General features: G+C 40.1%; 23 protein-coding genes and 2 non-coding genes across 42 annotated transcripts in view; 14 read left to right on the plus strand and 11 right to left on the minus strand.

Annotated features, from left to right (window-relative positions):
- The window catches only part of apln (apelin), a 22029-nt gene extending 21518 nt beyond the window's left edge, over positions 1-511 (plus strand). The window contains exon 3 of the mRNA XM_085433278.1: positions 1-511. This exon is cut by the window's left edge and continues 3571 nt beyond it. The gene's annotated coding sequence lies outside the window, so the exon portion shown is untranslated.
- A 30199-nt stretch (positions 512-30710) lies between these two features.
- Positions 30711-54008, minus strand: vimr2 (vimentin-related 2). 2 transcript variants are annotated; one of them, XM_085466591.1, is made up of 10 exons: positions 53899-54008; positions 51317-51455; positions 51076-51234; positions 50765-50884; positions 47510-47605; positions 43460-43588; positions 41461-41592; positions 36927-37037; positions 36708-36832; positions 30711-31677 (listed from the first exon to the last, which is right to left on the minus strand). In XM_085466591.1, the coding sequence occupies exons 1-10, from the start codon at positions 54006-54008 to the stop codon at positions 31635-31637; spliced, it is 1164 nt and encodes a 387-aa protein (XP_085322717.1). In that variant the 3' UTR covers positions 30711-31634. The 2 variants fall into 2 exon arrangements, with proteins under 2 accessions (XP_085322717.1, XP_085322709.1); XM_085466583.1 differs by having other exon boundaries at positions 53893-54008.
- Positions 54009-54254: 246 nt separating this feature from the next.
- ocrl (OCRL inositol polyphosphate-5-phosphatase) lies at positions 54255-72436 on the minus strand (the record flags this gene model as incomplete). Its single annotated transcript, XM_085467325.1, has 23 exons — positions 54255-56245; positions 56665-56776; positions 56881-57008; positions 57203-57287; positions 58128-58247; positions 60170-60193; positions 60904-61139; positions 61445-61610; positions 61689-61799; positions 61922-62057; positions 62377-62486; positions 63284-63395; positions 63611-63792; positions 64097-64213; positions 64402-64516; positions 64614-64715; positions 65599-65772; positions 65889-66132; positions 66222-66389; positions 68088-68201; positions 68534-68572; positions 68914-69005; positions 72336-72436. Coding segments are annotated over 23 exons (2913 nt in total), but the record flags the coding sequence as incomplete, so codon positions are not given.
- Positions 72437-75894: 3458 nt separating this feature from the next.
- LOC146717929 (protein eva-1 homolog C) lies at positions 75895-83072 on the minus strand. Of its 2 annotated transcripts, XM_085433288.1 has the most exons (8): positions 82898-83072; positions 80689-80894; positions 80442-80565; positions 79003-79155; positions 78612-78755; positions 78427-78498; positions 78260-78340; positions 75895-77120 (listed from the first exon to the last, which is right to left on the minus strand). In XM_085433288.1, the coding sequence occupies exons 1-8, from the start codon at positions 82992-82994 to the stop codon at positions 76735-76737; spliced, it is 1263 nt and encodes a 420-aa protein (XP_085289414.1). In that variant the 5' UTR covers positions 82995-83072; the 3' UTR covers positions 75895-76734. The 2 variants fall into 2 exon arrangements, with proteins under 2 accessions (XP_085289414.1, XP_085289420.1); XM_085433294.1 differs by lacking the exon at positions 78260-78340 and having other exon boundaries at positions 82898-83070.
- A 785-nt stretch (positions 83073-83857) lies between these two features.
- clic2 (CLIC family member 2) lies at positions 83858-93721 on the plus strand. Of its 2 annotated transcripts, none has more exons than XM_085433313.1 (6): positions 83858-83941; positions 90459-90568; positions 91113-91238; positions 91330-91430; positions 92227-92408; positions 93077-93721. In XM_085433313.1, the coding sequence occupies exons 2-6, from the start codon at positions 90513-90515 to the stop codon at positions 93236-93238; spliced, it is 627 nt and encodes a 208-aa protein (XP_085289439.1). In that variant the 5' UTR covers positions 83858-83941; positions 90459-90512; the 3' UTR covers positions 93239-93721. The 2 variants fall into 2 exon arrangements, with proteins under 2 accessions (XP_085289439.1, XP_085289432.1); XM_085433306.1 differs by lacking the exon at positions 83858-83941 and adding an exon at positions 88106-88426.
- Positions 93722-93776: 55 nt separating this feature from the next.
- urp1 (urotensin-related peptide 1) lies at positions 93777-96730 on the minus strand. The gene is made up of 5 exons (XM_085433326.1): positions 96520-96730; positions 96196-96324; positions 96054-96094; positions 95721-95826; positions 93777-93998 (listed from the first exon to the last, which is right to left on the minus strand). The coding sequence occupies exons 1-5, from the start codon at positions 96707-96709 to the stop codon at positions 93967-93969; spliced, it is 498 nt and encodes a 165-aa protein (XP_085289452.1). The 5' UTR covers positions 96710-96730; the 3' UTR covers positions 93777-93966.
- Positions 96731-101220: 4490 nt separating this feature from the next.
- c1galt1c1 (C1GALT1-specific chaperone 1) lies at positions 101221-104134 on the plus strand. Its single transcript, XM_085433338.1, has 2 exons — positions 101221-101349; positions 102506-104134. The coding sequence occupies exon 2, from the start codon at positions 102517-102519 to the stop codon at positions 103468-103470; it is 954 nt and encodes a 317-aa protein (XP_085289464.1). The 5' UTR covers positions 101221-101349; positions 102506-102516; the 3' UTR covers positions 103471-104134.
- A 1855-nt stretch (positions 104135-105989) lies between these two features.
- Positions 105990-109233, minus strand: mcts1 (MCTS1 re-initiation and release factor). Its single transcript, XM_085433421.1, has 6 exons — positions 109059-109233; positions 107465-107617; positions 106875-106972; positions 106636-106769; positions 106470-106537; positions 105990-106380 (listed from the first exon to the last, which is right to left on the minus strand). Exons 1-6 carry the CDS (start codon positions 109067-109069, stop codon positions 106299-106301), a joined length of 546 nt encoding a protein of 181 aa, XP_085289547.1. The 5' UTR covers positions 109070-109233; the 3' UTR covers positions 105990-106298.
- A 19-nt stretch (positions 109234-109252) lies between these two features.
- cul4b (cullin 4B) lies at positions 109253-128397 on the plus strand. Of its 2 annotated transcripts, XM_085433358.1 has the most exons (21): positions 109253-109307; positions 111363-111815; positions 115732-115847; positions 115937-116040; positions 116126-116195; positions 117577-117650; positions 117740-117902; positions 118116-118205; positions 118992-119074; positions 119158-119225; positions 122013-122131; positions 122222-122414; positions 122528-122632; positions 122716-122826; positions 122938-123023; positions 123946-124053; positions 124142-124255; positions 124347-124452; positions 124544-124716; positions 124797-124949; positions 127259-128397. In XM_085433358.1, exons 2-21 carry the CDS (start codon positions 111638-111640, stop codon positions 127352-127354), a joined length of 2310 nt encoding a protein of 769 aa, XP_085289484.1. In that variant the 5' UTR covers positions 109253-109307; positions 111363-111637; the 3' UTR covers positions 127355-128397. The 2 variants fall into 2 exon arrangements, with proteins under 2 accessions (XP_085289484.1, XP_085289476.1); XM_085433350.1 differs by lacking the exon at positions 109253-109307 and having other exon boundaries at positions 110815-111815.
- A 1316-nt stretch (positions 128398-129713) lies between these two features.
- lamp2 (lysosomal-associated membrane protein 2) lies at positions 129714-141974 on the plus strand. 3 transcript variants are annotated; one of them, XM_085433378.1, is made up of 9 exons: positions 129714-129772; positions 132543-132655; positions 134335-134545; positions 134637-134798; positions 134888-135267; positions 135374-135484; positions 135834-135888; positions 135975-136142; positions 140780-141974. In XM_085433378.1, exons 1-9 carry the CDS (start codon positions 129733-129735, stop codon positions 140920-140922), a joined length of 1383 nt encoding a protein of 460 aa, XP_085289504.1. In that variant the 5' UTR covers positions 129714-129732; the 3' UTR covers positions 140923-141974. The 3 variants fall into 3 exon arrangements, with proteins under 3 accessions (XP_085289504.1, XP_085289496.1, XP_085289512.1); XM_085433370.1 differs by lacking the exon at positions 140780-141974 and adding an exon at positions 139698-140362; XM_085433386.1 differs by lacking the exon at positions 140780-141974 and adding an exon at positions 137231-139540.
- A 3245-nt stretch (positions 141975-145219) lies between these two features.
- atp1b4 (ATPase Na+/K+ transporting subunit beta 4) lies at positions 145220-151098 on the minus strand. 3 transcript variants are annotated; one of them, XM_085433411.1, is made up of 9 exons: positions 151015-151098; positions 150239-150295; positions 149504-149720; positions 147864-147992; positions 147639-147743; positions 147101-147300; positions 146541-146597; positions 146349-146441; positions 145220-146252 (listed from the first exon to the last, which is right to left on the minus strand). In XM_085433411.1, the coding sequence occupies exons 1-9, from the start codon at positions 151081-151083 to the stop codon at positions 146091-146093; spliced, it is 1089 nt and encodes a 362-aa protein (XP_085289537.1). In that variant the 5' UTR covers positions 151084-151098; the 3' UTR covers positions 145220-146090. The 3 variants fall into 3 exon arrangements, with proteins under 3 accessions (XP_085289537.1, XP_085289530.1, XP_085289524.1); XM_085433404.1 differs by lacking the exon at positions 151015-151098 and adding an exon at positions 150429-150619; XM_085433398.1 differs by lacking the exon at positions 150239-150295.
- A 2167-nt stretch (positions 151099-153265) lies between these two features.
- Positions 153266-171464, plus strand: tmem255a (transmembrane protein 255A). Its single transcript, XM_085433456.1, has 10 exons — positions 153266-153618; positions 158475-158617; positions 159135-159197; positions 164751-164840; positions 167568-167633; positions 167782-167867; positions 168026-168097; positions 168426-168588; positions 168688-168834; positions 169066-171464. Exons 1-10 carry the CDS (start codon positions 153561-153563, stop codon positions 169207-169209), a joined length of 1032 nt encoding a protein of 343 aa, XP_085289582.1. The 5' UTR covers positions 153266-153560; the 3' UTR covers positions 169210-171464.
- A 1724-nt stretch (positions 171465-173188) lies between these two features.
- Positions 173189-179060, minus strand: zbtb33 (zinc finger and BTB domain containing 33). Of its 3 annotated transcripts, none has more exons than XM_085433429.1 (2): positions 178554-179060; positions 173189-176434 (listed from the first exon to the last, which is right to left on the minus strand). In XM_085433429.1, the coding sequence occupies exons 1-2, from the start codon at positions 178864-178866 to the stop codon at positions 174582-174584; spliced, it is 2166 nt and encodes a 721-aa protein (XP_085289555.1). In that variant the 5' UTR covers positions 178867-179060; the 3' UTR covers positions 173189-174581. The 3 variants fall into 3 exon arrangements, with proteins under 3 accessions (XP_085289555.1, XP_085289564.1, XP_085289574.1); XM_085433438.1 differs by lacking the exon at positions 178554-179060 and adding an exon at positions 178288-178468; XM_085433448.1 differs by lacking the exon at positions 178554-179060 and adding an exon at positions 178189-178467.
- Positions 179061-179949: 889 nt separating this feature from the next.
- On the plus strand, positions 179950-183306 carry nkap (NFKB activating protein). Its single transcript, XM_085433478.1, has 8 exons — positions 179950-180601; positions 180875-180955; positions 181312-181376; positions 181464-181559; positions 181647-181689; positions 181775-181972; positions 182432-182581; positions 182899-183306. Exons 1-8 carry the CDS (start codon positions 180138-180140, stop codon positions 183071-183073), a joined length of 1272 nt encoding a protein of 423 aa, XP_085289604.1. The 5' UTR covers positions 179950-180137; the 3' UTR covers positions 183074-183306.
- Positions 183307-185167: 1861 nt separating this feature from the next.
- ndufa1 (NADH:ubiquinone oxidoreductase subunit A1) lies at positions 185168-186384 on the minus strand. The gene is made up of 3 exons (XM_085433479.1): positions 186127-186384; positions 185955-186044; positions 185168-185317 (listed from the first exon to the last, which is right to left on the minus strand). Exons 1-3 carry the CDS (start codon positions 186226-186228, stop codon positions 185297-185299), a joined length of 213 nt encoding a protein of 70 aa, XP_085289605.1. The 5' UTR covers positions 186229-186384; the 3' UTR covers positions 185168-185296.
- A 521-nt stretch (positions 186385-186905) lies between these two features.
- upf3b (UPF3B regulator of nonsense mediated mRNA decay) lies at positions 186906-191383 on the plus strand. The gene is made up of 10 exons (XM_085433467.1): positions 186906-187348; positions 187547-187653; positions 187740-187846; positions 188080-188178; positions 188358-188468; positions 188551-188594; positions 188670-188858; positions 188945-189102; positions 189582-189897; positions 189975-191383. The coding sequence occupies exons 1-10, from the start codon at positions 187238-187240 to the stop codon at positions 190110-190112; spliced, it is 1380 nt and encodes a 459-aa protein (XP_085289593.1). The 5' UTR covers positions 186906-187237; the 3' UTR covers positions 190113-191383.
- A 3671-nt stretch (positions 191384-195054) lies between these two features.
- rpl39 (ribosomal protein L39) lies at positions 195055-199973 on the plus strand. Its single transcript, XM_085467333.1, has 5 exons — positions 195055-195076; positions 195256-195340; positions 195705-195810; positions 196124-196227; positions 199761-199973. The coding sequence occupies exons 1-5, from the start codon at positions 195055-195057 to the stop codon at positions 199807-199809; spliced, it is 366 nt and encodes a 121-aa protein (XP_085323459.1). The 3' UTR covers positions 199810-199973.
- LOC146717943 (small nucleolar RNA SNORA69) lies at positions 198430-198564 on the plus strand. The gene has a single exon (XR_014915867.1). It is a non-coding gene; the product is annotated as a small nucleolar RNA SNORA69 (small nucleolar RNA).
- Positions 199326-202034, minus strand: sowahd (sosondowah ankyrin repeat domain family d). Its single transcript, XM_085433488.1, has 2 exons — positions 201907-202034; positions 199326-201773 (listed from the first exon to the last, which is right to left on the minus strand). Exon 2 carries the CDS (start codon positions 201657-201659, stop codon positions 200691-200693), a length of 969 nt encoding a protein of 322 aa, XP_085289614.1. The 5' UTR covers positions 201660-201773; positions 201907-202034; the 3' UTR covers positions 199326-200690.
- Positions 202035-202218: 184 nt separating this feature from the next.
- Positions 202219-209505, minus strand: pttg1 (PTTG1 regulator of sister chromatid separation, securin). Of its 2 annotated transcripts, none has more exons than XM_085433515.1 (6): positions 209345-209505; positions 207663-207750; positions 207430-207560; positions 207256-207352; positions 204303-204461; positions 202219-202351 (listed from the first exon to the last, which is right to left on the minus strand). In XM_085433515.1, exons 2-6 carry the CDS (start codon positions 207748-207750, stop codon positions 202269-202271), a joined length of 558 nt encoding a protein of 185 aa, XP_085289641.1. In that variant the 5' UTR covers positions 209345-209505; the 3' UTR covers positions 202219-202268. The 2 variants fall into 2 exon arrangements, with proteins under 2 accessions (XP_085289641.1, XP_085289637.1); XM_085433511.1 differs by having other exon boundaries at positions 209289-209355.
- A 317-nt stretch (positions 209506-209822) lies between these two features.
- septin6 (septin 6) lies at positions 209823-229790 on the plus strand. 4 transcript variants are annotated; one of them, XM_085433502.1, is made up of 12 exons: positions 209824-209900; positions 210076-210192; positions 211883-211997; positions 214615-214810; positions 216130-216316; positions 219571-219732; positions 220629-220725; positions 221775-221943; positions 222173-222305; positions 222404-222594; positions 223655-223701; positions 225596-227537. In XM_085433502.1, exons 1-11 carry the CDS (start codon positions 209832-209834, stop codon positions 223656-223658), a joined length of 1440 nt encoding a protein of 479 aa, XP_085289628.1. In that variant the 5' UTR covers positions 209824-209831; the 3' UTR covers positions 223659-223701; positions 225596-227537. The 4 variants fall into 4 exon arrangements, with proteins under 4 accessions (XP_085289621.1, XP_085289628.1, XP_085289625.1 ...); XM_085433495.1 differs by lacking the exons at positions 223655-223701; positions 225596-227537 and adding an exon at positions 228014-228620 and having other exon boundaries at positions 209823-209900; XM_085433499.1 differs by lacking the exons at positions 223655-223701; positions 225596-227537 and adding an exon at positions 228627-229790.
- A 5076-nt stretch (positions 229791-234866) lies between these two features.
- nkrf (NFKB repressing factor) lies at positions 234867-242224 on the plus strand. Its single transcript, XM_085433523.1, has 3 exons — positions 234867-235240; positions 236543-236667; positions 238560-242224. The coding sequence occupies exons 2-3, from the start codon at positions 236577-236579 to the stop codon at positions 240866-240868; spliced, it is 2400 nt and encodes a 799-aa protein (XP_085289649.1). The 5' UTR covers positions 234867-235240; positions 236543-236576; the 3' UTR covers positions 240869-242224.
- On the minus strand, positions 241658-245266 carry ube2a (ubiquitin-conjugating enzyme E2A (RAD6 homolog)). Its single transcript, XM_085433527.1, has 6 exons — positions 245014-245266; positions 243528-243608; positions 243401-243426; positions 242948-243037; positions 242762-242850; positions 241658-242658 (listed from the first exon to the last, which is right to left on the minus strand). The coding sequence occupies exons 1-6, from the start codon at positions 245055-245057 to the stop codon at positions 242530-242532; spliced, it is 459 nt and encodes a 152-aa protein (XP_085289653.1). The 5' UTR covers positions 245058-245266; the 3' UTR covers positions 241658-242529.
- Positions 245267-245868: 602 nt separating this feature from the next.
- On the plus strand, positions 245869-245940 carry trnae-uuc (transfer RNA glutamic acid (anticodon UUC)). Its single transcript has one exon. It is a non-coding gene; the product is annotated as a tRNA-Glu (tRNA).
- A 190-nt stretch (positions 245941-246130) lies between these two features.
- The window catches only part of elf1 (E74-like ETS transcription factor 1), a 39194-nt gene continuing 2570 nt past the window's right edge, over positions 246131-282754 (plus strand). The window contains exons 1-9 of one of the 4 annotated variants that reach the window (XM_085433546.1): positions 246131-246696; positions 276486-276803; positions 277278-277334; positions 280127-280301; positions 280744-280848; positions 280972-281133; positions 281254-281337; positions 282005-282197; positions 282349-282708. In XM_085433546.1, coding sequence (XP_085289672.1) covers positions 276732-276803; positions 277278-277334; positions 280127-280301; positions 280744-280848; positions 280972-281133; positions 281254-281337; positions 282005-282197; positions 282349-282708 — 1208 coding nt within the window. In that variant the 5' untranslated portion in view covers positions 246131-246696; positions 276486-276731. The other 3 variants (XM_085433539.1, XM_085433533.1, XM_085433552.1) reach the window with 3 other exon arrangements.

The raw sequence follows: 282754 nt of genomic DNA on the forward strand, positions 1-282754 counted from the left end.
ACCAAACATTTCACTCGTTGTGGAAGTGGCAGACAGCACATTCCATGATTTTACCTTAGCCCATCAAACTGTATCATGTTGGCCTTCAGAGTGGGTGTCTGCAGGATCGAGTGGCTGATATTCAATCCAATGCATTCACAGTTTTTCCACCGGCTGGGCAATCCAAAGGATAACTAGATTTTATCTCCCGTGAGAAATGACTACGATCTGTCATTATCTTGGAGCCTCAAAATGAGACTTCCTACACCCAAAATAGCACAGGCCCCTCCTGCCTTGATTGCGACACGTTCTCCATCTATGTAACCACTGTGTCAAAAATCAGCTACGTTCAGAACAACCTTAGGAGAAACGCAGTGTGTAGGCTTACACACCATCGCAACAGTGTTACTAGGTCTCAAGCAGATACCATTTGAAAGACGATGTATTACTCCTGAAACTTATATCCTGTTTATGGTGTGTGCTCATATTACTCACCAGGCCAAATGTACAGTCCCTGTCTCTGTTTTGATGTTGAACTGGGCAAAAATAAATGACATAAATAAATAAATAAATAAAACAAGTGTATCAGAAATGGTTGAAATACTGTGTACATATTTGAACTTTTGGTTTCTAATTTATAAAAGATAAGCTTTAGCTCTTGGAGTACTTATTTTATTTTTCCTTTCATGCGTAGCTTTGTGTTTTTATTTTCTATTTCTGTAAAGTGTGTAAATATATCTTTATGATAATAAGTAATATTAAAAATCTTATTTTAAGAAAAAGACTGTGTCCTGTGCTTTTTTTTAAAGGAAAACTTCACATTGACGAAATAAGACAAAGAGTCGACACCCATGGATTTAGACACAGCTGTGTTATCCAGATATGTCTGTTATTGGACGCTGGATGAAAAGTCAGTTACTCACCAAAATTAGCAGACTTCATCCTCTGACAAATTTAAACTCCTGTACAAAATGTTCCCATCGACTAATCTTGTAAGGGTAAATATTTTCAAAATAAGTAAAAACTTTAGATTCTTGTCATATCTGGTGCTTGTGGATATCCTTTCTCTAATAGTAATGAAATACTTCAAATTATTGTTGAAAAATTTCTTTAAAATATGAAAATCTGAAGCTGATGTAACTGTTACAGAGAACCCACACAGACTTCTATGAATTTCATAGCCCCCTTTTTACATAATACCATTGAGTATTCATTGAGCTATTTCAATCTGCATAACAGTGGTGGTCAACTGACAATCAAACTGAAATGACGGTTCCTAGCACCACATAAATTATGTTTATTGGCTTTGTAGCTCCAGCAGTCACTTATATGATGCAAAAAATCAGACAGAAGCCATCATGCAAATAATTGTAGAAGAAGCACACTGCAAACCTTAACACTCAAAGTAATGAAATAATTAAGTAATGTAAACTTAATTTTTTAAGAATAGTCCTACTAACTCAAATAACACAAGATCAGCTAACATTTCTTTTTTCATTTGAGTTAGTTTAACTTATTATTTTTAACTATTTTGCATATTAATTACCTGCTACTCAAAAATACTTTTTATTACTTTTTTGATTTTTGAAATATTTAAACATTGAAAGAATGAATTTACTGCTCCCATTCATTCAGCACGAGTCTGATGGGGTAGATTTTAGAAGATACTGTGGCACTGGCTATAGTGATCCATGAACAACTCAGTTCATTACCAGTCTGTGAAAATCATTCATAGGAACTTTGTGGAAGTCTCCCAAGAACTGCTGATGAACTTCTTGGTCGTGTTTGGACCTACTACTGCAATAATCCCAAGGAACTGAACAATACTGTATTCATTCAGAGTACACTAGACTGGATGCTGGTAAACTGTTAGCTAACTTAGAGACTCAAGCAGCTGGATCACTGTATCTTGTTTTGTTTTTTGTTGTTGTTTATTTCATTTTTGAATGTTAACCATGCAGGTATTGAAAAATACCAGAACCAGGACAGCGGTATATGAACATTTTAAAATTTTCAAGTTTCAACAGTTTATAGTGTAATTAATTAATTAATCAAATCTGCTATTTTGATATTCAAAAGTACATATTGCCTTTAGTATTTAATAATCTTTGTAAAATGATTGATTTTAATATTTGTTGAATATTAACAATGAAGTGTGTTATTTGTGGAGGCCAAGAAAATATTTTTGAACTGAACAAATGTACTTAAGAGGTTTAATTTAGTAGTACTCAATGCAATTGAGGCAATCATTTGACTTTTTCACGTTTTTAAAGTTGATGTTTGACCTTTGTTTAATTGTAAAGGATTACAAAAGTGGACAATAAATATTAAGTTTTGCTAAACTAAAAAAGTCACTCTGTTGTAGTCATTCCTTTTAAGTTATGTCATCTTATTTCCATGGGAGAAATGAGTGAAAACTTTAAGTTCTAGTTATTCAATATTAGTTTATTTAATTATTAAATATTTTACTTTTATTTTAGTCAAAAGGTACATGTCGAATGTAATCAAAATGTTGGAGTTCTGATAAGCTTCAACTTTTAAGTTATTTGACTTTTAAATAAGGCAATTGGTTACCTTAAAAAGTTTTTAAAAGTTCTGCTTACTTCTCGGTGCAGTACTGTGACAAACAGAGGCGATCAGATGTAAATAAATTCTGGAAATTTGCAGTTTTTACAGGTAAAATAATCACTAGAGCATGAATGCAGGTTGAATTGATCTTATTTTTAGATGAGTAACTCAAGACAGTATTAAACACATTTGAGGGTTATCCATGCAACAGGATGCCAGAAATGTACACTTGGTACTGGAGATTTTTCTGGTAACTGATTTCAAGTTACACTAATCGCAAGCCTAAAGGTAAAGGGGAAGAAAAGAGAGTCAAAATAAAAGTGGTTAACCACCGTCTGTATAAATACTGGTATGTTTCACATAGTGAGCCACATTTTTCAATATTCAAACAGTTCTTTAAAAATGCAGCTGTGTGGCACTTCTACTACTACTACTAGTGCTAGAATAAACAGCCTTCACGGCTTACAGATTAATATGTACACGTCTGTTCATGCATTACTCTGGTAATATGTGCTTCTATGCCTGTCTGTTCTAACACCCTACATACAATAGCTCATATTTCATTTATTTAGTTAAATAGTTAATGAATTTTCAGCATCAAAAGTATCACAGAACTGCATCAGTTTACAGGGAAGTCAGCTGTTTCTCTTTTAGCTAATGGGTGGGTACATTAATAAAATGCAAATAAATGCAACAGCTTAAGCAACCAGCAACAGCAGCAGTTATTTCTAGTCAAGTAATTACACACATGCACTGTTGGCATTTAGTGAAAATATCATGAAGAGCTGTGTGGCGAGAGAACCCAGGTCTTCATATAGAGAGAGGGAACTGATAAACGATGGGAAGCAGGTGATGAGCAAGACAGGTAAATCATTTAATCAAGTACTAAAACTAATGCAAGACACAAAAGAAAAGTAACCTGAAAAGACAAACCAGAAATAATCAAGACAAATGCCAAAGAATTGGAAAACACACTGAACAAGAAGACAGGGAAACACAGAACTAACTACAATTAAAATCTCAAAATCAGAGTCTGAACCTCAACTTAATTCATAACTAGACGCTCAGAAACAGCCATCTCATTTACAGAACTGCTCGGCCAACTTTGATTTACTCACACTTTTTGAGTGTTTTAAGTCAGCTCAGTTACTTGTGTAAAAACCATCATGCTTGTTTGACAGCTATGACCGTTAGCCTTTCACTTCAGCTGAATCGCGTATAGAAATTTATTCTCTACAGTACGCCTTTGGAAATGTTAATCCACTCTTCATCCAGTGAGGAACACTTCATTGGTGACAGGTAGCCTTCCCAGAGTTTATAGTGCATGCTAAGCATGGAGAACATTAATGCATCACAGCTGCTGAGCATGCATGGAGAGTATGGATATGTGTAAATGCAATGAGATCAACGTGCACATGTGTCATATCTACATGCAAGGGAGGCTCCTCCAGCTCTGAATTCTTGACAGTAAGAATTAAAAATTCAGGACATAGTGTCTCCAAACATTCAGATTCTTGGTTTGTTCTGTTTATACTTTTAGACATGCTTTTACACACAATGCTTTTTCATCATATATTTAATCCAAAAAACACTCCTTGGGGAGGCTATTTGATGAAATGCACTGGGCTTTGCTTGGGAGCCATTCTTCCTCCCCTAACTCCCACTGGGACCACTCAGGGAAGTGTCTGGTTAACGCATAGAGCTGACATGTCATGATAGACATGGGGTGCCCCACTGAGTCCCAATAGACCCCAAAAGACGCCCAAGGTTATGTCATCAAGCCTGGGTCAGCTGTATAATTGGGCTCGGGGTCACCAGGAGGATATGGAGCGTGACAATGAGGCTATAGAGTTACAGCTTGTGGCCGGGCAGTGAGGTCCAGCGCTGGTGGGGCATTACAGCGAGGCCAGACGTCCCTCTAAAGAGTTCAAGGTCTATGAATGAGAGTGGCTCCAGTGACGCTGCCTCAATGTGTGTCACTGCCTGCCAGCCACCAGTACACTGCTGGGACAGAGAGAGTGGGTGAAGGAGACACTGAGACTGCATGTTGGGATTTGTTATGAGAAAAGCACAAAACTTTCAAAATGATGGGTGAGCCACTGTGGATAATGAGTGTCAGACACAGTTCCAAACTTTCGTGAGGTTCTTCAAATTGTTGACAGCCTCTCCTCAGCTAGATAAAAAACACACTGGAAATGTGTAGTGCTCTGTGCCTTCTGTACCCCGATGTACAGTATGTATACCATAGAAACAGACTTTGCAAGTAACATCTGGATTGCTCTTGGCAGAGTCCCATCAACTTCTACCACATCATAAAAACCTTTATTGCAGTTGGCTCTCCCACAGTACCACCAACATAGCCCACAGAACCGCTGACAAACCCACACTCGTGGACATTACCCAGCTCTCTGCAGTCTCTCAACCACCTGGAATCCACAGACTCACATTATAGAGGCTGTGCAGACTGTGATTGCAAATTAAGCACATATGTAACAAACAGGTGTTGCAAAGTGTTTTGATTACTTTTATAAATGTTATTCTGTCGTTACGTAGCAATAACTCCATGATTCAAAGGGAGGTATGCAGTGTCTAAGCCAAGAGTTTTAGGGAGTGGTACTCCTCAAGCTATTCAAAGCCACACAACTGACAAAACTGTGAGAACTGTACTTCAAAATGATATTAAGAAGTAATATTAGAGTAGTAAAGCAGTATTTAAATAAATAGGACTTAATTAATGCCAGTTTGAGATAATCAACAACGCTACTGCATTAATAAAGTTTAAAAAAAGGTGCTTTTTCCTAAAGGAAAATCATCAATCATCAATTCATTTCACGTCCAATTTTATTTATATATCACCAAATCACAACAACAGTCACATCAAGGTGTTTTAAAGTGTAAAATAGCAACCCTACAATAATAGAGAGAAAACCCCAACATTTGGATGACACCCTATGAGCAAGCATTTGGCAACAGTGGGAAGGATAAACTCCCTTTTAACAGGAAGAAACCTCTGGCAGAACCAGGCTCAGGGAGGGACAGCCATCTGTCGTGATTGGTTGGGGATGATGGGAGGAAGACAGAATAAGGACACACTGTGGATGAGACCCAAAGATTAACAATAAGTAATAATGAAATGCAGAGTGGTGTAAAAACACACAGTGAGTGGAAAAAAAGGTGAGTGAAGAAGAAATGCAGTGAAGAAGTGCATCATGGGAACCCCCAGCAGCCTAGGCATATTGCTCCATACCTAAAGGAGGATTCAGGGTCACCTGATCCAGCCCAAACTATATGTTTTGTTAAAAGGGACAGCGTTTTTTAAAAACTATTTTTAAAGTATAATACATTTTTGTTTATCAAAAAGCCAAAAGTTACAGGAAAATGCTTCTAAGTAAGGTAACACAGGCTGTAAATATCTAATTAGTCAGACACCCTATGTATGCAGGCATATAGACAAAGTCAAGACAACCGGGTGTTCAAGTTCAAATTAAGCATCAGAAAGCTACACAACCATCTCTAATGTTTCCAAGGGATGGTCTTAAGTCATGTTGGTGTCAGAGACCAGAAGAGATGATAGGAAGGCAACAGATTTTGAACAATAGAAGATTGGACAAACTTTGTCCGGAGTGACAAGTTTTGATTTCAGCTGCAACATTTGGATGTTATGGAGGATACCATGCCGTGTCATGAAGCTCAAATCATCTCAAACTGGTTTGTTGATCATGACAAGTTCACTGTACTCAAATGGCCTCAGTGTTTACCAAATTTCAATCCAATGAAGCACCTGTGGGATGTCATTCAATAAGGTGATTCCTATCATGTGGAGCTGATAAATCTACAACATGTCATCATGGAGCAAAATCTCTGTTGAATGTTTCCAGCACCTTGTTGAATTTACACCACAAACATTCGAGGTAGTTCTGAAGGCAAAAGAGGCCCAAACCACTACTAGCAATGTGTACCTAATAATGTGAAACGTGTTGAGTATTTATGTTGACCAACCTTGCCTGAAAAACCATTCTGATCCAGAAAAAAGTCATGCTGCTCCACTACAGAATGTCACCACGTAGCAAAAAAGGCCATTACAATTTCATAAAAAGTGTTAAATAATCAAATTATTGCATATCAAAGCTTAAGATAAATGTAATATAAAGTAATCACCACAGCTCACAGTCTTCCCTTCAGCTACCATGCTATGTTAGCTAATGTTAGGACATTAAGACGATTAAGATATATGGCGTGCTCTTAAGTATAACCACGGGACTATTATTTACTGTCAGCTAGCATTAAATGTCTGCAAGTGCTCACTTGCTATCCAGCTATGTAAAGGACAGGAAAATGATGTGCTACCGGATGCAAGATCACTTATCAGCCAACACACTCATTACTCCGGGCGTCTGGCAAAAATAGCAAAAAGAAGTCATGCTTTTTGTCAAAATATTAAGAACCTTTGATTTTAATGCTTGAAAGCTATGGACAGAGAGGCTCTTGTGACACGACACTGATTCAACAAAAACTAAGAGACAACTCTGTCACACAAATTAAGAACATTAAAATTGGGTTATGAAAGTGAAAAGAGAAAAGCCAGCGTGCCAGCTTATATTTCACATCTAAACTTGGTTTAAAAATACTTGAGAAGCTCAGCAAACTCCTGCGACCTCCAGTAAATTTTATCTCACACTTTTCTTGCTGTAAGGTGAGACAGCTCAGCACTACACCACCACAAATAACCCCGTTGTGTTGCATACATGGGGTGGATGTAGCCAGGTAGAGCAGGTCATCCACTAATTGGAAGGTTGGTAGTTCAATCCCAAAATATCCTTGAGCATGATACTTAACACTATAGTTTCCATGTTAGCTAGAAAGCAATTAAGCATAGAAACAGGTGGTTGCATGAATAGGCATGAATGGGTGAATGAGGCATGTTGTACAAGGCACTTTGAGCGTGTAGGTAGAGTAGAAAATGGGTACATACAAACCAGTCCATGATATAACCCTATATGAAACATGTATATATAGATTTCATAAACATGACGCCTTTCAAAAGGCCATACCTGGCTGGCCAGAAGTGGGGCTAACCCAAAACATACACAGGCCCAAACGCTGTGTATGTGGACCAAGAGAAAGTGCATGCATAAAACTGCTTTTACGTCTCAAGTGAACACACACAAAAACAACGCCTGGAGCCAGGTAAGAGGCAGGAACTCCAGGCCGCGTAATGCACCTCAGCTGTGTTGACACCAGCAGCTCTGCAGTGGCGACGGATCACTGGAGTGGTCATAAAAACAAAGCAAGCACAAACACAGGGCAAGGAGGCAGGCAGCTGGTAGAGAAACGCAAGACTGGGATGGAAGTGACAGAGAAAAAAGAATCGACTATGCGAGCTGCCAAGACTTCCCCCTCGAATGGACACATGTTTGGGATTTTCTCTAATTTTGAACTTCCCCTGCTCTTTTAAAACCTCAACCAGGAAAACAAGATGTTGGAACGGTGTCAAGTGAATTTGCACCTTTCTCTTCACTTCAGTTCTTTGTCAATGAGCCAAGACTTCATTCCGGATTATTCTACATACACTGTTCAGATTAGACACATTATCTTTAGCTCATAAGCCAGAAACAAAGCAAGTGCACTGGCCCATAGGGTAATATAATGAGGGTCATAACTTTCCCATCATTAGAGCGTTACACTTTGATGACTGACAGTCTTTGGATATAAAGCCTTTCTTCTAGTGTCCTGTTTGGGGGCCAAAAGGACATCTCCTGACCTTTCACAAATCTCCCTGATAGCTTTTCTTAATGGCGCTTACATGAACACAAAGGTGTCTGTGAAGCGATATAGATGCATTAGTGAAAGCTTGGCTGTCATGTACAAAGTGGTAAACACCTTAAAGGAATCTATGTGACCTGGCAAAGCTGCAAGAAGCTATCGTGTCGTGCTTTCATGTTAAAAGGACCCTGAAAGCTTTCAGTGAGCAGTGACTTTCTACAGGAAGGGTTCTCGTACCCTTTAAACTTCCTTGTGCCTTCCTGCAAGTTATAGCTCTAACAACAACGGCTTCAAACAAGAATCAAAAACATCCATTTGTCCTTGAAGTTTTTTTCTTAGCAACCATTAAAAAGAAAACAAAAAAAAGAAAACAGATTACATACACGACTACACCCAGCGTGCTCAGTGTCAGGATGTGAGTAAGCAGATCGTACGGGTGTCACCCCAAAACAACATGTTTATCAGCTGTGCACATGGCACAGATTATCTAAAGACACATCCTGGGCTTTAAAGAGATCGTTGATGAGTTCCACGTCAGCACGCTCCTCTTCCCCTCTCACTCAACGCTGCTAAAGAAACAATTTGCTGCTGATCAGGGGATACATGCGATGTTATTACCTTGTTAGGGGTAGTTAAGGGGCTGGGTCTCTGAAGGCTGAGAGAAAGGCATCGCTCTGCCTCATGGGCCACCATGTGACCACAGACGAGGCGTCGATGTTCCAAATCTCCTCACCACATGGACGCTCAAAGACCGACAACATCTGGCACCTGACTGCTGATGTAGATGCTGAATGGCTTTGTTGGATTAAACTGACAATATTTACGGAAGGATGGTTAATTGAGCATTAATAGCCACATTTAGCCAGTGTTATGATTGTCTAACCACTAAGGAAACAGACACACGTGTAACATCACACGTTAACTATGACTCTCCCACACATTAAAGGACAAACCTGAGTCATAATACTGCAGTAGTTATACACTGTTTTCTGGCATGACCACGTTCAGAAACACACATTTTAGTAATCATGCACAATAAAAAAGGATTTATGATGAATTTTACTTAAAGTTCAGCACAATAGCACAATTATTAAACTCTATGTTTGGTTAATTTTTGCTAAATCCAGATATATCCTGAATTTTTTTCATTTAATTTTATTTGATCTGGTTACCCCACCTGCAGGGACCTGCCCCGTAGCTTGAGAACCACTTCCCCACAGTGTGGGTATGTTGTGGCTGTCATTTCTTGGCATAATCTGGGCACGCTTTATGGCTTAGGGTAGGACCACAGCAAACCAACTTGATTAACTTTATCCATTGATTAAACACTTTTATATTGACACATGTGCATTCAAGCTGTTCTGGTGGGATGTGATGGCACCACATGATAGTTTTAGCTTGCAAACATGTCAGATTAATTCAATTCAATTCAATTCAATTCAATTTTATTTATATAGCGCCAAATCACAACAAAAGTCGCCTCAAGGCGCTTATAGATTAGGTGATGATAGGGTCATAAAATCTTGCCTTTCCATGTCTGGGTGACACGATGGCTGGCCGAGCTCTCTGTGAACACTGAAAAATCACGAAAGGCTCAGAAACCTGACATCAAAGTGACATCTCACACTTTGCAGATTAAGCCATAATTAAGTTTATATCATGTCGTTTGAATCTGGCAAAACACACCTTGTGTGTGTTTCTACTTTTACGTCCTACAGAGGTGATTTTCTCCTCTAGGAGAATTTTGTTTTTTAAATTTCATTAGAATACACACTGCTAAAACATATTTAGCAGTGTGTGTTATATTTAGGAAGTTCCATATAATTGAAGCATTTCTTATTTCTTTAGTGATAACATATTAGCAGCTCTAATATAGCAGCACTATTTTACAGCTTTCTGTTGTTAAATAGAGCTGCAAAGACGTGGCTCTATTTTACGGTAAAAAAACAGTGGAAGTGTCAAACCTTTTAGACACAAGCTAAACCATTAAGATAGCTCATGTATGCAATTAGCTTTCTGTTATCATTAACCATTACTTGCACATGTAAAAACAGCCTGAAAGAGTCATTACAACGAAAGGACTTTAAAAATAAGGAAAACAAACAGGAACCAGACAAATGTTGTGAGTTAACGCCGTTTACATTCAACTGCTCAGCTGATATCCGTCCACTTATGTCCACTAATTATGTTAGCCTACATCATTCACTTCCCTTACTCTCTCTACTTGTGTGAAGAAAGGAGAGCCCCCAGTCGTATGCCACACAGCTGCTCTCGCGCTGACAAACATAGTATGTGGTATTGTGAGTGGAAAGAGCTTCATTAAACCCGCAGCAGTGCAGGGTTAAACAACCTTTCTGGCAGAAAACCAGCCCTGCATTCTGTGCTTCTTGAGAGACAGTGCGCTGCTGGAGGTGATGTTTTTTTTTCTCCCACAATCAAACAACAGTTTTCACAATCAAACGTCTAGTCTTTTAAATATTTGATTATACATGCAAATTTTAAATATTTGTCGACAGCCTTGAAAAGGGCACGGCGTTTTTACTTGCTAAGCAACCCAAACTGCAATAAATCAGGAAACCGTGGTCACAGTGGTGACTGGATATCTAGCTCACTTTAAACAGCAAAAACAAAAATATGACTGATTGAAGCGGGAGCTCGGACTGAGCCATTCAAAGGGAAGACAATGATGTCGTGACACACGCTGACCTATAATTGCCAACAGCAGAAAGCTGAGGGGCAGTGATTGGTTAGCCCTTAGGGCCCTGTGGCCTTAGAGGATGAGAGCCATCATGCAATTGCAAAGGATCAGCAAATCACTGTCAGATGCCCACTGGCTAGACGACTCCACCCCAAACCTATTTTTCCATCAGCATCAGAGGGTTTTATCGAAAACAATAAAAGCAAATTGTTACAGTAAAATGGAAAAATCCTTTGGGCATGTTTCAACAAAAAGCAAAGCGCTAGAAGAACAAAGAGGGTTTGATTTTATGCACAATATAGTCACTGGTGGAAATAAATACATGAAACGCAATAGGGCTAAAGAAATGTTAGCTTCTGAGCTTCATTCATTCACAGATAAAGTGTGTTTGTACATGTCCAATGAATACATTGCTGTGGAGACAGAGTCATCAGTTAGCAAGAAAGTGTTTGGGTGGTGTCCAGACATTTCTAATCTGCCAACACAGATTAGGTGAACTATTTAAACCATAATAGCAGATTTCCTTAAATCACTGCCAAAACTCCACACTTTAACAAGCTTTTGAAGATGCTCTAGAAAACTGTTCCCATTAGCCTGTCAGGGAGTTTCTGATGTCTTAATGCAGGTCAGCTCTCAGACCTGCAGCTGCACAGAGAGAGACGGACTGGGAGAAGAGGTAGGGGGGTGGTATAAACCCAGAATCAGCAGCTCTCCCTCTGCCTCCTCTCTTATCTGCTCACACAGCCAGCTGAGGAGCACACAGACACTCTCAGACACAGCCAAGCTTTCCTGGCATCTCTCCCCCCACTACAGAGAAATGAGTTTGTCCTCCAATCTACACCTCTGTGTGAAGCCCAGCAGACATCAAGCAGCAGCAGCAGCTATGAGCACATTTAATTGGCCAGCTGTCTGAGTGGTCAGAGCTACTAATTATTTGAGAAGACAGCAGTTTTTGACAGTCTCTCAAGCCATATAGGAGTAAACATTGTAAGAGTACATAAGAGTGCAAGCATGAGCCATATGCAGATATCGGAGAACTGTCCTTGCGCCCTATATTCCCACAGGAGCAGATCTGCACTTTCACATTTCTCCTTCAGGAAGTTAATGGATTAAAAATTCAGCATATGGTAATACAAAGCCTGTGAGTCAGGCTCAGCTCACAGGCAATAGATGCAAACGAGTCTCCTGACTAAATGAAAGTGATGTCTTATCAACTAATTATCTCCCCTGAATTGTTTATCAAACACAAACCCTAAAGACTTCTCCCTCCTTTGTTGCTACGCTTATGTTAAACCTCTCAGTGAGTGCGGTAAGTGACATCTCTGCCTAACACTGCGTGTATGGCTGGTAAACACAGAGATCAGCAATATACAAAGCACACTGACCGTGGATGCCACAGGGAGTCACAGTGGAGATGAGTCAGGAGGGCCGCAGGGTGGAGAAAATGATGAAGGGCCAGGAGGTTAATGCTGAAAAGAGCACACATTGCTTTTATATGAGATGCACTTGATGGTGTTTGAATGCAGCTTTTGTGAGCTGCAGTATTTTTTGTACAGCAAAACTGAAACTGACGGCAAGAAAAATGAACTTAACAACCTCAGTGAGCAATTAAAAAGGAAAAAGAGAGCAGCCACACATTCTCTAAGAACTTATAAATCTCATTCTTAATGTGTAATCAAGAGTAAGAAAACAATAATAACTAAGGTCCTTAGGCTCTAATATGAATGAATATCAAGTCTTCATCCACTTGCATTGTGTTTAATTATGTATATTAGAAAAATGCACAATTGTTTTCTGAAACTAAGAGTAAGGCTGTAGAATTAATCACATTTTTATGGTTTCTAAAGATTATTAAGCCAAGATAAACATTACTGTTTTCTCCAATTAAAAATTAAAATGCAATTTAAGGCTTTACTTAAATGTGCATCGTGTAGCTAAAGTAGCTAACATTTCTAATAAGTAATAATCGCTACTTTGACAGCTTTTATGGCCAGCTAACACAGTATGAGGCAGACAACAAAATACAAAGATAACAGTTGGTCACAGAAACACTTCACTAATGTAACAGTCAGCTCTGTTTTTTGGTAGCTTGCGGAATTTGAACTCATCTGTTAGCTTCCACAGTTAGCAATTTATGTTAAGCTTTTTACACTTTTAAACACACCAAGGTTATGTGGTAAGGTTCTTGTATAAAAGATATAAGAATGGCTTTATCCTATCATTTCATTACCTGCAATCTGCAAATATTTAAACCAACCAAATACTCAAGCTTAAAAAACATCATGCAAATACATAGCTGCTATACTACATCCTGGACTTGAACTATTTGAGTTGTGAGTGAGAGGGAGTGGAAAATTACAGATTACACTGTGCACATTTGTCAGTCTATAGTGTGAACACAACCACTGTAGCTGAGTGGAAAACTGCATTACCTTTGAAAGAATAAATGCCTTCAGATCACTTCAAACTATGCTACACCTGTTCAAATGATCTTTAATGTAAATATTTGTCCAGCCAGTCACATGGCTGCAACTCTTTAGGACACTGAGACTACACTAGACTTGGTCAAGTTGACCTGCTGAAGTTCAAACTGAGCATTTGATTGGAGCAGAAGACTAATTTAAGTGACTTTGGAGATGGTATGGCTGTTGGTGCCAGATAAGTTGGTCTGAGTATTTAGAAACTGATGATTTACTGGGGCAGTGGAGGCCTATAGTTGGATAAGTCTCAGTTTCTACTGCAACATTTGCACGGTAGAGTCTGAATTTGGCATAAATAGCATGAAAGCATGGATCTATCCTCCTTTGTATCAATGATTCAGCATGGTATCCAAGAAAGATGATTCTTTTCATCTGGACAAAGAATCAGCTTTCCTGGATTTCCTTACCTGGATGATTGAGCATGCATGAACGCGTTCAGTATGGCACTGATGGTGTAATAGTGTAGGGACTATTTTCTTGGCACACTTTGGCTCCCTCAGTAGCAACTGGGCATCATGAAAAACACTCCCATCATGGATGTTTAGCTGACCAGTCTGCAAACTGTGTGATTCTATAATGTCAATATGGACTGAGGAATATTTCCAGCACTTTGTTGAATCCATGTCATAAAGAATGGTGACAAAGGGGGTCCAACCAGGTACTAACAAGGTGCACCAGATAGTGTATTCTTAAACTGGTATCATATCAAAAACTAATGAGAATCATCTTCAATCACCAACTTTCAATAGCTGCATCACATGTATCAGCAAATAAATGATTTCACCATTTATGGTAAATTAGAGGTTTTCACCATGTACTTTTTACTTGACAAAAAAGCAAAAATATACATTTTTTTTAAAACACAGATCTGTTGTTACCAAAGAAAAAAATAATTTTTTTGCCCGCCATAAAAACACAAAACTCCTGTATGAATCTGCTGCTTCCAAATAACTCTGAAAATTAAAAATTGCCGCCTCCCGTTTACGCCCATGTACACAAAGCATGAACACCCGGCCAGGAAATGTTCTTACTTTCCATGGAGAACATCTGCCTGCAAAAGGTAAACATTAGTGGCAAACCACATGGAGGAACCCAATGCCAACCAATCACATCGCAGAAAAACACTCCAGGCAAAGGCAATGAGCTCTGAGTGTACACACAGACTGATAAGGATGACACAGGATTAGAGATGATTTGACAAGACTCAGGTCTCAGAAGGTCAGATGCGTGGGCGCCACACATGTTTAGAAAAACCACAAACAAGTTATATAATGTTTTAGGACTCTGATTACTCCTTGATCTCATAATATACCAGTATTTAAATAGTTTCATTGATAAAATGGAAAACAAACTGTCGATTAGACTTTGACGACTAAAGGAACAGACTCGCCTTGTGGTTTAGGAGAGCTCATCAACACAGGACTGTCTCTTCAACAGCTCCTCCATATATGTAAACATGACCCCAGTTAGAATAACAACTGCCTGAAAATTTTAAAGGTAATCTCATCTCTGGGGGAACTCTATAAGACCAGACTGAGTATGTGTGCGGCAAACACACGGCTTAACAGAGGCAGAGAGAGAAATTCAGTGACAGATTCTCTTCTTTGGTTTGAAGATAAATCATTGGTCTGTGCGGCTCAGCGGACTGGAGGCTTGCACCATGTGTTCCTGTCATCACAGGGTCAAAACCAGCTCCCGACCTCTGCTAGACATCATCTGTTTCCTTCCCAAATTTCCTGTCATGTTCCGCAGCGGACTATCTAGTGAGGCAGAGGTTTCCTTATGGGGTGATAGTGATGCCTTACTCTCATTCTAATATTGCTACTGATGTTGGCGTACCTTTAAAAGAAGACTTGTGCTATTAATCATTTCTGTGCTGCATGAAAAACCACAGGAACATGAAGCTGAAAAACTATTAAGCACAGTAACCGTCACACAAAAAAAGATTAATTTCAGTCATTGCGTCTGTTTAATTCCATTCTGCATGAGTTGGTTGTTTTTATATCAGTGTGTACATTACGCAGCACTTGTCATACTGTCAGTGGACTGACAGCATGAAATGGAAATAATCCCTGAAAAACAAGTCAGTTTACAAACTTTATTGTCACATTTATGTCTTGTTATTCAGGAAACTGCTGTTCTGTGACAGTAGCAGTGCAACCCTTCACGAAAGCTAAGAAAGAGTGAACAAAACATTTTCTTTTTATCATCAGCTACGCAACTGTGATAAAGGGCAACATTTTCTTTCTCGTCGAGGTAGTCTTGCATTTCTGTACTGGACACAAGTGATGGGAAGCTTGTTGGCTCGGATGTTAAACGCCCAGTCACACAGGCCTAGAGGGCAGAAACCACTGGCTGCTACTGGAGGTTTCAGGCAGTTGCTGTGAAATCCATTAGCCCAGTCATCGAAGCGTAGACACCATTCAGTGACTCCTTGGAAACCTTGGTCACTTTCAAAAAATGTGTATTCCCCAACCAGTTGGCAAGTGGTTACCTGGAGTTGCTTCATGAAATTGGTTACAAAGAGGTATCTGTGCTGCACTGAAAACCATCCATAGCACAATAGTCATAGTTTAAATGGAAGATGCTGACTTGCCTGCAAACACTCACCAACTACCCACCAAGCAGTAGTGAAACTGTGAAAAGTGCAACACAAAGGGAGACTTTTCAAATGCGTTGGTTGCAGTGGTACGGCACAACTGTGAAGGTGAATGTTCTCCGTTTCCAGTTTGCATCAAACTTTTTGGTTTTACTATAGCTTGGCAAGTAGTTAAAGAGAGTTTGCAGACAAACTGGCTTTTTCCATGCAATCTCCTAAATCTCAATATAATCACAAGGAGATGACTATTGCTACCAACCAGTCAAGGAATACACATTTCTTTTAGGGCCATTATTTTGTTTGGAAGACGCACAACAAACAACAACAGGTCAGACTTTAACCCAGGCTGCAGCATTTCATTTGTTATACGATCAACATCAAATGAGCTAAACTGGCACCCTGGCAAGCAATACACATTTCATCCTAGCAACTAGGAGAAAAAGATAACCACAGAGAAGGTTCGTGGATGTAGTGAAGGAAGACATGCAGAAGGTTGATGTAACAGAGGAGGGTGCTAGGGATATGGTGAGATGGAGGCAAAACAGGAGCCAAAAGAGGAAGAAGAAAAAGACCCACAGGCTCCCAGCGGTTCACCAACCAGCCTCTAGGCCTGTGTGGCCGAGAGCTAACATGCTGACGATGCTAATGCTAACATATTCAGGTATTAAGCATGTTCCTAAGTTGTATGTAGCTTAAATGGCATGGTCCGTCCTGTACTCCGGCGCTGACCCACCTTTCTTTCACTCTTTCTCTTAGTCTTTCTCCCCCCTCTCTCTCATTTCCTGTGCATGCTTTATGTTTGCTATCTGTGGTAGTAACATCCAGGCTCTTGGTTATCTCAGTCATTCCCTGAGATAACTTACCTCGTCTGTATTGCAGATTACTCCACTGTCAGCCAGTGTCTCACTGCCTCTTCTGCCTTTGCAAAACCTGCCCAGACTCCCCATCTGCACAATATCTGTTGTCTCTTAATAAATCCTTTGTTTGCTTGTTTTTATGTAATGCATTTGGTCCGGTGCTTTAAAGGATAAATTTGACGTGTGGTAGAAACATCAGCGACTTATTATTACATGCATCAGTTTGCTGGTTGCATGGTTATGACCTTTAACCTTCACATTTTATCCACTGGGTACCACTTTAGTGTTTCTTTTCAGTTTGCAGAAATCAGTCAGTGATACTTAAAGACCTAAGGGACAAGTAGTGAGCTGGTGTCCCGTGAGACTAGTTGTGCTCAGGATAGAGATCTAACCCTAACCCTAGAGCTGTGATAGGTTTGCCTTATAATGTATGATTAACAATATTTGTGTTGCCTCTCAGCAACAGAAAATAAAAGCTAAAACAATAAAAACAGTGAACATATAACTCCTTTGGATTGATTTAATCGGTGGAGTCAAGTTGTTCCCACAATATTTCACTGGCACTGATACCATGTTGCCCACTCCAGTACAGACAGCATCAACTGTGCTTCTTCCATACATAGCTCTTCAATGCCGAGGACAAAATTCTCTGCATTTAAGAGGAAAGTGACTCCAAACAACATCCACCCACAGGGTACTATATGAAATTGTCATAGTGTGCCTTGCCCTTGTCCTCAGTTATGTGCCTAGGTCTTACATAAGAAGAGTTGTAGACACCACAGAAGAATGACTGTTGTTCTTGTGCTGTATATACATGAAAAAGGAGGGAACGCAGATGCCTATAGATCTGTAAAGCCATGTAATTGTGTTACATCTTGTAGCCATGTTGAAAACCAGAACTAAAATAAGGCAATAAGTTGCAATCCTAAACCTGAAGTTCTGCAAACAGGAAAAGCAAAAACATATACAGTACAGATTAAGCATGACAAATGAGTAGTAGTTGGTTTGATATGCATTTCAGTGTTCCTGCTTGTATTTGACCAGAGAGGGAAACCCATAAAAAAATGAACAAATAAGTAATCATACTGCTCTTTGTCACTACCAGTACAACTATAAATGATCTATCATGGCTATTAATAGACTAATTGGGGAGACAGATCATCAGCCTGAGCCACTGACAGCAACAACGGGGGGATGGTATCTGGTCTCAAGAACAGCAATAGTGCAAAGTAATGCATTTTGGGTGAGCTATATGATTGATGTTTTTCTGTTGTTGCTATATCTTGCAGTACTCTCTTCAGATGTAGATATGTCGTTTTGTTGAAGTCTGATTTTAATTGCTTCCTGTCTACTAAAGGTGGAAGCCAACCCGGTGGATTTATCCCATATAAAACCAGCTCCAGACTTTGAGGAAAGGGCTCGACAGAAAAATATTCTAGGCTATGTTAAGGGAGTAAACCGTGAAAATCCACCTTTGTCAATCGCCCAGCCCCACAGGGTTTTATCAGAGATTTCGTTTACTGAGCTGTGTACAAGGGTAAAGAGTAGATGTCTGCAGGGACAGTAGTTTGAACTCAGAACCAGAGTTCTGATATTAACATGTCAGCCTCGCTCAACCGCTGTCACTTCTTATCCAGTTAAAATATATTTAGATGAATTTTTCAAACGGTGGCAATAACTCCAAACCACACACACTGTTGTGTTGTTTCTCTGTTGAGTCGGTGAAAATAATTTTGTGGTCACAGTTACTAGAAACTCACACTATAATGACCTCAGCCGCTGGCAGCTCTCCACGGACCTTTCACTGTGTGCCAACAACACAACTCAAAAGGCAACAAAAGACACCCGAACAAACCTCTGCTTCTTTGACACTCTCAGCATCTCCTGAAAAACAGAGCAGCTCTGTGCTTGACCTGCATATCTGACAGGTTATTATCCCATTAGATGGGCTTCATTTACAGTCCAGCCAATATAGGAAAGCTCAAGAGACAGCTTATGGTTACTTGGCTGAATGTTTTTGTGCCAACAGGCAATCAAAATTCTGTTTGCCATTAGAAATACACTTAATGCATTCAACAGACTGTTGTGTGATGTGTTTATCTGGGTAAAAAAAGAACAAAAAAAACATATACTTGAACTTAAATCATCAACCGATTACAAACTTCACACTTTTGAAAAGTATGTGCATCAGTATCACTGTGAAACAAATACTAACATTAGTCAAACATAGGCATATATATTTTTAGGAGCAGAAATACTATAGAGTTTACAGTCCTGTATCTTAATTGCACTACTTGCATAGTAAATGGGCATAAATCATAATCTCATAAATCCTTTTTAAGCCATTGAAAATGAGGCCACAGCGTGCATTACCATCACCCAGCGGTCATTTCATTTTTAGCGTGAACATAATGGTCTTCCTGCATTGAATGTTTAGGGACTCTGTCAGCACTAAGCTAATCGCTCCATCGTGTAATGTTTTATGTGAGGCACAAGGTGGGAATGTAAAACAGGGTGAAGAGCATGGATGTTTCTTGGATGCCGTGTATCAACAGATCCCTGTAATGTGTTTTGACATGGCTACAAGACGACGAGTTCTGGATGTTACATGAAGCTGGAAATGAGAAATGTCTGTATGACAGCATGCAACATATGAAGTCACATGCATCAGTTTCTGATAATTATAAATATATAAAGTTCAAAGGGAGTTGAGTCAGTTACAGGTCAAGGTATTCATAAATTTTCAATGGTTACTCCCTTAATAAGGCATTATGTATGTATGTGAGTATTTAGGTTAAATATTTTAAGGCACCAGCAATAAAAAAAATCATTTATACTGTTAAAACGTAACTCGTTGCCACAGGTAAAGCGTCTACTTCATCAATAAGCAAGCAATAAAAGTAATTATACACATGAATAAGATACCAAAACATTCATCTGAAAGGGTCTCTGTGAGATGAAAAGTATAAATCGTGTGTGATAAGGGAGGATAATTGATATGAGCAACAACCCTGGACATTAAAAGGTTTCCATTAATCCATTTAATGCAATTCCAAATCTGTTAAAACTGGGTGCATTAAAGTGGTGGTTCAGTTTTAATAAATGCCATTTGCCCCACGGTGCTCAAAGTACCAAAACAGCATCAGTGGCTTCACCTACTCACTCAAGTAAAACTCCCAAGCCCGGTTATGAGAAGTTTCTTACAGGAACTTTGGTCTTTCTACTGAATTACATTCAAATGTATCTAACAAATGTATCACTGACTCAAGAAAGGGTGATTCTGCCTGTGATAAGAGGCTCATCTCACACACATGACAGCGAGACAGAATGTAAACATAAACCCTCAGATGAGCTCCTCTATTATCTAGTCGCATACTTCCTTTAGTACGCTGACGTAATACAGATGTAAGTCTATTATATTCAAAAGAAGGCAAACATTTCTACAATCAAACTAAAAACTAAAACTTTGCAACTCACATCAAAACAGTCTAGTAGGATTAAAAAAAAGGCCTGAGATATATTATGTACTACCTTTTTTTTCTGGCAGAATCAGATGAGTGAACTGATACCGCTGTCATATCTGTATGCAGACCAACTGTAACCAAATAAAAACAGACTGGCTCTGGCTAAAATGAAAACTAAAATGAAAAAATGCCAGGAATTAAACAAAATTTAATAAAATGTGAAAAGCTTTAGACAACGAGTTTTAGATTCGCTTGAATGCATATTTCCTTACCTGTGGATAGAGCTAGATTAGCTATTTTCTAGTTTTTAGTCTTAATGATAAGAAGCAGCAACTTCTGGGGATGAAAGAGGAAGCCAGTATAACTGTAGTTCCTCCAGTGGCCACTTGAGGCTGGGTCCAAAAGTGAATCAAAAATGTGGACTGTATTGAAGTTTTTCACATGACACCAAGCACACTTTGCATGATGTCATGTCATTCACAGCGTATTGGGAATATACTTTTACCTGTCCGACAGGTGGTTGGCAGGGGTCTCTGACCAGCCTGTAGACCTGTGTGAGGCTTTGGAAATCATTTTTCCAATGACTGCCATCAACCTCCATCAAACACTTGCAAAAATACTTATTTTCCTTCATGAACAGTGGTTGCAGACCAGTCTCTAGGTACACTGTGACCATGATTGGCACAAGATCAGAATGGATCATTAATATCCATAATGGTTAGTGGTCACATGTTTGCAAAACCTTGATAAAAGAAGGAAAGGACATATTTGCGTCTGAGAATAAAGTGGAAATAAAAAAATTCCAAAACATTTACATCCCTAAAGAATTTAATTGGAAAACAGCCCCCGGACTTGACCTCAATAAACACTTTTGTGATGTGTATGAGCGACTAAAAAGTCCATTTTCTTGAAGATTTGAGAAAGGAGGATTATCTGGGGTATGCTCATTAACTAATGACTTGTGACTGACAAATCATTAGCCAGCAAGTATGCAATTTCACAGTCAGATCCTCTATCACTCATCACAAACGGTGACAGTAAAAAAGTTCATCTCAAGGCTTCAGAACCGAACTTTTAACCAAAGATTGATTCCCATCTTTTCCACTATCTGTAGTCAGTTACGCTGGGCTCTAGTGTTAATATTCCAACATTTACAGCATTAAAAAGCCCTCCATAATAACTACACAAGGCCTGGGTTTTTTTATAACAACTTATTGTTTTCAGTTTTTTCATAGCTTAACGTTTGGAGTGTATCCACTAACTGGGAAGTGAATGCTAACTGGGAATAACTAATATGGAATACTATCTAAGGTGACCAGATATCCCCCTTTGAGTAGGACTGTACAATTTATTTTTATTTCTTGTCCCCGTGACCCGCACCTTGAGACGCATTTTGACTGGTCATATGGCCATTTATTATATTTACTTCTAATCTTGTCTTGATCATGGAAAGTTAAAGGTTAAGTCACAAGCTTTGAAAATTTTGTTGAATGTGATGAAAACTACCACAAATAAAATGAAGCTGAAAAAATGTGTCCACACATTTTATGATACCTGCATAGAAATGTGTGCATAGCGTGCTTGCATTAGCTGATAACTTAGCACTCCACCCTCTTGTCCAAATATGGCTCAGAAAGAATCAACGCAGTGCTGGCCAAAGTGCGGACACTAAATACAATTTAAAGTTGGTCTTAACAAACTAATAAGTGAGGTAAACAGTGGCTGTGTCAGTCTATGACTTCTGGCTGTAGTTTCAGATTAACCACACAGACAATATAGTTGCATCAATGTTCTCATCTGACTCTCTTTAAATAGGTGAACAAGCCCTCACTTGCTCCTTTAACAGCACATCATTTGCTTGCTCCTGCCATCAGATTTTGTAAATATCCACATCACACATGTCCAAAACTGAGCACAGCTCGCACTGCACTCTGCAAAATACGATATCTGATTGTCTCACCATAACTGCAGCTCTCTTGGCCCACTAACCACACATACACAGACACAAGGAGAGTCTTATATATAATAAATTGCAGCCTTCACTATTCTCTACGGACCTTCTCTTCAATGGGGAGACAGATGTTTATGCAGTTGCCATGGCAAAAGGTGTCCTTTATTGAGGGAGCTACAGAGGTGTTGCACGATCCACGCCACCCTTTCATTAGACAGCCCCGATTGTGCTGAAATACCATTGACTCACCAGGGTGGGCGCCGTCGTTTGGGAACGATGACACACAGTAAAAATATATACAGATTTATTTTTACATAAATTCCCATTCCACCCCAAAACAGCCAGGGAGTTATTAGTTTCTACACATAATGAAAAATAAATATTCTCACAAATGCAGGCATCGCACGGAAAATAAAACCGCTGAGCTTCAGTATTTTAGTTTTTTTTGTGTGTTATTGTTCTCATATGAAGGTTTCCTTCTTTGCAAGGTATTATGTTTCCTGAAACATAACACACACACACACAAATATATTTTCTCACAGAAATAACCACAAACAGATAAACTTCCTCCAGCGAGAAAGCTCGTTTGAGTTTTTTTTCTCTTTCTAAAGTTAGCGATGCCTGGGATACATCCATAAAAATTCACAAGGACAATGTGTGGCCGTTTGTAAGCAGGTCATGGCTCTAATTATCAATTAACTGGGTTATTACTCTCTCTTAACTCAGCCAGGCAGCACATATGTGCTTCTTTGTTGACCGGATACATTGATTGAAGCGAATAAAATACAATGCAATGCATCCAGGTCTATTGTTCATTTCATGGTATAAGATGTTTTTGGATACTGTATAACGTGCCCTATACTGTTCATACCACGCTCTAGGCTGCTAGCGAAGTAGGAGAAAATATGCACCTCTGACATGTTGTGCTTAGAGTTGGCCAATAAAATCAAGGGTTTTGAGCGCTCTGAATCTTTGAGGTGCAGATCTGGCGCTCTGTCTGGCCCCCGTCTCCAAACATTCGTCTTCATCTTCAGGATGGCTGCTGGCTCTGGCCTTGCTGCCAGCTCCTCATTGCTTGTTTGATGATTAAATACATTTTGATTTGCCGGGCCATGTTGTAAACTTCCTGTGTGGTTGCACCGTCAGGTCTGTGTTGCACTGTGCTGCTCCCCAAAGGCCTTGCTTGAACACCATTATTATCCCTGCAAATTAGCCCAGTTAACCTGCCCCTGCTCCAGCTCACTCTTTGTTAACCCCTCATTTTTTTGCCATGTCTGGACCATGGACCAAAGGATTTTAGAAGCTGTTCCCCCCACACCCCATCCTCCATCGTCCCCGGCTACCCTTGTACCAGCAGATCCTAACCCCTGTGAATATTAAACAGCACAGACTGCAGGAATGCCTCCGCTAAATTGGCAGCAGATGTTGTTGAGGGGATTTGGTTGTGAGGTGTTTTGTCTGCAAACTGAGCTGTAAAACATCGCAGACCTGACAGGTCCTCTGGTGAGCCTCCAAGCTGAAGCGGCACAAGGGCAATATGGCCCTTAAGTAGCTCTACTGAAGCTCACTGGTGGCTGAACACTCAACCATCTATCTAATGGTCACTTATGAACAAAGGTTTTCAGGAGTGAAGTTGAACAAACAGGGAACTTTGTAATAGAATACGTTAAAGATGAGGAGGATGTAAAGTGTCCTCCCATTTTATATCATTTGGATGACACTTCCAAGATTAAACTGGTGGATAACTTACTTAATATCGTCTTAATTTGGTCCATGTTGTTGTCCTTTAGGTGACACCAAGAGGTTTTTATCAAGATTTCTGTTCAAGATGTGGAAATCATTTCAACTTACATTAAAATGTAATCTTATTGCATGTTAAAATACACTTTTAAAAACCTGCATGTGATCCAGGAATGGAAAATGTTGCTTACCTGCCGCTGATGTCAGGTTGAGAGGAAGCAGGCCTGAGATGTCTGGGTGTCGAGGGGGAAAAGATGAATGAATGGTGTGCAAAGAAAATTATTTCGTAGTTTGTTCCAAATTCTGAACCAGCCATTGCTTCAGGCTACCGCTGCTGACATAAACTGTGGCACATGTGATTTCTTACTCCCAGCACAAATTATAATAGTTTGGACTACTGGTGCTCTGGCTCCGAGTCGTCAGGGGCACTGGAAGAGAAATTGGTTTTGAGCCTAAAAGAAATAAACAGATTGTAACAAAAATAAATGTTTTTATAGGCTCTTTGCAAATCATGTAAATCCCAACACATCTTTATTAAGGACCGCTACTTGAAAGGTGTTGATTGCACTGACAAAGTGGGATACTTATAGCAATAGCCATATTTTGTATTTTAGCTTTACAGAGCCTTTTAGCATCTTTCAGTTTGCTAGTTTGACATCAGTGTCTTTTAGGGTCTTGTTTTGATTTATAACTGTATTGCTTTGCTTCAATCTCACTGTTATCAGCAGCTATTTTCAAGCTCTGAAAACCCACTTTATGCTACCAATTCATTAAATGGATGACAGACAAGTTAGCAACACACTAACTAGCACTAGTCCCAAAAAATTGATTCTGTTCATCTGGACGATGCGTTTTCAGTGGAAGAAACGTTTCGTCACTCATCCAAGTCACTTTTGCATCCAAGTTATATTTGCATAATGACGTAATGCAAACTGTCCTGACCACTGATCAGTGGCAACTTGCATATTAATGATCATGAAAACTGACCTCACAGACCATTGTTTATTCAGTGCTTCTAGTTTCAGTCATTATGCAAATGTACTGTTTATAAGGTTGTGGAAACATGCAGTAAGCTGAGACTGAAGAAGTCACTAGAATAAGTGACGAGACATTTCTCCCACTGATAAAACAACATTCAGACGAACAGAATCCATTTTGGGGGGGGATTTCCTTAGCTGCATAATTTAGCATGCCTTAAGATAACTAGCACTACCTTTTAGATGAGGATACTGTGTTTCCAGGTATTTTCTCTAGACAGTTCATCACTCACAAAGGCTTAGTCAAAATAGAGTGAGAAAAGGATCAACCTCCTTGTGACTATGGACGATCCATGATTGTCTGATGATTTCAAGTAGTTCCAGCCAACAAGTTTGCAACAAAGTTGCTCAGAAATTGAGCATGCAGCACCCTCAACCTCTGGATAAATATTTGAGTACTAGTTTTAAACACTAGGCAACTGCAAAGGTCACCTGGTGAGAGGCAACCTGTCTCTAAACTCAAAGTGACTGCAGTCACTCTCATATTGGTGGATATTTACAAATAATTACCAAGTGCTTTACAAATGGATATAAATGGAGACGGGCTGCCAGGACTTTGTAATCATTCTATGTCAGACTGTGGCAATGAGAGAAATTTGTCTGCACTGTCTCTCTTTGACTCAAATTGACTCTCTTTGTTGTACTCAACTTCAAAGAGAAGAAGCAGAATATAGTAGTTAATATGATTTTTTGATATTTTGGGGGGGGGGTTTGTATGCAGATGGCAACAGATTTGTGATTTTTGTCAATTTTTCACAGTTAATCATCGTATTAACCCAAAGAGACTGCAGGTAATTGCCAAATTAATCCCATTCAATCACAGGCTGATAGTAGACTGAATCTAATTGCTGTCTTGATGCACCAAAGCCACTTTGACAATCCTAACTGACTGCAAGTGATTGACCTTTCTTTAAACCAACAACTTCAAAGGCAACAAAATGGGGATTTTCTCGCAAGAACTTTGGATGTCCTGTGGTCTCCATAACAGACAGCCATTCTCACCTATGGCCAAATTAGAATCACCAGGTAACTTTACATGCATGTCTCTGGGAGAAGCCCATAGATGCACAGGGGGTCTTCAAACTCCACACAGAAAGACCTCAGCCAGTAGACTTAAACCTGGGACAATTTCTCTTTGGGGGAACAGTACTAACCACCGTGCTGCACAAAAGCAGGTCAAATTAGCTTTAAATAAACACTTTAGTAGTAGACAACAGTATTTTTGTTAATTGTGTTCATTCATGTAGTGCATTAATGTGCACTCACTGCAGACTGCTGTATGCTATCAACAAAGAAATTCCAGGAGAATAATCAGTGCTAGTGTTAAAGCAGGTGGGAGGACATATATCAGCAACTATGTCATACATACTTTCCCCCCCAACTGATAAGAAACCATTACAACCACGATGTAAGTTCCTATATTTAGGGTAAGTGCAGGGAGCAGCCCATTTACTGACACGGTCAAGCTTAACATGAGAACTAAATTCAAGGGTGGCCAAGATCCTTGCAGGCCATCTGCCAAGAATCCAATATAGCAAATGGTTGGATCTGTGTAAGCCCTAAGCTGAAAATAAAGTCGCTATGCTTAAAAAGTGCTAGCATGCTTTAATGCGTATGGAATACAAATCCTGGCTGTGCCCTGTAGGCCAGGCTTTTATCCACTTCCATACAGCATGCCCCGTGAAGTTGATTCATTTGGGACAAAACAGAAGCTTTTATCAACTTTGGCTGTGACTAACACGCTGCTTGGAGTTTGAGGAAACTTTTAAAAAGCTACTTTCCTTTATCTCACGATGTCATGGCCCTCAAGAGTTAGCCAGGAAATCCAACGCATCAAAAATGACCATAGACAGCAAATCAAGATGAAGAATGTCATGCTGGTGGTGTTTGCCACCTGCTTTGGGACAGAAGCGAGGGGAGCGTGGGGTAAATGTGGGGTCATGGCTGTCAGCAGCCTCTCAGTTATACAGGCCAAGTGGGACTGCAGATATGAGAAGGGGAGAAACTGCAGTGATGACATGATGAGGGACACGAGGGTTACGCAGTCATCGTCTTCATTCAGCGCTGCACGGCCTATAAACTCTGTGACGAGCTCGGTCTGTGTGTTTGTGTGCGCAAACATTCCTTTAAGCCGTTTTCTCTCAGGGCTCTGTCCTTGTGTTATGTGATGCTCCCACAGTGGAGGCCTGTCCACGACCCCTATAAAAAGAGAAGGATGCCCACTTCCTTACACCCTGAGGCATGCCAGTCCAGCCTCAAGGGAGAGGGGCCCCATAATTTATTATTTGTTCCCCTCTTGTTAAGGAAATACTTTCTCAATAGCTCTTTCTCCTTTGTTTATTTTTACTGTTCTTATTTTCGTCCTTGATCCAACCCCGTCTTCTCTTATTTATTTGCTTTCTAAACACCAGATTGGTTTAGTACATTCAAGCTGCCATGAAGAGACTTTAAAAAATTACTTTTGTCCTTAGTGAGGACAGTGTTTATTTATCTGACTGAACCTGAAGGGATATGAGTATTTTGGGAATACCTATGTGTAGGTGACAGCTGAGCTGAGCTGTACAAGCTGACCCTGGTTTCCATTACCTCAGGCCTTAATCAGATTCCTCTGCTGCGCATTGAAGATATGTCGACTGATACAGCGAGCTCGGGTGTCATAATTTATCAGCCGAGCTCTGCCACTCTTGATTTAAAGACATTCCTGCACCATGTGAACTTGATTCACACAGTCTATGTTGTGTATAATGATGTCTTTCACCAAAATCACACCGAAGCATTCAATCTCACACCAAAGTGACCAAATCTTCAGTTATTCCCAGCAGTGGCTTCTTTATTTGTTGGTGTCGGTCAGGTTTTTGCAGCTTTCTCAAACCCCCTCATCCAAAACAACCATCAAGGGAAGAAAAAGAAAAAGGCAAAGCCACTCGCTGACTGCTGATCCATGACTCAGCTTTGAAAGTCTCCACCTCCAAATCAAATTGTCCGGCTTCAAGGAGGAGAGGTGCCTGCCCCGGGCCATGCAGTGTCACCGACCAGCTTTGAGGGGTTAATGCACATTTTTCTCAGTTGTCAGGGACGTGTGATGGGGGCGAAAGAATACAGAGGAGCACAGAGGTCACTGCTCTCCAAATATCAAGAGCCTTTGAAATACTTAATTGTGTTATAAAAGAAGGTGAAAATACCAACTTTCCAAAGGCAAACAACCTTTAAAAGCTCCAGTGGACCTTGTCAAGCATCTCGGTGGGTTTGCTGACCTACCTCAGGATAATGTTTATTTATTGGTATTTGATCAGAGATAAGTCATCATGAGTTGTGTTTATTTTTCTACCTATGGAGTATTTTCTTTATTTGTGGGTCATTCTTATGTTTAATTGTGGATGTTCATTACATTGGTTGACTTTTTATTCGACTGAATTTACGCATTTTAGTCTAAAAAACAAATAAAATGACGCTAAGGAGCAGCTGTTAGCATAATGGAGCATATCTATATTTATGGGTGCCATATTTCCCATTACAATACTTCATTTTGACTCAGTTTAAGTTAAAAGATTTCATTACTCCTCTCCTTGAATATTTTTACTTCTTGGGGGTTGGGGGTAGTGTTAAAACAACTATACACACCGGTGGCTATCAAAATCCCAGAACTTCCCACAAAAGCCCATGTCATAAGTGCATACAGACCTGGGTAATGTGTTTTTCAGGTTCTGAATATATGCTATAAAGCTAGGGTACATGCATCAGGACCCTGGGAACACAGGATCTCTTGTCATGTTCCGATTATGTACCACATAAATCTGGAGAACGTAGGACCCTGGGAACACAGGAATGACTCATGTTAACGATAGACTGCATAAACATCCATTGATTTTGAGGCCTTAGTGCTGAAGTTCTGTTAGTCAGAAGTGACTGTGTTTGGATGAAAGGGTGCAGTGCTAGGTTATTAGCTAACGATAGCTAGCTTGGTTAGCAGGCAAAATAAACCATACAAGTACAACACAGTCACAAATTATAGCAAATGAACTAAGAAAATGGTAAAGCTAAAAGAACATGACAGACTAAAAGTCAAACAAAGTCTCCTTGGATGGTCTGTAACACAGAGAAAATGACATATTATGTTAAATAACTCCCTTAAAGTGGTGCTAACAGCACAAACATGGAAAAGTCCAGTTCAATTATTGTAATTAGTTCAGCTTTTTATCGAGGAACCATAACAACCAAATATGTGTTTAATAAAAACGTTATGTAATTGTCAATGTTAGCGCTGATGTAGTGACTTTAAAAGCAAACAAATAAAAATAAATAAATGCAAATAAAATACAAGTGTGAGTATTTTTCCTGTTTCTTAAGGACATGACTTTCAGATGATGTTCATCTGCTGTACATGTTTTTAGATGGTTATATCTTTATTTTTAGGATTGCCACTTTTTCTTTTGTTCTCCACTTATGCAATTTCCTCAAACTTTTTGGCACACATTGCACCGTCTCCTGAGAGATGCCAGTTTTTCAGCTAACAGGTCTTTGGAAATACACATAAAAGTTGTCTTTTAGGTGTTTTCATGTGTAAATGACTTGTGAAGTAACTTAACTCGCTAATAATGACGATAGAACATCTGCACCAGATTTAAACTTAAATTAAAAACATAAAAGTGTATTTGTATTCACCCCAGCTCCGATTCATTAGACTAGCATCACTTGCTAATAGCATTAAGCATGTATGGAAGCATCGGTGATGAGAAAAACTAGTTCAGTTTAGAGTGATCGCCTTCTCTTCTATTTCTAGGCTTTTTTCCCCAAGTTTAATTTCCAGATAACGTTCTGCTGTGGGATTCTTTTTCTATGAGTATTGTGTTTTCCTCTTTGATGTTTTTGACACAATGTTTGCACATGGAACTACTTTTCAATAAATTTTCCCCAAAGTCCCATTTTTTTACATCTGTCGTCCTGGCTCTACATTTCAGGAGGAAAATTACTCCATAATCACTAACGGTGGTCGTTCTGTGTGAGGAAATGGGTAAGGATGTGTACAGCATCACTTTTCCTGTACATAGCAACAATGCACAAGACCAGGAAAGAGGGTGACTTTCCTAAAATACGGCATGTTAGGGTGCAGTTCCTGCTACATTTTTAGTATGAGGAATATTTTGGAAGCACTGGGACGTTGTTAAGCTTTAAATATTAGAAAGAAAGAAAAACCCTCCATTTCCTATTCTCTGAGAAAACCCTTTCTGAGCCATCCATTCTTCATGTCGGGGCATTTAAAGAAGTCACCGATGCCACACAACCACTTCCCCAGTCACTGAGCTCAAGTTCATGGAGTGTGGCTAATCTTATCTGATCAGTTATTAGCAGCATTTTTCATCTTTGTGGCAGAGCTAACAAGCCTTTGAGATCCCTAATTGCTGGGAATGTGCAAATCTCACGTTAAGCATGAAGATGAATGGAAGAAGGTTCACTGAACATAAATCACTCTGCTCTACAGTATGGGAGAAAGTCTTAAGCCTGAGGATTCACAAGGGGTTCTCATGAACCAGGAGTTTTAACAAAAGAAATCACACACCGTGGGTTGATCTCTCAAGCAACTAGTTTTAATCAATTTAAATCTAAAGTACATTTTGATGCTTGTGCAGAGGCAGCAACCAAAAATGATTTATCGCAGACGGCTTTAACATTGTGTAGAAAATAAGGAAAAGATTACTAGGGAATGTATTACCGAATGCTTATTTCCGAAATGACAGTAAATTGGGACACTGCTTTTGAAAGAAGCAATGATTAATCACACAGAGTTTTTCTTGTGGAAAGATCCAGGTGCTCATTTTGAAAGAGCTGCAGAAAAACAACTTCATGAACCATTTGAAAAGCAAACACAGCACGCTGGACTCTCGGCCGTCAAAACCAACTCAAATGTATGGCTGAAAAAGCAAAGGGAAGGCGAAACGCTTTTAGTTACCAAAGAGAGAGCCGTCATTGTCTTTGTTAACAGTGACGGGGTCGAAGGTTAAGAGCCAGACAGAGGCTGAGTGATGGACGAGGTGATATCAGAGCGGGAATGACTCCGCGGAGCCGCACAGTTGAGGGTGTGTGCGTGTGTGTGTTTATCTGCGATTGCGTGTCAGTCTTGTTCAACAAAGAGGGGACAAAGCATTTATGAGTCATATCAGAGAGCTGGTAAAGATAAAACCCCACTTAACGAAATATCCCTTCCAGACGCTGCACGGATACACACTCATCCCACAGCCCCCACCAGTTTTAGACAGCTCCATCTTTCTTGGAGTATCAGGGTCATCTGCCAGAAACCTGTAATCAATGGCCCGGCTTACTGTAGGCCTCCAGACAGCATTAATCTGTCATACTAAGTTTACGTCTGCTCAAATTGCCGAATCGTTGCGTTAAGCTTCATCGAAGTGCAGAAATGGGGTCTGTTTTTACGCGTTTGTCTTTTGTCTGTGTTGGGGAGCACAACCACAGTCAGGACAGCCGATCTGACTGCTCAGGCTTAAGTCACAGGCTGCACAGTCTCTCCTCCTCTTCCTCCACAAGACTCCTGAACAACAGAAGCACATAAAAACACAACACACAGGTTATAACTCACAGAAGCAGGAACGGCATTCACTAATTAGTCATATATTGGCAGATCCAGAGTAGAACATTATTTTCTCAGTTACTCAATTAGTTTGGACAAGCCAAGTAAACAGCTCATCACTCATTTAATAACATGCTTAACCTTAATAAAAGCCTAAAAAGAGTTTACACAAATAAGCTAAGGTACTTCTTGTTTAAAATCGAACACCTAGCCATGCAGGCAGACTGTACAAGCGTTTGTGAAAGATCAAGCAGTTCAAATGAGCTCGCTAAACAGGAAGTTCCTTTTGCAACAAGTCAGTTTGTGAAATTTGTTCCTTTTAGATATTTCATCATCAACTGCAAGTGATTGCAAAGCGGAGGACGTTAGGAAACATAGGCACTCAGACCAAAGTAGCTGACAAGAAAACAGAAGCAGGATCGTCAAGTGCTGAGGGGGCATGATGCACAAACGCCTTCACTGCTCTGCTGACTCAGTAACTGTAGAGCTCCAAACGTCCTCCATCACTAACATCAGCACACAAACTGTGCACCGGGAACTTTGTGTTAAGCGTTTCCATGGCTGAGCAGCTGCTGTGGTGACCCAGGACTTTCGCCCATCATTTTATGTTATTCTCATATAACATGACATATTATCGCCAGTTCCACAACTAGCATATAGAGTACCGTCAGAATTTGAAGTCATGGTTTTCTCCACTTGAGTGGATTTAATGTGGATATAAGTTGAACACTGTTTTTCATCTCTGAGGATAATATCGACTGCATTGACTGTATACACAAAAAGGGTGAAGTCAATGTGAGACAGGCAGAAGACAGGAAGACTGTTAGATGAGAGGAAAGTGGTTAGCATGATTAAAAACAGCCTAAGAACCACTAAAGCTCAAGCCTGCCATGAACTGGAAACTGCATTACTGTCTACAGTGATGTGAGTTTTAGATCATCATGAATTGAGAGGGTACAAAACCAGATTGAAGCCCATGCTCCAAAATCAGCATCTTCAAGCTTGACTGAAATTAGCAGCTTCCCACAAGAACTAGCCAAAATCTTTCTGCAGGAAAAAATGTTTTTCCTGCAGAAAGATTTTATGTTTAGACAAGGCAAATTTGGCCACAATGACAAGAGTCGTAGAAGTAAAGGCGAGGCTTTCAAATCTAAGGCTACGTTCACACTGCAGGTCTTGATGCTCAATTCCGATTTTTTGATCAAATCCGATTGTTTTGTCTGCTCGTTCACACTACAAATAAAATGCGACAGCAAACGCGCTCTAGTGTGAACGCTCAAAGCGGCCGCATGCGCAAAAGAAGACGTCACACACAACGCGCTCTGTTTAGACCCAGAGCAACAGTATTGTTTGACTGATGGCCGTTAATATAAAGACTTCGGACTTTACGTTTCCCAATTTTTGCTTTAAGTTATTGTTATTTACATAATAATGTAAATAACCTAATATTGATCCTTATTGCTGTTTTAGAGGAGCGGTGCTTCAAAGGATAGCTGCAGATTTCTGTCAGAATCTGCAGATTATACAGTACAAATAAAATGTTCACGTTTCTCCAACGTTGTCTTCCCAACAGTTTCACTGACATCTACACTGGATGGCCAGGAAGCGTTCACGATGTCTTCTCGGGCGCTGATAATTGGCGTCTGTCTTGTGTCAGTGACGTAAAAGACGGATTTAATGCGACATGACCGTTCAAACAGCAGTCGCTTTCTAAAACATCGGATATGTATCGGATTCAGCACCACATACGAAAGTGACCCAGATCGGATTTGAAAATATCGGATTTGTGTTGTTCACACTGTCAGACCATGATCGGATAGATGGGTCGCAGAGGGTCAAAAAAAGTCGGATTTGATGCGCTTTCGCCTGCAGTGTGAACGTAGCCAAAGACTGCAGTGCCAACTGTCTGGCATGGTGGTGGTAGCATTAAGCTCTGGGACATTTAACCAAATATTAGTGAGCGTGTATGCATATATTTAAGCCTGTATGTATGATTCTGAAAAAATCCTAAATAAATTCCAATTCCATTTTAGTCATTGAAGATATATTTTGTACAATCATTCCACCCAAGCAAAGCAACAGTTCATAGAAACAACAGTTCATTAAAAGCCCATTATTGCAATGACAGTCATGGCCATGGACCAGTTCTCTGTAGCACTTTTCTTTGTACATAGGCATTTAAAGCCCTTTATACAACTTTACCCATTCACACAAGCACCTTTTCTATGCTTTTTCTACATAACTCCAACACAGGTGATGAGAGCAGAGAAACTGAAACAAAATAAGAAGCTCAAAAGGGGAAGAGGGGAGTCATTTGATATATCGGTAATATAAAAACGAAACCTCATAGTAAAGTAAATAAAGGATCTTGTTCTTAGATGAGCTACTTGTTGCTGCGTCATGGAGCAGCAGGAGCAGACCACAAAGAACAGTAGAGAGAATTACAGTGTAATATGGATCACATTAGCAGTAAGCAAAAGTAGGGAGCATCTGCCCAAACTGCTCTGAGGTGCTTTCGCAGGCGATAAGCCACCCAGTAACGGCAGCCCGGGGTCATTAGGGTCTTCTTTGCAGACAGTTTGCCACGGCACAGAGAGAATAAACAATCCCCATTTTCATTTCTTATTCATGGCTTTAATCACGGATGACAAAACATATAGTAAATGAAGAAAGGAAGGAAAGAAGTTGGCATCGCCCGTGTGTCTTTGGGACAGTCTGCTGGGTAATGAGAGGGAATTAAAACTGTGGCGAATTTGTAAATGTGTGTACGGAGTGGGTGGGGGGTGAACTGACATTAACAGGCTGGCATGGAGAAGAGCTGGCAGAGGCCCAGCACATAGTGCTGTCAGTGTGAGGTCCTCTTTGCCCATTCTAATGAGGTATTTTGAGGGTCTGAGCTCAGGCCTGCATTGGGGGCCCCCCTGGGGTCAGATGGTCAGATGCAGTTGGATGGGTGATGGAAGGACCAGGAGGAAGCCTGTGGCAGCGGGAAGGGATGGCTGAAGTGCGTCACTCCACATACCAGGATGGCAGATGGTTAAACAACCTCAATGAACAGAGGGGATGACATGAAACTTCTTCAAGGTCGCGCACAGGAAACCACAGCACATTTCCTGTGAACCCAGTTGGCCCGTGATGTCAGCCTTTTGTGTTCAGGAATATCTTATAATGGAAATCACGGATATCCAGGTGGCACTGTATGAGGCGCTTGACAATACTGGGCTTATACACCGGATCTTGTGGAAACACTCCTTGCATTACTCACAGTAGAGCTTTTAGAAAAAGATTTTGGGATATTTGTGGTTTTCTCATCTTTGAAGAATTCCAAATGGAAACAGAGCTTTGAGCTAATTTCAGTTTAATAAAATCGTCTCAAGGCCATTATGTGCTTTGCCCCGAACAGCTCATTTCTCCTGACATGTTTAAATATTATGTGGCACCTTTTTGAGCATTGAGGCGGACATCTGTTTTCATTTTAGCCTCTACCACAGAGATGAGAATCCACTGTATGCCTCAGAGTCTGTAGATATTAACTGCAATCAGATATTACGGCAGCTGACTTTATGACTTCAGCACCTTTAACAGGGGATGACAAACTAATCACTGAAATCAAATGATGCAGTGTTTTTCTTGGAATATTTCTCCAGCAGACACGGCTGTCCTCTTGACTGACAGTCTCACTAACAATTAAATCAAGTCATCCCAAAGTCTTCTCGTGTGTGTGGCATAGTGTGTGTGTGTAAAATTTTATTGGTCTCCCTTAAGAATAACAACCCGCAGCCCTGAAATGAGGATCGTGAAGGCACAGAGGTTTATATTCATGCAAGCTCTTCATTTTAAAATGTGCAAAAGAGGCGTGGATAAGCACTTGTACATTACAGTCCATCATAGTGCTTTAAGTTTTAAGGTTAAATTAAAGTACTGCTATAAAGTCAATATCTGAAATACATGATCTGCAAAACAAAGCAGAATACTGACCTGGTTATGATTGAAAATGCTTAAAATCAATTATGAATTAATTAATCATCAACTGCAATGCATTACAATTAATAAACTATTAAATTATTCGATTTTACCATAACCATTTGAACCATTTTATCAGTTTTATTATTACATTAGAGTCCAATAATAACTATCGAATATACAATGTAACAAGTTGCTTTATACGGATACAAAATTGCAACCATTTATATACGACTCCATTATAGACTGTATCCAACATTAACATATTGTCACGATGTGATGTGGTTGGTTTGTGGATTACTGTTGTAAAACCTTGAGTATTGAAACAAGAGAGTAAATCTGAGCATTATCACTTCATACTAGTAATGGATGCCTAGACTGCATCTATAATTCACCGTAATATAAAATGGGATTACAGAGATACAGTAAGGAGCTCAGACATCCAGAGGGAGCTCGGAGCTCTGATCACACCCTACAGCAGATCCAGAAATCTCTGGAGAGATTGTATATCTTGTCTAGACTGGGAGAGCCTTGGGATGCTAGAGAACTGGAATACGCTGCTGAGGAAAGGAACATCTGGAATACCCTTCTGAGGCTGCTACTGTAACCTGACTTACAGTCCTGTGAAAAACAAAGTACACTTCCTAATTCAACAGCACGTAGAACCATGTTATCATTCTCTGAATGTCCCTTTTCTCTTCTTTAAGTTATTGTTTCAGTTCACTGAGATTTGCAGGCATTCGTGTATCCACAGCTCTGTTAAGGCGTTTTTATATGACTTTTTTTTTTAGCCATTTCAGTCATGGGATCATTGTCCTGTTGCATGACTCAGTTTTAGCCAAGCTTTAGCTGTTAGATGAGCATTGCATGGCCTGACCCTGAGGTCAACCAAAACTTTTAATTTCTAGTTTTTAAGTTCTCTCTTCTATTATCACAATGCGAAACTGATTAGATTATCTAATTTTACTCACATGTTGAAGCCAGAGTTGTCTGTTATTAAGTATAATTAAAAACATCAACCATCTGACCTGTAAGCAGCAATCTCCATGTCTCTGGCCATCTTCTGAGTGAGCAGAAACTTATAGTCTTCACACTGCTCCTTCATCTGTTCTTGGAAATTGGCCTTCTGACACTTCATTTCATCTATAGTCGCCTAATGTCACACACACACCCACACAGAGCAGCAGAGGATGAAGTTGAATGACAGAATATAGGTTTCAACTGCATTAATCATTCCCCTGTTATACCTCTAGATCAGCAATCTCATCCATGTATGCAGCCTTCTTCATTTCAACCTCGTCCTCCAATTCCTCGTTATGCTTCTCGAGCTCAGCAAGCTCCTTTTGTAGCTCTGAAATCTTCAGGAATAAAGAGAAGGAGTTATTCATTGAACATATATCTGCAAAATTGCTTGTATATTGAATTCTTTTGTTACCGATAATGTAATAATCCCATACCACAACATTTTAGTGCCCTCGTGTTCATGTTCAGTTCAAGAACAGCAGCTGAGGAGCACTTCAGTAAGACAACAAAGAGCTTCAACCTTTGGTCAATGGCAACCTTCTTATCAGCCTTAAACTGCATTTCACATTAAATGAAGACTGCTTTGAGGCCGAGTTACAAACTGAGAAAAATGTGGAGACATGGAAATGTGAAGAAATAGACATGTGGGGCATTTAAGCATTTTTAGAGATACAAATGGAAGGGGATTGTTTCGGCTGTGGTCTCACTTCTGAACTTCAGAAAAATTATCAACAAATGAGGCCAAGAACAAGAGCAGATGTTAGTCGTCAGTTTGTAGTTGTCAGATGGCCAGAAATAGGACTCAGATGAATGCTAATGTTTATCCATTGCTGCTAGATATTTAAAAATAAATCGATAGTTATAAACATGGCAGCCAACACCATAACAAGTTGAATGTTATGCATCAGTTGGATGATATGAGAGCGACCCGCCAGGCCAAGGAGCCACTGGCAAGTAAGGCATTCTCCAAATCATAGCATCTGACCTGGCTTGTTGTTTCATCATAGATAAATGTTTTTATTTTATTCAGGTTTGGGAGGGTCCTTGCTAATGACATTAGGAAACGTGAAAAAATCAAAACCACTGACAGTTGATGTGAATACTACAATTTTTTCTCTCAACAATGCGATCTTCTCCTGGAAAATGTCCTGTGGATGTTATTTTGAAACCTCGCATCCACCTAAAAATTGCCGCCAACCTTTACACACACAACCCATGTCTCCCATATCACCCCCTGATGGCAGCAACCTCCCTTAGTGGGACATAACGGTCTATTGAACCCCCAAAAATGACAGAGAGCCAGGGACCTTTCCATGGCCTCCAAACTCCCCAGATCAAAATCTGGACCTGTGTTTATGCCCTGACCAATCAGAGCTGCTTTGGTGCTATGAGTCGAACCTACACAATATTATATGTAGTGGCCGATCAGTGTATATTAGATTGTCATGACATATTGAACAGACATTCATTGATTCCAGATGGCGACTTCTGCAGAATTTGGTGATCCCCCGACAATTCTTCTAGCACCACTACAAAGTTGACGTTTTTAAGAGGAAATATCTGAGGATTTATTGGATAGACTGCCATGAAATTTGGTTCACACAATTATGACCCCCCCTCAGGAGGAATTATAATTACTTCCTTAGCCTCCTGACTTGACATTAACTGGGCAAAATTTTGTATTTTAGTTAACAACTACATACCTCTGATTTAAAGCTACTCCCATCAGTCCCAGTGGCACTTTTTCATCATTACTAACTGAAAACATGGATTTAAACTGAGCTCTAACTACAACTGAAGTATGCAAATTAACCCAGCAAACACAGACAGAACAGGTTACTTTACTTTCACCACAAACTAACTGAGGAGCATCCCTTCCCCCGCCGTGAGTAATTACAGCAATCACTGAAGTTCAACAATTAGCTGTCACAGCCAGATGGGGATCCAGGCAGTCCTGCTCGTCTTTCAGCCAGATCATGTGACCAGAAGACGACCCGATTACTACTCACAGGCTGATGGAGACTTCCCAAACTGTGTGACTCACTTACTCTCCTTGGCATGATAAGTGGAGCCTGGCCTTGTATGTATACGCGAGCGGTGGCGGATAAACCCATCAGAGCCTGTTCTATTATATACATTTGTGTGTCAGGCCTGATTTCACTGCAATCGGTTTGTTTGGCCATGTTGTCTCTCAGTGAGAAACCAGACCCGAGGCATCCATCACAGACGAAGAGGAAACAGAGCAGATCAGGCCGTGCTGTCCATCCGTCAGCCTGGACAGAGCAAAAAGTGAGGCTGAATATTAAAGAAAAGTAGATGATGTTGGGAGACTTGTGCTGAGGTTACAGAGGCTTGATGTTTATTTAAAGAGCTGAAAGGTAGAGCCACACTAATGAGAACCAAACCACCATGTTTGCTACAGATGTGGTTGGGTGCCAGCTGTGGTCAGACCACTGACGGATGCTAATAAGACCAGGGTGGACTATAAGAGGTGTTTTTACCTGAGTCACCATTTCCTGGTTTGTCTTTTCATTCACGTCTCACTTTGTTGTCTGTTTCCTTCAAAGTCTCTTTGCTCCCTTGGCACCTTTTAATTTATTTTTTTTTTGCTAGCAGGATGACAAATTAAGCTTCATTTCCTTTCCACTCAGTGTGTGTGTGAGAAGTATAAAGATGCCTATGACACTGCAGGCGCTCTGAAAGACTGTACTTAATATAACTGAGGACACAGAGAGCAATAAATCCTGTGTGAGCTGCAGTCGAGCTCTTCACATCTCCTGCTGAAAACGTCCGCAGAGTAAACACTCTGGTCAGCAGGATCTCCCACACTGTTGCTCTGCTGTCACTCAGCCGCTCTCAACTCCCTTTGCCTGCTGTGGGAAACCATTCATTTTCACCATTACATCTGATTTAGGAGCTGATGACCGACACAGAGCCAGCTGATAGATGTTAAAACCCTTTCCTTTTTCAGTAAAGAGGTTGAAAATGTATTATGGGAAGATCACTATCAGCAGGCAGTAACTAAAGGACTTAAATGATGTGTAAAGCTCTGATCACCTCAAAAACAATATTCTCTCATTCGGCTGTTGCAATCAGCAGCCCTGCAGAGCGTTTTGATTTTATATTTCTCACAGGTGTGGAGGCAGAAGTCAAGTGAGTGTTGATTGTGGAGCTCAAAACATTTAAAAAAAAAACCCAAAAAAATAATAATTTTCATGCCAAGAGTTACATGAGAAGATTTTATCACTCTCATAGCGTCATGAAGAAAGAGAAAAGTTTTTACAGGACTCTTTCACAGTACTGTTCAGTACACCTTTAGTGCTTCCATATCAGGAGGGTAAGTAGTAGCCAGGTGCGGCTAATCATATATTATTTAATTTACTGATCGTCACCAAATGTGACCGCCTCTATAAAGCAAAAGTTTGTGCAGTTTCCTGGTCTGGAGACAAACGTTGTGTTAACACAATCCTGGAATGTTCCCAGCAAATTCACCTCAAAGTCAGACTGTGAAATACTCAAAGAAACTTCAAAAAGAAAGCCTGTTCACTCTGAAACAACATGGCAGCACAGTTTAGATTTGCAAAGATTCGTCTAAGCAAACCACAGATCTACTGAAAAAACGGACAGACAAAACCGAAGTGGAAATCTCCGAGGATAACCCACAGTTCCATATTTCACCTGAAACCAAACACGGCCTATCAGATGTCACTCTGAGAGGTGATCATTGGGGTTTTTTCTTCATCCACGTTGCGAGGACAACGTTCCTACAGCTCAAGCTTGGCTGAAACTATGTCACACAACAGGACAATGATCCCAATCACACCAGCAAATCTACAACAGAGCTACACAGTTAAACTTCAACCCAATTAAAATGCTGTGGTGGGACCTAAAAAAAGCTGTACATAAACTAATTCATGCACATCTCAATAAACCAAAGCAACACTGAGGAGTTCCTCCACAGCAATGACGATGACACTGATATAGTCACTTAAAAAACAGTTACTTTTTGTCCACGTTGCTAAAGGTGGTTTGCAAATGTTGAACTTGGTACTTACTGTTTCACATGTTTTTGATATGAAAGCAGATCAGAGGTATATGTATAAAAAGGATAAAATTGACCCCGTTTGCGTGTGTTGTGTCTGGTATGATTTCAGCCGGGAAAATATTAAACATGTCATATCTGCTCTCCTCACACTTGTTTACTTATGAAAAGAAGCAGGGGGGTGATTCTTGTTACACTTACTTGTAGAACTTACTGTATGATGCTGGATGGTTTCCCTAACATGAGTTGTTTCAGGCCATGTCTTAGTGGCAAACAAAAGCATATGTTGAAGAACAATTCACTGCGTTATTTAATATATAATTCATTCATAAAGAATGTTCATCATGGTCTGGTTTCCAAATATATGTGGCCAAAACAAAGATATGAAACATAACAATCACATAATGTTATGCTCTATTACACTATAAACTGCAAATGATCTTTTGGCTTTAATTGTGACTGTTTGTTCCAGATATAAGTTGCTGTAGGCGTACATAAAATGGGTAAATCTTTTTTTTTTTTCCTTTTTTGGATCAACTAGCTTCCTTTTCGTGCAAGAAGTTCAGAAGAACTTAAAAGCTTGGCAAATGCAACCAAAACGCCCTGCCCTGATGTAAAGCTCAAGTTTACTCCAAACAAACTATGCTAAGCGTATGTGCTTTGTGTAATTTGGCTCAACTAACTCTTTAAAGAAAGGGCAGGGGGAGAACACTCACCAGCATCTTTATCTCACCGGCGTCCTTTATCTTTGTCAAGTCTTTGACCGTTGACCCTCCAGTTCCTCCCACTTCCACTTCCTTTCCGTCGCCACTGTGGACCACAGCAGAGGAGGCTGCACCGCACTCATACTGAAGAGACACAAGATGAGAAGTCAGTGCTGCTGGGATCTTTTTGAGTAATTAAGTGCACTTTGGCAGGGGGAGCAATCAGAGTCTCTCATACTAGCTCTCCTTGCGTACACCAGTTTCATGATTAGCCAAAACATTGAGGGCGCACAGGTGTGTAGGAGTCCGCCAGCAATCACCATTACTGCTCACAACCAATAGCAATCATTTTAGCATCGAGACAATTGCGTCTCGTAATCGAGGCCAGGCACAGACAGGACGGTGTCCAGCTGGCGAGGCAAGAGCCTGAGTGGGAGGGAGAGAGTAAATAGATGGCGTTTTAAAGAACAAGAAACACACGTAGACAGGCAGATATCCCTTAGTCATGTCTCCATATTAAATGCACACAAACACCAGTGTCCACTTCAGTGCAGCTAAGGAGCCTGGGAAGGCGGCCTGCAGTCTGATTGCAGCCCTGACCTCTGAACCAGGCAGACATCCTCACCTCAGAGAGGGTCAGACCCACCGGAGCTACAGTCTGACCCCAGTGCAGTACCTCGATGCTGCAAGACACACACACACACACACACACACACACACACACAGGTGGACAAAGACATTCTGTTCGGGTCCAGAACAGCACCTCTGATTTCCAAGTTCTTCCCCAATGTTGTGTTAAGAGGTAAAGAAAACAAGTGGGAGCCTCGTTGTGTGATTTGTGAAAGCTGAGAGGGACAGAGGGAGGGTGGTGCGGTGAGAATATTGGAGTTAATCGTAAAGAGGATGAGGAACTGGTCACTGGAGAGAGTGTCAAAAGTGAAAGTACTCAGATCTCTTATTTAAATAGAAGCAGTTCAAGAATAATGAAATAACCCACAGGAAGTGAACGACCTGCACCAATATATAAACCGCAGAAGGAACTTAGAAGTATTAAAAAACAACCCAGTAACACAACCTTATTGTTCACATTACTTCGTTCCATGGCATGGTCCGGCCAATACACACAGTGAGATTGTAACACATTACTTTATCCTGTCACGAAATCACTCAGCACAGGTTGGCTGGCTAGCTGGAGAGCATATCATCAAGTGAAATTAAAACCACACAAGATCGATTTCTGTTGGAAGCGTTTGTGCCCTGTTTAGGATGCATGGCCAAAAAAATAAAAAAAATAATGACAACTGTTTAGTTTTCTGAGATCATGAGATCATAAAACGCTCAAGCAGCTGTGATGTGTGTTTCCATGTGTGCTCACCGGTGGCTCTGCAAACCTTTTGTGGCATATCCCAGATATGAAGAAAAAACAAAAAAGGGCTTGTTCCCATTTACCCGACAAGTTTTAAAGGAACAAGGTTTAACTTTTGTGAAACTCGGTCAACACGATAGCATTAACAAACTCATTTATTATGTTTTTTAGTTCATTCAACAAAACTTGCTTTTGTAGTACAGTCTCAAAATGTAGTGACTGTATGACCCACAGTTTGAGAGCCACTGAAAGATCGCAACCGATGTCTGTCTGAATCCAGCCTGTGAAGCCATGAATGCTTATTTATCATATTTTCACATGCTTTTTTTTCATCTAATGAGACCCACTTTGTTATATTTCTCACAATGATTTTTTAACAGCTGGAGAATTAGCAGCTGTTAACAGTGGTGTACATACGTTATTTTCTTGTTTGTTTGTTATTATATGGCTCAGTAATGTATTGAATACATGTTTTTCCCTGTAAACCACCATTATGTTCATTTCTGACTCCGTGTTTTCATTTTGGGGCTCTACACATGATTCACAGTTAATAACTGGGCCTTAGCGCAGGCCCTCGGATCGTCCGGTGCATGGTATTGGTGTGGTTCTCTGTGGGTTTTGTGTGTTATGTACTCTGTGTTGTACCTGGAGTGTCTCAGCCAGTTGGCAGTAGTACTTTTTTACATCCAAAGCCGGAGCAATGTCAGGGCTGCCAAATTTAATCACTGCTGCCCGGGTGATCCCTTCGTTGGGCTCCAGCATATCCTCCACTGTCTGCTCATACACGAAACACATACAAATACACAAGAATGTAACAACACACATTTATTTATTACACTGTTCTTAATGTCAGTTTTAATAGACTTGCACTTTACTTTACTTCTTCATAATTCAGCTCCTAATATTTCCTAATACATCCACAATCATCATCTATAACTTTTCTCTTTCTTTGTCTGGCAGCTATATTTTTCCCACATCCTTCTCCCAGCATACCCAGTATCTCTTCTTCATACGTGTCCAAATCAACTCTGTCTCAACTTTTGTCCTTTGACTGAGAGGTGGTCTGAGCTTTTAGGATATCTACGATGAAACATGAACAAGCACAGGTTTTATATCGATCATGCAAAGGACAAAGAAGCAGCCTCATCTAACTTCACAATGATTTTGAGGTATGACAGGTCATTTTGGGAGGTAGTTGTATGAAATTTAGACTACTGCAACATTACACTTAGATCTATTTGTTCTTAGTGAACGCAATATTAATGAACATTGTGTACAAATACATATTTTCTAAAACATTTTTTAAGCAAGGAAAATTTCACCTAATTCAAACTTCTGGAAAAAACAAACCAAAACAACAGTGGTGGCAACAAGCTTCCATAAACCCTTTGATATTAAGAATCTTATTTGCAGGAGTGCCCTGGTAATAAGTAATAACTTGACATGTTGTTCCAGTGGCAGGAGAGATCAGATCTCAAAGAAAATCCACACAAGGGTGTGGAGAACATGTGAACTGAAGCTTCCTGAGGTTTGAACAGGGGCGCTACAAAGAGGGGGCCAGAGGGGGCACTGGCCACCCCCCAAAATTTGCTGACCCCACCTGGCAAGACTGTCCTATGTTGGTAATAATTTTAATAAATGTGAACACGAGAGAGGACGAATCATTAAAGTATGGTTGGGACTTAAAGTCAAGCAGTTAAAAGTCAAGTTAAAAAAGATGATCATGGATTTCAAATTATGGAAGTGAACGCAAATAAGCTGAACTTATATCAGTTTCATCTCTCTATAAGCTTATTGATGGCGCTCTTCTCAACAGCCCCAGCAGTAGAGAGCTACTATCTCTGTCTAAAAGTAAGTCCCTGTCATTGTCCATTTACCTGTATGACTGATTTAATGTGGTTTGATTCTATAAGACCCTGCAAAACCAAAGTGTTCTTGCAAGAAGTGCACACTAGGGCAGACACCTAATTTTATATAGAAACATGTTAAAAGTCTAAAATGATTAGAAATACAGGAGTAATGTGATTACTTGTATAGATGGATGGTCAATATGACCTTATGTTTGCTACAATTACACCAAACCACCAATGCTCTGACTTCTTGCATTACATTTTAAAATTGAGCCTTGTCTTTATTGATGAAAATGTGTCAGCATTATTAATTAGTACACATATGTATGTTTATTATATCCATAGATGCCTAGTGTATTTCAGATATAGCTCACCCCTACAACAGTAAAAGAAAAAACTGAGGAACAAGTGTGTTGTGCAGTAAAAGTATACTCAGGTAAATTTTCTGTCTGCTACAAACACACAGAGACCAAAGGCCTCAACATGCATGTCTGCAGCCTCACATCAGTTACAAAGAAAATGAACTGCTACAGAGCTGCAGTGGCAGACTAACATTTTTCTCCTCTTCCCTGCACCTACATAACGACATGGCTGCCGATTTCTCAGGGGAATGTGGGGTATCTGGAAGTGCCGATAATAACAACAGTTAATAAAACAAAGGGAACTTCTGTTTTCATTTGGTATTCAGCCGCATTTCCCGGACGGGGAGTTATCGAGCGTGTCCCAGAGGGAGTGTGTTAAATGCCGCGCGGTCCGGCTTTGCAGAGGAAAAACACAGAGTGATGGAGCTGCTCCTGCTTCAGCTGCCTCCCTCTCTCTCTCTCTGCCTGCAGCCTCTAGATCTGATACCGGGGTGCGCCTGTCATCTCCTGGTGAGGTGGAGAAAATTGTAGAAGGTGCAGAGGGCTGGGGGTGTGTGTGGATATGTACAGAATATGGCTGCAAGCATGTGCTTTTTTTAAAGGAGTAGTTGAAAAATTTGTTTGAGTGCAGAGAAGCTACTTAATACATTTTATTTTGTGGGGCATGTTCAAGAGTTCGAAGATAAAATGACAATCTGATACTAGCACAAAATCCTTTATAAACCAGTGAATTCTTACACTGATGTTTCAGCAAGTGAGCTTCGGCAGAAAGCAGATTTTGTCAGCTTCAATCTCCTGTTTCCACTTGTTATGCTTAACAACCCCAGAGTTGGTTGTTCTTTCATATTTACCATGCAGATATGAAAATATGGGCATATTTTTTATTATTCTCAGATCTGACCTCGACCTGATTGAAACACTATGGTGAAACCTTTGCAGTTTTATAAAGAAGAGTGGGCCAAAATTCCTCCACAACGATGTGAGAGACTGATAAAATCACACAGAAAACAATTACTTTAAGTTGTTGTTGCTAAAGCTCGTGAAGCGCTAAGTGTACTCGGTTCTACACAGGACTCCAGTAAAAACTCTCTTTTTCACAGGACTGTTTTTGGACAATAACATGCTTTTTTTGTGATTTTATATTTGTGTATTAAATTGGTTGTAATTCATCAAATGTTTTTGCAATATTTTGGTTTTAACTGAAAGTCTGCAATTCAATCACATCCTGTTTGTTTGCTGTAAAATGCCCAGAACAGTGGGAAGGTGTTCCTGCATCTTCGATCAATGAGGAATTAAATCTGCAGGTTGGTGCCTATTACTGTTTTTATCTCACAGAGACTTTTTACCTCGATAAATAAACTAAATATAAAAGTTACTCTGCCAAACACTGACTGTAGCTTTTGCCTTGAGACAGAAATGTTTGATCTGCCTCAAAAATGAATTTATACCATTCAGGAGAGGGATGTTTTTGATACATTACAGGTCAAGAAGTAAACAGCTTAAATACAGACAATCAATTTTTGGCACATTCACATATCAATTAACACATTCCTGTGATCTGTTCATGGTGCAGATGCAAAGTGGCAGTCGGTGCTCTACAGAAAATTTAAATCTTACATGTGACTCATTTTAAAGTTTTTAAATCAGGTATATGATCTATGTGTTCTTGCATTATGTTTTTGGAAAATATTTTTGCAAAACACTCAATTTATGATGTTCAAACTTTGCATGAGGATACTGTGGATCTACTAACAGTTTCGTGCATGCTATACCGATTAGTTTGCAGTATTGTGGTGAAGTTTACAGTAACTGATGCCATGTTGGACTCATACAGAGCAGGCTGTGTCGTTCATGGACAATGTGAAGTTACATCAAAGATAGCAAACATCAAGTTATATTTAAATGCTGATCGGATTCAGTCACTGAATTACAACTTTTATACTAGGTTTATAATGTCTATGTGTTGGGAAATGAGGAATATAGTTCATGAAATATCTGCTTATATCTTGTTGAATTCAGCTGGGTAAATCAACAAAAAACAGCGAGTACCAGAGTAGCAGCTGATCACTTGATGACTTATTTCAAGTAATTGTTTTCAACAGCCCATCTTTAAGTTCCACCACCACTTAAACAAATCCCACTTTAACCCCTGAGGTAAAATTTAAAAGTGTAACAGTCCAAAAACACCTTCCTTCCCATTAAAAGACTAGTAACGACTGCATTTAGTACAAAGCCCTTAAAAAAAGCGATTTTATGAATCTAGAATTGAATGCTCTGCTCATATTTTTCTGTTGTTGTGGCCGTTTCTGGTTACAACTCTTCAGCAAGGTGACCAAGGTCGCGAGGAGCTGCGTTTGTCAACACAGATCTGGGCATTCCTCCAACACTCCTGTCTGACCTAAGTGCTACATTTTGAGCCATTTCTGTGACTATAAACTGTTCCTGTTTCATCAGCCTGCAGCTACAAACTCCCTTTTTCTCACCGTCCTGTGCAGGGTCTCCATGCTGGCCAGCTGCTCCTCGTAGATAGTCACTTGCTCCCTCAGAGCCAAACACTCTGCTGTCACAGCATCCACTTCCTGTTAAAAGAAAGTAAAGTTAACAGAGAAGTTGAACTTAATTTCTGGAAGTGTCTGAGGAGTGCTCTGCAGTTTGCAAACTAAATCAAACCACAGGTGGAAAAAACATGAAGTTGTTTCCACCCTGAAGACCAATTTTGAGAACAATCAGCACCAGCCACTCTGTCACTGAACAGCAACTACACGCCGCAATGCAGAGGAAAAGGGAGGAGGAGGAGGAGGAAGATGAGAAGGAGGCTAACTAGACACAAAAGCCTTGTCACCCAATCTATTTGCCGGCAGGGGTTCTGAATTCGTCTACTCTTTTTAAAGAACTGGATTAATTGGTGTTGAATGCAATTACTGTTTGTGCCTGCTTTTACATTTAGGAAGAAAGAGTTTGGTGGTAAAGTTGTGGATTCCTGCTGTGAGGGTGGCAGGGTCAGTGATGTACTGCAGCAGATTAAACAGACTGGCTGCTGCTGCTGAACTCTCTGAGCTGGAGAAAAACCTGTTGTAGTTTGTGTAGTTGCTCCATAGTGTTCACACACAGTCACAGACTTCTTTTACTCAAGTTGCCATTTCCAGCTCCATAGTTTAATTCTAGGGTAGCTTTGCATGATTCACTGTTCAAAATAAGCCGTTTCTGTTTATGTAGCAATTTTAGCTCCAACTGACTTTCTCAACCTGAAAATACTGTATAACAGACAATAAGGAAAAGCATGTTGGGTCAAATTTAAGTGTCTTACACATGTTTGTTGACATGATAGCGTCACACAGCTGTTGCAAATTTGTCAGCTTTACTGGATTGGATTGAGATCTGGGAACATGTAGACCATTTAAGTACAATGGATTCATTAACATGTTTAAGAAGCCAGTTATTGATGGGTTGAGCTTTGTGACATGGTTTGTTATCAAATACAAAACTCATGTAGCATTTCAAAGATGCTCACGTTAAAATATTCCCTACACCATCACCATCAGCCTGAACCAACAGGATGGGTCCACACTTTCATTTGGTTTACAACAAATCAGACCCTACGATCCAAAAGTTGGAGCAGAACTTGAGACTCATCGGACCAGGGAAAGTTTTCCAACCTTATATAGCCCAATTTTGGTGAGCCTGTGTGAATTGTAGCCTCCATATCCTGTTTTAGCTGACAGGAGTGATACCCAGTGTGCTTTTCTTCTGCTGTTGCCCATCTGCTTCACGATTTGATGTGTTGTGCCTTCAGAGATGCTTTTCTGTATACCTTGCTTTTAACCAGTGGTTATTTGAGTTACTGCTGCATTCCTGCTACCCCAAAGCATCTAGGCCAGTCCCTTCAGATCTCTGATGTCAACAAGGCATTTTCTGCCAGAGAAACGCTGCTCATTGGATATATTTTTTTGTACTACTCTCTGTAAACCCTAAGCATGGTTCCTAATAGATCAGACGAGGCCATCTGACACCAACAACCAGGAAAAATTCAGTCATTTAAATTTGATTCCAGTTTCCCATTTGAACTGCAGAAGAGTTGGAGCTTTAAGTCTTCACCATGAGTGGTGCCTTGTCACATGTATTATTGTTGACATGTTTAATATAAAAATATTGATTAGTGCTCTCCATTTATCTGTTTATTTTTATCCCAATGAGGATTAAAACCAGCTGAAATTCTGACCAAAAGAAAGTCTTCTAATGTAATTCTGACCTTGTTTTTACCTTTAAATGAATCTAAACTCCATATATGCTAAATTAATTCATCCACTCAGACTCACTCTGTTTTTCTGTAGCCACAGAAAATCAAAATGAGGTGAAATGTGCAATCCTTGATGATGGAGTAGGATAGAAACCACACAAAAGCCAGCGGTATGCTCTAAAACAAACCAAATGTGGCTTTTTGACGTTATGCTGACAAAGATGCAGCTTGTTGTGGGCCGATCTGTGTAGTATTCACTCTTCTCCTCCGCATCTCTGCTCTTCCTCTACCTCCCTGCTGATTTCCCACCAAGTCTTGTCCCTGCAGCTGCTTCCAATTCAGAACTGCAGAACAGAGCCAGCAGGAACATTACGGCACCATATCACAGCCTGCGTTACATCTGTGAGGCACAAATGAAAGCCTCCCTCGCATCTGGCCTGGTTCTGGAAAGGAAACGATGGTCTCTGGCATGTGCGAGGGAAGAAAAGTTTGGTGGCTCAGGTTGCAGTGGGCCACCAGCCCCGACTGTGTGACTGCTGGTGATCAAAACCCACTGGGCAGCACTACAGAGGAGCAGCTGTGCCAGGTGTCAGCTGGATGGAGTGGGAAGTGAAGATGCTTGACAGCCCTGCCATCTAGTGCTCAAAGTATATTATCGCAACACGGTCAGATCAGAGAGAAAATGCTTCGGTTCATACTCAAGTTTTAAGTAAGTGATTTAATACTAATATATTTAAGTAGACACAGCCACCAAACTTATTTAAAGGGCAGTTTTATACATTATAAACTTTACTGCTTGAGGTTTCACATTTGCAAAATGTAATTTTAGTATACAATGGCCTCTGTTTTGTGAGTTTTGATCAACAGTAGTAAATTCAGTTAAGAGTTGAGCTCTAACTAAATAATTTTACTTCAAGTGAAATTGTAGCCTTGACAGACTAGATGACACGACCCTGTGGGGAATCCTGACGTTTGTGTTTGGGCCTATGATCACCATCCATCCTTTTTTTTTTTGCGTCTCGCGTGGTCGGTGAAATGGGGACAGCAGTCAAAGCAGAGGCCAGCTCTTCTTGGGGGACACCGACGCATCAAGCTACGAAACGTGATCTCTCCGGTGTGTCCTGGGTCTTCCTCAGGGTCTCCTCCTCATCTAGGAGGCCTCTTGGTCTGATGCTCAATCCCCAGCTGACTCCCTTCGATCATCAACCATCCATTAATATAACCACTCAAATAAGGACGTCATTATTTGAGTGGTTATATTAATGGATGGTTGACTCTGATGTGACCCTGAATTTTACTACGCTTGTGCTCTCTTAGCTTTTTGGAACTGAACCTACTGTTATAACCAAATCTTCAAATAAATTTATAGTCCTTAAAAAAGAAAAAAAGCACAGATTATTCTTTATTTGTCGAGCAGAGTAGAGTTCCCTCCTGACCATTTTTCTGAAGCAGCAATGGGATTTCCATGCATACCAACAGAATACTTGCCAAATACAATTACCTCAGCCACATCTTGTTGTTCCTGCCGGACGAAGATCCTCTGCTGCGACGCCTTCTCATAGTCTTTCTTCAGGAGCTTGAGCTCTTTCTGCAGCTCCTGTGTGTCATTCAGAATCCCATCCTGTGGTGAGAAACAGCCAGATACTGATGGATCTTGACAAGGTTGTAAATCAGACCTGCCCACAATTATGCAAAGTGTGATCCGGCTGATGTCATGACGTGAGACGTGCTTGCGGACTGATATGAGAAAACCTCATTTAGGCATGCCATCGCACGGAGAGACATGCAGCAGACACACCCAACAGCACATACCCTCTGCTTGCCCAGTCTTTCCACCACAGCGTCCAGGCTGTGGTCGGGCACCGCCACAGTGGAGGTGATGCTGGAAGAGGCCTGGCGATTGTTCAGCTCTTCCTCCAACTCAGTGATCTGACATTCAAGAGACTCATTGTCGTCCTCAAAACAACGAGCCTAAAGGGCGCAGGTTTAAATAGCGTGAGGTATACACAGAAGAAACCAGCAGAGAGGCAGCAGTTACAGTGTTTGTCCTCACCAGCTCAATCAGCCTGACCAGGCGGTCATTGAGGGCAGCAATGACGGTGCGGTCCTGGACAAACTGGTCCAGACCTTCTTTGTTCTGAGCCCTGGCAGCTGCAAAGTCTAGCTTATCACAGTCATCAACAGCAGCAGCCCTGAGAAAAGGCACAAAGCACCAAAGACTCGACTCAATATTTTTAAAGGTTTTAGAAAAATAAATTAAACACATACAGAGAGGCTTCATCAAGTTTATCCCTGCTCATTTTCTTCCATTTCATTTTATTTTGTAAGGCTGAAATGTTGCTAATTTTGTGATTTTTGGTTCTCTTTTGTTGGTGTTTCTTTCATTTTTCTGTGTTGTATGTTATGTCATATATTGCTCTCACTTCATATATGAGATGTTTTTCGTGGGCATCCAAACAAGGCATTTATCCAGACTGAATATACTTCACTGTAAACATGACATCATGGAGTTATTGGTTCAGTTTGTCCATTTCTTAGCAGGTTTACTCATAATTCTGGATTTGCATGATACATTTAAGAGAGGTCAGGCTTCGAGGTGCTCATGTTTGGGAGTCAGTCTGGATCTGGATGCAGGAATTCATGGAAGGATTCTTCACTGTTCTTCACCAACACAGGGTAACAGTCAACTCTTAAAAAAATGATGATGATGATGATGATGATGATGATGATGATGATGATGATGATGATGATAAGGAACACCAACTTCTATCTATATCACAAACCAATCTCTTGATTCTGGATAAAGGGACTCCGCTCATGCATGGTGCGAAGGGAATTTTCAGTCTTGGCAGAGGTGTGTAGTCTCTGCTCTTGTGCTTGAAATGCTCGACTGCGTTTGACGTCACAGCAAATAAAGATTGCACCCTGTGATGGCGTCTGTGCGCTGAAGACATTTGTCACTACCAGTTGTTGGTACCTCAGTGCTGATTACTTTACCTACCTATTATGCATTGATTGCTGTATGTAGACATGCATTTTAGGTTGTTAAGCACATTTTGACACATCGGTGTTTTGGGAATTTTCAAATTTGTCTCAGACCACAAACCTCTGAAGTTATAATTGTTGATGAGATTACAGTTTACAGCTTAATTAATATTACCTAGAGACAGGTTCAAGTCATACCCAGATGTCAGATTTTAGCCCATATACATTTTCTCTCATCAAAATGTCATCTTATATCTCATTTTTACTATATCCTGTTCTAACTTCTAACTTATGTTATTTCAGAGTGTTATTAGACCATATTACAGGACTTTTTTCCCAAAAATTTCAAATTTTTATGTTGCAAATTAAGGTCAATGAAGTTAACACATTGCACTAGTTTTAGGTGAAAATGAATATGATGAATATGGCTCCTCCCTTCGTTACGCTGAGATAGAACTTGGGCTTCTAGGGGCTTCCCACAATGCACAGAGTATTTCTTCTTCACTCACCTTTTTTCCCCCCCAATTACTATTCATTTACACACCACTCTGCATTTAAAAATGGCCTGTATTTGTATAGCGCTTTTCTAGTCCCTAAGGACCCCAAAGCGCTTTACACAACCTGTCATTCACACACTGGTGATGGCAGCTACATTGTAGCCACAGCCACCCTGGGGCGCACTGACAGAGGCGAGGCTGCCGAACACTGGCGCCACCGGGCCCTCTGACGACCACCACTAGGCAACGGGTGAAGTGTCTTGCCCAAGGACACAACGACCGAGACTGTCCAAGCCGGGGCTCGAACCGGCAACCTTCCAATTACAAGGCAAACTCCCAACTCTTGAGCCACGATCGCCACAATTTATTTTGTTTCGCCTTCCTCCCCTCACCCCCAACTAGTTGCAGCTAATGCTTGAGCTCTCTGAGCCTGGTCCTGCCAGAGGTTTCTTCCTGTTAAAAGGGAGTTTTTCCTTCCCGCTGTCACCAAGGTTGTTGGATTGTTGGGGTTTCTCTCTATTAGTGTAGGGTTTGTTTTTTTGTCTGTTTTTTTACAAAAACCCAAAACAAATAATACACAGCCTAACATTTAGACCAGCTACTCAAATATATAACGTATGGCTTTCATCATTTACTACTGTTAGGCTAGCTGCTATGACCACAAGTGTGAGACTGGCCGCAGAAATAAAATTGTAATTTTGTCCTGAATTCTGGAAAAAGCACTCGACTGATAGTGACATTATTACATCTGACCAATCTGTCAGATAACCTAATCTCTGCTTATTTGCTGACAACCTCACAGTCAGTCATGGGGAGGCCAATTTCAACGTACATGTCATACATCGTTTTTGTATTTAACTTCATTCTTAAGGACTATAACAAATAATTTTCCAACTTTGGGATGAATAAAGATGTTATTATAACCACTAAGGTTCTTCAGCATCCACCGGGAAACCTTTGACATGTAAAGCAGTACACTATGTTTTAATCATAAGGGGAAAATTTCAGATGTTACCCTTTTAAATGAAATCTCATTCATGTATTTCATCTATAACATTTTTCAGGTTAAAATGCCATACCCCTCACAGACAAACTGGTGGACATGTTTGTACACCTTAATATCTTAAAAGTGGTAAGCAAAACCCACACTGACCTGACAGAGGCCCGGTATTGCCCCGCACACCGCACGTTCAACCCTCCGTTTCGTCTCCAGCTGTCGTCCTCAAACAGCTTGCGGTAGGAAGACACTCTGAGCATGGCCATAGCTTTGAATGGCTTCAGACTGAGATAAGACACAACAACCAAATGGAAGCAGCAGATCGAAGGAGGATTTTATACTTGGAGGGAAACAGAATGTTGCACTGAGGTGAAGCAGACTAACTTTGGCGTGAACATCACCCAGTGACGATTTCACATGCACCCGAAGAGTAAGGCCCAAAAACCTGCCGTGCAGTCACCGTTTGTCTGCATAAGATTTCCAAGAGGACGAGATTGAGGTGGGGCACAAAACAGCTTTATACACAGTTTTATTTCATTTAAATAAATTAAAAATAAAAAAAAATATCTGAGAAGTTGAAAACAAATGTATCCTTGTGTACCTTTGAACGTACCTCAGTTTTGTGACAAAACTGAAAAGAGGAACAACAATGAATCCACACACTGTTAACATCAGTTGGTAGAGTGGAATAAGACAACACATAAAAATCAGAGGGTGGTGATTACACTGATTCTTCTGTTTGACATCATGAAGCTTGTATTTCTACAGACAAAAATGAAAGGTTGTTGTAAAACAGTTCTCCCAAATCTATATATAAAAAGAAAATCCCCAAAATAATTGTTCCATAGACTCATGCCACCGTTTGGCAAATCTCAGTTTGAAAAAGGCCAACAGAGGATTTTGAAGTAAGGATGTTAATAAGGCAGAATGAGCTACTTCAGACCAACAGTTATTTATACAAGAGTCACGATTGTCAGCATTTTCACATTGCATCATGTGTATATGTCGTCTGCAAAGGTCCTGGGGCATGTGTGAAAAAACTCTGGTTTTTCTGGCATCGTGGGTAAATTATTACGTCATTAATGTGAAAAGCTTATGGGTTAAACCGTTTCAGAGGAAATGGGCCTTAGAAGTTCCTTATTACAGAGAATCAGCTGCAGAACAGAATGGTCCTCTGTGGCACAAAGACAGGCAGCTTCCTGCAGAGTAATGAGCCATTAAAATCTGCTAATTTCACACCCAGAAAATGCTGCATGAGTTCAAATGAGAACATTAGTCTTTTGGATTTACCCTAAGGGGACAGAACTGCCTAAAAACAATGAATAAAGAGCTTTAAGTGAGGGAGAAGACATGTAAACACACGTAGACGCACACCAACAGTACCACCTTCAGGACAAACTAAACACCATCACAGATTCATACCAGCAGACAGTCAAACAACCAGGTAACAGGTAAACAGTCACTATTTACACCACCAGAAAAGAGTGAGATCTCCACCCGATTCCGATTGACCAGGAAGTTAGTGTGTTAACAGACTTGTTTCGCAAGTCAAGAGGAAATGAGGAAACTGGAGGTAAGGCTGACGGCTGAAGTTACACAAAACACAGCAAACACTTACAACCAAGAGTTTTCTACAACAGGGTGATAAAAACACGCAAGAAGACACCCAATTAAACATTTTAAAACTGAAAGTAAACTGCAGTAGAAAGTGTTCACATGGTGCAAACTTGGAGGAAAACAAAAACATAAATAAACAGTTACAATACCATGGATAAGCTCAAAGGTATCTTAATATTGTCCCCTCAGCTAAACGCTGCAAAATAAATGATTGTCATGATTTATCTTATGCATTAACATTCTTAGTGACAGATTTGCATGATCATCCCATTTCAAACTATTTTAACAATATATCTAAACATCTTCAGTCCATTTATTCAAACCTAAAGAAGTCTCTTCATTTCTTTAGTGTAAGTGAGTCTCCTATTTAGCATCTATGGATACATATATATATATAGTGTTTTCACATTTATAACACTCACGGCTTAGGGGTTATTTTGGCAAGAGCACCTACATGAAGAAGTGTCAACTCTAGTCAGGAGGCACAGGTCCTTTAGGTCATCACAAAGTGCATCAGTTCAAACCTCTCCCAAATGCTTCCAAATCCTGCAACTAGTCCTATTGTGCATGGATTGAAGATATGCCAGTTCTAATAAGAGTCTTCAGTACCTTACATATTAACACGACAGTTTGTAAAAGGTAGGGTGCAGAAGAACTGCACTGGTCTCCAGTAGATGTCAAAATACCAGGTCCTTTAAAACCGAAGAGCCAGGCTGGGAATCAGCTCCAGGCCAAACTGACACCATAATTAACCCTCAATGTTACTCCTCATCTCCGGCCATTAGGAAACCCAGAACAAAATCGATGGCTTTCTGGCGCTCGTGTGACGTCTGCCTGCCCACAAAATTGGGAGGTGGTCGAATGAGGAGGCTGGCAAAGAGGGTAGCTAAGGTAAAAGAACAGGGGGAAAAATGTCAGTGATTGAGATTGACCGCAAATAACAGGTCAACATTTAACATACAAAATGCAAATTTATTAGTTACTCACATTATGCCTTTTAGGTCACAAATGTTTAATCTAATATATGGTTACTATTGTATAAACTCAATCCAATACTGGCATTTTATTATATGAAGGCCTGGAAGCTCCGTCTCTGATTTGGTTACAGCGTAACTGTATTGTGGTGCACAATGTAATAGTTTATATATTTAACAATTTTAAAATTCACTGATTTGTGCTCTTAATTTGAAAAGATTCAATTTACTTAAATTAATATTGTCCTACTGCTAATTCAGAACTAAGTGGTTGTGATGGAAGAATCTGCTTAAATAAACTCTGTATTATGATATATGGAGATGACCTTACCAAGGAGACTGGCTGTTAGATTGTTGTTCTGTGAGTGTTTGAGAAGTTCTTTCAGAAAGGCCATCAAGTAGCGAAACACATTGCGGTGAGCCCGGGGCAACTGGGAGATCAACTGTCAAAAATCAAGGTCAGCACAGAGATTAACCACATCATAAAACGAACTGCACTCATCTGTACATGAACACGATGCCTCACTCTTTATAAATCAGACTGTACCTGTTTGCAGAGACGGGTGTCGTTAGAGCAGTCTAGGCACCGTTGGTAGAGTTCATAGCACACCACTGGCTCTGGCAAAGCCTCCAAGAAGATCAGCAGTGCCTCAGCCACAGAGTGGTTACAACCAGCTACACCAACAGTTAAGAAAATTCTTGTAGGTCCATATTTTCACATCGTCTCTGAACTCTGCTCCTGCCTGAACGTCTTACTATCAGCTGTAAACCAGCTGACATGGATTTTAACACTTATTGCCATCAACGGATCACAAAAAAAACCCTGTTATGTAATCTGCTCTGCTTTTAGAACTGGCTTTATAGGATACGGATGGAGTCAGGGATGCTGGTGTCCAGACAGTCGATGATGCTCTGCAGCTCCTCCTGTAGGCCTGGTGTCTGAAATAAGTCCTCCTGAAAGACAACCAGGGACAAATGAAACAGACTGAAGGTTTCTGGCACTCCACCCACTTCCAAGGTGCATGGAGCTGAGAATAAAGTTTGAAGAAGCCAAAACACGTTGGTTAAGCCCTTTGTGTCTAACTCCTATAACTAAAAAGTCCTATTTATTGACTTCTTTTCCAGTCTTTTCCCTTCAGAGAAAAACAGACAACCTATATATGTTTGCCATTACTCAACAGACCATCTATTGCACTCGTTAATTATTCTACAGGCCAAAATAAAGAACTCAGAAACTCGAGTTATCTGAAAATGCACAAAACTAAGCAGGATCAAGTTTTTCCTCAAACGGATGATATTTTAAGATAATGGTTTCACGGGACACTGTTTTACAAAACACTGCACAAACGTATGAAACATTATCAGTAATTTCAGGTTATTCTAAGATAACAGTACCATTAGGTTTTTGCTCATCATTTGTATTTGTTGATGTTCCCTCTCTAAAATGCTGTTTTTCAGTGTGTCAGTGGCCTTTTCAAGCACACAGACATTCTCCAAAAGAGACCTATCATGCTAAGCTACTCTAGCAGAGTGCAACAATAATACTAGTAATAATAATCATAATAGTAATAACAACAATAATAATAACAACATCATCCACCTATAAATAAACACAGTATGTCCCCTTTAATAACATTATTTATCAAGTATGTCAATGAGGGGTAATGTTAGCTTCAGTTGGCAATAAAGAAATGCATCAGACAGTAAGCACTGCAAGAATTTATGTAAATCTAAACTCTTTCCTAGAGGTGAAAAAATGTTGGCATATCCAGAAACGAGCTGAAGCTCTCTCACCTGATCACAGGACTTTGTGTAGAGGTGGTTGACCAGAATCCACACCTCCTTGGGGATCTTCAGAGGTTTGTCCTCAGTACCGGCTCCATCCACCATCAGGAAGTTCATCTTGGACTTTTCCTGTTTGGACAAAAATCAAAATGTCTTATTCTGACAAACAGTAGCGGAGTACTACTGTCATACAGTGTTTATACCGATTTGATCAGGTGTAACACATAATAATGGTTTCACATGAAAAATCACATCCATTAGTGTAGCAGTGAGGTCAGTATCATCTCTGGAGACTTGTATGAAAGCCATTTTACTCAGAGCTGGATATCACATCCTTTTTGTCACTGAAAATGGATCCCCGAGACTCACGAGAGACACCTAAAAATAACCCCAGCTACTGAGCCTGCACATGAGGGCAGAGGAAACTGGAGAGCAGCTGGGAAGATGCTAACATACAGAACTAATGTAATATGGTGTAAGAAGTATATTTACATTGTAATTAATCTTACAGCGATCAAGGCCAAAAAGCTTTTACATAAAACGCATTACATTGCGCCAGTGTCAAGAAAATGGAGCATGCTTATATTCTAAGTGGTTCTCTGTTTCCCATTTTCACTCATCAAGTCATAAAAAGGAAGAGGAGGTCTGCAGTTAGACTTCATATGAATGTCTCAGCTTCAACACTCCCTCTCATTAGCTTCAGTCATGTGCATAAAGGAGCTGTGCAGCAAGGCAAGCCTGCTGTGAAATGAGATTTAGTGTGTCTGACTTTCACCAGGCTGATGTTTCCTCTCTGCTCTCAATGGCCCATGAAAGATTTAATAGGCGACTAACCCCCCCCACACAATCACACTCAGAGTATAACCAAACTAAAGCTTTGTCTGGTCTCTGATTGCCTGTGGATTACCAAATGCTGCCTGTGTCAGGGCTGGGAGATGTGAGACGAGCACACACTGATTCACTTTCTGATTAGCTTCTAAGGGTGTGTACTGATTAATAATGGTAGCTGAACAAAAATAAAGGATACTTATATTTGACTAATCGTTTAAAATAATCCTTATTTACAGTATACTGAGCACTGACGCAGTCCCTTGGCTTCGCCTGACAGAACCAAAGCTGAGTGCTTCAAACCTGCATTCATTTTAATGACCACCAGGGGGCGACTCATGAGGTTGCAAAGAGACTTCTAGTTGTATAGCTGTAGCTTCCTCGCTCTGTGACACCAGCACACACTTTTCTGACGACTTTATGGGCTGAGTCACTAGTTTGATGTCCATAAAAACATGTAGAGTCAGAATGGAGGATTATTCTGATTATCTTTATTGGCTAATGAATTGTCAACCACAGGTTGCTAAACGGCACTCGGTGTCTACGGTTTCCCAGTTTAAGTTTTCAGTTTCAAAACACAGAGATTTCAATGATAAAAACACTCTGTGGCTTCATAATCAAACTTCACATCGTTTCGAGACATCGTTTCAAACAAGCTATTTAAGCTCCATTCATTTTCAGTCAGTTTTCTTCCGATTTGCTACCCATTACAAACAGATTCGTGCAGCAGGTGGCTGCTGTCTTGGTAAATTATTGAAAAGAAATTCTCTTTCTCTCTGACATCATAAAGATCCACTAGCAGAAAAAACTGTCTGAATCTTTATAGCCGTCTCAAACCTGGGATTTTGGCTCTCAGTGATTACATGCAAAGTCTGAAATGCCGACACAATTCAGGAGCTGGACACAGATCTTTTTTTTTTTTTTTCATTAAAAATCACTTCTTTTCATGATCAAAGATTAATTTTATGTCCACTGGCAAAAAATGGTTCACCTCTGTGAAATCTGCTGTGTTATAAAGCTGGAAAAAGTTCATCCTCATACATAACACACATTAATAATGGGACTGACCTTTATAGTATAGGAACCAGTTTCTATATATAACATAAACAAAGAGGGAGATTAATAATGCCCCATAAAGCTGATAAAAGAGGTGGTCTTGTATCTCAACTTAAAGTGACCTTGTTGTGCCTGATAAGTGATCAGTATCCGTGTTAATATTTTACCTTCTCCATGTAGCTGTCCTCTCCCTGAGCAAGAAGTCAGCCCACAGCCACAGTGAAGAGGTGGAAATGAATGATCAAGGCAAGAAGAGGCGATGAAGAGAAACAAAGGAGGAAAGAAAGCAGAGAGAAGCACCAGGGATAAACAGAAAAAGTGTCAGAAAAGTGACAGATTCTGGATTGTTTTGTTTTGTTTTTTGCACAAATCATTTGATCAAATCAGTAGTGCAGCAGGAAAATGAAAAAGCTTAAAGTAGAGCTAAAGAAGTACTCCGTGATAGTAGTTCTACATCCCAAACCCAGATCAGATTAGATCAAAATAGCATAATAGAAGCAGACAGAGGAAATCATGTAAAGTTAGAGGAGTCTATTTATATGAAAGAAACTAAAGTGGGTCTAAGCTGAGCCAGTCTTTCCTTTTCTTTAGGAGCTCCCTTCCTATGTTTTTGCCACTTCCTTGTTCCCTTGGCCCCTCATAGCCAGAAATATAGTTTGAGATATTTTACAGTCTCCAAATATAGGCTCTCTCTGTGACTGAGTTTACCCTACGAGACAGAAGAACCCCTAATGCCTCCTAGCCCAGGGTTCAGGTTGTTAAAAAAACCCTACTCTATCTGCTGTGTGCAATCAGTTTGAACAAATCTCAGGAAAATATGTCTCTGTTCACTAATCCTATCTGTTTACACTGTACTAAAAGCATCAGTCTCTTCAAGATTGCCAGACTAGCTTCCTCTTACCAGGTCAATGAGTTTGGTAATGGGGATTTCTCTGATGGGCTTCTTCATGCGGCACAGAGTCTCCAGCGAGGTGCCAAAGCAGCTGGGCAGGTAATTGCCTGAGATTGTAATAAAGTAGTCTTTGCCACGGTCCAGATGAAGCACCAGGATGTCCTCTATTTTATCTTCTCCAGAGTTGAGCAGTGTGACAGAGTCTTTACTGACATACACCTCCAGATAGATCTCCAGGGTCTCATCTGTTCAAGACAATAAGGGAGGATTAGTGCAAACTCTCCTGCAGGGAAAACGCGTTTTTAACTGTGCCTCAATGATCTACTTTTTACTTATACGGGGCATAGAGGAGTGGTAAACTCATTTTTAACAAAATTAACATTAAGTGCATTTAACAGCTAGTGATCATTAAAAAAAAGGATACAACGGGATGCATTCAGTACCAGTTGTTAAACTACTTCACAGATCTTGGTTATAGGTCTAAAATTTGAACCAACAAGATTAAGGAGTTTAACAAAGTAAGAGTGTTACTGGGATCTATGGGACTCACTTGGATCCAGCATTCCATCGCTGGGCTCAGCTCGCAGCCAAGGCTTGCAATACTGCGAGTCATTAAGTTTGGGGATGAAGGCGAAGTGACAGGGTACCTGCCCATCATTTTTTATTAGGAAGCGCTCCTTCTGAAGCTGCCTGAACTTGACATTCTCAAATGTAAACTGCAGAGCAAAGGAAGAGAAGCAAGATTATATTAAGAATAAACTTAAGAGAGACCCATAGTGTAACAGTACTCTTACCTCTCTCCTGCTTAGAGAAACAGATGGAAGGCAGTCATTTTCCATCCTGTCCATTGCTCGAACAATCTCCTCAAACACCTTCTTGTGGCGCTGCTCATCTACCACCTTCACCTGTTACACAAACGCATGAATGCAAATATTAATGTAACTTTTATTCATGCAATAGCATTTGTTTTGTGTAAAAAACATGAAACGCAAGACTGCCAGCTTTATGCGACTGCAGAGATCCTCACCCCTATACTAAAGAGGGAGCTGACGGGCTTGTGATCGCTAGTTTGCATTCTCATGTGACTCCGGTATGCTAGCTGCTGGACACTGCTGCCCCTCCACAGGATTCTGTCACACCAAGCTGGGACTCTGCACTTCCCACTGCAGGAAACAGGCACAGTTTCAGAAGCAGAGTCAGAAATCTCACAAATACAGTAATGCTGACACTGTATGTTAGTGTAACAAAAAGGCCGGGGAAAAAACAGTGTAGTCAGGATTCAAGATAAGATATTTTATTCAAGAAAAACAGAACACCACAACCCTTTCAACCCTCACACTGTAGTTTAACATGGCTTATATGTATGATGACCTTTGGTTACTTTTTTCTATGAATAGCAAATTTGGACAAAAACAAACAAAAAAAACAAAACAAGAAAAAGCTTCTGTGTTTGCTATATTCAACAGAGGGACGTGGCTTTACCTGGAGTCCCATCGATCAGTTTTAGGGTCAAACTTGTATGTGGGAATGAAGGTAATATCCCCTTCCATGAAGTCTGTGAAGGCCTTCTTTGTCTGCCTCTGAACGTTCAGCTACAAATTAGAAACAGGAAAATATTGTTTATTCAAAAAGTCAAAACAGAGCTCATCTGCTTGGAAATAAATAGGCGAAAGAAACTGAAAGATTACACAACCTGACAGTAAGTAATACCAGTGTTTGACAATCAGCTTCCCTTATTTCTTTTCCCAGTTCATATTTATCAAGAAATACGTTGTGTTTTAATTTTTCCGAACTTAACAGACAGGATGACATCTGACAAACTGCAAACATAAGCACAGTCTACTTACCAAGATAAGCACGGTTTTATTTACATACTAAGAACTGAACAACTGCAGATAAGAATCTGACAAGGATAAAATGAAAAAACACCCATAGGTCACTTTATTATCTGCACCTTGCTAGTATCAGGTTGGACCCCGTCACCTGCACCAACAACCATGCCACGGTACAAGTCACTTAAAAATTAAAAAAAAAAAAAACCCTTTCTTCCCTACTCTGATTCTCAGTTTCAAAATCAAGTCCAAATCTTTATCTATGTATATCTCTATCTATCCATCTATATTTAGTTAGATATTTGCATTGATGAGCGAATGAGCATCTAATAGTGGCCAGTGAGTGGACATTTTTAACTTCTTTCATGCTTGTTCCGAAAACGTTAAAATTACAAGCGAGGGTAAGAAGCAGTGAGGGAGGCATTTTCCTGTTCCTAACAGTAACAAAATAAAAAAGAGGAACTGTCCCCGTTTTTAAATGTTAAAAGGCAGCCAAAACAGTAGTGAGATTTATGTCAGTTTCACAGGAAACATTGAGCAAGGTAACAGTTTCTTACCTGATCATACTCCTGAAGCTTCTTTAGATCACCCTGAACAATGAATTGTTTGACGTCAGCAGCATCGGTAATAAATAGACGATAGTTTAGGTCCCCGAGCCAGATTACAACACTAAAACACACCAAAGAAGCAGAAAGCGCTGTAAGTAGCATCTTGGTAATGAATATGATGATTCAGAAATCAGAGATTTATAATTTCATTACAAAACTGGTTATGTAATGAAACTGTAACAGACTAAATTAAAGGAGTGGTAAACAAAACCTAAGGCTCACAGTAAAGTCATCCACTGCACATTATTTCTGGATGCGAATGACTAAGGCACTCACTCGTGCTTGACGATGCTGAGAGGAGGGTAGTCCAGTAAGTGGAAGGTCATGCGTGCACATATGTCTTTATAGTCCTGATTGCGGCGCTCAAAGTCTTCCACATGTGCTGCTAGATGGGAATTGACGATGCAGAAGCTAGTGTTGTGGAAAACAAACCTCACTGCTACGCCTCCTTTGTTCCCCTGAAAGATAAATAAAACAAGAATGACTTATTGACACTCAGGTAAATAAACCCAGGATATCAATGCAAACTGCAGATAACATGTTTAGTATTTAATTAATCCAAAACAGTGATCCAACAACTTCACGTTCATTAAAAACATTACCCAAGAAGCTAAAGGTGCAAGATAGCAGGGATATCTCACAGTCAGACAGTTTACATGCTCATCATGATCTTTGATACTTCAATAAAAAAAATTTTTTTAAAAAGTCATGGCTCATTTATGGTTTTCAGCCACGTTGTATTTTGTCTTAGTGTGAACATACCATTTTTCCCATGATTCCTGTCCCCACGTGCTCAGCAGCCACATCTTTTATGTGATTCTTGTACGTCTTTTTAACATAAACTACAAGCATCATCCCAACGAGTCGTATGATCCGAACCTGAAGCAATAAAAAATGAAAATTCATATTTTTACCCACCTACTCATCAATATGGCAGGATGCATGTGCAAAGGTGAGGAGTTCAACTTATTCCACAGTGTTTTCCCATCATTGTGTTTTCCTGTTGTGCTCCACATTAGGGCTTCACTTTTTAGTCAACTCATCTTTTAGAAAGTCTCTCTGCTCACCCTCTTGTACTTGGCTTTTGAGTGCAGGCTTCTCTCCACAGCATCGACCCACAGCTGCTCTTTGGATGAGTCCATGTAGAAGAAAGCCTCAGTGCTCAGGTCCAATTCTTGAAAACTAGAAGCATAACCCAAATCATCACACTTACAACCTGAGAATAACATGATATGATTTTTTTTTTTGCAACAAATGTACTGTATGATTTCTTACTGACCCAAGAGCATATATATCTGGAGGTTCAGGGTCACAGCCGAGCCACGGTTCGAGGCTGCTGTCTGGAGACTGGCCGTTCACATTCCACGTACCTGTGAAAAACCTAGGAAACATGCAGTTTATGTATTTAATGCCAACAAAAGTAGTATTCTTCAGTTTTTGGCTTCTGTTCACTTTCAGTTAAGTTCCCAGAGTGAATTTGCTCTTGCAATCAATGCTAGTTTCTAACGTTGAGAGCCTGACGGCTCTTTTTGCTTCTCATCCGTAAACTCTGCATACTCTTTCACATGATTCAGTTTATTTTGAAAAGTCTCAACAGGATCTTGAGCTTTATTGTGAAAGGTTTACATGGAAAACAAACAAGTGGACAGCGGAGCCACACAACGGTTTTACCGTCGTTGTTGCTAACGACAACGCGTAAAAACAGCCGCTTGTCCGTCAGTAGTGTGGTTATATTACATGTTTGGGAAGTTAAAATAGCCATCAAAACGATGAAAAAAAATATTGCTGTAAGCAGTTTAATTTACGACAACACAAAACAAACGATAGCGTAATAGGAAACAATAGACGTTTTTATATTGTTATCAGATATATATCGTTATATCGAACAGCCCTACTTCTACCAGATGTGCAGCAGCATGTTTCAGAGGCAACTTTCCACTCAGTGTTATGAAAATGGTGAAGAATCTTTTTGGTTTGTTTTATTTTATGATTTTTTTATAGAAGCTCAGATGCATAGAGCAGAAGTCCAGCAGACTAAAAATGGTAGAAAGAATCGGATCAATCTTTGGTTCAGACCTCATGCAGATTAAACATGTGATTTGAAGGCACACAAAAAGCAAAGGAAAATAAAAAAAAAACATCAGAGACAAGCACCTAGTGTATTTTTTTCTCATTTCTAAACTAAACTATAATGTCTAAATCATATTTTCACACGAGTTTTTTCTTCTTATCTAAACAAAAAGAAATTAATGAATTCCACTTACTTGAAGGGCCGGATATCCACATACTCGTTCTCCTTCTTGCCCAGGCGGTGTTTGATTAGGTATTCTCTCTGACCTGCCTGGGTGGAGAACATGGCCTGTCTCATGCTGTTAGTGGTGGGGCTCTCACACCAAGATGGTGGCCTGTCTGCACGGTCAAACCCTGACCTAAAACTACTGAAAAAGCAGGGGAAAATACTTTCAAACCAGCAGTATTATGGACATTTTGCTTGCTAATCAAAATAGTTTTAATGTACAGTAAATCTACTTAGCTGTGACAGAGGTTAACTTACTCTGACTTGCTGCTAGTGACTGAGGAGCTGTCTTTGGCCTGTAAGGAGGCAGCTCTGTCTTTAGGGACTGGAGCAGGCCGCGGAGGATAGGATGGAATAGAAGAAGCTTTGCGAGGAGGTAGTGGAGGGAGAGGTGGAGGCTCCCTAGAGGCAACTATGCGATTCTGGTGATTTTTCTTTTCTTCCACTTGGAAAGTGTGGTTGTTCTCAAAGCCAAAGTCTGGAACAAGTGACTGAACTGGATCTTCAGACAGAGAAAGTGAAAAACAAAAGTAAACTTAAAAAGAATTAAGACTTTTTTGTATCAACTATTATGAGTGCTTTTATTCTTACTCGTGTTATTCAGAGTTGATGGAGTGTTGTTATTAAGACTGGGGGGCACTGCACTAGTGGGTTTGGGTGGGTTAGCTGTCTTAGCAATCCTTTGCGGAGGCACAGGTACTGGAGTTCTCTGTGGTGTTGGTGTAATGGGCTCCATCGCTGTTGGTTTGGCAGGTTTGACTAAGAAAGTCAATTAGCAGCGTTAGATAGCAGCACAAAAGAGCAAAATCGAGCTTCTTAATACATGTGCCCGTTGAGATGAAAAGGATCAGAACCAAAATTTAGTCAGCATTATTTCTACAAGATAACTTAAAATAAAAATAACCTGCGTAAAATAATCAAGTGTAAAACGAAAAGAGATGTGGTCTTGGAAACAGGGGCAGAAAGACCACATTAAACATCCTGTTAAGACGAACAGCAATCACAAGAGAAACGTCATCACATGAACATGCGCCTTATGACAAGAGCGATAAGGAAAGGGTTTCTGGTACTTCTTTTACTGAAGGATATGATGAGCATTAACCAGCAAATGACGGTAAACTGGATGAACAGGTTCTGAGAAATAACAGCTCCTCAGAGTGCCACCACCATCCTGCTTCAAAATATTTGTCACAGCAAGATGTTGGTCATTGAGCTCGTAACCAAAACGCTGATTCAAAAGCCAGGGAGGATGTTTAGTTAGGGTGTGTACGGGTTAAACTCTTGGCCAGCTGGACTACATTTTCCAGCACATTAATTCTTGTGTCTCTACTGCACTTTTGAAAAACAGGCAAAAGGAAAAGCAAAAGACTTTTAAAGCCACGGTTTAAACACAAAAGCAATTAGGAAAAATCCATGTAAATTAGACCGTTTTTTAATTTACTTTGTATATAAATTAAGGAAATAACAGATCTTCTTTTACATTTATGTCACGCTATAATACAAACCACTCAAGGCATGCAAGGCCATTTCCTTGTCTTGTATTTTTGGATGCAAGTGCACACGCTGGGTTTTTCTAAGAGTGCGTTCTACAAAAACCTGTCAGCTAAAGATGCATGACATCTATAATCTGTGTGGAACAGATATAATCATGAACCTCAGAAACAAGCAAGGGGGGAAAAAACAAATACAAAGCTTTGTTTTACAGGCAGCTGACTGGTTACTTATACGTAAAAAGACTGCACAGCTTCAAATTTAATACACTTTGACTATTTATGATTTTAAATAAAACAAACACACACATCCTGCAGTGCTTTACACGTCTCCACCCTGGACTTACGTGTACAGATTAGGTCATGTAACTGAATACAATTATCCCAGTGTTCTTAGCCAAAAGGCTGCCAGGAGTTCAACAACGGCATGTGAATTACTTCTATGCATCCAGATTCCTAGAAGCTCTTCTCTCCAGTTAAGATATCCAGATAAAATGAAGATAAACTACGGATGGGTGTGGATAAGATTACTTTATTACTTCTTTCAGCACTCACAGTGAGGTGCAGATCAAAGCAAAAGCAACGCATGAACACCATTTAATATAATCTCCTCATGCTCCCAACATAACAGAGGCTTATAACATTTAAGACCTTTATGCATTATAAGTATATCTGAACACATCTGGCCACAGCTTATAAGGCTAAAACGTAAATCTAAGAGTGAAATCACAATACACAAACAAAGTTTTTTGTCCTTTATTGCTGCATTCAAAGAAGTGGGCTTACACCCATGGAGGTGGATCTGATTTCAAAAACTGAGGCCAAGTAGTCTTTCCACCAGTATGTCAGCAGCAAGAAAACACAGGAAATGAGCAAGAGGTGTAATCCACCCTTTGTAAATAAATGTTAGATGAGTCATTAAATAATTAACTATCCCACTGCTTTAGATGAAACAGTCGCGTCTTACCTACTGGTTGAGCACTCTTCACCTGGGTGAGGAAAGTCTGAGTCCGATCATCATCCTGCAGTTCCAACAGCAGCTCTGGGGCTTTTTCTCCTTTGATTCGTACTTTAACGGAAGCTTGAGCAGGAAAGAGAAAGCACACATCCTTAGACTTTGCAAACTGTCCGGCAAACAAAACAAATTGATTTAGAAGTGAACCAATTCAGCATTCTTTCAGAAAACCCTGACAACTCATGACCTGAGTGTACTACTAAATAAAGACATTAAGCTGCAGGCATGCTCTAACAATGCAGTAAAACTAGACAGGTGTTGTGTTATAATTAATGTCATGATTCACCTCTGAAAGCCTGGCTTCCAACACCTTTTTATAAGATCTTTTACACATTATATTGACTCAAATCTCATATCAGAAGAGAAAAAGAAAAAGAAAAAAAAAAAAAACTACTTACGATCTACTGACAAATCAATAAGAAGAGCTTCTTCAGCTTCTGAAAGGAAAAAAAGGAGAGCTTAAATAGTGCTGCAGGGGGGAAACTTAGTGCTGTTACAGGTATTTCTACAGTTTTTTAATGTTGACCACTGCTCACCATACTGTGACACTGTGTGGGAAATTTTTACACTTTCTCATTAGGTGCAATGGAAAAGCTCCTTTCACTTTTACTTTTGGTGCTGTGATATTGACTAAACATTAACTTCACATGGAATAGAGGTCAAAGAAAGTGAGGTGTGACGGAGAGAGCTCACAGGAAAATACACAAACGTATCCTGACTGATTATACTCAGGATATAAAACAAGAGAAAAATGGAGAATAATAAAAGGGTCACATACCTCGTACAATTTCAAACTTAGCATTGATGGGTATCGATAGCTGAGCCACTGGACGAGACACAACAGCATCAGGGTTGGCTAAAACACCCAGTCTGGATCAAAACAGTACAAACTCCCACTTAAAATCAGCTCTGTGGTGCTTAATAACACATAAGCTTAGAAGTAAATCCAACTAAAACACAAGAAACATACAGACAACCTGCAGCAATATAACCCTCTTATAACGGCCATTCTTTTGCAATTAGCAGCAAGTTTCATGCAACATTCAGTATGGAAATATTAAAGTCAACATCTGAGGTTCAATGCTGGTAGATTAGTGATAGACTATAACTATCAAGTGATTAAAACAAGCACATGCACACATGCAAAACGTATGTTTATCTGCAGTTAAAGATTAACAAACAAACAGTGTGTGTCATTCAAGTCCACTGGAGCCGCACAAGCTTTGCGTCAATAAACATTCAGCTTAATCAGCTTCAAGTCCGTGATGTGGTTTGATGTAGGCAGGCTCATTTTTTCCTTTCTAACAATTGCTGACTAACAATCGGGGTCAACACTGCGCTCAGGAAACTGCCCACGCTTCCCCTCCACTTCACCATAAGTCAAATTGCATATAGTGAGAGGAAAATGATTCAGCCATGCGAGAAAAAAAGCGTGTCAGAGGAACTCGGCGTTGACCAGAATCAACGTCTGATATTGAAAATTACACAATCGACAACCGAGAAAATCGAAAACCCCTCAGGGGAACATAAAAATACTACAATGACCATACAACACAGAACAATGAATAAAATATGTGGCGGACCTCATGATGCTCAGATTTGTCAAACGTATTTATCTGACTTTCTAGTATCCATTTCTATTTAACCAACTTTGGATGTCTAAAATCTTTAAAAATAACCTTAATCACTCTGGGTGTAGCACCTCTACTATAGCTGAGAGTATGGAAAACACTAAACTGCGGCAAATACACGATTCCTCATTATTGTAAATGAAAACAGTGAACTGGCTAAGAAGACAGAGGTCCTCACCTAATAGTTTGCTCAATAAAATCGAAAACAAAATTAAGCATGGCTTTCTTTAATGCCACGAAAATGCCTAAAAATTAATATTGATTAATATCTTTATCAGCAAATATTTTAAGCATTTATTATTAGATGTGACTGGAAATCTGATATGTGCAAACTTTATGTCCTGGAGACCATTTAAATTCAAGTTTCTTGAGCCAATCATTTTAACAACCCGAATAAGTGGTGTCGGGGGGGACTTTGATGAAAGATTTAAAGATTAAAGCTGACACAGGAGCTGGTTATCTCGCTATTTCTCCCTGTAAGGACTACTTGTTAGTTTAGTGTGTTTTTTAATAGAGTTAGTTGAGCATGTAGCTTGTGTGCTCATGTGAGTGTCATTACAGCCTAGGAAGCAAAGGAATTCTAGATAATCTGCAGTGAGCTGCCTGCTGGTGCAAAAAAAAAAAAAAATGCTTAACAACCCAAGCCACAGTGACAATTTAAAATAACCCCACACTGTCACAACATAACCTGAACAAATGCTAGAGGTGTAAAAAGTACACAAACTAAGTGTTACACACAAGTTGTTGAGTAAACTCTAACTAGGAAGTGGTGTGGTATGTGTGGAGCAAGTTTACATCAGCTGAATGGACTTGAACCCTCAACCATATCACCACAGCCCCGCGGGCAGCATCGTCCTTATAAGTGTCCTTCTGAGCTCAGAGGAAGAGCGCCATGAAGAGTCACTCAAACTGCAGCATTCACTCTTTTAGCTGTGCTGCATGACATCTGACACTAAAAATTTCTGACTATGTTATGTTGCATTTGTTTGTTTGTTTTTTACATTTAGCCTAGGAAACTAAAATCTACAAAGAACAAAATCCAGGAAATCTGGATAGATATTTTACAGTGAAAATATAGAAACAGAAACATACTGAGGCACTCTCTCAGGTAAAATCAAATCAGGGACCATGAGAAAGCCTGAGACAGAAATTCCCCTACTTTTAAGTAAGTCTTATCTTATCATTTTACCTGAAGGTAGGCAGTAATTATTTATGATTACATGTACCACATAAAATCTATCAATTATTCCTGGATTATTTTTCTTTGTACTTCTTCCTGCCCCACTGAAGAGCACTTCTCAGATCATTCCTTAGCCATGCATCATTTTCCTTTTCTTATTGCAAGATCTATTGGTTAGATAACGCCCAACCCTAAAAAGATAATCCAACTACACTCAACAGGCCCTTTGCTAGGAACACCTTGCAAATATTTGGCTAGACCCAGTTTTGTCTTCAAAATTAATTCTTTATATACAGACACAACAAGATGCTGGAAAATTTTTGCTCCATATTGGCATGACAGTATCACACAGCTACTGCAGATATGGCAGCTTCACATCCATGATGCAACCCTCCTGTTCCAACAAATACCAAAGGTGCTCTATTGGATTGAGAGCTGGTGACTTTGGAGGCCATTTGAGTACCAGTAAACTCACGGCCATGTTAAATAAACCAGTTTGAGATGATTTGAGTTTTGTGACATGGTCTGCTATCCTGCCTGAAACACCCATAAGAAGATGGATACACTATATTCATAAAGGGTGGCCATGGTCAGCAACAATATGCAGGAAGGCTGTGGTGTGTAAATGATGTTCAGCTCTCTGTGTTTAGAGATCCTCTTCTGCATACTTTAGTTGTAATGAGTGGATATCTGACTTAATGCAGCCTTCCTGTGAGCTAAAAGCAGTCTGGCCATTCCCTTCAGACTTGTGACAAGGCACTTTTGCCCACAGAACTACAGCACACTGGATATTTTCTCTTTTTCAGGCCAAACTTTGTAAACACTAAAGATGACTGTGCTGGAAAATCCCAGTAGATTAGCAGTTGCTAAAATACTCAGACCAGCCCATCAGGCACCAACAAACACACTACAATAAAGGTCACATAAATAACCTCTCTTTCGTGTTCTGATACTCAGTTTGAACTTCAGCAGGGTTTCTTGACCATATTTACATGCCTAAATGCACTGAGTTACTGCCATATTATTAGTACCTAACCAAGTGGCCAGTTAAACTATATAATTATCCATCATCCTGCCAAGTACTCAGTGTGACGCCATCACGGCACACACCTTTCTGACCTAACAGAGTGTATTTTGAACCATACCAATATCACAGCAATTGTGGGTCAGAGATAGGAGGAAAGACAAACCCAGAGTTGGGCAGACACCTCAGATATGCTACAAACCAGCTTTACGAGCTCTCACAAACCTAGGGTGCTGCAGTAAATGCCTAAGAGTGTTCAAATTATTTTGACAACTCATTACCACTACTTATGGTTCTCAATAAGTTTATCTACTGCTTGACAAAAATCACATTGTTTTTCAGTCATTTGGCTCATTGATACTTACATAAACTCTCCACCGCGTTCAATTAGTGACAGGAGTCTGGGCTCCTTCTGGCCAGACCTCAGCTCCAGGCATTTTACAGTGTGAGCAGCACAATCAAGGAATTATTGTGACTGAGAATGAGAAACTAGTGACTGTCACGCCAGGCTTTGTAAACTGAGATTACACTACAGATACTCCGAAGGGTTAGAACAAGCCATGCCAGTTAAAAGGTGGGCAACTTAAGGTTATAAATGAAAACAGCAGGAGGTGGGACAAAGCACGGCAGATGCTGGGTTTGCTGGTGCCAGTGCAGGTAATATTTTTAGCTTAAGGGTGTAAAGGTGTAAGGATGGCCAACGTTATTCTGTACAAGTGATTTTAATTAGCGTTAATTGCATGACACTGTGCATATATCTGTGCGGTTAGCAATGAACTGGATTAAAAGTGAGCTGTAGCTACTTTATAACATGATTATTTAAGTGCACGGTTACTGAATATCTCCATATTACTGAATTACTAACGTTGCCTAATGGGCTTCACTAAAAGCTAACGTTAGCCAACAAGCTAAAGCCAAAAAAAACAAAACAAAAAATACCATAACTCAGAAAGGATATTGCCAAGCATTCCTCGCTGCATATCCCCAAAGAGGAATCCATTCTTACCGAGAGGAAATAAATATCAGTTTATCATTTGGGTTTATATCACTTCGGTGCGGACGTCAGGGCAGGGAAAGTTAAACCTCCACCCGGCGCTGCGGCCTCCTTCCGCGAAGCTTGGCTGCTAATGCTAAACGCCAGCTGATGATGTTGTTGTTGTTGTTGCTGCTGCTGTTCCCGGATAGTATTAAAAATATCACAGTTAGAAACTTTAAAAAGAAAGAAGAAAACCCCGGCTCTTCTCGTGTCCCCGTGAATGCCAGAGAGCAGGTTGCACAGGCTACATAGCTTTAGCTGGCAGTTTTATGATTTAGCCGCATATGCTACAGCACAGAGTTTGATATGTGGTGGGCTCCCTCCTCCTGCCGCTCCTCACCCTGTTTAAGGACTCATCATCCTGGTTTTTTGCGGCAGTTGGTTTCGAGTATGAGCTTAATAACGCCATCTTCTGCCTCGGAGTGCAATGCTAAGTGAGTAAGCCTCCCAGCCCTGACACATATAATGAAAACCCTGCGACATCGTGTGGTAAAACAATATTATCTGCATATAATTAACTTTCCAGCTTCACACATCCTCTTTGGGGGATTAAAGATGTCCGGAAGGTGTTTTGTCCCACATTAATAGGGATGAGGTGTAACTAATACAATCGCTTTTACATTTTTTAATATTACCGCCACCAAGGAGGTTATGTGTTTTTCGCAGTGTTTTTACGCGTTTCCTTCTTCCTGTAAACACGATAGTTAAAAAAAAATTGAATTAATTCTAATAAAATTTGTAGGAGTGTGTTGTGTGGTCATCTAAACAATCCATTCAAATTTGGCCTGCATCCTTCGCTGATGATTTACTTGTCAAAACCGAGAAACCATATTTAAAAATGGCCATATAAAGATTTAGAATATGTCAAATTTGACCTCCGAGCTCTAATTAAATAGACTGATTTTCACGTCAAAGTAATATTGCTATAGAACTATTTAAAACTATGTTTCTTAATGTCATTGGTTTAATTTACAACATATAGAAATATAGGGATTCTAAATATTAGACCTCATTTTCCAGTTCAAATAAGATAAAACTTATACTGTCTTTTATCTTTAAAACTTTACATAAAATTCTGTGTTTGTACTGGCAAAATTTAGGAAAGGATACAAGTAAATGGTGATTCTAAATATCACAGTACAGTTTACATTCAAACATCAGTCACATTTGACCTCTGATCAGTTTTACATTTCACAACAACTGAAGGTGTGTTATATCTTTAAATAAAGTATTTTTAAATAGAAAGAAAATGAGCTGCCTAGTTAGTCAGAATATACTATAGTATGTAGTATTATATAATAAGCTCAAGTCAAATCAATACGATCAGCCATTACCTACTCTTACACTACAAACTTTGTAACGTATGTGTTAAATGAACAACAACAAAACCCCCAAAATGAATATACACAAAATACAATACTATTCCTTTAAAAAAACACTTCCCAGAGAGTGCCCTGCTTTGGTGGAGGTTTGTGCTCCTGGAGTGCTTCTTGTCAAATAAAGTATTACCTACATGCTAAAACTGAGGGGTGTCCTAGTTTTGGAGAAAATTGACCACCTTCACTTCATTATTAACCTATAATGACATTATTATTACAGAGGCATAATGCCAATGAGTCAACGATGCAAAAAATAAATATAATAAAAGTACAACAAGGTACCACATATTTGGATAAAGCTACCATAAGTAGTAGTCTTCAGAACAAGCTATGTGCAGAAATGGGGTGGGGGCGAGTTTCATCCGCTTTGACTTGTGACCCCTTCAAATTAAGCAGTCTGTCATGTGATAGAGCAGTTTCACCAACAGTCTTTTCATTCATCCCAGACTGTGATTTTAAGGATTATAATGACTTCAGCTGAACTGTACTCACAGTTTAAACACTGATTCTTTCCCTGTGGGCTCAAATTGTGGTCAAAAATATTTTTTGATCAGTTTTGTACTTACAAAACTGCAGTAAGTACTGCAATTCTGTTCTCTGATTGGATAGTTAAATTTGTGACTGATATGACATTGATCAGCTGAAAGGAAGAAAAATCGGGTCAAAATTTGTACTTGTAAGTTAAAACTTGAGTTTCACACGTATTTTTTTTTCCTTTGTATCTGTAACCAGATCTTAACAAAAAGAATTTGTAACTTGTGTAAATATTTTTACACACCCAAATCTTTTCTACGCACACACAAATTCTTTTTACACACACACAAATTCTTATCTACAGATGCACATATATACACATTCTGATTTAAAAGTACAAAATATTTATGACCACAATTTGATCCCATACTTTCCTCAGCTGATGTATTTCTGAGAGCAATTGTGCAAAGACTTTGAGTATGTTTTTCCATTTCCTGGATCCAGACTTTTAAACCCCTCTACCCACTAATCAATATCTGATATCGGGCTATTTTTTCATCATAAAACCTTTTTAAAGTTCTCCAGGCTACTTGTACAATTCATGTACAATTGCATTCATGACTTCATAAATTGTGACCACCAACACCATTGAGACATTTCTGATGATGCCTCAAAAAACATCCCTCTAAAGATGGTCAGGTACAAGAGCTGGAAGAAAAATAAGTGAAAAGAAAAACTTTGAAAGACCTTCAGAAAGCCTGGAGAACAATTGCTTAGACCAAAAAAATTATAAGCAAAATATAAAGAAATAAAGGGTGGGTCAGGACTTTGCACAACTTTTGTGTTGTAGTTCTATCAGTTAATCAGATATAATTACTTTTATCAATCCGAAAAGGCACAAAAATTTAACAAAGAATCAAAATATAGTTGTTAGTAGATATTTGGAAATTATTCAATTTATATATTTATTTTTGAGGATTTGGTTTTGCACTGTTCTACATTTAACTCTCCATCCTTCAGCAATAATATGAAATGTTTCCCCCACAAAAGAGCAGCTTTATTTTTGTACGTTTTAATGAAACATTAAAAATGGCATTAACTCACCCAATGATTTATTAGTCACACAGTGCACTGAAAATACTGGTTTTCCATATTGTAACTGCAAAAATGCATTGAAGTTATTAAAATTAAATCAGTGGCACGTCCACTGTTATTCCATAAAACACAGCAGCATTTGAAATTAATTGAAACAACAAACATGTGATGTTAATCTTTATGATTGTAATCAACCACCATTAGGTTTTCATGTATTTTAGTAGTGTCATCATGCATTGAGACAGATTAGAAGGTTCAGTTACATTTAGAGAGAAGCTATCATCCTTTCACTTATTTTCTGTCACATATACCTCATTACTGTTCAGGTTAAACTGGTTTTAAATAATGAGGTTATTGTATGTACAAGAGGTTCCCTTCAGGCTGTTCTAAACACTCAAATTCAGACTTTATTTTCTACTCTTGGCTTTGCCTAATGTCAAAGATTGGGGACTTCCCTAATTCATCTCTGGCACTTAGGAACCAACCACCTAATGCTTAAGCTTTGAGTTTGTGAGGGGCACCCAATCAGAAGAAAGTTGGCTTGGAGGAAGAGGAGTTCATATGCCTCGTTTCAGACTGTGAATGAACTAAGGACCCAGCTCAAGATAAATAAGGATTATCTTGGATTTTGAGTCATGCAAAGCTCCTCTAGAAGAGTAGAGGAGTGAAAGTTTGGACCTGGAAATGAGCATAATAGGTCCAATTTACAGTAAAAGCACTATCTCAGTATGATTTCAGTTAGCAGCTATCGTTCTAATGCAGTATACTGATGCTTTACTCTCAATTGTTGTAGGTTTTAATCTTGTGAATAGCGTAAGGGCTGGAGTCTCTGTGTGGCCAAATGTCTCCATTGGGCAGATCCCTAGTCTGTTCCTCCCCCCACTCAACCATCTCTACTGTTAAAGTGGGTGGACTGAAGATGTCAGTTGTCCGGTAGGATTGTGTGAGGCGGCGGAAAGAAGATGTGTCAGAGACATCCTCTTCAAAGAGGTCCTCCATGAGCTCCTTGCGTCGTCTGCGAGATGCTTTCAGCTCATCATTCAGGTCAGAAACCAGATCTTTAACGTCTTTCACAAGTGTGGAGCGAACACCAAACAGGCAGAGCAGGAACACGAGACCAGCACAGATGCCGGAGACAAAGTAGAGAGCAACTCGCTCTGGGAGACCTGGAAGAGAGATGTGTGAGGAAATTAAAAATTTGCCAACATAAGCCACAAGTGTCCACTCAGCTCATCTTTCTCAAATTGCTTTAGAAAACAATATTAATACAAGGTGTGACCTTTCAAAGAAACCAGTAAATTCATTTCATGTGAGTAATGTATCAAAATCAATTTGCAAGTGCTCCTATTTCAGTTCAAATATCCAAATAATTTTATCGATATTTTCTTTCTATTTAAATTAATATTGTTATAAACTGATTTAGCTGAAAAATCTTCCTGGGCAGTGCAGTATTGTAAAAACAAAGACACAGCATTGGCTCTGGATTAGGATCATCCCTGCAAAAACCATATATGATTATTTATCTTAGTCAGAGTACATAATGGCTAATATTTGTATTTTCCACCAGCAGGTTAATGTATGATCCAAGGGAACAAACATAACTGTTTTTTTTTATATGTCGAAATATAACATGTCATAATAAACTGAAAGGAAAGAAATAGACTGAAATTAGGAAAAGTTATTTTTAAATATAATAAGCTAATAATTATATGAAAATGGAAATAATACAGAAATATGTACGCAAATTTTAGATTACTACTTATCAGCACAGACAAGTGGCTGGCACACTGATAAGCAGAGGCTGGCTGGAGCCTTCCTGTGTGGAATTTGCATGTCCTTGCTGTGCCTGTGTGGATTCTCTCCAGCAGTACAAACACATGCATATCAGGTTAACTGGTGAGTGTAAATTGGCTGTGGACGTGAGGTAAATGAATTGCATAAAGTGAGCAGAATAAAGAGTAAATGTGGATTGTGGTTTAAAGTGGCCAGTAAAGAGTACATAAGTGCTATATGAATGTCAGTCCAGTATCATACCTCTCTATCTGTAACGGCTGAGATATATGTCAGCCCCTGCAACACTAGGCTAGATAAGCAACTGAGAAAATAGACAGGTGGTATATAAGGGCTTCCAGTTACTCTAAATCAAATTTAAAAACAATACGTTTCATTTTATTCAGCACCTCTTCTAATTTTTCCATGTCGTTTTGGAGCTCAGTATCTCGACTGTGTCCACCAACATGCTTGAACACCGACATTTCTATATATGTGGCTGTAGCCTGACATCCACAGGCATCAGTACACATACCCAGTATTTTGTCAAAGATCTCCAGAGAGTTGGTTAAGAACACATTTTGAGGCCTGTAGGTGGGGCCAGTGTACCATCCACCTGCAGGCGAGAGGGTTCTGGGCTCAATAGCCAGTCAAAGTCTGCTGCATGCAATGAAACCTGTGAACGTTCGTTTTCACACTCACCGTGTGTGTAATCTGAGATCATGAAAGGATCTGTTGGACCTTGACCCACATCTTCTAGGAGATATCTGGGGACTAAAGAGGAAATGAAACACTGTCACAATACGCAGCTGTATGCAAATACAGAAAATATACTATGCATCTACATCCAAGCCAAAAAAAAGAGTAGGTGTAGATTTGTCACTTACCACAAGTGAAGGACACCCGCAGGTGTTTCCTGGTGCCGGGGAAGCACGGGTCCCCAAAGGTTCGAGTATCGGCTATTAGTGAACAGTTTGCTCTGCTGTGACACCTGCGTGACACTTTCCTCAGGGCCGCCGGAGACAAACACTCTGAAATAATTTAATATAAATGAAACCAATGATTGTAACGAAGAAGACAACAGTAACATTTTATTGTTAAAGAAAAGCTGTTTCTCTAAAACCTGAGCACCTAGAAATGAATGAATATGAATAAATAATTCCTATTTATATGAATGATTAAATACAGTACAGTAGTAATTCTCCATCATGTCTATACAGGACTTTAGCTCCACTTTTTTGCCACTAGATGGCACTTGAGCCCCCTGCTGTTGCAGACCCATGTCAGCCTTTGATCCAGGTTCCTGAGGACAGTGAGGACTGCCGTGCAGCAGGTGTCCAAATGAGGCAGAGTAGATTGCGATGACAGTCTCATTTTTACACATCAGCCTCAAACGCTCATTTTCACACACCAGTCGTGTGCGGTGGTGCTCTGAAAAACAGATGAAATGGCACATTTTAAAGAACATCTAAAAGTTGACAAGAACTTTCTGTAGCTGTTTTAAGAAAATCTGATGGCTGAAAGCATTCATTGTTATTATTTCAAAAGTTTACAACCTTGTTTGACAGCTGTTTAGAGAGCTATGTAAATGACTCAAGCTACCCTGCATTTCTTTATATTTTGCTTTCAAGCCAGTTTTTTTTTTCCAAAGTAGTCTTGAGCAACAGTTCTCCAGGTTCTCTGAAGGTCTTTGGACATTAGCTGCTTTTTCACTCATTTTCTAAGCATTCCTTATACCCACTCTTTTTGAGACGATGGCTTTTGTTTGTTTGTTTTTGTCTTTTAAGCTACTTAACACTAATCTATGAGCTATGGACATCAGATGAACAGTATCTGAAAGTCATGTCTTAAGAAATAGGGAAAAATCCAGGAAAGACGTGACCCTGGCCTGACCCAGTAATAAGGAAGGGAAACACGTTAAAAAGGCTGTTACTATATGTTAGACATTTATTATTTATTTATTATTCCTCCTGTTCAAGCTGATTATTGCAAATCCAGTCATAACCTATTATAGAAGAGGTAATTTAATGCGACAATATATGTCAAAGTGCATATGAAGTTGATGTGAGACTATAAGAGTCACTAGTGGACTGATTGTGTGGCTTTGTTTAAAAGCTACAATCACAATTTTAGAAGACTCCCACTTAATTTTATGTAACTCAGACTTTATATGCACTTCAGTTTGGAATGCAAATGTTTCAATGTACAGTTTTGTGTTTTATGTGTGACTGCCCGTTTTTTTTAAAACACCCCCAAAAAATGTAAGTTCCTTTTTATGTTTTGCTTAACAGGCCTGAAACCAGAGGCTGACTGAGGAAGAATATTACAGAAACTCTAAATGATACCAAGTTCAGTTCCTCTTTTCTAAGTTACCGTTATATTTATTACGTTTTAGATGTCTGTGAGCATACAAAAGACATAAATAAGATATTTTAAACTAATAATAATTTCAAGACGATTACTTAATTATAGAAAAAATGAAAGAAAAAAGATTTTATTTACCAGCTTTATATGCTAATAGATTTTTTTAATTAAGAACTTTACTGTGCAGCTCTTTTTTTCAAGCCAAGGCCCCTCTTATTGATAGTTTTCTGCACACCTTTTATTATGCACAAATTATGTGATGGAGTCTTTCTTTGTCAGTTAGCTAACATAAATTTAAAAGTCATGTGTTCGCTAGTGGTGAAGTGACTGGACTGTCCAGCTCAGTAGTGCACCTGGTCTGCACTTGTAGGAGACTAGGAGGTACTTGGTGGTGAGGGGACAGGGATCCTGGCCAAACACCGGACTTAAGACGGGAATGTGGCACGACCGCCGATCCTGACACTCTGACAGCACTTTCTACAAGCACAGGAAAATCCATGTGGACCACTGTTATCTTCAACAGGAGTCGCCCATAAGAGCATTTGATTAAGGCAGATTATGCAGTGAGTTCACAGTTTATGTCAATGTTGCTATGTGTACCTCGATAGCAACTGAGGAAGTGCACTCTGTGTCCTCCTCCGCAGTTGTGTTTGTGCTTGCAGGAGGACATAAATGCTGACTGGGAACACGGCGTCCATAGAAGGCTGATAGGATGGCCACAGACGTCCTGGAGGGACACTTGATGATGAGAATTTCTCCTTCACAAGCATGAGCCGTGTGGTTTTTCAGAATGCTGTGAAGATACACTGAAAGATAAAAAGAGCTGATGATGTCTATTTTATCATTTCAAACACATCTTACACCTCATTTATAGTCGCGTGCATAAGTCTTGAGCCCCCTTTATTTCTTTATATTTTACTAGAAAAATGGGAATTAAGTATATAAAGCAAAAGCAGAGATTACACAAATATAACAAGCTTGAAAGTCAATATTTAGTGCCACAACCTTTCTTCATTCAACACAGTCTGAACTCTCTTAGGCAGACTTTCTTGTAATATCTCTAAATCGTCTTCAGGAACAGTTTTCCAGGCTTCTTGAAGGAAAATTTGATTCATCATTCCACTTTCAGTTCCTGTATAGCGTCATATACGCCAGCCTTTTCTTCCTGTTTCCCTTTCTTAAGAATTACTTCTTGTCTGCCGCCTTTCCATTATGACCATTTCTGATGAGGCATCAGTGAACAGTAGATGGATCAGCTAAAGGGCCACATGCATCTCTCAGCTCCTGCGTCAAATCTTTGCTGAATTATTCTCTGATTCTTCAGGAAATGTCTTTCAGACACATTTTGTCTGCTGCTGATAGTTTTTAAGACCTGACACTTCTTCTTTTGTCCTCTGCTTTTCCAGTTTTCTCTTTTTTAAGGGCGCGCTCCACACTGTCTATCAACGTAAAATCCTATTTTAATCCCGTCAAACCGTATAATCATTTAGATTCAGTTAAAAAAATGGGAATAATTCATGTGCTTTCGTGACATGCGGCTCAAAGTACCTCAAGATACAATTTGAAATAGTTTTCTTGCTAAGTTCTCTGTTATGTGTAGACACAACACTGGTTCATCCCTTGAGCTGGGTGAAATTTTTAAGCTTGAATAATTCAAAAGTCAATGTTAAGTAGCTTAACAAGCGAAAAACATTTCTCAGAAAGCCTGGATGAAAGAGAAAGAAATAAAGGGTCTTCTTTCTGTTGTTAACCAACTAATAAAGACTGGATGACTCAGTTACCTTTACTCATGCACAATTTGCGACCCTTTCATTGTCAACAAGTCAACAGTTTGACTTATTTAGAGCTTTTTTTTTAGCCCCTACAACAGCTCAGTCCCCTGTCGACAGGGTGGTGTCCGACTCACTGGGTGTAGCTCGCCAAGACAATTTTTGGACTATGACCACACATATAAACATCATCAGCAACAGCGCATAGACACTGAAGTGAAATCTCCCCTCCCATGTGTGTTTCCTGTACTGTATTGTGCTAGTGTGTACGTGCAGTATATCTCGCCTTGTGAAGATTTATAATGCAAATTTTTATTATGTATTAAGACTTAAGTTATGTTTAGGGTCAAGTTTAAGGCTAGTTTATTTATTAGTTACGGTTACATCTCTAGGACATGAATATAAGTCAATGTTTTGTTCTGTGACATGATGGAAACCGTGTGTGTGTGTGTGTGTGTGTGTGTGTGTGTGTGTGTGTGTGTGTGTGTGTGTGTGTGTGTGTGTGTGTGTGCTCCACAGAGGCGTTTTAAAGCTTTAGGGAACAAACGAGACACAGTACCAGGCACTCACTCACAATGAGCTATTATTAGACACACACACACACACACACACACACACACACACAAACAAACAAAAGATCTCTGCTGTGATCAGATATAGAGATGCACATGCAAACAGAACAGTGTCTGAGACAAAAGCTACCTTTGGCTGTGTCTGAACATACAGTACCAATGTTTCCATAATGTCAGTAGTGACACAGTCCAAATAGGAAAACAGCTCAGATGATAAACACAGGTCAGCTGTAGTTTATTTATTGCTATGGGAGTATCTGGTTGTATTGAGTGGATATCCAAGTTCAGGATCTGTTCTGCAGCCTCTTCACCCTGATTCTGGTCTCTCCGCGAGATTATGACAAGCTGCTTATGAAGCAGGATGTGGAAATCTGTTAGGAAATGTCATTGTGAAGCTTCTTTATGCAGCTGAAAAGCAACGCATCAGCATTTTGAGTCCGCTATTGATTTCAAAACCAAGAGACTTACAAGAGAAATCAGGAGCCGAACGTGCTGTGTGCATCTTCAGAGCCAGGAGGACAGGCAGGAGACAAAAAGAGCGGCAGAAACTCCAAGACGCTGTCATTGTGAATATCCTGCAACAGACCCTGCAACAGGGTTTGTGTGGTAATAGGCTGTTTGTGCGATTGACTGCCTGTGAGAGAGCAGTCAGTAGGTCAATGATGCCATTGTGTTTACAAGAAACAGCTGGCCCTGCTGAGCAATAAACTAGAATTACTGCCAAGCATTTATGTGGTTCTATCGCTCATCAGTCAAGTTTACATCCATGTCTAACCAGACTTGACCTTTGACCTGCTGCATATGAAATTTCATCACTTTATCCTGTTATCCTACCACACATTTGTGCAAAACATTTTGTCATCATTTACGCATGAATTCTTGAGTTAGGGCCAAAAATATGTATTTGTGTGGTCCTGCTGACGTTTGACTTTGTTTGACTTTGTTTGACTTTGACTTAGTTCATCCCTGAGATCAAGTGGCTGTTTGCGCCAGATTTTGCTTTCCTGAGATATTAAGTTCATGCGAATGGGACTGACAGATAAGGTATAAAAGGTTAAAGTAGCCAAATGACCTGTCCATAAAGGAATCCATCTGCAGCAACATGGCAAGCAGACACCATAGAAAGTCACATGGACATGTATTTGTTTTTTTCTAAATCCAACAGAGGCTGGCTCCTCTGGTTAATCAAAGATATCCAATTATATAGAGATCTGTAACAACGTGACCCGAATTTACACTTGCTTTATGACCTCAGTAAACAATTTCCAAATGTACTTTAATCAATACTTTTTAACGTTATATGTGAAACATGTTCTTTTGGTAAATTTTGTAAACATGTCCAAATCAAGCATAAAGTAGGATATGCCTTGTTACAACTGTTATTGAGAAGTTGTCCTCATGTCCCCTGTTTCAGATCCACCTCTCAATCATGAAGTCTGGTTTATTAAATAAAGAAGACGAGGATGAGAAATTAACTCCAGGCCTCAAAAAGGGAAGTCTGCAAACCACTGGGTAACAGCACACCATTTGACTGTGTCTTTATGTATTATATAGCACTAATTGTTGAACTTCAGCATTGTTTTGATTCAGCCTTAGCTGATCAGTTTATGTAAAAGCAAAATTTTCAACAAGAAATCTTTAGATTTCAACTGCAAACTGAGCACAACTTGTAATTTTACTATTTTTGACTATCTCTGGCAACATGTAACTGGGATTAAAATATGCTGCTTCGTTTTGTGTGTTTACGTTAAAAACTTCATGCTTATTCCTAAACTTGAATAAGGAGATATTTTCTTCTTCTCGTGCTTTTGGTATGATGGTTTTCTATCTTTTAAAAAAAAACAGCTTGTCTCTGAACCATAAACAAAATGTGGAAACAACTATAAAACTGACTAACTGCCATTTGGGATTTTGAGGGGAGGGACAGTACATGTTGCAACAGTTTCCTGATATTTTTTCTGTGTGCAACATAAGCTTGCCGGTCATTTTTCGAAAAGATCTGTATAGAAGCATGTTGGTATCCCACCCATCTTGCCAAGAAGTTGTTGTCCGGGAATTAGTTTCATCGTGTCGCCCACTTAAAATGTTATTGAAATTTAGGCCTATGAATGTCTGAAGTTCACAGATCAAAATGTTCCTCTTGTGTAAAAGAGGGAGTCTGGAATCCACCACAGAGCAGCAGAGTTTACAGGATAACAGTTTGACCTTTTGTGTGGCTGCGTGTGTGTGTGTGTGTTTGTAATGGCAAAATCCAGTTCAACTTTCTTGGATTCGGTGTCCACATTGAGAGCTCTGTTCATAGAGATAAGGCACTTTTTCCCCCCCATTTCCATTTGCTGTGTGTGTGTCCAGTGGAGATATGTGTATTTATCTCCAGGAGATAGGGCTTTCCTGGGAAGTGGAAGATCATTAGTAAGCTATGCACGCTCCCGGGATACTTTGGAAAACTCTCCTGTTGAATACCCCAGCTGGCAGGGCTGAATCAGTTGGTTTCAGTTTACTATAATGGCTGTGATTTTAACCTTAATTTCCCTTTTACTCATCCCCTCTTTCTCAACACGGTGTCGTCATGGCAACCAAACACAACACAAAATACCCATGAAATCAGCCCATGCTGACCTCAAGACGTTATCGAAAACTGCAGTCGCCCGTGAGAGCGAATCTATTGAATTTCTTAATAAAACACCAGCGCTTTGTCACACAGGTTTCAATGGACACACCCTCTGTCACAGCAAATGCTATAATAAAGACTGACCACTGAAAAGCAGTTTAATCATGTGAGTAAATGAGAGAGGCACTCCCACCATGCTGCAGTAAAATTCCACTCACCTCCCAGAGGTGGTGATTATTTTTTAGAGGATGTGTTATGAGTGAGCAGAAATGGACATCGGATTTCCAAACACTTGGAAAGTAACCTCCATGACTCCGAAGACATTTAAAAAGAAAAAGGAGGAGGACTTTTTCTCCATGATCGCTCTCCTTTTGAGTTATATTTCCTGTGGCGATGGGGTGTTATTTGCCAGATTTCCGGGATTTGTTGGTAGTTTCATTGTGATGGGTTTGTTTCCATGCTCGCGCTCTGTGATGCAAATTCCTCAAATCCTCTCGAGCAGATAAATGAGAATGGGGCACAAAGCCTTCTTTTTCAATTCCTTGTGGTACATTTCACAATCTCGCCAGTGTTGTTTGTTTCTTTAAGGAACTCTACACCGCAGCATGGGGATTTTGTCATAAAACTTCCCTTTCCCCTAATTACTGTAAATGATGCCATATTACAATAAACACCGGACTGCCCCTCCACTCCTGTCTCCACTTCTTAAGCACAAACTATCACTTTCAGTCTTTAATTGACCAAGAGACCTCCTACTTAAAATATGGCAAGCATATACAGTATTCAGCTGAAAAATTTCATGATATTTGATATTCTTTTAGCGCTAAAATTCAAAATCTTAAAGTATTTTAATATTCTTTATTTCCAAACACCACTATTCGAGCAGTGTAAGTTGGCCCTTTTTATGCCCTTATTTTATTATTGAGGGGGATTCCCACAACCACAGCTCATTACTCAGAACATCCTCAGAATACCTCCAAAGTATCACATCATTTTTTAAAGAAGAGGGCAAAGCCCATTCAGACCTTATACGTTTAGCTAAAAACGCACTACAGTCATTGGTTGTAGAAATTCAACTATGACGCAACCTCAAAGCCACAGGAGATCATTCCTATCTGTGGCCATCAAACGTTATAACTGCTCCTTACCTACAACTATTTTCACTTAGTCTGCAATATCTTGTCTGTACTGTACATAATATTGCTTTAACTTTAATATTTAATTCTAATTTAACATTGCAATTTGAGTGACTTATTAGTACTCATTTTTTAATATAGAGTCTACTTTACTTTCCATGTTTATATTTTATGCGAGCATCTGTAACAAAACTGTTTCCCTCTCAGTCTGAACTTGTGAAGGTATAGAAATGACAATGTAAGGCTACATTAGTCAAACTTTTGCTAAAATATTATTAGAAAAACAAAGTGAACAGGTGGAAGTAAAGGTAGTGACTAAACTGACTTTCTCTGTTCTCCTAATTTGCTTTTTTGGGGTTGAATTTTTATTCTATTACTGGTTTTTGTGCCCTGTAAAGAAAACAGGCACAGTGAAAACAGTAAATTGAGTGTTGTTGAGTCCAGAGTTCACGGTAACGCTAACATCTTTGTGAAGTCGGATTTTGAACTCATTTGTAACACGTTCATAGTGATAGTACTAACAAGCTTTTCAGCAGCTGTTCGCTTTACAGTATTCACAATCTTACTTTAATAGTTTAGATTAGCACAGTACGTTCAGCTGAGACTGATAGGAACGACATTATAAAGATAAAAAAGCTGACCTGAAACACCCGAAAGGAGAACAAAACATCAGGACTGTCCAGTCAGTGTTTCACAGATCATATTCATCCCTACAGGCCACTATACTGTTCAGTGACTTAATAAACCATATTAACTCTATCTTATCTCTCACAGTGTGTTCATATATTACTGCTGCATGCCATTAACATTAGTCCACTCTCTCCCATAGTTTGTATTTTGTCCCAGTGTCTCTATCCTCTCCCCTTTCCTTTCCTTTTTCTTCTCCTTCGACTCACTCTTTACCAGGTCATTGCAGGTTCCTGCTCCTCCCTGATCCTGGCACTATTTCTGTTAAAAGGGAGCTCTTCCTCCGCTGTCGCCAAATGCTTGATCAAAGGGATCTTCTCAACATTCGTCTTTTCCCTCTAATATCGCAGGTCTTTACCTTACAGCAGGGGAGGGCAATTAAGTTTCCAAAGGGGTCACATAGGGGTCACTGAGAAATAACAGCTAAAAGTCCATTTAAGTTACAGTGTTAAGCACCTTGATGTGATAAAAAAGCTGTACCTGCTTGGTTCCTAATCAGAAGGATACAGATATAATACAAATGATTAAACATTAATGAACTCCAGCTTTTGTTTTGTTTGCTAATACTATTGTTTTTGAAAAAATGTGCAGAATAAATGTTGAGCACTGAAGAAGACAAATATTGATAAAGCCTCCACATAGAGGAACAGCACATATACTGAAAGCCATTTTTGAGGGGATGTAGCTCCAACAAAAAGTCACTTGTATTATTTTATCATTTGTTGTGTTTTTCTAAAATGTGGATTGTTATTTGGTTTTGTTTGTTCTTGTTTAAAATAAAATCATATATTTGTGAAAAGTAGAATGTAAAATATTTTCATTATGGCACACAGTGGAGTAGAATACAGTAAAGTACCACATAAATATCCACACAAAGGTAAATTGCTCCATTATTTACTACTATCTGTCTGCTGCTGGTTCAGTCAGCCATCTATATGTTGTATAAAAACTGGTTTCAAGCATATTTACATGTTATTAATGACTAAAGCAAACATTTCATACTTTCTGTCTCACTACTGCCCTTTAAAACACAGTGGATGTCTTCCATTAAACGAATTCTTTTATCTTAAATGCTGTTGGAATGAGGAGCTCTCATGAATTGCGCTCATTTGTGTGAGTCACCCTGTGTTATCATTTCCTGTGTATTGCAATGTGCAGAAGAGCTATTTTAAGCTCTCTCCTCATAGAGCTAGGCTCTGGGTATATAAGTGTGGGGCATGTACCCCGCCCATTACTCGGATCCGCCCTCTCCCCCTAACTTGTAAAATATGTTCAGAGCGATAGCCTCCAAGGAGCCCTCAGACAAACACAGGCAGCCCTGAGGTGTGAGACTTCCCCAGGACCACAGAAAGCACGTGAAACCAGAGGAGAGTGCCTCTACGACAGCACCACACTCAGCTTCCTCTCTTCAGCTTTGTGGATTTTTGCAACTGCTGACTTCGGGGGAAATTTTAATAGGAGCACTTGGACTTTTTAAATAAAACAGAACAAAAACTTTTGGGGGATAAAATGGCACTTCGACAGAGCTCTGATAAGGAGCCAAGCATCGAGCTGTTCATCAAGGTCAGTCCTTTCATGTCCATTTTAAACCTGTCAAAACAATCTTCTGAAGAAAAGGGGCACTCTGACAAAGGCTTGCTGCTCATTTATGAGTGTTGTCAAACAACAGTGGTCCACAATTATTGCCATAGAGGCAGCAACAATCAGAGGGCAGCTCTATTTTTGATTGGTGCTGTCCCCAGATACCATACGCTGCAGATGTTGGGGTGTTTGTATCCTCGGTGTGAGCCATAGCTGGTTTCTTATCAGAGACACTCTCCAACTTATCAGAGCACACCCAGAAGGAGCAAGAAGCATATGGAGACTGGCCTCAAGCCTGGACAGACACACCCACCTTAGTTACGCACACATTCAAATACAGTCATCTATCTAAAAGTCACAAAAGTTTCTCTTTTTTTTTTTCTTACTTCTTTTTTTCTTATGATTTTTTTTCCTGATTTAGTTAGTTGAGGCACAAGTGCAGAGAAACTGTGTATTCTGAAATATGCAATAAGGCAGCTCAATAGCAAAAACAAAATAAGGCAGTATAGAGTGGTAGCCGTGCCATATTTCAGCCACTTAAACGTGCAGCTTCTTGCCAGATGTTGGATGAAAAGTTAAGTAACACTCTCATGTGGAGCTGGAGCCAGCAGATAATCCAGTCATCTTAGCATAAAGACTGTAATAACTGTCCAAAAAGTAGCAGAAAAATACCTCTAAAGAGCACTTATGAGTTATATCTCATTACTTAATATAATGAAGAATGTAAACAAAGTCTAAAATGGCATGTTGTCGTTGATGAGACTTGATAAGAGCCCAGAATATAAACCTGCTTAAAGCTACAAGTGATATTTTTTACAATTTTTGCACAAATTCAAACAAATGGAAACATCAGCTGACCGCTGATCTTTCTGGAAGTGAAGTTACCACGTGTTACCATAGACAGGATAAAGATGGAAGCAGCGTGATGTCACATGTTGGATTGTGAAGTCCTGTTTTAAAGATACGAGATGAACTCCTTTGCAGTCGGCATCTTGCCGCTTTGATACTGAACGTGGCACACGCTCACTGATCAGTGAGTTTAATCTTCCTTTCTGACACTTAGAATGAATTTAACATTTTATCCAGTACAGCCTGAAAGCCCATAAGCTCATCAGGAGTGTTTACACAGAGAAGGCTATTGTAACCACATATATTGCTCCCTGGTGGCCTTTAAAAAGAACTTTGTTCAGACCCAAAGGCTACATCCATCTTTAAAACTTTATCTTTTATCTTCACATCTTTATCACTCCTGTCAGTCCAGTTGCTGCAGTGGTTTTGAAAACCCCCAAATATTCACTCAAAACAGCCAATATGAGTAGGACGAACACAACCGACAGCTGGAATCAAGTTACAGTATTTCAAAACTTACCAAGAAGTCATCTGATTTCTCTCACTTTCTCTTAGCGCTCTCCTTTTTCTCTTTCTCTTTTAAAAGAGAAGTCAATTTAAACCTCAGGCTGACAGAATCTGTAGCAATGAGTGTGTGCTCTATTTGAGATTGTCAGTGATATCTAGAGAATCTCGACTGATAGGAGCTCCCTAAATGTTCACATAAGTTAATGTGGATTTGCCGTAATTTGTGTCTAACAACACAAATTCATATCAGTTGCTTTGTATTCGGTGTGAAGAGGCGAATACACATCTAGCTAGCAGTGATTATAAGCTAAGCTACGCCAACTAGCTTTCTTCAGGTTTACCACACAGACTTGAGAGTGTCATCAATTTTCTCATTTAAGCAAATCATTTCCAGACATTTCACACTGTTATTTAACATATGGTCAATATGTGGTGGACCTTTAAACTTCTCTGCGTTGGTGTCGGTTGTTTTTCCGCTACAACACAATGCCAGGGTTTCCCCTCCTCCACATAGGAAATCGACTGTGTGTATCCCAGACGCACCTTCTCAGCTCCAAAATAACTTTATTAATCTGCAGATGAGATCATAGAGAAAAAGTGAAGTCACTTAAACAGAACATTTTGGACTCATGGGATATTTATTTCTTGTATTTTTCAGGCTGGACATGACGGTGAAAACGTGGGGAACTGCCCTTTCTGTCAGAGGCTCTTCATGGTGCTGTGGCTCAAAGGAGTGAAGTTTACAGTGACCACTGTTGATATGAGGAAGTAAGCACTGCTCCAGTGGAAAAAAACACTTCCTGAGCATCTGGTCGTGGGGACTTTCACACAAAACTCAATTATGCGGAAAGCGAGGGAGAAATTGAGAACCTTTTTGTGTGTGTGTGTGTGTGTGTATGTCAGTAATCTAATCCAATTGAACGCCTATTGACGTTTTACTCGCTCCGTTCTGTAGAAGTTTGAGGCAGGAGCGTACAAAGACCTCTGTGTCACTTTCAAACAATCACCTCCTTTAATTGAGGCTTTATTGCGTGAATTTCTCAGGGCCACTACGTGCCAAGCAAACATGGTTTGGAAACTTTGAAAGGATACAGATAATTAAGTGATTCAGAGCACACACAAAACAGGCCTTTAAAAAGGCAGCCCCTCCCATCACTGTGTATTTTCATAACTAAACTAATAGCCAGTGTTGACTCATTAATTTAGAGTACAATATTTGATTCTGACAGTCTTGATAAACTACTATTTTGGTATGCTTAAGACAACTCAAATTCTCTCCTCTCCTTTGTTCATCAATCTGTGTCATCTCCAGGAAGCCAGCTGAGCTCAAAGACCTGGCCCCTGGGACTAACCCTCCTTTCCTCCTCTACAACGGCACCCTCAAAACAGACTTCATCAAAATTGAAGAGTTTCTCGAACAAACGCTGGCCCCTCCCAGGTACCGTCACGCTTAATCATTACATAAACATCTTATGATGTTGATGACGGTTCACTGAACCGATGCGCTCTTTTCTGCTCTCGATTTGCAGGTATCCTCATCTCAGCCCGGTAAACAAAGAGTCCTTTGATGTGGGAGCGGACATCTTTGCAAAGTTCTCCGCTTTTATCAAAAACAGCCCAAATAACGCCTGTAAGTTAGATTTAATAGACATGCAGCATTGATACAATATTGCTATGTTGCAGAGTATTGAACTGCATTTGTGTTTGCATATTGGTTCAAGTCAAGTCAGTATAGTTAAAATGAGCTTTTTCTCATTACACTCACTCTAAACTTTTTTCCCAACATATTTTCAATTTTTCTACAACAGAAGAAACAAATAAAAAAACCAGACGCACACCCACAAAGCAAACAAAAGAAAAAAGCTCCTCCAAATCAAAACATGGAAACGTGACAGTCCACATACACCAAGATGAAGCTTTCATAAAGAGAAAAATCCTAAAACCTCTATTTGGATCAAACCTCTGGACAATTAAATTCCTTTACAAACTTCAAAACATGTTCAAAAACCTGTTGAAATATATTTTGTTTTACATAAACTATTATATGTACTAAAATATTCAGCCCCCTTTTTTATTTGCTGCTGTGAAGGATTAACCACATTGACCTGACGTTGTCATCATGTATAAAGATTGTGCATCTCAGCATCAGCAAGATTCACCCCAAATGTGCTAAAATATGAGACATGCTAACCGAGTTTTTGCACGTTAGATAGAAGTTTAATGCAAAGTAGGTTGGAACTACATAAATTACAGTAGTGGTGTCACTGGTACCAAGGACAATATTTCCCTCAAATGCATAAAACTGCATAAAATTGAAGCTCTCACATAAAGTACAGGTGCCTGGTAACTGCTTTTAAACGCAGCTCTCGTGTCTGACCAGCAGTGCTTAAAACACACCATGAAACCTGTCTCTGTGTTTCTGACAGTACAAGAGAAAAACCTGCTGCGGGAGTTCAAGCGTCTGGATGACTACCTGAACAGCCCCCTCCCCGAGGAGATCGACCACAATTCAGTGGAAACCATCGCCGTCTCCAACAGGAAGTTCCTGGACGGCGACAGACTCACCTTAGCTGACTGCAACCTGCTGCCCAAACTGCACGTTATCAGGGTGAGACATCTGTGCACTAATGGCTGAAAGGAAACAGAGGTGGAAGGAAGGAAAAAATCATCTGATCATCTAAAGTGGATCAGAAGAATCCCTGTGTGAACAGATAGCTGGACACTTTGTTATCCTTATTTAATCCTGATTATTATAATTTAAACTGCAAAATACAGTAAAATAAACTACCTCAGATGGAAACTCAATAGTTTTCCTGATCTTCTCACTTTAATAAATGCTAAATCTCTGTTCATGAGTGTGTTTGACTGCAAACTTCTCCCAGACCATCAGTTGTGCAACCAGACTTGGCACACTTCTGCTTCTGAACTACTGAAGGTTTTCGCCTATGTCAAATATTATGCTATGATTATATTGCCTAGCAACCACCTAGCAACTGGCTAAAGTGACCTGCTTTTAGCATTTATGTGCCTGTAACACTGTTTAAAAGCATCCTCGTTAATATTTTGTCTTAGTAACCTAAAGGAATAGTACATGACCCATGTGTTAGGTTTACTTTCATACATCACTAAACATCTAACAGTCGTGAAATTTGTCTTCTTTTATCTTGAAGGCCTGAACCTATGATGCGAACTACTAAACTTTGAATGAGATAAGTGCTTGTTTTAACCGATCCCTGGACTTCCTAAAACACTTTCCTCTCCACTTATTTATTTTAGGTTTCTGCCAAAAAGTACTGCAACTTTGAGATTCCAGCCCATTTCACAGGCGTGTGGAGATACCTTAAAAACGCTGACGAGAGAGACGAGTTCAAACAGACGTGCCCGGCCGACATTGAAATTGAGAAGGCTTACCTGAGCGTGGCCAACAAGAGGAAATAAACATCTCACTCCTTTGTTCTGTGTGTTTTTTTTTTTAATCAATTGTAACCATGTGTGTAGAGATGGTGATCTGTAGAGGGCACTGCAAACTTCAAAAATAAACTGTGGCAGTGAACCAGACACCCTAAAATCCTCAAGCTCATATAGCTTTAGAGCTCCAAGACATGCCAAAGTCAAATGTTTTGGCATTTACTGTTTATCCAGGTCACTCACAGACAAAAAAAGGCCATATGTGCAATTGATTGTTGATTTATATTTAGTAGAGTTTTGTTTATAGTGTAAATATCAATATTTTTTGCATTTTACAATCAAAACAGCCACATAGAAATATGTATGATTGTGTTAGTGTGAGCAATGGCTGCGTAAACAGTTCATTTTTATGTAAAACACTCCTGTATATCTTACTGTGTACAAATACAGTTTCACTGAATTGTCACACACTGTCACACTAATGAAAATAAATACCACATTTCTTTGTCATAATCTGGTTTCTGTCATTCATTTGAACTTTCACGGGTAAAACCAGGGAACGCGAAACGGCATTTCTGATATTCAAGTTTATTTTCAGCCACAAAAAAAACCTTTTACAGCTTCAAAAATATATCTTCTGTTGATCCGGTGCAGACGATGAATATACCACGTGGTGGGAAACAAAACTGGTGATGAAGAGGGAGAGCGCTTCAAACCAGGCCGTGCTGAAACCACATCGTACTTGCTGTCTCTGAGCTCTAGTTGGTCACACAGTATTTCCAGAAACATGCTGTCGGGGACATCAAAGAGAGAAAAAAAGATGTTACTCGCATCTTTTATTTGTCAGTTTTTTCCCTTCAAGGTGTTTTTCTTGTTTTTCTAGACTAACTGAACATATCTGAGCTTTGTAATTGCATTAATATCTTATATATACTCTACTTACTCCTCTGTAGTGTAGTGCACATGTTTACAGGATAAAATATTATCTTAAATATTCACAGGGAGGTTACAGATACAATACAAATACTGAACACTGTTTTGTTTAATGCAAGGGGACCTTTATTTGTTTGTTGTTTTACTCAGTTACTATTTCAGTAATAAGTTAAGATGATATTTCACATCAGGGACATTTCCAGTGATACAGCAGCGAAGAGATAGCATGCAAACAAAAAATCTGATAATGTTAAAGTTTGAAATTTGCATGTTATCTACTGGTGCACTGTATTTAAACTATGTAGCATCATAGTTATTGCATATTTAAATATAACATTTCAGAAAGCTGTATGTTGGTATTTGGCTTTAGAAGGTTCACTGTGATATCTTTTAGACATTTTTTTTCCTGGTGGTTTTTAGTGAATATGTATGGATGTTTACAATAAAGCCAATTCAAGTCAATGTCAAGATGAGATTTCTTTTTCATTGTTTCAGGTAGAAATCTTCCCTTCAGCAGCACTCATCACGACAAAACTCTCCATTTTAATTTCCATGCATATATCCTGAATGATTATATACAGGGGATGTTCAGATATCATTCTGAGTCTTACTTATAGATTATTTTATAACATGGGATTTCCAGAATCACTTTATCGCTTTATCCAATATTTGGATTTTGGTTCTGAAGAAATTATGCAAGTGAGTCCAAATGTAGATAGAGAAAGTATAACTTGCGTATGTTAGAAAGATCATTTGTTTACCTGGCAGCAGAATTTTCATTGCAAATTCAACTCATACAACCCACATCTTCAGTCTCAGCTGACTGCTGGTTTCGCTCACTTTATAAACAGTAAAGTTGTAAAATAAGCAAAATCAGCAGCTTTACATTCATTTTCTCATTGATGATTTGCAAACTGTTGTGGCTTAAACTGATTAATGATCACGAGCACTTTTCACAGAGAATTTCAAACACTGACTGACACACTGAGAAAGTAAGAATCATCACTATAGAGGCAGGAGACGCTACGGTCTTTTATGACCATAGTGTACTGTCTATAAGGCTGGTGAAACCTGCAGTCAGCTGAGGTTGAACAAATCATCTAGATTAGTGGAAAGTCTAGATATAGTCAAATATAAAATCAGCCTGGTAACAATCAACCCACTGAACGGCTTTAGCAAATATGAAGGAAGACATAAAGTTTTGGAGATTTATAGCTTTATCTTTTTGCCTTTGCCTTCTATTAAACACCATAGTAGTAGCAGTAGAAATAATATTAATATTCCTAATGCGTGTAATCCTCTGGAGGAGTTTCATGGCAATATCTATTAGTGAAATGTTTTAACCTTTCTACCTGTACTGTTTCACCTTAATAAAAAATGTCTTTATATCATGCAAAAGCTATGCTACATGTGTTATAAAAGGTGTTAAATGCTTAAAGCTTATACATCTGTCATTGTTTACAGTGTAAATAATTAATCTTAGCTTGTGTTAAAAACTCCATCCCAGAAATTAAACATCCTTTTTCACTCGATCGTTGTGTTTCGGTGGCCGAGCAGGTGTGGCATGTGAGTCACGCACCTCTTTTGTTCGTTTTCGGGAGGCTCTGCTCTGATCTGAGGAAACCCTGTGACCGAAGCTTCTCAGCGACAGCCAATTTCAGTACAACTTCTTTCAGCTCCTCGACCTAAAAATAAGCAAAATGATGATTTAGATGCAGACCCTGCGTTCACAGGGACACTGTTTTCACTGGCATAAACTCGCCTTTACCCACACATTCAGAATACTCTTTTTATTTTATGATACTTTGAGCTTCTCATTGTTTCAACATTTCTGCATCTTTCACTTGTTTTTGTGAAAGACTTCTCTGTCTATGTCTTATTAGTGTACAAATGTGCAGATGATCAAACTCACCATGTTTGCAAACTTATCCTGCTGTGCTGAATCTTTCACCCCTGAAACGAGTTATAAAATTTAGAGTTGTACAATCTGCTTTCACCACAAAATTTGATGATTTTTTTCCTGTTTACGTGCAAATTTATGTTTTTTTTCTAACCTTTATTCCATGAGTCCCTCCCTCCATTGTGATGCACCAGTAGGGGATAAATATTATTCACATCTCTCTGTTCGCCTTCTGCAGCATTGGTGCCGTCCTCCACTTCTGAAACTAGTTTCTGAATGAAATCTGTTCAGATGAAACATATTTCTCATTCATTTTTCCGTTTTTTTTTTTTATCACACATCTCATTGATAAGTTACAATGTGACTGTCCAAGTGTTGGGTGACAAGAGATCAGGTCAAGAGATTTAAAAATGGCACGAAGAAATCAGTAGGAGAAATATAACCTGAAAAGAAGAAAACAGTTTTAAAAGTGTCTTACCTGTCTGTGGCTCCAGGTTGGACTCAGGGTAAAGGGGGAGAGCGCGTGTCCATGTTGCTGAACAAATCACAGCTACAAGGTAAAACAGAGCTGCAGAAAGCATGGTGTCTCTGTGTTGATGACCAGATCTGGACTCATCTCCCTTTACTCGACCGAGAACTTCACTTATATATTCACAGGGCCCATCCATCACGACCTGATCGATGCACTATCATCTCACCCAGCCTCCTTCTTAATGGTCTTGACGCGATGGATCAGGCGTCATAGACACAATTTAGGGGACCCTGTCAATTCATCTGAAGCCTATCTGCGCTTGTACAGAGCAGCCAAACAAATGTTTACTCTCCGACAATAATCAGAGGCTGTCCAGAGACGCCGTGATGGCACCCTTTCTACGTGATGGGCTGCCTGAACGTGTCATTGCTCATGTCTGAGATCACTGGGCTGGTGGAAGTGTGTCACTGAAGGTTTCTGAGTCACTTTGTGAGGACATCAGTTATGACTGAGGTCAATACTTATAAATAATACTTATACAATACAATATACAAAATACTTGACTTATAAACCATAATACAAGTTATACATGTGTTATTGTTTTTGTCATCCCTGTACAGACATCAGACCAGCTGTTTCAGTTTTAATTTCCAAATGAGTATTTCTAATCTCTGTAGGCTTCAATGTACACTGCTACCCTTTCAAAATAAAAGTCACTTATAAAGAAAACTAAGTCCAGCTTATTGTGAAGTATAAACTTTAAAATGTATGCATTATTATTATTATTATTATTATTATTATTATTATTATTATTAATTTATTTAAGCAATTTGGCTTTGGGGGTTTTTGTACTGTAGCAAAAGATATGTATCAAATCTGGGATAAATGAAGTGTATCTTATCACATAAAATTCTTCTTTAAACAGACTATCTTACTGTGATCTGAATATTTTTGTGTGTACAAAAGAACATACTTTTCATTACCGGTCTATATCTAGACCGATAATGAAAATGTAGATGTTTCAAAACTGCGGGTTCTTCAAATTCAAGTTCTTCCAAAGTATTTGAACTCAGTTTTCTCCCATTTCTGTGTGAATATGAGGTGCAGCTCATGTTAGGAAGTGACATTGTAAGTGCTGGATATAAATTATAATACAATGCTGCTCCCTTCTGTATGCATGCGTTATAAAATGCAACATGCCAAAATGTTGGAAATTATCATTAGAAAAAATTAAATATGCATTGTTGGCAATCACTAGAAGTTATTTTGGGGAGAAAAAAGGACAGTAATCATTCTAATGGACACACATAAAAAAAATTAACATTTTTTTCCAATATTTTTTTTAAAGCAGTCCTCCTGCTTGAAGGAGAACAGTTTGATTCACCTGCCTGCTGGCTCTCCACCACTCGATTTTTTTTAATGTCTTTCTCTCGCTCTGAAAACCTGGACCCGTTTCTGCAGAGCAGCACTTACCTGAGTCAATAATACTTTGTAGTTTCAGGTTTGTGTAATAAAGATTTCATTCCTGTTTTTATGATGAAGAAAAAAACAAACAAACAACTTGTCATCTATGAGGAACACAAGCAGGGGAAATGAAATTGATCACAGGCAGCACGTCTTTCACAGTGAACCCTGACTAAAGGCAACTCAGATCAGCAAAATGATTTGGGGGAATTTAATTTAAGTTATAGTTTTGCATCTGCCGTATGTAAACTAATACTTGTACATATTGGATGTCACAGCCTATGTTAAGATGGCGATGCAGGGGTTAGCACTGTCACCTCACAGTGAGAAGGTCTTTCAGATCCACTGGTTGGCTGTGGAGCATGCATGGGTTCTCTCTGGGTTCTCCTGATTCCTTGCAGTCCAAGGAAATAGAGTTAGATTAATATGTGACTCTCTATTGGCAGGAATGATTGTCTCTTTGTGCTAGGTTGGCAATGCACTGGCCACCTGTTCAGGCTGTGAACCACTTTTTGCCCTGTGACAGCTGGGATAGGCTCTAGCCTCCCCTGCACCTCTGAATAAAATGAACGGATGTCTGCATTAGAACAAGGTTAAACTGCATCATCCATATTAAATCAAACTTTAAATTATAAATAAATTAAATAAATTATTAAAGAATTTATTTATTTATTTATTATTTATTATTATTATTATAAATAAATAAATTATAAATAAATTATTTACTACTTATAAGTTTAAATTTACAATACAATATATTTGAGTTTGTAAATCAAAGGCAAACTCAACAAGAGTGGCACATTTAGAGTTTTCTGTTGTTTGAGGAGCCTGGTGGCTTTTGTCAAACTGAAAGATTCCTCATGCTGAGATGAGTGCGCATGGCCTCAGGTGATTTATTGTCTTCATGCCTCTGAAATTACAGCTGAAAACAACATTTGATGCATCTGACAGCTGAGCAATGAATGGAAAGAAGCAAAGACACAGCAAAGGTTCAGGTTTAAGGTCAAAAGCTCAGTTTCAAATGCACAAATAAATCAAATTATTTTAAAAAAAGGTAAAGAAAAAATAAAAGATAAGTGCTGTAAAAACGAATACATCAGTTATCTGTTAATTCCCATAATGTGGAATTTAGATCACTGTTTTACATCTTTATTTGACTGGAAACAGTCAAATATAGCCTAGTCTAACGTGAAAAACTCAGAAGTTTTGATCATGATGAAATCTCCACAAGACACTGTCATGACATTACTCCACCCAGGCATGATCATCACCTCCAAGACAATAAAACCCCGATAATGCAGGAGCTTATTGTGATCTGGGAAGAAGGTTGGAAGACGCAAACAATAAGAAATATGCAAAGTACCCAGAGCTGATGAAGAAATAGCAGGCTGGAAGAGTTTGAGTGAGCCGATAGAGGGTTGGCTGCAGAGGTTTTGCAGGATGGTCACTCTAAGTCCTTAAACAACCGTGAATTACAGGAAAGCCCAGAAGGTGTCTGTGAAGCCACAGAGAAAGCCACTAGGACACAACTCAGGGCTTTGGTTGGCTGACCAGGACCATGGTGTCTGATGTCAAAAGACCCGGAACACCGCATGATCCAAGGAGTATCACTGAAGATGTGTCCCAGAGAGAGGATATAAAATGTTTTATGAGAGGCATCTGAGTGCTTATAGCTGGTCAACAGCTGAACAGGAGCAACTTTAAATGCATTTTCTTAATTTGGTACCTGTTTAGGGACTTTTAACTTCTGTGTTTTGGTTCATGATTTCATGGTTACAGTAAGCTGAGTTTTAGTTTTATTGTTTGGTTTTCTATCTGGTGATTCCACAGCTGAGTGGTTATCACATTCGAGTACAAAAAGGCCCTGGTTTGCACCTGGGAGGAAACACAAGCAGACACACTCTTAGTGAAGGTGCCAAAACTGGATAAATAGGAGGGTTGCATAAATTATTTTCCAGTTTAAATATGTGCATTGTCCACTGTGGTGTCCCCTTGGGGGGAAGAGTGCAGCAAGTGACAACACCTACCTCATTTCTAGTTCCTCTATACTTTAACTACTCATGAAGTCTATATAATTTATCATTCTAGAGGTCTTAAATATTTGGTGTTTATTTAGCTTCAGTTTCTACTTTAAGTTCATTTCTTGTGTGTTCAGTTCCCCCAGAGTTTATCCAGTTGTTTTTAATGTCAAGCTTCTGTTTTATATGTTTCTCCTCCAGTGTTCGTTTGTCTCATGTCAATGTGCGTCATAAGCAATATTAAAGAAGACTTTAGCAGAAGGAACTATGGAATAAAAGGAAGCAAAGAGGACACCTATGTTAGTCTTTAACAAAAGCAAAAGGACACTGGTGCAAAGTTCACCAGTGTCATGTTGCTCCTTCTCTTCCTTTTCTGCACCTCTTCGCAGGTTTGGATAGGGGGGTTGCTTCTGCCACTTGTTCCAGCCAGCACACCTGGAAGCTATCTTATTTATTCTCTGGGATTCAAAAGGCCAAATGAAACCTTCACTCAGAAGTCCCACTGAACCTTAGCCCTTTTCTTCTCAACCATCTTCCTGACTTTTATTCCAGTACACTGTACTTACATTGTCAACAGATTGCTGCAAGGTGTGGTCTCAGCATCACCGTCGCACATTCTGCAGTTTGGATCCTGCAGCTGTGGATGTGATGTTCAATGCCAGTGCTGTCCTTACAAACACTAACAGGAGTTCTTGAAACTAGTCACGTCCCTAATCTTCTGTCTGGTGTAGGGCCTTTCTCGATCATATGTCTTCATTTTCCTTAATACTGTCTTTGTGTTCTGCTGATTAAAACACTTTTGAAGCTTCTTAAAGAAACACCATGTCGCTGTAGTTGCACGCCTCCTCTCTCTATTGAATTTTCTTAGCATTGTAGACTAAGTTTGCAGAGACTGCCTCGTGCTACAAGCATGCAGCTCTTTAGACCCAGTAAATAAATACTAAAATAACCCCCACTTTTTATACTGTATGTCATTGTCATCAGCTTCCTTTTTTGTGCTATTCTCAACATCAGTCATTGGTATTGATACTGTCAGTATTTAATCTGCCCACGTCTGCTACTGGGTTTTGAAATTAAGTGCAAAATTGCCGCCATGTGGGTTGCCGTAATACACCCTTATATGGGTTATAAGCCACCAAAGAAGAAGACGAGTGTGACACGCGTAGTGAACAACGAGTAGGTGGCAGTGTCACGCAGCTGTAGCGTCTAGTCTGCTTTATTGAGGTCGTAGAAGAAGAACAGTTGGCTCTACTGCTGGGTGACGTTTGTAGTCATTCCAAACAGGACAGCTGGCTGAATAAAGACTGGACAAACAGGAGAACAACAGGAAGCACGACAGTAGTAACGTTTCTAGGTACAGTAAATTCCTTCTGCTTGTTGTCCTGGTGGTGCTAGAAAGACCCCCGAGTGAGCCTCGTAGTGTAAGACTGAGAAGGCAGGGAGCTAACAGCTAACAGTTGGTTCCCAGTGCTGTTATAAAGTTATCGACGTTGAATCAGCGATTTAGAATGATTTTGCGCAGTTTGACAACAACACTGCTAGCCTGTTGGGTGTTTGTCGTTTGTCTCGAAGTATTTCTAAACAAATATGATGTTTGTTTTTTTTAAATCATTTTTATTATTAATTTATAAATAACCTAATGTAAAGCTGAGAGTCTCTATGTAGTGAAGACACGTCAAACTAGAAGTGCAAGCTGATTGCGTCAAACAATGTGTTTGACAAGCCTTGATAGAGTTGTTTAGGTCTTTCCTCCATACGATGGGATATTGCACATGAGATAAAGTGGCAGGAGTGAGCAACAGTACACAATTTTGAGGCAGAGATATGATTGAATGGCCAGGAACCACTCCCATTCCTTTGAATAACCTGTTATACCATACTGCGTGTATTCAAACCGACACAAAGAGGAGAAGAACAAAACTGTCGATTTAATTCAATAGGATAGTCATAAAGGTTGAGTCCGAAGTGATCCCTATGTGGCATTTTTTTTACAGTTATGAGTATATTTTCAGATTTATACTCATTTAGATAGGTTTGCTTTCCCCACAATTTGTGCCACATTCAGTATGGTTTTTCTACAAGCACCAAAAAGGCATCAGAAGTTTTATTATTATCCAGATGAAGCTCAATTTAATAAAATGAAAGCTGTTCAGCTCACTTGTTTTGTCTGCTGAACAATTAAAAACCTAGTTAGCATCACAGATGACTAAGATAGATATAATATTTATCCCAAAAGTGGAGAAATCCTCATTACTACAGCTAAAAATTAAACACAATCTACAGCCTATTTCCTGGTTCAAATGGGTCTTTGGCAGTGACTACTCAAACAAGCACAATTAATATTTAAAGCAGTAGGTTTGTGCATTTGATTTTTTTTAAAGAGTCTGCTTTATGCTTTAAACCTTCCTTTAAAAAAATGGTTAAAAACATTTGTATAACAGCCCTTAGGTTTCAGGATAATATTTAAACGCTTGTCTTTGCCCTAGTAATGAATTTTCTTACTCCTCCAGTGTCTGCCATCATGTTGTCTGATGGGTGCTCATTCATGAAGGGGATGCTATTGGGAGGCGTCTTCTGCTTGGTGCTGTCGTTCCTGGGCAGCTTTAATTTCAGCTCTGAGTCGTCGACAGAAGATCATCATCATCACCATATTTATGCTCCCTCTAAAGACGAGCTGAAACGCCTCTCTGACAGTCGAGTGGAGGAGTTGAAGAATCAAGTGCGGGTCTACTGCATCATCATGGTACAGCCCAAGACTCTTGTGTACTGGGCCACCGTTTTGGACACTTGGAGCAAACACTGTGACAATGCTGTGTTTTACACCTCAGAGGGCTCCAAGGCACTTGAAGCGGTAGACCTGAATGAAAAAGATGACTGGGCAAGGTTGCGCAAAGCTCTCATACATGCGTATGAGAATGCTGGGGACCTGCGCTGGTTCTTTGTGGCCCAACCCACCACGTTCGCCATCATTGAGAATCTGAAATATCTCATTCTCGCAAAGGATCCCAATGAACCTTTCTACCTGGGAAATGCTGTTAAGTCAGGAGAGCTCGAGTATGTGGAATATAGCAGCGGGATTGTACTAAGCTATGAAGCTCTGAAAAGGCTGATGACCATGTTCAAAGATGAAGGCCAATGTCCTGAAAGAACCCACACACTGTGGAAGATGGGTGAAGACAAGCAGCTGGCCTTGTGCCTGAAATATGCCGGTGTGTTTGCGGAAAATGGCGAAGATAGACATGGCAAGGGCCTGTTCAACAAGCAGAATGTGGTCAACATGATAAAACAGAGCATGCAGGACAATCCCACTGATGTAGTGGAGGGCTGTTGCCCTGACATGGCGGTCACTTACGGCGGGATGTCCCCAAATCAGATGCACGTTATGATGTTTGGAGTTTACAGACTTCGTCCTTACGGGCACGACTTTCACGATTGGTTAACGTTTTATCCCCCTAAAGATTCGGACAACGATTAGAGCTTCAGTTCTTCAAGCTTTACGTGGTATTTTAACTGTGGTGCTTCTGTGACGGCACACGTAACTTTGGGGAGATGTTTTTCTAAAGCTGTTTATAAAACTGGATCCTGGGTAGGATTAACCTTTTTCTGTAAATTTGTACCTTTTGCACTTGGCACAATCAGCAGCCCATTCCTTTACTGTGTGATTGAATAGAAGTTTCATCCTTTGAAGGCAACCAAGACAGGTAACATATCAAAAATGTGTCCTCTCCATAGCTTAGTTACCATTGTATGGTTATGTATGTCTTCTTTTTGGTCTTAAAGGTATGAAGTAATGAGAGTTTAATTATTTAACTCTTTACAAGTGAACCTCTTCTTTTTTTCTTTTTTTTTTTAAGAATCATCTTTCTGATTTGAAGAATGTATTGGAGGACCAATAATAGTATTGAATCAATTATTGTGCAGTCCAGCCATAAGTTTACTACACTTTTTTTTCTTCTTCTTTTTTGGCAATGTTATACTTGGTTATCTCAACATATGAAGACATTGTAAATAAACAAATTAAAGGCTATCTTAGTGTTAAAACACATTTCTTTTAAAATCACATGGGAGTCAAGGTGAATGGATAAGGTGACTTTTGTATAATAAAAGCAAAATAAAAAATAATTATTAGAGAAACTTAATTTGATTTGTTGTGTTGTATGGGCCAGCAAAGATTTGTGGGAATGGGAATCAACACACTCAGGCCCCTGACAGTCCTGATTGCTCCTGACCTCAGTGCCTGCAACCACACTTTGTGGGCCCCCCGGGACAACAGATCCATGTTATTTCTTCTGGGTTTTATCTTGCTACGCCTCACAAATCCTGGCAGGTCTGGCTAAACTGGCAATTTCTTTTATTGCTCTTACTCTGGTTTTCTCTTAGTTTGCTCTGGGAAAGCTTACCAGGGTTTATCTCTCCTGACAACACAAACTCCTGGATCACAGGGACATGCAAACTCCTTGGTGACCTGAATGCAAGCAACCAAAGTGAGTTTACTTTGTAGGGTTGCTGCGCTCAGCATTGGGGATATGAGGAGCTCAGAGTAGAGGTGCTGCTCCCTCATGTCAAAAGCAGTCATTTGTGGTGATATGGGCATCTGATCCGAATGTTTCCTTTTAAGTTTTCCAGGTACGCTCTACTGGAGATAGATGGAAAAACCTGTTGGAGCAACTGGAAAGTGTTGGTAGTTAGATGGCAGCACTGGATGGATTGAAATAGAGCATATGTTAAATTAAAGAACTTTATATTTTTTTAAACTTTTTTTTTTATTAGATCTTTTAAAGGGGCACTTATTGCAGGGCTGTAAACAGTATCAGTTCTAAGTGGATATTTGAATGTTATTTGATCTGTCATGTAGATATGGCAAGGTTCATGCAATAAAGAGAGGCAGAATAACAGGTCTAACGTCTGCGCACACTGACACGCCTTTGCTCTATATGTAAATATGTTCACATCCTGTACCCTGAGGTGACAAACTGCATCACTAAATGCTGCTTTATGAAAAGGTGAGTTTCTCCAAAGATTTCTGAATTGGTTACTAAGAAATTGTGGTCTGATCTTTATCAGAGTCGCAGTAATAGAAAATAAAGATGATAGAAATAACACATAATTCGTTCCAGTTTCTCTTTCTTTATTGCGATGCTGTAATGGTTAACACGAAAGTGATGCTGGTTCAGTTCCAGTAAATCAAATAAGTGTAAATACCCTTTAAGGGTGTGTTGCAAAACATGCCAAATCAAACACAACGTTTGATTTGGCATGTTCTGCATGTTGTGGTGACTACTTGCCACAAGGAAGCAACTGAAAATAGCTCATTTCAATATTTTTTTAAGCAGATTTGTTATTTAAAATGCTCTCCGTGCAGGCTGGGAAAGGTAAGAATCTCTGAGCTAATCGCTTCTCCCAATGCTACTCGGAGTCAGGCATTACAGTTAAGGAGATATAGGATTTGTGCCCTGTAGTGGTGCCAATCCATAAAAATAAAGACCGCACTCACGAAGTCTGGTTTATGTGGACCTGTCTTCAATCACAACTGTTTTTCTAGAGAAGTTGGAAAAATCCGTCTTTGTGTTAATGGAAGACCAAAGAGGAAGACCTCATACCAGCTTTGAAGCACGGTGGAGGGAGCATCATGGTATGGGGCTTCCTGGTTATTTCAGGGTCTGCATGCTTAAAACGACAATGTTTATGCATGTGGCAACACTCCACTATCTGATGCTCAGGGGCTCGGGTAATATAATAAAACATACAGAAGTAAACAGTACAGCTAAAGAGGAAGTACCCACAGCACTGGGCGGCAGTAGGAAGGAAATGTACTTTGACCAGTTGGGGGATGAGAAAAATTTTGTGGAGCTTCAAGTTATTAATTTCAACGTTCTTTTCCAGCCCCGTTTAATAAAGACAGGAAGAGTCCAACTGTTTGTGCATTTTTAATCAGATTGTATTTGTCCGTAATTACGGCTTTAGATGAAGAGCAGACTGTGTTTTCATGAGAAATCAAATCAAGAAACCTTTATTAATCACAAAGCATTCACACAAACGTTTTCTTGCAACTGCACATCAGAGCATGTTGACATGTTCAAGTTTTGTTTAAGTGGTTCATTTTACAATTTGTTTTCCCGCAATACAAAATGCCAACTGAGATACACTTTAAAGCAAGCTCTTTCTTTTATTTTTGCATGACAGTGACGGTTGATTCAAAGCCTCCAGTAGATTACACAGCTAAGTCTCTAGGTGTAAACAGTTGACTGGCAGCTCATGCTTCGCTATCAGGAGCTCCGTACATCTTCCAAATGGCTGGCGTTATCATTTATACGTCTTCATGTGCCACAGTCCGTCGTTCAGATAGTGGACGTTTTCAATCCCGATTCCCTTGTTGACTTTTTCTCTGTTTGCAAAACAAAAGGGCGGGTTGAGCACATTTAAGGAAAAAGAAGCAGCAGCAACTAGTGAGGGATTTACTCAGTAAAGTCTTACATGTTCTCTGTAGACATCTTCATCACGCCAACACAAAGTGCATGTTGTTTCCCCTCTGCCATGATTGCCTGAATTCACTTATTAAAGACAAACCAATGGGGGAGTTCACATGAAATAGAATAAATGCTTAAACCTAGAAGACAGAGCATCATGTCTGAAAGGATACGACAACTGTGTCAGCCTTAGCTGGGTAGAGTTTAGCGCCTGGCGATGTCAACCCAGGGCACATGATGTTGGCTCCACTCAAGACAAATTTAATGGCCCCTTTGTCTACTTGCTGGTGTGGAAGAATAAAAGGATCTACAAGAAGGAAAAACAACAACAACAAAAAAAACAGAAAGGTCATCAGAAGGCGGAAATTAAAATACAGCGAGCAATAAGCCGGCATTAGAAGGTCTCACATACATTTATGCAACAGTCTGAGGGTTGGGTAGAAAGGTCCTTCTCTCTGTCTGAAGAAAAGCAGCTCTCCATTCACTGTCAGGATTTCAATGTGTTCATGGCTGCAATAAATAAAGAAACAAATGTAGGGATGAATCTACAAACTCAGTTTGGATTCGGAAGGTTGTGTAAAAGTAAATACAAACTGAATGCAATGATTTGGAAATCTTATTGTTCACCACAGAGAAAAGAAAACATCAAATGTTTGAATTGACGTAGCAAGATATTCCAAAAAAAAGTTGAGACAGGGCGATGTTTACCATGTGTGGCATCCTCTCTTGTCTTAACAAGTCTCTAAACGTCTGAGAACTGCTGGACTTTTGGAAGAGGAATGCTGTCCCGTTCTTGTCTGATACAGAATTCTACCTCCTCAACAGTTTGGGGTTTTCTATATTCCATTGTGAATAAAATATGGGTTTATGAGATTTCCAAATTACTGCATTCTGTTTTATTCCGATTTTACAAGGCATCCCAACTTTTTCACAGTTGGGTTTGTGTTCTAGAAAAAATACACCACATATAAAAATAACAGATATTAAAATGAGCAATCATACCATCTCACTATCTTCACAGGGTCCTTTTTCGGCATTATCTGATTGAGCCATGCTTCGATGTCAGGGAACTGTTCCAACAGCTGATTTTTGATACCTTTGATCACTGATGTCTTCAGCTGGATACAGTTGGACACATTTTCCTTTTCATCAAATCTGAAAGGAGAAAAGGTAACATGTTTAACACTAGAAAAAAAAACACTGAAACTGAGCCTTAAGTTAAAGTATTTAGTCAATGTGCTGTAGCAAACATCAGGAACGTATGCAAGCATTAAGAATTTGATTTATACCTTTTAAACATGGTTTTAGAAAACAACCAATATCTCTCAACCCATGTTACACATTATTATAGATATACATCGTGTTGAATAAAATATTTGCTGTCAACACAACAGCTGTTTTGTGATCTTTGATCTGGCAAAGATTTCACACTGAATGCCCTTCCTGACACAACCCACATTTATCCAGGTTTGGAATGGCCCCTTTGAGTGTGCTGGCTTTTGGTCCCCATAGCTGGGAGTTCTCTAAAACTAAGTGGATCAGTTTAAGTCCCTGGAGTCAATCACCATAAACTAAAGACAGTACACAAGAGAACTGAAGAAGAGGCAGGAGTGGGGGGAAATTGGGGTAGTGGGAGATTGAAAGTTTTACACTTTTACTACGTTCACTGCCGCTATCTTGGATTGTAAACTTGAGGTTATGATGTATGGTATGCCTGGCATACTTTAGACATGTGCAGAGGAAGAACAGTAGATATATTGGTCAGAGTATGCTGAATATAGAGCTGGCAGGTAGAAAGAAAACAGCAAGACCACATAGGAGGTTCATAGATTTATACTATAAGACATGCAAAGGATTGGTGTGACACAGAAGGACGTGCCGTTTCAATCCCTAAAAGAGAGCAACTGAAAAAAAGTTGGCAACAAATGTTCTCATATGCTGATTACACCCCAGCCCTGAACTTTTCCATGCATTCCTCACAGGAGGTATGTTTCAAACTCCAAATGCATCTATAAACAGTAAACCTATTATCCCCCAGTACACAGTCAGCATGAGAAGAGAGCAGATAAAAGTGATTAAGGAGGCGTCCTGCTTGGCCTGTTTACTTCAACGACTTACACCTGATTTTATCATATAACGTAATTGTACCTCGATCTGTCCATCAATCCATCTCCCTCGTCGCCAATATGTGTAAGCTCAAATAAAAAAATTCGACTTAAATCTGCTTAAAGTTATTAACATAATGGTCATGGATATTTTCAAAACACTTCTAGTTTCAGTGTTTGAAATGTCACTTTTCATGTTCTTTCAGTACACAGCGACAAGTAGGACCTGTAAGTAATTCATTTAGCTCAGTCATAAGAGGCAAACTACATGCGTCTGCATATTTTCAGACATCACACAGCACCCTTAAACAATCTTTATTTTCTGTTAGTCCGCCGCAGCCTAAAATTTATATCGGCAATAAAATATATCATATATTATCATAAGTCGAGCCTGCTTGTCTTATTAGCTGAGCCCACTTAAAAAATTCGAGGATGCTAATCAGTGAGCTAGCTGTTGCTAACTACAACACTTAAAATAACCAATAACGTACTTTTTAAACATCGTCGTTGGTCGTCGTTACAGCGTTCCTCGAGTGGGTGAAATTATGTCACGGTGTCTGCTTTAGACTACGTTCAGGGAAATAAGATAAAAGTCACAAGAACATCTATCAAGTAAAGCTAATGCAACCCCACGCCTGCTCAGCAGTGGAGGGCCAGCGGTGCGTGGATTGCGCCACTTTGCAACAGTTTTCACGTCACACGGCAAGTCAGGTCAAAAGGCGCGTCATCCTGTTACCTAGGTAATATTCGTAACACAACCGTTTCTCTTATCACGACAAAGTCCCGATATATATATATATATATATATGTGTATATATATAGGTGTTGTTAAAACTATACACATACTCAGTTTTTAAAATGTTTATAATATATATATATGGTGGTCTCTCCATTGTAGAGATTTGGGCATTCCTCGCTACACTGTACAGCATACACTACATTGTTAAGTTTGTGTTTAGGAAGTTTGTCTTTGGGATGAACCAGTTTCTGTCTGAGTGTGTTGCTGGGTCTGAAGTAAGCTGGGATGTCGTGCTTGGAGAAAACTCTCCCGAGTTTCTCTGATACACCGGCTACAAAGGGGATGACAATGTTGTTGCGTTTGTCTTTCTTATCCTGCCTAGCTGGTGTCTGATCTTCTTTTCTGTGAAATACCTGTTGCTAAAATGAAAGAAAAGCCAGTCACCTACCACATATTGTAGCATATTATAATCATTTAATAAAGCAATGTTTGTTGTTTGAATTTTAAGATGGCGATGGTATTATATTGAAAGTCTTTCATGAATTGTAATTTTCCCTCATTAAGAAATAGTTGTATGATAAATGGTGTGTTCTTCATAATTTCATCTTGAATAATAAAATATTGTATCACAGATGTTTATCTGAACATCCAGAGTTTCTGCGCGGTAAAATCTATAATCAATATCGATTTTGAATACAGTCAAGTCTTTCTTAGTAAATTCTATTGGAAAAGTATTGCTGGTGCAATGGTTACTTAGCACTATCATTTCATAGCCAAAGGTTACTGGTTCAAATCCCATGATCATCTCAACTTTAAAAAAAAAAAAAAAAAAAAAAAATTAGTTTATATATACTTCACTCTGGTTACTTTAACATTCGCACCACAGTGCAAAAAGAACATTGTAGTTAAAATATTTAACTTTGTTAATATAAGGGGGACAGAAAATCAGGGAAGACAGAAAAAAAGAAACCCAAAACCAAAATGAATGAATTGGAAATTTGTACATTTATAGATATAAAATCCTGCCAGAAATATTGTGAGATATATTACAAAGTAAGCTTTTCAAGCCAAAGTTAAAGCTGCAAGTAATACAATCCAAGATAAATATACAAATCCCGTGCCAAAACTCATGGGTACTTTCCCAGAAAAGATTGACTGCACTCAGTGTGGGAATTACAGAAGGTGCCGTTTGAACTGACGTCATTTCTAAATAAAGAAAAAAATATCGGATAACACAGAAGCAGAAGTTTGAAACTTATCTGTCCTTGTTTTTGTTGTTGTTGATTTGTTTGGTTTTTTAAATTGAAATTAACTTTATTACAAGTAGTTGACCATTCAAAACATATAGGGCAAACAAACCAAGAAAATTAGTTGTCATGGGTCAAAACAAAAAAATAATAATAAAAAAGGTTGACTCGGTACAAAACCTTTTCATTCATCGATTGCATTATTTATTTATTTATTATTTATTTGTTTGCGTGACACTTACGTCAAACGTCTAGCCTGGGCGCCATCTTGTGGCCGAAACGGTCACAGCGCTTGGGTTGGTTTAGAAAAAAAGAAACACGCTTGTGCAAAAACTACTTTTGTACAAAGTACTTCCGGTGGGGTCACGGACTAGCTTTTCTGAGCGGATTTTTCCCGTGTTCGCCGACGGCTGTTTTCCTCCCATGTGAGCGTGTTCTCGTAGTTTCTGCGTTTCTCCTGTAAATATTTTTCATTAACAGCCGCTTTCCTCAAACCGCTCACTCTCTGCACGACTTTACGACGCGCTTAGACAAGCGAGGCAAAAGAGGAAGCAATAGCCAACCATCTTTCGTCTCCTGCCAGCAATAACAAGACAGCGACGAGGCTAGGTTCAAGTGGAGCTTCTGTAGTTTGTGATTTATTGTCTGTTTTATACAGGATAGAGGACTTTGGTTTAACCTCTCCGCGTTAAGGCAGATAAAAGCTCTCGGACGCTGAGCTTTTCCCCCCTCCCGGCGACCCTGGAAGTTTCCGATCAGAAGACTGGCTGTTAAGAATTAGTATTCCCGTTTTTTCATGTTTCCAACAGGTTTATCTTCCCCTAATCCCCCACCACCGCCAACCCAGGAGGCTAGACCCGCGGCTACTGATGTCAAAACCGACAGCGGTAACATCACATCTACGAAAAAGAGGAAAATAAACGGCTCGGAGAGGGAAGACACTAGTGACACGATCTCCTCTTCGCCTCCAAAGACCCTGAATTCCTCCTCCTCCTCCTCCTCCTCTTCCTCTCCCACTCCGCTGCACATTCAGAAGAAGTTGAGGTTTGAGGATTCAGTGGATTTCATTGGACTCGATGTGAAAATGGCTGAGGAGGCTGCTGCTGCTGCTGCTTCGTGCTCCAATAACAAAAGCAAAGCCATGTTCCTGCCCGGCGGCGTGGGGCACCACGCAAACGGACTGACGAAAACTGCAGGATCCACCACCTTCTCCAACAGTAAACCCGGTGCTGCCAAGAAACTAGTCATCAAGAACTTCAGAGGTAGACACTGGTGGATGATGGGGTCCAAGCTCCTAAAAAGAAAAAAAAAACACACCTTAAACTTACAAATCCCTGCTATATCACAATGATATGGTCCCAGCTGGCCGACACATTTAACAGAGACTAGAGCTCATTTTAAACAGCTATCTATGAGTTTAATGCTTAAAAATTGTACCATAACATAGGACAAAGATATCACGGGCTTTGGCAAACTTGGGAAAAATGTGTATTTCCTTGATTAGTAATCTTGGTAACTATAAATAAGTTAATAAGTCCCTTTGATTTTGCTAAATCAAACCACCTGTACGGATAGTTTAAACCTATAAATGGGTTTCACTTGCCCCTATCCAAAATCAGGAGCTAAAGTTAAAGCTGCCAGATCTTTAAATATGCCAGATTTCTGGTAAACATTGCTGCGAGCTGACAGCAGCCATCCTCTCTTTCCAACAGCAGTACCTGCAGCATGGAGGGGTGAGTCTAAAGAGAGGGAAAGCATGTACTCCACTAAAATAATTAAATTGGCTTCTCTTTGTGGGGCAGTAATCGTCTGATCTGTTGGCCTGTTAAGTTGAACACTGGAGGACATTATCACTTGTTTAAGTAGAGGCCCATTTCCACTTACATACCAAAAAAAGAGGACTTAGGTATGTGGACATCCCACCAAACGACAGTTATTAATGACTGTAGGTGTACCATGTTCTTTAACTGTTTTTTGAAAGTTTCATTTGCCTGAGCATAAAATACGTTTGTTTATAAAGTGGCCAGGGGAAAAAAGTAATAGTAAACATTGACAGACTATTATTGCAGGGTTCAATGCCATCGATGGGCTGTAAAACAAACTATGTTAGGCCAGCCTCAAGTCCATCTGGGCCACTGGTGGCGTTTCTATTAATGGATTCAAGTAAAGTATTAGATCTGAAATAAAACAGTCCACTTAAAGGCTGTACGGCCTTCTGGTATTTTGATATATTTACCATTAGGTTGAAGGTGTTGCTTTTCATCACAGAGCAGTTGTTTGCAGTGGAGTGCCGTCTGTTCAACATGAGTGAAATAACAGCACTGACTTCTCACAGTCGTTGTTTTGAAATCCAAGAACATAAATCTTTTTTGTATTTTGTTTCCCAGAAGCTTCGGGTCTGATTATTCTTTAAAGACATCAGGAGCCAAGCAGTTTTTGTCCTCGGGCCATATTTTCCCTATGCGTGCAGTACCGTCATGTATGATAGGGGTCTTCGTTAAAATATCGATTAGTCTTTCATCAAACCGCTTGTGTGGGTAGTTTGAACTAAAAGTGAACATTAAATTGACCTTAGGAGTTATTATCTCGAAATCTTGACTTACTGGCTGAAACTAAGTTGAGAATTTTAAAGAACCCAATTCAAAATTTTGAAATGATAACCTGGAAGTGTGGCTTATTGATCCCTAACATAGCAATGTTTTTTAGACACAGAGACAAGCTTACTATACTTGTCTGTACTTAGGTGTATTCGATTATATCGGATTACACTTAGTCAAAACTAGGTGTAAATACATTCAAAATTTCTGTGTAATTGACTAATTCAAGACTTTGTCCTTAAAAAAAAAAAAAAAACCCTATATATATATATATATATATATATATATATATATATATATATATATATATATATATATATATATATATATATATATATATATATATATAGATATATATATAGATATATATATATATATATATATATATATATATATAGATATAGATATAGATATATATATATAGATATAGATATAGATATATATATATATATATATATATATATATATATATATATATATATATATATATAGATATAGATATAGATATATATATATATATAGATATAGATATAGATATATATATATATATATATATATATAGATATAGATATATAGATATAGATATATAGATATATATCTATATAGATATATATCTATCTATATATATATCTATATATATATATATATATATATATAGATATATATATATATATAGATATATATATATATATAGATAGATATATATAGATATATAGATATATATATATATAGATAGATATATCTATAGATATCTATATCTATCTATAGATATATATATATATATATATATATATATATATAGATATATATATATATATATATATATATATATATATATATATAGATATAGATATAGATATAGATATATATATATATATAGATATAGATAGATAGATAGATAGATAGATAGATATCTATATATAAACAAAAATTTAAAATGAAAATTCAAGATGGAATAAAAAGTAATAATAAATTAATAAGAAGAATACAACACTGTAATAGCTCTGGTTGTCACCCCTTGATGATCTTTTCTAAGCCAGGAAAAACCCTGAAATCTGGGCTGCAGCACACATAGCAGAGTATCAGTTAATTGTATTTTATTATTGCAGTCTTCAGGCTCAGCCCACACTGGATTACAAGACACCAGTAAGTAACCAGTGTTAGAGTAGCATCCTACCTTACACGTGTTAAACAAATAATTCAAGCTGTAGAAACAAAGGCAGCAAGTTTTAACCAAGACAAATATCAAATAAATAAATATTGTTCTTTTTTATTTTATTCAGTTATTACAGACAGTGATGCTGAGGCAACTAAGTTATCAGATACATTGCTGGAAAGTTTTTTAAAAAACTACCCATTTTGTATATGAAATATATTTGTATATATATTAGTAAAGATGTTTACTCTGTAAACACTGCGTCAGCCCTATAAACTGTAAACTGCGTTATTGATTGCTCACCCCAACCCATTTTTCTTCCATGAGAACAAAGAAATCTTCACTTTAAAGATACCTGATCTGGAGTCTTTAGGTTTGACATTTTGTTGGTGCAAATGTGTGTCACAGACCCGATGATACAATATTTGGCCGAGTGTCAGTAAACTGAGAAAAACTGAGGTGCAGTTTTTTTTAATACACTAAAATTCATATTGTGGTTTCAGCTTGTATGGTACAGTTGTTATAGATGGCCAACAATGAGTAAATGAAGACTGGGACCGGGTGTAGTATGTGGGAAAAAAACAGATTAATACTGTGATAAGTACTTAAACCATCTTTGACTTTAAGGTGACCAGACAAAAACACAAGAACAGCAAATCAAACCACAGAGTTAAAAAAAAATTTAAGAAGTTTAAACTGTGAGAATCTTGCACAAACATTTAAAAAAGCATATTTTTTTAAAGTGCTCTCATGGGATGTCTTATAAGACAGAAATGAGAGAATCAAGAGAAAAATTTAAAAGGAGTATTGCAGTGTGGTCTCAGCAAATGTGAAAAAGTCTGTTAGCGTTTGTGAACATGAACTGTAACATTTATTTCAATTAGAGGTACTCCTCATTTTAGCAACATGTACGTTACAAAGTGGGGTTCGTATCACCGTGGCAACCTCGGTATTTTGCCCCAAAACTAAACCAGATTGTTTTCATAATGATAACGTTCTTTAAATGTATATTAAAAATAATCCGTAAAAATCTGTCATGTGTGCAACTTGAGCTGAGCAGAGTGAATCATTTTCCAAAACAAGAGTGGGAAAATGGTAATTTTGCGTGAGAGACCACATGCAGACGGACATAGAAACAAGAGAGGGACATCTGTGTTGAGGAACCCAAATTTGGTTGTGACTTATTTCACAAATGAGTTTATCTTTCTTGGTTGGTAAATGCATTTTTCTCTCACCAATGAAAATTCTGGAATTTAAGTAATTCTAGTTAACTGGGAATTTACCAAAAATAAGTTACAGTCAGTCTAAAAAGTTATCACAGACGTATTCACTTGCATTTAGACAGACTGATTATGCCTTCTCATAATCAGTCCTCTAAGTATGAGTGAGACTGGTAACACAGTTCTGTTTTTGTTTTTCTCACAGAAAAGCCCAAATTGCCTGAGAACTACACGCAGGAGACCTGGCAGAAGCTGAAGGAGGCGGTGGAGGCCATACAGAACAGCACGTCAATCAAATACAATCTAGAGGAGCTCTACCAGGTATCCAGACAGACCCGCTGAATTCCCCCATCTGCAAACAGCAACTGTGCCGTTATCATTATTCCGACAGCTCTGTTTTCTCCCCTCAGGCTGTGGAAAACCTCTGCTTCCATAAGATCTCTGCCAAGTTGTACAAACAGCTGAGGGCCGTGTGTGAAGACCACATCAAGGCACAAATTGATCAGTTCAGAGAATATCCTTTCACGGTCTCGCTCGCTGAATCGCATAGAGAAGATGTTGTTATTTTGTGTCCACTGTTGCCTTAACTTTGTTCTCACGGATGCCCTGGACAGCGTGCTTTTCCTGAAGAAAATTGACAAGTGCTGGCAAGATCACTGTAGACAAATGGTATGTTTTATACTGTTAAAAACTGTTAAACATAGCAATTTTTAAAAACTGATTTATAATAGAGTTGGTCGGGGGGCTTGTAAATGAAATATTACAAACAGAGACAAACTATTCTGGCTCTTACATTCCAAGTAGTGCAACTCAAATGCATCTGTCATTAGTCACCCCCCACCCCGGCCCTGTAAATGGACTGTTTTGCAAATATCACTATCTTGGGTTTTGTATGAGGTTAGTTGTGCAATGCCTGCAAGCAGCCAGTCCAGCAGAGTGAGGAACGCTAGAGGAGATGGAAATTTACGACATTACTATAGAATATCTCAAGTCTGCTACCTACGCTAGTGTTTAAAGTTGAATCGCTACAGGGCATCCAGCTTGCTGGCGCAGTAACGGTTTCTTAATCACACACTTAATAAAGAAGCTGTTTAAGTGAAAGTGATCAGGTATCGAAGGAAGTGGGTGTGGTTCTGAAAACTAGCATAACAAGCATATGAAACTTCAATAATAGTAGGCAATTTACATACAGCAGTATGGAGCAGATGCATCTGTGCTAACTAGAGTATTTGACAGCGAAGAGAGAGAAACAAATGTAATGTTAAAAATTAGAATTTTCCTATAATGCCACCACACAACAGACCATCCAGCCCATAATGATAGTTTAGACATTTCGGGTAGTCAGCAGCAGTTAACCCATGTGTTCTCCATAAATTTACTATTTGCAGGTTATCAAATCCTTCCACTAACACTAATACCACAATACATTACTCTTACTGCCTCTGCAGCGCTCTTACTACTCTAAACAGTAAGAAGGATTGCACAGACCCACTTTTTAGTTTTACCGGCCCAAGGTTGTAATACCGTATTTTATTGCTCGAAGGATTTTATATTGATTGAAATTCAATCAGTGAGTTATTAACTGAACAACATATACATTTATTTGAGTATTTATCCTGAGCCAAGTTATGTTTGCCTCATATGTGTGTCTTAAACTTGCTGCCTATGAGTTATCAATTTGATTTGCTGTTCTCTGGTTCAGAATGAGCCTCTGGGGACAGACTATGCGCAACATTAGTCTGCTTGCAGCTAAGGCAATGAGTATAGAAATATGTGCACAACCTGATTTCTGACTGATTTCTTCACATCCTAAACAACACATGGATATTCAGGGAATTAAAATTCCCCCAAACTGAAAGAGCTAACGATCTGTTCTCCGTCTTAAAGTGATTTCTGTTCCATTTCTTAACTTTTTAACCACCAACAAATGAAGCTGCAACATCTGCGAAATCTCAGCAGGCTTTGTAGGACCTTTAAACTTCATATGTAAGATTGGAGGAGGTCATCTGAACATTGAAAGCGTGATTAATTGTGTATCTTTGTTCCACAGATCATGATTAGGAGTATATTCCTGTTTTTGGATCGCACCTACGTTTTACAGAATTCCATGCTGCCATCGATTTGGTGAGTGATCAGCCATGTTGTGGTTTTAGCTTCGTACTCGGGCTGATTTCTGTTTTATTGTATGGTGAACGGGTTGTTGTGGTCTTCAGGGACATGGGTCTGGAGCTGTTCCGGTTCTACATCATCAGCGATCTGAAGGTTCAGAGCAAAACCATCGACGGGATTCTGCTGCTCATTGAGAGGGAGCGAAACGGAGAGGCGATAGACCGCAGTCTGCTGAGGAGCCTGCTGAGCATGCTCTCTGACCTTCAGGTAATAGGGCAACTCTTCAAATAATAACCCAGATATTAAGTAGTGACGGTCTAAATGTGTTTTTGAAGATTGTTTGGATTTCCTCCGTTTATTTGAACCACAACAAAAGTGTGTTGTTTGCATGGCTCACCTGCACACGGGTGTGATAAAGTGTCTGTTTCCTGTTGTCAGATATTTTTAATGAAACCTGTGTTCTGTCGGCCTCCTTGGCAGATTTATCAAGAGTCCTTTGAGCAACGCTTTCTGGAGGAAACTAATCGACTGTACGCTGCAGAGGGACAGAGGCTGATGCAGGAGAGAGAGGTGATTTATATAACCTCATACTCGGAACACATTCTTTTTATTTTGTCGTCTGTTATCCACGATTCATTGATCAGCTGACTAAACCAATACTTAAAGTCATTAGTTTAGTAACCCATGAAAAATCCTTGGCAGCTGTTCTTAGAATTCTTGTTAATTACTTCTAACAGAACATCCAACCATTCCCTGGGTTTGTCTTGTCAGATGTGAGGATTTGAAGCTTTTTTGTCACATTTGGTTCTTCTAAGGAATAAATAAGCAACTAATGCCTCAGAAAGGATTCAATATTTTTTGATGTTGTTAGAAATTTTACAAAAAGCCAACCATTTAACCACATGTGGAAATTCATTATAGAAGAGGAGGAACACAGATGTAGCCACTGAACTAAGCATTAGTAAAGCAGAAAGCAGGTCTGGCACCGTAAACGTGTTTTGAGTGAAGCTTTTAGCTCAGCAAAAAAAACATTTGCCTGGTTGAAGCAGAAAGTATATAAAACGTTCACTTTGCAACTGGAAGCTTAGTTTATGTGGATTTTTGGTTGTTGTTTTTTTATACAAAAGGTGAAGCGCAGAGACTTTGTTTTGCAAACGCTCAATTCTTATAGTTTAATTTGAAGAAACTGTAGGGAAAATAAAACTACAAACCTCTCTGTGAAGACTGCCAAATTATCCTCTATGCAAGAAAAACAACTTTTTATGATGTTATGTAATCTTTCGATGGGTAGTTTTCATCTGCATTACAGAATAAGCATTAAAAGCTGTGGTGTGAATGTAAATGTGTTTTTTTTAGGTACCAGAATATCTCCATCATGTTAACAAGCGCTTGGAGGAGGAGGCTGACAGAGTAATCACGTACCTGGACCAGAGCACACAGTGAGTGTCGGACTGAAGCGTTCACTTAGCAAATAAACGGTGACAGAGATCGATGCGTAACCTGAGCTTTTTCCTCCTCTCAGAAAACCGCTCATCCTTGCTGTGGAGAAGCAGCTGCTTGGTGAACATCTCACAGCAACTCTGCAAAAAGGTAAACACTTAATATAAGCGGTCACTATATAATAATAAATTATTGTAAAACAAATGAGGGTTTAGCTTATTAAATGTACCTTTTTGTCATTGTTACAGCATATTTTAAATTATGGCAATTTTTTAACAAGATTTTCTCTTCAGTGTGTCTGATTTAAGACATTTTTAGTTTCATATAATGTTGCATTAGTCTTTTTGTTTTTATGTTGTTTATATGAGTAGTAGTTCTCAAACTTGGACCAGTTCTAGGTCCTAAAAGGCTGTTGGGATATAAAGACAGCCTTTTAGCTCACAATATTTGTCAAATTTAAATAAATTACATAGGTAATTTCCATTGTGAAGAATTTGAATTAAAGTCAATGAACAACAAGGTTTACAAAAAAGCAGGCAAATCTTAAGTCCTCATTAAGGCAGATATCTAGTGGCCTGTAACTTTTATAAATGCAAAAACCAGAGTTTTTTGTTTAAGTCTCTTTGTCTTTCACCGCTTTGTATAGAAAGAGACCTATTGTAACTGTGTGCAGTGATTGTGATGCCATGGCTTCGATATGGTAGCTTCAAAAATGGGTACCAGGGGTCCGTTCTTCGTACCTCGCTTACTACATCCAAGATCAAATCATCGCGCTAACTTTGAGCTCGCTATTCCGGTTCTCCGAACACACCTGTTGTTGACGATTAGTACAGCTGGATGAAGTAATGTGAGATCACTGGGTGGCTTAACAGGGGCTACGCATCGATAGTAGAAACATTGATCGGCAACCCTTTGATTGGTCGGCGAAAATGTCGAAGGAGCGCGCTCGGTATTTTTCGGCAGCAGAGCAAGAACTCTTGAGTGAGGGATTTCAGGAGTTTCAGAGTTTAATTAAAACGCAAGGGAACACTGCAAAGGCTGCAAAAGCAAGGAGAGAGGGCTGGCAGGAAGTTGCTGACAAATTAAACTCGTAAGTAATTTAATAATAATAATAATAATAATAATGGATTGGATTTATATAGCGCTTTTCAAGGCACCCAAAGCGCTTTACAATGCCACTATTCACTCACTCTCACATTCACACACTGGTGGAGGCAGCTACGGTTGTAGCCACAGCTGCCCTGGGGCAGACTGACAGAAGCCAGGCTGCCATATCGCGCCATCGGCCCCTCTGGCCAACACCAGTAGGCGGTAGGGTAAATTTATTATATTTTATTACATTATATCATATTATATTATATTACATTATATCCTCTTTCACATTAGAGCCACAACAGGACCCACTAGAACATGGGAACAAGTAAAAGTGAAATAAGAATATTCTACAGAATGGTAATATTTATCACTTATATTGCTTTTAGTCTCTTGGAAAGAGACCCTGAAATAATCTGTTTGTTTGTTCATAACAACAACCAAGAAAAGGGCAGAGCAAAAAAAGACAGGTGGTGGTCCTGCACCCCCTCGTCAACAAGTTGGTTAAGTGAATAATACCCTCACGGGAAAATCGATATCTCTCTATGAGCACACTGTCGCGCTGAGCTAAAGGATCCTGTCTATCCCGCAATATACGCTGGATTCTGAAAACTCTCATTATCAATCTTGCACCTTCCGCAATGGGTGGCTCGCGTATACGGACAGGATATGACTGCGACAGACTTCCCAAATCCACCTTCGCTTTTATAGCCGTGGTCTCTCATCTTGATTACACGAAGTAATTTACTATTACTACTCTAAAATATGAATTACATCTGAAATAATCAAATACATGAAATAGAATGATTAATAGTACATTTCCCTTTTTTTAGGAAATGACCTGTGTGTATCTGTATGGAATCAATACAAGAATCAAGTACTGCATTATCTTTAGTTACATTGATATCTTTAGTGGTAAAATATCGCTGTTGCTTTCGTATAAATGAAGCGGACATACCTGAGTGGCCGCGATCTAATCCTGTTTACATAAAGTAAGCCTGCTCCCGAGCAGGTTTACGCTTACGGATCTGTTGCTATGACAGCAAGTCCCGGATGAGCTTCAGAGAACCGAACGATCCAAGATCACGCGAAATCGTCAACAATCAAATCCAGCTAACTTACTTAGCGAGGTACGAAGAACGGACCCCAGGTCTATGACCACTCTGACCAATCAGTCAGTGTCTTCAAAACAACATTCGTGCATCTAGATGGCAACAGGACTATCACTATGCAATTGAACAGAGTCAAGTTAGCAATTGCATGCAATCTGCTTGTGATAATACAGAGATGAACTGTGATAAGTTAAGAGGGAAAAAATCAAATCTGCTGTCGTCTACATACAAAGAAAATCGTATTCACTACTTACATTCAGAGTTTAGCCAGAACATCATGAATTTAAAATAAAAATTCCTTAACAAATAGTTCTCTAGTTACTGCAGGATGGCAGTTTAAATGCAGAATGACATCGGTGCCGAGTAACTTTGATGCGGAATTCTGGGAATATAACCAGAATGCAACCAGTTAAGTCGAGTCCTCTATTGCAAATAGATGGACCTCAAGCGATTTTCACTCATCTGCGCAGACTGACTGATACTGATTGCAACATGTTTGCAATCTGCATGAAAAATTAGACTGCAGTTATTTGTAAACCTTTGGCAATCAGTCTGAGAGTGATTCCAATGAATCCAGTCGGTGGGAATGAAATTAAAGTCAACCTGCTGTCCTAGTTTTTTTACTCTTAGTGAAGCATAAGTGACTGTTCTGGAAGTACCTGATATGTGACTGTCTTGTCTGAACCTCATACTGAGTCTTGATTGACCTCTAGCTGTTATTTGAAACTTGCAGGTCTGACCAACCTGCTGGATGAGAACAGAATTCAGGATCTGTCTCTCCTCTATCAGCTCTTCAGTCGAGTGCGTGGTGGCGTTAGCGTGCTCCTGCAGCACTGGATAGAATACATAAAGGTATGGCAGCTTTTAAATGAAAGACTGAAGAGAAGACAGAATCAATTCACTGTTTTAATTGTTTTTAATGTCTTGAAAATACAAATTCAGGCTTTTGGAAGCACGATCGTAATCAATCCGGAAAAAGACAAAACCATGGTGCAGGAGTTGCTGGACTTTAAAGATAAAGTGGATCTAATCATCGACGTGTGTTTCATGAAGAATGAGAAATTTGTTAATGCCATGAAGGAAGCTTTTGAAACATTCATCAACAAACGGCCAAATAAACCTGCAGAGCTCATAGGTCTGTAACTAAGCATGTTCCCCATTCATAACTGCCACACAGTGAAGAGAAAAATAATAACAATCAACAACAATAATTCTGCCAACATGATAATAATCAACATTTCTCTATAGCAAAACATGTGGATTCAAAGCTGAGGGCAGGAAACAAAGAGGCCACGGATGAAGAGCTGGAGAAGATGCTGGATAAGATCATGATTATCTTTAGATTCATCTATGGTAATGTTTACTGTAACAGTTGTGTAAGTACAGTACTTTGTCCTTTGTGCGGCCTTTATTGTGAGACTTTGATGTCCTTGCAGGAAAAGATGTTTTCGAGGCGTTTTACAAAAAGGACCTGGCTAAGAGGTTGCTGGTTGGAAAAAGTGCTTCTGTTGATGCTGAAAAATCAATGCTGTCAAAGCTTAAACACGGTCAGTTTTCATAGCTTAGTGCCATTTCTTAGCACGTGTGCACACAGGCACTACATGATGGAATCCTGACAGTGACTGATTGAACTTTGACTCACAACGTTTGTTTTTCAGAATGTGGAGCAGCGTTCACCAGCAAGTTGGAGGGGATGTTCAAGGACATGGAGCTTTCTAAGGACATCATGGTGCAGTTCAAACAGGTAACACTTTGCCTACATAAATAGGCAAAAATGACATTTTGGAAAAGGTTTTGTTCACACATATTGAAGCATTACATGGTGAAAAAAGACAAATCTTTTCATTGAAGTTTTATCAAAAAGAAAAAAATTGCCGACAATGCAACCAAAGTGTTAGCCTACCTTTGCTTTCCCTGAGGGCTTGAAATATAGACATTGTAAATCAAAAAGATGTAATTCAACTGTCAGCATAACATAAAACCTGGGGCACATTCAGTCTGAGAATAGTGTCTGGTTTGCACCAGTTCTCCAGTTAAACAACGTGTTTCATGGAAGAGGTGTGAGACAGTAGGCAGCTGGCTTAATGTACGTTTTGTTTTGTGGGTGCGTCAGAAAGACAACCACCAACTACAGTCAGCCAGGACGGATGTGCATATAAACTCTGACGTATTAAAATGCAGACAACAAACTTTCCCTGCTATTGATGCAGAATTAATACATAAGGCGCACTGAATCATTTTTTTGAGGGGAAAAAACTGTATGTATAAAGATGAATAAAAACTGAAAGTATTAACATTAAAGTATTGCAAAGTATCTGACATGTATAAAGGAAACAGAGCGGGAGGATGATAAACACAAATAGAGCCATTTATAATAGAAGTATCTCTGTAATACCTGGTTACTAAAATAGCTCTGTAAACGAGGGTTTGGTGAAATTAGTTTCCAGTGTTGTAAAATTCAGTTTCTTCATATAATTACAGTCTGGTTTGATTTTCTGTCTTCAGACTTGTGTAATTACAATAAAACTGAAAGGGTGGACCCTCACCAACACTGCCTGTTTTCAGTCTAAAATCCTGCTAATGGATTCAGTTTCCTGCTAGTTTCAGTTTACTAAGATTAAAACTTCTTTGTGGGTAGATAAACTCATGTCTTTGTATTTCTGTAGTATATGCAGTGCCAAAACATTCCCGGCAATATCGAGCTGACAGTGAATATCCTCACTATGGGCTACTGGCCAACATACGTCCCTATGGAAGTGCACCTGCCACCTGAGGTTAGTCCTGAGCAAATACTGAGGGTTGATTTTGTACTTTTCAATATAACGAGCGTCGCTTTGTAACACCTCTCTTATCTTTGTCCAGATGGTGCGACTGCAGGAGATCTTCAAGACTTTCTACCTGGGCAAACACAGTGGCAGGAAGCTGCAGTGGCAGTCGACGTTAGGCCACTGTGTCTTAAAAGCTGAATTTAAAGAGGTTTGAACTCTTTTCTAAGAATGACCTTGTGTGTTTTGCTCACTCAGTGAGCCAAGTTTAATGCTAATCGTCTTGATGTTTCTTGCAAAAGGGCAAGAAGGAGCTGCAGGTGTCACTTTTCCAAACCCTTGTCTTACTGATGTTTAATGAGGGAGAGGAGTTCACCCTGGAAGAGATCAAAGTGGCAACAGGAATAGGTTTGTATTAACACATTAAAGCACTTTTTCATGAAGAAATGGCATCCTCTATTTTTTTCCCAGCCACACTGATCTTTGGGCCTTTCCACAGAGGACAGTGAGCTACGGCGGACTCTTCAGTCACTTGCATGTGGTAAAGCACGTGTCCTCACCAAAATCCCAAAAAGCAAAGATGTAGAAGATGGGGACAAGTTTTCCTGCAATGACGACTTCAAACACAAGCTGTTCAGGATCAAAATAAACCAGATCCAGATGAAAGAAACAGTATGTTTGCTCTCACCGTATTTTTCTAAATTATCTTTCAAGGATCGGAAAATTATTTTTAACTCGCCTCTTTTACTCAGGTGGAGGAGCAAGCCAGCACCACAGAAAGAGTCTTTCAGGATCGTCAGTACCAGATCGATGCTGCCATTGTGCGGATCATGAAGATGAGGAAGACTCTGACCCATAATCTTTTGATGTCTGAAGTGTACAGTCAGCTGAAGTTCCCCGTCAAGGTGATAATCACAAATGATTTTCTGTTTTGTTTTTTTTCTTTTTACCACTCGGTCGTAAAAGCTGATGGGGAATGCCATCACCAGGTGCGGACACCAAAGTTTGTGAATGTGATAACTCGAGTATGAGTCAGCGTAGGGCCTTAAAATTGACACCATAAGTGTATCTACGAGCTTGACCTCAGGTCAAGTTTTCTGAAAATCTCGTGAATGCAATAACTTGAGAACGTAGGATTTTAAAATTGATACCATAGGTGTAACTACTACAAGTCTCAGATGAATTTGAATCTCAGTGACCTCGAACTGAAGGTCTAGTTTTCTGAAAATCTTGTAAATGCAATAACTTGAAAATAAGCCAATTTTAAGTTGATAGGTGTGTCCACTAGGAGGCTGAAATAGCACTGGTAGTTGCCAGTATTTTTAACATACAGAAGGACTACACTGGGTTTAATGCATGATCTAGTAGTAGAAATAATGAGAAGTGAATGTAGCTTTTGAAACCTTCCAAGCTGTGGGGCTTCCTACATGTGAATATTGTATTGGGTATTCACTACTTTCACTTACCATTTCAGTCCCTCTCCTTTTTCGTCTACTTTCAGTCCTCCAGTAAAGGAAGTTTCTTTCATTTGCTGGACAGACCCCCGCTCTTCCACAGTCGACAATTTCAGCTAAACTAGATCTAACCAAAAAAAAAAACCCACTAGGACTTGGCCAGACAGCAGTGACGCTTCGATGTGACAGATTGCTGATTCGGTTTAAAAGTTTGCTTGGACATGATAGGGGGTGACTTCAGTGTTTACCACAAAGAGGAAGGAGTGGGGAAAAATAGTCAGAGATCAAGAAGCCAAAATGAGAAGCCGAGATAGTGGCTGCATTGAAAGTTTCACTTCACGGCAAAGAAGTTCTCTGTATTTTAACATGTTTGCTCTTCACGTACAGGATAAAAGATGCAGTCATGTGAAAAAGTTTTCAGGGGACTCTCTCCATTCCTATAAAGATGCACTTTTTCACATGATTGTCAGGTCACCCATTGGTTTTGAGTTTTGCATTTAAAAACTTTGGTGTTTTTTGTCCACTGTAGTGTTCATTTTATTCTTTTTTTTTTTTTTTTTTTTTCATAAGAACTATAAGCTGCAACCATATGCAGTACCAGTGTGCCGCACAGACACAAATAGTTCTACATGAGAATTTTTTTGTTTGTTTGTTTATCTACAAGGCTGTAAATCTGTTTTTAATGCTGAAAAGTTGGGCATTTTAAGATGTGACTCTATAGGAATTGGCTTGCTTTGGGTGCCAGCCTCAGGTGACCACTAGAGGAACTGTACAGTCTGGAATTTCCATGGTTGTTTTTTTTTGTTTTTGTTTTTTTAAAGAAGCAGCTACGCCACAAACAAGAGTGTCAAGAGACCAGTTGTCTCACATGTTTTTGATCCTGCTAAAACATGGGGTGGCTGTAGCTCAGGCGGCAGAGCAGGTCAGCCACTAATCAGAAGGTCGGTGGTTCGATCCCAGGCTGCCTCCTAGCTGCATGCCAAATATCCTTGGGCAAGATACTAACCCCATGTTTGCCTACTGGTGGTGGTCAGAGGGCCCGGTGGCGCCAGTGCGCCCCCTACAATGTAGCTTGCCAGTGTGTGAATGGGTGAATGACTGAATGTAGCTTTGGGGTCCTTAGGGACTGAGTAAAGCGCTATAGATAATGGTCTCCATAGCTCTGTGTAGGAACAATGTTAGACGCTGCTGTTACGCTGTGTTGACCAAATTTAGAATATGACTCTTAGGGGATCGGGGTTTTAAACTTTGGCAGTGTTTAATATCAGCATCCTCCAGTGCAGGGGTCCCCAATCCCAGTCCACATGAGCCGGTGTCCCTGCAGGTTTTAGATCTCACCCTGGGTCGACACACCTGGATCACATGATCACATGAAATTACCAGGCCTCTGGAGAACTTCAAGACATGTTGAGAAGGTAATTTCTCCATTTAAATCAGCTGTGATGGATCAAGGACACATCTAAAACCTGCAGGGACACCGGCCCTCGTGGACTGGGATTGGGGACCCCTGCTCCAGTGTAACAGCGTGTATCAAATAGGGGGGAAACTAACAAAAAAACTATAACCTTTATGCAGGTCTAGAGGAAAAGGAGAAGGTGTTTTAATTTACTTTTTATTTTATGATAAATTTTGGGAAGACTAACATGAATCTGCCTTTTCACTTCTGTTTTTTTTCTATATCACACCTCAAAATATAGCTTGAAATGCTGGCATGTTTTTCATGTTTTAACTCGTGCCTCCTGTCTGTCCTCTCCTCTCAGCCTGCTGACTTGAAAAAGAGGATAGAGTCTCTTATTGACAGGGACTACATGGAGCGTGACAAGGAGAACTCCAACCAGTACAACTATGTGGCTTAGATGAAAGAAAGGTGGATGCAGGTGGTCCAGTCAGGATGAAAGCCGTTCTGAGTGCTCGGTCTCTTAAATCGTCTGCTCCAGTGGATGTTATCCATTATCATCTTCAACCCAGCGACCGACAACTGAATGGCTATAGCTCCACAGGGTTTTTCGTCAGGGGTCTTGTGATCCTGTGGACTGCATGCCTATTGAAAAGAGAATATTGTCCATATTTGTCAGTGCCTCTGAGAGAGCTGGGACAAAGAAGACACACAGATATTGTTCAGTTTGCTCTTTTTTTTTTTTTTTTTAAATGGAGAGGAAAAGTATTTATTTTCAAACTTAGATTCTTCTTTGTCCTTGGTTTGCATCAATATGCTCTTTGTTATCAAGTCACTATTTTTTTTCTTCCTTTTTGTTCATCCAGTATCCCAGGCAAATGCTAACACACCTAACAATGCTCTAAATGTACCACATGTTTGAGAGAGAAAAAAGGATAAAAATTAAACTGATGCTTGTTTCTTTTGTCAGTGTCAAAAGTGGGACTAACATTTAAAGTAGGGAACTGGAAATTTTGGGAATTTCTGTGGCAAATGTGTGATCCTGCATCAGCAAAGTTTTACAGTTTCAAGGCCATGTAGCCCAGTGATATAGCGATGTTTGTAATCACACAAAATGTGCCAAAAATGGAGCACTTCTTGTTGTTATAGGCTATAATGAAGCTGCTAAGGCAGCCCACTTGTATAAGTAAACACATTTAAGTTTCTCTTTTGCTTTTTCTTTGAAGGTCATTTTTGTACATGCACCACAAAGCATTTTAAATAATCTGACATGGCAGTCCACTTTGTGTTAGGTTTTTGATGACCCTTAGTAAAAGCACAATACGATGAGAGTCCACATTCAATGTCATTACTACACACTTTTTTTCTTAAGTCTCCCTATCAGGCTTACTGAAAAGTGGATGGAAAACGCCTCAACATATGAGGCAGACAATGATTGATCAGATATGCCGTTGTTTGTATGAGTCTGTTAGATTTCTTCAGATTAAAATAACTGTTTCAGTGGGTTATGTCATGTTCAATCACTGGTTTTCAAACACGTGTAATTATATTTAGGGTGACCAGATCCCAACTATTTCAGCGTATGACTATGTGAGGCTGGGTACTAAAGCTGGAAAGAGAGTCTAAGTTAAACAGATGTTATCGGTGTGATGCTGATTATGTGATGGACAGATGGAATATTTTATATTAAAGCAATTTACACCTTGTAAGCTTAAATATAAGCTAAAGTTTGTTTTTAATGGGATGGCTTCTATAATCCCATTTTCTATATTGTCTGCTCACGTTTTTTTTTTTTTTTTTTTTTTTGTTTTGCAATAATGGTTATCCATCAATCCACAGAAAATAACATCTCTTTTTTTGAGCCATACAGTACTGCGCAAAGGTCTTGAGGCATGGTAATAAATAGGTGCTGTGATTTATTGAGGCAGTAAACATACATGGAAATACAGTTAATAAGAGGATTTTTTTTTTCCTTTTCTTAAGGACATGAGTTTCAGATTGTGACCATTGACTGTAGATAGTTTTAAGCCTCCAGGTTGTTTAGTCCTGCACTAGTCCAATTTTCTCAAATCTTTGTCAAAGGTCATTGCTCACCATGTCGAGATATGCCAACTTTTCAGCTAACAGGTCTTTGAGAATTGGAATGTCGTTTTTGGTTTAAAAATCCAATTTTATATTTTTTTATAGATCCAACTAAAGACACGAAAACAAATGATATGCATTTTTTGACAGGCTGCTAATAACAAGCTGCCTAAAGACAGTTTGAAATTGGTTCTTTTCCAAGTTGTCATGTTTATCCCTCGAGTTAGGTCCCTTTTTATGCTTGAACAATTAATAAGTCAGTGTTAAGTGGCTTAACAAAATGTCCAAATAAAAACTCTGAAAGATCTTCAGAAAGCCTGGAAAACTATTACTCAAGACCACTTCTGAAAACTTCCAAAATGTAAAGAAATGCAGGTTAGCTCAAAACGTTTGCACAGCAGCGTATTTCTCGTGAAAGTTCACTTTCGTTAACTGAGAAGCCGAGTCCGGCATAAAGGGAGGTATCTAGTCACCCTAATTATAATAGTATGAAATCATTGGTGAAGATTTTATGAGGCGCTATTAAACACTTAGGTTCGTGTGAGCTTTAAAACGCACACGGACCAATAATTAGTCCATCAACGAGATTTAGGTGTGGGCCTGGCTCCACACCTCTTATAGGGCTGGCACGTCAGCGTCTGTCATATGACTGTCATTTCCTGGTATCGTCGGTGGTAGCTGCAGCCAAACACCACTGACTGAGCGTCTCCGTCGGTTGTTTTCTCTCCAGCGGCTGACCCTGCAAACTGCCCAGCCATGATGTCTCGCTGCCTTTTCTTTTTTGTGTTTGGAATCGGTAAGTGTCTTCAAAATAGCTTAACTTTAAAGAAGGGGGCTGGGGGGAAAAATCGCTCACTGTTTCTGAGAAGTGGCGTGATTAAACTTCTGGGACGCGCCGGGCCTGTCGCTTCAGGGCTAAATCTTACTGCTGTTCTGGAAAGGAAAATTGCAGAGTATAAACGTAGTTGAAGATGTGTTCAACTGCACTGACACAAACGTGTTTGCTTAGAGTGAGTATAAAGTACAGGCCTTAAGCGGTTCAGTCGTGATGGTTAGCCGTCGTAGCTTCATGGCTAATTGTTACATACGTCAACACTAAACTGAAACGCAGCCAAGCGGTCGCATGTAGCTTTCAGATTTACACATATATAGCTGCTTTATTACCAGGGGGAAAAAAACAAAAAACGGCAACAAAAAACTCAAAAATAAAAAGTAGCTATTTCCGCGTTAATTTTGCAGCTAATGTTTTGGACAACAATTGCTAGTGTCTGATGGCTTGGTGATTAGATAACACCAGGTTTAGAAGCGAAAGTTCCAGTTAATCATGAAGCCTAAACCCGTCGGAGTCCTATCCTCTGCTAAATAATACTGGCCTAAAACAGATCAAGGTTACAAGAGCAGAAATGAATAGAAAGTGCGACATTAAACGAGCCGTGGGTCCGATAGTTAGCATTAGCTTTTTGACAGTTTGCTGGAAATTGGCACGTGACCGTGAAGCTGAAACGATTTACCGTAGCGCTAAAGTGTAGCATAAAAAGCTAAGCAAATGCAGAGTAGAACTACAGATCTGGATTATTGAAGAGTCTTTGATTTTACAGACGCTTATTTGATTAAGTGACGATAACGTCTAATTACTGGGCTTAGCTGGATAGATCGCTGTTTGTCTAATAGTTTTTCTGGAAAGTTCTCATCTATTGCAGGCTGATACGAAAATATGCCACCTTATCGGGCCCTGTTGCAACTATGCTGTGTACCTTTTTACTCTGATAATAAAGGGGGTATTTCAGTGCCCTGAAATTTGTTAAGGTATAGCTGAGATTGTATATCTGCCTGTAAGAGATTTCATGAACACTTGTGTGTCTTGTGGACTCTATAGGTTTATCACATTACCTGCAGACCTGAGATGATGAGAGCATGCGGTTAAAACCACAGCTGGCGTATAACTGGACTTCGGCCTTTGTTTAATTGCACGCACATTTTTGTGGTCCGGAGTATCTTGAACATTTAAGTCTGTATTTGTAGTTGTGTGGGAGTTGTTTGGTTTTTCATTAATTCACCATAAAATGATTTCAAATGACTGTAAACCAGTAATGTGTTCACAAAGCAACTCTTAAGTTGTCAGTGTAGACAGCACACTGGTTCATCTCTTGAGTCGGGTGACTTGTTTGTCATGCTTGGATGATTCATAGGTCAGTGTCAGTTGGTTTCACAAAGGACAAGCATTTCTCTGAAAATGGTCAGGTTTAAGAACTGGACTAAACATGAATGACATGTCCAAAGAGAAACTTTGAAATACTTTTATAAAACTTGGAGAAATATTACTCAAGGCCACTATATTGTGTGTTTTTGAAAAGGCCAGGACTGGAAACTGAGACCTTTGGACACAATAATGCTGACACTCCTTTGCACTGGAGTCGCATGATTTAGGGGGGGGGTTAAAATCTAGGTTGGAGTTAAATTTTTATGTGCTTCCGAAGGTTCCTGGCTACCCTGCAATAATAGCTGTTGGCATTTAAATATTAAAGAAAAATTGTTTGCTTTAACAGATACTAAACTGGAACATCTTTTAGAAAGGAAAACTCAGTTTAACTGATGGGTGACGCAGAACAAGTTTAAGCAAGTCTCAATTCAAATGTTGTTTTGGGTTTTGTTTTTTTAAGGGGGGGGATCATGTCATGTGATAAGCTGCTGATAGGTTTTCAGCCCTCAATAATAGGATGTGTTAAACCTCAAGCTTGGTGGCCTAAGCTACTGTGACTAAAAATTGGCTGCTTCTAAGGGTGATTATTATTATTATTATTATTATTATTATTATTATTATTTACGGTTTGCCATGATTAGGCTTGCGTTAGTAACATCTGTTGCTGTACATCTGTCATCATGAGTTTAACCTCATTCAGAGAAGGCTGTAATGAAGGCAGGACCTACTATAGGTGTTCTCTCCAGCAGGATGACAAAATGAGGTTGGACAGGATGAACGACTTACTTAGAAAACGTCTTATCTGAGATCCCAGCCTTGATAAGAAAGTTATGTTTACATGACCTGCATAAAACAACATGGTGATTTTGTAGTCCATCTTATCAGTGTTGTAGTTCCACCACAGCAGACATGCATGATCAACATTAATCATTAAATTATGAAATTGTTAGTGTGTGCTCCATGGCGCTCTTACACATTTGCTTTACTTTTATTGCAATGTGCTTTGCTTTATATTTTTTTTGGTCATTTTCCATGAGCTACAGCTTTCTGCTTCCTGAACACATGACCAGTCACATGAAAGTGACAACACACTTGGTATTGGACTTTTTTTTTGTGTGTGTGTGTGTGTGTGTGTGTGTGTGTTTTTTGTTTTGTTTTTTTTAAATTAGGGTGGATTGGTGTGGCTTTTGTGAGACCCTGTGAGTGATGTCATCTTCATAACTTTGCCCACTTGTTGGTCTGCAGGGACTGACTCCATCCCCTCATCGACCTTTTAAAGCATACAATGTCATAATTAATGATTCTTATGAGTAAGAATTGTATGTACAGAAGAAAAAAATACTAAGTATGCTCCTTTTCTTTCCAGTGTTCCAGCTATCACATGGCATTGAGTTCAATGTCACAAAAGATGGAAAGTTATGCCTCTATGCCAATCTGGAGCTCACATTCTCGGTCACCTATGAAGATCTTGACAACCAGGTAGGTGTTTTTGTCTTAGCGATGTGAATCATGATTCTTAAGTCTACAGCAGTCCATATAAATACTGTGCTGACGTGTGATAGCAGCTTGGCTCTTATCAGACACTTTAGCTGTGACAGTGTTTTTGTTCCAGTCATGTGAAGAGGAAATGAGGGGTTCCCTGAAAAAACACATTTTTTGCTATTCAGTATTTAGTTGTTTTCCTGGTGGATATCCTGCTCTTGCAGTGTTGTCTTGTGAGGTGTTGTTTAAGTAATCTCTTAAAGTTAATTTTTGTTTCTTTTAAACCCTACAATCTGATCTGTTTATCAAAATGCTACTTTTTAAACACAGTTTTCATATCTTAGTGGGGACATCTAATTGACATGATGCTTTCCCTAGCTGCTTACCCTAACCATAAAAAGGATGCCTAATCTTAACCCTTAGGTTAAAGTTAGGTTTAGGACAATTGTAACCCTGACACTAAAACCCTATTGAGTTTCAAATGCCTTCAACCTTGTTGGGACAGTCATTTTGTCCCCATAAGTATAGTAACATTCCAATTTCCGGTCCCCACAAAGATAAGTAAACATGGTACGCACACTTTTTTTTTTAATTAAAAAGACAAGCTATAATAAAACGGATCCCCACAAATGTTTTTTTTTTTTTTATAAACTTGTACTTTTTCCTACATTTGTCAACACCAGTCCATTAAAATGCCTCTAAAGACTGTAATCAACATGAGGGGAGAGACCCTGTTTGCAAATCAAGAAGCATTTACAAACTCTGTGCTGTTCGGGCTTGTCAGGGCAGGTGAAATTTAAATGAATTTCCACTGCTCTTGAAGCCTGCAAGATGAAGGATGGGTGCTAGTCATTTTGCTAGTCTTGATTTAACCAATGTTAAACTGCTATCACAAACTCCTGTCAAGTGTTAATAGACTAGGCTACTGTTGGCTAGTAGCTGCAAGTGTTAAATAAGCTTCATGTCTAAGCTCTATGAACACACGACAGAACTGGTTCCTTAATTTTGACTTGTGGTTTTCAGAATCTGCTTTTGTGCTGATCATTGGCATTGACTGTATGTTTTACTTGTATTTGTGTTTTTAAAAAGGGGAAAAAATATGGACATGTTGGCATAATTTAAAATCTAAAGCTGATTGGAGGTGGTCGGTAATCACGGACTGAAAATTAGAAGCTTTCTTGTTTTGCTCATAGATTGTATAGAAGATGGATGCAGCTTCTGAATCTAAAAAGTGAAGCCCTAGCAGAAATGCCTTGACACAGCTTTCTCTTTAATGACCAGCAGGGGGTGCCTCCTGGTTGAAGACATGTCCTTTGCTCAGTGACATCAAGAAATGCTTTCATGATAACTTCATGGTTTCTAACACTAATGTCATGTGATTGAAGTTTATTTTGGTAATTGGTCACAAAAGGCTAGTCAATGACCGAACCCTGGAGAATGACTATTCAGCCTAGCTTGTGACTGTGACAGCACTCAACTTGAGGATTCACAATAGCCATTCTGATTACCTGCATCCATCTTTTATACTGTCTGAGCTTACCCCTTGCTTGATTAGCTGTGGATCCATTTTGTTATTAATTTGAAATGTATTCTGTTTTGCCCATCTTACAAGTTAAATGTTAAACTTGTCAAGTGTGTCAGATTAAGTTCCTATGATCATTTACACTGTCTTTCAGACTCAGACAGCTGTGTTTGCTTTAACTGATGACGCCAATTCAACTAAAAGTACATGTGATGCCAAGCACTCAATGCTGATACTTAATTTTGGAGAGGGTCACGCTTTCAGTATGAGCTTCTCCAAGATTGAAGACGTTTACGAGGCGGACGTAGTCACCTTTACCTACAATCTCGGCGACCCTGTCCACTTCCCTAACTCTAAATCAAAAGGTAACGTCTACATCTCGATGTGTATTTATTTTTTAAAAAACTTGGCGATAGATCTTCTTGCTGACTTTTTGGACTTTTCTGGATTTGTTAGAACCTACTGTGGCAACAGGGTTTCCTGACATTAAAAACATAGGCATGGATACCTGCTACTCATGCAAAAGTGAGGACCTGATCGAAAGTGGTGACGTCAACATTACGCTGTGGGATGTGCAAATGCAGGCTTTTATCAGTGATGGCAACAAGAGTTCTGAAAGTAAGTACGCGAGCTGTGACGCAGCTCATCCTGGCTGTAGTGTTTTGTACATTTCTGTTAACGTGTTTTTCTGTTTTCTCCTCGCACAGTAAGCTCCTGTCCTGCAGATGAACCCATCTCAAGTACAACTGCTGCCCCCAATACCACTACAACTGCTGCCCCTAATGCCACAACTACAACTATCCCTACCACCGCCCCTAATACAACCACACTTGCCCCTAATACAACCACACTTGCCCCTAATACAACCACACTTGCCCCTAATACAACCACACTTGCCCCTAATACAACCACACTTGCCCCTAATACAACCACACTTGCCCCCAACACAACAACTATGCCTGTCCCTACTACCACCCCAGTACCCACTCTCCCTGTACCCACTACTGGGAACTACAGCATCAGGACTGAAAATGGCACAGTCTGTCTGCTGGCCAACTTTGGCCTGCGCATTGGTATTAAGGGCGAGGTAGGTTTCATATACTCACATTTGTAACCCCCCCCCCCCCCCCCCTTGACAGATAATTTATCATTTGTTGATTTTGCTTCTGTTCTGTCTGGCTTAAAATTTACAGGAAATGAATTTGGATCCCAATATGGCCAATGTCTCTGGATCATGTGGTGTCAACAGCAGTGAGCTTACTTTGGCATCTAAAAAAATGACTGTCAGGTTTACCTTTACCAATGTAAGTCCTCAGAGGTAAAATCATTTATCCATGTGGTAAATAATGTTGCCAAACTTACCAAGGGTCACACTGCACATACTTAGCCATTTTACTGTCCTTAACATGACAACTCCACTTCCAGGAAAACAAAAAAGTAAAAGGTGGTTATGTAACCTTGTATTATGAGTATTTACTTCAGACAGGAGGTATGAGAACCTAAAGTTATACAACTCATTAATTAAAGAGGAAAAATGCTAAGTGCTTTTATTTTAAATCTCTGTGTCAGTGACTGGTATTTAGGAGCTTTTGGGGAATGCCGTTGACTTAAACGAAGTCTTCAGTTTCCCGTTTTGTTTCTAAACTTTTACAGGACACAAAGAAATTCCGCCTGCATGATCTGAACATCAGTGTCAGCACGAGCTCTGGTAACTAAACGATTCTCGTATAATCACATACACCAGGCAATGCACTGAGAAGAAGGCAAACTATGTGCTGTCTTTCTTCCTTGAAGGTAATTTTTCTGTGGAGAACTCCAGCCTCAATCTGTGGGAGGCATCCATCGGCAGCTCCTACATGTGTAACAAGGAGCAGACTTTCAACATCACCGACGCACTCTCCATCCACACCTTCAGCCTGCATGTGCAGCCCTTCGGAGTGAACAAAGGTGTTTTCAGTACAGGTAGGTTATTTTTGAAATCTCCTGGTGTACAGACAGTGGCTCTGATCATGATCAGAATAAGGCAAGAATTTTTTTTTTTTAATGGATTTATCAGTGCTGGTTAACAGGTTATTATTTAGGGAAGACATTAAAAAAGGAAATTCTATTTGGTGTTAAACTGTTCAGTAATCATCCTCTCCCAAACCAGGCTCACACAACTGTGCATAGTTGTGGATCTGTGACATGCTAGTTTTACCTGTTAGAGTTTGGACCCAGACCTCAATTTCATAAGATTAGTGACTTTAAAACAAAAGTTGTCTTGCATAATTTAAAAAAAAAAAAAAGGGGCAGCCTCTGTAAGGTTCTCTTCATAGTGCTGACAAATCTCCCGTGCAGTGCTTTTCTTTTGGTGCATTGCACTTTTGTTGCTGATAAAATGTTTGAGGTAATGTAATTGCTGGAAGACTTATCATATCCAATCTAAGAGAAACACAGCACCTTTAGACACAGTTGTGTTATCCTGTTAATTTATCACTCATTGTTGCACATGTTTGCTGCTGATTAGCCATTGCTGCTCTCTTCATTGTAACAGAATGACTTATGTTTTATAGTTGATGGTTAATGTGTGCACTGGCTAGGTTAACATCTGTGTGACTGCATTGAAATTCCAGATGGAGGAGGTAAAGCTCTGTGCTGTTGCAAATCAATATCGAATAGTAAATACTATCAATATCGGTTCTTTTTGAGAACTACAGGCATGCTAGCACTTTAAATATCAGGTTGCCCCAGAGTTTTATACATGCAAGCAGTTTACTGACATCACTGAAGGAAGCTGTGCTTTTTATTGCCTTTGTAGTCTTAAATTAAAGCACTAAACATCATGAAAATGAGGTCTGGTTCATCCACCTAATTACTTCATAAACATCTGCAATAACATCTGTCATTAAGTCTTGAGTTGAAAGAGATGAGATTTTGGTGTCGTGTGCTCGAAAAACAAACTACAGATAATCTGACCTGTTGTCCTGCTGCGTCACATGTCTGTCTCACAATGTTTGTTAAATCACAAACGCACTGTTCTACCTGCTGACTGACTCTCTCTTTATCTGCAGCCCATGAATGCTCAGTGGACGACCCAAACATCTTAGTCCCAATCATTGTTGGCGCTGCTCTGGCTGGCTTAATTCTCATTGTAGTGATTGCTTACGTGATTGGTCGAAGAAAGACTTACGTTGGATATCAGACTCTTTAAATTCATATTGCAGTTGATCTTGTGATGTTATGGGGGTTCCCAAGCCTGGTCCTTTAACTTCATGGTCTCACATTCAGGAGTTGGTCTAAAACTAAATCTACAGTTTTGTGAAATGGCATCAGTGTGGAGGGGACTCAAAATTTACTGTCTGATCATTGAGGTGTAAAGTTTTGGTTTTCATAAAGATGCAGGATTTTCTCTCAAGGACCAGACTTGTTTACCCCCCCAAGTGTTTGTGGTGTCTTTTTGTTTTCCTCATGTTTTTGTTTTCACCTGAATGTCTTTTCTGTTTTTGTTTTTTTTATTGGTTAATGGGCAAGTGCAAGATCTATCAAGCATTTGTTCAAATTGGATATCTGGTCATGCAAAGTCTACCTTTTCATAAACGAAGCCCCCTGAACGTCTTCCACATTTCTAGCACAAGATGTGACCATGTAATTGGTTTCTGTAGGATCCTGCACTCGCTCAGCAGACATTCCCCTTTTTGTTTTTGTCTTTAAAACATTTGTTTTCTTGTTTAACCCCCATTGAGAATTTGTGGAAATCAATTGAAAACCTCAATGTCACAGCAGCTTTTTTTTTTTTTTTTTTTTTTTCCCCCCCCCCTCCTCCCTCCCTGGAAGTTCATTAACACAGATGAATGTCTGCTCCTTTTAAAAGGCTGTAGATGAATATGCCTTAGTCCATGTTTGCCCCTGTAGAGCAGGAGAAACATAAGATATTTGTCCTGGTTATGACATTGAACATATAAAAGCACACATGGCGCTAATTACTTTAACAATGGCTCACCAACAGATTATTGTGACGACCCCCAGAGTGACAAACCTGTGATGAAGCCATCATTAGTCATTAAATTTGCACATGCTCTGTTCAAACCGGAAGTTGTGTGGGGCAGTTTTCTCTCTTCCTCACTCAGAAGACATTTTGGCATTATGTTTAGAAAAGGGATCATACTATTATGTAGATATTCACTTTCAGCACAGATGATTCTGAAATGGGGATATTTGCATGTAAATGCACTTAAACACTCTTTATATTTTTCTTACGTTGACTCTGCTGTCACATGATCTCACCTGTGTAAAATTCTGGGCTTTGGCCTGAGCTCTACAGGTGGCTGCTGCTGGATCAGTGGGTGTTAAAGCCCCTGAAAACTTTGGGTTCAGAGCTCTGCATCTTTAGATATGTCACGAAACTGAGTAGGAATGACGACAAATGGTGCAGGAATGGTTTGACGTGTTGCACAATTCTCGTGCATCTCTCTAGCTCACAACTTGACACGTTCATATCATGTTTGGTTAATCTGTGTGCTACAACTCTTAAAGTCAGTCCAGTTTTCCAAATGCCAAACTGTTTGTTAGGTTTCAGCTTACCTGTCTCTTTAAGACCTCAGGCTGTAGTTTAATCCAATTATTCTAATAAATGTGCAAACAACCACACAACTGCCAGGATAACTTTAATTGGTGTGCTGAAATTAGTGATAACTTGACATTAAATGGATTTTTAAAGAGGCTGAAAGTAAGTTTTCAGGACCTTTCGAATCAGGGAGTTGGATCAGAGTAGCAGTCGGGTATTGCAGGCCACAGAATGTGTTCTTTGTAATGACAGGCAGGCTGTGTGACACGACAGTAGCTGTATGTTAATTCAAGCAGAGTACTGTTTATTGTTCATTTGGTCGCAGCCACAAATCATTACTTTATTTCCCAAGATGCTTGTGAAATTCTGCTTTTTCCAGGTCACTGTATATGCGTATAGTTAATGGCACTTAAGAGCTTTGACTTTTGCTTGTGATTGTTGCAGTTTGTATTTCAGCTTTGTACAAGTTGCCATGATGATGATGATGGTTTTGCAGCATTAAGAGTTTTAATTAGACACTTGTCAAATCATCTAACAAGCTTTGCTCAATAACTTTGTCCTGTGCATTCAGTAACTCACTGCTTACTCGCTGCGTGATGTTTGGCTGCTTAATTTCCCTCCACTCGTGGAGGAGACGTGCACACACATAAAGGGAATCTGTGCTGCAAGACAATCTCAGTTGTTGTTGTGTGTTATGTGGATGCAACTGATTTCCTCTGCATTCTCTCATGCTGTTAGCTATAATAAATTGGATTTCAAATTGTGTCAACTGAGCTTTTTAGTGTTTTCTACAGAAATAAAAGAATGTGCTGTTGAACCACTTGAGTAAATGTTTATGCTTTTAATACCTGGGAGATTTACTTGTCAGACCACTTCTATCTTTCGGCTGTCCTTTCAGTAACCATATGTTATGTTTATGTCCTATGTTAAGCCTGTGAGACATTCACCTCTCTGCTCTCTTCACTCCTGTTTAGCTGAGGAATGCCCGGCTGATGGGGAGAGCTTCCTTGTTCCCATAGCTGTCGGAGTTGCCCTGCTTGTTCTCATTCTTATTGTTCTGCTGGCCTACTTCATCGGAAGAAGGAGAAGCATGGCCACCGGCTATCAGTCTTTCTAATTTCTCATTTAGAGCTTTCAGCTATACAAAGGATAGTTGCTGCCTTTGACTAATTGTGGGGAAAAACTATCATTGTGTTTATGTAGTGTTGATAGGTGTTCAGATTCTCTTCTTGCTGAGAGCCAAATTGACGCTGTTCTGTCTGTAAATTTGAAGCTACAGTTTAGCCTCGCGTAAAGACTGGAAACGCTGAGACTGCATCTTTAGATTTAACTGAAGTCTGTGCCAGCAGCTCAAAAGATCACTTAAGCTGGTTTTCTACACGATTCCTACCCTGAACTCAGCCGCACTTCGGCTGATGCAGAGACTGCCAGCTCCTTAGAATAAAGGCTGTGATGTTGCTCTAATGTAACCATGAGTGCCATGTAAACCAGGCAGTACAGTAGTGCCACCATTTCTTGCAGAAAATGTTTTTTAAATTAAATATTTAAGATGCACAAATTAAGCAGAATGAATAAATCTGAACTAATTTCTTAGCTGGCGGTGGTTAGATTCAGAAATCTTTTTTTTTTTTTTCTTTTCTCTTCATGGCAACAAACAACTTGTACATATTAAAATCCACAGGTTGTATTAACTGTCTTTTCAGATTAACCTGTTAATGAGCAGACTTTAAAGATGCTGACATGACCAGTTTCTAGTGTTTATGCTAAGCTGTGCTGACCAGCTTTGTATAAGAGCGGCATCAATTGGATTTGGCAAAAAGGCGTTTTTGTGTATCTTCCAAACCTCCATCACTCACTTTAATAACTATTACACTGACTCAAATCCTTGTGTTGACGTATTTATCCCCACCACCACCAAAATCAACACTACTGTAATGTTGCTGATTGCGGTTTCCTCTTCTCACTGCTTCCTGCTGCATTTCTAACCCAAACTTCCTCTGAGTGTTTTTCCTCCTAAAGCACTAACCTGTCCTTTCTGTGTCTCTCTTTCTGTCAGCTGAAGAGTGCTTCCTGGATTCTGATTTGAGCTTTTTGGTGCCCATCGCAGTTGGCGTGGCACTCAGCTTCCTAATCATCCTTGTGCTTATCTCTTACCTGATTGGTCGGAGGAAGAGTCGCACTGGCTACCAGTCCGTATAATTCAACCCCGCTGCGTCTTCTGCCCCTTACAGCTCTTTAAAAAAAAAAAAAAAAACACCTTCCCAGCACTCTCCTGCCCACATTTATGCTCTCTTCAGTTTCCCGTGAGACAACGTCTTAAAAAAATAAAATAACCTTTCAGCTTATTTCGCAAACCCCCTTTCAAATTTATCCCCTCCGTTTTGCTTTATTGCCAGTGACTGAATAGAGTACCAAAACATTTATGATCGATATTGCATCGTTTGCATGTTTTAAAAAGTTAAATTTATGGCTGCGATTAGCCTTCCACTTCCTCCTCCCTTCCCTCCGCCACCCCAGAGAGGCTTTTTGCTCTCGGTTTCTGTGCTGTATAATAGTATATGTGTAAATTACTCTTGTATAGAATGAATGACACTGATTTTTGATGACATGAATGTACAAGCAAGCTAATAGAGCCACTGTCATTAATTTCCCAGACATTCATATTTTTCCACTGAGTCTCTAATTGTATTACGCTCCATGTAACATGAACCTCTTTTTGATGCACACACTTGGTCACTTGTAGCTCAATTAAAGGGACGATAACAGGACACTTAACCAGCATTGGGACCACCTTTTGTTTAGTTTTTGTTTTTTCTGGTTTAATGTTGTTTCTCACTCACGGTAGGAGATTTATATTTTCCTGAAATGAACATTTGTTTACACATGAGTATTTGGTGAGTTAATCATGGTGGTGTCCCCTCGTAACCCTGTGATATTTGAAAAAGCTCAAACGCAGTAGACTCAGGCTTACACCGATCACCCGGATCAAACCGCATACTACCCCGTCCATGTCATAGTACACTAACGACAGGTGAAGTTCAGGTGTGAAGACGACGTTTCCTCGAGTCGCACCGTTTCGTTCATGTGATTCTGAGCGTCCGGTCACTCCCCGACAGTTTCGTGCCTTTCTGTTGTGCACCTCTCGAGTTGCTTGCTTGAAGCTTGTCTCCATCTGATGAAGAATGTGATGTGATGAGCTTGTTTGACACAAGTGGGGAACAAATTAAATAAAGTTTGGTTCTTGTTTTGTATCATTGTCATTTGTTTTTTCTTAAACTGTATCTACTTTGCTTTACTTGTCAAGGTGCAGACTTAGCTAGAAAAACTCATCTCCTGACTGCTGTCCTATTGATGCTTAAAGCAGGGTCCCTTTAAAGTCTTTGGTGATAACCTGCTTTAAAAAAATCTTCAGTGATAATGTTGTTCTACTTTATGCTCTGATGGTTTTAACATTTTATCAGCTGCCTTTGCAAACCCTCTGGATGGATTGGTAGTCCACATTTTATGATAATCAAACCATTTAGTTCAAAACTTTTAAAAGATGGATGTGAAACCAGATCATGTTGTATTTGTTAGCCTGACAGCATCCTCAGAATACTTCAGGTGAAGCACTCTACCTAGGTTAATATTACATTAGAGGAGCATTTCATAAACATCAGGCCTCTAAATGTTTGGGGAGTTGGGGGTTTTTTTTGGGGGGGTTTCCCATCGTAATCATGCAAAACTAAAAATGTTTCAGAAAATGTTCACACAACGTTGCCAAACATTACCACCTCCTGTCAGTTACTCCCTTTAGGGATCGCCACCACGGATCACCTGAGCATCTTCCACCTCTGTCACACCAACCCTCTGCATGTCCTCCTCCACTACACCCATGAATCTTCTCTGTGGTCGTTCGTTTCCTCCTAGCTGGTCGCTCCATCTTTAACCCCCTTTATCCAATATATCTACTGTTCCTCCTCTGCACACATCCAAACCATCTCAGCTTTGTTCTCTAAATTTGTCTCCGAGTCACTCACCCTGCGCGTTCCTTCATCTTGGCCTCCTGTCATTTTGGCCGTACCGCCATCACCAAACCATACATCAGAGCTGGTCTCGCTACTCTTCTGTCATGAATCAGCCCTGATATTCTTCACTTGCACTCTATTCACCTCTCTCATGCACTGCCCATTGCTTTGGATGGTTTACCTCAAGTATTTCAAATACTTCACTACCTCTACTCTTTGCAGCTTCACTGTTACACCTGTCTCCCTCTTATTCATACACATGTATTCTGTCTTGCTTCCACTGACCTTCATTCCTCCATCTCTCCAAGCTCTTTCACCTGCTGCCTTCTCTCCCTACAGACCACAATGTCATCTGCAAACATCATAGTCCACAGAGACTCATGCCTGACCTCATCAGTCAACCTGTCTACCACCATAGCTTCATGGTCAGGATTCATTTAACCTCGGACACACTGAACACCTAATGGGTCTCCACCCAACCTGTGCTTAAGGTCACATTTGTCAGTGGATTGTAATTTTGCTTAGTTTAGTTTCTTGTCAACCAGTGACAAGAAAACGTGTTACTCTACTTTTAGTACTTAAGAAATTAAAATAACCTGTGAACCTGATGAGCTGCTACTCTAATACTCACCTCTAATGCAGGGATATCAAAGTCATTTTATACCGTGGGCCACATACGACCCACTTTCATTTTAAGTGGGCCAGAACAGCAAAACACTCCTTTCTGTCAGGTTAAGATGTTTACCTTCAAATGTAATCCCTGAGATATCTCAACACACGAAAAAGAAATGCAAATCATCTCTGCTGCTAAGAAATAAATGTGTGAAATTGCTCATTCACCGGACTGTCCTGTCATAAAATAGAACGTTTTTGTTTGGTTTTTTTTGTTAACAGACAGAAAAATGTTTATTTTTTCAGAAAAACTGGAAATTTTCTTTCCTTTAATTGATCATCTTTTAGTTAATTACTTTGGTGTAGTAAGGGTGGAGGCCTTTATCATTTAGAAATGTTATAAAATTTAAAATGTTTTATAATGCTATAAAAAGCCATCTAGTGGGCTTGATTGGCATTCTTGCTGGGCCATTTCTGGCCCCTGGGCCTTATGTTTGACACCACTGCTCTAACGCAATCTGTTAATTTTCATTTTCATTTCATAATGTTGTTTGGAGGATGTTTTCCCACCTTAATATCATTGTGGGAATGTTTCATAAAAGATTAGAGTATAATCTGGTACTCCAAGCCATGCTCAACATGCTGCAGGGAGAATGTCTTAGTTTAACTTTTAACGTTTCAGGAACATTATATAAAGAAAAAAAAATCTACCCTCTCTGTGTTCTTTGAATAATTAATTAAAACATGTGCTCGATAACATCATTAGAACTTGTAGGTGACTATTGCCAGTGTCGTAGGAACTTTCCCTACAAGCTCGAGAGTCTTGCGACTAAACTGCATTCAAAGGTTAACGGGCGTAAACATTTACACTGCTGAACGATCAAATGGCCTAAACTGTGCATTTGACTTTGATTGGCTACCTGCTTTTTATGACCTGTAACAAGCACGCACAGCCGTGACTCTCATGCCAGCTACTGACATGAAAACAAGTTGACCCTGGAGTTGCACAATGCTGAACTGATATGGAGACGAGTATCAATGCTGACTTTGTATAAATGGGTTTCTGACATTTTATCTGAACTTGAAGCAAAAATGTAGACAAAGCGTTTGAGTGGTACCCCCTCTTTTTGTCAACAACACAGAGACGAAGAGCTGCTGCACTGGGGCATGAAAAGCTAAGAGCGAAGTATAAAATGAAAACACGATCCTCCCTTTGGTAGAGCCCCCTCGTGTTAATCTCTTATTACTCTTCAGTTCCTGGATGCCTGCAGTTGTATTACCCTTATCCATTTCAGGGCTTCTTTAGCCAATGTTTCAACCTGCTTCCATGTCCTGTGCTTGGGTCCTCATTATACCTCCACATTACACATTTTACTAGAATTAAATTTTTGTGGTTAACGATTCAAAAAGTCTGAGAACCGATTCCTTACACTTACCCTCCAGTGGATGGTAAGCGTGTTGATTGGCCTCTTTGTTCGACACCAGCATAAAACACAGCTGTTGAGATGCCAATAAAGTTGGTACTGGAAATTTGAATGTACGTAATCAGTCTCACTCTAGAATGATGGATTTAAAGTTGTTTAGAAACGCTTCCCAAACTGATGGGCAGCAATAATTACTTCTCTAAGATCACTGCTGCTGTCTTTCTTGCTTGGTTTGTGGTTAATCAAGTGCATTTTGCATTTGAGCAGCAGCATCTTACTTCTTAAGGAAGCATTAAGTGTTTACTTTATAACCTTGTTTTATAGCAGCTGCCTCTGTATAATACGACATTCTTTAAAAATATGAGACTTCTGCAGTAAATCAATTTAGATGTTGTAGCAACATGTCAGAGTCTGTGCAGGCTGTTAGTGATGTGGAAGAAAACTTGCAGTACATACCAGAACACTGTATTTATTGTAAGAGCTATAATAGGAATAAATACAACACTGATACCAAGTTTAGTAGCACAGTTCAGGCATGATTAATACTATCACAAAATAGTTATAGCATAATTAAAACGGTGCAGACCTTTGACAAACTATTTCACAGCACAGTGCGTCTCTTTATTGATCAGTCATGTATAGTATTTCATTTTCCAAAGCGAATATTTTTTACAAAAGAAGAAGTGATACTTTATCATAAATGTATAATACTGCTCTATTCAACAAAAATATAGTAATCATGTATTTGCATTTATTATGTCTTTTTTTTTTACTGTGTAAGTACAGTACAAGTCCTGCTTTCAGTGTTTGCATGATAGTTCTTTGAATTCTTACAATATACATGTTTGAAAAATATAATGCAAAACAAATTAGTACACTTGGTCGCACAAAAATGTGCACAAAAACGTACGATCTAACCTGAAAGAACTCTAGTTCCCTATTAATGTTTAATTCATAATTGGATTTGCATAGCCAGAAACTCTAACTAATGGGCAGAGTGTAATTTAGTGCGGTTAATCTCACTAATCATTACAAAATATCAGGAATCGAACAGGAATAACTCGCTCTAGGCACTCGTTCCTGTGCTCAGCACTGTTTGTTGTGGGTGCAGGTGCCAGTAGCACACTCGTGGTACAAAGAAACAACAAAAAACACGAGTAAATACCTACTTCTTGAGGATTTTGTTTCACAGCAGAAGATATTTAAGTGAAAGACGAGGACAGGGGCAAATTACATATCTCATGGAAAATAACGGTTCAGTATAAATCTTGTCTCGTGAATGTTTTCCTGCCTCGTCTTGTGAGCGTCCTGCGACACCTTCGCCTTACGCTCCGACCTCCAAGGAGAAGGTCACGCTGCCCAGGTAGCGGTCAGTGGGAGAATCGTTAATGATGCCCTTTCCGTTCAGTTTGCATTGTACTTGGATGTTAGCGCCTTGCTGCACGCCCGTAAAACGTACAGCCACGACTGGTGAAGAGTAGTTTACCTGAGAGACGAGAGACAGAAGATTAAGACCCGACGGGTGTTTTAAATTCGACTGCTGCTGCAGCAGTTCCCCGACAATCATGAAACTTTCACTCACATGTCTCAGCTTCCCGTAGTATGGATAATACTTGTTTTCAAAAATGCTTTTGGGAAAAAACTCAATTTTTCCCAAGACTTCTGGTGGTCCTTTCTGAGAGAGAAACTTAAAATAATAAGTCTATTTTACAGACTTACTTATTTTTATACACTTTCAGTCATGAGTCAAAGAATCAAGAAAGAAAAACTTTACCTTAACGCCACAGGTCACATTTATCGGTTTCCCCTGACCAGGTAAGTAACCGAGGATCTATTAAAGAAGAACAAGAGTAAGAGGGAAAATGTCTCACTCTGTAAGCACAAATGTAAAGATGCACCTTTGTGGATTCATCTGACAATGTCTTTACATTTAAAAGTGAAATATTCCATTTTTTTTAATATGCCAAAGCCTCATTTTCTCTCGTAGTTTTTCCATCCTGCATTGTTTGCATGCACACGCTATGTATCATCTTTGTCCCAAACTGAATTAGATAAGTAGATTTTTTTTTAAGGCACAGCTGATGGTGAGTTTCCTTTGCCCTCTTTGTGGGGCACCGACTGTTTCTGTTTGCAAGAAAAATCACAAATAAATATGTGAAAACATTCAAAAATGTTTCTAATTAGGCATGAAATAAGCACCCAATGACAAAAGGCTTTCTCTCTGTCTTACCTAGAATGACCACAAGATGTCACTCACACAGTAAATTGATAGTAAAATTGATTCACAGTACAGTAATCTGGATTTCTGATATTTTAAAATCCATCTTTTTTTACCCGGTTCATTCGAAGGAGGATGCATGGCATTCCCTGAGAATAGCCAAAGTTGGCGTCCTGCAGCCCTGAACACTGCCCCAACCAGGACCGTTTAAACTGACACGCTTTCCGCTCTGCAGCCTCGTCCAAGTCGTCCTGCATGAAGTATGTCTCCTTATCACAGGGAATATTCTTCCTCTGCTGAGCAGCATCGTTATACGCTGAAAGTACAGAGCAGAGAGAAAGGGGGAGGGAGAATGAGAGAGAGAGGAGGGCATAAATAAACCTTTGCAGTGCCCTGCCAGGCGCAGGCCTCTGATTAAGAAAGCCTGACAAAAGATGATTGTGAAAAAAAAAACACCCAGGACTGAATAGCAACCCTCTGCCCACAAAGAGGCTTCCCTTCCCAGCATGCCCTGCAAGGACCAAATAGAAAAAAGAGGGACAAAGGCAGTGAAGATGAGGATTAACCCATTCCATGTCTCTTCATTTTAAACAAACTCAACAACCTTGTCAGACCTCCCAGCTTTGACCACCCCACCTCGATCGCATCACTCACGTCTTAGATATTCCTCCATAGACCTGGCGTACTTCCTCCAGGATTTGCGATCAGATGCGTTAAAAGCAATCTCATGGCCTTCTAGGTGCGGGGCCATCGTCATACCTGCCAGTGGAGACGCAGAGACAGTCAACTGTGCTGAGATTCAGGGAGAAGCAACAGACAGAAGGACAGCTAGAGGGACAGAGAACAGAGGAGGTGGTTTGAGTTTGGAGTTATAGTTACCTGGTGGCATCACTCTATCGTTGAAGGTGGGGTGGTAGGGACTAATAGACCACATGAGGCAAAACAAACAGCCGCCAAACATGGCTGCAAGAAACAAATAAAGTGCAGCATAGAAGAGTAGGATGAGGCCTGAATGGTGAGAGTGAAGGAAAAAAATAAAAAGAGGCATTAGGGAGTACTTGCACAAATGTGGATTACATAACAGACAACACAGCTCCTGATAAATTACATCTGATCTGAGTGAAGGGGAATAACGAACCATGAACAATTCCCACTTTGCTCAGGCAAACCATTTGGTCTGTCTGGACTCCAGCTACTGTCCTTGATCAGGACGGTCACTAATTTGTTTAGGAATAAAAAAAGCACTGTGGTCCCCTCGTGTCTGCATTTGCGAATAACTCCACTGGCTTTGGTATGAAACCCATACTTAGCTAAAGCACGGACCTTGTGCCAAAGAAATCCTGGTCTGCAATTTTCAATTAACAGTCCATTAGCTACTAATCAAGCTAAACGTGTCCTAAATAAAATGGCTTTTGCTGTGTGGGCAATTTCACAGGGGACTAGCTGTAGCCAGCGTTGCATCCCCTGAGCCACAAAGGCCTTTCTGTTTGAGCTCAGTGAGAATTCTCCCAGCTGTCCTTTCACTCAGGAACACAGTGAACCTCCGGTTGCCATCGTAGTGAAGGTCCTTTTGCAGCCATAGAGGCACAGCCAGCTCCAAGGAACCCCAATCACCCCACTCTGGTATTGTGTCCCCTCTTACACACTCGTCTCACAGGACACGCAGCACAGACTTCAACTCGGGGTCTTTCTTCAGCAGACACATGGGCCCCACTCTTCCACAAGTGTGCACACACACTGGTTATGTGGCCCGGGGATCCGGCATTGCAGCTTATGCAAGTAACACACACTTTCCTTAGAAGTTCTTTCTGCACACAGTTGGATCGTGTTTGCCATTGTGTGAAAAGAGAGGGGGCTCAACAGCATCACATAGCAACTACCCTGGTTATACCAAGAGGTTGCTCCATCACCAGTGACTCAACAAACTCGTCCAGTGTGTCGCTCATGCCAAAAAAGTTCTCCAGCGCCCAAAGCTCGATTTGGCAGTTAGATTTACAGGGCGGGGGAAAAGAACATGAACACCTCTACGTGTTTTACTGCAACTGAGAGGCCACAAGCATGTTAAGTTCAGCAATGAGGTCGCCAAGGCTTTGGGAAAGAGGCTGTGGAGAGCATGGTAAGATGTAGAGGAATGTGTTTCCTGGCCAATGTGAGGCCTTGAACAGTGCGTCCCGCTGGGGAATCGTCCCCAGGCAGTCTGTTTTTGTCGGGACACTCTGAATCATCCATGCACCTATGTAAACATTGAGCATGAGGACACACACACACACACTCGCAGCACAGTGAGCTCAGTCACTGGACTGGAAAGACATTTCTCACCCTAAAACTATCGCTGAGTGCATCTTAAAAAACACACACACACTGAACCATCACATTTGCATGTTATTTAGGATGATTAACTGTGTTGCACTCAACATTAAAAGTGTCGTTATGGTCATATGCACTAAAAAATATATGATACAAAATGTCCCTTCCCCATAACCCAACAGCAGAGAATTTTTCTTTCTTCATCAACTCACTCCAGCTCTTCCCAGAGCGACCCATGAATTCGTTGGTCTCTGCATTCCACAGGTATGTCTTCAGGTCGTCTATTTTCTGGTGGAGCGTCCTCTTGGGAATCGGCCTGCGCTTCCATCTCTCAAAGTTGAGGTCTTCCTGCTCTAGAGGCTGATGCTCGGCCAGCTCCTCCTGCTCTTCCTCCAGCTCTTGGCCATGCTTGAGTATCACTTTGTGAGGCTGGTGGAAAGAAGAAGAGAAAAAGCCCTCACCACACATATTCTAAACTGCTGAGTTCTACAGTGAAACCTATTTGCTTTTCAAATTACTGCAGGAAAAAAATGGCATGCCTCCTGATCTGAGTATGACCGATAACATAAACTGCCAGACAGCGCTCTGCATATTAATGAACTGATGGTCCTGTCCTCCGTTTCTGCAAATTATAAACCCGCTGGTGACCTTGTGGCACTCGTTGGGAGAGCTGACCTCCTCTGAGTGGACCCTCCTGCTTGGAGCAGCAGCTGCAGACAGCAGAACTGGAGGGTCACTCTGACAGCCAGCTGTTACTGAGTCTCAGCATCCAGAGGCCAGGACACACAGATCCCAGAGGAGCCACGGGACACATCATTTGCGAGAGAGAGGCCTTTATAAGAATCTGCTGCTACGGGAGGATGGGAGCGGGGTTGATAACTTTGAGGTTCATCAAAAACGCTCATGAGCCAGAGGGGAAAAAAGAATAAAATAATCTCAGCACTCACAAGACTTCTAACAAGCTTCTCCTCAGCTCCTCCCTCTGTGGAACTGGGCTCCATATTCTTCGCAGAAAGAAAAGGTGCCAGTTAAACCAACCACAATCCACGGTGTCCATTAAATTACTTTTCAATTCAAAGCCAAGCTATCTGAAATACACAATCTGTGCTCTATCGATGAACGAAAAGTCGGACATACCTGAAGTTCTCTTTTCAATTAAAAAAACACGGATTAATAAGTCGAAAACCCTATTGGCCCCCAGAGGAAAAAAAATATTATTTGTCAAAAAGTTTTGGGGGATTTCATTAGAAAGTTTTAGGCGTGCAGGGGGAACCGGGTGTGGAGAGCTTCCTTCAACTAGGCGCGCATCATAGTGAATGAGCGCTGGCCGGAGAAAAGCTGGGGGTGGGATGCAAAGTGCTTTTTCTTTTTTGGGTCCCACAGACGTTTTGGCAGCGGCCTGGATCACAGCACTGCATGCTGTACACGCACACCATCAGCCATTGTCTGCTAAGCTGAAGCAAAGCGTGAATACAATATTTATAGCCTCTCCCAGCACAAGACACTCAATCAGCGCCTGGCTGCGTACTGTAAATGCGCAAAGATCTTCCAGCAATTAACTATTTTTCAATTCTTAGTTAAATATCTTTGACTCGGGTGTTTATCTAACTTAAATCACAAATCAAATCAAAGTAAATCAATCATTAGATACACTCCACGCACGTGTATGCGCACTAATCCAGCTGTCAGCACCCACAATTTCAACGGATTACCATAAACTAACCTCTGGTGAAGTAGTCCTCATCCCTGATCCCATTAGCACTCCGGTCACGTACCGTTCTGTTACCCCCATACTAAAGTGGAAGGGGGGAACGTCCCTAAGAAGTTCCCCTCCTCCTTTTACATGAAAAGAGAAATTGCGTCATGGAAAAAGCAATTCTTTGAGATATGCGCGGCAAATCGTGCGTGTGTGTTAGAGCTCGCGTGTTTTACAGTAAAAGCCAAATAAGGATGTTTGCAGAGAACTAAAAGTCACAAAAATATATTTGTCAGTAGTTCTCCTGTCAGTGCAGATTAATAACCTGAACATGTCCTTCAAAAGAAAAGCGAGCAGGGGTGCTTCCAGGATTTTTCTGGGCAGCCGGGGCCCATAAAATCAGAATATTCCATCAGAAATGAAAATTGTTTGGAGAACACTGGACATTTTTTACATTAATTTGTATTGAGTAACTATTTTAAAAAATACTCCAATGTCACTTATGGGGGACATTCACATTTCATGCTCAGGGTCTGTGCACAGGCAGTGTATAAGGCTGTTTTTCATTTCGTTTCTTTGTTTGTGTGTGTAAATTACAGTTGTCCTGAGACAAAGTGTAAACACAATTGTTGAAAAAGTAGCTCTCAAATAACATTTAAAATACAAAATAGCTCCTGAGAACCCCCCAAAATGCCCTTTTTCTCTTGTCCCAACTGATAACCAGATTTCATGTCAAATAGAAGAAGTTATAAATCCACTTTTTTTGTTTTAATTATATTAACACATATTTCTTATAATTGTTAAACTAGTGTATCTAAGTGTTTGTGAATGCATCATTAACCGTGCTCCTCTAGTCCATCAAAGTTCGATTATAGCCCATTTTTCAGGATCGGCTGGTCTTTTGGGGGTTTCATCTTTGGATACAGGTATGTAGAAATTCGTTTTAATGTGTTGAGACTTACATTGAGAGTTGTTATAGTCTGATCGTGATGTCTGTGGATCTGGTGCATTTCACTTGGTATGTGTTTGGCTGCCCAGTAGTCGTTGGTGAGTAATTGCAGTTTACTCCCCTGCTGCTGTTTGTTTAGGTTTTATTGTATTTTATTCTAGTTTTTAGGGTAATACATTGAAATATACAGTGGTTTCTAGTTCAAGTGAGTTGCCTGGTCTTTTCATTGTTGATTACTTTTTCTTTTTTAGTAAAGCAGAAGGTCTTTTTTGAGAAGCTGCGGGCACCTTTGGGGAGGTCCTCTCTCCTCATTTGTGAATAAAAGCACTGGGACGCAGGTGTAAGGGACACCGCTATGTTTGTCCAATTAGGACGTGGCAACTTATATCATGTGTTGCTTTAGCTGAGCTGCTATTTTTCCACTGTGTTTTAGAAATTTATTGAAAGAAACCAAGTCTGAGTGCTTTTGTGATAAATTGTAATTAAGGTCCACTTGAGTACATTTCCAGGGATGGAATTCCCAGGTGGCTTTTTTTAAGTTGGTCTTTCTTCCAGTCCTCTTTCAGCTGTTCCTCCAACCCGCCACACTAGAAGAAAAACAGCTCCTGTTCATGATACTTCTGAGATTTCCTCACATTTCGACATGCACTCAAAAGCATCCCTGTGAATAAATGATTAACAGTTTCCCAGAACGTCTCGCAGTTCTTGAACGCAACGCTGTAGTTGTGACGGTTGGTGGCGCTCGCTGCGCGTCCTGAGGCTCACTAAACACCAAGGTGATACTTTTTTATGAGCTTCTCTAGAAGTGTGAATTTAAATCTTCGTAATATCAAACAAAATTTAAAAAAATGATTTAAAACCCTTTTAAACTCAATTTGTCACAAAACAGGCGCTCAGTAGGATGTTTAATCCCTGTTTTCGGTGATAATTCACTGTCTAAGGAGCTTGGAAAGAAAAGCGTCTGGACTTCTTTGAGTTGCTTGAAGACGTTTCACCTTCATCCGAGAAGCTTCTTCGTTAATTCACTCTCATACCTCCTATTTATTTGTAATTTCTATTAAATCAACATCATTTTTGAAACTTCAGTCTTAATCTGAAAGGTTCAATTAGACAGATTTTTAATTTAAGTTGCCCTGAGGCTTGTAGTTGCTCCTCTTGATATCAGTTTATATATTTCAGCAAATAAACTTGCAGCAGCTGGTAAGCAAAACAGATCCACGCTAACCGGTTTGCGAGTGTAACGCAAAGTAACGAATATTACTATTTAAATAGTAACGGCTTCCAGAGTAGCTGCTTTTCGGTGTGTGTGTGTGTGTGTGTGTGTGTGTGTGTGACATGCGCACATACAACCAGCAGCAGCACCAGCGACCTGCTGTCCGACACCGACACGGCGAGAGGACGGACGCCGAGCGAGGTCTCCGCAGCCGCGGGGATGTAAATGAGACGGGCCCGGGCTTCAGCGGGACGGAGGACAGCTCGTCAGAGAATGCCCCAGCTCGTCCACCGTTAGCCCTCAGATTTACATCACCCAGCACTGAGTCGTGATTGTTTAATATTTATATTTATTTATTTATTTATTTATTTGGAAGAGGATTGGACTTCGGTAAAACGTCCTCCAGCCAGCATGCCCCCTCCTCAGAGCCTCCAATCCAGCGGTCTGACCCTCTCAGAGACGAGCATTGGTAGGTGTGCGAGCAAGGTCAGCGGCGTGTCTGCAGCAGGTTTTTCTGTAAATTAAAACCCGTTAAACTGACTTACACTGCGGGGATTTTCTCATGCGTCTTTTACCTCTTCCGTAACACCCAGGTGAGCCTTAAAATGCTCATCCACACCTGTTATTTACATCGGATGAGAGAAATGAAATCGTTTTATGATTTTCTCTCATGTCTTTTAAAAGCAGCCTGAAACACTCGTTGCATCACCGGGCAGACTATTTTTTCCTCTCCCAGGCCGCAGCGCGTCACTGCAGGTGCGGCGGCGCTGAGTAACCAGAGCAGCCTGGAGGTTTGGCTCCGATGGCTGCTGGCTGCCGCACACCCATTTCTTCTTCGTGTTCTTCTTCTCTCTTTCTTTGTCAGCGGGATGCCGGGCAGCTACCATGAAAAATAAATCGATTAAACGATCAAATACCGCGAGAAAAAAAGTCGCGGGAATATATTTGGCAATGCGGGTAATTCTCATCAGATGGCAGCACATCGTTGATTATTCAAACAACAGAAGTTTGCCTTGGAGTTTGTTTGTTTGGTTTGTTTGTTTTTTGAAATCCCTGTAAGGCATGTTGGGCAGGGGCGTTTCTAGGACATTGTTTCATAAAGTGGCACCTTACTCAAAGACATTTGATCAGAAATAAATAGAAAGTGAAGAGTTTATGAAACATTTATTTAATACAAAAACAAGCATTTAAAGTTGCAAATGAGACTACATAAGTAAAAAAAAAAAAAAGGCATAATCCTACCTCAATAATAACGTAAAGTATGCTTAAGCTACCTAAACGTTTCTCCTTAGTTAACAGAAAATTTTCCATTTTCTTGTTACTTTTGGCTTTTTTATACAGAATTTTAAGTTAAATTAAATAAACCTTGAATCATTTATATTAGATCTGCCATTCAAAAACTAGCACCATGTATCACTTTTAATTTGAAAATCTTCTGTGGCCCACCCAAACCTTTAAATCCATTTCTGTTCTTCTGGTGATTCACTGGATTTCTTTTGGTATTTGGTAGCCACCATACAATTTCCCTCCACAAGCTAATGATCAGTAGAAAAACTGTGCTAGATCAAAACCTGGCCTGATAAAGTTAGACTGACTTTATGTATTAATCTATTTTTTTCTTTTATTAATTTTTAATCCTTTCGATTGTAAACATTTAATGATTGAAATTTAATGGTAATTATATGATCTCTGCCGCAGCCTTTTTGTGTCCCGTGTGTTTGTGCAAATGAGTCCAATTAAAAGTATCAGTTTGACAAGAAACAAAAAATATCAGCCTAGTCGGTTTTAAATGTGGTAAAAGTTTAATAAAACAACAACTAAAGTCCAGTTTAGTTATCAATCCTCTTCTTTTTTCTTCAGCTACATTCAGGAATAAAACCCTCAGAGTTCCAGCCTCTTTGGAACTCCATCTATGCATCCTTTTTCTAAACTGTTTAAGAGTCTCTTTAAAAACTGTTTGGGTTTTTTCCCCCAAAAAAGAGAAAAAGCAGAAAAATTGTGATGCTGAGTTTTCTCATTTTAAAGGTAACATCTTCTAGTTTCTGAAACTGTGCCATTTTATCATGTGTCAGCAGCAAAACCCAGGCCTCACCCTAGCACCAGCTGAATGGTAACATGTTAATCTTGTGCTGGGTGAACTGTTCTGATGGCAGCACCAAGTTTCTCATGGTCATTTCACTCCTTCTGTTGCCTGCTGGAAAAGTAGTTTTCTCACAGTAGAACTGTTATTTTAACTCTAAGCTCTGCAAACTCACACATGTATTTCTGGCTCATTAATCTCAGAGGCCGCGTCCTTCTCTACGCAGGCACCATGGAGACAGAAATGAACTGTAGCCATATGTTTTAGTCACACAAGCTCAGTGTGCTTTCTTGTTTATCTCCAGGTTGGAGCATCAGTATTCAGCAGCAGACTTGACCTTGACATGTTCATGTATTGATAAAACTGAGTGTGGAAGTGACTCGGCTTAATCTAAAATGGGCTGTGACGACAGAATAAATCACCGAGGATATAGAAAGAGCGGTTTTGTGCAACCACAGACTGAAACAAATGCACGAGAGTAGATATTGAAGACTGCATCTTAACTTACCAGCCACTGCCTCTCTCTGCCATTCTCCTTTCTTACATTGATGAGGTTTGGCTTTAGCAAATTAAAGGAATATCACCTTAGAGTATTTGACCGTTGAAGGCTGATCTTTGGCACATTGATGTACATATTATTTATAGTTTATGGTCATCTCTTCAATGCTGCAGGTGCTCAAGCTCTTTATTGATCCACCCTGTTGGAATACGTGTAGAACGTGCTTTGGCCCTGTCCTTCACTGAAAAAAGCAAATCACTTTTATAGATGTCATTTGTTGCTCTGAAATTTGTAGATATTGCTCAGCATTAACGGCACATTAACACATGATAGCATTTGAACTTTTACCAATAATAAGTGGGCTGGTCCCGCTCCTCTTCAGTCCAGCGGATACAGGGTCTAAGCTTTATTTTGATTGGATGGACCACAGGACAGTTTTCCATTTTGGCTGAGTCCATATTGGGTGAACTGGATCCTGTCACTGTTTTTTATTTGCATTTAGAGGTTTAACTTTCATTTGTTGAATGTTGTGCAGAGTTCAGGCAAGAGTTTAGACAGAGAGCAGCTTCAGTGGCGTGCGAACCTGCCAAGGAAGTGTCTGGTGTATCCTCTAAACAGATGAAAGAGAACTAGGAGATTCGATCGTGGAATCAGGAAGTATAAGACAGTATTTGTAGGAAGAGGTTTGAAAAGTCAAGGAGATGAAGAAAGTAGATGGGAGTATGGGAAAAGGCTTATAGTGAGTTTATGAGAGGCAGAACACTAAGGAAGGAATGATTTGGCTAGGCTGAGAGCTTGAGCTGATAAGAATGCGCAGCAGGTTCAGGTGGTTAAGGATAGAGATGGAAATGTGCTAACCAATCTTGGAGAGTGAGAATATGCCAGAGAAATAGATTTTTAAGAACAAAAGTGATGTGCAGAGCTGCAGTGATCATAGAGGTGATAATCTTCAGTGATCTTCAGTATGGCTTTGTGCTGAGAACGAGCACTGCAGATGCCGTGTTTTAACAATTGTTGCACTGTGTCTTTGTGGGTCTAGAGAAAGCATATGATGGGGTGCTAAGAGAGGAACTGTGGTACTGAAGAAGGAAGTCAGGAGTCGCAGAGACGTATGTGAGGGTGGTGCTTCGATTGAGTCAAAGTAGGCCTTGGCTCTAAACCCCTTCTTGTTTGCAGTGATGATGGACATGCAGGCGTCTCCATGGACTATGATGTTTTCAGACAACATTGTGATCTGTAGTGAGAATAAGGAGCAGGCGGAAGAGAGCCTGGAGAGTGGAGGTATGCCCTGGAGAGAAGAGGAATGAAAGCCAGTAGAAGCAAGACAGAACAGATGTGTGTGAATGAGAAGGAGACAGGGGTTTCAGTCACACTGCAAAGAGTAAGGGTAGTGAAAGTGACAAGTTTAAATACCTGACGTCAACCAGCTAAATCAATGGACCGTGCACGAGAGAGGTGAAGAAGAGACCGCAGGCAGGGTGGAGTGAGTGGAGACAAGAATCTGAACATATCACTTGTAGGTGCTGACGTTAAGAAAAAATCTTTTTTAACCATAGTAGTAAATTTTTCCTAATTTTTAGGTAAGAATTGAATCATTAACTGGGCTAAATTGAAACTCAGTCAGGTCCTTGTGAATATTTCAAACATTCACACATGCAGCAGCTCTTCAGATACTTCAGGTTTTATCACTTCCTTAGAGACACATCAACAGAAGTGCCCACTAATGGTCAAAGCGAGGGCGGCAGAATACTAAGGAACAGTCACGAGTCCCTTTGTGGTTTTTCTCAATTGCTTTCACCCATTATCTCAAAACATTTGCAAAGTTCTCGTTCAGAATTATCAGCGCTTATTTGATGATTCACAAAAATATACAGAAAACCTGCAAGTTAAGGAGGTAATTCTATCAAATTTCTTTTAAGTCACTGAATAAGTCATTGCTGCTAAAAGGGATGAATCCCTCCGACATTGGGTAAAGTAGTCATTTTGCCAGAATGGATGAAGAAATGTGTTGCTTCAGCTGTTGTTCCTTGAAAGCTGTGTCCTTGTTTTCTCTGAAACGGAATATTTACTGTTTCAAATTGTTATGTTTGAGTAGAACTGATGGCCTTTGTGTATCAAATTGAATACTTTTCAGATGCTGGCATCAGGAGCAGGTAGTTTTAATTCTTAGTCTGTGAAGAAAAAAACTATGTAGGCTATAAACTAAAAAGATTTACATTTCCAGAAATGGCTATGCAGTACAGGACAATGTAGTTAATTTAGCAGAGTAAGAAAGGCTCTTCTCACCTTAAGCCACATGAAAGCATGGCTTAGGTTTGCAAAGTTGCATCTGAACAAACCACAAGACTTCTGACAGAGACCAGAGTGTTTGGCCATTACCCGCTGTGCCACACTAGAGAAACCCAAACACAGCATACCAGCAAAAACGCCTCATACCAGCTGTCAGGCAAAGTGGTGGAGGGTTGGTGAGTCCACCATGAACTCCCCTGGATACCAAAGTATTTTAGAGTCAAATGTGAAGGCATGGCTGAAACCGGGTCATGCAACAGGACTGTGATCCAAGAACAGCAGCAAATCTACAAACGAACGTCTAAAAAAGAAAAGAATCAAGGTGTTACAATGGCTTATTCAAAGTCCAGACCTGAACCTGCATGAAATGCTGTGGCAGGACCATATGAGAGCTGAAGCAAATGCCTGAATCTCTTTACTGCTTGTGCCAGTGTTCATGTTTACTTATTTCTTCTAGGATCCTTTAAGAGAAGAAAGAGGAAATCCATAATTGTGACGGTGATGCTGCTCATTGTGTCTGTGCTCATCCTCATCTTCGGCCTGGCAGCGACTACCAGGACACAGAACATCACGGTGGGCGGCTACTACTCAGGAGTCATTGTGAGTACACATTCGCACCGGCGCCTACCATCGACAGACGCGGCCCAGCAGGCCTGTTCTCTCTTAGGCTGCATGATAAGTGAAGTCGCTGTGCTTCCAGCACACTCGCCACTGCTCACTAGCCCTGATAAACCTCATCACCGAAGGTCTTTGAGCTGTAAATATTACCCACATTTATTATTTAGCATCACTGTCATTATCCACTGAATGAGGTAATATGTTTCAATCTCTAAACCTGTTCGTCACAGTACTTGGCTTTTAGCATTCTCGCTTACATAAATGGTTACTGTAGAGCAGGTTACGCCACGTTAGTCCGATTGATAAATTAATAAAACATATTGGAATTTACTTACAAAGCGAGCATCATAAGATAAAGAGAAATCACAACAACTGTACGATTATGATAAGTATTATTAATACTTGATATATCAGACTTGTGCTGAGCTTGCACTGTGCAATCAAGATTCTGAAATCAAAGCTAGATAAATGCCCTAACAGCTGTTTTCTCTCCTTTCAGCTGGGCTTTGGCTCTTTTCTGGGAATTATCGGCGCTCATTTGATAGAGAACAAGAGGCAGATGGTAAGAGGATTTATATTACCTCTGTGCACTGAGATCTCTTTCAGTGCTTCGTGTCACCTCATCTCAACATCACTGATATTAAACTGAATATTAGTCCCAGTTACCCTGCAGCAGACAAAGCAGTTTGATTATGGGAGCTGCAGTCCCACTCATCCCGAGGAGCTTCATGTGTTGAGTATCGGACAAACTATCCTGAATTTCGGGGTCGGGGTTACGCAGCCTGAAATAGAAATAGGGTGTAAGTGGAGGAAGACAGATGTCCGTGCAGGAATGTGGGGAAGGAAACTTCAGATGAGCGGAGCAGGTGGGAGGAGCCGGGCAGGCTCTGTCAGAGCTGGAGTTAAGAATGTGTTTGTGTCGTGACACTTTTTCCCATCATGCAACAGCATTTAGATGCCTGGAGTTCCAGTCAGCAGGCGTGTGTGTTGAATGAGCCCTGGCACATTACACCACACTCTTGTTTACCACCATAAAATCTCATTACACAGAACATGCGCTGACATTATTTATAGCGTGACTAGTTAGTGACGTTGTAACTGCACTGGTATTAGTTGTCTACATTCATGCACTGCTTTTATTCTGTTTATTTTAACTGTCACGGTGGGTGCACGAGGAGCTGCTTGTGGTCCAAGCTTCCTCTCGGTTCGTAGAGCGAGGTTACTGAGTTCAGCTACAGTATGTTGCCAAAAGCATTTGCGTGTCTGGCTTCACACGCATGAACTTGAGTGACATCCCGTTCTTGATCCATAGAGTTAATATGATGTCACCCTTTGCAGCTTTAACAGCTTCAACTCTTCTGGGAAGACTTTCCACAAGGTTTAGGAGCATTTATGGGAATTTTTTTACCATTCGTCCAGAAGTACATTTGTGAGGTCAGACTGATTAATTCATCCATAAGGTCTGTTTGAGGTCAGGACTCTGTGTAGGCTAGTCAAGTTCTTCAACACCAAATTTGTTCTCTTTGTGCACTGGTGCGCAGTCCTTTCACTGCAACTAAGGCTACGTTCACACTGCAGGTCTTAATGCTCAATTCCGATTTTTTGATCAAATCCAATTTTTTGTCTGCTTGTTCACACTCCAAATAAAATGCGACAGCAAACGCGCTCTAGTGTGAACCTCAAAGCGCCCCGCTTGCACAAACGAAGAAGACGTCACACAACGCGCTCTGTTTAGACCCAGACCAAACAGTATTGTTTGACTGATGGCCCTTAATATAAAGACTTATTTCGGACTTTACATTTCCCAATTTTGCTTTAAGTTATAAAGTTATTTTGTTATTTACATTTGGCCTAATAATGATCCTTATTGCTGTTTTAGAGGAGCGGTGCTTCAAAGGATAGCTGCAGATTTCTGTCAGAATCTGCTGATTATACAGTACAAATAAAATGTTCACATTTCTCCAACGTTGTCTTCCCAACAGTTTCACTGACATCTACACTGGATGGCCAGGAAGCGTTCACGATGTCTTCTACGGTGCTGATAATTGGCGTCTGTCTTGTGTCAGTGACGTAAAAGACAGATTTAATGCAACATGACCATCAAACAGCAGTCGCTTTCTAAAACATCGGATATGTATCGGATTCAGTACCACATACGAAAGTGACCCAGATCGGATTTGAAAATATTGGATTTGTGCCGTTCACACTGTCAGACCATGATCAGATATGCATATATGCCTCGGATATGCATCGGGTCGCATAGGGTCAAAAATGTCTGATTTGATGCACTTTCGCCTGCAGTGTGAACGTAGCCTAAGGGGCTGAGCCCAGTTCCTGAAAAACAACCCCACTACATATTTCCCCCTCCACCAAACTTACACTTGGCACAGTGCAGTCAGACAAGCAGTCCTGGCAAACATCAAACTCAGACTCATCCATCGAGAAGTGTGACTCGTCACCCCAGAACACACCTCCAGTGCTCTAGTGCAGCATAGAGTCACCACTGCATCTGATGCTTTGCATTGCGCTTGGTGATGTATGGCTTGGATGCAGCTGCTTCGCCATGAATCCCATTCCATGAAGCTCTCTACTCAATGTTCTTGAGCCAATTTGAAGGCCGCGTGAAGTTTGGAGGTCTGCAGCGACTGACTCTGCAGAAAGTTGGTGACCTCTGCGCGCTATGCCCCCAAGCATCCGCTGACCCCGCTCTGTGATTTCTTGCTGTCTTGCAACTGTAACCACATAATTTCCTCAGGGATTAATAAAGTATTCCGATTCTGATTTTACATGGCCCACTTTGTGCTGAGTCGTTGTTGTTATGAGTTTTTATTGAAGAATCCTTGAATTATTTAACATATTTTATACTTAAAACGGAAAGAAAGAGAGTAACTCATCCGATGTATTTTTTTAACCACTTAGCGAGCATACTCTATCGCCCATGTTGCAAGAGGAAAGTATATCCTAGGCAGCTGCTATGAGAGGGGCTCTAGGCTTAGATTCCCACATTAGTATTACAGAATTTGAAATGTTAAGCAGACTTATAACTACTACTACATAGCCCCAAACAAATTTTGTTTGTAGGGTTACCCTTTTAAAGGGAGTATAGTGTTTGTTCGGGGAGGCCGCAAAGTCAAACTCAGCCGCAGTCTTGACATCGCCGGCCCACAACAGCTGGTGCCTAAGCTGATATCTTTTTATGCATTCAATTGGCAAATCCCATATAGAGCACACTATTTAAGCTGCTTTAACCTTCCCACAGTTGCTGTGCACTGCCAGCCACTTTGCAACGCACCTCTACCTCAGCTCGTTCTTTTATTGTGTGCCTGATTTTAACCAGCACAGTATCTGTTTTCACTGATGCCTGGTCTTGTCTGTGCCTTACGCTGTCCATGTATGCATGTGGGAAGGGCAGAGAGGTCAAATATAAATAACTGCAGATGGAAAAACAGTCGTCTTTTGACCACGGTTGTCCTGACTGAACTGACCTGCTAAAATAATTATAAAAATATCACAGAGTCTGTGGTGACATATCAAAATGGGTCAAATTTCCAGCGACACTTGCAGTATATAGAGCAGCTTCACTGCTTGGCTGACACGTTTCATTGGGGCTGTGAAGTGACGTCTGAGTAGAAAAGTAAAGCGCTAATTACTGATACTCACAGTGAGAAATATGTGAAGTATTAAGTGTTCATTTAAAAACCTTCCGATCAGTCGTTGTGATATGACCTGTGAAGAAGCAGACTTCAGTAAGGGCATGTTCCTTATTCGTATACATATAGCTGCAGTGTGAGACCGATATCCAACACCATCAGATGATTCCCAAAAAGAATGCAATGTCCACATGTACAAATGCAATAACAAACTTCCTCAAAGTACAGCACTCAAACTACAATTTAAAGACATAGGTCAGAATTCTTTTTAGATGTCTTTAATTTTCTGTCTTTAACTGAGTTTTGTCAGGTCTAATAAGCCCCAGTGTCATTTCTTCTGCTGTAACTTTGAGGCATCAAATAGCAAAAGAAACCAAAAAAATTACAAAAAGACAAATTTTTTTTCAGATTCAAAGGAGCTTGGAAAGAAAAGCGTCTGGACTTCTTTAAGTTGCTTGAAGACGTTTCACCTCTCATCCGAGAAGCTTCTTCAGTTCTAAGGTCAAATGGTGGAGAGTCCCAGATTTAAACCTAGTGGGAGTTTCCCCCCACAGAGGGACAAAAGGACCCCCTGATGATCCTCTAATCGCCTGAGCCAAGGTGGGAAACTGGGTGTGGGTCCCAATCAGCCAGAGTTTCGGGTGAGCTCATTGTGAAACCTGGCCCCACCTTATCATGCAAATTCCTTAGCGCATGGCACAACATAGAAGAGCCACCTCCACAGGACAAGACTCAGCAGTTCATCTGCATCTAAAGGTCAAAGGTCACTCTTTCGAGGATGCCAATGTTCACATTTTGGACAGAGAGGACAGATGGTTTGAAAGAGGAGTGAAAGAAGCATCTATGTCCACTGTGAGCGACCATCTTTGAACAGAGGCGGGGCTTACGACACCAACTGTCTGCCATCTATAATCCAGTTTTGAGTTCCCTCCCCAGATGCCTTAACCCCATTTGACCTTAGAACTGAAGAAGCTTCTCGGATGAGAGGTGAAACGTCTTCAAGCAACTTAAAGACGTCCAGACGCTTTTCTTTCCAAGCTCCTTAGACTACGATGGCCTGGATGATTGAGGACCTTCACAGACTTTTTTTCAGATTGTTTTTACTGACCTTAAAGGACAGTTTGAAAGTGACCATTTATGTGGTTCTTTCTATATGTTGAGAATACACACCTGAGACATAGTTTCTAAGTTACTGAGGCTTTTTGTCAGTTTTCAACCAATACATCATTAAGTTGTCCTTGAAGAATTTGGTGGCTGTAAGCCAAATCTTATTTAAATTTTCATTATGAGAATTCATTCAAAACTTTTCCAGCTATCATGCTTACAGACAGAATGACACGCACACAAATGCTACTAAAAACATTAACTCTTTGGTGGTTTTTAAATGTGATTGTTAAAGCTGACCAATCATCCTTTTTTACTCTCTGACATATATAACAAGACAGTCTCATAGCAGTTTGTGATAACAGCTGACCTACTCATCCATGTTTCTGCAGACATAAATTGTCCATCCTTCTTACCGTGTTCCTGAACACAATTTTTTTGGCTGCCATGTTGACACTTCCCCTCTGAAGAGTGTGGACAAAAATGTAACATTTCATATTCATTAACAAATCGATGGCTTTTTCCTGTGTATTTCACATTCTGCTATGAGACGAGGCTGTTTACGTACTCTACATATTGGTCAATTCCACAAAGTGATAGATAATGAGGTCACATAAGTGGTGCATGTGAGCTAAACGCTCAGGCTTCAGTTTGCTCTGAACATTTAGTTCCCTTTTTTCTACTATTGGATTTTTATGATTATAAAAGAAAGAAGGCTTCCCCTTAGTATGGTGATCTCAGGGATACAGCTCTGGGTGTGAGCACAGGAGGTCTGCCCACCTTCTGTGTGTGAGGGGCAGCCAATCAGAGAATAGGCAGCATAAAAAAAGAGGGGTGGGGGGACTTCAGAGTTTCTGCACAAGGTACACAAGAGATTAGTTTGAACTTTGACTCATGAAAAGCTACTTTAGTAATCTCCAAGAACAACCACGTCCACTTTTAAAAGGTCAGAGGAGCTTCAGCCTTTCAATCTGGACTCAGATCTGATTGTGGAAACTGTACCTCAAGCTGCTCAGTCTGTGGTGTCACTTCACACTCCCTCCCTCCTCTGTGGTGGGGCGGCTCCAGAGGAGTGGGGTGATGTGTAACCGAATACTGGCTGTGTTTCACCGAAGACTGAAAAGAGAAGAGGTCTGTGGATGGGTTTAGGTAAAGGGTTGCACTGCGAGTGCTAGATGTTTCCACTAACTGGACCTGAACTGTACTTCTGCACACTGATATACATGAGTGTACTGCAATTTCAGCTGGTTTAAGGCCACTGGTGAGAAAAGAAAATGAGAATGATGCACGTTTATGTTAAGATTTACCCTTCTATTGAAAACCCAAATATGAAGCTCGGGCCTCTCCATCTTCTTCCACAGTTAGTGGCATCCATTGTCTTCATCAGCTTTGGAGTGGTGGCTGCCTTCTGCTGTGCCATCGTCGATGGAGTATTTGCAGCGAGGCACATTGTAAGTATCACAAAAGCTTATTTAACTTATCCTGTAAATTTAGATCATTCTAATTACACACTAATAACGGGCTTCTTATTGGGCGCCAGGCTACATTAGACGCATCCCCTCCTCGACGTCCTGCTCACATCTTTCAGGCTGGGGTAGCTGCCACACCCTTCTTGTGAGACAGAAGGGTGTCTCACAAGATGATTTATTTTGTGGTAGAAGACTGTTATTCTCCATGATGCAAAGCACAGAAAACAACAAGTAACCACTAATGCATTCTTAAAACAATTATGCTGAAGTAAGTTAGGGCAGTGTGAAAAGGGAGATTCCCATTAGCAGGTTTTCGTTCGCCACTAATGGCGTCAGTGAAGTGGAACATTTTCCTTTCAAACAGCATTTGGTACACTAGACTCTGAAGAGGCGCACTGTTGAATCAAGTGAATTTAGGAGCATTAATTGAGGAGCATGGTCGTTAAACTTATCTATTTTTGCTATATTTGGTAGCAGTTTTAAACCACACGTTCATTTTTTGTTCTTTGAGGACACAGAAAGTGAAAGCACAGTCTTGATTTTTACAGCTGATTGAATGTCAGTGTTATTTGTGATATTAATGATTTTCATCTGAAGTGCTTGCTCAAAAAGGCTCTTGTTTGCATCAGAGAACAGTGAGGTCAGTTTTATTCTTATTGATTTGGTAATACATAAAAGCTCCTTTTTATCGTAGCGTATACTGAACGATCCAGAGTATGCTACACAGTGTCATCAAGTGGCTGGTTGGCTGTTTTCTGTATTTGCACGTGCAGTCACAACTTCAAACTTGGCCTGAGAGTTAACGTCGGCTGTCTGACCCGACATTCACTTGAAGGATCATCACTTGTGATTGATGAGAGCAGTCTTCAGTTCTCACCTTCTTGCAACTTTCTCCTGTTTTCTAAAAAGAAATTCAAATAAACGCACCTGGATCAGAGTGCTAGTAGTGTTGCACTGGTCCCCAAGGAGACACCTCATATAAAATGTTTGCTGGTATGTGTGTTTTTATTATTAAACTGTAATAATGAGTAGGGACATAGTTGTTAGTAATTTAATATAAAAGTAGTGAGGGTTTACAGATATAATCTCAGCATAATCTTAGTATATATTTAAGTATGCTGAGTGTTTCCTCTGAAACGTCTGTCATTCTTCCAGGGTTGTTTTTGTTTTTTTAAACTTTAAAATAACTTGAACAGGGGAAAAATTATGTAAATAAACCATAAAACTCAATATGGCCTGATCACATTTTGCTGTCCTCGTCAAACTTTCAAAGTAGATTTATTTTTGACCCCAGTATTTTTTCTTTCCCAGTAAAAAACAAAGTCAGACCAAATATACGTTTCCCAGGGCCATAAAATAAACTGACCCAAGCAGTGTTACTTTTGGACGCCTGGTCATGTAGCGATAATTCACCCTGACGATTTTACCTTTGTGCATTTTCTGAAGAAACTGCAGCGTGAACGCTTAAATCTGAATGTATGAGCTGAAATGAAATAATTGATGAATTTTAAGTTAAAAAGAACAATACTGTGAATGCTTTTCAAGCATTCCCACTAGAAATGGTCCACATGTTTGATTTAGCAAAGATTTTAGACCAGATGTCCATCTTAATATAGCATTCCATGTGGGATGTAGGTAAGGAGGACATGCAAAGGGTTTGTGTTACAGAGGGGGATGCTAGAGATGAAGGCAAAATGATGCTGTCAGGCAGATTTGGGGTCACTATCCAGAAACAAAAAAAAGACAAAACAAAGGAAAAAGTGCAAGCTTTGGTGACCAGAGAGGAAACATGGAACAAATGAAGAAGCAGCATGTACTAGAATGTGAAAAAGAAGTGAGAAAATGTGAAAAAAATCCATATTTGAGTTTTTTAGGGAGAGGGGACACAGAGGGGGGAAAGGAACATAGAGCCCACAAGATGACTGGCAAAATAAGACAGGAAGTAACAAAACATGACAACACCTATACTGAGAGAGACTTAACAGGACCCAAGAAACACAGGGCAGGCTCATAAAAGCTATGAGACAAAAACAAAACACCTAAAGCAAAATACTTATAGAAAATAGACATTAACTGAATCTCAAGGACTAAATTGTAACCAGTAACTTAAAACTCCACCTGAAGAAGAATAAACTCAAAGCTACTGTGGGGATCACTAAAGGAAGCAGCTGAAAGAAGACAAATTTTACAAAATAAAGCTTTAAAACATGTAAGACAGAATTATGTAAAATCTCTCCTGTTAAAATGGTAGCTGGTTATATTAAACTGGCCCAAAGTTTTTTATAAAATGGTCTGTTTATGTGCATGTAATCCCTGTGAGCCTGAAGACGGCTGTAGAAGCTCAGTTTCTGACAGTTTTTTCTACCCTTTGTTGCTGTATGATGTAAAAGAGATAGGATATCCTTAATCCCCGCCCACCTGCTTTTTCAAATCTTTTGCTTACAAGAAGCAGCCAATCAGAACAAAGTTGGTTTAAATGGATGGAAAAGTCTTGTTTCACAGAGTGTATGAATTGAGGCCCCTTAGATAAATTAGCTTTTTTTTTTGTTTTGTTTTTTGCTTTTCTTTAACTTCCCAACATGGAGCTGGAAATGTCCATAGCAGGTCTAATATAAAACTTTATTATTAATTTTAGTTGGCAAACAAAATAAGACTATTCCAGCATTTTCATATTCATCAGTTCTTTCTTTTATGCCGTTTCTTCTGCAGGACCTCAGGCCTCTGTACGCGGGCCGCTGTGCTTATCACACCAGTGACACGGCGTCTGAGCATGATGTAAGAAAGACATTTAACTCATATTCAATGAGCCATTAAATGCTGTCTGTCAGTGTGATCATTATTTGTATAGGCTTGAATTGTTGGGGGGCTGAATAATCCATGCAGGCTCAACGAGAAGAGACATAAGCTAATTTTTGCACTTCAGGTGCCATGTCATACAGCAGGCATATCCTGTAACCTGCGAGTGAAGAGCAACACCTGCTACTGCTGCGAACTCTACAACTGCGGGAAGTGAGTATGCCGAGGGGGTCGAGCACCCTCAGAACCTGTGCCTACTCGCTATACAGTGTTTATATTTTGATGTGCGCTCCTGTGTCATTTTAATTAGCACTGCAGCAGTGATTGTATCAGACCAGGATGTTTCTTTTCTTTTTTAACCTTTGTTTCAGAGAACATCCTCTTATGGGACCTCAGAATAAAGATGTTTTGAAAAAGTTTAAGAAATCATCCATGATTTGGAAGTAGGTCCCTTTTTTCTAGGCTATTAATGCCCAGTATTGATCAACTCGGTCTTGTCTTGTCTTATTTTATTTTTTAAGAAAACATCATAGAAATGTGTTGTAGGTTGTCATTTCCTCTGCATGTTTGTGTGTCACCAACCTCAGTCCGTGTCTCCTCCCAGCTTTCCAGCAGCAACCTCTGAATGTTTATAACCATAAATCAACCCCAGTTTTGTTTTTCTGTGTCTTGTTTATGTAGGTGCATCTTTAAAAACTACTAAACACTGTCAGTGATTTTTCTGGCTTGACTATAAGCTTTCACCCTCTCTGTTTTACCCCACTGGCCTAGCCGTGATGAGTTAATGGGAGGCTACCATGAATATACAGATGTGAAAAGCTGCCAGGACGTCATACACCTCTACCACCTCTTGTGGTCGGCTACGATCCTCAACATCGTGGCCCTCTTCCTGGGCATCATTACTGCAGCAGTGCTGGGAGGCTTCAAAGACATGGTGCGTGCACTGAACGAGCATGTCAGATTTATCAGTAGCCGCTTCTCTGTAATCGCAGCTCTCTAACTGTTACATCAATGCACTCTGTTGCTTCATCAGACACCTGCTCCTGCCTCAGAGAGCACATCTGAACCAGAGGCCATCACAGCTCCAGTCCCTTCAGAGATTCCCCCGCCCGTCACGTCTCTCAACCCATATTACAACACCGCCCCCTGCCTGCCACCGTACTCGGCCTACGACCTGCAGGTATGCAGCTGCTTTAAAGGTGCAGTTGAGAAGTGTGTGCTTCTAATTATTTATGGACAACAGTCAAGCTCTTTATCAGGAAATTTGTGTTAGTAGGATCTAATGACGATTGTTTCTAGGGTTACCAATTGGATCCATATAAAGTATCTCATGGTCCTCACGCATTTGATGCCAGCATACAATAGCTCAAAGCATATATATATTGTAATAAATGTTTTCCTTTATTCGCAGGGCTCCTATGTGTTCCCTGACTCTTCAGGCCTGTCAGACGATTCCCAGTCTGGAGCCAGCCACCTCTGGCCTACAATGATCCCTCCACGCTACTCCCCTCCTCACAACCTTCCAGATGAGAAGCCCCCACCATACAGCCCGTAAGACAGCTGCGAGAAAAGGAAACACCTGAAACATCATCGGGTGTTTGCACAGTTCCTCTGGACTTTTCTTCATAATCCTTCAGAAGAGTGTTGAAGAAAAAGAGGCGAGGAAGGGGAGGAGAGCCACAGAGCACACTAACTTTGACTTCAGCCCAAGGCGAGGGAGAAAGCATTCGTCTCCCCGGGCACCGCTCACACTCTTCTGGCCTGCACTGTGTGTGTTTGTGCACATGCACATCGAGAGAGACAACCTGGTCAAAGCCAGGACTGTTTACACATCTATCTGCCTTATGCAACGTAAACAGACTTCCAGTGTTAGATGTATTCTGTAAAAGGACAAAACGACAGAGCTCATGCTTTACATTCACCTCTCTTTTGCAGAAACTGTAAATGCTTCCTCCATCAAGATGGAGATCCCGTCCTCACTGGGAGGATGAGTACAGCTACATGTGCAAGGTCGACGTTGAGCTAGGTGAAAGCTTTGGCATATTTCTTAAAATCTGAATCAGCTAGATAATTCCAAACTTAAAAATTGTAGGCCCGGGCGTTTGTTTCTGTAGCAGTCAATAGTGTCCCTGTGCATTATTACAGGCAGAGTTAGCAGAACTGGAGGTATTACATGCTCATAATGTATGTGCAGCAGTATAATATGCAGTTAGGCCTAGCATATACAAACAGACCAAGATTCCTATTTATCAAATCTTCACGTTATGTTTAAGAATATCCTGATCAGTGTGTGGCAAACTTTGCAGAGCAGCATTAATGAAGAAATAAGCTATTGTACCTACAGTAGTTGTTGAGGATAATCAGATACCAGTTACACTCCAAACCTCATTTACCGTGTTTCCACTAACAGCAGCAAAGCAGGTAAGCATCATATATGTGTCTCTCTCTTTGTCAAGTAGCAGTAGTAGCACGTTTGTGTCAGAAGGGTCATTCCATATAAAATCAGTCAAACCTGATCCACCGAATCTGCTGAGGGTTTGTTGTGCAGACAAAGAAAAATAAGTGAAATCCATCTTCAAGAAGCAAAAAAGGTCCAGCGTGATCATTTCAGTAGATTAGACAGAATCTAAAATTATCAGACACCTACCAAAGGCTGCAACTTCACAGGTGTTATACAACACTAGATGTCAGTTTTCAAACATAAGGAATCACGGCTAGAGGCTGAGAACTAAATGGAGGGAAAAATGAAACGTTTCATAAGCTATTACCTGTTTGAAATCCTACAAAGTGATATGACCATTTAAAAGTTACCCACAATGCATTTTTGAGGTTTTCTCCAACGAATTCTCAGAAAACATCCAGGATACCAACAACACTTGTTTCTGTTCCTCGCGTGCAATTTGGACTGGAGCTATCACATGATACTGATTAGGTATATTGATTATAAAGAAATAGATCAGACCAAAAATGTAAATTTAGCTTTGGATCCTGTACTGAAATTTCACCTGGTTAGCTCCAGTACTTAAGAAGTGAAATAATAAGCCCATCTAAGAATACAAATGTGAGCGTGGCCATCATTAAAGCCTGTGGTCGATAGCAATCAGTTTGCAAGTTTAAGTCTACTTGAATTCATTTACACAAAACCAAACACTCAGCAGTTAATGGTTATAGATAGAAACGTGTGGCATACAGTAACCAATTAATATACACATTAAAATGTTTATAGATTATTGTAATATGCACAACTAAAATAATTGAATTGGCAGATTCATAAAATCTAATTTAATCTTCTAGGACAGACTGCTTGCAGATACAATGACCAATAAGCCTCCATGCCTGCACGCCATTTTCAGTCTCTATTAGCCTTCCCACATAACAAAATCCCCAGCACATGACACATATGCTGACATTCATGTATATATATATTTTTTGTTGTTGAGTTTTTAGTGGCTCAGCACCCGTTAATCCGATTTTTCGTTCACTTAAAAAGCGCCAGTTTTTCGACCTGCCCTCATGTACGTTAATCTGAACATTTTATAGTACAAAGGAAACATTTCCCCTGAAGTTATTGTGCACATTAAACTATCCTCTTCTTAAGGGGTTCAGGTTGGAGCCTCACTCTGGTTTTTCTTTTTCTATGGAATGACCCAGGAGTTTGTGAGGCTCAGTGTGAACAGTCAGTGCTGGATTCGCTGATATGAAACCTCGTCAATGTCCAAGAAAGCAGTCACTGTCAGCTTTGATCACGGCTTTTCCAAATTTAAACTGCACATTCTTCTTCGTCACGTCATTAAAACTTGTTTTATGTAACTCACATAGTGCTGTTTCTTTTTTTATCTACTCGGTGTTGGTTACCTCTCCAGTAGGTCACAGGAGCAAAGGAGGAACTTCTGCCACAGCTTCACCTATTTTGAGGTGCATGGAGTAAGATGTAAAATTTTCAAGAGGTCAAACAACACCGGTAGCACCTCTACTACATATGAGGCAGATTATATTTTTTTTCTGCTTCATACTTCTGTAATTGTATATTTTCTGACGTGATAAAGGAAACCAGCAGTTGTTTTACACACTAATGCTGGAGGTTTGACATCTTTTGCACTATGGTGCTATGTATTCGTGGTTTGCAGGGGATAAAATTACCCCCTGTAATTTTTCATTTTTAGGTCACTGTGAGTTTAGGTCATTGTGAACAACTGCTGAGTGGTTTGCTATTAATTTGGTACACACGTCCCCCATACTGATCAATTGTATTCAGTGCTCTGAACTTAACTTCCTAAAGCGGACGTTACGCTCGGTTCCACCTTTATAGTTGTTAGACGCAACTAGAGCAGCTGTACATGGTTAACACTTCAAAAGATTTGTCTTACAATGTGTGTGACAAACTGAAAAACTAAGCTCACTCTTAATGCTTCCATCAAAATTAAGAGGGTAAGTAGTAAATAATCAGCAAGTCTGGTGAGGTTTTGGCACCTTGCAGGTCTGGAGCATTCAGATGAGTGTTACCATAACGCCACAATCTCCCCAGGAGTGGACATCCCAGCAAATTTACCCCAAGGTCAGAGCATGCAATGTTCAGAGAAAGTGCAAAAACCCCGGAGCTACATCTCAGACAGGCCTCATTTAGCATGCTAAATGTTAAAAGTCCAGGACAGTGCAAGGACCTTATAACAGCTGTCAAGCCCGATGGTGGAGTGATGACTTGAGCTCATCTTACAGCCACAGGACCTGGGCACCTTGCAGTCATTGAATCAACCATGAATTTCTCTGTACAGCGTGGTATTCTAATGTAAGGCCATCTGTCTGACAGCTAGAGCTTAGCCCAAATTGGGGAATGCAGCTGGACAATGATCCCAAGCACAGCAGCAAATTTGAATGGCAATGGCCCAGTCAAAGTCCAGACCTCAATGCTGTCGTGGAACCTTAAGAGAGTCGTGAATGTGTGCAAACCTCCATGAAGTGAAGAAACAATAAAGAAGAAAAGGGTAAAATTCCTCCACGATGTGAGAGACTGATAAAGTCATACAGAAAGCGAAAACAAGTTATTGCTGTTAGAGATGGTTCTACGGGCTAATGAAACATGGGGTTTACTTTCTCAAGCAAAACCTTCATGGTTTAAAAAAAAAAGAAAAAAAAAAGACTGTGGTAAATTTAAATGTTCCCCACTGGTTTTGTTGGAATAAAAATGCTAAATCACACCCCAGAAAACATTTTTACAGGTGAACCAAAAGAAAATAAACCTTTATAACAAGATTTAAAGCCAAAGTCCTCACACAGCTGAGCTGCTAACCTTTCAGTACAAAAACAACAAGTAAATACACTCCCTTTTGAGCAAAACTACAGGATTTATCCATAAAACACTGTAGAATACATGCTACAAACTAGAAATGTGCAGTAGCACAAACAAGAAATAAACAGGCGCTGTTCTGTTTCTATACTGGCAGTGTGACCAATTTAAACTATGAGAAATGTTAACCTGCTGTCAAGAGCCCAAACTGGAGTGTAGCAAGCACAAAAACACACCACACATCACATACTGATGTTAATCTGTTTATTAAAAAGAAACCCTGCACGATGACATGACAAAGTACAGTTTCCCCTGTTAGTACTACTTGTACTAACCAATCACTACCCTCTGACACAGTGAAAAACAGAGCGGAAAAGTTATAACAAAGAGTTTTCTGCCTGAATGCTAAGTGCTACAGCTATTGACTGTAATAAAGCTCAGTTTATTTCCATCCTATCGTCACACGTGTAGGAGAAATCTCCAGCCTTCTATATGTAGCTGGGCAGATTTTGCAATTTTAAATAAAGGGAAGTGACAAAGTAACAGAAATAAAAATAAACATAAACAATGTATTTAAAGGGGAACTATTAAGCTCATTTCCAGCTCCATGCTACAGTGGCTTTGCATGACTCGCGATACAAAATAATCCTTATTTATATACTCACATATCTTATACTGGGCCTTAGTCTGAAACAAGCTGATTAAGCTCCTCCTATATTAAGATTGGGGAGAGCCCCACTGGTGAGACACAGACCCACTGGACTGTGAACGATGAATGAATGAGATCCTTAGATTACATACCGACCCTGTTTAATACGAGCATCCCCTGCTGTAACCGTATATTTTCAAAAATCTTAACAGGTCCCCTTTAACAGACAGAAAGTTTCTTTTCCAGGCTGCTACAAAAATTAAATAACTGCATACCCAGGATGACAAAATACAAATATAATGAAATTCATAATCAACATTCTCTCGCACAGAATGAGATTTAAAAAAGAAACGGGAATGATCGGTCCTGAAAATTCATCATTTCATGTGTAATGTAACCAAAACTGGCTGCACATACACACAATAAGGCTTCATACATCACTTTAAATAGGTAACCCCATTTCCATTTCATTAAACAGGCCTCCGTTTAATGTCATTTCACGATTAAGGGAATGCAGCCTGTTGAAAAAATAAAACTGAAAAACAAAACAGCCGTTTCATTTGTGCTTCAGCTCATTTAGCTGAAATATTCTGGGCAATAAAGATACAGAGCACAGGTTTGAGCCAAGAAGAGCAATTTCTTTTTTTTTTTTTGCCTTTTCATTCATAAAAACTCTTCATTTCTATCATGTTTGAACCGCGTCCATTTCTGTGCTCACCTAATGTAAAAGATCATGGCCATTTTAAAAAAGCAGAGGAACATGAGAGGTACGGTCCCATTACATCGTTCACCATATAACTGAGCGCCACCAGCAAACTAGTACCTGTGTTATCACTACAGTATTAGTCCACTCATTTCAACTGACAGACTAATGAGACCGCACTGTACAGCTGAAACTATTGAGAATTGCGCAAAAATATTGTTGATGTGGAACCGAGGAGAAAGAGGGGCACCTAAAAGGCACATATAATAAAAGGAGTGGTGTCAGCTGTGCTTAGTAGTACTCTGCTGGACCCTGTGGAGGCGTGTTCATAGCTGTCTCCGGTTGTGCACGGCTGTTAGGCGCCATGTGAGCGTCGGGCTCAACGAAAATGTCGTCCCAGTTCAACATCCTGCTTTGGGTGGACGAGTGCATTGCTTCGCCGACTGAGGTTATGTGATGCACGCTGCCGTCCTCCGATATTACTGGGACCCCTGGCCCATCTGTAGTCCACGAGTACGACTTCATCTGCACTGTTTTACACGGAAGCAGGCGGTACAAGTTGTTGCCGCCGTCGTCTTTCTCCTTCCTCCCGCAAGGATCCTGATTGTGAACTTGCTTGCAGTGAGCGGAGAGTAACTGGTAGTTTATAAACATTTCATTGCACAACAAGCACTGGTACCTCCTCTCTCCTGTGTGGTGGATTTCATGTTTAGTTCTGTACTCGGCCAGGGCAAACACCTTGTTGCAATAACGACACGGGTACTTCTTTTCCCACGAATGGGTGTTGAAGTGACGGCGCAGACTTGGCAAACACACGTAGGGCCGCTTACAGACAATGCACACGTAGAAAGTCTTTCCATCCATGATGAGCTCGTAGTGGTCCTCGAGCTCCGTTTTGGTCCTCTTCTTGTTTGGTCCTGCCTTGGGTGACACGGGTGTTTTTTCGAAGGGCTTCAATGGTGTCGCCATAAAAGCTCTCTTCCCTTTATTGGCTTTGGAGCCTCCTTCGCCTGGATCTTCTTTCACCGGGACAATGTCATACGTATTTTCTCCAATATTGGCATACACCTTGCAGCCTGACGAAATAGAGTCGATTTCCGTGGCTGTGCTGAGCGTCACTGTCTTTTTACCCGTTATAGCAGATTTGGGAACATTTGTTTGAAGTGTCGAACTTTCCGATAAATCAGAGAGTCTTATTTTGAAGTCCCCCTGCTGAGATGAAGTAGACACTTGCTTCTTGTGGACTCCCATTATGTCGCTGTTTTCAGGGGGCTGAGAGGCACTCGATGGCTCTGGGGTCAAACTGCTTGTTCTGGCTGGTGTTGTGGGAGCACTTCCTGAGTAAACTCTGGCAGGGGAAGACGAGTTGTTGGAGCTGCTGTCCGGGCTCTGTAGAGGGCTGCTGTCTATTAAAATTGGTTTAGGACAGCTGATGCTGGGAGGATTTGAAGCAGATGGTTTCGAGGGAGTGGTAGCTTTGTCTTTGCATTCTGAAACTGCATGATTTGATTCTACATTTTGGCTTGACGGGACATTTTCTGAATCCATTTTCTCCAAATCAATGACTTCACCACAGCCGACCACTTTGTTCTGACTATCTGTTTTCGAGACAAACAGAACGTCGCTGTCCGAGTCCTCCTCGTTATCCGCAGGCTTGTTTACCTGATTGAACTCCTCCGCAGATATTGAGAAGGACTCTGTGATGATCGGCATCATCTCTGTAGATGAGTCACTTTTGCTTTCTGCCTCCTTAGACAAACCAGGAAGGCCCTTAACTTGTGATAATGGTGAACCCAAGTTTGCAATGAACTTTACTCCCAGTATCTGCCCGGCATTGATGAGCTCTTCGAGCATGTCAGAGCGGACTCTGACAATCTTAGAGCTGTAAATATAGTTGAGAATCTGCTCAAAGATCTCAGGCCTGATGAAGCTTAGTTCAATCACTTGCCCAGCCACGGTAAACAGCTGGTGGAAATACGTACTTGAGGCAGACAGGATAGTTTTGTGAGCTCTGAACTTCCTGTCCTGTATAATGATGGTGATATCGCAAAATAATCCGTGGCTCCGCTGCTCATTCATGTTCTTCAGCACAGCTGCTGAGTACTGTGTGTCGGTCGCAGATATCAGCTTCAGACTCGGCATGTCTACAGAGAAAAAGCAAATCATAATCAAACCTGTGAATGCACAACAACGTGAAGCAAGTAACATTTATTCATATCCAAAGCATATTTCATAGAGTCAACAATCACTAAGTACTAAATAAAAGGAAATGCACAAAAAAGTTTTTATTTAAAGAAATAGAACTACAATTAAAAAATAAAAGTTAAGTGGCATTAAAAAAAATGAAACTAAGATAAACAAAGTACAGGTTCATTTTTAGATTTAAATTGAATATTCACATTTTGAGTAATTTTTAACTTAATAAGCAACTATATTTGGTCGGTTTTTATTTTATTTTCCTGGTTTCTTACCGTTTTCTTCCTAAATTTTGGGATTAATAAAGTTGATCTTATCATATTATTATATCATGTCTTAATTATAACGTGCCACCATGCAGAGCAATGTGAGTTACACAAGTTATGTCAACAGATAGTAAAAGAGCTGGCTCAAATTCAGTTTTGCCATTTCCTGCATTTCCAGTTCTAACAGGAACATCAAAACAACCCAGAACAATACATGAGGAGGTTCAGCCTGAATCATGGCTCATGTTTTGGTATAGCTAGAGTCATGGTGGTCTAGGAGCTATAGGGCCCTTTTTTTTGGATAGAAACAGTTCACTCATTGGTCAGTCTGTTAACTCAGCATCTGCAGGCGACTGTTTCAACTAATAATAATAAAAATAATAATAAATTGTTTATTGCTTGATAAACTGAATAATGGAAAAAGGAGAGAAAGTGGTTCAATGGGACACTGTATAATATAAAAGAGTATAGTTGAAAAACTAATGTTTAAGCTAACACTTTACACTGCTACTACAATGTCTTCCAAATATTACAAACTAAAGGCATCTTGTTCTTTTTGCTGATTCCATTTGAGGTCACTATGACCCACTCTTACTGTATCCTTGCATCTTCCTGTACTACATTAATGAATCTTCTGTGGTCTTCCTCTTATCCTCCTGCCTGGCAGCTCCACATCCAGCAGTCTTTGTCCAGTATATCCACTAACCTTCCTATGCACAAGTCCCTCTGACATACTAATTTCTAATTATGGCAAAATCTTCCACTCTGCCACCTCCAGCTTGGCCTCCTATATTTTTGTTAGTGGATTTATTTATGCACATAAAAAAATATCTTAATATAGTTCTTGGTATCCAGGGTGGGTTTTTTAGTTTAGCTATTATCGGTTTCAGTGTTACGTTTGTGTCTTTTTTACTCACTGTATTATAGGAGATATACATTTTGGCAGTTTAGATCATGTATTATAATTTCAGTCACAGGCAAGTGAACATCTTCTCCTTAGCAAAGACTAAACCTAAAGTGATCATCTGTATGTTTTTAGTTTAGTTTTTGTTAATTATAACCTTGGACAGCATAATTCCGTTTCTGTGCACACAATGTCAGACATGCTAATTACGTTAGCCTGGCAACAAAAACAAAACCGTCCCTTAGCTGGCGCTAGGTAAACGTTAATTTGCGGGACATTTTTAGCCTCTTGTGACACCAAGGCAGATTGAAGAACATATTAAAAAGACATTAAGGGGGTATTAATGCAACACTGAGAGCGCAATTATTATCTCTACTGAAGCTTTTAAGACATCTATTGCTAACAAAGGTAGCACCGTTTCCTCCTTAATGAATCGCGGCCCGCTGTTTAGCATACTATTAGCATGCCTCTAGTAGAATAGAGGCCAAATCGAAATCCTCTCTAACAGCAGCGTTAAATTGATGAGGTTTACCTGCAAACCTTGATGATTTTGTCAGGAGTGAGCAGGGTGGCAGCCGGCGGATATGTTAATGAACGACAAACAATGGCTAACAACAACAGAGAGCCTCACTTTTCATTCTCAGCCACCAGGAGTCGCAGTCGTAAGCGATTATAAGCATTCAAATGCAAACTATGTGGCTTTAAAGTACATTTAAAAACATCGTCCTAGCTTCATATAAATACAAATAAAGCTCAGTTCTGAGGTTATTTCAACTGGAAACTGTTTACTTTTTGCACGCCGGTTAGCAGCGCGATAACTGCCGGTTCACAAGTCTCGCCTTCAAAATAAAAGCTCACAACGGTCACGGGTGAATAAACGGTCAATTGAATAAGTACCTGCAGAATAGCGTTTGAATTCATCCTCTCTTTTTAGGCTGGAAGCCGGCGGTGAAAGGCCGTTGAACTCTCTCTGAAGTTGATCGTACATCATCTTCCTCTTCTGGCCCTGGTATGGGTTATACTTTTCCGCGTGTTTTGCGTCGTAGTGCCTCTTCATATTGAACTCCTTGAATAAAACCTTCTGCTTGCAGATCAGACATGTAGCAGTGGTTTCCAGTTCCGTGAAAAAGTACTCCTTTGCGCATTTCTCCTCCACGGGCTTGCTCACGGGTTCCTGTTTTCTTTTAACTTGAACTATAGAGAGCGACATCTCGACGTGCCGAGCTGCTCTGTTTCTTTGCTGCTAAAAAGACTCAAATTTAGTGAACACGCAGTCCAGTTTCCAGAGATGTTGAGTTGAGCAGTAGGAGACACGACCGTGTGTTGGTCGGTTAAACCTCGGTAGTTCCGGTGGCGCGTGAGCGCGTTGCGAAAAACCGGAAGTTGGGTTTTTCACAGTTTTTCACAGCCACAAAACTCTCGGACTACCCCGCGTCCCACCCCCCGCCCGACCTTGTAAATGCAAAATAAAATAAATCAATATTTTTTTTTTTGACCTGATATAAAATTAATGATTTTTTGTTTATTCATCCCATGTTTACCTGTGAAAAATAGGCTAACTAAAACAGAATTATTACTGAATTTTAAAAAAAAATGTACAAAGAAAAATTTTCAAACATTTTGGAAATTTCTATTTTTATTCTTTGGTTAAATGTTTAAATTGTAATGCCTACTCTAAAATGATTAAATCTGCCCCTGACAAATCTCCCCTCATATTAGTGATTAATTAATCTAAAGCTAAAACAGAAAGTAATAAAAAGTAAACTCCAGCTTAACATTTGGAAAAAAATAAAAAAGATATCAAAACCACCTAAGAAATTATATATTTTTTATAGTTGTTACTGTTGCTATGAATTTAGAATAAAAAAAATTAAGAACAGCCTATTTTTTTTCTTTACATAGTGATTATATTATACACTTCAGTATAATTCATACCGTATTTCGTTTTTCACAATACATATTTATCAAGAGTACACAGTATACACAAATTAAATTAGTTATGCTTTCCTTCTCAGTTTTGTCATCTGAAAATACTGACATGCACATAAACTGTCTACAAGTATACATGCAGGAATATTTCCCTATAAAACTATTCAAAAAAAACTTAAAGAAAGTATAAGCCAAAGAAACATAGATAAATATCCTAAATTAATCTGACTGGTTTTACTGGGACTTATTCCATACATATTGCTAGTAATTATGCAAGTTTTGAGGATTTTTTCTTTTTTACATTATTTTAATGCAAGAAAATTGTGTTATATCAATATGTTGGGAACTGTTCTCTATGACATCTGACGTCGGATTCTTTTTTGGGACGGACCAACCAGTACTTCCTGTTATTAAACGCTTTCTGCGTAGGGAGAAGAAGATAAACTGTGTGCGACATCTTTTAAATCTCCTCTTAGATACTGATTACTTAGATACTAATTACTTAATTACTTTTTACCCCGTCCTGTAGTGAGTCTCTCACGGTCAGAGGGCATGCCTCTGTCGGATCGATCGAGTTCTGACGGCGGCGGGGAGCCACGCAGTCCTCGGGCCCGTAGACCTCGGACCCGCTCCCGCAGTCGCCATCGCAGCGGCAGTCGCCATCGCAGCGACAGCCGCGACCGTAGCTTGTCTCCGGACAGCTTCGGACCCAAACTTCCTAAGCCACGCAACCGTGAGAGGGAGCGAGAGGAACGGGAGCGTCGATTCAAAGAGGCCAGAAACATTAGACGGATCCGCATAGGAAGTCCTCATCGTAGCCGCTCCAGGTCCAGATCCAGATCAAGATCAAGGTCCCGATCCAGAGAGCGCCATAACAACAACAACAACAGCAGCCACAACCACAGCAACCACTGGTCCGAGCCTCCGGGAAAACACGGCGGCCTCAAAGATGATTATTACTACGAGCAGCAGAGGGACGACGCTCAGCGGCAGAGACAAGAGGCTTTTATCGCCAGGTATGAAAAGTCTAACATCACTGTGAAAAGCTATCAAAGCCTGAACCCTGCAATTCCCATAATACAAATCAGTCCTCAGGTACACGAGCCTATTGGTGCATTTTATGACGTGCCACCACTTCAGATGAACAGTCCTCTGGAGGTGGAGGGCTCGTCAATGCATCTGTTACCAAAAACCAAACGGATGGAAGCCGTCCTCTTTTGATTTGCTGCTAATCTAAGTGTAGTTTGACATTTCAGTTAAAAACACGTTTTTGCAAACTTGTGTTTTAGGCGCCTGCAGGAGAGGGAGAGGATCGGTGAGCTGGGTTGTCCTGAAGTTTGGGGATATTCACCCAGAGTGAAAGAGCCAGAGTAAGTGAGGAACATACTGTTAATTTTGTGTTGGGTTTGTGGAGACACATGTCTTTAAAACTGCATTTATTTGTAAAAGATTTTTTTTAATTAAAACTGTCTTAAATTCTGTGTGTCTTGGTCTTAGATGTTTTTAGTCTCATCACCGTAAGAGTTTCTGTTTCGCAATGACTTTGTTTTAACCAATTTTTCCACCTTTTAAATCTTACTTTTCCTGTTAAATTTTATTTAAGCAGTTATTTAAAAGGTCTTGATGTGTCATACCTGTTGGCGCCCTGGCAGAGACATCAGGCGTTGTTCTGTCTTATTTTCAGGTATCAAAAATTCTTTTCTGTATTTTTTTTCACCTCCATCAGCTCCGATGAGTTCACACCAGTTGAAGAAGACGAGAAAAACAGCAGTTCAGAATCAAGCACAGAAGGTACACAGAGTGTGGACACACATAAATTACAGCAATCCAACATTTTCTGTGAATTTATAACAAACCCATTCTGTCTGTTATTATCAGAAGAGAAGAAGAAGAAAAAGAAAAAGAAGAAGAAGTCCAAGAAGAGAAAGAACAAAAAGCACTCAGAGGACAGTGAGCTTGAATCAGATTCGGATGGTAAGATGAACGAAAAGCACCCTTTTTTTGTTTTGTTTTTTCTCTAATCAGATTCATCAGTTTAACTGTCTTGTTTTTGTGTTTCAGAGGAAGAAATAAAGAAGAAGAAAAAGAAAAAGAAGAGCAAAAAGTAAGTTCTGATACGAAGCTGTGCATCAGCTCTGTTGACGTGGTAACAGCCCATTTGACTAACCAAGCATCCTGTTTCCCGTCAGGTCTAAGAAGTCCAAGAAGAAGAAGGCGAAGAAAAGCCGGAAGGAGTCCAGCAGCGACTCCAGCAGCGAGGCCTCAGAGGACGAAGAGGAGGAAGATCCCAATGGGGTGATGTGGGTGGAGAAAACCTCCATGGATGAGCATGTGGTCGGCCCCGAAGCTCCTCTCACTCACATGTCTCAGAACGATCGACCTTTGGAGTGAGTCACTGTTCGGGGTTAATTCCTGCATTAACAAACTTAAAGAGAAAAGCATCTAACCCTAATGTAGTTTGTGTTGAATTCCCAAACACAACTGCTGTTTACAGTGGAGTGTACCTGTACAGCACAGTACAGAAAACTGATTAAATGTCTGAAAACAGAAAAAATAACAGAGGTTACGTATTTTCAAACTTGCTTGCTAAACGGTGAGCTTGAAGACTGGGATTTTTTTTTAAAAAGTGATAGTAGAGTTGACTTTATTGAAGATTGCTGATAATTGATTGGGTCTTTCAGTTTTATTTAGGCTATAAAAAAAATAGAAATCACCGTGATTCAGTTTATCAGATGTGACAAAATAAGACAGACTCTGTTAAACATTTCCACCACACAACTTGTCTAAATCATTTGGCAGAATTTTTGATAAAAGCTTCTTTTTCTTTTTTTTCCTCCTTCCTCCAGTTTCGGTCACGCCCTGTTGCCAGGTGAAGGTGCTGCCATGGCAGAGTACGTGAAAGCTGGCAAACGTATCCCAAGAAGAGGAGAGATCGGTCTCACCAGCGATGAGATCGCAAACTTCGAGAAGTCTGGTTACGTCATGAGTGGCAGCAGGTACGTAATGTTTAGAAAATGGAAATTTTTCATGAAAAATTAGGTCAGCTGACTGCCTGAATATACTGAACGATCAGGTTTTTCTATCAACAGATATTCCACGATCTGCATTACATCTTATCTTTTACAGAAACATACTTGTTTTTCCCCGAGGGGAAAAAGAGCTGATTGCTTTAAATGTTGTTTAATTTCTTTACTAATCTCTGCACATTGTAACATTTGCTTTAGCTTGTGCTCTAGGCTGGGTTGAGTTGAGCAGATCCAGAAGCGTGTTCAGCTTTTCTTCCTGTAATACTGACAAATTTTTCGCCCCGCAGACATCGTCGTATGGAGGCCGTGCGTCTGAGAAAGGAAAACCAGATCTACAGCGCAGACGAAAAGCGAGCCCTGGCATCGTTCAACCAGGAGGAGAGGAGAAAGAGAGAGAGCAAGATCCTGTCGAGCTTCAGGGAGATGGTGTACAGGAAAACCAAAGGCAAGGAGGAGAAGTGAACGACCAGTTTGTCTCCTGTTATTGGAACCTTTACTCTTTGTTTGGTGACCTGAGGTGTAAAGCTTTTTTTTTCCTCTCAGTTTGAACTGAGTGTACAGTGCAGAAGTGTTTTAACTGTAAAAATTGTGTCTGAGAAGTTTTCAGTTGTATTCTCCTTCCCTTTTCTATCCATCTCTTGTAAATCTTTTCAAATGCTCCCAACAAGAATGTTAAATAAATTTTCACTATCATATCTTGTTGCCATTTTAATATTTCTTTCTGTTTTTGCCGGGAGTTCTACTATAAGTGATAAATGCATCAAGAGTAGAAAACAATTTAGGAAAAAAAGAGCAGTTTGTAGTATTATTGTTTTTTAAAGTGCAGGAGGTCCTCAGACTGAGTGAACCACTTAAATAAGGCCTTTTTCTTTTAAAACTAAGTAACTGATCTTTTTTTTTTTGTGAAGAGTTAATTGTAGCATATTTAAGAAAGCTTGGCAACAATGTTACCTTCAAACTCTGAATATTTAAAATAAACATTTGCCAGTATTTTTGAGCAAATATCTGAGCAAATAGCTTCTTAAGAACAGAAAGGAACCACGTGAAAATTTCAGTACTTAAAAAAAAAAAGTTTGAGCTGTGTTGTAAAGTACAGCCAAATCAATTTTACAGCCACTCCAAGACCACAGTCTAAAGCAAAAGTCTGCTTCTTTGTTCCAAGCATTTTCTTTTTCATTTCAAAATATGTATCAGATATATACTGCCGGGCCAAAAAAAAAAATCACTTAAACGTTTAAACGTTTGATGAAATCAAATCAAAGAAAAACAACAGTAGAACTCAGGGCTATGTTTAATAGCATTTCCACACGCACAATGCGAAGAGAACTCAAGGGATTGGGACTGAACAGCTGTGTAGCCATAAGAAAGCCACTAGTCAGGCAAACTGGAAAAAAGGGTTTCAATTTGCGAGGGAGCATAAAGATTGGACTCTGGAGCAAAGGAAGAAGGTCACATGGTCTGATGAGTCCAGATTTATCCTGTTCCAGAGTGATGGGTCCGTCAGGGTGAGAAGAGAGGCAGATGAAGTGATGCACCCATCATGCCTAGTGCCTACTGTACAAGCCTGTGGGGGCAGTGTTTGGTCTGGGGTTGCTTCGGTTGGTCATACAGCAGCAGTATGTTCTCCAAGAATGAGGTCAGCTGACTATACTGAATGACCAGGATATTCCATCAGTGGTTTTTTTCTTCCCTGATGGCACGGGGATATTCCAAGATGACAATGCCGGGATTCATCTGGCTTGAATTGTGAATTAGTGGTTCTGGGAGCATGAGACATCATTTTCACACATGGATTGGCCACTCCAAACCTTAACCTCCTTGAGAATCTTTGGGATGTGCTGGAGAAGGGTTAGCGCAGCAGTCACAATCTACCATCATCAATGCAAGTTCTTGGTGAAAAATGAATGCAAAACTGGATGGAAATAAATCTTGTGACATTGCAGAAGCTTATCAAAACAATGCCACAGCGAATGCAATTGTTTCAGCTTCTTTAACGTCATTATAGTACATCAGTGGTCAATGTACATTTACTTCATCTGTTTTTTAAAACCTTTATTTATTTACGAGTTGAAAGTCTTGTGACTTCTAAGATGTTTTTCACTTGTGCAATTTCTAAAAATTGCTAATACAGAATTATTGTATTTTTTTTCTTACAGGGGATTTTTTTCCCACAGCGTTTCATTATTGCTTGTTTATATGAACATTTTTGTAAGCACAAGGAGGACAGTAATATAAGTTTTTTTTAAAAAACATATTTGTAAAAAACTGAAAGACATAATTGAACTGTATTGAAAAAAATGTATGGATTAAGATCACGTCTTTTTGTTTTGTTTAACAGTTATTTGTTGAAGCCACTCAGAACAATAAAGTTAGTTACAGTTAATGTGATGCTGCAGGAATTGTATTACAGCTAAATGATAACAGCAGGTACTGTTATACATCTCAAGTCCAGTAAACCTGTCAACATTTAAGCAGATATAAAAAAATAAATAAATAATAGTAACTGCACTCCTCCTTCTGTTACTGGTAGAAATCAATATAAGAAGCCTCACAAGATTCCCAGTGTGTGGAAGAGTTTAATCACCCATCTTAAAAGACTGAAAAACACAAACAACTGAATGTTAAATATAATCTTTTAATGTACAACAAAGAACTTTCTTCTCCCGGGTCTCTCCAGGTTCCTCGTCAGTGGATGTTCTCAAGTCCCTGGTGAGAAAAAGAGAAACAAATAAGGATTAAACGTAGTTATACATGAGCAGCCATTGTGTTCATTTAAGCTAATAACTCATTTTGTGGACTTTTTAAGTCTCCTTTTATGCTCTACACATGACTAACACCCCCATCGCTGCCTGTAAATCCTCAGTATTTTACAAAGTTGATGGATTTTGGTGATACCTGATGACCGAGAACAAAGAAGACCACCGTGTGGTACTATATGAGGCTATAGTATGGCATCTGGTTATTTAGCAGAGAGCATATGGGATGATCAGTTTGCATAATTATATAGTTTAGGTTAAAGTATCATTATAGGAGACAATTGGATAAAAATTATTTCTGTGATGAAGTTATAGCCATTTGAAAACGCACCTATGTATAGATGCACCCCAGATCCTGCAAATGTGCTACCAAGAGTGCCTCCATGAAACGACTAACTGAAACAAACCTAGGGTTTTGAAAGTGCACCGTATTTGCACATACTGTTTTTTATGAAACTGTGCACACTACTGTCGGGTAGTTTAAGCGATTTTTATATTTATATGCAGTTGTAGTCTCAGGGGAAGGCTGTAAGTTGGACACTTTGCTATTCATTAGCATTACTTATTATGGGCAGAGGGAAGCTAACCTTGGAGTCAAAGTAGCGTCCGGTTCCTGACACTCGCTTGTCTCTGTCCATGAGATACCACTGCCACGGAACCCGAGCAATCCTTTTCTCCTGCGGGGGAAAAACACACTCTTTATAATCCAGCAGTCTGGTACACAACACGAGAACCTGCTGGCAGCGCCTGCGTCCTCACCTTTCCTCCGTTAGTGAACTTGTGGATCTGCGCGGTGGCGACACCGGGGATGATCAGACACACGGTCATGATGCCGAGTCCGGGCAGAATTTCATACCACATGATTACAGCGTCTAACTGTCAGGGGACAAAGAGCAACTTCGAGGACAACAAAGTTGCCCCAAACCTACCTAACGCTGTTTATTTATCCCAGAAAGTAGCAAAATGTCGACCGTCAGCACGACCTACGTTCCTCTTCCAGGACAAGACAATAACTTCCTGTTGAAGAATTTCAAGATAAAATACTTCAATTCAACAATTCATTTTGATCGTAAATTTAAATCGATGATTACTTGATTAAATTATCCTTTTACTGTCAAAAGACGAAACCGATCGGACATGGATATGTTGGGAGGAAAAATAGTGGTAAAAATTCTATAATAATTCAAATTATATGTTAATTGTTTTTATGGACACTTGTCATTGGAAAAAAAAACGTACAAATGTTTGTTTAGCTATTTATAGGTCAACGTTTCGCTATTTCTTTATCTCAAAAATTTTAGTTTAGAGTTAGTCTGTCTCCCCCCCCGCCCCAAAAAAAAATCGACTTAAAAGCACGAAATTTTTAATTATGCACTCTTTTTAAAAAAATCCTGATTTATTTAATTTCCTTTCGTTCGTTTGTTTTTTTTTTTTTTTGTTTTTTTTTTGTCTAGAAATCCCCAAACACGACGTTGTTAAAACAAACAAACAAAAAACCCACGAACTCAACCGTGTGAGCTTTTAAATTGAAGTGTATCTGAAAGGCGGAAGCTCTTTTTGGCTCATGCTAGCATTATTTCTTTCTAACATCATTAACTAACCTTTCCGAATAATTCCTTTCAGGGACAAACTAATTAAGAATGTAAATAAAACAACACAAAATATATTTTAGTTATTAAATTAATTGCCTAGGCACAATTGAGTTCATGTGCAGCGCCCCACTCCGGCGCTGATACTGAAGCGCAGCGCTAACCGTCAGTGAGGAAGTTCTAGTTACTTCGTTCACTAGCAGAGGCTAACTCGCTGAAAGGTAAACAAGTCAGCTGAATGAGATGAGACCCAAGTCCCGGATTAAGTAAAGTTTGCCGCAATGAAGGAAGACAAAGAAAACAATCGACCGAAGGAGAAAAGGGTGGAGATAAAGTGTGAAGATGGAGAAAAGACGGAGAAGTCCAAGGAAAAGAAGGAGGCCATGACAAAGGTAAAACTTGCTAGCTGCGTTAGCTCATGTTGCTATAAACCGCCAGGTTGATAAAATTGCAATATTTTTATGTTGTAGTGTTTTATCATCTTTCACGTGTATAATGATACAGTGCGCGTGAACTTAAGAAATCTGTTTATCAGCCCCAACTTTGTTCTCCGGACAATAACTTCACCTATGATTAAAAAAAAAAAATAGATTGTGATCAGACGACTACCACCAAGTCTCACCAAAGAGGAGCTGGAGGAGCAACTGCAACCGCTCCCAGAGGTGGACTATTTGGAGTTCTTCTCTAACGACACGAGGTGAGTTTATCTGTAAAGATTCCCTCACTGTTAACAAAAGATAAATATACTCGTATATGTGTGACACATGTGTTTTCCTCTTTCAGCCTTTACCCTCACCTCTTTGCAAGGGCTTATATCAACTTCAGAAACCAAGAGGATATAGTCCTCTTCAGAGATCGCTTTGATGGATATGTATTCATTGACAGCAGAGGTAACAACACCCAGCACGCCCATGCGGGCGGTTTATCCTTCAAGCTCGGGTCCTCTACCAGAGGCCTGGGAGCTTATTATATATATATATATATATATATATATATATATATATATATATATATATATATATATATATATATATATATAGGGAAGAAGTTACTAAACTGATTTAAAGATTTCCGTAGGAAGGACCCGAAGTTTCATCTTTTTCCACATGATGTTTACGAACAGGTCAGGAGTATCCTGCCATTGTGGAGTTTTCACCTTTTCAAAAAACTGCCAAGAAAAGAAGTAAAAAAAAGGATGCAAAGTGTGGAACAATTGTCGAAGGTAAATATATTCACCCCTTGATAAATACAATTCATCTACTGTAAAACAGCATGTCAGAAAATAAGGAAAAGCATTATAGGTCCACTTTAAGTGCAATTTAGGAACACATATAAAGATACAGAAAAAGTAGTCTTGCTATAATCATTAATGTGTTTATTTGTGTTTCATTTGACTTTAAGATCCAGATTACAAAAGGTTCCTTGAATATTACAACGGGGACGACGAGAAGCTAACGTCTACACCTGAGATCCTGTTGGAGGAGATTGAGGCTAAATCAAAGGAACTCGTTGGTATGTTTCGCAGTCAAATACTGATAGTTTTCAAACAAACGCACTGCAGAATGAATAATTTTTATCATTTCCTTTGTTCAAGCTAAAAAAACAACTCCTCTGCTGGACTTCCTGAAGAATAAACAGGTAAATAAGTTCAGGTCGAGATGTGTATACATTGCTGAAGGCTGGCCTCACACATTTTGTTTTAATGTTCTTCAGAGACTCAGGGAGGAGAAGAAAGAAGAGCGAAGGAGGAGGGAACTCGAGCGCAAACGTCTGCGCGATGAGGAGCGTCGTAAGTGGAGGGAGGAGGAGAGGAGGAAACGCAAAGAGGCAGAGAAGATGAAGAAGCTCGAGAAACCGCTGGAGAAGGACAAAGACCAAGCTAAAGACGAGCCAAAGATAAAGGTGTGTGTGTGCAGTAGTTGAAAGAATAAGCTCAAAACTGTGTCCAACCTTCAGTACTTGATGCGTGTTTACTTTTTCTGTTGTAGCTCCTGAAGAAGCCAGAGAGAGGAGATGAAGGCAACCCGGAGAAGCCAAAAGAGAAGTCCAAGAAGCCAGAGAAGCCAAATAAAGAGGACAGATCTTTGGGAGGTTCTGATCATAAGAGACGTCAGAACATCGAGCACAAGGAGGATCGAGGAAGGAAGTTAGTTCATCACTCTTCTTTTAATTGTCCAAATACATTAACCTTCAACCCTCAAGTGAACAAGCTATTTTAGGTTGACCCCATTATATTTAATACCGGAATGATGTTAATGCCAGAGGAGGTTTGAGCTCTGTGGGTATTGAGCCAACAAAACATTGTTGACACTCTACTAGCCTCAGCTCTCTCTGACTTCACCTGATCTCTCTTTGTGGTTGAGTTGATGTGGTTATTTAATACTTCCACTCTGCAATAGCACTGCTTACAGTTGATTGTGGAAAATGTAGGAGTTCCACAGGAAGACTGTTGTTGTTATGTGTGTTGGTTGTTTGTTTGTTTGTTTGTTTTTTTTAAATAAATGTTTGTAAAGGCAGACTACATGGATTGCTACTTGATTTTAATTAAGAGGTGGCTCAATACTTACTTTCATATAATGAAAATGGTCCCTTATAGGTTCAGTCAAGCTTGTGCTTTTCCCACAGAGGGGACGAAGATGGGCGGAAGGAGTTTAGGGAGCGTGACACGGATCGAGACAGAGACCGAGAGCGCGAGAAGGAGCGTCGGCAGAAAGAGAGGGAACGCTTCAAGCGACAGGATGAGGAACGTCGGAGAAGAAGGGAACATCAGGATGGAGATAACTCCTTCAAGAAGCGGGAGGAGGAGGTTAAAAAAGATAAACCCTTGGAGAAGAAGAAGGGTGAAAACATGCCAGACTCCCCACACACTGAGAAGCCAGAGAAGCCTGCTAAGGACAACAAGAAGGAGGACGGTGGGAAAAGAGAGCGGCTACGGAATAAGGTAACTGCCCGTAGGTCTTAAATCATCACACGATTTCATCCAGTTGTGTTTCTGAGCCTGTTCTTTGTCTGTATCAGGACCGGCCTGCTATTCAGCTGTACCAGCCAGGTGCAAGAAGCCGCAACCGTGCTGCAGGAGGAGGAGCTGAATCCAACTCCGCTGACAGAAAGCCAGATACCGAGGCTAGGAAAGTGGCTGAGAAAGAAGACGACTGAGCAGATTTCTACCTGCAGCATTTTTACGTTTGGCGAAGAGAGAGGAGACAGGCCTGTGGGGCTCAGAGCAGCAGAGTGGCATCTGGAGGCCACGTGCAGCACAGCATCAGGGTCTCCCAGTCTCAGAGGCAGAGGTGTGATTGTGGAGCCTGTTAGTGCCTAAATGTGACCCTGTTTAGTTTTGTTTGATCAAAGAGGTAAACTTTGGAAAGAGTTTGGCTGTAGGGCACATTAGTGAAGCCAAAGCTTTCTTGGACCACATAAACTCAAAGTGACCTTACTTCAGTAGCGTTTCTCTGATGGAAAATGTGTGGTAGGCGCTGAAAACTTTAGCTTTCAACTTGTCTTTCATCTAAAACTCACTCAAACTTTCCAATCAGTCAGTATTTCTACATTGCAGAGCTCTACAGCATAGTTTCTACACTCCTTAATGATTTTCCTTTTGTAGCATTGGCACTTTCAGTTTGAAGTGTACACATAAAAATGACACCTTTGGCTCAATCCCAGCGTCCATGCTCACAAACCTTTGAGTTGTGCTTGTGTTAAATGTGTGAGGGCTACACGTTTTAACTCCTCCATGCACGCCATCCTTAAGCCCAGTTTCTCCAGCCTTTACCTTAGGGAACTATTCACAGTTCACAGGAAAAGCCAGCAAGTGAGAGGAGCAGCCACCCAAGAAGTCAACGCAATGCACTATATGCCTTATTACACTTTTTAAAAACGTATTATATTTCGACTAAATCAAGTAAATCCATTATATGACAGGTCGCTCTTGTCTCCTCTGTTAGATGGGAGCCTGGAACACAACAGATCAGACAGACCCTAGGCCACAATAATAGAAAACCTATTCTGGCTTTAAGGTTCCTGTTTATACCATTTTGATCCATGTTATACTCGCACACTCACATTACTGCTTTGAGGGTTTCATGTTTAGGGCATAGGGTTCGGCTTTACTCTGCTTGGATAGCCGTACAATTCATATATAACATGAACTGGCAGATATAATCTGCGCTTCTGTTATCTGGGATCAACTGTTTTCATTTCATTCAGTCAGTGACAAAGGAGAAACAGCCATTTTGACTAGACTGGCATGTAAAATTGGAGCTGACTCGACCAATCTGTGGCCTTTCCTCTTTTTCTAATCTCAAACTGTCCTTAAAACATTCATCTGCGATGCTCTAATCTGAATGCAGCATGGAAACATATCACTGCTGGTGATGCTAACATACTGTAGCCTCTTTTGACTACTAATAAAAGAGATCGTCACTAAAGTCTGAGTATCTTTTTTTTTTTTTAAGGTATGAAGTGATCCAGTATCTGGATTGTTGATCAGTCATAAGTGGGGGAAAAAGCTAACAACCTAGCAAATACTTTGATGTTGAGCTGTGTCTTTAGCTTGTGTGCAGTAGAAAGAGACGCCACACTTAGTCCTTTGAACTAAAGAAATAAACAATTGTCCATCAAAAGAAGTGTAAGAATGTTAATAAGGAACTCACGACCTTGTGCTTGGATATTACAGAATCAGCATAACTCAGTACAAAGTAAAATATTCACATTATAAACTCGTGGTAATGACACAGTTTACATGCAGATCTATCCCAGATTATTGTCTGCAGACAAAACAAAAGTAAGAATAAACAAAAGCCTTTTTTGGGGGGGTTATTATTTCGTTTATCCTGCAGGTTGGACCTGGAACATAACGACGCGGTTTGCCGTGAAACATTTAAATGAAATAGATTTGCATGAAAAAAAAAAAGGTGTGCTTGGACTTTGCTGTGGACATCAGCAGCAGGAAGCAAGGATAAAAGCGAAGCAGCAGCACTTGGAGGTAATGCTACAGCAGCAGTTTTTCTTTGGGTGTTTCTTTTTTTTAAAGCTGAACTTCAAACTGTGGGTTAGTGATGTGACATGACTGAAAGGCTCAGGTGAGAATGTGCTTCGGCTTCTTTCCTTCTTCCGTTCATGTTCACTTCAGCCAGAGAGGTGCTACTATGCACGGTGTACGAACCAGAAGGAAGTTGGCTCGGTGTTCGGAAGCTATTGTTACACTTACAGCAGCATAATGTGTTGTTTCCAGCTGGATTCATATTATTTCAGCTCACCTGTCTGGTATCGGAGCTTCATATGAGGTGTGTGAAAAGGGGCGGAAAAAGGAGAAAGTAGTGCGCCTATAAATGAGCCTGCAGGAGCCCAGGGACTCTGAAATAAAACCAGACTAGTGCAATTCAAATGGATAGATAACAACGATCCATTCTGTAGTGTTACACTGCATTTATCTCGTTTTCTTTGTTTATCTTATTTTTCTTCATGATTATTACCAGATGGATGCAGGTGAAGGCAAAATTACAACCTTTAAATGGGATAAGGAGGATTTGAAAAGTCAAAAAAGAACAACAAAGAGCCAAGGTGCTCCCAACCTGTGGAAAAAATGTCACGGCATCAGCGGTTATGTTAGAGACATGACTGTCAAGACTGCTTTGGTGCTCTTTCAAACAGGTGGTGTTGTCATTGTGCCATTGAACAAATGCTCATTCAATGGGGCAGCTCAGTTGGAACTGAGAATTTTTCACCAGTAAATGAGGCAAAGCGGCAGTTGGATGCAGAGACAACAGGGAGGGCAGAGAAAACTTAGAGGATTTATATCACAGTGAAGGAGAAGTCAGAAGTTTGCTTCGTTCATTGTGGTCATGAATGTCAAGGTAATTTGGGGCTTTTTGTTATTTCTTGAGCTGTTTCTTTTTCCAGGGTGGAATGATTGTACAGCATACGACTTTAATAACTTAAAAACAGGAATTGGGATTTTCTCTAATCCACACACAGTATGGTATACACAGGATCAATGATGTAGATACACTCAAATCTTTTAATGATACTAGTAATAACTGGTAGTTTCTGTTTGCCACCATAAAGCGGATTTATTTGACATCTTGATGCATGCTCAATCATCCAGGTAAGTAAATCTCCAAAAGTTGATTCTGTTCATCTGGACTTTTGGAGATTTATTTGACAGCACTCACTGGGTGGACCAATACTCAGGACAATTAAAAAGTTCAAAGAACTCAGTGAATATCTAAAAAGGAGAAATGTAGGTTTGCACAAATTGGGAATATGTCTTGGAATAATTTCTAAACAACTACAGTCAAGTTTTACATCTACATCCAAAAATCGACACGTTCAAGTTTGACCTAAAATTTGGAGCTGCCCACGTGGAAAAGCCAAATGCCTTCTGGAGAAAAGTTTTTTTCATGGTCAGACGAGACCAAGATTGGACTATTTGGCCACAGTAACAAGAAATACGTTCAGAGGAGTAAAGGTGATGTTTTCAAACCTGCTTAACAGCAGCTGTACCAAATGTGAATCATGGTGGTGGTAGCATCATGCTCTGGGGCTGTTTTGCTTCCAGTGATACTGGTACATTGCACAAAGTGGATGGAATAATGGAGGAGAGGACTACTTATTTTTCAACTTTGCCTCAAATCAACAGCTACATGGTTGAAACTTGAATACAGCAGGGTGCTCCAAGAGGACAATGATTCTAAACACACATCAATATTTGTTTTGAAATGGAAAAATCAGGATAACATTAAGCTTCTGGGCCTCAGCTCTATTGAAAATTTGTGGACTATGCTTAAAAGCCAGGAAACCAAACAATTTAAGTGAACTCTATCAATTCTCCTAAGAAGAGTAATCAAATGTCCAGCCAGAATAATGCCAGAAGCATCTGCTCGAGATGCAACTTGCTAAGGGACATTTAACTTAATATTGCATACTTCAGGATTAATGAAAATCCAAAATAAATTCAAACCCGTGCACCCAGTTCTTGTTTTTTAAGATCATTAAAGATGCTGTACAATGTTTTTACCTTGGAAAGAGATCAAGAAATCATTAAAAGCTCAAATTACCATGACATTCACAATGACTTCCACTGTAGCATAGCAAAATAAATAAAAATATAAATAAAACTCCTTTTCTCCACTTGTAGTTATGCTCCTACTTCTGTTTTTTTCTGTTTCTTCTCTAAAATTCATCTTAGGATTTGGTGAGTGACAAGCATCTGTATTATGTTGTCTGTGGTTTACTGAGTATAGACACCTGAGGCCAGCACTATGGCTTCACTGAGGCTAACAACAGCAATCAGGCTAAGCGATGACACAAAGGCAGTCATCAACTCCCAATCTCACAATGACGCTTTCACATGAAAGAGGCGGTGATGGTGGAATATGACCAAACACAAACAGGGACGTGTCTGCTGGCAGCATTGCGGCTCATATTACAAAAGAAAATACAACTTTTATCTTTGAAAATTTTTAAGAGGTTAAACACAGTGCAGGTTGGAAGCATGTAGCATGTCTATCCAAGCGGAAGCCAGGAAGAAAAACTGAAGAAAAAAAATGCCATTAAAACAACAGTGAATCTGGCAAATTAGAATAAGTGAAGAATGGATCAACCATCCAGTGCACAACAGAGGTGTGGAAGAGGGTGGAGCCAGGGTGGAATGGATGGAGACAGGTGTCAGGGTTCATTTCTGTTAGCAGGATCACAGCAAGAGTGAAAGGGAAGGTTTACAAGGTGGAAGTGAAACCTGCAAAGCTGGAGGTGACCGAGTTGAAGATTTTCACTGGGAGTGACAAGGTTGGACAAGATTAGAAATGAGTACATCAGAGGGACAGCTCGGGTCAGGCTATTTGGAGACAAAGTTAGTGAGGCAAGTCTGAGATTGTTTGGACATGTGCAGAGGAGGGATAGTGGATATACTGGACATGGAATCTTGAATGTGGAGGTGCCAGGCAGAAGGAAACATGGGAGACCACAGACAAGATTTGTGGATGTAGTGAGTGAATGATCTTTCTGAAGAGCTGGCCAGGTGGCAGAGATTCAACCACAGAATGGGGTGTGTACTGTCCTTAGTGATACTGTCTGCTTGCCTTTTCTCTCCATGATGATGGCACAGATTGAGTCCAGATGTGGGAGCTTCATCTCAACAATGTGCTTTGCCATTTTCACCACTTGGTGAAGATCTTTCAGAAGTGCAGATGGCATACCACACTGGTTCACCATTTATCAGGATGGATTCCAGTGTACTCCTGTTAGAAGTTCAGTTTCTGAGGAGGCCTGGCCTGCTGAGGAGTATGCTAGGAATAAGATGAGACGGAGGCAGATGAGCTACCATGGCAACCCCTACAGAGACCATATGAAAGAAGAAGAAGAAGAAGAAGAAGAAGAAGAAGGTCAAGTAATGACTAAAACCTAGACTTTAGGATTTTAAAGCAGGTACTCTGCTTTAAAATCATATATTGCAATTTTATAGGGAAAAAAGTTAAAAACTGGAAAGTATATCAGAAATACATTAACTCCTGTGATTTTGTGTTTCTTGATCAATTCAGCTATGGTGCTCAAAGACTTTAGATGCTTTAGATGCTCTGTGACCATATTGGTGTGAAGTGACTACCGGGTAAAACTAAAAAAAACTGAAGTCAGTTATCCTGTTTTTTAGTTCAAGGCTCTGTGTGAACTATCTCTTGAATGAAAGGTAAACCGTTAAAACTATGACATGTACTTCCTCTAATGACACGTTGGTGTCGCTGTTTGTAGGACGTGGAACAGTTTTTTGGACGCTTATTGGTCAAAAAGCCGTGGCGTCACTTCTCTCGTTCTTTTCGACCACCGCCATAGTGGGGAAAGGACTGTGGAGAAAATGGTAAATAGAAAATCTACAAACATCCGAGCTAGCATGGCTTATTAAAGTTCCCCGAAACCTTAAGCATTTAAAACTAAAATTATTGTCACGATAACAATGTGTATGTTATACGAAAAAAATGAGATGGAGCATATTAAAAGTGCTCAGTGATGCTAGCCGGTACGGTGGTTCTGCGCATGCTAGCGGCCAGCTTGTTTATTTTAGCACTGAAAGCTTTAAAAAATTAGTTTTAAACCAGAAGCATTTGGTTAAAGATGTATATACTTGGTGTTTTAAACGATTGTGCTAATACGGTGTCTTTTACGTCTTCCAGTCGTCCCACAAGACTTTCAGAATCAAGCGCTTCCTCGCCAAGAAGCAGAAACAGAACAGGCCGATTCCTCAGTGGATCAGAATGAAGACCGGCAACAAGATCAGGTGAGCTTACCATGACTGATTTTACCTGCCCTGTGCATCTTGTAAGGCCGAGAGCTGACGGTATACGGGTTCCCACATTTGTACACGTTATTGTAGTCATGCAATCCACCTCTGTTCAGTGCTGCAGGCTTATGAGAACCAAGACAGAAAAGGGAAAGATGATTTTTTTTTTTCCAAAAAAAGCTGTAAAGTGTCTAGTTTCAAACATTCTTTCAAGCTGCATATGACCATTTAAGATTAGTATATTTATTTTCATCATGTCTCCCCCACCACTGGAATCCTCTGCCTCATCCTTCTCACCCATAAACAGGCTTATTTGTTCCCAACTCAGAATCGGTCAGACCAGATTGAAAGAACGTTTAAGTAACATCAGGTCCATTAGAACCTATTCCGGTCAGCTGGTTTTCAGGGTTTTCCATTGGGTCATAGTACCTGATAGCAGGTACTTTTTCAATACGTACTTCGCCAGGGTCCAAGCGATCTGAAAAAGCAAACAACCCCACACATATTAGGTGGCGCTGTAATAGAAAACGAGTCACCCTGATCAGAGTAGGTACTAATGGGAAAAGGGCCAGTCACTTTTTAGGTTTTATACCTTTTTTTAGGACTCCTTGCTGTCCACATCAACAGCTTTGTCAGTCAATGTAATCATTTGATTGTTGTGTCCTGCACATCCCTGCTTCCTTTATTTTCCATTTGTGAATTCATCAGTTCTCTGTAATCCAGTCATAAGGCAGGCAAGGGGAGAGGAGAGATTTGAATACTCTTGCATGAAGTGCGGCCTCATTGCCGTTTAAGGAGAGAAAGTTTCTAGTTAATAATAAACTTTAAATAAATCATTTAGTTTTGCTGTGGAAAAAGTAGAAGTGTATGAATATATTTAATATTCTGTAAATAAATAAATAATGATAATTCACTTAAGTCCCGTTCAATGCTAGATTAATTTTATTGTAGCATTTTAATGCATATTGCAGCCATTGTAAAATGAATGTATCTTTGAAGCTTATAATGACCCCGTTGAGGCTGCTGTAGCTGGTGCAGCAGTAAGTGATGTAGCTGATGTTGTTGGTGAACTTTGATATCACACTGTATTCTAGGGCTGTTCGATATAACAATATATATCGGATGACGATGTAAAAACGTCTATCGTTTCATTTTACGCTATCGTTTGTTTCGTGGTGTCGCAAAATAAACTGTTTACAACAATATTTTTTTCATGGTTTTGATGTTACTGTAATGACTATATTCATTTGTTAAAGTTCTCTCTTTCTCTTATATTTAATATAACCACACTACAGACGGACAAGCGACTGTTTTTATGCATTGTCATTATCAACAACGACGGTAAAACCATCGCGTGTCCGCTTGTTTATTTTCCACATAAACCTTTTCACAATAAAGCTCAAGATCCTGTTGAGACTTTTCAAAATAAACCGAATCACGTAAAAGAGTATGCAGAGTATTTACAGATGAGAAGCAAAAAAAGAGCCGTCAGGTGCTAAAAAATAAACCTTAGACTCAGACGTTAGAACAGGCTTTCCCCCGCAGCACGCCATGTAATAAATACTCACAAAGCAAACGGCGGCCGTTACAACTTATGTCTAAAAATGTATCGTTTCATGCATCGGTTAAAACACTCGACTCCAGCTACATGAGGCGCAGCTGGAAACACTTCACGCAAGTCGAGCTGCCCGAGATTCACAGAATTTACAGAAAATGTTACATTTTCGTGATTTATATCGTTATCGGGACAATATAATTCTTATATCGGGATATGAGATTTTGGTCATATTGCACAGCTCTACTGTATTCCTAATATTTCTAGCACAGTGTATATCATCGGAGATGCCTTTAAGCCTCTTTTCCCCTTGTTGCAGTGGTTTTGAATTTAACTTGTAAATTTGGTGTCGAAAATATTTGTGCTCATGAAATTTCCTTAAAGGTGGAAATCAGTAATTCCACCGTGCGGGTTGTTAAGAGTACTGCAGGGAGGATAGATTAATTTGAAAAGAACTCCATAATTTCAGGTTTTTGTGATGTCAGCGTTGCGATTAGGTGGTTCACAGATGGCTCAAATCTTAGTGAAGCTGAGTGTCTGTTTAAATGGGCTGTCAACATTCAGTTTCATTGCTGAGCTGCACGTGTTATCAGGAAGTGCTGACGCACCTGAGTGTAATTGCAGGGAGGAACATCATCTCATGTAAAGCAGGTCTGCAATTGCAGCACTTAGTTACAGTGGAGTGCTGTCATTAACCCTGCTGAGAGCATGTTTCTGCTGCAGAGCTTGTTCTCTCACTTGCTGTGCCGGTGATGAGGAAACTCTGTAGCCGAACACTAATGACCGATCTGCTGTTCTTTGGCTCCGTCATCTTGTATAAACTCTGTGGATGCCATGATTGCCATGAATACTGCAGTGATTTAGTGCCTGTAAAAAGTGACATTATTTCTAATTATCTCTTCAAAGGGGAATTTAAATTCACTAAATCACTATAGGGCTTTGTATTGATTTATAATATTTATCACACTGAAGAATACACAATGTACATGCTGTGCTGGAGAATCTGAAACTAGACGCACATCAAACAACTTTGCATACTCTGAACCCGTGAACCAACGATTCATTTGAATATTTCCTTGGTGTGGAGCATTATTAAGAAAGCTCTCACCACTCAATAGAGACTGTTAAAGCTACTATTTACATGGTTTTGACCACTTAAATTGTTGTAAAACCATCTTAGTGTTTTGAAAGCTCATGTGATGCAAGAGATCTGACACCATGGGAGACTGTTCTCATTACCCAATGATTTGTGATGGACTAATCCTTGCTCAATGAACATTGGATGATCCTCCTTTGACTTAAAAAAAAAAAAAAAAAAGAAGACCACAAATAATGAACTTTTAATATGATCTGAAACTGGTTGTTGAGCCCAAAACGTAATCTTGCAAGGCTTTACTGAGGTTACAGACGTTTGTCTCGAGTTTGAAAAAGACCTTTAGTCTTCTTGTGAGCAGAAAAGTACTCCCCTTGTGGTCATTTAAAGGATTGCAGGTTTAAGGTACTTAGCTTCACTTTTCAGTACCTGAAGCATTTTTCCACGTTTTATACTGTCTGCCTGTGAGTTTGACTTTTGTGAAAACTTGCATACCCCCATTTTGCACACACATAAATTAACTTACCAAAATAAATCTCTTTAAAGGTATACATTTATTAGGAAGAGCACATGGTTAGGTGCATTTAGTAATCCATTAAGTGTTCCACGGTGGCAGGTTGTACTAAAATCACATTTATTAGCTACACTGGTGTTTGTTTTTCCTGCTATAATAAGCTCCCCCAAAAAATTCAGTTTATTTGCAGTTTGACACCAAGTAAAACCATCAGCAACAGAGATAATATTAGCCTTTTATGTTTTTGTACAGAGAGGTTTTAATTCTTTCCACTCAGGGTTTGACAGCGTGACAGTTTAATAGTTTGCCAACATCAGAATCTCAGTGTTTTCCTCCTGACGGATTTATTTTTTGTTCTTTCATTTTAGGTACAACTCCAAGAGGAGACACTGGAGGAGAACCAAGCTTGGCCTGTAAACATGAGGCTCTGTGGATCCCAGCATCACAACATGCGCCAGGAACTCCAGCTGATGGACTGACTGCAGGGGACAAGCCATGTTATCTGGAGCAGGAATCATTTTGTACAGATACTCTGGTTATACTCATGTTTGACAATAAAAGATCATTGATCAAATGTGAAATGCTTGAGTGGCGTCTTTTTCTCTCCCGCAAAGTGTTTACTTTTCTCAGGAAAATCAAATATGTAGAAGCTGCCATGCTGACACAGCTCGGCAAAAAGAAGCACTTGGACTGAAAGGGGGTTTGTGTTTGACCACACAGCTAACACTTCTGAATCACAGTTTCATGGAAAACTGTTCACTTGCTGTTTAGTGTGAATTTGACTTCTGACTTTGTAGTCTTTGGAATAAATACCAGAGGTATTAAAGGAAGCCTCAATAAGCAGCAGGATGAACTAGGAAAAAATGATTTCAGAGCTCATACACTGCAGGGAAAGCTCCTACACAGCCAATTACTAATATTGGAGTTGACACAAGTAGCGCAAATGAGTCTGGGCAGGAAGCGGGAAAAGTCCATTAAAAGCAGCTTATGAAAGACAAAGTAACACTTTAAAGTTTGGCTATTTTACTGAAATTTGTTTAGAAATCAGTCATGTAAACACTGCTGGTCTTGGATGAGTGAAGCACATCCACCAATATAAATGGGTATTTTGTTTCTGGAAAGCATACTTGAAAAACTGCACATTCTTGCTGCCTTAACATTTAGCTTGATCTTTACCGCTTGAGTAGTCACCACTGCCTACAAACTAGCCTTTCACTGTCTTCACGACCCCTTCTGAAACTAACATAAAAATAGTGGAGTGATGATGCACATATTGGAAAGTATGTGTCATCCCCCACTCATGTTTTGCTTCCAAGCAAAGGAGGAAAGGAGGGCAGCAGCTTTTTTAGAGACCCAAGCCTCCAGCGGCTTCTCCTCTTAGTCCGGTCAAAGTGCTTCACTTCCTCTGCCTCCACAGCATCGTCCTCTTCACATGCGGTCAAGTTCACTGCGCCAGCGCAGTTGTTGTTGCCGTTCTTGTTGACGTTTTGCGTGCATCCCCAGCTGTGCTCTTCATCCCAGGCCCCCAGCAGCTCCTTCATCTCCGGCGGGGCGTTTTCCCTCAGATACTGCCAGGGCCTCTTTCCGTTGTAGTCCATTGCGTCCACGTTGGCATTGAAAGCTCCGACCAGCAGCTTGATGACCATGTACTGACTGTGCATGCTGGCGAGGTGCAGAGGCGTGAGCCCACCGCTGCCCTTCAGGTTCACGTTCACGGGGATGCCCTCGCTTTGTGCGTAGCGCAAAAGTTTGATCAGAGTCTCGTCCTGTCCCCTCTTGGCCAGCCAATGCAGGACCGAGTAGCCGCTGATGAAATCCTTCCTGGTTAATAGCTGGGGGTCCTCTGAGATAAAATCCATGATGATTTCATAGCTGCCCTCCACCGCTGAGAGCATCCACGCGTGCTCCATCGGATACAAAGCCCAATCCGTGTCCTCCTCGCCGGAGCGGCTGTAATTCTGCGAGGACAGCACGCTGCTAAACCCGCTGTTGGACGAGTTCCCCAGAAGCAGTTCCTTCAGGTACTTTTTACGCATAGCGGGTGTGATAGACTCCCTCTCCGGAGCGGCGCTGTCACAGACTTCTTGCTGCCTCTGCAGCCTCGTCCTACGCTGGAAACCCCCGGGCACTGGCATGGGCATGACCTGCATGCCGTATCTGGACACTCGCTCCACAACGGTGCCCTTTTTAGACCCCCTGCCGCCGTGGGCGTCGGTATTGCTGACAGCTGGTTCAGACATAGCTTCATCCGAGCTGCGCCCAAGCATGTCTGAATTCTTCTGCAGAGCTCAAGGCTACTTCCTTTTTATTTAGACAACACCCGAAGATATGTCAAATTATAAACATGAAACCATTTCCTCCGCTTGACTGGACTCGGTCCCCTGTGTAAGGGAGGAAAAAGCTCTTTAAAAACATTTCAGCTAACGCGATTATTGGCGAACACAGAAGTTCCTCATTTTGCCATGTTAAGCCAAACCTACGCTTAAGTTTCCGTCTAAAACGGCTGCCACTCACCTGTTCTGCACTCAAACCGCACACACCGACTCTTCAGGTGTGCCACCCAATAGGTGATCTAAAAATCACGTAACACGTCACGAGTAATTTTAACCGTTCATCCCCCAAAAAGTTACGTGACGCAGATTATTCTTAGTCTTGCAAGAGGAACCGAGACAAAGTCCACTCATCTCCCAATAGCGGGAAACCCTCACATGACCACTGATGGACTTTAAAAGCAGGAAGTAATATCCGGCATACTTTCATGGCCAGTCACCAATTATAAAGTGGAGCTCCAGCACATAAAACACACCATGCACGATTTAAAAACAAAAAAACAAAAACAACTTTATTTCAATTAAAAGCAGACAAAAAACACAACTTTAATCAGTATCAGGTTCTGGAGGAAGCTCCACTGTTAGCTCCTCGAGCGTCTGAAGAAAGGCATCCAGCTCCACATGGCAATCTGAAGAGAGATACGGGGAATTTAATCATACAGAAGGTTAATGATACCTGTAGTTAATTATACCAGGAGATTCAAACTTGCACTTCGGATGCAAAGATACAATTACGGTTGCTTGATAAAAGTAGTTTTATTTGAGGGCTGCATACCATTTATAAATCCCAAAGTCCTAAATTGTACATCTAATCCATTAGAGCAGAGGTTGAGAAATTGAGAAAGTAGAGGTCAAATTGAGGGCCACATAAATGCCATGTTTGTAATGTCTCATTCCAGAGTCTGTTTATAGTGGCAGCTGTCACTTTTGTGCTTGTGTGTAGTTTTAACCGTTTTTGAGGCGAGGTTTCTTGATACTAGGTGCACTTGTCAGAGTTGGGAAGATTTAATTTGCTACGATGGAACAGAATTTAAATTTGTTTTTACTCTTGCAGTTAACAGCCATCACAGGGTACGCCATACTGCAAGACAGAACCAACATGAGATGATTTCGGGCTGATAGGAATTAAACAGCTTTCCAGGAAGAAAGCTCTGGGAAAACCCTGTTTGTTTTAGCGTGACGGACAAGAGAGCCCAGGGGTGACACTGAAGAAAATGTATTAGTCATATTTCCCAAAGGCTCCTGAATCATAGCTTAGGAAGGCACTAATATCCTTGCCCTAATTTTATGTTGGGCAATACTGGCCCTGCTGACAGTAGCGTTTATGTCAGAGGCTGGTATTTGGTTCAAGTCATCAATTTTGCACAGGTAAGAGGCAAAATGTATTCAAGTGTAAAAACCACCAATGCATCTCCAGCATTACGTGAAGTGAAAATGAACTGTACAGCCACATTTCTTTCCTCGTTGGGCCCCTTGTACTACACAGAGCCCAGCCCTGTTCCCTAAGGCATGATTTGAGCTTATACAGGCAACTTCAAACTTCCCGAGTTTTCTGTGTTATGTCACCATGGTAACTTATGCTGTAGAGCAGGTTAAGTCTGTAGCAAATTCTCTGGAAAGTCATCACCATTCCTGGAAGACACCTTAGACCTGTGATAAGAATCTGCATTTGTCACAGGTTCTTAGGATTTAAATTTATTCCTCAGTTACCGGTTTCCCTTTGGCCAATAAAAACCATTTCATTGTTCTATAAACAGTGATCTAAGAAAAGGACACCTAATTTTAATCAAATTCACTTCTTACTTCCATTCATCTTTTCAGACTGTTCAACACCAGAGCTGCCACAGAGACTAAAAAGCCATCTCGTGCACATCTAAACATTAATTTAATAACAGTTGCAGTCTGTTAAATTCTGCTATGCCTTAAAGACAGCTGTGATACTGTTTGTCTTAACTGGCATTTATTATTCTCACCTTTCCTTCCTGGCTGTAATAAAGCAGTCATTTCAGTCTTGTCCGATTTAGACTACTGCAGGAAATCCACGTTGTTACTTATGATTTGACCACAAACCCCTTTTAAGCCATTTACATCATAGCCTTTTACGTAACCTGATGTACATCTCCCGAGAAATGCAACTACACCTCAGGCTGACCTAACCTGCAATGACCAAATTATGTTGGAGGCTACGGTGTATGGTTGAAAGGCGTTTCCGGTTATGTCGCAAGTTATGACAGATTTCCTGCAGTAGACCAAATCCGGGATTACTGACCAGAAGTCCTTAACACATTCAGGGTTTAATGCGCTATTGTGCCATGCTTCTCTCACACCTGTATTGTGCGCTTAATCCCCCCCCCTTCAGTTTTATCTTTCCCTGCAAAATCAGTTGCTCTGCAGCCAGCAGACTTATCTAAAATAAATAAAGGAAGCTAGGAGAATGACTCATTTAGGTGAACTAAACCTTACAAAGCTGCTTTGTTAGAGTGCAGCAATATGCATGATTATTATTAACCACTGCAGTGGTTCTTTGAATAAACCAGGTGCTTGAAATAGGGTTCTTTGCCCCTGACCAAAAGTTGATACCTGAATGTTTCAAAGTCACAGCTGGTGGGTTTGGGAGTGGTGCCAGCTCTTCAAAGTCATCCTCACACATATCAGGTACTTGTGAGAAACAGGCGAGTCCAGGTAAAGCAAGTTTACTTAGAGGAATCAAGTCTTCAGGTACGTCATACCTCAAGTACTCTGGAAATGCAAATAGAAAACAAGGAAAGGTTGTTGAGGAGATCCATGGAATTGAAAATTTTTACCTTTTGTTAAGGTTACAAGCTAATACTTCTATCACAAAATGGGACAAGTGGTTTCCAAATAAAGAACTTTGTGTTGACAAGATTGATTGTTAGTTAATTTACAAACCAAACAATCAATCTTGTCAACACAAAGTTCTTTATTTGGAACACAGTTCTACAAGAAAGATAAGTTACTGAGAAAGTGGTTGTGCTTAAAGTGCTGCACTGAGCTGAAATTTAAAACGTCAAGATATTTTAAATGAAATTTTACATTAAGTGCCTCAAAGGCTTCAAACTGAACAGCTTGATATATTATGGACCATCTTCCATTGCAGTCACATGCCCCTCAGATGGTCAACTCCAAATGCAGTATTGCCAGCCATGGTCTTTCCACACTCACGACAGTAAATGCACTGGATCATGTTGCCAGCTTTGAAATGTATACACTTTCCCCATTTTACTATCAGCGGGCTCTGGCTCAGTTGATCGTATGTGGCTAATTATCTGATGCCATCTCTGGACTAGTGTTAGACAGGAAAGTTATCAATCGTTCTTTTCATTTTTTCCCCTCATTGCCCACAGCTATAGTGGGGCAAAAAAGTATTTAGTCAGCCACCGATTGTGCAAGTTCCCCCACCTAAAATGATGACAGAGGTCAGTAATTTGCACCAGAGGTACACTTCAACTGTGAGAGACAGAATGTGAAAAAAAAAAAAAAAAAAATCCATGAATCCACATGGTAGGATTTGTAAAGAATTTATTCTTAAATCAGGGTGGAAAATAAGTATTTGGTCACCTCAAACAAGGAAAATCTCTGGCTCTCACAGACCTGTAACGTCTTCTGTAAGAAGCTTTTCTGTCCCCCACTCGTTACCTGTATGAATGGCACCTGTTTGAACTCATCATCTGTATAAAAGACACCTGTCCACAGCCTCAAACAGTCAGACTCCAAACTCCGCCATGGCCAAGACCAAAGAGCTTTCGAAGGACACCAGGAAAAGTATTGTAGACCTGCACCAGACTGGGAAGAGTGAATCTACAATAGGCAAGCAGCTTGGTGTGAAAAAAATCAACTGTGGGAGCAATCATCAGAAAATGGAAGACATACGAGACCACTGATAATCTCCCTCGATCTGGGGCTCCACGCAAGATCTCATCCCGTGGGGTCAAAATGATCATGAGAACGGTGAGCAAAGATCCCAGAACCACACGGGGGGACCTGGTGAATGACCTGCAGAGAGCTGGGACCAAAGTAACAAAGGTCCCCATCAGTAACACACTACAACGGCAGGGAATCAAATCCCGCAGTGCCAGACGTGTTCCGCTGCTGAAGCCAGTGCATGTCCAGGCCCGTCTGAAGTTTGCCAGAGAGCACATGGATGATACAGCAGAGGATTGGGAGAATGTCATGTGGTCAGATGAAACCAAAGTAGAACTTTTTGGTATAAACTCAACTCGTCGTGTTTGGAGGAAGAAGAATACTGAGTTGCATCCCAAGAACACCATACCTACTGTGAAGCATGGGGGTGGAAACATCATGCTATGGGGCTGTTTTCCTGCCAAGGGGACAGGACGACTGATCCGTGTTAAGGACAGAATGAATGGGGCCATGTATTGTGAGATTTTGAGCCAAAACCTCCTTCCATCAGTGAGAACTTTGAAGATGAAACGAGGCTGGGTCTTTCAACATGACAATGATCCAAAACACACCGCCCGGGCAACAAAGGAGTGGCTCCGTAAGAAGCATTTGAAAGTCCTGGAGTGGCCTAGCCAGTCTCCAGACCTCAACCCCATAGAAAATCTGTGGCGGGAGTTGAAAGTCCGTGTTGCTCGGCGACAGCCCCAAAACATCACTGCTCTCGAGAAGATCTGCATGGAGGAATGGGCCAAAATACCAGCTACTGTGTGTGCAAACCTGGTAAAGACCTATAGTAAACGTTTGACCTCTGTTATTGCCAACAAAGGTTATGTTACAAAGTATTGAGTTGTATTTTTGTTATTGACCAAATACTTATTTTCCACCCTGATTTACGAATAAATTCTTTACAAATCCTACCATGTGGATTCATGGATTTTTTTTTTTTCATATTCTGTCTCTCACAGTTGAAGTGTACCTCTGGTGCAAATTACTGACCTCTGTCATCATTTTAAGTGGGGGAACTTGCACAATCGGTGGCTGACTAAATACTTTTTTTGCCCCACTGTACATCCACTTCTACTGGGCCTAAGCTACTCAACTTTTTTTTTTTTTTTTTTTTTAAAGTTGGACCATTGAGAAATTAGGACGCATGTGCGACCAAATTGGTTGCACTCTAGAGCCTTGTATATGTCTCACCCACATTTGTATACATGTGGTCAATTCATGAATACAATGCTGTGTTTTCACTACTAAAATTGCCTCAGTCGACTGCTTCCTTCTTTGGTCTTGGGGGGAAAAAAAAAGAAAAGAAAAAAGTGTAAAACCTTCATTAAAAATAATTTTAAAACACATTTTAAAAGCCACATCATGGCCTTATTCAAGTACACCCGAATCATATTTTGATTTCACAAGTTTGAGGCAAACCTTCCGATTACTTAACCAAATCAAATTAGCTTCAAATGAAAGCATAAACTTGTGCTACAGTGCAGCAGCATTTTAAAATTGACGGGTCAAATATGCAACAACTTTCCAAATTCTGCCTTACTGTTTTTGCCCTTTTAAAATAACCACCAAGCAGAACTTGACAATTACAACTTATAGCATCAGTTACCTAGTGGGTCATAAGAGAACAACTTCTCAGTTTCTGGATACTCCACATTGGCTTGAGGTGCATTTTTGGCTTTTGTTTCCTCAAGGCAAACTGGTGGCTGTGGCAGAGAAAAATCAAATAAGTCAGAATACAGCCAAGCATTTAGTGTATACTTGAATAATTATATAGTCCAACCTGTTTTAGGAGTTTCTTCTCTTGTTTGCTGATGGCAGGGGTCGAGACTTTTACGTTAAGGCAGCCGAAAGCCTTACGTCCAGATGGCAAGGGGGTGCTGAATGGTTTTGTAGGAGATTTGACTAGTTTCTCTGAATGCAGGGACAAAAATGTTAACGTGGCACCTATGCAAACGTTATCAGTGTTTCAAGAGCAGAAAAAAAGAAAGTCGACCAAAGACATAATTTTCATACCTGGAGCAGACTGAAGCCGCTGCCTCATTTTCTGTGTAGGTGCATGGAGACCTGCATTTTCCCGCTCTGCAAAGATTATATTGGCCATCTGAAAACAAGAAGACACTGGCTACTGCAGCTTTATGTAGGGAGAATTTCTATAGCAGTGTTTAATACATTACAGCAAAGAGTGCCTCTTAACAGGCTAGCCCTTTTCTTGCTTTTGTCATGTAGTACTAAACTGAATACAATCAGCATTTGTATGTGTGTGAATGAGACTTTCCCCAAGTAAAGAGTTGGGTGAGCATCAACTCCTAATAGCCAACTGCTTTAAGTTCAGTACCCTTTTATGAATACAGTGCTGGAACTAATGGCAAGTTTGGCAGCATTACAGGCTACAGCATTGTTGCAGCAAACATAATATGCTTCTACTCATCATACCTTAAAGACCTCTTAGCACCATATTTCAACAATGCACTTCGCTCCCAGAGTGCAGGCTTAATTTCAGTTCCTAGAGTTTCCAGAAGTAGAATGGGAGGCAGTGCCTTCAGCCTGCTCGTACTGAACCAGCTTCTACTTTGGGGTCCGGAAACTGACAACAGCTCTGTTAAAAGTTAGGTGTAAATCCTTTTTCTAAAGCTTCTAGTTAGAGTTGAGGTGACCCTGAGGTTCTGCAACATACATCAGATTCATTCATCTCCCTCTAAACTTCCAACAAGTTGCAGCAGATGGTTTCTAATGCAATTATAATTCAAACCAAAACAAATAAAAGTCTGCAAAATAGAATGAATTTGGAAAGTAAAGCACTGAAAGGAAAGACCAAAACAAATTGGTAAAACTAGTCAATTTATTTTAGCTCAGTGTAATGAAAACAGTGAGGCCTGCTGTGATGTACAGTTTGGAGATGTTAGCAAAGGAGGTGTCAGGGTTATTTTCCCTCCACTGGAAGTGATCTGGATGGACAGGACCAAATGAGTATATCAGAGAGACAGTTCAGATGGAACAATAGAGTTAAAGTTATAAGGCTGAGACGGTTTGGATACTTGCAGAGGGTTGGTTTGACAGGGGAGCATGACAGGGATACTGAGATTGTTGTGGTGGTCTTTAAAAGGGAGCAGCACAAAGAGAAAACACTTTGGGACAATTTGTTATTTACATTAAATTTCAAGTAACTGCATAGCTCGGGCGGACCCTTTTAACCATATGATTGAAAAACAAACTCAAATCATTTTCCCAATCAAAATAAAGAGTGCTGCCTCCTAGCGGCTTTTCTTTTTAAAGGAAAAAAAAAGAATTTGTTTGATAAAGTAGAAATAATATAGCATCGATTAACATTAGATGTAGTGTTCACGGGTAAACTCATTAAGGAAATGAGTGAATCCTTGTCTCCAGTTTATGCAAATACATACGAGTACAAACTGATGTTATTGGATGCCAAACAGCAACACGTAGTAGTAAGTTTAGTAAAGTTAAGCAAAACACTTCCACCATAACGAATAAAACTTCTGGTGAACAGAAAAGGTTGATTTTGAGGTAGTCTTAAAACAAAAGGGAGATACAGAATCAAAATGTTGCTTTAGTGCGCTAACTAGCTAGCACGCTAGCTCACGTCATTGACAAAGCGTCTTCGCCATTTAATAAACTTACCGTCGCTGCTAATGAAGTCAACATTTGCTTTAACAGACCGTTAACACCAACATTACCTCAGTCCTCTGTGATAGTCGCCACTAGCTGCTCCCAGATCACAAACTTGTTTTGGTACGAAAACTTGTACAGCTGCTACCGCGAATCGTTTTTAAATTCACGGTCCACCTCCCATTGGTCGATGTAGCACACATGACTTGAAATGGGCGTTACGCTAAAAAAATAAATATCTGCCAACAGAAATGCTTTAATATTGCTATCATATTTATATCATGCACGGCACATTTATAATCATGTATTAATTAATGGTAAAACAACAATAACCCTAAATCAATTACGTATTTAGGAAATACAGCCCTGATCTTTATTTGGAATTCGTGTTAGTTCTCACGTAAAACCCATAAACATTACTTCCCGTGCTTACATACATCTCCTAAGTGTGTTTGAGACAGTGCTTAATTTTTTGAAGTTATATAAACACTTTAAAAAGTTTCCTTGACTGGTCGTTGCCGCGTTGGTTTTACCGTTTATTCTTAACTGACACGAATGTGTCGTTTACTGACTGCAGATCGCCGTCTCTACCACCAGACGGAACCATGGCGACATCCTGAGGGGGTACAGTAAATAGTTTTATTTATATCTTTATTATTTTTACGAAGCAAAATTCTAAATAAATCATTTGGAGTATGCCTGTAGCTTATATTTGATAAGTAAGAAATACATAATATGGGTGCAGTTTTTAAAAATATCATATCTAAAAGCGCATTGGTTTGTGGTACATTCCTGCTAGGCCATCTTTCGGTGTAACGGTAACGGTGCAGCTTCCTTTGCTAAACAGAGCAGCAGAGGTTTCGTCCTCCGGCTAACAGCAGCTACTATGGCGTCAACCGAGATAGCAAGGCAAGCGGTAAGTAGCCTGTTTCACACTGGAATTCATGTATTTATCTTATATATTTTTGTTATGGATCAAGCGTTTCGCAGAAGAGTGTATAATTTCAAGCAGATTTACCCAGCCACCATCCGTTTTTCGTGGCTATTCCATCCAAATCCAGTGTACCGTGGCTTAATTAGATCAATTATAATTAGAGCTAATAGAAATCTGATTATGCGTCCCTAAACACGGTATAAAAACAAAATTTAACCAGATATCAAATTAAGGCCCAGCACTCAACAGTCGAAACTCTCCGGTAGAATATTTTCATTTTGGTATGCTAACGCCTGCAGATTTCCTGTACTGGTAAAAACCTAAATTACCCTGTAAACGGAATTAACAGATTAAGACATTTAAAATTTAAAGTAACCGACTTATCTATTATCTCACATAAAAACGAGAGGCTGTTACAGAGCCATAGGTAGGCCATTCATTCTGAACGCCCCCATTTCGGCACGGCTACGATGCTCATTTCCGTTATGTTGTTTTATGCAAGACCCGTCAACTTTGTTTTCCGGGCGTTGTCTTAATGAATATTACGGACAAATAGATCGTAGGTCCTTGTAGACATTTGGCCGTGCAATGCACAAATCGTGGTCTAAGTTTGCCTTTTTTGGGAGGGGGCTTGGAAAGAAGCCGCGTAACCCAGAGGGAGGGCTGAGAATAACAAGGTTTTACAGTTTGATATCCATATCTAGTGAATGGAAACCCGCTCACTGTGTGTAACTTGGCTGTGAGTGTCATGAAAAGCGGGAATGGTCTCAGGAATGTTGCACTTGCAGCTGAAGAGTATAGGGCTGGTTGTCCAGTTTTCCAAACACTCCCTCAGCTGTTTAAACCCAATTTCAGCCATCCAAATAATCCACAACTGTTTAGTGCCCTCAGCTTGCTCAGTTATTTTAAATTGAGTCTAAAACAAGAGTGTTTTTCCTCCCAGAAATCTTCACCACATTGGACTGCAACAGTGTGTTATGTTAAGCCACATAATAGCTGGTTGTCTGAGGTTGAGATGGTTGAGATATTCTTTCTTTTGCCATATAATCTACATTTTTTGTTTTCCTGCAAAACGTAGGCTGCAGAAAGGAGGTTCACACTGATGGAGATGCTTACCAGCAGCCACACACCCACACACATATGTAACAACAGTGTTTTTACACTTGTTGTGTTTAGTGGTCCAGATACAGGTTGTCTATAAACAGTGTGATAGAGTGAATGGAAGTGAAATAGGCTCAGAAGAGGAAGTTTTAAAAAAACCCCAAAAAACTCAGTGCCAGTAATGCTAATGCTTTTATCCGTTTTTCTTTTCTTTTTTTAATTTTTAAACAGTAAGCTTTTTTTTTCCAAATTTTTCTAAACGCTCTGTCTTGACACAAACAGCAGTACCTTTCCATATATGTACATTGTGGTTTCTAACTGTCTCGTCTGTGGAAGAAAGTCACAGCTCAGGAAGCAGGAAGTGAGTTAGCACTGCACCTGAACTCATTGTCAAAGACTAACGTGATCAAAAAATGGTCGAAGGCATGGTACGGTTTTATTTACACAGGACAGCTGTCGTTACGATGCATATTTCAGCACGTTAGAAGGAATCCTGCACGTGCTTACAGACGTGGAAGGCGTTTAGTGATCGAAAGGCACTGACTTGTTGCTTTATGTCTTTTGTTTTTAGGGTGAAGGAGCTCGTGCTGTCCCTCTATCGGGCCATGTCGGCTTTGACAGCATGCCTGACCAGCTGGTCAACAAGTCTGTCAACCACGGATTTTGCTTCAACATCCTCTGTGTTGGTGAGTGTGTCATGTGAGATTTCCTCTCTATGTCTTCAGGCACAATGTCTTTGCTTCAGTTCAAGTGTTTCCACAAGACAAAAAGCTGCTCAGTGTTTGACTCTCAGTTTCCTTTTTGCTTGCTTTGGTTACTGTAATGAGTAAGATGCTCTCAGTTCAGGAAAGTCAAGTGTCTGCTGGTGGTTATTTAATTTGAATATGCATGGCTGTTTAAAAAAAAAAAATGCAACACTGAATGCAGGATACAAGCCTTCTCCAGGATGTAGAGGACAGTCAGAAATGATGCCCTACAAGTTTAATTTTAGACTGGAGAACCAAGTCACATCAGCCTTATTAAGTGCTGGAAGTATTCAATTATGTACACTCAGTTGCCAATTTATTAGCATCCCACTAAAACTAATCTAATACAGCCATTCAGCAGCCCTAGCTGAATGGAGAAAATAATGTTCAATTTATTTAGATGGCATTTTGTTGCAATTGTGGAGGTTATAGTATTTTTGTAAAGGCCTGTCATGTCTGGCAGTACTTGCACTCAGAAACAGGATCTGAATGTGCCATTATGTCAAACGTATTTGCATTTTCAGAACTCTGTATAGGCTCCTCTTGTTTGTCTTTTCCTTTTTATTTATATATTTATTTAATCCTTTCTATTATTGTTCAGGTTAGGCATGTGTAATATGTCAGTGCCAGAGTTGACAGGCAGGAAGAAAAACAGTAAGTAATAAAATGGGAGAAAGGTGGAGGTTATAGTTTATGATACTGTATTTATAGAAATCAGAAGTATTCATATTATGTTTTTGTTTGAAAATACAAACATCTTTTCATTAGGGTTTCCGTTCTGGAACATGTTAAATGTCCAGAAAGCAATAAAATATGTGCAGAGCAGCACAGGAAGTAACATGAAAGATGAGTCTTAGCAGACTACAACATTCAAAAATACTCATCAGTCATCAGCTCGGCAGTGAGTTAGCAAAAACAAAAAAGGTAAACTGCAGTGGATGTAATAGCAGTAAAACAATGAGATCTTCTTTTGTGGGGGAACTTGCTTTGTGACTAACTTCAGCATTCTTGCTTGAATATTTAACTAAACATCTCTGATGGCAGAGCTATAACATTTAAAACCATAGAAAGCTGTGGGAACTCTGATAGTTCCCCTTAACCTTGAATACAATGTGTTTTTGTGATATGCTGCAAATTAGATTACGTTACATTACTACCCTCTGTTTATATATTTTAAACTAGACCTGTTATGCATTTGTCTCATATTTTCTACAGGTGCATGTTCATATTAAACCAGGCAAAGGTTTCAGATCATGAGATCACTGTATATACAAGTAATCCATGTCCATAAACTCTCGGCTCTTTACAATGTCACTTAAAGGGGATATCTGTAATGTGGTTATCTCGGGCACACAGCCCATCTGCTGTTCAAACCTGCTGTTTTTTTTCTTGCAAGAGGCAAACAATCAGAAGGGGGGTGGCTTAAAGGGAACATGGGAGGAGTTAAAAAGATTTAATACCGACAAAGAATAAACTGAGGGATTACTTTAAACTGTTAACATGCAAAGATACTCTAGTAAAGTGCAAGAATGAACATATGGGCCTGGAAATGAGCAGAATATGTCCACTTAAGACTTTTTGATGATGAAATGATTGGTGGGCACGAGCGACAGGCTTTTGAGTTTCGAGCTAAACACATCCTCTAGATTCTATTTATACTCGGGAGTGGAGTGAAATGTGTGTTTTTTCTCATAATGTTACTTTTTAATGCTTTTTGACTGCCAGTTTTTCCAAATAATCTATAAAAACATTAGTACAATCCAATCAAAATATGGATGCAAAGACAATGCTGCAGAAAACCAGTTTTGTTCCAAACTGTAAGCACTGCTGTATGACTCAAGCAAAAATGTGACGATGTGTGCCTCAAAGATGACTGGTATGTCTGCAGAATGTTTCTGTTGTGTTATTTTTGACCTTTACTTCACACATTGACCCATCCTGTCCTTTCTATGTGTTCTTCACTTTCTTCAAACAAGATGCAAAATTTTAACTGTTGTGAACTGAGCTTTGCTCAGAAAGATGTGTCTGTGTGCTTGTGCTATCAGAGAAAAATAGGGATGTTGTAAGATGTCCCACAAAAATGGGCTAACATGGTTGGACTGTAGGTCAGGCTATAATGAATAAAAATAGATTTTCTTACAGATGGAGCTCAGTATCTGAGTCATCTAACAGTAAATGGATGTCAGTACATTACATAGCAGCTACTGCTGCTGTTTTTGTGGCTTTAAGCATTTGAGAGTAATACACTCTGTTTTAAGCATATTCAATACGCTGTTTTTAATGTACTCTAACATTATCAGGCACCATTTTTTTTTCTTTTTGCTTGAGTTACACAACTGTAGTGTCAGAGAGAGTGGCTTGAGCTGAAATATATCAAAAGCTGATCAAAGAAAAGGGCCTGTCATTAAATTCCTTTTGGTTTGGGAGTTTTTTCCAGTTAGTGAAATAATAGCAACTGCCCTGTAAGTAAAGATGAAGAGGTCCTTTTTATGTGATTTGAATGATGTAATTGTAAGATGAAGATAGTAACTTGATGTATTTTCTGTTTGTTGTGCAGGTGAGACGGGTTTGGGTAAGTCCACTCTGATGGACACGCTGTTCAACACCAAGTTTGAAGGTGAGCCCACCCAGCACAACCAGCCGGGAGTCACACTCAAGTCCAACACCTATGAACTTCAGGAGAGCAACGTGCGCCTCAAACTCACTGTTGTCAACACCGTGGGCTTTGGAGACCAGATCAATAAAGAAGACAGGTAAGTCAGCCACTCTTAGCTGCTTCATCTTTGAGAGAGGGCGACGTCAAACTCCAGAACTTTCTTTTATTTGGATCTTTCAGTGGGAGCAATATACATCCCAGACAAACCTGACATCTTGGGAGTACTTAAAGCCTCTCCGCAGCTTATGTGTCATTCGTTGCTTAACTTTCTTTCATCAGATGTCTAAAGTGAAGTAGTTTCCTCATCAGTTTTGGGAAACAGAAATTAAGATGTAGCTGCTTTCCTGTCTGGCATGAGAAGCAAATCACAGCCTTAGGATATGACACTTAAGCTGCTGTGTACACCCACGATTTTGTTACCAAACCTTAAGTGTGATGCAGAGGGTAAGTTGAGGAAGAGGAGGAGACTGTGTGAACTTTGTAAGCTCTGTACAATGGGAATCCTGCAATTGTTGGAAATCCCAGGGGAAGTAACATGGGGTTAAACTATCTTATACACTGCTGCAGGCAGAATATCCTATACTTTCTACATAAGCTGTGGGGGTTTTTTCACAGTGTTTATGGGTCTGTTTTCTGGAAAGAGTGGATGCCTTTTGAAGCTTCCTGTAGTCCTCAATAAACCGGCCAACATCTTTCTCTTTTGTTCATTTTCTCTCGCATGTGTCATTGCAGATAAGATTGAATTAGTTATTGGATAAATCAAATACTCTAAAACTACAAACATCAAGAATCTGACCTGGCATGAGTATAAAGTATGACTTGAAATGCTCATTTGTTTGAAATCTCCCTGCTTTAGACTAAACCTCCTCAGATAAGACGGTCTGTCCTAACACACAGCAAAATTGATCATTGCTTCTGTAAAGTTAGTTAAAAATTAATCATGTTTACCAGGTAGTTGCTCTCACATGTTCTGACTGCAGGCGTCTTCACACATGCACTGCAGCCCTAAAGTTTTGTTGAAATTACCATGAGGAGAAACATGTGACAACTCAAATCTCCCAATCTGATCGGACTCTTTTTGTAGTGGACTTTTACTCTGCTAGGTTCCTTGCAGATTGTTGGATAATGATTATAATAAAAGTATAAGAGATGTTCCTACATGATTTTCCCAGAGGAGACAAAGTCTTTAGAACTCACAGTTGTCTTTCTGTGTTGCTATACTCTCAGTATACTTTCGGGCCTTCCACAGATAACAGTGACTCTAGTGCTGCAATGATTCGCTGATATCCTGAATATTAATACCTTACTATTTAGATAAGAAATGTAGCTTATATTTGAAAAAAATGCTTAATATTTGCTGGTTTCAGATGCTGTGGTGTGTTGAAAAAATCTTCTCTGTCCCTCATCTTTTAACAGCTACAAGTCCATTGTGGAGTTTATTGATGCCCAGTTTGAAGCATATCTACAGGAAGAGCTGAAAATCAAGCGCACGCTACACAGCTACCACGACACCCGCATCCATGCGTGCCTGTACTTCATCGCTCCAACGGGACACTCGCTCAAATCGCTGGATCTGGTGACCATGAAAAAACTTGATAGCAAGGTCAGCTTCACTTCACTGAGTGTCATCTTTAGTTGTTTTTGTGTCAAAGAGTCCACTAGAAGATGTTTAGGATTGTTTCTATTATGTAACAGTTGTGCTGCAGCTGAATGATCTTACAGAATATCTGTTTATTGAGTAGCGTGTCGTAGATATGCTGTAGGTATGTGCTCTGACACTGCATGACTGTGTCATTGAATCTGCCTTCTTCAGGCCATAAACCCTTTCCATCTGCTTGAATGTAAATTGGCTCGGGCTTGTTGCTGCGTCGGTGTAGGTCAGCTGTGAAATGCAGTCTGCTCAGTGACTGAAGCCTGGTTTTTGTGAGGTCCTTTCCCATCAGCTTATTTGCATGGCCCTCATGGCTTTTGCACAAAGAACCAGCCTAGCGTTTGCCAGAGCAGCTGTGCCCTCCAGCAAGCATTCACAGCAGCGTGATCTAGAGCAGAGCCTCCTCTGTTTACACGTTCACCTAGGAGCACATTCAAACAGCGCTCTGCTGAAGTGTCCTCGAGCTAGACTTTGAATCCTCACCAGACGAAGGGATGCACTAAGATATTTTTGTTCACATGACCCGGAGCATCCCTTGCTTTTAGTGAAAGGGGCCCACATTCAAATAATAATAAATAAAATCAGGGGTTGTGTGGGCTGACACAGCACTGTAAAATAGTTGTGTAGGAGTGAAATGTTATTTTCCACCTGTCAGCTGTAATTTATATACGACGGTGATTGTGCCTGTTTTTCCCCACCTCCCTAGAATTATCACTGTTTGGGTAACATATACAGCGGGGAAAATAAGTATTTGACACATCAGCATTTTTATCAGTAAGGGGATTTCCAAGTGGACCATTGACACAACATTTCCACCAGATGTTGCCATCAAGCCAAATATTGACGTCATACAAACAAATCAGAACATATAAGTATACAAGTTAAACCACAATAAATAAAGTGAAATGACACAGGGAATAAGTATTGAATACATGGAGATAACAAGGGGCAAAATGACATAGAAAGCCAGGAGATCACCTGAAATCTGTCAGTATTGATAGAGAAATCCTGTCCCCTATCAGTACAAATTGATATCAGCTGCTTTAGTCCTAATTGATGGCCTATAAAGGCTCCTCATTACCCAGAAGGCACACAGGAAAGACTTCATGATGGGTAAAAGCAAAGAACTCTCTCAAGATCTTCGTAATCTTATCGTTGAAAAGCATTTTGATGGGAATGGTTATAGGTGCATTTCCAGAATGCTGAATGTTCCTGTGAGCACTGTGGGGGCCATTATCCGGAAATGGAAAGTGCATCAGTTCACCATAAACCTGCCACGATCAGGTGCTCCACGCAAGATCCCTGTCCGAGGAGTCCAAAGAATAATCAGGAGGGTTCTCCAAGAGCCAAGAACCACTCGGACAGAACTTCAGGAAGACCTTGCATCAGCAGGTACTGTTGTTTCAAAGAAAACTATAAGCAATGCACTGAACCGCCATGGCATCCATGCACGCTCACCACGCAAGACTCCATTGCTGAACAAAAAGCATGTCAAGGCTCGGTTAAAATTTGCGCAACAGCATTTGGAGAAGCCTGTGGATTATTGGACGACTATAGTATGGTCAGATGAAAGCAAAATTGAACTTTTTGGCAGTCATTCTACACACCATGTTTGGAGAAGAAATGGCACTGCTCACCACCCCAAGAACACCATACCAACAGTCAAGTTTGGGGGTGGAAGCATCATGGTTTGGGGCTGCTTTTCAGCAAGGGGTACTGGCAGACTTCATATTATTGAAGGCAGGATGAATGGAGAGATGTACCGGGACATTCTGGATAAAAATCTGCTGCCATCTACCAGGAAGCTAAAAATGAAAAGAGGGTGGACATTTCAGCAAGACAATGATCCCAAACACAAGGCCAAGGAAACAATGAAGTGGTTTCAAAGAAAGAAAATCAAGTTGCTTGAATGGCCCAGTCAATCACCTGACCTAAATCCCATAGAAAATCTATGGAGAGAACTGAAGATTAAAGTTCATAAAAGAGGCCCAAGGAACCTTCAAGATTTAAAGACCGTTTGTGTGGAAGAATGGGCCAGAATCACTCCTGAGCAATGCAGACGACTGGTCTATCCATACAAGAGGCGTCTAGAGGCTGTAATCACCAACAAAGGCTTTTCTACAAAGTATTGAATAAAGTGTGTTCAATACTTATTCCCTGTGTCATTTCACTTTATTTATTATGGTTTAACTTGTATACTTATATGTTCTGATTTGATTGTATGACTTCAATATTTGGCTTGATGGCAACATCTGGTGGAAATGTTGTGTCAATAGTCCACTTGGAAATCCCCTTACTGATAAAAATGCTGATGTGTCAAATACTTATTTTCCCCGCTGTATGTCCACGGTTGGAGAAACTTTCTGTGATCTGAGACATAACACGAAAGCTTTCACTTTCTGTGCTGCTTTTACTATTTTTATCTCTGTACTTAAGATTATGTTTCTGTCCTCTCTGAGGGGGAAGTATGAATCGAGATGATATTTTATAATTTATATATTAAAACCTATAGCCAGTGCATTTAATGTCAAAAAGATGCTTTCTTTGAACCTGGCTTTATCACATGAGTGGACAGCAAATTTGTTTTGACTTAAATCGAGTGTAAAAATCATGACCTTTTCACTAATTGATCTCCTGATTTGTGAGCAATGGAGATTCACATGTGATGAAAGAAGTTATTTTCATCGTTTCTGTATTCCTCTGTGGTATGTTCGTCTTAAATGAAACAGGCAGCATGTGATTAGTGCATTTTGTGCAGAAGAATCAAATGAAGCATCAAATTCACCCTTTTTATATAAAGGAAACCTGAGTTAAGTTGACAACCACAGTGATTCTGTTTATCTCTTGATTGGAGTTTTAGCTTTTGTCTGTATTGACTTTGCTTATACTCTCTGAATGTTAAAGCAAACAGTACCCCTATCATTTTTCACATTTTCTTTTAAATTACTACTGCAGTCTTTGGGAATATATGAGTGGAAGCCATGTATAAGAAAAAGTGTTATGCACTCTGTTCTTAAACTGTAATATTACTTAATTCTAGCTACAGCTTAAGAGTTTTTTTAATAAATCAACTACTTTCTAAATTTGGACTACAGAAGGGGAAAGGCTGTGAAACTATATTTAGCTGAATGTCTGAAATATTTCACTTCACCTTATTGCGCTATTGTGATAACTACATGAATGCTCGCCTCATTTCTTAACTGCAGGTCAATATTATCCCAATCATCGCCAAGTCAGATGCTATCTCGAAGAGTGAGCTGGCCAAGTTCAAAATCAAAATCACCAGTGAGCTGGTCAGCAACGGAGTGCAGATCTACCAGTTCCCCACCGATGACGAATCCGTGGCCGAGATCAACTCCACCATGAACGTAAGGCTCATTTCTACTGTTGTGCGTTACACATTCAGCTAACCTAAGCAAAAGATCCACAGTTCAGTCATGGAGGGGGACACGAATGCCTTCAGGGTTGTCGGGAAGGGCATCTGGGATTAAAGTAAAATGTAATTGTAATTGTTATTTATAATATGTATGTAACTTTGTAATTTCAACGTGTTGTCGCCTCTTGGCCAGGACTCCCTTGCAAAAGAGGTTTTTAATCTCAATGGGACTTTTCCTGGTTAAATAAAGGTTAATAAATAAATAAAGAGTCTGCCAAATCAAACGTGTGGAGCTACCTGCTGTGGCGACCCTGTGTGACTAAGGGAGCAGACGGATGTAGCTACGCTGCTTAATTCTAATTTATTTCACCAGCGTAACAACTTGTGATGTGGAGTCGGGGCAGATTTTGTACGTGTCTCCTTAGTCTGTCAGGAAGCCGCTGTCGCAGCACGGCAGAGTGTTCAGTTCGCTCTGCAGGAAACCTGCAGTGTGGGAAAGGGCCTGTGTGCACTGACAGATAATTCAAGGCTCACTTAGATGTTTATTAGTCCTGATCTGTGCAAATTCCTTAACTATCCTTAACTGATTCTATTAAACTGCAGCCTCTCCTCTCATGTTTGCACAGCCTGACCTCAACTCTGTTCTGAGACATCATAAATCTTTATTGTAGTACTTGCTGTCTGGAAAAACAAGTTCTTAATGATCAGCTTGTGTAAGTTGAAATAATGGAATCGACGTACGCCGGCAGCACAAATACTTCTGGATTTCTTGGTAACAAAAAGGTGTTTGATTTATTTATTTACTTTGTGTGTGGAGAGAAGCTGTGGAGAATTTGCAGAGTGTGTGTTTGGCAGCACACCAACCGTGCTTTTCTTTACGCTTCACAGAGCCATTTGCCCTTTGCCGTGGTGGGGAGCACAGAGGAAGTCAAGATTGGGAACAAGATGGTGAAGGCCCGGCAGTACCCCTGGGGAACGGTGCAGGGTAAGCCCGGGTTACATCCTGCACAGGAAATGAGAGCATGCTCCTTCTCATCACAGCTGCTCTAGCCACTCCCTCCCCTTATATTTCTGCTCAACTCAAATAGCTGCTACAGACTAGCTGATAACCCGTTATATAACCTGCAGTTCCATCACTGCCATCACACTGTAAATCATTGCAGCACCAGCTTTTAGCCCATAAAGGAATTTTATGTCGCTTTTATTGACCTCCTTGATCAATGGTGTGGTTAATGTATGTGAAGTAGACAGAACTGTCAATACTTTAACTCCAGTTGCACTGATTTGCTCCTATGCCGTTTGTTACAGACACGTGCTTGCTGTTATTATCAAATGTGTATGCATGCATGTGGGCAGATGTTTATATGATTCGGTCTTATTCAACACACGCAGCTTAAATGCTTGCAGTATGACTGCTCTTCTCGTTTCTTGTTATGTCTACTTTATAATGCTATCAAACATAAAAAACACCCTGAAGTCTTTATTTTAAAAACAACAACAATTTTCTGCTAAATTTGCTTTAATTTTGGTGTAATCCCTTTAGAAATTCTATCCTTTTATACAAGCAGCCATATGGTAAACAGAGATGCATTTCCCACGATGTGTGTCTAATATTTATGTGGATTACATCAAAAAACCCCAAAGCTTAAAGTCAGCGTTTTTCCCATATCATTAATACTTCATTTAAAATTCAGTGTGCTGGATTGCTGCCAAAACAATGAAACCCACACCGCCGTTTTAATGCGAATGGCCTGCAGTGTATAATATTTATGACTGAAGAAGGCTTTTTATCAAACACTGGGTCTGTTTACCCCAGACTGTCTTCATGCATACTCACATGGTGTCACATGTCCTGAGGAGGCATGCAGCTCGGCTCAGTCCAGCACCAAAAATCAATACAGAAAACACAGGACATGAACACTGCCTTTTTATACTGCTGCAGTTTGTTTGATTTACTTTATACTGTAGCTTTAGCATGCGTTCTAGTTTGTTCTGTGAGACATGCACTAAGTCCCTGTGTTCTGTTTCTCACAGTGGAAAATGAGACTCACTGTGACTTTGTCAAACTGCGGGAAATGCTGATCAGAGTTAACATGGAGGACCTGCGAGAGCAGACTCACACGCGTCACTATGAACTCTATCGGAGATGTAAATTGGAGGAAATGGGGTTCAAGGACACGGATCCTGACAGCAAGCCCTTCAGGTAGCAGACTCCTTTATTGCAGCTGATTTTTGCATTCATCATCTTATTTCTACCCCCAACCTCCCATTTACTTTTTACACTTTGGGGGCCTGTAACTGTGAAAGTTTTCATAGTATGGAGGTTAAAATCTTGAATGGTTTTATAAAATATGCTAAATTTATCTTATAAGAGATTTGCTTTACTGTTTCTATTGCTCATATTTCTTCCCTCTGTCATTTTCCTCTGCCAGTCTGCAGGAAACATATGAAGCTAAGAGGAACGAGTTCATGGGAGAACTGCAAAAGAAGGAAGAAGAAATGAGGCAAATGTTTGTCCAAAGAGTTAAAGAGAAGGAGGCTGAGCTCAAAGAAGCAGAGAAAGAGGTAAGTATCAGCAGCATAACCAGTGTTTATGTGAGCCAGATATATTTCTGCTTTGTTTTTAAAACACAAAACAACTGTGTCTGTTTCTTGTCACGTAGCTGCACGAGAAATTCGACCGTCTGAAGAAACTCCACCAGGACGAGAAAAAGAAGCTGGAAGAAAAGAAGAAGACTCTGGACGATGAGGTCAACACATTCAAACAGAAAAAGACTGCTGCAGAGCTCTTGCAGAATCAAGCTCAGCAGGCAGGGGGCTCCACCACACTCAAGAGGGACAAAGAGAGGAAAAAGTGAGTATTGTTATCCCGCTCTGTGGCTTTACCCTCACAGGTGTACCATTGGCTGTGTGACTACAGGAAATGGAGTATGAAATGAATTTGGGAGGGTGTTGACAAGCCAGTGATAAAATAACTGACTTCAAGGTTTTATATCAGTATGTATTGGAACTGTCATATCAATATCTCAGTGGTTTATCTGCCACCACTGGTTAATAACCCACCGTGGATTTGTATAATTTGATGCTAATCCATATTAGATTTGTATAGCTGACAGGCTCAGGCAAACCCTTATAAGCAGACTTTGACACTGCTCTTTAATTCACAGAGGCAGATGAATGTTCCAGTTTTCCCTCCATATAATAATAGAGATTGTAGTTAGTACTAAATTCCACGCTAAGTGAGCTGACTATAACTCATCGCCAGTGTGGAGAAATAAGAGGAGAAGAGAGGGGAGGGAGACTGGTGAAAATTACAATCTGTCCTCATCTAAATAGTTGAAAAGTAGCCAACTGTCAGCAGAGTTAGATGAATGAATTTCAGTCAGAAATCATTGCTCTGCAATTAAGCGCTGCTGCTGGTTCACCACAGAATCAAACGCTCTCAATACATGTGTGTAAACAACTTTACACACATGTGCCAATACTTTATACACTTTTCCAAATGCTTTGGTAATAGATCTGACATGCTTTTGCTTATACCACAAGTTTAGTGAGGCTGAGGCTGGTATTGCGTGTGCAGCCTGATGTGTTATTGACATTGTTGGTCCCTTCATGGTGCTAATCAACTCCTGGTTGTGTTAAAGCTGATGTGCCCGTTGGAAAAGGAAGAAGACACTTGCACTGAGAGGTTTCTTGTTGCTTTATTTCCTTCTTGCTAATTGATTTTCTTCACAGCCATTCTAATTTTCTTTTTTAGGCTCTGTCTCAAGGTCACAAATTAAATCTGACTAGCGGGGTCTAATAATCAAGTTCTTTTCAGTCTCCGGGAGACAGTTATTTATGATGAATGATGTGTTTTGAATGTGTCCTGTGAGTGCATGTGTCACCTATGTTGCATCCGTAATGTTTTCCAGTTAACTCCTCCCACACTTGCTGCATGCTGCGTGAGGCACCTTTTCGGGTAAGACCCCCTTCTTGAGTTACACCGCCAACAGATGTGAAAAAAAATATATAAATATTAAAATTCTGAAGCTTCTGCAATTCGGGAATCATTATTAACTCCACCAGAACGGCCCTTTGTCACTGATTCATAGATTTTTATGACACTGGTTCTCTGGTTTGGTGGTCTCAGGATCACCTCTCAGCTTTTGATCATTTTCAGCTCGCACTGGGGCACTTTGCAGCTGAGTGTGAGCATCTAGCATCTCCAAATCTGAGGCCATGGTTCTCAGCTGGACATGGGTGGAGTGCCCACTCTGGGCAAAAGGGAGGAGTTGCTGTCCCAAGTGGGAGAGTTTTTGAGTATCTTGGGGTGTTGTTCACGAGTGAGGGGAGAATGGAACAGAAGACTGTCAAATTGGTGCGTGTCTGCAGCGATGCAGACACTTTACTTGGCTGTTGTAGTGAAGACAGTTGATCTACTTTCCCACCTTCATAGGACCACAAGCTGTATGTAGCAGCCAAGAGTGTCTGGATGTCTGGGAAGATGCAGCACAGAGTAGAGCTGCAACTCCTCTGTGTGGAAAGGAGCCAGTTGAAGTGGTTTGTGCTTCTGATCACAAGGCATTCTGGACGCCGCATAGGAGATGTGTCTGAGTACTAATGGGAGGTAACCCAGAACATGCTGGAGAGATTATGTCTGTTGGATGGTTTGGGAACGCCCCTGCATCCCTACTGTAGCTAGAATTGTTGGCTGGGGAGAGGAATGTCTAGGCATCTTTCCTGAGAGTGCTGCCATCGTGACCCAGGCCCAGATTAACAGAACATTGATGGAGCTCGCAACATTTTATTTGACTTTGAAAAGGCAACATTTTCATTATCTGACATTTTGTACTTCAGACGATTGACTGATAAGTAGTACAAGTTAACCAGAAATGAAACTGAAGCATTAGTGGCTGTCAAACTGTGCAGCCAAATACTTCTCTGAATCTGAATATGTAAACACAATCTGAAGATTTATAAAGCTGTTAAATCTCCTCTAATTTGCCCATTTAAGTTATTTAAGCACGTCACTGTTTGAGAAATGGCTAATCCAAATGTAGCATTTTATTGCCACAGATTTGCAGTACTTCATGGAAACATCTGTGCCGATCCTATCCTTGAGTATGCAGTGTTTACCGTCCTTCTGCCAGCTTCTAAATCAGCCACTTTATTAGATCCCCACCCATCCATTTGATGTACTGTTCCATCTGCCTCCCAAAAAGCACAACAGTCTCTTTTTCTCGTGGCCCTTCCCTGACTTTGCACAAAGACTCATTCAAGGCTGAACTGAAGAGTAACTGAAACTAACGGGTCACACCAGAGCAGCTAGCAGCCTCAGGGCCCTTCTCTGTTTACAGAGATGACATGTTTTGTTGATCAGCCAGAGCCATATGACGACCCCCACTCCCACCACCACCCCACCCCACTTTTGTGGATTCAAAAGCCAAATCCACAGAGGGACATGTTGTTAAGACTCAACCACTGGGGAGGGTAGAAGTGAATAAAGACATCTGTCTTGCAATCTGTAAACTCCACAAGCATTTCAGAGCTCTTAAAAAAGCTGGAAACAAGATGGTGTTTGACGAGCAAGGCTCGAGGAAGACAATAAGACCCTCTGTTTGAAACTCAAGGGAGGGAGGAAAACCTGAAAAGAAAGAAAAAGATTTATTTAACTGTCTGATTCAAACAAATAGACAGCTGTACTCACATCCTCACCTCTGCACTCAGTCCTTTTGAGTTGCCTTAAGAAGCATGTTTTCCCCGTCAGCGCCCCCTGATAACTAATGTTGATGTGATGTCACCTGTGTGAAACTGTCTTGTGATGATGTTTTAACTCCAAGAAAGCAATAACAGCCCTTCTCTCTTATTTCCAGCTAAGGATTCCTGTAGAAAAAGTGCTCCCTTGTGGCCATCCTGCTGTGAATGAGTTTCCAACCCCATCATCCTTTACAGTACCCCTTCCTCACCCTCACATTACCCCATAATCCAACCCTCCACATGCCCCTCCCTGCTCTGTGGAAGACGCTGGGCATTGCTATCAGTTTGACTTACTCTTTTGTTTTTTTCATGCTGAATGATGCTTGTCAGTTGTGTGGGTTGTACAAGCAATTATTCGGCTTCTCTTTTTATGCAAATTTACAAAATGCATTCCATGTTTGTTTTTTGTTTTTTTAATATTTAGTGACTTTTTGCATGATGTGAGCTTTTAAAAAGATATTAACATACATGACTACTGTAGTGATGGGCAGAAATGTACTGAGGCTAAATGGAAACATGCATTAAAACAATGGGACTGAAGCATGAAGGATGAGAAATCTGTTTTGGATTTCAGACTTTACAAGAATAGACTGTTATTAATATGAAGGCAGATTGACTGTGAGATTGAAGAAAAGCAGTAGACTTAGTAATGTTGTTTTTTTTAAACCGCCTCCATGAAACTGTGGTGTCTGAAATTGCTGCATTTCAAGAAAATGTCTTGCTGAAGAAAAGCACACTTCAAGTAGTTAATCATTGGGTTTCTGATAGGCTAATCACTTCTTGCTTATTTGGTGACACCTGTGGTTAAAGTGGTAACAGGAAGTAGAGTTTTGTGCTACAACAAGCACCTTCTTTTTTAGAAGTGCGACAGAAAAGCAGCCCGTGTCCGTTCTGTGTCCGTTATTGTGCAGCCAAAAAACCTTGTCTTGATGTAGATATTTAAAATCTGTCAATTTGTCTCATGTTATGTTGTTCAAATTGTTAGCAGGGAGTAAAGTTGCTTCTCTTGTAGATAAAATTTTGATTAGTCTCCTTTGATTAATCTCCTTCACAATAAAAGCCACCGTGTGCTTTCATCATACACTGTATATAAAAGATAGGTGTATCTTCAGGATTTAAAATGTAAAGTCAAAGTGAAAGTGGATTACGTCTGCATTCTTTTCAATGGCCATTAGGGGGCAGTTCCTCTGCTGATAAAAAGAAGTATAATTGCATAAATGTTTAATACCTCAATAAAAACATTCTCTACGAGTTTACGGTATAAATCACAATATAGGTTAAGTGAGATCTACTTTAGGGCAACAAATTATTACTGTATGAGCGTTGCAGTTTCTTGCGATTGCTAGTTTCCAAATTCCAATCCCAGTTCTTGTGGGCGGGGCTTTACAAACCACTGATGTCACAGCAGCTATGGCTCTCTTTTATATACAGTCTATAATTTTAGTAAGTGAAGTTTTGTTTGTTTGTTTGTTTTTATGTGAAGCTTCAGCAATACAAGAGTCAACAACTCAGCTGTAACTAGATAAAATTCATACTGTATTACAGTTTCTTGCTTGTAAAAGCAGTTTGAATGATAAGAAAGGTGCTTCCCGGCACTGTAAATTAATTGCAGAATGTAACCACATTACATTGTTTTTCTTTAAGAATTATAAAGACATTTTAAACAATAAAAAATAAAATGGAGATTTACTTTCTTAATGTCCCCTTGCTGATGTTGTTTCTCTTCAGCCTCATGCATGAACAGATGTGAGCCTCCTCTCTTTGCCACTTCTCCCATACCTCATTCATCATCATGTGTTTTGTGCATCGTTGTATTAGCTTTCACATTTGCACTTTTAATATTTTATACCTGAATGTGATGGTTTTTTACATACTATATATTAATGTTGTAAGTGCAATTGTAACTTTCTTTTTTCTTATTGTTCTCAATATGAAGGCACATTTTAAAAGTCAATCATCTTAATGTCAATTGTCCTGCAGGGACCAGTGTTATTTGTATCAGTGTTACGCATATATTAAAGAACATTTTAATAAAATAAAGGCCAATTTTTCACCATATATTATACCTGTGAACATAATCATTGTCTATGACAAACATTACTTTATTTTTAGGAAATTAAATCAAGGTTTATTTAATAAATGGATGAAATAGTTATATTTCATTTATCAGGGGCTTACAGTGAACAAATGTTGGTGCCAGTAGGTTGTACTTGTGCAAGTTCATTGGCCAGCTGCTGTCCTAGCTTTGCTTAACATTTTTTATTGAAAGAAGATCTTTAGGTGTGTTTATTTCATGGCCCTCAGATCAAATAGGCGCCTGCTGACTTAGTTTATACTTTATTGTTCCACCACTTCAAGGTTCAGGGTTACTTTTATCACCTCTTGAAAGAGGGAATTGTCTTGGGTTGAAAGTACTCCTGCCTTAACTCACATAATTCCACATGATACCAGGGTCAAAGTACTTCAACAGAAGATCCTTTCCTTCCTCGCAATCCTCAGCTCATTGGTCTGTGTGGTTTCACTTTCCTTTGCAGTAATCCCTGGCTCTGCACTGAGTAGGTCCTCAGCCCTCAAGCTTTGCTAAGGGACCAGCCTTTGTGGGTACTGAGTACCTCAAATGTGACCAGAGGCTCTGTGGACCCCCCCTCCCCATCCCTGCAGGGTTTTCTTATACATTACCTGCTCTGCTATAATACGTGTTAACGTGTATGTGCTTCAATGCTGCTTTAAACTCACTTTGAGCAATCTAATCCACGATATGTTGCCTCTGCTTATGCTTACATGTTTACTTTTTGTGTTGTTGTGACTAATACCTTTTCCACTTCAGTTGTGATGGAGAAGACATGCACCTGTTCATTTATTTAAATTTCTGTGCACCTGAATGACCACAGACAAGTTGTGGGATCGTAACACGGGCTGTACCTTTTATTTCACTGTTTTAAAAAAATCATGGTGTGGACACAATATAATCGGGTGTTTTATGTCTATAGTGTATTGTTTGAATAACTATGATCACTAAGATTTAATTCAAAACCTAAAGTTTTTCTCTCCTTGATATGAATCGCACTTCTGAATCTTTTATTTGTAAGCGTGTCTGCTTTGGCTTCCTCCCTCTAACTGCCTGCTCTTTTCTCTTTGTCTCTTTAGCTTCTTTTAATCTGTCTTGACCACCTGAAGAGGGGATTGCAGCTTCAGCAAGAACTAAGCACCCTTTACCTCTTCCTGTTTTTCTCGCTGTATGAACCTTTTACTCTCCCCATTGCATCTCCTTTGGTTGAATACGGCCTTAATGTGGACTCGCATGGTATTTCTGACCACCTAAGGATGGTTAAAAGCTGGGCAGGTCAGGAACCGGGCACAATTTAAATCTGCTTTCATGTCTTAATGTATAGAGAGACTCTTTGTAGTTCATAGAAGTCGTCGGGTGGGACTCGCACACTTTTAGGACTCACAGAGGAAGTCATTATTTGACCTTTAGTTGAAATAAAATTGCTGTGACCTGCACTATGCACTCATCTGTTCAAGAGAATTCTCAACCCAGAGGCATTAGGATAAAATGAAAGTGAATCATCGAGACTTACTTTTAAACAAAAGAACAGAAGCACTTAATAAACTATGTGTAATGTGTTAAAGTGATACAGTATAATGAGGATGTCCTCTTCCCTTGTTTTCTGCACATCTAAATTAAGAGTCATAATCATGCAAGAGCCAAAGCAATGTTTATGGTGCCCATGTTTACATGTCACTGCTGAATACCATGGAGGTCACATGTCATGGCCTTTTACTACACATTGTGCTTTAATATTCACTTGCCTACTCTATATTTTGCATGCATCTCTCTCTCTCTTTTTCATTACTGCAGTGATCTTTGACCTGCTTGTTTTTAACCCTTAAATAACAAAGTTTTGCTATCTGTTTTCCTTCATTGCTGTTTTCTTCAAATCGGTGCATATAATTCATGTACATTTGCTCTGTCCTATGATTTCAGCTCCCACTTTGCCAAATGTTAGTATAAGACGGAGTTGAATTGAAACCCCAGATAGGAGTATTAAAAAAAATACTCGAGCATTTATATAATTTATAAGGATATATTTTGTGTATCGAAGTGGAGACTTGTTGTTTATTACCTATGATCTTTGGACGTGACTCTGAGTGTAACATTTTGGTGTCAGGAATTGCCATACATTTTTTCTAGTATCAGTCATCACCTCTTGTAGTCAGAACCTCTCCCACACCTCAAATGATTCTGGATCTTACTTTAGTTTGATTCCATTGATGTACATTTTGAATAAAAAAGGTGATCCAAACATTTGACGCTTCTGTCTGTCATTTTCAACAGTGGCTCTAAAACTGATGCGATTAGCGCTGGCTGTCGCCTCGCAGTAAGACGGTGCTAGGTTCAAATCCAGCGCAGGGTCTTTCGTTGTAGAATGTAAATGTTCTCTCAGAGTTTTTTACATGGACTTAGGTTCATTGGTGATTCTAAATTGACTCGTCTCTAAGTGTTAGCTCTGTGACAGATTGATCACCTGACCAGGGTCTACCTCGCCTCTCGTCCCGTGACAGCTGGAGTAGGCTCCAGCCCTCTCTGTGACTCCTATTTGGATAACTGGAAGGAAATGGATAGATGGTTCTCAATCTGTGAGGCACAGACAAGTAGAGGAAAAAAAAAAAAAGAAATTAAAATGAATGAAGGTTTTTTTTTTAAGGGAAAGTAAAATTGCACAATTTATTTAAACATATTTACTTATAAATGAATGAAACTAAACTACATCTTAGATGCCTTTTTAAGACAAATAACTGATACAAACTGGGTTTTGTGACATTAATGGTTTTTGTCTTTGTTATTTTCACTTTCTTTGATGACCACAGTCAAATCCTAAAGTTGTCTCTCTTCATAGGGTTCATCTGCTTCGAAGTCTTTCTCTGGATTTATTATATATATTTACGAGAGATATGTGGACAGAAATGTTCGATTTTAATTAAAGAAAACTTACATAGATGCAAAAACTAAGCCTAACTATTAGAGACAAATCTTTTTGCAAAGAATTGTTTCATTTATAAATTCTAAAACTGCTGTTAAACATATCTACTGTAACATTCCCAGGGCTATTATCAGGCCCTACATACACAATGATAGCAAATTATAATGTCACATTGTAAAATACTGGATGGAAGAATATAATTCAGAGGAAAATATTGCACTTTTCCCTGGTTTGCCTCACTTTATGACTTGTATTTATCAGCTACAGTTACCAATAGCTTTGCATATATAAGATGTTGTTATCACTGGTTGATTAGACCTCTATATTTAGTTGGGTGGAGCTTTGGTGGAAATGACATAAGCTAAATAAATTTAATGTCCCAAGACTTAACGTAATGGTAATACCCACTCTTACAGATGGAGAAGTTGTTCTGTCCCACTTTGTCCTGAAGGAGGCAGTGTAAGCAAAGATGTGCACATATAAAGAAAGAAAGAACCAGTATGTTTATTACTGATTATACTATGGATTAAATTATTTAATCTTTTTAAAATAGTTGACCACCTGCAGCATTGAATTGCTGCTCATTCCAGCTCACTACCTGCAAAACTGTGCTTTCTAAGGTCCTCCAAATCTGGAGATGACATGACAAAACCAACATGGAATGAGCCAACTACATTACAGTCTTAAGTTTTCAAGTTCATATTGGTCTTGCAGTTCTCGGAGAGGTGTGCCATCAACCCCAAATTCATTCTGCAACATAACAACAAATGAAAAATGCAACCGGAGTCAGAAAGAACTGTTTTCAGTATCAAGCAAAACAGGACTGGTTCATACAGTCTGACACAGAGCCACAGAGATCATGTCTGCATAATGGAGTCCATCCAGGATAATGTGAAGAGACAGAGGAGACAAGACAGACTAACTCCAGAGAAAAGGCAAGTATAACTTCCTGTCAAGTACCTAAAGTTTGACTGCCTGCTATTGGTTGGACTTTATAAATTATTCATTTTGCACAATACTATAAATGTATTTTTTGCAATACTTATGTTTATCTATATGTCTAACATGGTGAATTTGGTTTTGCTTGTATCAACTGAACTATCTGAATGAAGAAGAGAGAATATTTATTCCCTCCCTGAATATTAAAAAATGTTTTAACTAGAAGACGTACAAAACTACAATTTCTATATAATACTCCTACTTACATAAATATGAAAAACACTAAAATTCTCATATTATTATTCTCATATTGACTTATAATTACACACTTAGTCTTAACTATCAGTGGACAAAACAACATTAAAACCACACAGATAAAGCGAACAACGATAAATTAAGTCGGTGACACTCCTCGATGGCAGCTGTCTCCCTCGGGAGCAGCAAACACCCTGCAACACAGGAATAAAACCTGTGTAGCAGCTCCAAGAACAGGAGAAAGAGTCCAAAGTTTTGGCCAAGCTTAAAACTATGCACATCCTTATTTTATTCAGCGTCTTTGGTATAGTCAAGAATCCAGCAGAATCCTCCAAGAATCCAGCAGAATCCTACTATTTTCCCTTACAATCCTTTGTTTTTAGCACTGATTCATTGATCACACACATGAAATTTATGACATAAACATTAGACCCAAACACTGATAGAAAGTCCACTGATATTTATTTCTTCCATGGTGCACACAGGTAAGTCAGTCCATCACACCTCACTGCTTTGTTGATCCTGGGATTGGTTGATGGCTGAAGCTCAAACAGGAAGAGTACATTGAGCATTCTCTCTCTCCCCTTAAGCAACAAAGCAGAGCTGAGACTTTGCTCCCTTACCTGGGATCACTTGTCTTGATTTGCAGAAGTTGGCAATTCTCAATTTTGTCTTGAAGGTAGGGAAAAACTTGTGTGTGAGTGTGGGCTGTATACTAATATGCGTGCTGTAGGTGGTACTGTCATCTTCAAGCGTCAGATGAGTCAGAGTAGCTGCACATCTCTCTTTTGCCTTCCCAGCAGCCTCAGTCCACATTTCCATACTTGTCGTTAGCATGGTTGTCCCTGCTGAGGCACAATGTCCCCTCTAATGGGACTTGAAACAGCTCTCTGGTTCACATCATCCCGTTCTGGAGCCACCTCTTCCTCCAGCAGCAGCTTGATATGTAGTTGCAGTCAGGGGTGTGGGCCCAGATGCTGTAGCATCTAATGATAGACTGGTAAATGGTTCGCTCTTGTCCTTTGTCTTCTTCTGTAGGGCTCTGAGGAGATTGTCAGCATGACCTTGCACAGGGCTGTTGTGGCCTCCATGTGCGCCTCACTGTCACAATCATCCCATTCGTGATGTCTGCTGAAGTCTGATCCTAGATGCTTCTAGAAGTTTATAGTTTGTTCCCCAGTCATGACTCCTGGCTTCTTTAATATGAGCTTCTGATCACAGTCAAAAGATTAATAGGGGCTGTACATTGGTGCTTGTCACTTAAACTGTGGGCATTTAAGGGACATATTGGGTGTAGCTGTCGGGTGTACTTTACTGTGGTAGAAAACTCTGCTGTGGAGGCGATCATGCTTTCTGATGAGTCAGCTTGTGGATATGAAACCTCCGGTGGCAGGCTGTGGTTGATAATGAATCACTGGAAGAGTCTGCAGGCACTGTGCGCTCCTCGTCATCTCTGCTAAATGGTGGGGGTGGAGGTGGAGTAGGTGTAGCCATTGAAGAGCCAGAGTCAGGGTCATGGTCCATTCTAATAGACTGAGGCTCTAACGAGAGATACAGACAAGAACTTTCTCTGACAAAGCTTCTCATACTTCCACATATTTAATGCTTTCAGGTGATTTTGTACATGTTTTTTCTCTTGTATTCTATCTCTTGACTTTCTGTCCTTGCAGAAATCCAGAATGTTTTATCCAAACACAAAAAGCCCTGATCACTATCCTATTCACATAAACCACATTTGGAGACAATCCAACTCTTGATTGGTATTTTTCTTTATCAGACTTGTTTCCCACGCTCACAAATGTCCAGTTTTGTCTATTTGACGGGCCTGATCTCTATTCTAGAGGCAATCATCACCACAAATCCAAAGTGTTTTTCACCATAATTTGATGGACAGTCAATTCAGCAAGGAGGAGCCGGTCTTCAATTACTCTCTTTCTTTGAAAAATATTCCCAGTGTTCCTGGAACACAGCATTTACTCATCCCTGAAATCACCTTTTGACCAGATGTGAACACAGAGAAACAATTGTTTTCCTGTTTCGTCCCCCTAAATTCTAACAGTTTATTTCAGATCTCTCGCCATTTGAGGACAATGTGCTCCATTCCTAGAAATCCCCATGGAGATGGTCTGGGGTCCAAATAGTCAGGCTCTCCATCTCTCAAATACATGAGGTTAGAGGATGGAAAGCCTTCTTTCAAGATCAGTAAAAGCCAAGAGATCCCACCTCTGACACCAACCAAGCTCATTCTGGAAATCTGAAAGAAACTGAGACACACACAACCAGGTTGTCCTAAGTTGCATTTACCTTTGCAAAGAGATCAAACAGTAACAAGAAAAACAAAACAACAACAAAACATCGCGGCAGTCTGTATGACATTTGACAAAAACAAATGTATTAACACTGTGTATTAAAAAGTAATTTGTACATCAACATAGTGATCAAACTTTGAATCAAAGATTTCAAATTTAGACTCATAAATCCCTGTTCGAGGTTTTCAGACCAGTTCTTGTGTCATTTCCCTGTTTCACTTAGCAGACCGATCATCTGATGCATTAAATCATTACTTATTATTAATCTCTGTCTTCCTCCCGACTCCCAACCAGCTGTGGGAGATAACTGTCTGTCCCTGAGCCTGGTTCTGTGGGAGGTTAAAAGGATGCTTTTCCTTCCCAGTGTTGCCATGTGCTTGCTCATAGAAGGTCATTTGAGGCTGGGGGTTTTCTATTACAATATAAAGCACCTTAAGGTGATACATTAAATTAAATTGGAAGTCTCTCAGTTCCTGCGTGACTTTCAGATACTATTGATTATTCATTATTTTCCTTCCCAAAGGCCTTCTACTTGTTATTTGTCTTATACTAATTGTCCACTTTCCAGCCAAGTTTTCAGCTAATAAGTCTTTGGGAATCACCTTGTTTCTGCAAAACTACTAGTATAGGTAGCCTATGTCATAATGTTACATTTGACACTTCTGTAGATTAAACTAAATAAATGTAAACAAATCAAATGTTTTCTTCAGCCTGGTGAACTATTGCTTTTGAACACCATAAAAATTCCAAGAAAGTCTGGATCACTGGAAGCAAAATACAAAGAAATGAGAGGAGGCTCAAGACTGTGGCAAAGCACTGCAAACACAAACCACGAGAGCCTGTTTTGTACGCTACATGTGCTCTCTAATAATCAAACGCAATGCATTCTGGGGCAGTGCGGTGACAGACGCCATGATTTTGCTGTAGCTGGACCAGAAAATGGATGCTTCCTGCTAGCTGAATGGGTAGCTGTAGCTGCAAGCTGGTTTTTTGTAACATTTTCAACTACAGTTTTTCAGGAAAGAGTTAGTAAGAGAACAGACCTACCAGACGGTTTCTTCTTTGGTCTGTTTTGATCCTTTCACTGTTATCAAAGAGTGTGATCAAGTTTTTGATGCGGGGCTGGGTTAGCTGGAAGCTACAGAATCAGTTAGCGGGCTAATGCTAGCACGATAATAATAATTGCTGGTTGATCGTAAGAATAAATGCGCTGTTTCCAGTTCAGTTAAAAGACAAGTGTACATGTAGATGGGATCAAAGGCTACACCTTAAGGTAAGAGCACTACACTGATATCTAACGAGAAACTTAAATGTTGATAAATGTGTTTAGCTTGTCCAACGTGTTTGCTTGTGAGGGATGGACCCTGCATAGGATGGAAGCTGTCGGTGTACTGCGTCACTATGTCGAGGCGATTGTGATGGCATGAAATCCAGCTGTTTTCTCACACTTTAACATCCATAATAGGCTTAAAATATAAATTTCGGTATTTTAACATTTTGCCCATTCACGGATTTTGTATTTTAGACTCTACGTGTTGCTGGGAGACCGTTTTCTCTGCTAACCGCATGGAGTGTGAATGAACGCGTTACCTCCAGCTATTTGTGTCTGTGGAGCTACAGAAAGCATGTGATAGGGCGCGAGGAGAGAAGCTGTGGTACTGTGAGAGAAAGTCAGGAGTGACAGAGAAGTGTGTGAGAATGGTGCAGGACATGTATGAGGACAGTGAGACAGGGATCTTCTCTAAACCCCTTCATGGTTACAGTGATGGTGGGCAGGTTAACAGATGAGGCCAGGCTGGATAAGGTGTTCACAGATGACATTGTTATCTTTAGGGACCGAGTGGAGGAAAGTTTGGGGATGTGGAGGTATGGACTGATGAGAAGTGAAAGTCAGCAGAAGCATCACGTGTGTAAATGAGAAGAAGACAGTGAAGATACAAGGAGTAGAGGTTGTGAAAGCAAACAAGCTTTAATACTTAGGCCAACCACCCACATGGACAGTGCACAAGAGAGGTGAAGAAAAGAGTGCAGACAGACTGGAGAGGGTAGAGATGAGTGGCAGAAGGATAGTAAGAAGAGTGAAAGGCAAGGTTTACAAGATGGTAGTGAGAGCTGCTGTGATGTATGGTTCAGGACGCTGGAACTGGCAGGAAGACAGGATTCGGAGCTGGAGGTGGAAGTGCTGAAAATGCTAAGATTTTCACTAGGAGGGACCAGGATGCGCACGATTACAAATGAGTATATCAGAGGACAGCTTGGGCTGAGCGATTTGGAGGCAGCGTTAGAGAGGCAAGTCTGGGATGGCTTGAAAATGAGCAGAGGTGGGATAGTGGATATATTGGATACAGGATGTTAAATATGGGGCTGCCAGGCAGGAGGATAAGAGAAAGGAGGAGGACATGTAGAAGGTTGTTGTGACGGAGGAGGATGGCAGGTATAGTGTGAGATGAAGGTAGATGATCCACTGTGGTGACCCCTTAATGCAGCAAGAAAAAGATGACCTCTGGTTCTTTATGCTGAAACTGTAACACGTACATTTGCCTAATCTGTCTGAAATCCTTGGCCCCATTAACAGGTATGGCCTGGATTTGACTTGGACGGTGCTGGTTATGGCAGAAGGGACGGACACTGGCGAGATGCCCTCCTTTGAGCCAAGTCCCAGTTCTGAAGCAAAAAAGAGACATATTTCTTCTGATGGCAGTGAGTGTTTATCTGGGTTGCTGTCATTTTCTGTTTCTGTTTTAACATGCCAAAGTTACTCCGGGACATCAGCGGAACTTAAATTCATAGTTTTCCCCAGGATGTGATCATCAGATACAGCAAGTTTTCTGTGTTTGATAGCAACATGATCTTAAAAACAGGAACAAAGACAGTGTCAAGTTTTGTTCATCAACAAGACCAAACCAAGCTGCTATAATGCACAGTCAAAACGTTTGATGAGAAAGTAAAATAAATGTAATATTGCTACTAATTTAAGATTTATTCTGTATCTTCCCATCATCCAACTCTAGCAAAATGGCCTCACTATGGACATGACAGTCTGTCAGTGCAAGCCTACTCAGTCCTTTATAATAGGGCTCTCATAGCTGTGCACTGGCCCCATGCAGATCCTAAGTTTTCACAGTTTATATTTACCGGGGGAAACTGGTCTGTGCGCCATTCTTGTTTAGGCTATTATTGGGCCCTTTAGATCGCCGCATAGGAGACAAAAGAGCTGAAGTAAAATTTGTAGGTTGCACACACATAATCCTTCACTCTGCATAGCCCAATACCCACTCAGGTGGACACAAATGTGGCATTGTGAATCCCACATAGGTCATCAGGATATGTTTCCAAGCACCACTCAGCACTGACAATAGTTAATAATATATATATAATAATTAGTTTAGATATTTTCTTTATTTTCTTCATCTCATATGTCATTGTACTGAATTTGAGCAAACCTTAAGCTTGATGCAGACTACTTTTAACAATTATCCACCTCACATCATAACTGACTGAGGTGCCTCTTCATATTAATATTATTTCATTATTAATGGCACTCTGCCAATGGCTGGCAGTGAATGAGTTAATACCAGTTTACAGGTTGTTATCTTTGCTATTATTAGTTTGAATACATTACAGTTAAGCTCTAATTTAATTTAGCCTTTTGTTTATTTTCCACTGCACTACAGTGGCAGCCTCAGTGGTTCAGCTAGCACTGACTTTTACAGACTTCTTACAACTAACAATAATGAATTGAATAATAAGATCACTCTAATTTCATAGTGTTCCTGTATCCAATCATCGACATTGAAGTGCGCACACATCCAAAATTCAGGACAGTAGGACCTGCTGTTATTAATTGTGTTTAATAGTAATAATAAGAAAATGTACACACAGTTGCACAGCTGCTAGCACTACTGTTTAGATAAATGCAAAGTTCAGCAGTTGAACACACAGCTTATGTGCTGACAGAAAAGATTAAATATACGTCTCCATATACCAGGGAATAGCAGAGGAAGCCTGAGTCAGAGGTGTGTTTTAACGCTTCAGGTTTCAGCGACATTGCAGCTCTCTATTTTGAAAGTATAAAGACAGTTCTGTGTTGCTGTTGTTGTTGTTTACAGACCAGGGATGCAATAGGTGTATGTCGATATCCTGCAATGACACTATCTGTAAATAAGGTGCTAGTGGGGTTTTTTTTCCTTTAATTTTTATCATTTAGTTTTGAAGATGCAGACAGACATGTAGTCAGATCACACAGCACTATTCAGCATACATCTGACATGCACATGTAAAAATCCATTATGAAAAATGTTGGCATTTGTTTTAAAAGGCCAAATCATTTGGTGAAATCATTAGCTAAATGTAGAGTGTCAAAACTACAGTTAGTCTGAAAAGCTAATATGGCTCAGCTCCTCACACCATTAACATGTTGTGCACTACCTCTTCATATGTTTCTGAACCTGACGATAAATGCCACTGTAATAAAAATAAGTTAGCTCTCTGTTTTATAAAAGATGTCTTTATTACTTTTTTTGTAAACATCTGTGATTATATGGGTCCCTTTTGTTTTTCCTTAATTGCTTACTTGTGTCATTTTATTGCAGGAGAGGAGCCCATGAGAAAAATGCCTTTGACAAAATTTGGTTCCAGACCTCGATTTGAGCCTGTGCACTTCGTAAGCGGCGGGAGCAGTGGAGGAACCTACACTGATGAGAAGGAGAACGATAAGGAGCGCAGGAGGAGCGAGCTGTACAGTCCGAGGGACTCTGAACACTTTTCGTACAATAGCAGCAGCAGAGCACAGGGATCCTCCTCAATGAGGCCCGCTTTTGACAGAGTGCCAGCATACACATCTGACTCCTGGGGTTCCCACAGGGACAGAGAAAGAGACAGAGACATTTCTTCAGGTAGTGGGTTGGGTTATGGAAGTCGTGGGTCGTCGTCAAACTTCTTGGCAAAAACACAGCAGGAGTACACAGCAAAATATGAAGCCCAAAACTTTCGGAGTTCAGACTCTTACTCTCAGCCGCCCAGGTACAATGGGTACGGGGGAGGGGGGCGATCAGGAGGCTGGGATTCGGGACGTCAGGGTTTGGGCTACAGCCATCAAGACAGGCCGTCATCGAGCAGGCTGTTCAGCAGAGTCTACAATAGCCCGGGGAGGAGCAGTCCTAATGTTTCTCAGTTGGGCTCTTCATTGCAGCCTCTTCCAATATCTCAGCCAACATTAGATGAGAAGCAAAGGCTGATTGCCAATGTAGCATCTGCACTGGCTGTTGCTTTTAGGGACCCTATGTACATGACTGGAAGTGACTCACCAAACTATAATTTCATGTTGAGCCGTAGCATCCAGGCCTGCAAAACCAACCCTGAGTATATTTATGTGAGCCTGAAGGATATTCCTCAGGCTGATCTACCAAAGAACAAGAAAGTACCGACAGACGGCTACGCCTGTGAACTGAGATGCCAGGGTGTGTATCTCGCTACTGGATACTCCGGAAGTAAAAACGGGGCAAGAGACAGAGCCTCTGAGCAGGCTGTAAAACTTTTCCTGAAACCAGTCGAGGTTCGTGTCGTGCAGCGTAAATTCAGACACACTGTAGTTAATGACATGGTTGTGTGCCAGCTACACAGCCCAACACCAGCATTTTTGCCTGCACTCCGCAACCCGGAAGATAAGCCGACACCTAGCTCCAAGGGCCAGTACGAGCCTGACAAGCATAAGCACTGGACAGAGTTTGTGGTGTTGGACAATGCTCACGACGCTATCTGCATACTGAACAACTCTGCAGCTTTTAATCGCATGAAGATAGACTATAAATTTGATCTGCTGCCCAACAGCAGTAAATGGCTGTGCAGCGTTTTCCTGCAGGGCGAGCTGGTGGCACAGGCGATGGGCACCAAAAAGAGCTCTAAGCACGCAGCAGCGCAGGAGGCGGTCAGAAAACTTCGCCTGAACCAAGCGCAACAGCAGCAGCAGCAGATGCAGCATCAGATGCAGCATCAGATGCAGCAGCAGATGCAGCAGCAGGTGCAGCAGCAGATGCAGCAGCAACGTCAACCGCAGTCTCAGTACTCCAGAGGAAATATTCAGTCAGATTTTGGTGGACGATTCGGGCAACAAGGTGGCAAAAAGAAGCTGAGCGAGCTGGTTATCCTGGAAAACTCTGACAATGCAATCTGCATTATTAATGATACCGCTCAGTTTAATAAAGTGACTGCTGACTACAAGTTTACAGTTCTGCCCGATCATCGCTGGAAGTGTGAAGTTTACTTAGAAGGACAGTATGTCGCAGCAGGAATTGGGCCAAAGAAAATAGTGAAGCACATTGCAGCGATGGAGGCTTTAGTCACACTGAGACAGACGCAGGCTGTGGTCAAATCCAACTTAAGAAAGGAGGGTCACAGTGACGCCATATCACGTTCTCAGATCATGGGTCGCTCAGGCGAAGAGGCCACGAGGCAGGAGATAAAGGAAGACAACATTGGAAACCAGCTGCTCCGGAAGATGGGCTGGAAAGGAGGCGGTCTGGGCCGCGACGGGGATGGAATTGCAGAGCCAATCAGAGTGAAGGAACAGTTCTCGAGAGAGGGTTTGGGTATGGACACGGATAAAACCGCAAATCAGCTCAGCAAGCGCGACATCGAGGACATCATTCGGAGCTACGCCAGTTCAGACCGCCAGGACGATCTCCGCTTCTCCACTGACCTCACCAATGACGAACGCAAACAGATCCACCAGATATCCCAGAAATACGGGCTGCGAAGCAAGTCGTACGGACAGGGATGGCAACGCTTCCTCGTCGTCAGCCGCAAAGTACACAAAGACCAGCTCATTGGTCAACTTCTACAGGAAGGACAGGTGGGCCGATATGAGCTTGTGAAACCTCAGACCTCACACGAATTTGCATGATAGGAAAAATCGTATATATTTTTTTTTTAAAGGACGCATTCATCGTCTTGGACTTGAAGGCAAACTGCACTCAAGCGTACCTGCTGTGTTTGTACTATGTTACAAATTTCCAGCACATGTTAATAAATGAGAATCTTTCAGGTATCTCTGGTGGTTTCAGCATTCCTTTGCCATGAACTGTATTTTAGCTCTAACAGGGGCTGTAGGATGGATTTTGTCTTTTTGTCTCTCCTGCTTTTCCACATGAGCTTGTGGTCAGTGCATTGTGCTATCATCTCCTAATGACGCTCCTGTTAATGCAATTCTTTCCAGTTTAAAAAAAACACATTTAGGCTTTTGTCACCTTTTGTTTTGTTCTGTGACTATTTAAGAAACCTGGCAGAATATGCAGCTTTTCTCACTGCTTGTTTGTGAACATTGGTAGACAGTTAACTCATCAAAGACAAGGATTATAACGGCATTAACATCAAACTGTAGCTAGGTGCTCATACCAGTCCCACTGTAGTAATAAGGCATCTATTCAGCAATACCTGCAATGTTGTTTGCTATTTCAGAACATGGAGATCATTTTACAAGTACAAGAGCTGCATCCATGAGCAGAAAATCTTCACATTGTAAGCTGTGATCTTTGTTAATGTCAGATGTGTTGGTTTATGTGAGTACAGTCAACGTGTCTGCTTGTTTTCACAGCTGTAATGACTGAATAAATTAAAACTGAGAATCATCAAAGAGGCTGAAATTAATTCAAATATTTTGTTCATCTGGGTTAAGAAACAAGTAGCAAACAAATGGTGTATATTTATTTTTATTTACAAGAAAATGTACAGTTTGTTACATGGGTTACCGGTGCAAAGGTTTATAATCTGAAAATGGACACCATCCTGTTTAAAACAGTGTAATCAGCTTTTCATGGCAGCTGATTTCCAAGATTGTAAAATAGCATAGAAATGTTTACACAGCTTTAAAAAGTCAGCATTATGAAACCAAGTTAAGTGCTTGGACAGGGTACGAAATATCCTTTCTCTGTATTGAAGAGGGACATTTGTGTTTAGATTATTTTCCTTTTAAATCAAAGGCATGGCTTTACAAGAAAAGCTGAGAGAGAAAATGACCCCCAAAAGGCATCTGCTGAGTTGTTAGAGGGATAGATGTCTATGCCAGGTTAATTTTCAATCCCTCTTAAAGGCTTTTGACAGGCAGAGACAAAACCAAGAAGAGTGAGCCCCAAAACACCCAAGAACAGCTTTGCTTTTTGTAAATATGAACTGCCAGTATCTACACAGCAAACCACACAGCAAGCACATCTAAGTATCTGTCGCCCTATCATCCGACCACATTACTTCATGTATGAATAAATGGGTAGAAAAGTGACGGCTGAGAGAAGAGAGAAACAAAACGTTGGGGCATGTAGCAAGTAACCCGGATATAACAAGGTACATTAACTTTTACCAAACATACGCTATTGCCCAACAACAGCATTCAGCAGGAGTGAATGCCACAACACAACGGCATACAAACTTTGCAACAGTTAGGGGGACAAATATACCAAAGGATTTTATTAAGATGTGTCATTTCATTTTGGTGAGATCGGTCAATTTTCTTGATCAGTGTTTTCTTGTTTCTGGGCTGGACACTGTTCATACTCCCAACGACAACGGGGGTCAACAGTCACGCCAACTCTGTTCAACAATAGCAGAAACCCTTTTCTCGTACTCCCGTTTGTTTTCCTGGTAGAGCTGGGCTGCTTGGCTGTTGGCAGGACTGTTTGGGTTTGGCTCATCCAGTAAAGACTTTAAATACACAACAGAGAATGCCTGTGGGTTAGGTTTCTAATAACATTTTATGGCGTAAGAGTCAGAGCTGCGTACTCATTACTGTAAGGCGGCAGGATACCTGTATTGAAGTTAAGATTGAAGACACATCATAGGTTGGACTCCAACGATTCTGAAGAATATCTAAGCATATGCTGCCGTCTGCATACACTGCAAAAGAGCATTGAAGACCACACAATGTTAAAACTTTAGGGCGTGATTATTTTAACATCAATAAATATCTCAAACTCAGTATGTTGGTAGATACCATTTGGATGAAACATTTTGGAGACAAATCTCACTGTCGGAGGTTTATTTGGATATTCCTCTGTGAATTCAATGGTAAGTTTGAAGGTTCCTGAGAGAGAGAAGGAACGGCACAACGTGAATTAAATTACAGAATTGTTTGGATATAGAGTACCATGTATATTGATGGTGATTGACAGTGTCTTCTCTGCCGTTATTAATGTTTTTCAAATATTAAAAAGTTTAAGATTAATAAATACATTAATCAATGCATAACGATAAGCAGTTGTTGCTTTCTGGCCAAAAACAAAAAAAAATTCTTCCACTAAAATATACTCAAAACTGTACCAATCGATATGATCCAACTACGAAAGCTCTATGCTTAACAGTCATCATGGTTTATTGCTGAGTTAATGTCAGGTCAGCGTTGGGAAGATGCATTATGTGGATGCAAAGGGCTTTATGGACATCTTACCATCTTCAAAAGGTGTTCCCTCAGGTCTACAAAAGAGGAAACAGTAAAGGGGATAAATCACCTGCAAAAACGCACTTTTCAAAACAGCCACAAAAAGTCTGATATAGCTTTTATTAGAGCAACTTACCCAAAAATGACAGCATTCCATACCATGATATTGTTTTCTGATGGGGCTCCACTAACTCCAGCTGGAGGGTCCTCTTGCAGCCTGACAGATAAAATGGACACACAGTTATATCACAGGTAAAGAAAATGACTGAAACAGTCAGTTGTCAAAGTCTTTACTATTATTACCTCTTAGGCTGGTCATTAGGGCAGGCGAGTTACGTATTTAAAACTGAAAATGAACCTCCTAATGTATTAATCCTAAAAGGACTCTGACACTACATGATTTTATCTGTTCTGATTTTATCTGTTTTGATTTTATATACTGTTTTGTTTGTTTGTTAATTAGTTAGTTAGTTTATTTGCTTGTTTTAATCCATTTTAAATCATGCTTTTTATTTGTTCTTGTTTCTAATGTCTCTGTAAAGCACTTTGAATCACCTTGTTGTTGAATTGTGCTATACAAATAAACTTGCCTTGCCAAACTTGCCTTACATATTTACCAATAACATACACTTAGTGCTTGGCAATTATATATATATATATATATTATTCCACTATTTTCCGTTTCATTGTGTTTCTTCTTTTGTGTAGCTTTACCTTAATGAGATATTTTACAGAGCTACTCGGCTTTATTTAAGCCATGTTTTTATGATGATGTTTAATGTTTCTGCCTGCAGTAAGACAGAAACTTAAAACTTTTCAGAGTAATGTTTTGAGGCAAAAGACAAAAAGAGAGTCCTTTTAAAAACACATCTGACGGGCCATTACAACCACTACCTGTCTGATTTAACCAGTTCAAGTTCATCCTATTAGTCACGCTCTTGAAGTATGCTGAAATACTATAAATATCGTGTTACAGTGGCCCAGAAGAGATTAGATTTTGGACCTTGTGACCACCAGTACTGTGTGGTTGGAACATACTGTGCAGGTTTTTAGTGGCTGCATAGCAGATGGTTTCTGATCTTCGGGTTCAGGTAGCCCTCTGTCAAGGCCCACGGATAGAAGGTCTCCCAGATCAGTGTGTATATGAACAGTTTATCTAAACGTTTCACCTGGATTTGAAGGGCCACCTGGCTACTCGCTTTGACTACAACCTTAATTACAAGTTAGAAGCACATCCAACTGAAATCATATTGAAATATTGCTGTTTACAGTTTAGGCTAAATGTTCGGTGATCGTCTCAGTTAGTACTACGACACCTAAAATAAGCCGGGACTCTTAAGTTGCACTACCTGAACGTTACTACTCCCGGATGCCTTGCTAACACCGGTGTCAGCGCCCCGGCGTAATTATCTTTACAGATCAGTAGCTTACCAGTCAAACATTCGTTAGTACTACCCGAATCTTCACCCACTTATGATCATCTCGTGTTTGTAAGACCCTGAATTTTATTGTTGTTGTTTAATAGCGGTGTTGTAGTTTTGATTGCCGTTTGGGCTAACGCTAACAAGCTAGCGGCAGGAGGCTAACCTTAGCTACTTCTCTGTTGTTTTCCTTTCGCTTACCGTTTAAAATCTCTCATTAAACGTCGTCTTGCTGGAGTTGACATCTTGATTAAATGGAAACCCAAATCGTTAACAAATACCTAAGCGGGTCAAACGTGATGAAATGCGTGTTCTTTTTTTAATCGGTATATTATTTTAACTCTTAGCTGGCTAAGCTAAACGATTTGCGGCTAGTTTGTCAAATATTTGGCTGCCCCTCGCCAGTATAACGACTGTACCAAATACCCAAAAGGGAGACCTCACGCCGCTTGCGTTGAAATTAGTAAACTGTACAATCACATAAAGCCAAATTAAAAAGTGGATACAGAATAAAACTTTTGGATGTTCCTGTACTTGTACGAATATATTGAAGCTCGGTTTTACTATCGCTAGAGCGTTTTTATGTAGGTTGGTGGAACCCGTCTCTACACTTGAACTATCCCAGCAAAAATTACGTCATATGTTTGCACCCACATTAGTTGATTAGGACGCGCTAACGCCTCATAAATGGGCCTATCTTCTGTTTGTCGTCCTGTTCAGTACTGACTTTATTAATTTACTGATCTATTCGATGCATACCCAGTTAGCTCTGTTACTTTAGGTGTAACCCGTGCCTAAGACATTGAGATTTAATGTACAATACTTTCCAAACACCACTAGATGGTGCCTAGTTCCCAAGTGTTGTATATAATACGCTACAGCAACCCAAAACAGGATAGCTTTAAACATATGTAAATGATAAATAAACATAAACGTGTAATGTATAACGCGAAACCATAAAAGATTGTAAGGTCAGATAATAATAGCTAACAATCATGATTTAACCAATCTGGAAACCAGTGAAAAAGTAATGTTGCCTCCTGGCAGACATGACTTTCCCATATGGTCTAGCGGTTAGGATTCCTGGTTTTCACCCAGGCGGCCCGGGTTCGACTCCCGGTATGGGAACTGCTGTTTTTGTCTCAAATTCTAGTATTTAGGCTTTTAATGATGATTTGACATTGGCAGTAATACAAGCAATACATAAAACCATTCAGTAATTTTTTTCCTTATTTGATACGTCTGGCACAGCATGCGGTCAATATTTCCAGGGAATCGACCCCGCCCGTCAGGGAGTTTTCGTCAGTTGCTCTCATCTCACAAGGGCTTGGACTTTCCCGGAAGATGCCTGTTCCCACTTTATATCTCCATGACGCCTGTCGTAATATTAACAGAGTACAGGGGAACAAAATCTGCTCAAACTAAACCCCAAGTTTCGCGTGTAACACCGTCATTTTCTCTTTTCTCAACTTAATTTTTAAGTACATTGTGTCTGAAGCTGTGGGTTGTCTGTAAAAATCGCACCTGCGACTTCGTAACGGTATAAGTAAAATTAATTCACTTTTAACGTGTAAATAACTTGAAAAAATCCAACTTTGCTGCGCATGACACACGCAAATGACAATTTTTCATGACGTGTATAAAAATTATGAACCATTTTTTGCCGTTTTTTTAAACTAAGAAACTTTTTTAAAAACGCCTTTTAGCTCTTAAACCGCTTCCGTCTGCTTCGGACTCGCGTACTACTACCACGCTTTGGGAAAACTTTGGTGCCGGGCCAGCTATTTCCCAGGAAAATGTGACTGATAGGAATTCCCCACGCATCAGCCCCCGCCGGAGAAAACCTCGACCTTGTGTCAGCAAGCACACGAAAGCAGCGGGAGGGTAAGCTGACCGGTGACTGTGTGATGATGTAGCTGTAGCACCGTAAAGTCTCCAACTCGCTCCAGGGATGTTTTTCTAACGTCGCCGCTTCTTAAAAAATAAGAGAACAGCTTCTTACTGGCTATACAAAGCCGGGGAATATAATGTACTGATAACTTCTGCTGGGGTAAGTACATCTGGGATTTAAAAGGCATGTTTTACAGTAATTGCTTGTTTTTTTTGTGACTAACAGCGTGGGTGCTAACGTTGAGATCGCCTTAATGTACATTTTTCTTTTTATGGATACAGGAAATAATGTGTTTTGTCACCACATGTAAGCATTTATATACTAAATGCACTCTAAAGAAACACGACTGAACCGATATGATGTACTAGAAGCTGCCACACGACCTGCAGGGCTTTGCTCTGCCTTGCTTTACTACTCCATAGATTTCTGTGACTCCCCTTTGTGTCAGTCAGCTGGCATGTGACTACATGGTGTGATGGTGTGTGTCTGTATGAGTGTGTGAAAAATAGTTCAGATCAGCTATAACAGAAGAGTACCAGGGCACTTTTTCTGTCTCCACTTTTGTTTTACTAGATGAGAGCTTTCATTTTGTCCTCCATTATGAAAAATATAGCCTTGACCCCAGGTCAGCTGCACTAACTATAGGCCTAGAAAGTGTGGAAATTGAGAGTCTGTGCATGACTAGCCAGTTAGAGCAATATTCAAATTGGCATATCTTCTATCTCTGACTGCAATTAAGTGAGATTACAGATGAAATGACTGCTCATTTGAATAATTTTCTAAGCATGAATGTCATTTTTCATGTCTGCAGTCATGGTGAGCTGGTTGTCTTTTTTTGGCCTTTCTGTTACATTAGATCAGAGCTGTTTAAATGTGTATTTTCAACTTCAGCTACGTAATTATGTACAATTTTCACAATTTCCTGAAATGTTCTTGAATAAAATACAAATATATGCTATGAGAAAGTATGTTGTACTGAAACACCCTGAGGTTTCCTCACAGGGGTCTCTCTGTCTCTGCAGGATCAATGAATGTTTACTGATTTACACAAATATAGATCCGGCATGCTTGACAGAAGTGTTGATCAGCCCTATTCTGTAGTGAGTCTAAATGTTTGCCAGATGTTTACATTTTTGCTCTGAGATGCTTGTATCATGGGAACGACAAACACCGTCTGATTGGCCGGCCCTTCGGAGCAGGAGGCCGTGACGCAGAGGGAAGAGGTGGGGGGATTTAAGAGCTTTTAGTCTGACGGCCCCACTAGAGACTGGAACAGCTGGACCCACCAGTCCTTCACCCACCCCTCTCCCCTTTAGACTTCCCATGGTGGGAACACTGGCAGAGAGGCTTGTGGATAATTGGAAACTTCAATCCACTGAAAGCAATTATCCAGAACAAGACTTTCCAAATATACTCCAGTGTGGAGTCTTGTTTGTTTCAAACATGTGCTCCTTGTTTTAGGAACATCTTGCTACGCTGCTGCCCACACTTTGCCCCTTTCCTCTCTGCTTTTCATTGCTTTAATGTTGCATAGGCTTCATCTGTGTGGACTTGAGCACTCTGTGGATAGAGTACTGTGTGGTTTAGGCTAAAGCAGTTCCTGTTAGCCTTCTTATCTTGTGACAGTCATGTCACCATCAGCAGCCTGAGCAGCTGAGGAGTCTGAAGATGACCGAGGACAACAATGGAGAGTCCTTGTGTTTCTTTAAGTGTTGAAGGGCTCCTCAGACATCAGATATGTCTCCTTGCCCAAGATGTACCCGCCTGGCTTAATGGGCTTCTGGATATTGATTTAACTACACAAAAAGAAGAACTGAGCTCTTATCCCATTTAGAAAGCAGCACTCCAGTTTCATAATAAGCTTTCAGAGCAGCCTTGCTGCAGAAAGGGAATATAGTAGCTTTTTTTGGTTGCAAGTTGGTGTATGTGGTAATCTTTGAAAACAAGTCAAATCAAATCAAATCACTTTTTATTGTCACATCACATGTGCAGGCACACTGGCACAGCACATGCGAGTGAAATTCAAACTTCTTGCAAATCTCAGAGATGTTTGAGTATCAAGAGCTAATATGAAGTTCTGTTATCTGGTGCTTTAGTGCCCACACATGCAATTTCAACCTCAATAACTGCGTAATGACTCACAATTTCACATGGCCACCAAATCTGCTCAATGATCCTTGCTTGTAGGTGTAAATTAATGCCTTAGAAATAACCACAAGATGGCAATGTTCATATGCTAAACAAACAATCATATGGGAAGGCTGAAACCTCAAATGACTTGCATAAATGCAGGAACTGACTTGTGAAAAGAGAAACAAAACTGTTGAACTTCCCCCTTTTTTCCACATGTAGAAAAATACCCACGTCTGTCTGTTTTCTGTTAAAGGCTTGCAGGGGAACTGCTGATTGCAAAGTTCCTTAATTGTATGCTACTGTTGAACCAGCCCAAGCCGTTGACACCTGAGTATCACCTTGTCAGACACGTTTGATTGCTAGGCAGCAGGAGCAGCAATGAACCACTGCCATTGGACATGACGTCAGAGAGAAAGGAGAGACAGGGGAAATTCCACCTGTAACCTCGTTCTGCTCTTATGCTGCTTGCCTCACAAGCATGTGACTCGGTCTAGTCATTAGACCTTGGTTTCTTCATGGATCTGCATATTTTTTTTATGACGTAAAGCACTGATAATGACTAGAACTATATTTAGCATGTAAAGGAGGACAACTAGATTGTGTAATACAAGTATCTAGCTGTGATACTTGGAAGTTAGGATGGGTTAGTTTTGTGAATTCTGCCATTCTTTACTGTGAGGCAAGTTTCCTTCCTTGAATCATGAAGCATCATTGTAAAACCTATACCTATGCTTAGCTTATTTGTTAATTATGAAAATGCACATTGGGGCACTAACAAATCCTTTGTGTTTCAGCCAAAACAATACTGTGCACATGTGGTCAACATCAGTAGCAGACAGGTGAATGTAACCACATAGCTAAAGAGATAGATAGACTCACTTGTTACTTCATGATGTGCATCCGTTTAACTGTTTGTTAACACAAAATATCCAATCAGCCAGTCACATGGCAGAAACTCAGGTTTGTATTTACATGCATTTAGGCATGTAGACTAGGGCTGCCACGATTAGTCGAATAGTCACGATTACGTCGACTATCAAAATCGTCGACGACTGATTTAATAGTCGACGCGTCGTTTGAAGCTTTGTAAGATCACAAAAGACGCAGGAATAAGTAGTAGGATTTAAGAGTGTAATAACGGACTGAAACAGAAGATGGCAGCACTGCATGTACAAGGATGCCAGCTGCCGTTAAACCCCGAAGAAGAAGAAGCTGTGTCCCAGAATTCATAGCGCAGCCCAGCTCAGCTTCCAACTGGGTCATAAAATAAACGTTTAACATATTTTCAGGCGAGAATGTAGCTGTGTAAACCTCAAATATCTGCTCAGTTTATCAGGACGCCGCATATTTTCAAAAGCGCTCCGACGTTTTCGGAGACGTCTGTTACCCACTAGCTTAGCCGGGGCTAGGTCACTAGCGCCGTGAGAACACCGGACTCCCGGCAAATCGTTTTCAAACCCACCGCCGTCTTTCGCTACTCAGGTTAAACATGATATATGAGTCACTTAGATAACTTAAAATGTTATTGTTTGGCTTTTTTTAGTATTTTATTTGTTCCTGAGTAAATCAGTTTGTCTGAGATTAAAGTTATAGTTTTTACACAGCTGAATAAACTTCAAGCAGACAGCTGATCATCAGAAGTGTGAGATGCTCGAGAATTTACTCCGGTGTCCTGTTATATTTTAGATAGCAAGGAGTTTATTAAACTTCACCGAGACAATCTGCAAGTTTCATTAAAATTTAATAAACTATCATCTTTTCTTTATTTTTAGTTAGCACAGACCTGAAACACTTAAAGCTGTAAGCTAATGATAGTTATATAAGAGCAGATGCTGCTGGTGCAATAAGCTGTACTTTTACTCCAATGGATGATGATCTGATTAGTCGACTAATCGCAAAAATAATTGGTTACTAGTCGACTATCAAAATAATCGTTTGTGGCAGCCCTAATGTAGACATGGGCAAGATGATCTGCAGCTGAAGTTGAAACCGAGCATCAGAATGGGGAAGAAAAGTGATTTAGTGACTTTGAATGTGGCATGGTTGTTAGTGTTAGATGGGATAGGATGGTCTAGAAGTTCTCTAGGTGACAATGCTTTGTTCTTGTCAGAGGTCAGGGGAGAACGGTCAATTGGACTGATAGGAAGGCAACAGTAACTCAGAAAACGTCTTGTTATAACCATGTATTTGCAAAAAGCAAGCCCAAATTGGAAAATAGAAGATTGGAAAAGTGTTGTCTGGACTGATCAATCTCAATTTCTGATGTAACATTGAGATGGTAGGGTTGCAATTTGGTGTAAACAACATGAATGCATCCTGCCTTGGGGGTACTGGTCAAATTGTATGGAGAATATTTTCTTGGCACACTCTGGGCTACTTAGTGAAAATTGAAGATCAGTTAAAGCCTGCCTGAATATTGTTGGTGAACGTGTCCGTCCCTCTATGACTACAGTGTACCCATTTTCTTATGCGACTAAAGGATAGCACACTGTGGCACAAAGCTCAGATTATCCCAAACTAGTTTCTTGAACATGACAATGAATTCAATGTGCTCAAATGGCCTCTACAGTCACCAGATCACAATCTAATAGAGCACCTTATGATACAAGAGATTCACATCCTGGATTACAGTAACTGTGTGATGCTATCATGTCAACGTGGAACAAACTCTGAGAAATGTTTCCAGCACCTTGTTGGATATATGCCATGAAGAATTAAGGCAGCTCTGAAGGCAAAAGGTGATCGAACTCTAAACAGAGTACTAGCAAGTGCCAGGTCAAAATATTTCTACCGCAAGTTGGCAATAAATCTCCAAATTAGCTTTATTTTTATTTTCTATCTAAAGGGGAGGCTAAGTCTATGCTAATAATAACACAGTAACAACTCTAATGAACTGGGCTAAATGTGCCCCCATAAAGGTTGTTTGTTATCATTGGCTACGTGTCTTTTAAAAACGAGGCCTGTAAAGCATTTATACAGACTAGCTGAAATTATGGGAGGGGAGAGTTATTTGGGTTTATTGGCTTTACTCTGAGGAAAGCTTTGAATCTGGGTGCATCATAAAACTTATATGATTAATTTGTTTGTTATTAAAAAGCATACATTGAAAAATCACATATATTTGTGTATTGGTGTTAATGATTATTGCCTTTTAAAGGCACTATGGGGTTTGGTGCCATAAGACAAAACTACTTCCTCTGTTCATTTCTAGTCCAAACTAAAAGCCTATTTGCACTAACTTTATATTGATCGGGTAGCAAAATTGATCCTCTAATCTGAACCCTAGCAGGAAATTAAATAAGTATATTTCATTACTGTTCCTTTTAAGTAAAAAAATCAAGAGAATATAATGAATTTATATGCAGCTGGGAAAACTAAAACCCTTCAGATGCTAAGAAAATAACATAATTTAATATTTGGCCAGAGCACACAATCCAGTCTCAGTGTATGACTTTGTCTGCGGGGAAAACTGCTGTAGGTTGTTGGCTCTGGCAGCATGTTGACTTCATGAGATTAGTTAACCATATTACTTATATTTTTTATGGTGCCAACTGAGGTCCTTGTAGACCCACAGTGTAGCATGTTGTATCACTGATGTATGTGTAATTACATTAAGGAGTGGCTTAGTTTGTAATGTTCTAGCTTTGACCACACAAAGTAGTTCCTCACAAAAATAGAAACTGGCTTTGTCTGCAACTTTGGCATATAATGCTATTTCATCCTATCATTTTTCATGTCTCTTAGAGCTAACGAGGTACTGTAGTAGCAAGTGCTTCACAGACGCTTTTCATGAGTCAGCTTAGCCAGTGCGGTTTGGATTTAGCTCTGCTCAGAGAGGCCAAATGATCTCCCCTCATTCAACTTTCATTAAATGTAACATACACAAGGAGAGGCACAGCTGACAGAACTTACAGGGTTCTCTGACGGTTCATTACATCCACTGAAACGCAATTGTCTGTCTTCGCCATCCGTGCATTTGGGGTTTGGTTTTGTTCTTCTGGGTTAATTTCAGATTGACAGTGGCAGTTCTCAGCCTTGCTGAATTATTTAACTGCATGCAGCCTATTGGCATTATAATCAAGGCCCTGAGTGGTGGTGCAATATGTTCTAAAGCTCTCATAGTATTTTATTAATAAGCTTCAGATGATGAGCTAGGGCTCTGGGGTTAAAAACTACTTTGTATTTGCCTATATCGGGGCGAACATGTGCTTAACTTTGAATTAGCTGGTGTGACACAGGTGGACTTCTCAAAACCGTATTGTTTTTCATCATAACTTGCTTGTGTGAGAATCAGCCTATGTGGTTATAAATCCTTTCTGCAAATATCTAACTGCATGAAGCTGAAATAGCCCATGTAACCGAGGTGTGATGTGAGTGATCTCTGTATTTAATTTTTAATAAGCTGCAGTCTGTGTGTGTGGCTTGAGCAGCAGTGAACCTAATGCTACTACTCCATCCACTCCCTGTTTATAAAAACGTACATTATATTGTACAATAAAGTAAAATATTTATACCACCCCTGCCTTGTTTGCTAGCATACCCAGAAGATAAATCTAAAACTGTTGATAACTCAGCCTATCTCTTATACGTTGGGGCTGTGGGAGCATGTGAAGCAATTTTACAACACTCCCTGTATGCTAAAGTTAGCAGGAAACAAGCTTTTTGCTTCAGTTTACAGCTGTAGTTAGTGTCTTATGGACATTTCAAGTCTGTTACTGTATGCACTCCTCCTGGTTAGCCTAACTGAGCCCAATAGATGCGAAAATGTACCAAAAATGTGAAAAAAATAGACTCTGAGGCTTCAGTTTGCACCTGTCCATACACATATGATGTCATCCGGTTATCCCCGTACAACAGCTATTGTGTAACGCTAACAGCCTGATTGATGTCTTGCGCAATACATTCCACAGTTCCCACTGTGATCTAATGTTTCCATTTTGATAAGAGGTGGCGTCACATGCAGCCTGGCCTGATTCATGCTGTGGCAAGATGCTAATGACACCGTGGCTGGATAACAGACTGTATATTAAAGATGGACGTAGCCACTGTGACGTCTGCCACTGGTTAGTGAAGTCAGGTGATGGGGAAAGGGGTGGATCTCACAATGTTTATTCCTACAGAAGCAACTTGTGAATGACAAGGAATGATCACTTTAAAGCATACACTCTTTTGTTGTCTGTTTGACTGTAACTGGGGACACGATTTACAAACCAAACAACATGTTGTACTCAGAAAACCTTGAAATTAGTAACTGAGGTCATAAACTTAGCAGCAAAGCATTTACTGAGGTGACAGATGAAGTGAGCAGCAAGGTTGTTTTCCCATAGATGTTCACATAATCTTCAATTAGTCTTTTCACAACCAGAGGAGATGATCCTGGTTGGCACTAGAAAGAATCTAAGTTAGAGCTAATGTACTGCTAGATGATATGTCGGTTTTTAAACTTTTATATGCAACAACATGAGCAATGTTTACGACACTCAACTTTAACAAAATGAGGTTTAATCTTCTTAAGCACGGTCTCTGTTCATTCTGCGCCAACTCCCAGGAGGCTGGTTGTTTCCAGAGCTGTGGAAATCCAAAATATCAGCAAAAACTTCCCAATATTTTACAGGTAGTTTGTTCCCCCCACTGCCAATAAATAACCAATAACAATCCTGATGTAAAATTCAACCACTGAGAATTAGGTCAGAAGAAAGCCTAAGATGAGATCTTACATTTCAGTGACATAGTTTAATTGCCTGAAGTATATTTTCAGAAAAAACAAAAGTATATCTCTTCTTAAAGATCTTTTTGTTTAAAGCCCTTTTTAAAATTCTGAATAAATGATAATTACATTTCCCATGATAGTCAGCAAAATGTGGGTTACACTAGCTTTTTATTTAACACATTTTTCCACATTCGCAGAGTTTCATGTGGCTGGCTTATGCCCATTCGCAGTGAGAAAGCAGGCACGAGAGGGAGAGAGAAGTGTTTGAATTTATCATTTAGAAGACAGGCCCAGAAGGCTACACAGTATCTCTTTCACAAGTCATTTTCAGCTGCATATGGTTCATGTTACACATTAGCGTGAGTGTAGTTGGGTGAACTGAGTACCACATTGAACACTCTCCGATAGAGACCTGCAATCTTCCATCATTCTCTGCTTACAGTTTCTGATGAATCATTCACATATGATGGGCTGAGAAGTTCCACATTGCATTGTCTTTATAGCTGTATATGCACAGCTCTTTGTTAAGTCTTTATGCAGTCATGCTTCATCAGCATAGTGAGTCATCATAGATGCCGGCTCAGCTCAGGTCGGTCACTGTCCGAGAACGAGAACGTTTTCATAGCGCTGTGAGCCGTCAGCTTACTGAACCGGTTAGATTGCTGCAACAACAAAGTCTGACCTCAACCAGGTGGTGTGCTATGAATCCAAAATTACTGCAGTATTTGCATATCACCCTGGCTGCCTTCAATCTTTGACAATAATCCACACCTGAGAAATGTTTTCAAGTATTATCTTGTCCAGTAATTCACTGAACATCTCAGTGGGAGTTAATTAAAATGCCTTTCTGCCCTCTTGCTTACCTCATTCTGCATTTCCTGCAGGGTGCTCATCTGTTCTGTTAGCTACCATCTGACTGCCTCAGATTCGGTGTTAGAGGAGCCGCCAGTGTTAGACCTGCCTCCAAGCTACACAAATATTTCTGCATGCCCTCCAAATGCTCCTGTATCTCACATTGTCAAGGATCGTTTCAAAATGTTTGTCAGGGCCCACAGTTCTCCATCTTGACTCTCGGCTGAGTGATCAGAATTTTCTTGTAGCAATTTGTGGTGAAAGTTTGTGCGGTGCAAATTTGCAGAGCATAAAGTGTTTTCGCAAGTGTGAAAAAAGGTGAGAAATGCGAGAATTCGACCTATTTCAGGGCTACATTTTAAGTATGTTGAGGATTGTGTCACAGTTCGATTCAAGCAGCTAACGGTGACGCTAGCTTTGGAGTTTAGACCAGCTATAAGATTAATATCATGCAATTAGTCATCTAGTTTTCTCCTTCGGGGTTGAAAGCAATTCAGTGACAGACTTTGGTGTTGTGCTCTGCCTTTAATGGGGACATACCGCAGAAAATGTGGGCTTTGAGGCCTGCTTCTATTGTGGTTGGCCTCTGTTAAGTAGAATGAGCACACGACAGTAATCACTGACCCTTTTTTTATTCTTGGGCTGCAAAAGGAAAGGTGTGTCCTTCCAGATAGTGTGCATGGTCACGTGGCTCTGCACTGATCACACATCAAGGCATTCTTTTCCCCCCTCTGCTCTAGTTAATACACAACCATTGTAGGAATAAAGCAAGAACACAGAGCTGTGTGTGAGACAGGCTTTTTGTGTTTTGACACTGTGGGTTGAATTTAATTTCATTCCACTGACACGTCTTCAAGCAACAGCAATTTAAACATCTTCGCTGTTATTGCTTTTCCCCAGAGTGTGGATGTGATTTGTTGTGCAAATTTGGGTGAGTTTGCATTCAGTATTACAAAAGATAATTGGAAGCTTGGCAAATTCTTTGGAGAGAATAAGTGAGACCTTTTTTTTTTCTCCTTCCTGTACTCAAGGAAAATCCTGTAAACACTGTAGCAAATTATTCACACACCATCCTTCTCAGTTTAGTCTAGATTTAAGGCCACAAATATGTTCCTCCAAACACTTTAAGAGATAGATAGATAGCCAATCCAGTCCACAGCCCAGTCAGTAATCTAGTGTCTGTTTTGCCATACATTAAAGATGTAAAGTGAGTATATGACATCTATTGCACTTAGAAGTTGATTATATATTAGCAATACAGCAATAATAGCACATCCTTCTAGATTTTGTTCCATATTAACCTTACTTGCATTATGCAGTCTGTCTGCCACAGGATGCAAAAGGTTTACTGCATAAAGAAAATGCAATAGCTGCAGAATCTGACAAAAATATTAATTTTTTTGTCTGCCTTTGCTGTCTGTTTCTTTTGTTAAAGCACAGTACAACACGGAGCAGTGCGGTGATGCAGTGGCTAAAAATGTCACCTCACAGCTACCCAGATGTTTTCCACATAAAGATGACTCTAGTTCTGTGGTGTTTAGTCGATTTTCTGAGCATGAATCATCAACTAGTTTGAGACGTGAAGCATCATAGGAATCTTTTTAAGATGAACAATTTTTGCTGGTTTCAGATGCTCAGATGTAAAGATTGATGCTTTGTATTGTTGTGTATCATCATGAACTGAACATTTTAATTTTGGTTGGAAATTTATGACTAAAATGTATATATTTTTTTAATACTTGACGGATTTAAAGGATGTGCAGATTAAAAGGTTATTGGATTAAAGTATTTGGTCAATAAGGGTCTCTATTTGTAGAGTTTGCATGTTCTTTCTCTGCATTCAGGGGTTTCCGCTGGATACTCTGGCTCCTTATCACAGTCCAAAGACCTACCCCTTAGATTAATTGGTGATACTCTATAGGCTGAATGTGTTTGATGTCTGTCTCTCTGTGTTCACCCAGTAACAAGGTGACATCCTTGAGATTAAACATGTCTTTTACAAGCATGCTGTCAGTTAAGACGGGCAGCATTATGCTAGAAGGAGTTAGAATTTAAACCCTTAACGCCCAGTGTATCCTATTTGATACATACAGTTTTTATGTGAGACTTCAGTGTGATTTCTTTCCCCTCGTAAAAACATAAATAAATTGCACAATACAATTTTAAGCAGTTACAAAAAGCCACATGTTACAAATACGTTACAAATTAAAAGTCATATATGGAAATAAAAATTGAATTCATTTTTTAAACTAATTTGTCAGGTGGTTCAATAAACTCTCGATTTTCAAAAAAAATTAATTTTATGGCAAATATTTCATGGTTTAGGGGTTAAAGGGTTAATTGTGGGAGAATAAAGAGCACATGCAGGAGAACATAGAAGCAGTGTTTTAATGCAACAACCCTCTTGCTTTGAAGCAACAGCACTAACCACTGAACAAACCACCATGCTGTTAGCTCCAAAAGTGTTGCTTAAAAATAAGTTATTCTGGGTCAACATGCCTAATTTTTCTCTCTGATTTCTAAAGTGTTGCTGATTGTTTTGCTGGTAGTTTGCTGATGGTTGTTTGCTAGCAGACATTCTTTGTTGAGATAAGCCTCTACAGTATTTATTACTCTCAGTTGGAAAGAAAAGAAAAAGTTGGTAACCACCTACTTCACATTGCCCCTTATTGATTCAAGTTGCTGATTATCATCAACTTTCCATAGAGCCTGGTTGCCACTTCACTGGTAGGCACTTCATGTGTGGACAGGGCTCCTTTGCAGCAAGATTACAGTCTGTAATAACGTTTGGAAACGCTATATAAAAATCTGTTTCCACTTCAACTTGATTAGAAATTTTCAGTAATTTTCAGTATTAATTATTTGGTATTTTACTTCAGGTAACCAAGTAATAATGACTTCATATCAAAAGATTTCCTTTATAGTCGTTTTATATTGAAAAGAACATTTTGCCGCATGTTCAGAAAGTGACTTAAACCATTAGCCAGTTTCGAAACCAGTCAGATAACGTTCTGTTGGAAATATGTTAATCATCCAAGTTCTACATTTCAGAAGCAAACGCTAAACTTTAAAGTGATGCAATCATTTATCGTTTGAATGTTTTTGTTATCTGTGCTATTCATTGTATATTCAGTACATTTTAGTGGATTTCTTTTTCTAATGCCCTTTGATCCATCATACATGATAAATTGATTTGATAAACTAGTCAATTCTTGCCATCACCAGTGTGTGAATGTGTGCGTGAATGGGTGGATGGCTGGGTGTGTAAAGCGCTTTGGGGTCCTTATGGACTAGTAAAGCGCTATACAAATACATTTCTTGCTGGGAACCTTTTAAAATGTTCAGACACCAGTTTCAAGTTATATATGCCTGCTGCCCAGGACAGATAAGTCCAGTTCCTTGAGCATTGCTCTTATAATTCCTCCATGGGCAATGGTCTGTCTGGCTCTGACTATACTGGCAAGAGGTTGAGGGAATAAATGTTCTCCCAAGTATCAACTGAAGGCTGGAATGTGTGGTTCGTTATCTAACCATTTTCTCCGTTTGGAGTTTTTTTGAATTTACTACTTATCAGCTTTCTATGCTGAATTTGTTCTTTGGAAAATTTAGGTAAAAATAAAAACTTAGTTGAAAAGCTTAGTCAGTTTCCAAATTATAATATCTAGAATTATAGCTTGTTGTTTAACATTTAGAGGAAGATCAAAATGCACGTAGCTCTCCTTTAGGCCTCACGCACTGTTTCTGCTTTTGTTGGTGTTTTGTAGAGCTATTGTCATGTCTGAAAGTTTGCCTGTCTGCATACATCTGCCTCTTTTTCTATGTTTACATGGTTGTCCTGGATTTGGGCAGTGCTGCAGTCCATTAGCCTTAAGAGTTTATATCACAAGAAGTGAACAGCTTCCTCTAAGGCTTCGAGGTTGTGGACAGTATTTCCAAAGGCGAGTGATAAATGGAGCTTGCTTGGTATAACTTTCCCTCACAACAAGGCTATCAATTCGCTCCCAAGCAAACAGTTGCTTTTACTCTGAGCTGTATTGTGCCGAACGGAGGCCAGGAAGAATTAATGCGAAGATGAGGGGACTCAGTGGAGATCGAGAGGGCGATTTGGAGGTTCATGACAAACAGACTTGGCTGCAGTAGATTTAATGGGCCAATTTTTTGAATACTAAGTCCTATGATAGATCATGTTAAGTTCTTTCACAATAATCCAAATTGAAAACTAATTTTATCCAGTGACTAACATTTGACGTTTGCTTCTGTTAAAAATACTACGTGGAGGTTTTCAGTGGAATACATGTACAAATTGGTGCACAGGGTGTGAAGACAGAGTGCTTAGCATTTACCACAGACCACCACTTCCTGTTTGCTAAAGTGTCATTTCTGATAAAGATTCCTATCTATTCTCATTTGCTGAACTTAACAAGATGTGTGTCACTAAAAATGTTGTCATACTTGCTCATACTAAACGCAGTCGACTTTACATTTTGATTTCTTTGTACCTCCCACTGCTAGAAGTTATTTTATGATGCATTTTAGTGCAGGGAGAACAACTCCATATGTCAGCTGCTTAACTGTGTGGCATGCCTAATAGGCTTACAATTCATTTCAAGTGTTTTAATGGGCCACAAAGACAGGTGAATTTAACTTCTAAGGTGCCACACAGATTTTAATCGCCCACACTGCATGGTCAAAGTCTAAACGAAGTGCATACCTGTCCAACTGTTTACTTACACATCCAGTACTCCACCGCCTCTGCAGGTGAAACCCGTCTATCGTCTTTCATGGTGTTTAAGGTGTGGCCCTACTGTTGGTCCTCTCTGGTTTCCCCTCCCCCCCCTTCAGCTCCGTCCAATCCCCGCCACCAGGAGAACTCACCTGAAAGGATTTGTATTTAGGGCCGATACTCGTCGCTGATTGGCCAGGTGAAGGCAGTCTGCCTCAGGGCTTCACTACCAATGGCGACAGTGCTGCGTGACTCATAGGGAGAGGACAAGTTGCTTCACTACACTTCTCCTTTTTCTGTTTCAACCAGCAGCCTTTGCATTGTCTTTCCCCCCCCTCATCTCCAGCTTTGTTTTGTCACTGTAGAAAGGTGTGGGCCTGTCCACGTCTTTAGGCACCATTGTCCTCCTTTGAACACGTCTTGGATTATTTCACCATTTGCTGCCGATTCTTCTCTTGGTTGCTGAGATCAACACTTGGTTGGTTGTTATTATGGACCTTGTCACCCGAATCCTGTGTCTTTGAGGTCAGTGACAGATACTTCTCCTCTCCACATGTTACCTGTTTTAAGCTTTTTTTTGAGTGTGTTAAAGGAAAGGTATACATTTTACATGAACAAACATAAATAATATATATTTAGGACGTATGTGAGTAAGCGGACAAGCAGTCAGGTAGTTGGTTGCTCTGCTGTGCATGGCTCTCGTTATCGTTGCGCTGACATGTTTTAAGGTTTTCAATAGAGAGCTTTAACAAGTCATCCCAGTTCATCTTACATTTAGGAGCATGTTTTCTCTTGTATTGCATCTTTGGAGGCATACTAATAAATCAAATGTCACTTCAAAAAACAACAAACCTGCATTTGTATTTATTCTAATCACCTTCTTGCCCATATCTCACCATTTTCCTCAAACCTAGTTGAAACTTTTTAGTGCCTGAAAACTTGTCAGATAAGGTAATCACTTTTAACTTTAAAACCTGCCATGTGTAGATATAATAAGGATGATCTTTAACTTATATGTGTGTTTGTTGCATTTCTTTTCTGAATTGTTGCCTTATATGGCGTCTTGAAATAAGGGCGGGAACAGTATTTTGCAAGTCCCCTGACCAAGCCCACATGTATTTTTCACTGTGTAGTAATGGTCTACTAAAAAGTAATTACACTCTGTGATGATTTTGATCCATAATTGCTGCACAAATATCATGCTATTATTAAAAACTGTGAGTTGCTACATTCACAATTAGAGTAGAGAAGAAAAAAAGTAAAGGAACGGCTGTGGTTTCGCTGTTGGAGCTCTTAGCCACAGCCACATCGAGTCAGTCATGCAGAGCTTCTTCAAAATCTTCTGATCACTAGAACAGAATGCTGCTTATCTTGTAATGTAGATGCCCAGATGTTTGACATTTCAGCTCACAGCAAAGTCTGACCCTGAAGTGCCTTGCTTCCTTTTCTGTGCATGTAAAAGTTAACCTTGTGTAAAGTCTGTCAACCAGGCTATTGTGCTTAAAGTTGTTGAGTATCTGTTTCTAAAAGTTGCACAGAGCAGCAGAGATAAAAGCACACTTCCTGTTTCCTCAGAAATCTACTCTGCACTTTGTGCACCACAGTGTGCATGCAATACATGTTTGAATAAACATGCCTCCGAGTCTGAGTAACATTCTGACTTCACATGCACTTTTTTCTGAATCTGCTTTTAAATGTTGCTTCATTGAAGATGCACAGAACTGTGCAGTTATCTCAGTGAAACCCCGAACAAGCACAAAACATATTCGTCTAATTTTTAGTCTGGCTTTTAAAAAATGTAATTATACACAAAATATCCAAGCGTGTGATTATTTCATTGGTTTGGCATTCAGAAATTATCTTGTTGATGTAATGTTTTGCATAACAGCTGAGGCCCATTAAAGGCAGTGTAGAAGAGGTCATCTTACAGACACCAAATAAATAAATATCTCTATACTTTAGACTGAATATTGAGTATTATTGGGTGAGGGTCAGGTGGGCTGGCCCTGAAAAACAGAGGACTTTTTTTTTTTTTTTTATGTGTTGTACCATCAACACATGATTCAGTGTGTGAATGGCTCTGTTGTTGAGCCGGTAGAAGTTTGCATTTGACCTAACTTGCCTTACTTTCTCATCATAACCTATGGCCCACCTTGATTTGGATTGTAAATGAGGGCCTCTTGCCTCAGAGGCTGAACTCATAGTGAAGCTGCTGTTTAGTGAGGTTTTATGCCTCTCATTGAAAGAACAGGAGGGCGGCTTGACTGCAGTCTTTCTTCCTTCAATACAGTGTCAACAGGTCTTAGCCTGTAATTAGATCATTAGGCTTGGGCAAGATGACGGAGGTGGTGCAAGATAAGGACGTGACGAGAGCAGGAGCAGGCGGGGTTTAGTTTATTACTACAACTCGGGCAGGCCGAGATATGTAAAAATCGAGGATTTGTGTTGCTCCATGTTGCAGGTGCATGCTATCACGAGAAGAAAAGAAAACACAGAGCCAACTGTGAATGGTCAGGTACAAACTGTTGGTTATGATTTGAATAGAATAAATGAGAGTAACATCACCTTTGTGTGGTCAGATGGCAGTAGAGAAATGGTTGTTAAATAGTCCTAATTGTCGATGTTATGACTGCGTATTCAAAACAAAAATGGTGCCATAATTTCCATGATTCAAGTAATGAAATATTTTCTTAGTAATATTATGATGGCTTTGGCAAGAATTATTTCTTTATACAAACAACTTTGCTTAAAGTATCAACGTGTTCATGTGTTCCTTTTTGCCTGGTGACCATGACTTCTACCACTACCCTTCAGCCGCCTTATTTATTGAAGCCGCTGCGGAAAACCAGTGAACTCATAGTGAAACTAGTGAATAAACAAGGCTTGTGCACCCGCAGCCATTGTATTTCAGTAAGCCCAACTGGAAAATGTCTCATATGAGAAAGCACAATCAGAGCCCTTTTTGTATTGCTAAACGATGAATTTGCATCACATTTCCACGTCAGTTCCCCCATTTCTTCTTTGCTGTTTTATTTTCCATTGCTCTCTTTTTATGGGATGGATGGAGACCTAAAGGTTAGAGAAGTACACTTGTGATGGGAAGTTTGAACTCCTGTGACCCGTTGGGAAAACCTGGGTGGGGAAAGTTAATGTATAACTTTCTCTTCTGCTTAATAGCTACTGTGCCACTGAGCAAGGCACATTCAGTATTCAGTTTGTAAGCTGGTTGTGTATCTCTGTTAATATGCTGCCGGTGCTCAAGAACCCTCCCTTGATAAATAAAGTTAAATCGATTGAGCAACTGTCTCCCTGTGTTGCAACCGTCTCATGCTCGGAGCGTGCTAGGACTGGCCGTTGTTCTGGAGTACATACCGAACCAGAGCTGTTATCATCACATCTCACCACAGAGCCCAAAAACCAAACCGTTTGAAGTTCTTCTAGCCTGGTGTATTTCATTTCAGTCCCAGATCTTGATTTATATTCGAGGGGCAGAGAGTCTTTCTTTTGTCTCTTTTCTTCAGTGCATTTCTCTTGACTGGGAACTCGTCTGTGATTTCTTTCAGTGATGCTTTCTCTAAGATACTGATGATCATATTGTTTGTCTGTGTTAGTCCTTTAAGTCATTTTTATTTGGAGTTGATTTACTGTGTAGTGAAGTAAAAAGACTTTCTAGACGTTTTACTTACTACATGTTTTGAGGCTAATTTCTCACATAAATACTGTAAATCCTATAGATTTAACCCCTCCAGTGTGTACTCATTAACTTCGTGGTTACAAAAGTACTGGTATAATAAGCCAGGCTGAAATAAGTGAAGTAGGTCATGTTTTCTCACAAAGAAAGAGGGCGCACAAGAGAAATGATCTAGTAGAGGGAATATCAGGTCACACCTTTTCACAACACTCCTGCTTATGTAATGCAGCATACTTATCTGGGAGTATTTAACATAACACGAGTCTTGGCATGACATATGGCGTCACGGTCAGTTGTGAAAAAGTAAATGTAACTTCTGTTAACTCAAGTACCATACATAGTCATAGTTTTGAGGTACTGAAACTTGGGGATTCTGCTGCAGTTCAGATGGAAGTATTGCATGTTTTCATCTGCTACATTACTTCAAAAGCTTTACTTAGTAGTTATTGTTCAGATTAAAAGAATAGAGAACATTAATGGTTCTAGTGCGCTGCCTCATGATGATGTATGAATATCTATGCGCTGTACAGTTGCGTGTTAAGGAAAGTAAGATTAACCTTTGGTCAAGTTAAAGATCTGAGTACTCCGTACACCATTTCGGACACAAAGAAATGTAATGCAAAGTCCTCCTGTATGTTTCTAGAATAAAAGGTTGATCCTGCTGCTTTCTTCTCAGTGGCATAAAATTCAGGTGGCATTTAGCAATGGATTAGTTTGCATCCTTGATAGATTTTCAAAGGAATAATGGCGTCACATATTTAAAAGGTGCTATATTTACGTATCTTAATGTGAAAGTTCAGTTGCTATCAATGCAGTTCAGCTATCTCCTGTGAGTCTCTTGCTCTGTGGTTGGACTCTACTTCCTCTGTCTTCAACTGCAGCTGGCGGAGATGATAGTCCTTTTGCTTTGAGGCCTTGGTGAACTTAGCGTATCAGTACATGAACCAGTTCCACTTGGATTCACCAGGGGAGGGTTAACCCACAGGACTTGAGACTCACTGGACAAGTACTGACATCAGCAACTGCCACGATAGGGACTAACCGCCACCACGCAGGCATGGACATGTAACAGGACAAGGAACTAGCTGGTTAACAGTAAGTGAAATAAATAAAACAAATGCTCCATTAAAAAAAAAAAAAAAATCAAATTAATAACTTCCCTGTCCAAACTTTCCTACTTCACATGAACTGGGCGTGACTAGTTGTAACACAAGATAAAAATAAAAAAGAAGACGAAGACTAATGCTAAGATTTAAATTACAACAGGAAAAGGATGCAGAGATTTGAGAGTTTGGCTCTGTTTCCAGGCAATCAGAAGCACAACTAATCATCTAATTGCTTCAGATCAACTATCTGTGGGGAGAATTGTCATTTAGAGATCGATTCTACCCAAAAAGGATTGTGATAGGACCTTTTGGCCACATCCCTAGTACTAATAAAACCAACAGACTCGCAGAAACAGTGAAAAATAAATATAACATCTATAAAATAATGAACTGGAAGCCGTGTGACTTGGTTAATGCTGTTTAGAAATTACTTCCCTTTTACTATCATGCAGTTAAAGAGACCTACTATTAAGTTAGTGTTGGTTGATATACATTTTATATAAAGCGTCTACATGGAAATGATGATAACTCATTTATCTTGATAAAAGTTAATCTTTCATAGACGTTGTTCACTGAAGTTGTGTGGGCGGAGTTTGAGGTGCAGATTTATTTTTCCTCCAGATAAAAACAGCATACAGACATCAGAAAAAAATTTCCATTACAACCTTCTGTTGTGCTCTGCATTTATTTGAAACACAGTCATTTGGGACTGTATACTTTACAAACAGAAAACTCCATGTCTTCTGATGCAGTTTGATGCAGTAGCTATAAATTGCTAATGCTATATAAAGGCCTGAAAGCAAGTTCACAGTGCAGTGTTTTTGTTTCCAGTTATGTGGGTTCCACCCTGCATGAGGTAACAAAGTGCAAAAACGTAGACTCACCCTGTGTGAGATGCATATGAACATAAAACTCACACAGTCTGAAAAAAGTTTTAGCTGCTATAGTTTCCCAGCTCTGCTGTGCTAATTTAGACATCGTGTTTGCTTTAATGCAATATCGTTTGGTACAAAGAGTCATTCTAACCCAGGAAAATTGATTTGCCACATGTTTTTAGGAGGCTTTTGGTCCCAGACACCCAGCTGCAGTGGTGTCTGAGTTTGAAACTTTCAGCAGCAAGCTCTCTCATATGGAAAACTGGCCATGCCCATAATTACTGCAGTTCTCAGATGATCTGCTGAGTGGATCCCCTTGTCTGAGTGCTAGTGTCCAAATATAAAAGGACTGTAACAGACTCTCAGTCATTTAATTTAGCTAAAACGAATGCCTGAGGGCTTCAAGGAATGACTGCTGCATGCAAATTTCTAAAAATTTGTGGTGACATGGTCGATGTATAAAAATCAATAATAACATCACTTCTTACATCTGTAACTCTTAAGTTCTTGCATCCACACATTTGGGTCTACATCCAGAGATGATTGATTTTATGTGACAGTACCGCTTTGGTTCTTTTCTTTCTTTCTTTTTTTTCTTGCGTATTCAATTGCACCTCACCCACAAGTAAAAAACCCCCCACTGCATTCTCATTACATAACTTGACAATTCAGAAGATCTCCTTATTTGCAGGATGTTAGATGTGAATACTGATGACATAATTAATAGCAGCATTTGAGCTTAGCTAGAATCAGTCAATAGGCCAGTGATTAACATGCAATATTATGTTTGTTTAATCTGCCAGGGATGAAACATCCAAGATAGCATGGGTTAGTAGGTAAGATTTAGAGCTAAGTATAGTGATTTACTATGTTTTTAGTCGCTGCTCTAAGTTAATCTAATCAGCTGTTGAAGTTTGTAGGCTATACTAGGATGATAGTAATGTAGTGGTTTTTTTCAGTGAATAAAGATTATGGATGGGTTTGATTCTGTTGATGCCAAAGTGATTATGGCTTCTGCTTGTAGGTCCAATTTTTTTTTAGTTGTTAATGGTTTTATGTCACCGAGTCAGAAAGCACTTTGAAAAAAGTCTGTCATGTGACTCAGGTGTGGAAACGCTCCACTGCCTGGAGTTTGACGTCATTGTTTTAAAATGCACGACTGTAGAAGTGCAGTATATAAAGAACTGAGGCACTTTGAGGCTTGCTGCTATTACAGATTGGACAATTTCAAAATGTTTCTTAGCTGGAAGAGTTCTTTGTTGGGGAAAAGAAAAGAAAAATCAGAGGAGTAATTTTTACAGTTCAGTTTTTTTGATTTCAGCCAGCTTGGCAATCCATTCAGTTGTGTGTTTGTGCTTGTTATGCTTGGTCTTCAACATGTATCCTCACAAACACACAGTGTGCCTTTGCTGAGCTGAATGAGGCCCACCTGCTCTGTTCTTGTTCCACAGAGCCTACTTTACAAGCCCTCTCCCTCTGCGTGTTCCTAGGCAACAGCCACTCCTTGTTTACCTTTGCGTTTTTGCATTGTGATTCTCATCAGAACAACATAGCCCCAGCCCCTCTGGAGACTGATTGTCAGGCTTTTTTATTCAAAGTAGCATGAAGCAAAGATTAGCATTTGTATGAGCCTGTAGTGTGTGTATCTTCCTAGAAACTCGTCATTTTTCTCTGCACGTGTAGTTATTACTGATCCCAAATATGGTAAAGCAATCACACCGTGTAAATATTTTGTTATACAGCAGTACTGAGCACAGCTGTCTCTTTAACCAGGTGATTTATTGTCCTCATTTCATGCACCTATGCTGCACCTTCCTCATCAGGTGACTGTCATAAACAAGTGTATTTCATAAAGCCTTCTCAAATATTGACCAGCCTGAGCAGACAGTCCTTCTGTCCCTTGCAAATATGTCAAACATCTCTCCAAATGTATGAGCTGCGCCATAGATTCACATCTGCGGCAGCTGGAATATATGAAGTGGATGGAAGAGGGTGGTATTAGCAGGGAATGTTAATTTGAATGTTATGAGTAGTGAAAGCACAGGGCGGACACGATTCTAGAAAACTTGTTAAGATGACGAGCTCAAGCGTTTGAAGTCCAAGTAATGCTCTAATACCTAAAGCATGCAATCCAAACATTTGTCATGAGTCCATGAGTTGTTGTAGCTTAGGCCTGTTAGGTCACTCACACAGCTTAACACTTTTTCCCTTGTCTGTATTTGAACTATGCACCTGGCATCTTGAAAAGCAATGACTTTGCACTTCTGTCCTTCGATCCAGGAATGGGCACACGTTTACTGGCTGCAAGATTAGATAGAAACATTGGCCAGTGGTATCCAATACCACACTGACCCAGTATCCAATTGTGCGAAATCAGATAAGCTGTCTTGAAGGGGCTAAGCTGACTCAGTGTGAGTGGTCCTATCAGGGAGGCTTTATGGGGGATCAGATGAGAAGAGCTGATTTTGTTGTTATTAGCTGTTAAACTGAAGCATGATCCCTGGAAGTCTCAAAAACAGCCGGGGCTGTAAATCTGCATCTCTGAGAGGGTTTTATCCTTTTGATGAAAACATAATAAATGTAATAGGATGTAGTATGACATGCTGTACTCGTATTATATGGTACTTATTTCTAAAGACAGTGAGCATTAAAAGGAATACTTCTGAGAAATAAATTTATTTGCCTTCCAGCACAATAATGATGAGGAGATTTAAGGCACTTTTATGTTTGTGTGCTAAATCTAATGTAATTCGAATGTTATAGTTTGTTTGCATAATTTGTACAAAGATTTGTAAAGTCTGTACTTTCACAAAGTAGGTTAACTTATCAGATAGTAGGCAGGTTTTGTTACCTTTGAACAGAGCTAGCTTTTCCCCCCTTGTAGCATTAGGTAAATATTTATCATACAGATCTGTGAGTCACATCAATCTTCTCAGCTTCCATGTTGTCTCTTGAACTAGTGGTAGAGTCAAACTGTATGACGAGACAAAGATTACTTTGTCTCTGTCTGACTATGTGCCTTCTGTAGGTGTGTTGCCTGTTAGGTATTACTGCATGCCTGACTGTAGGTGGACACATCAGCCTGCTTGTGTCCAGACCTGTTTGGTATGCAGCCTCCTTTGCAACAGCCAGGTCCCCCTTTATATTCCACAGTCAGCCCTGAAATGTCTGGGCTCCATCCGTAACATGTACTTACGCTAAGAGACAATCTAGGAAGTATCTTGGCAAAGTTCATACAGTATAGGCTTTGTGGATTTCTTCCCTCGAGTTTATTAGGAATTGTGGAAAGTTGCGTAAAAGAGTGGCAGCTATCAGAGATAAAGTTGGCATCGATGTTTATAGTGTAAGAAGGAATTTAGGATGTCAACTTTCAACTTGTTTTTATTTAAACTCAGTTGATAGTATGCTGCTGGTATTTTTCCCTTGGGTACAGTATCCTCCCTTGCTGCTGTCAGTATTCCTGTGAAATGACATCTTTGTGTTGGTATGAATGTAAGTGCTTGTGAGTGGTACAGTAGTGCAAATTTTATAATTACTTTAAAGTTTGAATTTTAGTTTGATTATAGTGATGAAGGACAGGTTTAAAGCAATTTTCCAACTTTTGGTTCATACAAAGACGTGACTCTGTATGTACTAGCCTCCTGTATATATCTAGCGCTTGTGGGAAGCTTGCTTATTGTCTACAAAAAGAGAGAACTTTGACTTTTCCAGTCTAGTCATGCATCAAATGGCTCCCACTCAGCAGCCAAAACAACAGCAGAGCCTAGAAGTTCAGATGAAACATTTCAGCTATGTCTCCAAGAAAAGAATCAGCAGGGCGATGAAACTCCTGACACACATGCACAGACATGCATGCTTTTTATTCATCCGTGCTCTCTGAGTTCTTTTTACTCAGAGATCTTTTTGGGTTATTTTGAAATTATGTCATTGAGCTCAGATGTGAGAGCATTTAGAAAAAGCAACAACACGGTTTATATAGTTCCCTGAAAACAGGCCAGTACAGTTTTGGAGCCAGCTCTGGTTTGTAAAAAGCTTGGATATATCTTATTGCTCTTATCAAAACTTCAGTTGCTTCTTGTTCTTTCTTACTGGCAAAGAGCAACATAGAAAACTGAAATCACAAGCTTTACATGCTTTACTGCTTCGAGTATTCATTTTAGGTGTATAAATGTAAAGCATTACTGCCTACAGATCCGACTACACGCAGCGCTGCTGTGAACGTCTCGAAAAACATTCACGGCAGTGCTGTAAATATATATGTTAACAATATTTTAAAGATATGGCGCTGCACACAGGCTTACACTTGCATGGATGGCAAAGATCACATTTTTAAATAAAACTGTGGCAGAAGTGTGGCGGTCACAGCAGCACACAGCGAATCAAACTGTTATGTTTGGTGCAGTTTCTTTTCTAAAACTTTGCTGCAATTTCCTGTCCTGTTTTCACAACTTTAGTGGTTCTTCCTATCTGTGACATGTGGCTGGTTGCCACATTATAGAAGTAGGCTGCTGGTGGTAATTTTTACTAAAAGCCCACATCTGTTACTTTACAAAAGGCCTCTCTTTGGATTTGTTGCGTATCAGGTAAGACAACAGTACTGGAGTCAAGATGGATTTTATTGATACTTTATTGTGGTTAGATTTGTTTACCGTGTATTTCTAAGCTTAATATTTGTTCATGTTCAGTTAAGAACAAAACCGAATATTTTCACACTTGTAATGAATGACTTGGGCTTCAGGCAAGTTCTTCTCTGTGTCTTCTAAAAACATTTTGCTGTGCTGTCGTTGCGCACACTGAAATACTGTATGACCAATAAGACAACACTGTGTGACAGGAACTTTGTAGTTTCTTCTTAGAATTTGTGCAAAACCAACTCACGGGGCCAAATAAGGGATGTGTGTCTGTTTTGAGGGGTGGGTGGGTTAGTAATGCTATCTGCTTGTGCATGACTTGTGTCAGCATTGTGGGGAAGAGATGTCTGCAAATGGCAGGTGTGGCTTTGAGAACTCTGGTGTGATCCTTTTGAATCGAATCACTAAACAGCCCTGACTGCAGTAGCAGGTTTGAAAATGTCAGAAAGCAAAAGAAAGCTGAGAAGCGTCTCATCTGCAGAATAAATTTTTGAAATGACTCATTAGCTTCTTAATATTTTGAATATACAATATTTACAGATTTCTTACTTCTGACTAGTTTAACTTCTAAAATCCAATTATATGTTACACTGTCAGACTTAGTCTTTATCTAAAGTCCAACTGCAGTGTAATCACCTTCATGTTTTACGTCACTCTGGCAGTAGTTATAAAGAAATGGTACCTGTATGACAACACTCAAGTCTACGAGCGTGATAGTGTGTTGTTTCAGGAGGAAGGAGGGGGAGTTGAGAACTTTCCGCTCTTACACAGAGGAAGAAATTTTCTTCTGAGTGTGGTTTAACAGACAGGAAGCAGCAGAAACCCAGTGCTCAGTGATGCTGTTCCTGTGAGTGCAAAATTCACAGGTCAGTTTGTGGGTGTTTTTCTTCTTCTACCCGGCTTTAAAATAAGTCATTTCTATTTTTGTCTGTCATTCTTCGTGTCGAATGGCGTAAACAGAAACGTCCAGTATTCTACGCTGTGATGAAGCACACGTTAGGAGCAAGAATAGCCTGTGTCTCATGTCTTTACTGGAAGGAAAATGTGACCAAAAGAGAAATGGAATCTGGTCTCTGTGGACATGTCTGAGTTGTCGTCTCCGGGGACAGCACTAGGCTTTCATCCCTAATCTCCAGACCATATTATCCTGCTAAAGCTAATGTCCAATCTTCCATAAAAAAGCCTAATGTTATACTGAATAGTGTGTTAGCTGGCACGGACAGCCGTTGTCACAGGAAGGCATGGGTCCTTCTTCCAGAGCTTGAAGCCTGAGTGGAAAAGTACAACGTTCGCAGGAGATGAGATTACATTCCATTCGCTTTTTGAAAGCCTGTGCGCGAGGTGACATTTTTCTTTCAGTCTTCATTTGGCCCTGGCACGGCAGAGCCAATTGCCTACTAGTGTAACACAGACACAGCGAGTGCTGGCTCGGATGCATTGCTGTCTGTGCTTCTGATGCCTGGTGCTCTGCAGCTGCATGCCATTAGCCGGTGTCTATGCCTGCCTCTGTGCCCATTCCAGCCATTTTATCACTACACGCTTGGTGTGGCCCCTGGAGTGCTGTGAAAGTGCTGCTTTATTCTGGTCAATAAAGTGGAGTTGGAGTTTGAAACACGGTGAGGCATTTTGTATTGTGCAACGCTAGGTGTTGAGTAAAATATAGAATACGCAGAAAATGCTGTATACAAAACAATTATGTTGCTGACATAGTGCAATGGCAGTGATGAAACCGCCCTGTTAGTGTGTTTTTTTTTTTTTGTCTGCCTTTGATGCAAGACCTTAATTACTGTTCTCTTACTTTGCTGAATTCATCCACACTGCCTGTACTTTTAGTGCTTTGTTGTCTCAAAATGTAGAATATACATCCAGCTGTTCTTTCATTATTCGCTCTGATCTGTGCTGTGTTTGCAACACTGCTGTGCTTAAGGAATTTTCCTTGGCGTCCAAAGTGGCATTGTTACATAGATGTGGGTGGGTTAACCACAACTGAGAAAAACAAAGGGGAACTGCTGTCCAGAAATGATGATCAGGATCCTCTGATGCCCATGTGGGCTATCACAGAGCTCCAGGAATGAACTTGGGCCTCATATAACTGAGTCATTTCCCTAACAGGAACCAATAGGCTCCTGCAAAAACAGCATGCTCGCAGCTATATAATAACATAGTGGTAAGTAAGCCAGTGCATTCTCATTCATCTATGTGCCATGTCAGACATAGGTGTATCACTGCACAGGCGACCGGGGAAAATTAAACCTTTCATGTGAGGTAAAGATTTCTTTGTACTGGTGTTGAACTTTGCAGGTGTAATGAGTGTAGAGCGATTCTTGATTTATTTCTCTTTCAGTTTTTACCTCTGCAGCGTTCTATACCTTTGTGAGGTTTTAATTAATACCGCTGCCCCTCTGGCACCATCCATCCTGTGACCGTTGTTATGTAGCTACCCCAGTACACTGCTGAACAATCAGCCACCTAAGGAAACCTGTATTTTTGTAACCTGAGCTGAAAAGGATTGATAAGTAAAGTTTGCTTAGCCCTTTTCTTGCATCTCACAATGTTTGCACTCACCACATGCAGGGTGACTCATTGCACAGTCATTCAATTGGCTTAAATTACCTCCTTTCATGGTCAACAATGAGCTCAGCTGAAGAGACGAAAGCGGGGGAAGTAGGGCCTTCTGGGAATGCTCCATTTGTTCATGAATCCTGACTCTAATTGGTTGTTATTGGGACTGGCAGTCACCATGCTGTAGGGGTGGAGTACGCCAGTGTTTGGTTCATACGCTTCCTCAGTCTGCTGCACACTGAACTGCCATATATAACAGCCAGTCATAACTGTCTGAGGAGAGCTGAGTGATAGAAAGACTCCCATCGTTGTGTCACCTGACAGGGGCCACAATGGAGCCAAAATGTCAGCTGTAACTGATAATAATGCTCATTATGCTACATTCCAATGAGCTATACCATTAGTATGCACTTGGGATAACCAAAAATGTGTTAATGTAATTTCAGCCGAGTTCTAACATTCAAAAATCTTTTAGAATACTAAAGTGAACAATGCTGGGTTTTGAATATGTGAAAGAAAGCTTTAATGTGAAAGGAGTCCTGAGCGCCCAGCTTTATAGATCTCCCCATGTCTGCTAGAATTGTAGTGCCCTAAGGCTTACTATTTTGGTTTTAGGCATCAGACTTTATTATTTCAGTCACATCACTCACATCACCATTGCTTCCAGCTGCATCAGGCAGCTGTTTTCAGCAAAAACACTTGTGTACAGATGTCTGCCCAACACCAGCAACAAACAGAAGAAGGTAGCTGTTGACCACAATCTTACAAAGATAACTATTTCTGTCTGCTGGGTGTTAATGGGTAGTTCTGCGCTAATAACACCCCAATAACATCCCCAGAACCCCCACCCACCCATCCCCCTCCAAAATAAATGAGTGCACATTTTAAGTAGTTATTAATATGTTATAGCATATAGTTTTCTTTTCACAAGGACATATTCAGACAGGATGACATGGAAAAAACCCCCAAAAAACACATGTGTCTGGTTGGAGTCAAACCTTGCACACACTAGCATTAAGCCATTAAACCTCACCAGAACGCCCCACCTGAAATATTCAAGTCTGGCAAAAGAAGGCCCCACCCATAGCGAATCACAGGCAGTCTATTTGCTCTGTAGACTATTATGCATTCACTAACATCCCAGTAAAATCCCTCCCTTCACTGTCCTCGTCTTCTCCTCTTTATGACGTAGTAAATGCAGTTACAACCCTGCCCCTGTGCTGGGACAAGGCAGCTGTTGTCATGTGCTGGGGGATAATGTGCAGGCTGCGTCTGACTAATGGCTGGCTCTCTTGTATCCCAGTCTGCTGTTAGCACTTTGCCAACTGGGTCATCCAGATCAATGAAGCTCTGACAGGAATATAGAAAGTACATGCAACCACTGACATAGTCTGGTACATTGTAGCAAACTGCACATAAACACAAGCATAAAGCAGAGAAATAAATAAATTATATTTACTTTCATCTTTATGCCTGTTGATTTGATAACAGCCATTTTTTTTGTCATCTGATAAGTGGCTAGTGACTGGATGCTGATTATTTACCCTTCTATAGGCACAGTCCTTGATAGCTGAAATGTACAGCTTGATAAACGTCCATAAATCGAACACAAACTGCAACTACAAAAGGGGAACCAAGAACGTCTGCAGCGGAGAACATCTGCTAGATTAGCAGCGTGTCTTCTCAGATCTGCTGCGAAGCTGGGCAGGGCCCTGTCAGAGTGATTGCATGCGATACAGATAACACACATTTAGTTTGCAAAACATGGATCAAGGCTTCTGTTGTAAGTGTACGAGTACACCAGTGGAAACTGCAAATGATTTAAAAAGCAGACATATGTGTTTAATTTGGAAGCCTCACACAGTATATCGCTTCGGCTTGAATCTGGTAATTCACAGTACCAAGCATAAAGATGCCAAGAAGTCCAGCACACTGAGCTCCAGACAGATGGCGGCAGCGTCCAGCCCTGGCGGAGGTGGGCATGGATGCTGCAGCAGGGACAGCATGAAAGATTGACTGGAGTGAAACACTAGCCTTCTGATTAAGTTTCCTCGTCTCTCTTCTGTTTCCCAAAGCAATGCCTTCCAGACAGTAACTGCATGCTACTGGTCTGTTTGGATGCTTAGCAGAGAAATACACTTTAATGTGTTTGCTGGCTGTGCCCTATGAGCTGCAGAAGTCCTTCACTATCACCTCCTCTTCTGTTCCTTTAAAATACAGTTTGGCCTCGTATGCAAGTTTGTCACTCATACAGGCATTTAAAAGCAAATAAGCTCCACCCTGAAGCAGTGGCAAAAGCAGGAATAGCGAGTGTTTGGAGGTGGGGGAAGGTACCAAACATTTCCAACTTACTTCTTTATTCCTGCCAGCTCTGATCTCTGGGAAACAAGAGGGAGGGGCTGTGTTTGTCGCCCCTGGGTTTATACTTATACTTTAACCCAAAATCAGCCCCTCCTACCCTTCATTCCCGAAACCTGCCTTTGGGTATCGATTGCTGGGACACACCTAAAGACACACACACATATACACAACAAGAAGTACATGACCACCAGTTTCCCTTCAACACAGGCTGTGATCACAGTAACTCCCTGAGGGTCAGTACAGAGGGGCTTCCAGAGCCGCATCAGACGAGTGATCTTTTGCCTGTGTGTGTATGTGAGAGTATGTGTGTCTGCATGTGTGTGTGTGTAAACAAGGGAGGGTTTGCTCAGACTGCTCATGTGATCATAATATCGACCCCGCTGAGCCTTATGATCTAAGGCAGAGTGCTGAGGGGTGTTTCACACTGAGGGGCAGAAAAAGACATCTGTGTTTAAATCAGAATGAACTGTGCAGTAGTTCGGTGAAAAAGAAAACAGATTTACTCATAATACTACCAGAAATCCTGTTTAAAAAATGTATAAAGTAGGTCTCGACCCTACAAGTTCAAAAACAGCAGAAAATTCTATCACAGTAATTTTTATTGTTTGTTTTTTTTGGGGGGTGGTCCTGAATTTTTTTGTCTGATGATGTCACCAAGAGCATGTAACTTTTCTACATGCTCACGTTTTTTTCCAGCATTTAATTAAAGCATAATCAGTCAATCTGGAACATTACTGACAGATTAATTGATCATTAAACAAGTGTTGACGGTCTGTTTATTAACACTGTAAATGGAGTATTTGCGCTTTGTATCTCTACCGTTTGTATTCACATTGATATTTTCAGTAAAAGTAACTGCACAGATTGTAAATAAGAAATTTTAAACCTGGTGACACTAACGTTTGTTAATTAGTGACTTTTTAAAAAAAAGGTTTTTAGGCTGGAACCAGTCAGTGATCTGATTTTTCAGCATCAGATCAAAACTAGGCATGACCCAGATAATGCCTAAACTGCATAGATTTGAGCAGGTTATAGATCTAACCAATGTGAAGTCCCAGGAGTTCCACTTTATGAGGATTTTCTAGTAAAATTACTAGAATTACTGCTGACCTATCACCTCTGTCTCTCCATCTTCCAGGTGTAGATGCTTCAGGCGCAGCAGGGCCCAGCCTCCGTGTCAGAGTGGGACGAGGCTGCTCCCACCTGGGCCACAGGACTCCTCTGAAACTTGGCTCATGGTCTCTCTCTGAGCAATAACTGCTCAGATTAAAAAGACGGGATTACAGGGAGGCCATTTTGTGAGGTGAAACTGAGTCTGTCTGCGCTGGAGTAGTTATAGCTGGGATTTTTTTAGGCTGCTCTTCGACTTTGAAACTCCACTACCATGACGACAGCAGTACAACCCAGTGAACTGGTGTTTGAATTTGCCAGCAATGGGATGGACGAAATCAATCAGGTACAATCTCACCAGAGAAATCACTTTTTCAAATGCAACTCTCTGTTGTTGTTGATTTTTTTTTTCATGACTCGACTTATAGGGTCTGCATTAGCGTTCAAACCCGTCGAGCTCAGTGGCCGACCGTCTGTCTTTTCCTACATGACACACTGTATGCAATCCTGTTGAAAAATGAAATACATTTCAAAACAAACAAAACTAGTGTAAACAGCATGGCCACTGGGGTAGGATTAGCCTGTGATCTCTAAGTTTGACGACACAGAAAGGGAGGAGGATGGAGCCGAGAGGAGGTCTGGGAAGAAGAGTGCGGGCTGCCGGTAGCACAGAAATGGAAAGACTGAAAAACCTGCAGTGAGGCTAGGGTGTGTGGGAGGCAGAGGGTGGGGCTAGGACGTGAATGTGTTTATTACCCAAAGGTTACTGTGTGCATTCGATGTCAACTTGTGCCTGTGTGTTTTTTCATTGCTCGGTCAGGTGTGCAGTTATCTCTTCCCCACACCCGGGTCTGAATCCTGTGGAGCAGGCTTGATTGTAAGTGTGGAGATGTATGTGTGTTTATGTGTCCTAGTATTTGTATGTGTGTATCTAGAGTGGCAGGCTGTCATTGGATCCCTGAATAGCACCAGTTCAAGCCTAACCTGATGGACCAGTTACAAGGCTGTTTAGAAGGGATGGGATAATTCCAGCAAAAGGTCTTGTATTGTTCCAGTGCTACAGTTTTGTGACTTGCTGCACCCACTTGGCCTGTTAGACAAGCAGTTTGCCTCTATTTACTAACTCATGAATATACCCCCACACACACACTGAAACGAACAACTCACAATGGCACTTCTGCAGCGGCCATTTAGACATTTAAAGATTTTATTTTCTCGCCACAGTAAAGCTGTCGGAGCTGAGTAAAATCACCAAGTAGATTCTGTAACGATTAGCCTTGCTATATTGGTTTGTAAGCCAATGTGTAGTTTGAACACAGTCGGGATCTGCTTCAGCTGAGGGTAGGGAGACGCGAAAAGGGTCCCAAAATTTCCTCCATTTTTAAGCTACATTATAAAGGCATGTGGCTTTAGGCAAACAAGCAGCTTTTAAACGTGATGGTATCTCTTACTTACGCCAGCTACACTTTCTCAAATATCGTGATGCGGATACAGAAAGTGTACAGACAGTTGGACTACATTGTGGTTAGGCAGGTAAAGCAGAAGAGAGTGGGGTGTGAGGGAACAGGCTGCACAGATGCTGTGCTTTCAAAGCAGAATGGGGAACTCAGAAATGCAAATTGGTTGGAGCTTTATCGCCTGTGTTTCCCTACTAGAAACACTATTTAGGTCAAGAAAGAGGAAGAAGCCGTTAGGATACTTGTTGTATGTGCAGTATAATTTGTGTTGCATGCAGGGTGCTTGTACCACCTTCTCATCGTTTTACTCCTTTAAACAACAGTTTCACTCTTTCATAGTTCTTGCCGGATTATCAGCGGGTTCGCACAGCAATGCAACTCTGAATTGTTCACAGAAAAAAACAGAATCAATTTAACATCAAAACAACAGCGGAGACGGCAGCAACATGTGTCTGCCGCTCTGTCAGCAAACTGTGTGGGATCACAGGCTGTCTGCATTTAGTGGGAGAGGGTGGGAAAGGCTGCTGTTTCAGACGCAGACAAATAGTCGCAACGGTTTTATCTCCTGACACACGCTTTGTTCTTATTCAAGGACAGAAAACTTAATTTAAGTCAAGCCGGGAAAATGGGGTAGCCTCACTGTCTCGCACTCTGATAGTATGTCTACCAAAGAGTCTGATTAATGGGAAATATTCAGTGCATGTCAGTGAGACACTGATAGCACTCGCAGTCATAGCAAAATCCAGGGTTTTTAGTAGTCCCAGGAAGCCTTGTGGTTTTTCTGCTTAGATGGCACAAGCTGTCTGTATCTGGTAGAGGTATGGTAGACATTATGCAGGGCCACCTCCTCCCTCGACTCATAAACACCTTATTAATAAAGAATCCATGAATAATTAGCGCTAGTGCTGCTAAGGAGGGCTAACCGTTTAACACTGTGTCCAAATAATGAGCCAATCGGTTAGGCTCCTGGTTAAACTATAGCCGGGATGGGTATGCAGCCACGCACACTCGAATGCCCCTCTTCCCAGCCTCCCCCCAGCTCAAGGCCTGGACACCTGGTATGCCCCAGAGGGCCAAACCAACAATGGACACTTGTGCAAAGAGACAGATAAGCCTTTATTCATGTTCCGCCTACCACACCTTTTTGTCTTTCCTTTTAATCAGGTCATCACTCTAGGAATGTGATTTAAGGTGTTTCATTGATCGACATTGTTTGTCTAAAATGAAAACAAATCACAACATGAATCATTTGATGTAATTCAGCGAGGTTCCGACACATTGTCATTTAGAGACCATTTCTCACGAAGCTAAACATAGTAGCTTCGTCTGCCTGTCAGCGGCACAGAAGAAATGATTTCAAAGCATTTTGAAGTGTAGTGTGCTGCCATCTGCTGGTGCCCAGGTGACTACATGTTTTGCATCAAGTTGACTTCTTTATATAATGCTGATAAAATGCTTTATTTGAATGATTATTAAGTCAGCATTCCACTGGATTTTCATGTTGCATTTTCTTTATACTATTTGAGAAGTACTGTCAGGTTTTGAGAACCACATTTTGCACATATTCAAAGGACTGAATTAGCCTCTGACCGACACAAACCAAGTGCCCAGTGAGCCCTTTTGACATGGTCTCTATTGGTGGAGTTCACTTTGGCCCACACTCTGGTAATTCCCTCTTTCCCCTCGCTCCTTCCTGCATCAGATTGTGCCATGCCTGAAATGAGATAGCGAATTCCCAAAGCACATTTAGGAGATGATGAAGGGTGTGCTTGCCTGCAATTCATGACTTCATACATTAACATTCATTTGGTCTTATATCATTTCTGAACATAAGATTAACTCTTCAGGTGAAGTGGGCTAGAACAAACAGCTGCTTCCTGGCTTCTTCAGCAGGCTCCTCTGGACCAATACAGCACCACAGAAATGAGCTCTCCTCCATGCTATGCGCCTACACATTAGCTAAAAATGAGTGTGAATCTACAGTGTTTCACAAGGCAGTAAAAATAAGAGACCAGTGTTTTAACACTATCTTGATATCGTGTGGTTTTTATATCACATTTATGACGTGCAGCAGAGGGATTGATTGTATTTTTATTGCATATACACTCAAAGATGTATGTACAAAGATCCACGGTCCTCTGCCTCCGAGGGGCATCGTTAGTGTTACAGCATCTCAAACCTTTCTGTGTCTGTGTGTCTGCTCTCTGTGCAGCTGGACGACCCGTCAGTATTCCCAGCGGTGATTGTTGAGCAAGTTCCCGCAGCCGATCTGTTGCAAGTATACTCGGGGCTCGAGTCCGATGAGGTGACCAACGGTATCATGGTGGATACCACTCTCCATGTGGTTGAGGAACCATCCATCTTGGAAGGAGGGGTGGATCTCACAGGTGCACATGCAATAAACGCTGAATTTTAATGAGACATAACAAAACTAACAAAGCACACAAGTGGAAGATGCAAAGCCAGAAAATTACAAACTACACATTTAATTCCTGCTCCGTTGCACAGCACAAACAGCCTTCTTAGGTACTCTTCGAATTAATTCATTACAATTAATCTGTAGGCTGACCCACAAACTATTCACTGAACAGTGAGTTACCTGAAAATTCAGAACATGCAAGCATGCATTCAGCGATATTAACTTAAAAATAAGTCTTTCTCCTTAAAATGAAAAACGTTTTAAAAATGTACTCTCCTTGTCGTAAGTGAAAAAGAACCTTTGTAGCCATTCACCTGTGTTTGACCTACACTTCTCAAAAAAGTAAATTATGCAAAGCATCAGCCTCCGAGTATTTCTTATTAATGAATTTGTTGTCATCTGGTGGACAGAAACAACAGTCTCAGGCACAGAGGACAGCATGGAGACAAATGAAGCAGCGGCGGCTCTTCTTAACATGGAGTCTCCGAACAACATTTTGGATGAGAAGCGTATGCGTAAGTTAATTTGCATGCTTATTATTCCACTCCTTCAGCTTGTGACAAAAACGTCAGCTTTGATCTAACGCTGTTCATAATTGCAGCTTGAAACACTTTTCTGTATCTCTTGTTTATGCTAAGTTCACACCTATGGCACTCTGCTTGAGTCAGACCTGACATATGCCCCACTGAGGCCTGACCAGATGGACGGTGTTGCCCTTGACATGTCCGTAGACGAGGACACCTCATCTATGGATGAGATTCCCCAAAAATTTCCCTTAAAACCTCAGAAAAAAACCAAAGGTAAGACATTTTTCCTCCTTGTTAGAACTCCCTCACTAAAAATTCACTGTTGTAGGTAATTAGATGATTTCACTGTGGCCTTTCACCTTATAACACACTACTCCATAATTTGAATCATAGTGCGAAAGCCGCGGGCGGTCCGTCCCTGCTCTCCCATCACCACCCCTAACCTACCACTCAGGAAGAAGAGCAAAGAGGGCAAAGGTAAGCCTCACTAACTAGTCCACTTTTCTATAATCAGCCAATAAAAATCAAGGTCTGTCCTCCTCTTGTGTACGCTCCATTTCCTCATGTGGAGTGTGCAAACAGCAGTCCTCAACCCCTGCAGTCCAGTGGGGTCGAATCTAGGAGAGTTAATGGATGAGGGGATCTCAAAGTGCTGTGTTTCACAGGGAAACAGAAGTGATTGCAGGCTGGAGGGCACGTTGATGCTCTGCCGATAGAAGGAGACTAGTGGTGTGCCATGTAAAACCTCATTGCACCCTACAGTGTGACTCAAAGAGGAGGGGACTGGGGACAGCAGGTTCAGTTGCACACATATACATCACCCTGTCATGGTGTCTGGGATTCATCTGACTACTGGGAGCGTTGCTGTTTTTAACCACTTCTGGCCGAAGCATTTCATGAATTAGAGTAATCTACTCCCAGACTTGATATAATTAATGTCATCCCAAGGCACGCATGTACACATACAATGGCTGGAATAAAAGAGCAGCTCCTCCTGTAACCCTGTGGCGTTCATATATTCATAAACTGTACTACTAAATGAATTATAGATGTCTATAGCACAGCTCCAAGGCTTCGTCGCGAACGTCTGACTCACTTGAAAGTTAAAAACAAGACTAAATTTATTTCCCCCCCCAATTTGCAGGCAATACCATCTACCTGTGGGAATTCCTTCTGGCCTTACTGCAGGATAAAAACACCTGTCCCAAATACATCAAGTGGACACAGCGGGAGAAAGGCATCTTTAAGCTTGTGGACTCCAAGGCTGTCTCAAAGCTGTGGGGCAAACACAAGAACAAACCTGACATGAACTATGAGACCATGGGAAGAGCTCTCAGGTGAACATACGAGCATCATTTTTCTGAGCAACGCTGTGCTTCAAATGAGCTTTTATTTTGCTCTGAAACCTAAAGACATGGTTCCATAGATGTATTCATAATGCCCATCAGGAATGATTATAATGTGTTGGACATCTGTTTTCTTTTCTAGATACTACTATCAGAGAGGCATCCTGGCTAAAGTGGAGGGGCAGAGGCTGGTCTATCAGTTTAAGGAGATGCCAGCTGACCTCGTGGTGATTGAGGATGAAGAGACGGGTTCTGATACCAATGTCGGCTACGGAAACCAGAGATCGACCAACGGGCGGTCTGTGGTTCGTGGAGGGTCCAAAGGGCACGGAAGAGCTCATGGTCAGCAGCACGTCTCGGTAAAACAGATGAAGAAAGAGCCAAACAATGAATGTCTCTACCAGCAAGCTAACGGTGGACAGGCTGAGCAGCTCCTCCAGTCTGTTCATATGCTGCAAGCCAACCAAGGGGCCGGAGTCCAGGAAACAGCACAAGCTTTAAGGTGAGCGACTGTGAAAAACACCAGAGGTGTTTTAAGAGGAACCAAC

The sequence above is a fragment of the Copadichromis virginalis genome, linkage group LG2, assembly GCF_057382275.1.
Source record: "Copadichromis virginalis isolate Kocher_CV1m ecotype Utaka linkage group LG2, C_Virginalis_male_GT1.1, whole genome shotgun sequence".
In the NCBI taxonomy this organism is placed as follows: domain Eukaryota; kingdom Metazoa; phylum Chordata; class Actinopteri; order Cichliformes; family Cichlidae; genus Copadichromis; species Copadichromis virginalis.

Coding starts and splice junctions, on each gene's coding strand:
- tmem255a (XM_085433456.1), top strand. CDS start 153,561: ATGCCCCCTCCTCAGAGCCTCCAATCCAGCGGTCTGACCCTCTCAGAG. Junction 164,841..167,567: donor TATTTGCAGCGAGGCACATT/GTAAGTATCACA, acceptor TTTCTTCTGCAG/GACCTCAGGCCTCTGTACGC. Junction 168,589..168,687: donor TGGGAGGCTTCAAAGACATG/GTGCGTGCACTG, acceptor TTGCTTCATCAG/ACACCTGCTCCTGCCTCAGA.
- septin6 (XM_085433495.1), top strand. CDS start 209,832: ATGTGTCGTTTACTGACTGCAGATCGCCGTCTCTACCACCAGACGGAA. Junction 216,317..219,570: donor TGAAAAAACTTGATAGCAAG/GTCAGCTTCACT, acceptor TCTTAACTGCAG/GTCAATATTATCCCAATCAT. Junction 222,306..222,403: donor TCAAAGAAGCAGAGAAAGAG/GTAAGTATCAGC, acceptor CTTGTCACGTAG/CTGCACGAGAAATTCGACCG.
- atp1b4 (XM_085433411.1), bottom strand. CDS start 151,083: ATGGGGGTAACAGAACGGTACGTGACCGGAGTGCTAATGGGATCAGGG. Junction 147,744..147,863: donor CGATAGAGTGATGCCACCAG/GTAACTATAACT, acceptor CTCCACTGGCAG/GTATGACGATGGCCCCGCAC. Junction 146,442..146,540: donor ATGTGACCTGTGGCGTTAAG/GTAAAGTTTTTC, acceptor TTTCTCTCTCAG/AAAGGACCACCAGAAGTCTT.
- nkap (XM_085433478.1), top strand. CDS start 180,138: ATGCCTCTGTCGGATCGATCGAGTTCTGACGGCGGCGGGGAGCCACGC. Junction 180,602..180,874: donor CAAGAGGCTTTTATCGCCAG/GTATGAAAAGTC, acceptor CTTGTGTTTTAG/GCGCCTGCAGGAGAGGGAGA. Junction 181,560..181,646: donor GCTTGAATCAGATTCGGATG/GTAAGATGAACG, acceptor TTTGTGTTTCAG/AGGAAGAAATAAAGAAGAAG.
- LOC146717929 (XM_085433288.1), bottom strand. CDS start 82,994: ATGACAGCGTCTTGGAGTTTCTGCCGCTCTTTTTGTCTCCTGCCTGTC. Junction 80,895..82,897: donor TTCGGCTCCTGATTTCTCTT/GTAAGTCTCTTG, acceptor TTTATCTTTCAG/TGTATCTTCACAGCATTCTG. Junction 78,756..79,002: donor TGGATCAAAGGCTGACATGG/GTCTGCAACAGC, acceptor AAATTATTTCAG/AGTGTTTGTCTCCGGCGGCC.
- lamp2 (XM_085433378.1), top strand. CDS start 129,733: ATGATGTCTCGCTGCCTTTTCTTTTTTGTGTTTGGAATCG. Junction 134,546..134,636: donor CCCTAACTCTAAATCAAAAG/GTAACGTCTACA, acceptor TGGATTTGTTAG/AACCTACTGTGGCAACAGGG. Junction 136,143..140,779: donor CAAAGGTGTTTTCAGTACAG/GTAGGTTATTTT, acceptor TCTTTCTGTCAG/CTGAAGAGTGCTTCCTGGAT.
- vimr2 (XM_085466583.1), bottom strand. CDS start 54,008: ATGGCCATGCTCAGAGTGTCTTCCTACCGCAAGCTGTTTGAGGACGAC. Junction 50,885..51,075: donor AAAGACTGGGCAAGCAGAGG/GTATGTGCTGTT, acceptor TTCTCACCACAG/GATGGGATTCTGAATGACAC. Junction 31,678..36,707: donor ATGGAGATTGCTGCTTACAG/GTCAGATGGTTG, acceptor TCTGTTGTTCAG/GAGTCTTGTGGAGGAAGAGG.
- urp1 (XM_085433326.1), bottom strand. CDS start 96,709: ATGGATGGGCCCTGTGAATATATAAGTGAAGTTCTCGGTCGAGTAAAG. Junction 95,827..96,053: donor AGGATAAGTTTGCAAACATG/GTGAGTTTGATC, acceptor GCTTATTTTTAG/GTCGAGGAGCTGAAAGAAGT. Junction 93,999..95,720: donor CCCGAAAACGAACAAAAGAG/GTGCGTGACTCA, acceptor TGTCCCCGACAG/CATGTTTCTGGAAATACTGT.
- nkrf (XM_085433523.1), top strand. CDS start 236,577: ATGGCAGAAGGGACGGACACTGGCGAGATGCCCTCCTTTGAGCCAAGT. Junction 236,668..238,559: donor ACATATTTCTTCTGATGGCA/GTGAGTGTTTAT, acceptor ATTTTATTGCAG/GAGAGGAGCCCATGAGAAAA.
- cul4b (XM_085433350.1), top strand. CDS start 111,350: ATGTTTCCAACAGGTTTATCTTCCCCTAATCCCCCACCACCGCCAACC. Junction 124,054..124,141: donor AAGTGCACCTGCCACCTGAG/GTTAGTCCTGAG, acceptor ATCTTTGTCCAG/ATGGTGCGACTGCAGGAGAT. Junction 124,256..124,346: donor TAAAAGCTGAATTTAAAGAG/GTTTGAACTCTT, acceptor TTCTTGCAAAAG/GGCAAGAAGGAGCTGCAGGT.
- zbtb33 (XM_085433429.1), bottom strand. CDS start 178,866: ATGTCGCTCTCTATAGTTCAAGTTAAAAGAAAACAGGAACCCGTGAGC. Junction 176,435..178,553: donor ATTCAAACGCTATTCTGCAG/GTACTTATTCAA, acceptor TTTTCTCTGTAG/ACATGCCGAGTCTGAAGCTG.
- pttg1 (XM_085433511.1), bottom strand. CDS start 209,312: ATGTTGACTTCATTAGCAGCGACG. Junction 207,751..209,288: donor TGACTTCATTAGCAGCGACG/GTAAGTTTATTA, acceptor TCTTGTTTTCAG/ATGGCCAATATAATCTTTGC. Junction 202,352..204,302: donor TGTGACTTTGAAACATTCAG/GTATCAACTTTT, acceptor ATCTCTCTTCAG/ATTGCCATGTGGAGCTGGAT.
- sowahd (XM_085433488.1), bottom strand. CDS start 201,659: ATGCTTGGGCGCAGCTCGGATGAAGCTATGTCTGAACCAGCTGTCAGC.
- ndufa1 (XM_085433479.1), bottom strand. CDS start 186,228: ATGTGGTATGAAATTCTGCCCGGACTCGGCATCATGACCGTGTGTCTG. Junction 186,045..186,126: donor AGTTCACTAACGGAGGAAAG/GTGAGGACGCAG, acceptor TTTCCCCCGCAG/GAGAAAAGGATTGCTCGGGT. Junction 185,318..185,954: donor GACGCTACTTTGACTCCAAG/GTTAGCTTCCCT, acceptor TTTTCTCACCAG/GGACTTGAGAACATCCACTG.
- upf3b (XM_085433467.1), top strand. CDS start 187,238: ATGAAGGAAGACAAAGAAAACAATCGACCGAAGGAGAAAAGGGTGGAG. Junction 188,595..188,669: donor ACTTCCTGAAGAATAAACAG/GTAAATAAGTTC, acceptor AATGTTCTTCAG/AGACTCAGGGAGGAGAAGAA. Junction 189,103..189,581: donor AAGGAGGATCGAGGAAGGAA/GTTAGTTCATCA, acceptor CTTTTCCCACAG/AGGGGACGAAGATGGGCGGA.
- mcts1 (XM_085433421.1), bottom strand. Junction 106,770..106,874: donor CCTCAGACTGTTGCATAAAT/GTATGTGAGACC, acceptor TCCTTCTTGTAG/ATCCTTTTATTCTTCCACAC. Junction 106,538..106,635: donor CTAAGGCTGACACAGTTGTC/GTATCCTTTCAG, acceptor AAGTGAATTCAG/GCAATCATGGCAGAGGGGAA.
- clic2 (XM_085433306.1), top strand. CDS start 88,373: ATGGCACTTCGACAGAGCTCTGATAAGGAGCCAAGCATCGAGCTGTTC. Junction 90,569..91,112: donor ACCACTGTTGATATGAGGAA/GTAAGCACTGCT, acceptor TGTCATCTCCAG/GAAGCCAGCTGAGCTCAAAG. Junction 92,409..93,076: donor CCAAACTGCACGTTATCAGG/GTGAGACATCTG, acceptor TATTTATTTTAG/GTTTCTGCCAAAAAGTACTG.
- c1galt1c1 (XM_085433338.1), top strand. CDS start 102,517: ATGTTGTCTGATGGGTGCTCATTCATGAAGGGGATGCTATTGGGAGGC.
- rpl39 (XM_085467333.1), top strand. CDS start 195,055: ATGGCACAGATTGAGTCCAGAT. Junction 195,341..195,704: donor AGAAGAAGAAGAAGAAGAAG/GTCAAGTAATGA, acceptor CGCTGTTTGTAG/GACGTGGAACAGTTTTTTGG. Junction 196,228..199,760: donor AAGACCGGCAACAAGATCAG/GTGAGCTTACCA, acceptor CTTTCATTTTAG/GTACAACTCCAAGAGGAGAC.
- ube2a (XM_085433527.1), bottom strand. CDS start 245,057: ATGTCAACTCCAGCAAGACGACGTTTAATGAGAGATTTTAAACG. Junction 243,609..245,013: donor TTAATGAGAGATTTTAAACG/GTAAGCGAAAGG, acceptor TTTATCTGTCAG/GCTGCAAGAGGACCCTCCAG. Junction 242,659..242,761: donor CAATCTTAACTTCAATACAG/GTATCCTGCCGC, acceptor GTGTATTTAAAG/TCTTTACTGGATGAGCCAAA.